The sequence below is a fragment of the Callithrix jacchus genome, chromosome 1 (genome assembly GCF_049354715.1).
Source record: "Callithrix jacchus isolate 240 chromosome 1, calJac240_pri, whole genome shotgun sequence".
Classification (NCBI taxonomy): Eukaryota; Metazoa; Chordata; class Mammalia; order Primates; family Cebidae; genus Callithrix; species Callithrix jacchus.
The window spans coordinates 140,384,345-140,669,134 of NC_133502.1; the positions used below are offsets into that span (position 1 = coordinate 140,384,345).

The 284,790-nt window shown below is 46.3% G+C and overlaps 7 protein-coding genes, 1 long non-coding RNA gene, 2 other non-coding genes and 1 pseudogene across 25 annotated transcripts in view; 5 read left to right on the top strand and 6 right to left on the bottom strand.

Annotated features, from left to right (window-relative positions):
- Positions 1 to 48,472: 48,472 nt before the first annotated feature.
- Positions 48,473 to 56,384, top strand: SPINK4 (serine peptidase inhibitor Kazal type 4). The gene is made up of 4 exons (XM_002743013.5): positions 48,473 to 48,578; positions 52,882 to 52,922; positions 54,252 to 54,364; positions 56,241 to 56,384. The coding sequence occupies exons 1-4, from the start codon at positions 48,518 to 48,520 to the stop codon at positions 56,284 to 56,286; spliced, it is 261 nt and encodes an 86-aa protein (XP_002743059.1). The 5' UTR covers positions 48,473 to 48,517; the 3' UTR covers positions 56,287 to 56,384.
- A 5,534-nt stretch (positions 56,385 to 61,918) lies between these two features.
- On the bottom strand, positions 61,919 to 72,186 carry BAG1 (BAG cochaperone 1). Its single transcript, XM_002743044.6, has 7 exons — positions 71,670 to 72,186; positions 70,165 to 70,293; positions 68,309 to 68,391; positions 66,159 to 66,272; positions 63,670 to 63,777; positions 62,762 to 62,824; positions 61,919 to 62,208 (listed from the first exon to the last, which is right to left on the bottom strand). The coding sequence occupies exons 1-7, from the start codon at positions 72,145 to 72,147 to the stop codon at positions 62,119 to 62,121; spliced, it is 1,065 nt and encodes a 354-aa protein (XP_002743090.1). The 5' UTR covers positions 72,148 to 72,186; the 3' UTR covers positions 61,919 to 62,118.
- A 291-nt stretch (positions 72,187 to 72,477) lies between these two features.
- CHMP5 (charged multivesicular body protein 5) lies at positions 72,478 to 88,497 on the top strand. The gene is made up of 8 exons (XM_002743014.7): positions 72,478 to 72,576; positions 73,448 to 73,552; positions 74,990 to 75,036; positions 77,466 to 77,559; positions 77,995 to 78,066; positions 83,154 to 83,262; positions 85,115 to 85,227; positions 87,819 to 88,497. Exons 1-8 carry the CDS (start codon positions 72,508 to 72,510, stop codon positions 87,867 to 87,869), a joined length of 660 nt encoding a protein of 219 aa, XP_002743060.1. The 5' UTR covers positions 72,478 to 72,507; the 3' UTR covers positions 87,870 to 88,497.
- Positions 88,498 to 95,789: 7,292 nt separating this feature from the next.
- Positions 95,790 to 179,385, top strand: NFX1 (nuclear transcription factor, X-box binding 1). Of its 6 annotated transcripts, none has more exons than XM_035307867.3 (25): positions 95,790 to 95,841; positions 97,798 to 97,860; positions 100,696 to 101,700; positions 108,385 to 108,543; positions 112,544 to 112,621; positions 117,593 to 117,698; positions 121,128 to 121,199; positions 123,937 to 124,076; positions 130,055 to 130,154; positions 130,234 to 130,451; positions 139,775 to 139,872; positions 143,452 to 143,482; positions 147,585 to 147,667; positions 151,704 to 151,812; positions 153,006 to 153,125; positions 156,230 to 156,309; positions 161,343 to 161,573; positions 162,787 to 162,860; positions 164,852 to 164,953; positions 165,608 to 165,649; positions 172,437 to 172,535; positions 173,117 to 173,183; positions 175,142 to 175,287; positions 176,051 to 176,155; positions 178,132 to 179,385. In XM_035307867.3, exons 1-25 carry the CDS (start codon positions 95,817 to 95,819, stop codon positions 178,202 to 178,204), a joined length of 3,426 nt encoding a protein of 1,141 aa, XP_035163758.2. In that variant the 5' UTR covers positions 95,790 to 95,816; the 3' UTR covers positions 178,205 to 179,385. The 6 variants fall into 6 exon arrangements, with proteins under 6 accessions (XP_035163758.2, XP_035163765.2, XP_035163771.2 ...); XM_035307874.3 differs by having other exon boundaries at positions 147,588 to 147,667; XM_035307880.3 differs by lacking the exon at positions 97,798 to 97,860.
- LOC144582333 (uncharacterized) lies at positions 128,368 to 161,389 on the bottom strand. Its single transcript, XR_013534810.1, has 2 exons — positions 161,292 to 161,389; positions 128,368 to 128,589 (listed from the first exon to the last, which is right to left on the bottom strand). It is a non-coding gene; the product is annotated as an uncharacterized LOC144582333 (long non-coding RNA).
- Positions 137,022 to 137,161, top strand: LOC118147966 (U4 spliceosomal RNA). The gene has a single exon (XR_013527575.1). It is a non-coding gene; the product is annotated as a U4 spliceosomal RNA (small nuclear RNA).
- A 9,838-nt stretch (positions 179,386 to 189,223) lies between the features above and the next one.
- Positions 189,224 to 208,626, bottom strand: AQP7 (aquaporin 7). 8 transcript variants are annotated; one of them, XM_008998331.6, is made up of 9 exons: positions 208,411 to 208,626; positions 208,140 to 208,246; positions 207,003 to 207,053; positions 200,769 to 200,886; positions 193,355 to 193,478; positions 192,790 to 192,927; positions 192,464 to 192,582; positions 192,038 to 192,255; positions 189,224 to 191,677 (listed from the first exon to the last, which is right to left on the bottom strand). In XM_008998331.6, the coding sequence occupies exons 3-9, from the start codon at positions 207,026 to 207,028 to the stop codon at positions 191,392 to 191,394; spliced, it is 1,029 nt and encodes a 342-aa protein (XP_008996579.1). In that variant the 5' UTR covers positions 207,029 to 207,053; positions 208,140 to 208,246; positions 208,411 to 208,626; the 3' UTR covers positions 189,224 to 191,391. The 8 variants fall into 8 exon arrangements, with proteins under 8 accessions (XP_008996579.1, XP_078226822.1, XP_008996591.1 ...); XM_078370696.1 differs by having other exon boundaries at positions 200,769 to 201,120; XM_008998343.6 differs by lacking the exon at positions 208,140 to 208,246 and having other exon boundaries at positions 200,782 to 200,886.
- A 20,664-nt stretch (positions 208,627 to 229,290) lies between these two features.
- Positions 229,291 to 229,402, top strand: LOC118148182 (U6 spliceosomal RNA). The gene has a single exon (XR_004734964.1). It is a non-coding gene; the product is annotated as a U6 spliceosomal RNA (small nuclear RNA).
- A 21,720-nt stretch (positions 229,403 to 251,122) lies between these two features.
- On the bottom strand, positions 251,123 to 258,126 carry AQP3 (aquaporin 3 (Gill blood group)). Its single transcript, XM_002743017.6, has 6 exons — positions 257,946 to 258,126; positions 253,655 to 253,781; positions 253,223 to 253,360; positions 252,755 to 252,873; positions 252,208 to 252,425; positions 251,123 to 252,118 (listed from the first exon to the last, which is right to left on the bottom strand). The coding sequence occupies exons 1-6, from the start codon at positions 258,051 to 258,053 to the stop codon at positions 251,950 to 251,952; spliced, it is 879 nt and encodes a 292-aa protein (XP_002743063.1). The 5' UTR covers positions 258,054 to 258,126; the 3' UTR covers positions 251,123 to 251,949.
- Positions 258,127 to 271,200: 13,074 nt separating this feature from the next.
- NOL6 (nucleolar protein 6) overlaps positions 271,201 to 284,790 on the bottom strand; it is a 21,640-nt gene continuing 8,050 nt past the window's right edge. For 2 of the 3 annotated variants that reach the window (XM_054257147.2, XM_035307949.3), the window contains exons 2-26: positions 283,581 to 283,787; positions 283,066 to 283,182; positions 279,657 to 279,836; positions 279,146 to 279,314; positions 278,861 to 278,995; positions 278,612 to 278,775; positions 278,404 to 278,524; positions 278,161 to 278,219; positions 277,974 to 278,075; positions 277,684 to 277,799; positions 277,354 to 277,531; positions 277,062 to 277,184; positions 276,782 to 276,930; positions 276,580 to 276,655; positions 276,243 to 276,383; positions 275,982 to 276,099; positions 275,742 to 275,896; positions 275,410 to 275,573; positions 274,906 to 275,058; positions 274,578 to 274,675; positions 273,765 to 273,889; positions 273,564 to 273,653; positions 272,993 to 273,187; positions 272,779 to 272,880; positions 271,201 to 272,565 (exon numbers count right to left, since the gene is read on the bottom strand). In XM_054257147.2, the coding sequence (XP_054113122.2) occupies positions 272,416 to 272,565; positions 272,779 to 272,880; positions 272,993 to 273,187; positions 273,564 to 273,653; positions 273,765 to 273,889; positions 274,578 to 274,675; positions 274,906 to 275,058; positions 275,410 to 275,573; positions 275,742 to 275,896; positions 275,982 to 276,099; positions 276,243 to 276,383; positions 276,580 to 276,655; positions 276,782 to 276,930; positions 277,062 to 277,184; positions 277,354 to 277,531; positions 277,684 to 277,799; positions 277,974 to 278,075; positions 278,161 to 278,219; positions 278,404 to 278,524; positions 278,612 to 278,775; positions 278,861 to 278,995; positions 279,146 to 279,314; positions 279,657 to 279,836; positions 283,066 to 283,182; positions 283,581 to 283,784 (3,384 nt within the window). In that variant the 5' untranslated portion in view covers positions 283,785 to 283,787 and the 3' untranslated portion in view covers positions 271,201 to 272,415. Of the gene's footprint in view, positions 272,566 to 272,778; positions 272,881 to 272,992; positions 273,188 to 273,563; positions 273,720 to 273,764; positions 273,890 to 274,577; positions 274,676 to 274,905; positions 275,059 to 275,409; positions 275,574 to 275,741; positions 275,897 to 275,981; positions 276,100 to 276,242; positions 276,384 to 276,579; positions 276,656 to 276,781; positions 276,931 to 277,061; positions 277,185 to 277,353; positions 277,532 to 277,683; positions 277,800 to 277,973; positions 278,076 to 278,160; positions 278,220 to 278,403; positions 278,525 to 278,611; positions 278,776 to 278,860; positions 278,996 to 279,145; positions 279,315 to 279,656; positions 279,837 to 283,065; positions 283,183 to 283,580; positions 283,788 to 284,790 lie in introns of all 3 variants that reach the window. The other variant, XR_004745761.3, reaches the window with a different exon arrangement.
- Positions 280,381 to 281,269, bottom strand: LOC100388032 (proteasome subunit alpha type-3 pseudogene; annotated as a pseudogene). The gene has a single exon (XR_013534936.1). The product of XR_013534936.1 is annotated as a proteasome subunit alpha type-3 pseudogene (transcript).

Below are 284,790 nucleotides of genomic sequence, written 5' to 3' on the forward strand. Positions count from 1 at the left end.
GCATCCAGATCCCAGGTCTAGAAAGGTAGTTAGTGTTGAGCTTTTGAGATTTGTGTGTTGGTGTGGGATGGAGAATGGGCTGTGGGATTGGGGAGGGTGATGGGATGAGCTGTACCTGAGGCTATTCAAATGTTTCCTCACTCATTTGGTGCAGGTCCTGGAATTGGGAGACCAGAGCTTGCAGCTGTGGCAATCAAGGGCCCAGTTACAAGATGCTGAGGAGTGTAGGGGAAGAGAGAATTTAGTTGGTATGGATGTGGGTGTGTCACAACTTTCCCTATCCCATATTCCCCAACCCAAGCCTTCTGCTGTGACTCCATTGGCACTCGCACTGCTCTTCTCTTAGGGCCTCATCACTTCTCCTTGTATCCTATCACTCCTGTCTTTGTCTTCCCTCCACCTCTTCCCAAGTCAGGATCCCAAGGCAGGACACCATCCTTGTGTTCCTGATAGTGAGCATTGAACTGGCCACCAATAATGGTTTCCTGAATAAAGGAACAAACGAGAGAGGCTGGGGATTCAAACTTCAGTGGCCGCAGGTTCACAAAAAGATGGCAAATGACAGATCGGACAGAGGTAACAATACAGATCAGATCAGGAGTGAAAACACCATCCTTAGAGTGCAAGGAGTAGGTAAAGCCAGCCCATGGCAGGAACTTGAGCACTTCAGCAGCCAGAATTCATCCTGCTGAATGACAAATGGTATTTCGCATGGCTCCGAATAGTCAGCAAACAGCTTATGAATCCCTATTTTGTACCATACTCCATAGGATGTGCCTGCCTCCACAAACAGATAAAAATATGTGCACTCCCAAAAAGGTGGGAGCGATCTGTGCTCTAACAGAGGGTACAGAGAAGCTTATATATATTCAGAAAAGGAAGTGGTTAATTTCACTTGGAGAGGCAAGAAAGGTTTCCTGGGGCTGGGGATGACATTAGACCTGAACCTGGAACAAAGTCTGTAAATGCTTCCCAAGTGTGCTGTTTCCCCTGCACACACTCCCAACCTACATGTCTATGGCAGATTTTTGCAAACTCATCCTTTTACTTTTTATTCTTTAGGCTTGTGGACGACGTTTGTGAATGGAGAACAGTGGATGGTGTAGCTGAGAAAATAGATTGAGACAATATCTGGATTAGGCTAAGGAATGTGGGCTCAGGCCTGCAGAGGGAAAGGGACTTGCACAGCTGTGTTCAGGAAGGCATTCTGGCAGCAGCGCATAGGGAGGGTTGGGGTGGGAGGCAGGCAGACCAGCCAGATGTCTGTCCCAAGCAACAAGTAACGAGGCCTCCTCTAAGCTCTTGCAGCACTTGGCTAAAACATCTGTTCAGTACTCATCCCACTGTCTCTCTTGGAGCTGTCTTTTGACAGCGTGATGGCCCTGCAAGCCTGCGTGTTCCTTGACAGCAGGGACTGTTTGTTGCCCCAGGCCTGACATGGTTCTTGGCAGGTGCTCATTATATATTTGTGAAGTTACTGAATAGGGCAGTGAAAAAAGAACAAGAGGCATACAGAGTAGGGCACAGATTTCCGGGATAACATCCTGTTTAGCAAGCGCAGTTCCTGAGGCCTGGGCATTGACACAGCTGTCTTTTGGTGTGTGTGGAGAAGTAGAGGCATGTGCAGGGAGCTCAGGCAGAGAAGGAGCCACAGCCCCCTCCAGTTGTAGTGGGAACTGCAATCATTCTGTGTGTGTGAGCGCATGTGTATGTGTGTGTGTCTTAGAGAGGGGCTTGGACAGAGTTTTTGGACGGACAGATGGGAGACTTCATGATTTATTATCCAAAGATACCTTAAGAGGTATATTATAACTCTTCTTTTTTTTTTTTTTTTTCTTATGAGACAGGGGGTCTCACTATGTTGCCCAGGCTGGATTTGAACTTCTGGGCTCAAGTGATCCTCCCACTTCAGCCTCCCAAGTAGCTGGGGTTCAGGCACATGCCAGGCACCCAGCTAAAGCTCTTTTTTGGTTGCAAGTGAATAGAAACTCAACACAAGCAAGCTTAGGAAAAACTGGATATTTATTGGCTGGCTCATAGGATGCATTTTGGGGTAGCAGGAACCAGGGATTCCAACATTGCCAGACTCTAATATCTGCTTCTCTCATTCTTGCAGCCTGGCTTCCTTCACAGGTTGGAAAATATGTCTGCAAGAAGCCTGGGTCTCACATTTGAGAGCTTCCTCACCCAGGAGGCACCAAAGGCTTCCTTTCTCAAGTCCCAATGTCAAAGATCCCAGGAAGGGACTCTGATTGGGTCTCCTTGTGTCAGGGACCTGCCCCTGGCCTAGGACTAAGAACAGTAGATAAAGAAGCAGGGTCATGTAGGAAGGTATTTCCTTCCTCATTGTTGGAGTGGGAAAGGACCATTTCCAGAAGCCTCTGTCTTTTACGTGTTAATTACTTTGCAAAACTCCAATACATATTACTGTTGTAATCTTTATTTCCCTTGGGAACTATTACCTCAGAAAACCAAGGCACAAAGTTAAGCAACTGCCATAGTTTACCCAGTTAATAAATGGCTAGGATTTTTTTTTTTTTTTTCGAGATGGAGTCTCACTCTGTTGCCCAGGCTGGAGTGCAATGGTGTAATCTCAGCTGAATGTAACCTCTGCCTGCCGGGTTCAAGCCATTCTCCTGACTCAGCTGCGATTACAGGCATTCACCACCACACCTGGCTAATTTTTCTATTTTTAGTAGAATAAGGTTTCACCATGTTGGCCAGGCTGGTCTTGAACTCCTGACCTCAAGTGATCCACCCACCTCGGCCTCCCAAAGTGCTGGGATTACAGGCGTGAGCCACCATGCCCGGCCAAATGGCTAGGATTTGATAAATGGCTAGCTAATAAATGATTAGGCAGAGATGGAGTTTGGATTTGAATTCATTCAATTGAGCTTCCCCTGTATCTATCTTCCTGTTGTGTTACAGTGCCTATTCATTAGGGGAGGGGAGAAAAAGGAAGGTACAGGGCTGTGAGGAAGGGAAAAGCCAAGGGCTGGCTGCGGAGCCTGTGGGAAGTGATTGATTCAGTATCACCAGGCGAATCAGGAATAAGAAACCCCACCACCCATCAATCTCATTGGAGAGATCTGAAAAGGGACATTTCCTGCTGACTTCTCATCCTTCTTCCATCTTAACTTACTTAAAGTAACATTTGATGAAGCCAAGAAAAGCAAATAAAAGAATAATGAGGTCCCATTTTCACCTATTAAAAATGTAAGCAGGAATATAATAGTCGTGCTGGCAGGGGTGGGGAAACAGCTTGGTTCTAAATGGCTGGAGGTGAGATAAAGTGGCCCACCTGTGAAATACTCTTTATTTGGTCATGAGGGTTAAGAGCTACAAAAGCTCTTGTACATTATGCTAAGTACAATAAGCCAATCAGAATAAGACAAATGCTATAGGATTCCACTTATATAAGGTATTTAAAGTAGTCAAATTAGTAAGACAAAAAGTGGGCTGGTGGTTGCCAGGGGTTTAGGGTAGAGGAAAATGGGAAGTTATTGTTTAATAGGCACAGAGTTTTAGTTTTGCAAGATGAAAAAATTTTGGAGATTGATTGCAAACAATTTGAGTACACTAAACACTACTAAACTGTACACATGAAAATTACTGAAATGGTAAATTTTGTGTTATTTGTATTTTACTACCGTTTTTTAAAAAGACTACACCTGGGCCAGCGTGATGGCTCACACCTGTAATCCCAGCACTTTGGGTGGCCCAGCCAAGTGGATCACCTGAGGTCAAGCATTAAGACCAGCCTAGACAACATAGTGAAACCCTATCTCTACTAAAAATACAAAAATTAGCCAGGTGTGGTGGTGGGCGCCTATAGTCCCAGCTACTCAGAGGCTGAGGCAGGAGAATTGCTTGAACCTGGGAGGTGGAGGTTGCAGTGGGCTGAGATTGTGCTACTGAACTCCAGCCTGGGTGACAGAGCAAGACTCAGTCTCAAAAAAAAAAAAAAAAGACTACACCTGGAAAGTAAGAAATTCTCTTTTAATTAATTCTCATAATACAAAATATGTTGAAAAAATGATAGTTCTCAGGGAAATTATGCAAAAGACAAGTGAAAACAGTGGGCATTTATGGTTCTCAGCTAAATCCCATGTAACATTCACAGAAGGATTCAGAGGGATAGATTCTGAACAGCGCAAGTTCCAAAACTAACACACTGACTATGTTCTGAAAATGTCAGTTTTCTTCCTACACTTAGTTAGCAAGCATGTGTGCCAGACCCTGTATTAGACTCTGGAGATAACAAAAAGCATCAAGTTTGTCTCCTCAGGGAGCAACAGCCGGTGGGGAGGTAGAGCCCTGGAGGTGGTATGAATTTAAATTCAGGGACTAGGCTAGGCCCTTGTCTGAGGGGTTACAGGAGCCCCCCGAGAGGAAGAGGAAGGGGAAAGAGGCCTTACCAAGGACATGACATTGGAGGTGGCCTCTGATGGAAAGCTGAGATTTCACTAGGAGAGAAGGGCTATGAAGGGATTTGTGGGCAAAGGAAATTGCAAGAGCAAAGAAGGCCCAGAGGACTAAAACTGCAAATTCTGTTCAGCCCAACTAACTAGTTCCAAGCAGGAGAGAAGGAGGGAGTACAGACCAGCCAAAGATTAGGTCATTCTTGCCAAAGTTAACCCCTTCATTTACCTGGGCTTTTTTTTTTTTTTTTTTTTGAGCCGGAGTTTTGCTCTTGTTGCCCTGCCTAGAATACATTGGCATGATCTCAGCTCACTGCAACCTCTGTTTCCCAGGTTCAAATGATTCTACTGCCTCAGCCTACTGAGTAGCTAGCATTACAGGTGCCCACACCAAGCCCCACTATTTTTTTTTTTTTTAGTAGAGACAGGATTTCACCATGTTGGCCAGGCTGATCTCGAACTCCTGATCTCAGGTGATCCACCCACTTGGCCTTCTAAAGTGCTGGGATTACAGGCGTAACCCACTGCACCTGGCCTTTACCTGGGCTTCCGATTGTAGCTTCCTCTTTCTGACTTTAGGTAAATCATTTTCCCTCTTTAAGACTCAGTTTTCTCATCCACAAAATGAAATGGATAATGCCACCTGGTTTTTGTGAGGATCAAATGAGATAAAGTATGTCAAGAGTTTAGAGGCTCAAGCTGGGTGCCATGGTGCACACCTGTGGTTCCTGCCTCCGAGGAGGCTGAGGAGGGAGATTGCTTGTGCTGAGGAGTTTAAGACAAGCCTAAGCAACATAGCAAGTCTCTCTCTCATTTAAAAAAGAAGGAAAAGGTCAGCATGGCCTGTAATCCCAACACTTTAAGAGGCTGAAGCAGGAGGATCGCTTGAGGTCAGGAGTTCAAGGCCAGCCTGGGAAACATAATGAGACCTTGTCTCTACAACAAAATTAAAAATTAGCCAGGCATGGTGGCATGTGCCTGTAGTCCCAGCTACTTAGGAGGCTGAGCTAGGAGGATTGCTTAAGCTCCAGAGGTCAAGGCTGCAGTGAGCCATGATTGCACTATGGCACTCCAGCCTGGGTAACAAAGCCTTGTCTCAAAAACAACAACAAAAAAAAAGAGTTTAGAGCCTCAGACATATTCAGCACACAGAAAACACTGGTTCAATGCTTTTGCACTTCTTTTTAGTTAAGGGGACATTCTCCAACTCAATTACATTCTTTGATCTCTTTGAAGATTTTGATGTGTCTGATTTTTCCCTTCCTAAAGTTTCTTCTAAAATCCTGTCTACAGACCAGGCACAGTGGCTCACGCCTGTCATTCTAAAACTTTGGGAGGCCGAGGAGGGTGAATCCCCTGAGGTCAGGAGTTTGAGACCAGCCTGGCCAATAGAGTAAAACCCCATCTCTACTAAAAATACAAAAATTAGCCAGGCGTGGTGGTACATGCCTGTAATCCCAGCTACTCAGGAGGCTGAGGCAGGAGAATCACTTGAACCCAGGAGGTGGAGGTTGCAGTGAGCCAAGCTTGTACCACTGCATTTCAGCTTGGGCAACAGAGCTGTTTCAAAAAAAACAATAATAAAATAAAATAAAAATTTAAATTCTATCTACAAACTTATACACTAGATTATCAGCCTCCTGAGGAAAGAGACAAAGCCGATCTGATCCTTCCTCATGTCTCCAGGACCTAACACTTCATCAAAAAGAATAAAGACCCCTTAGCTCCAGGCAGCCTAATCAAAGTTGCAGCCTCTGTATGATGCCAACCACTGTGACATGACCCCCTCAGGGGGTCTACAAGGCTTCGGCAACTCCATATGCTTTGGTGTGTTTTTCCTCTTGCACCTGGCAGATGGCACCCTTCATGCCTGATAACTTTATCAACTAATTCATTAATGCATGACAGACATGTCAACAATTATAAAAATAGCTCTAGAGACATATGCAAAAATGCAGTGGGGACCCAGGAAGAGGAGCATCTAAGCCTCGCTGGCTTGAAGCTGGATTTTGAGTAAGCAGGAAAAGGACTTGGGGGCTGAAGAAAAAAATGCAGTTATAAGCTAGGTGAGATGGCTCACGCCTGTAATCCCAGCACTTTGGGAGGCCGAGGCAGGCAGATCACAAGGTCACGAGTTCAAGACCAGCCTAGCCAACATGGCGAAACCCTGTCTCTACTAAAAATACAAAAAAATTAGCTGGGCATGGTGGCTCATCCTGAAATTCCAGCTACTTCGGAGGCTGAGGCAGGAGAATTGCTTGAACTGGGACCCAGGAGTCGGACGTTGCAGTGAGCCGAGATCATGCCACTGCATTCCTGCCTGGGCTACAGAGTGAGACTCCATCTCAAAAAAAAAAAAAAGAAAATGAAAATGCAGTTATAGAGTAGAGCTTGGGGCTTCTGCAGCTCCTTGTAAGGCAGAACAACTGTTTCTCCCTAGGCCATGCCCTGTGGCTGGAACACAGCAACTATGAACCTCCTCTAGAGAGTTCTCTGCAAATCCTCTTCTCTGCCCCAGCCCTCCCAGCCTTAAATCACTGGTCAGAGCTTTTTCCCCAAGGAGCACTGAGTTATGCTAGAGTGCTGGAGTGAGCAGTAATGGAGCTGAAATTAGGAGCTGAATGAGTTATAGTCCTAATTTTTCTATTCTTAACTCCTAGGCTTTTATGGAGCTCTTTATGGGCTTTAAAAGCCCACACATGGAAGACATGGTGTGTACAAGTGAGTCACCATTAAAAAAAAATTAAGTTACGGTCCCAAGTCATGGCTGACACTAGAATAAATTCCAGATGGCTTAACGATTTGAATGTAAAAAAAAAGTAAAATAAGAAAATAGGTGAATATTTATAATTTTGGAAAGGAGGGATAGTACAGAAGATCATTTTAAGTTTAACACCAAAGGCAGATAAGAAAGAAAAGATTGACGATATCGCAAAAAAAAAAAAAAGTCTTGCACCAGAAGACTATTGCAAAAGCACAAAAATAGAAACTCTACCCTAATGTCAGATTTATTGGATACAAAGAAAAGATGGCCTTGTGCTATTCTTGGGGTGGTTAATTGAGCAACTGTATCTAGAGTATTTGTGTCAACTATCCCCTTACTTCTGACCAGCTGCAGTGCAGATTTTCTCCACACCAAACCAGCAAATGCCCCCAGGTAGCAACTACCCCACTAGAGTAAGGAACTGGGTATAGAATTGCCATGCCCAAAGACAAGACGGGTTATCTTCTTCCTGACATACATCCGCATGTATACGTCCCATCAACACATTCTTCTTCCCACAGAATTACTTTCTTTTTTTTTTTCTCCTTTTTCTTTTTCTGTTTAGAGACAGCATTTTACTGTGTTGTCCAGGTTGGTCTCAAACTCCTGATCCTTTTTTCTTAGGTTCCTTAGTAGCTGAGATTACAGGTACGCCACTGGCCCAGCACCTTTCACAAAAATTACATTCAGGCTCAGTAAACAAAACAGACAAGAACAAGAATACACTAGATTCATACAGTGACACATACCTGGAATCCCAGAATACCTGGAATCTCTCTTGCCTGTAATCTCAGCACTTTGGGAGGCTAAGATGGGATGGTCGCTTGAGCCTGGGATGTCGAGGCTGCAGTGAGTCATGATTATGTCACTGCATTCCAACCTGGGTAACAGAGTGAGACCCTGTCTTGAAAAAAAAGGAATAATGCACAATTTAAAAATGAACAAACAGGTTGGACATGGTGGCTTATGCCTGTAATCCCAGCACTTTGGGAGGCTGAGGCAGGCAGATCACCCTAGGTCAGGAGTTCGAGATCAGCCTGGCCAACAAGATGAAACCCCGTCTCTACTAAAAAATACAAAAATTAGCCAAGCATGGTGGCAGGCGCCTGTAGTCCCAGCTACTAGGGAGGCTGAGGCAGGAGAATCACTTGAACCCAGGAGATGGAGGTTGCGGTGAGCTGAGATTGTGTACTGCACTCCAGCCTGGGCAACAGAGTGAAACTGTGTTTCAAAACAAGAACGAAATATCTAGAATTGTTCCAAATATCTAGAGTTACTAAACAGTCGGGTAAAAGCAACACTGAAACAGAGCCATCAAAATCCATCTGTAGGCCAGGTGCAGTGGCTCACACCTATAGTCCCAGCACTTTGGGAGGCATTCAATGTGGGAGGATCGCTTGAGCTCAGGAGTTTTCGACCAGCCTGGGAAACATAGGGAGACCCCAGTTCTACACATTTTTTTTCAGTTAGCTAGGTGTGGAGGCACACACCTGTAGTCCCAACTATTCAGGAGGCTGAAGTAGAAGGATCACTTGAGCTCAGGAGTTTGAGACTGCAGTGAGCCACAATCTCACCATTGCACTCCAGTCTGGGAGACAGAGTGAGACCCTGCCTCAAAAATAAAAAATAAAAAATCCACTGTGGGAAACCAGAATATGCCATCCCAAAACATGCCACTCGACGTAAGGATTATTCTGAGTTGAAGGCACTTGAGAAGAGTTACAAAAACAACAAGGTCTTCCTACCCTCTCTGTCAGAAAAGACAATGGTTAACCACCAGAGACAACTTTAGAGCTTAACAGCCAGGAGATGGCACCAAAGGAATCTGCATAGCAAGCTCTACTCACTAACCTGTAACTTCCATTTATTTGCCTTCCCACAATTTGCTGCCCTTAGAGACTCAATGTCTTTTTCCTTTTTCTTGCCACTTCTCTAAAAACTTACTGTTTTTTGTTGAAGATGCTATGTGAGCTGGAATTCCAAGCCACCTATTTGAGGCCTATTCATTCCCTGGGTGTTTTCCATGTATATATGAAGTATACATGCTAATAAACTTGTTAGTTTTTCTCTCACCAATCTGTCTTTTGTTATAAGGGTCCATTCCAACTAAGAATATATGAATGTTGAGGAAATAAATAATTTTACTTCCCTATACCCATCTGAAAAACAAACATCCAAGAATGAGAATTAATAAGTACTAACAGAGTACTGTTAGATGAAACATAATTAATATCTCAACAGATATGTGAAAAGATATTTCGTTTACTAAAAGGAATTAGGCCAGGCATGGTAGCTCATACCTGTAATCCTAGCACTTTGGGAGGCCAAGGTAGGAGGATTGCTTGAATCCAGGAGTTTGAGACCATTCTGGGCAACATAGCAAGACTCTATCTCTACAAAAAAATGAAAAATCATCTGGGAATGGTGGTGTGTGCCTGTAGTTCCAGCTATTCAGGAGGCTGAGGTGGAAGGATCACTTGAGCCCAGGAATTCGAGGTTGTAGTGAGCTCTGATCTTGCCACTGCATTTCAGCTGAGGCTACAGGGCAAGATCTTGTCTCAAAATAAGTTAAAAAATAGACTCAAGGCCGGGCGTGGTGGCTCAAGCCTGTAATCCCAGCACTTTGGGAGGCCGAGGCGGGCGGATCACGAGGTCAAGAGAGCGAGACCATCCTGGTCAACATGGTGAAACCCCATCTCTACTAAAAATACAAAAAATTAGCTGGGCATGGTGGAACATGCCTGTAATCCCAGCTACTCAGGAGGCTGAGACAGGAGAATTGCCTGAACCCAGGAGGCAGAGGTTGCGGTGAGCCGAGATCGCGCCATTGCACTCCAGCCTGGGTAAAAAGAGTGAAACTCCGTCTCAAAAAAAAAAAGAATCAACTAAAGATTGATTTAGAATTCAGTTTCCCAAATGAAAATTGAATGGGCTTAATAACAAAATAGATACAGCTGAAGAGTGAATAGTACAGTTAAAAGATCAAGCAGCTAAGAAATTCAGGAGAATAAAAAACGGCCAGGTGTCATGGCTCATGCCTGTAATCCCAACACTTTGGGAGGCCAAGGCAGGAGGATCACCTGAGGCCAGAAGTTCGAGACTAGTCTGGCCAACATGGCAAAATCGTCTCTACTAAAAATACAAAAATTAGCCTGGCATGGTGGTGCACGCCTGTAACCCCAGCTACAGGAGGCTGAGGCAGGAGAATTTCTTGAATTCGGGGACAGAGGTTGCAGTGAGCCAAGATTGCATCACTACACTCCATCCTGTCTCAAAAAAAAAAAGAAATTCTCCTAAAATGAAAAAGAACAGAGGTGAAAGTATAAAGAAAAAGTGAAGAAGTATAGAGGATGAATCCAGAAGTTCTATCATACTATTTAACAGGAATTTCAGCATAAGGAAATGGGGGAAATGGAAAGGGAAAAATAAAGAAATAAATAATGGAATATTTTCTAGAGGTGAAAAAACACAGAAGTTTTCACATTGAAATGACCCACTGAAGACCAAGAAGAATAAACAAAACGAAACAAAAAAGACCTACACCCAGATTAACTATGATCAAATTTCAGAATACCAAACATAAAGAAAATACCAAGCAACTTTGTTTTATTCCCTTACATTTATAAGTAAATTTTTCTAGGAAAAGAATCCACAACAATTATTCAATTCTCAAGCAAGTAACCAAAAGGAAAGTTTAAGAACCACTGCTCTCTATGAAGGCAGCGTCTCCAAACAGGGAATCTGGAAAGGGCTTATCCCCTAAGTGAGACCTTCCCCCAAAGATTGCAAAGATTGCTTCACACATCTAGTCCCATTTACTGTTTTTTTTTTTTTTTCACAATTGAAGAAGGAAAGTTTGGCCAAGCTCAAAACCATACTGTCCTTAGTTCAGACAATACATTATTACACTTTCTTCTTTCCGGGAAAAACACATGCAAAGATTTTCCCTCAGAAATGTGCCTGTTTTTTAAAGTCTCTAAAACTCAAGAGTGCTAGCATTTGCTACGCTGAAGATGTAGCCAGGAAAATGGGGACAAAGGGAGGGCCATGAAAGGCCACTGCATCCTTTTCGTGTTGGGGACATAAAGACATGGGCCTCATCAGTGCACAAGGCCAGGACTGGGAGGCTGGAAACTTGGATTAGAGCCCTGGCTCCACTACTTCCAACTGTGTCATCCAGGTCAATTCCTTTTACTGTTTCCTTGTCAGTGAAATAAGAACACACTTGTTCTGTCTCTTGGAATAGTTCTGGGGCTAAGATGGTAAAACAATGAAGAGGCCTCAAGTTCTAAACCAAGGGTCACTTAGGCCAGTGCCTTCAGAGCCAGATAGGTAATGCAACTTTGTGAACTGGCCACATTAGAGAATGGTAGGGACCCAGGATTGATTTATGATATGGTTTGGCCATGTCCCCACTCAAATCTCTTCTTGAATTGTAATCCCTGTAATTTCCACATGCGGAGGGAGGGAGGTGATTGGATCATGGGAACATGCTGTTCTGATAGTGAGTGAGTTATCATGAGATCTGATGGTTTTCTAAGTATCTGGCATTTCCCCTGCTTGCACTTCTCTCTCCTGCCACCATGTGAAGAATGTCCTTGCTCCCCTTTTACCTTCTGCCATGATTGTAAGTTTCCTGAGACCTCCCCAGCCATGTGGAACTGTGAGTCAATTAAACTTCTTTCCTTTATAAATTACCCAGTCTAGGGTATTTGTTTATAGCAGTGTGAGAACAGACTACTACAATTCATTGTTGGACGTGCTGAATCTAAGGTGCATACAGGGAAAGATAGTATTTCTAAAGTGTTTTCTAGGAACCTTAGTTCCAGGAGATATTAATATCCCAGGAAAAAAGGTGGGGGGCTGTTGAGGGTTGTTCAGGTTGCCTAGAAAACAAAGCCTGGGGCAATGATTATATGCTGATGCTTTTAATGAAGGCACAAATCCAGACCCTCAATAATGATGTAAAAGGGAGGGCTGGGAAATGATGCAAGATGCCTAGAGGAGCCAGAGACTCCTGGCAGGAGCTGGCTGGCCACAGAACTCCAGAGTTGGCTGCAGTGGCAACAGTTAAGGAAAAGCAAAAGACTAAAGTCCAGGACTTAGTTAGGCTTAGAGAACCTATGAAAACATATAGAATGTATCCAACACAGAGGTCAAACAAGATAAAGAAACACTATGTGCTACATGGCCCCACTTAGAAATCTGCAATGCATATTAGCACATTAACAGTGCTAGAAGTACCTCAGCAAGGAAACCAATTTAGTTTTTTTTACCCAGCATTTCCCAAGCTTATTTGACCACAGAACCTTTCTTTCATGCACTGCTTATCTATAGAACTCAGTTCTGGTCAGCTATAACGACTGAAATTTGGGGCTCAGGAAAGAGGATAGATTGTAGATACGAATTTGAGATTAATAGTGATTAAAATCAGGAGAATAAAGGAGATCAGGAAGAGTTTCTAGAATGATCCTAAGCTTGAGTCCTGGCATACATCAGTATTTAAGGGACAAACATAGGAAGAAGATCCCTGAAGAGAGAAAAGGAAGAAACCATTATAGAATTAGGAGAATCAGAAACCATCACTAGGTAGTAATGATGGCTAATTTTAGGTGTCAACTTGACTGGATTAAAAAATATCTAGAAATCTGGTATCACTTTGGGTTGTGTAAGTGTGTGAGTCGAAGTGAACTCAGTGGAGAACACCTTAATGTGGCTAGGCAACATTCAATCTGCTGAGTCCAGAGAGAACAAAAACAGAGAAAAGATTAATGTGTTAATCTATCTGCTAGAACTAGGGTACACTCTTCCTCTCCTCTCCTACAATTCTGGGCTGCCCGGCCTTTGGATTGCAGGACTTACACCAGAGGCCCCTGGGTTCTCTGAACTTTGACCTTGGAGTGAGAATTATGCCTTCAGCTTGCCTGGTTCTGAGGCCTTCAGATTTGGACAGAGCTACACCACCAGTTTCCCTGGCTCTCCAGCTCGCAGACAGCCTGTCGCAGGACTTCTCAGCAGCCTCCATAATCACGAGACAATCCCCCTAATAAATCTTTTCTCATATGGCAATGTAAACTAAAAATACAATCCTAAACCTCCCAGCCCACTGAACATATCCCTTCTTGGCCAAGGGGACCCCAGGAAAAACCTTAAAAACTGAGTTCCCAGTCATGACAGGACAGAAGGTCAGACACACCTCGTTATACTCCCTCATTTGCAACGAAGACACAACAACTGATCAACATTAATATTAAAGTTGAGACCATAAGGCTGACAGAATAGACTCTTGTAGGAATAAGATACCCTACAGGTCACCCTGACCCAGTGTATTGTGACTTGCTCTTGCAGCCTGACTCTGGCATAGCATCACATGATGGTTAGCAGACTTCTTAACTAATGTATGTTAAAATTAAACCTAAACATTCCTTTCTGCTGACTCCAATATTTTAGGCAAATCCTTACTCTTTTACCCAATTGCAAATTAAAGAATGTCTAAATCTACTTATGACCTGCAAGTCCCCACTTCAAGATGTCCCACCATTTTGGGCCAAACCAAAATATAATTTCCATGTATCAATTTATGACTTTGCCTGTAACTTCTGCTTCCCTGAAATGTATAAAACAGAGTTGCATTCTGACTGCCTTGGGACCACTTACTCAAGGTCCTTGTATTTTCCCCAGGCTGCAGTCACTCATATTGACTCAAAATAAACCTCTTTAAAATATATTATATATTACAGAGTTTAGTTTTTTCCATTGAGAGTTTCTGTCTATAGATAAAGATACAATAGATATTTATATATCTTGATCCTGTCTCTCTGAAGAACACTGACTATTACAATAGTTAAAGCAGAAAGGAATTTATGACCAGGGATAGGTGAGGAGAGGACACCCCAGGCTCAAGTTACTAAGAAGTCTCTCTTACCAATCAGGCATTACCCTAGAGCTTGTTAGAAATGTAAAATCTTATATGTCATGGCAGATCTACTGAATCAAAATCTGCATTGTATCTAGATTTTCAGGCCATTCATATGAAGATTTTCAGGCCATTCATATGAATATTAAAGTTTGAAAAGTTTTGGCTTACAACATTACTAGCAGGGCTGGAGGAGTAGACTTAAAATGGAGCTTCCAGAAATAACTGCAAGCCTTCAGAATCATCATGGGTCTGCCATCACCAATCATGAATCTGCCACCACTCCTGCCACAGGAAGCTACTGAGCCAGAAACCAGTGCTGGCTGGGGACTACAGAATCAATCTGCCACAATCTGCACCAGCAAAATTAATGTCCCACCTGCATCCACTGTCTCCAGTTAACTTAGTTTCAGGTTCAAGTCTCATGCAAATTTATGGAATGACAATTCCTAAAGCTCATTTGGAATGCCAGCTGCAATGGAGTCTAGGAAGTATGGCATCCCAGCTCTAATGTACTGGAAGGAGATGGGAAGGGATGTTATGTCAACCCATCCATAGAATCCACTATTAGTATTGTTGTGGAAGCTCTGACATGAGCCTTTCGTTGTCCCTCCATATCTGTTTTCCCCCTCATTCATGGAATCCAGTTTTTAGCTAAATAAGGACTACATTTCCCAGCCTCTCTGCAGATAGATGTGACCATGTGACTGAGTTTGGGTCAATAATACAAAAGTGGAAATGTCACATAGCAGCTTCTAGGAATCTTTGAGAGAAAGTGGAAGCTTGTCCTTTACATTCGTGTTTTTTCCTCCCTCCATTCACATAGCAGCTTCTAGGAATCTTTGAGAGAAAGTGGAAGCTTGTCCTTTACATTCGTGTTTTTTCCTCCCTCCATTGTGCTGTTTGGAGCATGAGATGGCACCATCTTGGAGTAGGAGGTTGACGGCTACACCCTAGGAGTTGGCAGAGCTTTGAGTTAGAAAGAACCTGAGGCCAGGTGCAGTGGCTCACGCTTGTAATCTCAGCACTTTGGGAGATGGAGGCGGGTGGATTACTTGAGTCCAGGAGTTTGAGACCAGACTACACAACATGGCAAAGCCCTATCTCTACTAAAAAAAAAAAAAAAAAAAAAAAAAAAAAAAAAACAACATGCCTATAGTCCCAACTACTTGGGAGGCTGAGGTGGGATCGCTTGAGCCTAATAGGTCAAGGCTGCAGTGAGTCATGATCACACCACTGCACTCTAGCCTAAGCAACAGAGCTAGACTTTGTCTCCAAACAAACGAACAAGAGTGTTATCAACAGGCAATGGCTGACAGAAGAAGTAAGAGCTGAGAAGTGGCTCCTGGATTTGGTCCCAGACTGTTGATGACATTAGCAAGAGCAGTTTCAGTGGAAGGGACAGGGCAGAAGCTAGACTAGAGAGTGCTGGGAGAACAAGAATTGAGAAAGTAGCATGTACTGTCAACCATTTTGAGCAGCATGACACGGAAGAAGATAGTGGTGGCAGGAGACAGTGAAGTCTGTGGGCTCCAGGGAGAGTTCTCCTGGCTTTTCTCTACTTCTAGGACAAAGGCAGCCAGAGCAAGTGTTGCCTGGGATATCCAACGCCATTCAGCGTTGCAGCCCATCTGGTAGCCTTGGCTTTCATTGCCAAGGAAATGCTGATGCTGTCTCAGAAACAAGGGGAGAGTGGGGACCTGGGAATAGGAAACATGTCTGAAGAAAAGGAGGCTGGAGGATGATTTAAGCTCAGCCAGAAGATGCTGTTAAGTCCTCCCTTTGGGCTGCTCCACACTGGGGTGCCTCTGGGCATCCTTCAAGGAGAGGCTGCCCCTGCTGCCCCCTCCCTCCCTGCCTCTGATGCTGCTGTGGTTGCATTCCAGGCCTAGAACCAACATTCCCAGTAGCCTCAGCACATCTGCATAGCTGACGTCAAAGCAGACCACAGTCTGTCCTCTTGGGAAGAAAGGGAACCACAGTATCTGTGTTGGTTTCTCTTCTGTCCTGAAAGCCCTTTCGCACTTTTCTGCATTCAGGCCCCAGGCTAGCTTTCCTAATGTGCCTCTGGGATCCTCCCCATTGGCACCTCCTCAGCCCCACCCTGTGGTCCCAGGCTTATCCCCTTCTTGTCACCCTGTGCTCCGCTGGGAACCCCTTCCTGCCTTTTCACATCCCTTGCATCACTCCCTGAACACATTAGTCATTTGTGTGCTCTCCTTTAAATTTCTTTCCTCTCAAATGATAAAACCACCTTCCCAATCAAAGATTTATTGTGCAGGGAAGCTTCCCCAGCTCCCCATGGTAATGAGATTAGACAAAGGCAAGTCACATGGGGGAAATTGGAGAAGGAAATGGCCCAGATTTACACCAGAGCTGCAGGGAGCAGAACCACAGCCAATCACAGAGGATCCTCCCTGAGTGGCTGACCCTTCGTAGGGACACAAAGTATCCATTTATCTCCTATCTTAGGAGGAACTGAGGGTCTTCACCCAGGCCTGGCACTTGCCAGTCTGCCAATTGCTGTGATGAATCTCAGGTTTTATTAGTCACTCAATGATCTCAGGTATCCAGGAAGAAAGAGAGGGTCCCAGGTCAGAGTCCAAGCAGGGGTTGCTCTCGCCTTGGCAGCTCCCCTCTCCAGGATGCGCTCTTGCTACTCTGGAATATGGCAGCCTCTAGAAGGGATACTGGGCTTACAACATGGAAACTGTCCCAAAAAACTTGTAAACATCCCCCAGAAACCTCTCCTGCATCCCACTCCTGGGGCCCCACCAACACCCGGCTTCCAGTGTTTGAAAGCAAAATACAGCAGCCACAGAAAGCCTTCAGGATTGATAAGAGTTGAGCCAAGCAGATTCAAATACCAGCAGGCCTGGTACCCTACAATGGCCTTGTCTTCCTCTGACCAATATGTCCTGGATGAGGAGGAAGACTTCAGCAAAAGTAGCAAGGTTTCCTCGTGCTTAAGAAAAAATACACACTCTGGACACTGAAAAACTTGGGGTCTCTCCTATCCCTGCTACTGCTGACTTTGGGTTCTTTTTCTTTTGAGGCAGGGTCTTACCATGTTGCCCAGACCAGTGTCATGAGCTCCTGGGCTCAAGTGATCTTCCCGCCTCAGCCTCCTGTGTGGCTACCACTATCAGCATGAGCCCACTGGACCTGACTCCTCTGGGTACATCTTTAACTTCACTGAGTTTCCACTTACTTTCTCAGCTATAAAATACGGCTTATAATTATTTTTACATAAATTGTAAAAAGTTAAATGAAATTAAGTGTGCATAGTTCCTGACTTTTATTGTTACTAACCTGCTTGAAAGTAAAGCTTCTGAGAAAATTCTTGTTTCCCATTTTCAGAAATTCTCTCCTCTCTGCTTTCAGCTTACCTTTCTCTTATGATTTTCCTCCCTAGCACCTACAAGGTCTCCCTGTTATTCTAAGGTTCAGGGCAAGCATATCACTTAGGACCTTTTTAGAAATGCAGAATCTTAGGCCCCATTCTAGACCCTCTCTGAATCTGAATCTGCATTTTAAAAAGATTCTCAAGTTTTTCTCTGTGCATATTAAACTGTGATATGCGCTTGTACTAGATCACTCCTTGCTTCTTTAATTTACAACATCAATTAGCACTGGTTTCAATAATTCACCCCACTAACAGGAGTTTTCCCCAAGTAAATTGCATACTACTTACTAAAATCACCTTAATTATGACACCAGAGTAACAACAAATCATAATATTAATGAAAATAATGGCACAGTGTAACATGCATTTAATACTTTGGTATTTATAACATGCTTTTATACCCACATAATCTCATCTGATTCTAGAATATGGAATGTTATCAGTCAGAGAGTACTGGAGTATGGAAGTGAATTGATGAATGAATGAGTGAGTTGGGGCTATTTGGTGGAGAGAAACTGTATTATAAGAGGGTTTTGAGGTTTTATCAATGAGGAGTTTGCTCAGTTGCTAGTAAGAGATCCAAGGCAACAGTGGCCTAAATAAGACAGGGTCTTAGTTTTCTCTTAGAAAAGACCAGGCTGGTATGGGGACTCTATCTACAAGGTCTCTACATTAGAATCATTTTGTCTTCTGCTCTGCTATCCATGGCACATGACTCTACTCCTTGAGATCACCGCATGGATAAAAGATGACTGCTAAGGCCTCGCCCCTCAGGTCCATGTCCCAGGGAGGGTAAAGGAGGAGTGATGGGAGGAAAGACACAGTGGTACTTTGCTAGCTAAGTTAGTCTCTTTTATACAGCTTTCTCAAAACCCCACCCAATTACTTCCCCTGACTTATTAGCCATCCTTATCTGCATGGAAAATGAAGTCTTAGCTAAGACCAGGCACATTGCTGCCCCCAAAATAGGAGTAAGGACGGTGATATAGTGACTATCAGGCAGAAAACTAGCATTCTTCCTATGGCATGAATGACAGGGGCATGAATGAAAGGGAGGGATTGACATAGAAATCATGTTCAGTGTACCAAGGCCTTTCTGGAAGTGTTTTATATTTCACCTTATGTAATAGCTCAACAAGGAATAGAAGAGTCTGGACAGGATGGAGCAGTCTCTGCTGGGCTGCTTCTGGGGTAAAGGAAAGCATCTTTCATCAGTGTATTAGCTGAGGGCCCAAAGTAGAGTCAGGGGAGAAACCAGGCCCCTCAGCTGGCCAGATTCAGCTGAAGTATTGCTCTCTTCTGCCAAGATGGTGCTGTGTTCAACAGACATAGACTACATTTCCCAGGATCCCTTGCATGTAGCTATGTTGTGTGACTGAGTTCTGCCAGTGGAAGGAGGGGGAAGAGATGCATACCACTTTCACATTTGGCCATGAAATATTCCAAGTAACATTCTACACACTTAGGCCAGGCGCAGTGGCTCATGCCTGTAATCCCAGCACTTTGGGAGGCTGAGGTGGGTGGATCACCTGAGGTCAGGAGTTTGAGACCAGCCAAGGCCAACATGGTGAAACCCTGTATCTACCAAAAATACAAAAAAATAGCTGGGTGTGGTGGCGGGCACCTATAATACTAGCTACTCTGGAAGTTAAGGCAGAAAAATCACTTGAACCAGGGAGGCAGAGGTTGCAGTGAGCTGAGATTGTGCCACTGCACTCCAGCCTGGGTGACAGAGTGAGACTCTGCCTCAAAAATTAAAAAAAAAAAAAAATTCTACACACTCTCTCCTCCACCTGTGAGTCTGGAAGCAAAAGGCTCTGAGAATGGTGAAACCCCCTAAAGCTAAATCTCTAATTTCACCACTTGGATGAGCGCTACCCAGGAGATAGTTCCCTACCAAGATCTGCACTGAATTTTGCGGGAGCAAGTAATCAAGCTTTACTGCTAAGTCACTGAGATTTTGAGGCTCTAAGTTCTTATACACACCCCAGCATACCCAGACTAGCACATCTCTGATGGAGCCCCTCTTCTCCACAGAGTTAGACTTGATCTCCCACAGCACTGTCTCTGCCCTAGCCCTCCCCACCTTCTCCCCCTGACAAAGACCCAAAGTGCAGTTTTGCAATTGGGAACACAGACCTTAAGTCTCCTCAGATCTGACTCTGAACTCCAGGTCCACCTCAGACAGACATAAGCAGGTTTCTTTGAGACTGTTTCTGCATCTGTAGAGATGGTACCTGTGTCAAAATGTGGTTGTAAGCATTAAACGAGATATTATATAATCAAAGATGATGCCATTCTCTGGGGATAGTGGGTTAGAAGTTCGTAGGGCCATTTTTCATTGTAATGATGATTGTGGAATGCTTCTGGCTAGGGATGCTAGAGGTACTGTGACACTTAAGGCACTCCCACACAGTAAGTGTCCCTTGTTCCCCACAGCTTTCATATGGTTCATCATTAGCCTGACATTACAATTACATGAGCCTAGAACCTAACGCTTACATACAATCACAAAGTATTGTTGTATGGTTTTAATTTACTTTTAATTAATTTATTTTTATTTTATTTATTTATTTATTTATTTTTGAGATGGAGTCTCACTCTATCACCCAGGCTGGAGTGCAATGGTGCGATCTCGGCTCACTGCAACCTCTGCCTCCCCGGTTCAAGCTATTCTCCTGCCTTAGCCTTCTGAGTAGCTGGGACTACAGATGTGCACCATTACACCTGGCTAATTTTTTTGTATTTTTGTAGAGACAGGGTTTCACCCTGTTGGCCAGGATGGTTTCAATCTCCTGACCTCGTGATCCACCCGCCTCAGTCTCCCAAAGTGCTGGGATTATAGGCGTGAGCCACCTCGCCCTTCCCTATTTTTATTATTTCATTGCAGTGGGTCTCTCCATGTTTCCCAGGCTGGTATTGAACTCCTGGGCTCAAGCAATCCTCCTGCATCAGCCTTCTGATTACCTAGAATTATAGGTGCATGCTGCCACACCCAGCTGTGCGGTTTTAAAATATATTAAATAGTACAAGAATACCCAAGGGTGTGGACAGGTATGGGGAAGCCAGAAAAGATACGGCAGAAACCCAGGTCTGGCAGAAGCAGAGCTATCACCACCACTATGCCCAAGGAGTGAGGAGTGGGGAGATTACTAGAACCTGGAAGAAGAGAGAATATTGCAGAGTGGGCTCAGTGTTGCAGAGAGTATTCTTTTCCTAGGGCTGCCATAACAAATTTCCACAAACTTGGTGACTTAAAACAAACAAACAAAAAAAGGTTCTCACATTTCCAGAAATCTAAAATCCAAGCAAGGCCACAGTCCCTTCAAAGGCCCCAGGAAAGAATCCTTCCTTGCCTCTTCCAGCTTCTGAGGGCTCCTTGGCTTGCAGCTCCATAACTCCAATTGCCTCTGTCCTCATGTGGCCATCTTTTCTTCTCTGATTTCTCTTCTGTCTCTTATAAAGATACTTGCCATTAGATTCAGAGCCCACCCAGATCATGCAGCATGATCTTATCTTGAGGTCCTTAATTACATCAGTAAAGATCCTTTCTCCAAATTCATGTTCACAGGTTCTGGGAGCCAAAACGTGGACCTATCTCTTGGGGGCCTCCATTCAATCCACCATGGCCACTAGATTAGTCTGTTCTTACATTATTATGAATAAATACCGGAGCCTGGGTCATTTATAAAAAAAAGAGGTTTAATTGACTCACAGTTCTGCAGGCTGTACAGAAGGCATGATGCTGGCATCTGCTTGGTTTCTGAGGAGGCATCAAGAAACTTACACTTTTGTAGAGATGAGGTGTCACTATATTGCCCATGCTGATCTCAAACTTCTCAACTCAAGCAATCCTTTGTCTCCACCTCTGGCTGGAGCTACAAGTCACCTACACCTGTAATTCTCAATGTTATGTGACTCGATGCCCCTTTCTTATAATAAATATTTTGCAACACCATCTTTAGCAAATGTAGATAATATAACCAAACTACATCATGGTTTCATAAAATTAGGCCACAAAATGTCACAATTAAGGTAACGGTGAAATAAATGTATAACACAAGGATGTAATATTTCAACTTGTAAATGCTTGGATAGACCCCTGCTAGAAGATATAATAGTCATAAGCTTGTACCTTACACAGAATCTCTGTGAATGTGCCTCAGTTACAAGTGCAGACTGATACAGGTGTGGTACATGAGCAGGCGTGTCACATGGCCAGAGCAGGAGCAAGAGAGAGAGGGGAAGGTGATACACACTTTTAAACCACCAAATTTCATGAGAACTCACTATTGCTAGAACAGTACCAAGGGGATGGTGCTAAACCATGCATGAGAAATCCATCCCCATGATTCAGTCCCCTCCCACCAGGCCTCACCTCCAACATTGGGGGTTACAATTCAACATGAGATTTGGGCAAGGACACAGATCCAAACCATATCAGCCACGTTGAGAGCAGCAGTGATCTTAGGTTGAGGTATACAGTGAAGAAGGTAGCCAGAGAAATAAATGTCCCAGTTTTGCTTTCTTCCCATGGTCCCTTGCCTACCAGGGCTCTCATAAACCCAAGGGTGTGAACATGGTTGGTGGATCACGCTCCCAGGGCTGAGAGCAGAGTAGAAAGGGAAGGAGTATGTATCTGGAGGGACAAACAAAAGATAGTAGCCCACTACGTAAATCAAGGGAAGACTGGACTCTTACCTGGAGCTTTAGCAAGAGAGTTCTCTTGCAGTATATCATAATTGAATGGCAATGGGACTGATGGTATTTGAGCCTGTCACTTAACACACATGTATCCGTCTGCACTTCTAACTGTCACACATTCACAGGGATTCTGTGTAAGGCACAAGCTTATGACTATTTATTATATCTTCTAGCAGGGATCTGTCCAAACATTTATGTGTTGAAATATACAGCCTTAAAAAACAAAAAACCAAAAAATAAAAATAAAAAAGAAATATACACCCTTGTGCTATACATTTCTTTTTCTTTCTTTCTTTTTTTTTTTTTTTGAGATGGAGTCTTGCTCTGTCACCCAGGCTGGAGTGCAGTGGCACGATCTCAGCTCACTGCAACCATTGCCTCCCAGGTTCAAATGATTCTCCTGCCTCAGCCTTTGGAGTCGCTGGGATAACAGGTGCATGCCACCACACTCAGCTAATTTTTGTATTTTTAGTAGAGACAGTGCTTCACCATGTTGGCTGGGCTGGTAACGAACTCCTGACCTCAAGTGATCCACCCGCCTCAGCCTCCCAAAGTGCTGGGATTACAGGCATGAGTCACCATACCCTGCCTATACATTTATTTCCCCTTTATATTCATTGTGACATTTTATGGCCTAATTTTATGAAACCATGATGTAGTTTGGTTATATCATCTACATATGCTAAAGGTGGTGTTATAAAATATTTAGTACAAGAAAGGGGCACTTAACATTAATCAAATAACATTGAGAACTACAGGTGTAGGTGATTCATAGCCCCAGCCAGAGCAAGCACTAAGTGTTCAATACATAGTAACTATTGTTATCACGCTTCTTCACTTCCAGGCACAATTAGGTTTAAGACCTTGGAGACCAGTCCTGCTGTGAGTCACCAGAGAGGACAGCTTAGAGCCAGTTCTCCTGGGTGGCACTGAGTGATGCAAGCCTGGGTCCCAAGAACCCCTGGCCCTGATGCTGCTGCCCCCTCTCTGGAAGCAGGAAGTCTCCAGGGGAAGGAACTATTTCTCCAGAGCCCTGGAAATCCCAGATGAACCCTCCTACTAGGTACATCTACAGCATTACCTCTGAGCACACCAGCATCCCAAGCTTTCCTCTAAAGCAGGGGGCTAGGCCAGGCTTGGTTCCAGAGCTGCAAACCAGACAGCCCCAGCAGAGCTGACATCAGTGGGTAGGCCAGGCTGGAGAAGGGTGGAGCTGGCCCCCAGCAGCTGGGCTGCCTCACCCATAAGGGAGGGGAGAAGAAGAAGAGGGAGCAGTAGCAGAAGGGACGAGGGAAAGCATGAATAGGAGAGTGAGCCCAGGGAAGCTTTCTCAGGACAGGCTTTTGCTGTAAGGTGGAGGAATTTCTCCAGCTGTAGTATACCACTACACTCAAGCCTGAGCAGTATTCCTCCAGCTGTAAGGTGGAGTAACCCCATGCATGTTATCTCCCTGCTTAACAACTAACATTCAAGACCCCTGCCTACCTTGCCATCTTTATCTCATCTCAGGCCCTTTCCTGCCGTGCATGAAACTTCCCATAGAATCACTTATAGATCCCTCCAAATGGCCATGCTAATCCATGCCTATATGCCTTTGGGTATACAGTTCTCTATCTGAATTGCCTTACCATGATTTATCCAGCTGGAATTTTCCTTAAAATACTACCTTCTCCATGAAGTATTCCCCAATTCAGATAAAATTATTCTTGCCTCTGGGTTAAAATCTAGGTGTCTAGGGGCCGGGTGTGGTGGCTCAAGCCTGTAATCCCAGCACTTTGGGAGGCCGAGGCGGGCAGATCACCAGGTCAAGAGATCGAGACCATCCTGGCCAACATGGTGAAACCCCGTCTCTACTAAAAATACAAAAAAAAATTAGTTGGGTGTGGTGGCATGCACCTGTAGTCCCAGCTACTTGGGAGGCTGAGGCAGGAGAACTGCTTGAACCTGGGAGGTGGAGGTTGCAGTGAGAAGAGATTGTGCCACTGCATTCCAGCCTGGTGCCTGGCAACAGAGTGAAACTCTGTCTCAAAAAAAAAAAAAAAAAAAAAAAATCTAGGTGTCTAGGATACATTACAATGACCATTTATTAATCTAGTAAGTGTTCTCAAACTTTAGTGTGTGTCAGAATCCCCTGGAAGTCTAGTTAAAACACAGATTACTGGAATCCAACCCCATATTTCTGATTTTAGTTCTGACCTGTGGTGGGATCAAGAATGTTCACTTCTGGGCCTGGCGCAGTGACTCATGCCTGTAATACCAGCACTTTGGGAGGCCAAAGCAGGTGGATCACTTGAGGTCAGGAGTTTGAGACCAGCTCGGCCAACGTGGTGAAACCCCACCTCTACTAAAAATACAAAAATTAGCCGGACATTGTGGTGGGCACCCGTGAACTCAGCTACTCAGGAGGCTGAGGCAGGAGAATTGCTTGAACCTGGGAGGCAGAGGTTTCAGTGAGCTGAGATCATGTCACTGCACTCCAGCCTAGGCAAAAGAGCAAGACTCCATCTCAAAAAATAAAAAAGAACGTTCACTTCTAACAAGTTCCTCCATATTGTTGATCCTGCTGGGTCCGAAGGACCACTTTGAGAACCACTCAAAGTCTCAAACACTTTGAGAACCACTGATTTACTGCAAGGAATTCTCACCCCTGAGTATGGTCATTGCTTACTTATTCGATTATTCAGTGAATGTCTACTAAAGGCCTGCCATGCGCCAGACATGGACCAGGTGTTGAGTATTCAATGATAAGCAAGGTACACATCGAACTTGCCCACATAGAACTTGCCTCCATGGAGCTTCCAGTCAACTGTAGGAGACATATTAAGCAAATAAACATACCATTAAGTATATAGTAACAGGCCAGGAGTAGTGGCTCATGCCTATAATCCCAGCACTTTGGGTGGTGGAGACAGAGAACTGGTTGAGCACAGGAATTTGAGACCATCCTGGGCAATATAGTGGCATCTTGTCTCTACAAACAATTAAAAAATTAGCCAAGCATGGTGGTACACACCTGGAATCCCAGCTACTTAGGAGGCTGAGGTGGGAGGATAACCTGAGCCCAGGAGGCAGTGGTGTACTGAGACAGCTCGGTGACAGAGTGAGACTCCATCTCAAAAAAAGTATATAATAACAAACTGTGAAAATCGGTCTGAAAGAAAAGAATATTATGAGAAAGAATAATAACAAAAAACTATTTCAGAGTGTGTGGTCAGGTAAGGCCTTTTTGGAAAAGGGACATTTATACAGTCCCTTTTCTATTACCTTTGCTTTCCATTCCTTTACCATGACCATTGCTAAGCCCTACTTCACACCTGAAAGAACTGCTGTCACCTCCTGTATTTCCACACATGCCACACCACCCTGACTTTGACAAACATAACTGCCTTACGCTTGCCATCCATTGATCACGTGTGTGCAAGTTTCTCAGGGCAAGTCATGCTCTCCATGTCAGTCTTAGAAGGGAAAAGGGAGAAGAGGAAGAAGAAAAGAAAATTTCTTTCCTACATCTGAGCCAAAGAAAGTACAGAGCTCAGTGGACAGTGAGGAGATTTCTGCTGATAGTTCATCACATGACTTCAAAAAAGCACTTTAAATGACACATTTTCTCTAAATACGTCTTAGGCCTCCTAAGAGGAGTTTATTTAGAGACCCAGTTTGAGTCACAATGAAGAGTTGAAAAAACACCGAGGCGGCTGGGTGCAGTGGCTCATCCTGTAATCCCAGCACTCTGGGACGTCAAGGCGGGTGGGTCATGAGGTTAGGAGTTTGAGACCAGCCAACATGGTGAAACCCTGTCTCTACTAAAAATACAAAAATTAGCGGGGTGTGGTGGCGGGCACCTGTGATCCCAGCTACTCGGGAGGCTGAGGCAGGAGAATCACTTGAACCTGGGAGGTGGAGGTGGCAGTGAGCAGAGACTGCACCATTGCAAGCCAGCAATGGAGGAGACTTCATCTCAAAAAGCAAAAACAAAAACAGAAAAAGCACCCAGGGTCCCTCTGGGATATTTAAAAAATGGACAGATAAAAGAAAATTATGCACAGACCATTCTCTTCCCTTTAACGAGTCTCCACCTGAAAATGAGTGCTCACCTGGCTTTGCATTCCCCACCTGAGGATGAGCGCTTGCCTGGCTTTGCATGCTTTAAGACTCCTATACGCTTGTTTCCAATCTCATCGAAGCTCTTAGCTACCCAAGCCCAGTTCTCCCACGTCAAAGGAACTTGAATTTAGAAGAGAATTTCCACAGGGTTTAAAGATGGGAACAGAGCCCCTCTCTGCAGAATAGCAAAAAGTCTACATCCTGGTGATCCTGGCATTGGGAGATCGCCTCACCTGCTCTGGATGCTGGAGGGCACAGACAGATGGCCCCTACCGGGGGATGCTTTGCACACAGACTGTCTCCTGGAGGCAGGGGCGGGGAAACTGCTGTAAGGTGGGTGTTGGCATCTTTTTATATTTAGTTTTGTTGTGCTGTGGTTATTGATGTTGTGGTTTTCAGTTTCCTTCCCTCTTAGCTACTCCCCACCTGGGCTAGACACTCTCTACCCATCACAAGCCCAAGTCTGTGAGAAGGGGCTTCTCCTAGGTCCTCACCAAGGCCTTTCCCCAGGCCCAGCCTGCCTGCAGTCTCACCAAGGCCAGCAGGGCCCAGGTCTGGGCCCAGGTCCAGTCCCAGACAAGGGTGCTGTGTCTGCTTCTGGATGGGTCAGGCCACCCTGAACCTTCCAGGTACACTGGCCCTAAATGTGTCTGCTTCCTGATGGGTCAGGCCGCCCTGAACCTTCCATGCACTTCCTCCTGTGATCAGATTTGCAGATCAAGAAGAAGAGGAAGAGGCCAAAAATTCTCCACACAGAGCCCTGGGCTCTGAGACCCTGTGGATGGTCACTCACCTGGTCTACAGCAGAGGTGGTGTCTTTGGATGAGGGTAATGGGAAGCATCCTCCCTCCAGACCCCGCTCCCTTCCTCTGAGCCATACCCATTACGCTGAGCCAGTCATGGCAGACATCTAGGCAGGAGGGACCACTGGTGTGGCCTCATTGCCTTTCCTTGCTCCTGGCACACTGCATACCTGCAGCCTGACCCGCTGAATCACAGTCATTGTTAAGTGAGGGCAAGGATGGGACAGAAGACACTTCACTTGTTACTTGTTACCACTACTGGTCTTTCTGTATCTTATCATCCTATTCCATCTTGCTGGCCTAGTATGGAATCCACTAGGTCAGCCTTTGACCAAGATACCACACAGAAATACATTTTGGTTCTGTTAACATTCTTGTTAGAAAGCGTGCTATTTTAAGGAAGCGCCTCTCAGATGGGAATGCACATAGGGATCATCTGGGATCTTGCCACAGCGTAGGTTCTGATTTGGTGGTTCTGATTTGGTAGTTCTGGGTCAGGATACTCTGCATTTCTAACAAACTCCTAATACTGCAAAGATGGAAGGGGCCCAGGCTTATATTCTAGGCTCAGATGAGGTATTCCTTGTTCTGTGAAGATGATCAGAGCACTGGTGTCAGAACTAATCACTTCATCCACCGTTTCCTGAACACCTGGCTTAGCTGTTGTCCCAGGTGCCGGCACAGTCTGCCCACATCTGCTCCCCCACTAGCCTAGGGGCTGCGGAGACCCGTAGTTTTTGCAGCCATACTCCCTAGCATGATGGATGTTCAGCAGTTTGTTTGAGCAAATTAATGGCATTTGAAGGCAATTTGCAAAAGGTATAGGTTGTTAATATTTAAGACATTTCCTAAACCATGTTCCTTGAGACAACAATTCTGACACCAATTCAGAGGGATGTTAATAGAGATTTGTTCAATGTGATGGGGGAGTGGGAAGGTTTTGTAATCATTTAATCTAAGAAATGGATGAAAAATAGACTCCTGAAAAGCTTCTCACAGCCTTTAATAAACTAATGGTCATTGCCAGTGTCCCAGAGTGAGATCCAGTGAGTAGCATTTCCCTCACTTCCTTGACCATAGAGAATATCTCTTGAGAAGCATCTTGCAGGGCTAGTTCCTGCGGAACAGAGGTGAGGGGCACAGTGAACACTCTAGCGTTCACCCAAGTCTTGCAGACAATTAAGTTACAAAGGTCTAGAGAGTTAATAGCCACTTGAGGAGGAGAGAGGGATGTCAGAACTGAAAAGAAGAAAGGAGGATGTTTCCTTCACAGACTGAGTCATCACACTTTGGAGTTTTTGTTTTGTTTTGGGAGGGTTTTGTCTGTTTGTTTTTGAGACGGAGTCTCACTCTGTCGCCAAGGCTGGGGTGCAATGGCTCAATCTCGGCTCACTGAAACTTCTGCCTCCCAGGTTCAAGCAATTCTCCTGCCTCAGCCTCCTGAGTAGCTGAGATTACAGGCATCTGCCACCACACCCTGCTAATTTTTGTATTTTTAGTAGAGATGGGGTTTCACCATGTTGGCCAGGCTGGTCTCAAACTCTCAACCTCTGGTGATCTGCCTGGCTCGGGTTCCCAAAGTGCTGGGATTGCAGGTGTGAGCCACTGTGCCCTACTTCTTTGGAGTTTCTATCACACCGCTGTGGGGCTCTCTCTGCTCTTCTGGGTTCCTCTGGGAAGGGAGCATGGGAGAAATTGACTCCGTCTTCCTTATCTGACCTCTGTAGTAACTGAGAGAGGGAGGTCAGGAAACCTAGAGAGAAGCAAACTTGGTAGACTGCTTGATACTCAGTCTACTAAAAGACAAAGGACTTGCTGGGTGTGGTGGCGCATGCCGATAGTCCCAGCTACTCAGGTGGCTGAGGTGGGAGGCTTGCTTGAGCCCAGGAGTTCTGGGCTGTAATGCGCTATATGGATCAGGTGTCCACACTAAGTTTGGCATCAATATGGTGACCTCCTGGGAGTGGGGGACCACTAGGTTGCCTAAGGAGGGGTGAACCAGCCCAGGTCAGAAACACAGCAGGTCAAAACTCCTGTGCTGATCAGTAGTGGGATCGCGCCTGTGAATAGCCACTGCACTCCAGCCTGGCCAACATAGTGAGACCCCCCCTCTCTAAAAGTAAATAAATATAAAAAAAGACAAAGGACTCCAGGAAGTATCTGGAGATAAAATGTCTCCAGGAGGAGCTTTATTCCAGCTAAAAAGCACAGGAGGATGTTTTTTAAAGGACCATGTAATACAAGTCTGTAGCTGAGTTTAGAATGGAAATAAAGTGATTAAAAAATAAAGGAAACGGGAGACCGATCCAAGATGGCCGATCGCTAACATCTCGGGACTGCAGCTCTCAGTGAAGGCGCCGAGAACTAGAGGATGCCACACTTTCAGACAAATTCTGGTCGCTCATGGAGCAGAAGATCCCCAGTGGAGGAATCACACGGGTCGCCAGCGCGGCTTTCGTGGCTGGCGCAGCGGTTCCGCGGCGCCTCGGCGCGGCAGCTCTCGGAGCAGAGTAAACAGGTTTGGAGGACCCACAAGGGCCCCCAGCACTACACCAGAGCCCGGCAGCGGCTGTGACAGCACCTCGGTGCGGTAGCGCTCGGCGCAGAGGCGCAGAGTGAAGGGGACCGGCTCCCCTTCTGACCGAGGTTTGGAGCCCAGGGAAGGCAGAGTTGCCCACTACTGACACAAGAAGGAAGCCAGACAAGAGAATCCTGGGCAGAAAAGCACCATAGTTTTAACGCCGCTGCTCTGGCCCTGGGAACTAACAACCTGGAGGCCCACTCAAGTGACCTAATCTGAAAGTTGGTAAATTCAAAGACCACAGGAGGATAAACTTACAATGACGGGAAGAAACCAGCGTAAAAAAGCTGAGAATACTCAAGGTCAGAACGCCTCTCCCTCTAAAGATGATCACAGTTCCATATCAACAATGGAACAAGGCTTGATGGAGAACGAGCGCATCCCAATGCTAGAATATCGCTTCAGGGAATGGATAATAACAAACTTCAGTGAGTTAAAAGAACATGTTGTAGCCCAACGTAAAGAAACTAGGAACTTTGAAAAAAAGTTTGATGAAATCCTATTGAGAATAGACAACTTAGAGAGGAGTATGAGTGAAATAATGGAACTGAAGAATACAATACAGGAACTCCGAGAAGTTTGCACAGGTTTAAACACTCGAATTGTTCAAGCAGAAGAAGGGATATCAGAGGTCAAAGTCCAACTTAATGAAATTAAACGCGAAGAAAAGATTAGAGAAAAAAGGATAAAAAGGAATGAGCAAAGTCTCCAAGAAATGTGGGACTATGTGAAAAGACCAAATCTCCGTTTGATAGGTGTACCTGAATGCGTCGGAGAGAATGAATCCAAGCTGGAAAATACCCTTCAGGATATTATTCAGGAAAATTTTCCTAAACTAGCAAAGCAGGTCAATATTCAACCCCAGGTAATACAGAGAACACCACAAAGATATTCCTCAAGAAGAGCAACCCCAAGGCACATAATCGTTAGATTCACTAGGGCTGAAACGAAGGAGAAAATACTAAGGGCAGCCAGAGAGAAAGGTCAGGTTACCCACAAAGGCAAGCCTATCAGACTTACGGCAGATCTCTCAGCAGAATCTCTACAAGCCAGAAGAGAGTGGGGGCCAATATTCAACATCCTCAAAGAACAGAACCTTCAGCCCAGAATTTCATATCCAGCCAAACTAAGCTTCACAACTGAAGGAAAAATAAAGTCTTTTATGAACAAGCAAGAACTCAGAGATTTTATTACCACTAGGCCTGCTTTACAAGAGCTTCTGAAAGAAGCATTACACACAGAAAGAAACAACCAGTATCAGCCCTTCTAAAAATATACCAAAAAGTAAAGAGCACCAACATAAAGAAGAATTTACACCAACGAATGGATAAAACAGCCAGTTAACATCAAAGGGCAGTAACCCTAAATTTAAATCGACTAAATCCCCCAATCAAAAGACACAGCCAAAACCCAACGGCGTGTTACATCCAGATCTGTTTCACAGGCAAGGATACACAAAGACTCAAAACAAAGGGATGGAGAAAGATTTACCAACCAAATGGAGAGCAAAAATAAATAAATAAAAAGCAGGAGTTGCAATTCTCGTGTCGGATAAAATAGGTTTTAAAGCAACAAAGATACAGTGGTAAAAGGATCAATGCAACAACAAGAGCTAACAATCCTAACACCCAGTTACATAGAGACTTAGACACAATGAGACAGAAAATTAATAAGGATATCAAGGACTCGAACTCAGATCCGGAACAAGTAAACTTAATAAATATTTATAGAGCTCTCCACTTCAAATACACAAAATAAACATTCTAGTCAATACATCACACGTACTCATAGGTTTAAATGAAACATTGATTGGCCATTATTAATACCCTTTTTTTTTTAAGAATAAAGCAATATTTCCACTCACTCTCCCTCTTTCTCTTCCTCTTTCTTCCTCTCCTTTACTTATTTTTTTCTTCTTTCCTTCACTCAAAAAAAAAAGAGAAATCAACTTGTAAACCTCTAGATCCAGGTCGGCAATGTCTCTCTCATTGCTTGAATTCCTTCCTTCCCTTCCCTCCCTCCCTCCCTCCCCACCTCAAAAAAAAAAAAAATTAAATAAATAAATAAATAAAATAAAGGAAACATCTGGCCAGGCGCAGTGGCTCACGCCTATAATCCCAGCACTTTGGGAGGCCGAGGTGGGTGGATCATGAGGTCAAGAGATCAAGACCATCCTGGTCAACATGGTGAAACCCCGTCACTACTAAAAATACAAAAATTAGCTGGGCATGGTGGTGTGCACCTGTAGTCCCAGCTACTCGGGAGGCTGAGGCAGGAGAATTGCCTGAACCCAGGAGGAGGAGGTTGAGGTGAGGCGGAGGTTGCAGTGAGCCAAGATCCTGCCATTGCACTCCAGTCTGGGTAACAACAGCAAAACTCTGTCTCAAAAAAAAACAAAAACAAAAACAAAAAAAACCCAAATGAATCCCAGACTTCATTTATCTTAAAACAGTCATTCTCAACTGGAGTCAATTTTGGTCTCCCATTGGACGTTGGACAAGGTCTGGAGACATTTTTGGTTGTCATAACTGAGAAGACGTGCTACTGGCATCTAGTGGGCAGCGGCCAGAAATGCTGCTGAACATCCGACAATGCACAGGGCAGCCCCTTACAACCAAAAACTCTCAGGTCCCAAATGTCAGTAGTGCCACCATTGAGAAACTTTGCCTTAAAAGTTGTTTTTAAGTATCATCTTTAATTCATAATTTACAATGGTGCAGAAATTCAGCTGCTGTACCACAAAAAATTGGGAGAAACTTATTTAGTAGGAAAAAAATCCAGATTAACAATTTGGTCACTTCCTTTGAGAATGTAAAAAATATATATATGGACATCCAAATCTTTGTCAACAATACTATTTTGTAATTTTTTTTTTTTTTTTTTTTTTTTGAGACAGAGTTTCGCTCTTGTTACCCAGGCTGGAGTGCAATGGCACGTCTCGGCTCACCTCAACCTCCACCTCCTGGGTTCAGGCAATTCTCCTGCCTCAGCCTCCCGAGTAGCTGGGATTACCGGTACGCGCCACCATGCCCAGCTAAATTTTTTGTATTTTTAGTAGAGACGGGGTTTCACCATGTTGACCAGGATGGTCTTGACCTCTGCCTCGTGATCCACCCGCCTCGGCCTCCCAGAGTGCTGGGATTACAGGTGTGAGCCACCACGCCCGGCCCACTATTTTGTAAATTTAAAACACATCACAAATAACATTCCTATTTTGCAAAGAGGGAAGTAAAAGGATTCACAGCAAATATTTCCTTTAATTTAAAAGTTTAGGACCTTGCTTAAATGTATTTAATAACTGTTTCAGCGCACAGATTTTGAAGGAAATTTATTTTTTATGATGCATCTTTTTATTTGTAAAAATATATAGGGTACATATGAAATCTTGTTACATGTGTACCTAAGGCATAGTGATCAAGTCCACCACCCAAGTACGGTACATTTTTGTTTAACTATATTCACCCTACTCTGCAATCAAACAATGAATGTATTCCTTCTGTTTGCACACTTTACCCCACTTCTCTTCATTCTTCCCCCTCCTCCATTCATTCTTCTTAGTCTCTGTTCTTCATATTTCATCTCTTTACCTCCATGTGATCAAATTTTTTTGGCTCCAACATATGTGAGAACATGCTACATTTGTCTTTTTGTGCCTGGCTTATTTCACCCAATATAATGACTGATTTTGGAAGAAATGTATTAAGTTGAAGGGGATAAAAGGGGATACATACCAAGTCAATAAATATGAGTAGGGATGAGGAGGATCCCACTTCTGGCTATATAATTAAAGAGATGCTCACACAACTCCATAAAGAGACATGTAAGAGGATATTTTATCACCAAGTTCTTTGTGATAGCTGGAGAGCTGGATGCAATGAGGCATCTATCATCGGGGGGATGAATGTAAGTAAAATGTGATGTAAGCACACTACAGACTATTCTACCACAGTAACAAGCAATGAACTGGATACATACAAGGTCAAGAAATACACGGTTCTGTCCAGGTAGTCCTACACTTTGGGAGGCTGAGGCAGGAGGGTTGCTTGAGCCCAGGAGTATGAGACCAGCCTGGGCAAGATGTTAAGACCCTGTCTCTACAAAAAACAAACAAGAACAGGAAAAAAACCCCAAGTCCATAATGCTGAATGGGAGAAAAAAGAAGTAAGGAACAGAAAGAGGTCTCCAGCACAATACTATTTTTGGAATTAAAAATACATACCCACAAAACAGTGCCACATGCTTTTGAGAACACTCACAAATACAACTATTTCCAAGTCTTAGTCACCGCATCATCTTTACAGTTGAACTCTTGGAAATTACACATTAGTGCCACCTGGTGGTAGCATTTCAAATTTGTGGCATAATACAGTTTTTAACAAGGTATAATTTACATGCAGCTAAATGCATAGGTCTTAATTTGATGATTTTCGACAAGTGAATACTCCAGTGTAATCCCCACACTAAGCAGTATGTAGAATGTTTCATCACCCCAGAAGGTTCCCTCCTACTCTCCCCATGCCCTACCCTGAAAGCAACAACTGATCCGTCTCTGTCACTACAAATTAGCTTCCCCTGTTGTAGAACTTACATATGTGGAATTATAAAGTGCATACTCTTTTGTGTTTGTCTTCTTTCGGGAATCATAATGTTTTTGAGATTCAGTCATGTTGTAGCATGTGTCAATAGTTAATTTATGTTTGTTGCCAGGTGGTATTCCACTGTATAGCTGTATTACAGGTTGTTTATTTGTGCACTGACTGACATTTGGATTGTCTCCACTTTTTGCCTAATACAAATAAAGCTTCTCTGAATATTTATGAATAAGCCTTTGTGTAGACATATGCTTTTTATTTACTGTGGATGAAACTGCAAGGTCATAGCATGGATGGATGTGTAATTTTTTAATTGCCAAAAACAATTCTCCACATAAGTTGTATCATTTTACACATCCACCAACAATAAATTTATATCAGCAAGAAAAATATGAACAACCCAATTTATTTAAATAGGTAAAAAGACGTGACTTGACACTTGGAGATATACAAGTGGATATAAAGTACATGAAAAAGTGCCCACCATTATTAGTCTTCAGGAAAATGCAAACTAAAACCACAATGAGATATCACTTTACACCCACTAGAATGTTAAAAGCAAAATGTTGAGGATGTGGAGAAACTGGAGGCAATTGGAAATCACATACACACATAGACCCCACACACCAGCTCTCTCAGGTCACCAGCTTAATTCCTTCACAAAAGAAGGACTCAGCTTGCCACTTGCACATTTCCACATAGGCTACTGTTGGTCATACCAAAGCTGAAAGGCAGAAGGACAAAGCTGATTCTTTGCATTGGTGGCATGGAGCCACTGGAGTGCCAGAGGCATATACTGGGGCAGGCTCTTGTGCCTGTTTCTGCTTCTCCTCACCTCTGTCTTCCTCCTTTTCATAATAGCATCATGTATTAAGTTTTGTCATGAGCCAGGCATTTAATATGTACTTTTTTTTTTTTAGTTAGAGACTCACTCTGTCGCCCAGGCTGGAGTACAGTGGTGCGATCTTGGCTCACTGCAACCTCCGCCTCTGGGGTTCAAGTGATTCTCTTGCCTTAGCCGCCTGAGTAGCTGGGATTACAGGCCACCACCAGGCCAGGCTAATTCTTTTGTAGTTTTAGTAGAGATGAGGTTTCACCATTTTGGCTAGGCTGGTTTCGAACTCCTGACCTCAAATGATCCTCCTGCCTCTGCCTTCCAAAGTGCTAGGATTACAGGCAAGAGCCACCTCACCCAACCCCAATATATACTTTTTAATACAACACTTCAAGGTAGGCATTATTTTTATTGTTGTCATTTTTGAGACAGGGTCTACTCTGTAGGTCAGGCAGGAGTGCAGTGGTGCTCACTATAGCCTCGACCTCCAGGCTCAATCCTCACACCTCAGCCTCCCGAGTAGCTGGGACTATAGGCATGTGCTTCCGGGCCTGGCTAATTTTTAAATGTGTTGTCAAGACGGTGTCTCCCTATATTGCCCAGGCTAATCACAAACTCCTGGGCTTGAGCAATCCTCTCACCTCAGCCTCCCAAAAATGCTGGAATGATAGGCACAAGTCACAGAACTCAGCCATGCATTATTAATCCTATTTCACAGATGAGGGAATTTGGGCTCCTGGGTTGAGGAATTCGCTTAAGGTCATAGAGCTCTGGTTTTATGTCCCACGGCTACAGTAACAAATTACTACAAACAGAGAGGCTTCAAACATCAATGCATGCTGCTCCCCTCGGGGTCAGAGTCTGAAATGGGGGGCAGGCCTGCGCTCCCTCTGGGGACCCTAGGGAAGAAACCGTCCCTTGCCCTTGCCAGCTTCTTGGGGCTGTCTCCACCCCTGGGCTCCAGGCCTGCATCACCCCCATTCTGCTTCCATCATCACAGCTCCTTCTGACTCTCCCGCCTCCCTCTTATGAGAACCTTATGGCCCAAGTACACCCAGGTAACCCAGGATAACCTCCACATCTCAAGATTCTTCCTTTGGTCACAGATGCAGAATCCCTTTTGCCATGTGAGGTAACACATTCATAGGTTTTGGGGATAAGGAGGTAGGTATTTGGGGGGATAGGAGCATCACTCCGCCTATCACAGGTAGCGAGTGGCCAAGTCAGGGTTCAAACCCAGTTCTGTCATATTCCTGAATCTGGGATCTTTCTCCAAACCACACTGCCCCTTTCCACAGTCCTTCCTCTCCTTGGAGCTGTCCTGGGTTCCTACCAAGCACAGATTCTCAGAAAGGGACAGCAGAAGACCCTAAGGCTGGACACATCAGGAGGAGGAGCTTCTGGCAAGAGTCCAAGGACTTCTTTTCAAATCTGGGAGGGAAGAAGAAGGGAGAGGGCAGGAGACTCCACGGCCATAGCCCATTCCCCATAAAGGAAGGGCGAGGGTGGCCCTCAGGTCCAGGCATGAGAGGTTCTGCGAAGGGAGCAGTGCACCCTCTGAACAGTGCCAAGGACAACACAGGTGCTATGTGAATGTTGGTGAGGAGTGTGCAGGTTGCTGTAGTCAGTGGCAGGGTGGGTATACTATTTTGGACCCTGTTTCTAAACTTAGCCTGACCATAGATACTGCCAGTGGTTGTGTCTGGGAAGATGCCAAGCTGGGATCACATGGGTCCTGCCTGCTGAACCTATGAGTGCTGTAGGGCGTGAGCGGCAGCTCCTCCCACCTTCTCCCTGGACTCTCTGGATTCATTGCCTTCTGGAGAGGGTCTATATTCAGGAACCTCTAGACTTTAGCCTGGCCCAGCTGCAGGGAGGTTCCCCTTGTGGTCCACACTTGACTGTTTTGGCAACCTCCTGCCATGGCTGGACCACAGAATTTTCCATGAAACTCACTTCAAATTGTGTGGCTCCTTCAGCTCCTGCTATTTCAGTTACTGGACCAGGATGGGCTTCTGGGTGTATATACTTGAAACCAGAATCTATGGTGGGCAGGGGAATCTGGTAAGAGTCTGAGATTTAAAATCAGACATTTGTTTGAATGCTGGCTCTGCCACTTACAATGCTGGAAACTTTGAACATGTCATTTAATTTTTCTGAGCCTTAATTTTCTCATCTGTAAAATGGATATAATTATAAGGCCCATCTCATATTGTTTTTGTGAGTTTTATATAATACACGTAAAGTTTTAAGAACTGTGAGGAAGAGCTTTCAGTAGGCCAGAAGCTTGGTTATAGCATTTAACAAAAATATCCCATTAATCCCAACTAGAAGCTATTTTTAACCTCCTTTTATTAAAGAGGAAAATAGGGCCAGGTATAGTGGCTCAGATCTGTAATCCCAGCACTGTGGGAGGCTGAGGCGGGTGGACTGCTTGAGCTCAGGAGTTCAAGTCCAGTCTGGCCAACATGGTAAAACCCCATCTCTACAAAAATTGGCTGGGCATGGTGGCATATGCCTGTAACCTCAGCTACTCGGGAGGCTGAGGTAGGAGGATCCCTTGAGCCCAGAAGATGGAGGTTGCAGTGAACCATGATAGCACTACTATACTCCAGGCTGGGTGATGGAGTGAGAGCCTGTCTCAAAAAAAAAAAAAAGAGGAATTTACTCAAGGTCACACAGATGGTTAAGTGACAGAGCCACAATCAAACAGGGTTGGCCCCTGCTCTTTCCACCTTGCCGGTGCCTGTCTTCAGCCTCTCCCCTTCTCAGTCCTCATAGAAACCTGGCATCCTAGACAGGAGGGGACAGCAGAAGTTGGACAGGTTAAGAGTTCCTGGTGTGGATCTAAGGACCCCTCCTTGAGGCTAGCAGAAAGAGGTGGGCAGGACACCCTGGCAGGAGACCATGCCCAGATCATACCCACCACAGGGAGAGGCCAGCAGAGATCTTCAGGCAGCTCAAGGGCCAGGCAGGAGACAATCACCAGGAAGGGACTGACAAGCCCTGAGGCCACCTGTCAACACACTGACTCATTGCAAATATTTACTGGGCACCTTCAAGCATAAGAACCAGACCTCTCCCTCGCCTGTCTTGGACCAGTGCCCATGGGCATGCTGAAAGTGCCTGCCTGGAAGTGAGTCTGCCTTGAGAGGGTGGGTACCAACTAGGGCCACCTTGGATGTGGAAAGGGAGCATCATGGAAAGGAAAGAATTTCCAGGGCTCCTGGGACTGACTGAAGACTTTTGCCTTTTGGGCTCTTAGGTTGTGCCATTTGCCAGGCCCCCAAATCACTAATCATTTTATCCTGTTCCTTTGGCAGCAGTAAGATACGTGTGACCTCAGCCGGGCCCATCATAGATGCCCAATTTCCAGGCCACATTGATTGGTCCAGAGATGAGCACATGACGTATCCAGTCCAATCAGAGTCTTCTCTTGGGCTTTTATACACGGAAGGAGGCTGTGGGGAGAGAAGAAAAATCTGTTCTTTTAGTCCACAAAGTCAGGAAATGCAGTCACATCCATACCTCCCCTCCCCTAATAGCAAAGAGTAAGTTTGTTTATAAGCAGAAGAGCATGGTGACAACGCCCCAAAGAGAAGCATGAGAGTGGAAGATGGTGAACAAAGATTTGGTGTTCCCCAGCATATCCCAGGATCCTTTGGGCAGGTTGCGTGGCCTCTGAACTTTGCTGCTAGATATCTTACCTTCCCCCATTCCAACTCAGTGCATACTGCAGCACCCATGGAATCTGAAAGGAACAGGACCCCCTGGAGATGAACAGAACACATTCCACACAACCACATCAGGTAGTGCTGATTACAGATGAGCAACTGAGGCTCAGAGGTACAATGACTTGCACAAGGTCACACAGACAAGGTGTCCAAGAGCCCAGGCACTGATGGCCTCCTGGCCCACCCCTAAGACACTGCACAGCCCAGAGGAGAGGCAGCTCTCAGCACCCCAACGTGAGTCTAGGAGCGATTACTCTATGTAGCACCCCTGTATCCAGGAGCCATTCTGAGGCCCTTGTTGGTCCAGCCTTATGAAGCCCTGGGCTCTTGTGAGTGAATTCATCCTACAGGTGAAAGATCAGCATGTGGGTATGGTGAAACCCTGTCTCTACTTAAAATACAAAAACTAGTGGGCCTGGTGGCTGTAATCACGCTCTCCCGCTGTAATCCCAGCTACTTGGAAGGCTAAGGTGGGAGAATCCTCTGAAACCAGGAGGTGGAGGTTGCAATGAGCTGAGATCATGCCTGGGCAATAGAGCAAAACTCCGTCTAAAAAAAAAAAAATCAGCCTGTGGGGAAGGTTTAGTGACATCTGTGGCTTTTGTCTGAGCAGTAACATTCCTCCTTTTGGTAATAGGATCCCAAATTTTCTTTGGAGGCCTACTTACATTTATTGAATACAAATAAGGGACTGTTGATCAAAATGTCTTCCCTTCCCTGGTAGGGAAGTAGACATGGGCTGGGCACAATGGTTCACACCTATAAGCCCAGCACTTTGGGAGGCCAAGGCAGGTGGATCACTTGAGCCCAGGAGTTTGAGAACGGCCTGGGCAACATAGGAAGACCCTGTCTCTACAAAATAAAAATAAAAAATTAGCCAGGCGTGGTGATGCATACCTGTGGTCCTAGCTACTTGGAAGGCTGAGGAAAGAAGATCATTTGAGCCAGGCGAGAAGATCATTTGAGTCAAGACTGCAGGGAGCTGTGATCTCACCACTGTGCTCCAGTCTGGGCAACAGAGCAAGACCCTGTCTCCAAAACAAAAACCCAGAAAGTGGACACATAACTCTAGGTTTTCACAGCCTGGTTCTTTCAGGGCATAGTTTTTTTCAGACTGTCACCTAGTTTTTTTGTGCGGCTGTGGTTGTAGGCACTGTCAGTGTCCCACCCACACTGTTTAACACTCCCCATTCTTGTGCATCCCTGAAGCTTCCATCTGCAACCCCTGCAGTCCTTCACCTGGAGGCTTTCTCTAGCAGCCCAGAGACATGGAATGAGCTGGCCAAGAGGGTCAGGGAGTTAATGGTCCCTCTTCCAGAAGCCTTCAATCAGCAACTGTGGGAGTTGGTGGATGATATATACCCCAACCCCTTCACCCCTCAGTAAGGATAACTCTGAGATGTGTGCCACACAGTGTCCTGGCCATTTCTGGTTGGATTGAGGCCCAGTTTCCCCAGTGGTAACCTCAGCAATGCATACCTTATTAGTTCCCTTCCCTACCTTCCTTATTCCCACTCTTCTGCAAGTGTTTCCTGGGATGGCCTCCCAGAAAACGACTTGGAATTTAATGTGCTTTTCTAAGGGTCTGCCCCTGAGTGAGTCCAACCTAAGACAACACCACATCCTTCTAGAAAATTATTTTTCTGCTTAAGTTTGCCAAAATCTGCTTCTGTTACTTGTGACCCAAAGACCCTATCAGAATTAATAGTGGTCTGGAGTTGTGTCATGTTGCACCAGGCTGTGACAACCTCTAATTTTTTCTGAAGGCCATCAGAGCTCTGGAAGGGAAGGGCGTATCAAAAGATTTTGTTCTAAGCTCTTTTGTATGTATGCTCAGAGGACTTGAGCCACTAGTTATGTCCATCAATGGAAATGTTTGCATGGCACATGGCCCCAGAACACCAGCTCAGTTGCACAGCCTCACTCCTCAGTGAGGACTATATGATAATCCCTCATGGTTGGATGTGATCAAGGCAAGAGTCCATGCACCAGGAGAGAAGATAGGCACTGAAGCTGTTTCCTGTGAGTTCAGCAGATGGTCATGGGGCATCATTTGGAGATAAAGAACCATACTCAGGTCTTAGAGGAGATATCAAGTTCTTAGGTCTTAGCCAGGTTGGCTAAGAGGTAGTAGAAAATGTGGTCCTTGACATATGGTGCCACCTCTGTTCCCACCTATATGGACATAGCATAGGATATCACTGGCTGGACCCAATGGACCCACTAGAGTCCCGCTTATCCTCAGAGCTTACTCAAGCCCTTGGTCTACAGACCAAGCATCTGAAGCTGGGATCCTTGCTGTCCTGAGATTTCATCCAGTGCAGGATATATTCCTTTAGTCAACACATACATGCCAGGCCCTGGGCAGAGCACTGGGGATATGAAGTGAATGAAATGTCCCCCTGTCCCTTTCTTTAAGGAAATATGAGAGATAGTTACATGAGCAAGAAAAGGTCATGAAACATTACAGGTGCTGATGGGATAGATGTCTGTGCAAATGTGGGCCCCAAATGGAGTGGGCTGAGGGTCTAAGGAGGAGAGCCCGAGAGGAGGTAATAGAGGGGCACACCAATGACAGAGAACAACATGAGAAAAGCCTTGGAGGCATGAAAGCCGCAGGTGGTTCTGTCTGATGAAATGAAGGCTCAAGTGGCCAGAGTTGAAGTTAGAGAGGCCAACAGAGGACCAGTCAGGGCGGAACTTGTATGTCATACAAACCAAGGAAATTGGTTTCCATGCTTGAGTCAACAGCGATTGAATAATTTTAGTTGAATTGACTAATCATAATTGAATAATATTAGGCAGAGGGATGATGTGGTTATTTTTGAGTTTCAGAAAGATGGCTCTGGAAGCAGAATGGATTGGAGGAGGAAAGACTGGAGGCAGGGAACCAGCATGAGTAATGAAGTTGAGAGGTCACAGAAGCTGAACTAGAGGAAATATAGAGGAGGTGATGGATATGAGAGGTGGTGAGGAGGTCAAATCAGTAAGAACTGGTTCCTGGAATACAGAGGTGGAGGAGACGTTCAGGATGGTCCCCAAATTAGCCTAGGGCACTGGGATGATGGTGGTGCTGTCCACCCAGAGGGGGAAACTGGGAGGTAGGGCAGCTCTGGGTGAACAGAAGATGGAAAGTTGACTTTTTGGACATGTTGAGAAGAGGGTCCATAGAATAATGGGGTGGAAGGAATATCTCTATTATTTCTATCACTGCTCTCTCACCACAGCATTTTATAAATACCTGCTCAAGTGTCCATTCCACCTCTCCACCACTGAGGAACCACAAGCTCCTTCAGTCCAAGTCTCACTCACCTCTGGAGTCCCACAGGCTGGTGCCCAACAAGAGGTGCTCAGTAAGTGTCCATTGAACGGCAGAGTGGATGTCCCCATAGAGAGATGACTTCAGCCCATTTTATCACTGAGTGTTCCTTGGAGTCAAATCCCAAAAAAGTAGATGAAATCTCTCCTTAAAGGAGTCTCCTCCCACTGCCCACCCCCTACAGCTCTGGACCAAGTGGAATGGGCAGATGGGCTCTATTCCTGGGACATGGAGTTGGGTGGCTGAGGGGCCCAGGACAGGCTGTGGAACTGGCTTGGTCAAGACAGGTCTCCTGCAAGTGTTTCCTGGAAGCTGCCCACACCTGTGTAGCTCACACAGGTTTCCAGGCAGGTGGGGGCACTTTGGGCTGGAGGAAGGGTGGAGCAGAATGTGAGCTGGAGACCAGGGAAGGTGGTCCAAGGCAAACTGGCCATGCTGGCCATGCCATCTGGCAGGCCCAAGGTCTGCTGGAGCTCAGCTCACCCGCCTTAAGTCAAACACGGCCTCTGTCCCCTTCACCCATGAGCAGGACTCATGACTCAGACCTGATGGATCCAGCATTGCCGTCATTAAGGAGTGGATGTTTTCCTCAAGAAGCAGGGCACCAGTCCAATCTAAGCATATGGAGTGAAGGCTCCTGGGTGAAGCTGGGGAGTGTTGGCCCAGCCAAAGGGCAGGTCCCAGGTTTTCATTCTGACCTGGGACAGGAGATGAAGGAATTGCCCAGCTTACCTGCCTGAGCCCAGTTTTAGGACAGCTCTGTCCTAATTGTGTTGATTCCAGTACCTGTGCAGGTGCCCAGGGCTTTTAGGTCTTAGCCTCTGCTCTGCTTCCAGGAATCCCCACTTAAGCCCTTTCTTGGTATCACAGCAGCTACACACATCTCACATTCTCCTCTCCAGGGCCCTCACAGCTGCCCTGGGAGGCAGGCTGGTGGTAGTACATATTGGTGAACCCAATATGGGACATGAGAGACATGGGCAGGCCCAAAGAGGGGAAGAGATGCACCCAAGCTCACCTAAGAAATTGGTGCCCGTGCTGGGACCTACGTATTTACCTGGCCCTCACCTCCTGCCACTGACTCCCCTGTTCATTCCACTCGGGCTATACTGGACTCCTTGGAGTTAAAGCTGCCAAGCCTGTTCCCACCTCAAGGCCTTTGTACTTGCAGTTCCTCTGCTTGGCAGGCTCTTCCCCCTAATCTCTGCAGGACTTGTTTCTTTACTCACGCGCTACTATTTAAAGAAAAGCCTGGCCAGGTGCAGTGGCTCACGCCTGTAATCCCAGCATTTTGGGAGGGCGAGGTGGGAGGATCACCTGAGGTCAGGAGTTCGAGGCCAGCCTGGCCAACATGGTGAAACCCCATCTCTACTAAAAATACAAAAAAATTAGCCAGGTGTGGTGGCGGGCACCTGTAATCCCAGCTACTTGGGAGGCTGAGGCAGTAGAATCGCTTGAACCGAAGAGGCGGAGGTTGCAGTGAGATGAGAAGGCGCCATTGCACTCCAGCCTGGGTGACAAGAGTGAAACTCCATCTCAAAAATAAAATAAAGCCTCTCCTTTGTCATCGTCCTCTTAGGCCACCTGATTTCTCTTCCACATCACATGTCATGTGTTTATTCTTGTATTTCTTTGTTGGAAAGATAGGTTGGAATCAGATGTTGAAGGGACGTGAACACCAGGCTAAGATTTGGCTTCTTTCTGTTGAGCAGAGATCAAGGCTGATTTAGCCCCCACTGACCATTTCAGAGTCCCTGCATGCCCTTCTCTGGTTCCCTGACCCCACCTTACCTACATGGCTTCTCTGTTCTTCAGATGTGACAAGCTTCTTCTTGCCTAAGGGCTCTCACACATTCTGTTTCCTCTGCCTACAGCACTGTTCCACTTGACTACAGCCTGTCCTGCCTGCTCACCCCTTGGCATCTCTGATCTCAGATGGATAGGTCACTCTTGGATCCTCTCACAGAACAGAGCATGTGTCATTTGTGGGACTCACTCCAACAGTGACACAATGCTGCTGCTTGGTTAGTACTGTCGCTCCACTTAACCAAAGCTTCTGGAGGACAGGAACTGCATCTGACCACTCTGCCATATCCAGGCACTCAGCATGGAGCATGGCACTTAGCTGCTCATTAAACTCTTATTGAATACACGAATGGTGAATTCATGAGTGAGGTTTACTTGGATGCACTGATGTCCTCAATGGGCTGTTCAATAGCAGTTGCGTATAGGAGTTAGGTTCACATTTTGATGGGATGACAGATTAGGAAGTTTGTTACTATGAGTGAAGAGGAGACCTTGGGGTGGGGTGAGATGGTAGGGGAGCTTGGCACTCCACGGGCTGCCCTTGACTTTGCTCTGTACTTTGAAGGATGCAGAATTCAAGCGTCCTGACTCCTTGCACAGCTACAAGGTTCAGCAGCCATTCCTGCCACATGGATAGAGGTCGAAGGTCCAAAATAAGGAAGGGGTCAAACCCCTTTGCTCCCTTACTTCCCTTACTCATTATAACCTGGGACACTGACAGACAGACCTGGGAGCAGATAAGAAATGAAGAGAGGCCCAGGAGCTTCACATGTGCAAGGGTAGGAGGCAGGCAGATGCTGGACCTGCTCAGCCTAGAGGTGCTCATGCAGGTACAGGCCAGAGACAAAGCTATGGCCTCCAAGGATTCTCAGGGAGGCACACCTCTTGTGTGAGGAAGGATCTCTTTGTTCAAAGCCATCCAACAATGAAACTGGTAGGTAGAAAGCTCCCCATCACCATGAAAGGCCTACCCATGGGGCTGCTGTTGGAAAGCCCTAGTGGAAGAAGGGAGATGGAACCCAGATGACCTTTATTTTTTATTTTATTATTTTATTTATTTATTTTGATAAACAGTGTCACTCCATTGCCCTAGCTGGAGTGCAGTGGCGCAGTCTTGGCTCACTGCAACCTCTGCCTCCCTGGTTCAAGCAATTCTCCTGCTTCAGCCTCCCAAGTAGCTGGGATTACCTCACAAGTAGCTGGGTGTGCCACCACACCCAGCTAATTTTTTTTGGTATTTTTAGTAGAGATGGGGTTTCACCAGGTCAGCCAGTCTGGTCTCGAACTCCTGATCTCAGGTGATCCACCCAACTTGGCCTCCCAAAGTGCTGGGATTACAGGTGTGAGCCACTGCACCAGGCCTATTTTAAATTTTTATTTATCTATCTATTTATTTATTTATTTATTTGGGATGGAGTTTCGCTCTTGTTGCCCAGGCTGGAGTGCAATGGTGTGATCTCGGCTCACCGCAACCTCCGCCTCCCAGGTTCAAGCAATTCTCCTGCTTCAGCCTCCTGAGTAGCTGGGACTACAGGTACGCACCACCACGCCCAGCTAATTTTTGTATTTTTAGTAGAGATGGGGTTTCACCACGTGGACTGGGATGGTCTTGATCTCCTGACCTCGTGATCCACCTGCCTCGGCCTCCCAAAGTGCTGGGATTACAGGCATGAGCCACCGAATCCAGCCTATTTTTATTTATTTGGAGTTTCTTGCTCTGTCACCCAGGTTGGAATGCAGTGGTGCCATCTTGGCTCACTGTACCCTCTGCCTCCTGGGTTCAAGTGATTCTCCTGCCTCGGCCTTCTGAGTAGTTGGTATTACAGGTGTGCACAACCACGCCTGGCTAATTTTTTGTATTTTTAGTAGAGACAGGTTTCACCATGTTGTCCAGACTGGTCTCAAACTCCTGACCTCAAGTAATCCACCTGCCTTGGCCTTCTCCTAAGGTGCTGGGATTACAGGCATGAGCCATGATACCTGGCCCCTAGATGACCTTTAAAGTGCAACTCTCCTTTTATAAGATGATGTTTTTGCTTTAGGACAGGAAGTCATCATTAAATATTTGCTCTACCTGCCTAAGCAATGGAAAGATAGCTGCCACCTGCCTCAGAGGCATCTCTGGGACTGTGCAGTTTCCTAAGGAGAAACGGAAGGATTTGAAGCTGAGTCAAGGATCACTGGTGGCCTCAGGCTGGTCTTGGCCACTGATCTGGGGCTTCTCTGGGTCTGTAGAGGTAACTGGCTGGCTGGTGTCCCCAAAGAAATCTATTCTTTTTTATTAATTAAAAAAAATTTTTTTTTTGGTAGAGCTGTGGTCTTGCTATATTGCCCAGGCTTGTCTCTTAACTTGTGGGCTCAAGCAATCCTCCTGCCTCACCCTCCCAAGTGTTAGGATTACAGGTGTGAGCCATCGCACCTGACTGGGGCTGTCCTCAAACAAAAATCCTTCCCCTCGTCATTGTAATATTCTTGAAACTTATCTGTAGGCTTGAAATCTTTCAAAATAAAGTTTTTCTTTAAAAAATACACACACACAAAGAACAAAAATAAAAAACAAACACAGATTCTGATTTAAATATTTCAGAGTGAAGCTCAGCATCTGTATTTGTAAATTCTCCCCCAGGAAAATCCAATCTGCAGACAGAGCTGAAAAACACTGCTCTAAATAAATTAGAGAAATATGTATGCAAAAGAAATTTATGTTTATAAATCAGAAATTCTTTAAGAGAAATAACCAAATTACTTATTCATGAATACTGTGTAAGTATGGGGGAGTTTTAGATGTTGATTTTTCTTGAAAAAAATCTTGTTGGCTAATGCCCTTTTCGGCATTAGCCCACCTGCACCCAGGTGAATTAAAAAAAAAAAAAAAAAAAAAGAACCTTGTCAGTATTTAACCTATGAAAATGCAAATGAGGCCAGGCGCAGTGGCTCACACCTGTAATCCCAGCACTTTGGGAGGCCGAGGCAGGCGGATCACAAGGTCAGGAGTTCGAGACCAGCCTGGCCAATATAGTGAAACCCTGTCTCTACTAAAAACATAAAAAATTAGCCCGGCATGGTGTTGGGTGCCTGTAATCCTACCTACTCAGGAGGCTGAGGCAGGAGAATCACTTGAACCCGGGAGGCGGAGGGTGCAGAGAGCTGAGATCACACCACTGCACACCAACCGAGGCAACAGTCTGAGACTCTGTCTCAAAAAAAGAAAGGAAAATGCAAATGAACACATAATACCTGCAAAGCAAGAAGTCATCTTCCTTTTAATGTTTTTTGTTTGTTTGTTTTGTTTTCAGATAGAGTTTCGCTCTTGTTGCCCAGATGAAGTGCAATGACATGATCTCGGCTCACCACAACCTCTGCCTCCCAGGTTCAAGCGATTCTCCTGCCTCAGCTTCCCAAGTAGCTGGGATTACAGGCATGCACCACCGTGCCCAACTAATTTTGTATTTTTAGTAGAAATAGGGTTTTTGTGGCCGGGCGTGGTGGCTCATGCCTGTAATCCCAGCACTTTGGGAGGTCAAGGCGGGTGGATCACAAGGTCAAGAGATCGAGACCATCCTGGTCAACATGGTGAAACCCCGTCTACTAAAAATACAAAAAATTAGCAGGGCATGGTGGTGCGTGCCTGTAATCCCAGCTACTCAGGAGGCTGAGGCAGGAGAATTGCCTGAACACAGGAGGCGGAGGTTGCGGTGAGCCGAGATCGCGCCATTGCACTCCAGCCTGGGTAACAAGAGCGAAACTCTGTCTCAAAAAAAAAAGAAATAGGGTTTTTGTGATCCACCTGGCTTGGCCTCCCAAAGTGCTGGGATTACAGGCGTGAATCACCATGCCTGGCTCCTTTTTATGTTTTATTTTGCCTGTTAGTTGTGCCCACCTTGTGCTACAAAAAAAAAAAAAGTGAAATTAAAAAGTTAAACAGGATCATTTCTGCTTACATTTACAGTTCATTTCATCTCTGCAAAATGTTTTCCCATCTGCTATCACTGCCCCCGTCCTCACAGCAGCTCTGGGAGAAAGGCAGAGCCAAAATTATCATCTCCACTTCGTGTACGGGTGATCTGAGGCCCAGTTAAGAAAAGTGGCTTTACTGAGGTCCCAGAGTTGGTTGCTGGAGGCACTGGCAAAGGAATCCAGGCTCCAGCCCCCTTCTCTGCCTCCTGCCATCTTCCAGTTGCTTTTTCCACTCTTTCTCTTTCTCTCTGCCTTGGACTCTCTCTCTTTCTACTTCAACTTTCCTCTCCTTGCTCGAACTCTCAGATTGGAGTCAGCGTTGCAAGCTGTCCAAACTTTTTGTCACTCTGGAAACCCACCAGCCCCATGGCCACATCCCTATTTCACCATGAGCTCAGCATCTCTACCTAGAGCAAGCCCTTTCCGGATGCCAGTGTGCAGAGATCAACTCTGGCCTCTCTATCTGGCCCCACATAAGATAAGATAAGGGAAGTAGCACTATAAATAGGCCCCCATCCTTCCCCAGTCCCAGCCCAGGCCCCAGCCAGTTCAGGCTACACTATCCCAGGATCAGCATGGCTGTCTACCATTGGGTAGTTACTCTGACCTTGGCTGCCCTCCTTGTTGTGGACAGGGGTGAGTGGGCAGAACCTGGATTCTCTGTGACTTTGTGTTGGTAGGTGAGCTGGGGGTGAGAGCAGAGGCAGGGCATGGAGCACCCTGTGAGTCCTCAGCTTTTAGCATGCACCTTCAATTCTGCATATGCACCCTCCACTGTTGCAGGGAAGCTCTGGCCTGGGAGAAAAGAAACTTGGGTTCAAATCCTGACTATGGCCCAGATTGCCAAAGTCCCCCTCTTGGGGCCTCAGTTTCTCCAGCTGTACAGGAGGAGATGGTTCCAGTTCAAGCTGCATTGTGCAACTACTGGGCTGGAGGTTGTGTGGGCAGAAGGAAACAGGAGGGTCCCAGCTCTCAGGAGAGACTGACAAGTATACTGGCTGCAGGGGGTAGGTGCTAAAAGAGATCTGGCTGAGGTCTTCTGAACTCCCGATCTCTCTAAAGGTTGTGGTTTGTGACTTGGGAAACCATGTGAGCATGAGAGAGCCCTTTCCCAGGCCTGGACAATATACCTGGGGCTCCCAAAGTGCTGGGAATTACAGGCATGGGTCACTGCACTGGCCTATTTTTTATTTTTATTTATTTATTTTTTGAGACAGTTTCTAGCTCTGTCACCCAGGCTGGAATGCAGTGGTGCCATCTTGGCTCACTGTACCCTCTGCCTCCTGGGTTCAAGTGATTCTCCTGCCTCTGTCTCCTGAGTAGCTGGGATTACAGGTGTGTGCCATCATGCCCAGCTAATTTTTTGTATTTTTAGTAGAGATTGGTTTTGCCATGTTGGCCAGACTGGTCTCGAACTCCTGACCTCAAGTGATCCACCAGCCTTGGCCTTCTAAAGTGCTGGGATTACAGGCATGAGCCATGGTGCCTGGCCCCTAGATGACCTTTAAAGTGCAGCTCTCCTTTTATAAGATGATGTTTTTGCTTTAGGACAGGAAGTCATCATTAAATATTTGCTCTACCTGCCTAAGCAATGGAAAGATAGCTGCCACCTGCCTCAGAGGCATCTCTGGGACTGTGCACTTTCCTAAGGAGAAACGGAAGGATTTGAAGCTGAGTCAAGGATCACTGGTGGCCTCAAGCTGGTCTTGGCCATAGATCTGGGGCTTCTCTGGGTCTGTAGAGGTAACTGGCTGGCTGGTGTCCTCAAAGGAACTGTTCTTTTTTTAATTAAAAAAAAATTTTTTTTTGTAGAGCTGAGATCTTACGATAATGCCCAGGCTGGTCTCATCTGTCATCCAGGTTGGAGTGCAATGTGCAATCTAGGCTCACTGAAGTATCCACCTCCTGGGTTCCAGTGATTCTCCTGCCTCAGCCTCCCAAGTAACTGGGATTACAGGAGTGTGCCACCATGCCCAGCTAATTTTTGTATTTTTAGAAGAGATGGGTTTTACTATGTTGGTCAGGTTGGTGTTGAACTCCTGACCTCAGGTGATCCACCCACCTTGGCCTCCCGAAGTTTTGGGATTACAGATGTGAGCCACCCCACCTGGCCCTAATTGTTAAATTATTTTGTAGAGATGGGGTCTTGCTGTGTTGCCCAGGCTGGTCTCAAACTCCTGGCTTCAAGTGATCCTCCTGACTCAGCCTCCCAAAGTGTTTTTTTTTCCATCACAGATTAGTTGGCCTGGTCTAGGATTTCACATAAATTGAATCATAGGGTATGTAATCTTTTTTTTTTTTTTTGAGACAGAGTTTCGCTCTTGTTACCCAGGCTGGAGTGCAATGGCGCGATCTCGGCTCACCGCAACCTCCGCCTCCTGGGTTCAGGCAATTCTCCTGCCTCAGCCTCCTGAGTAGCTGGGATTACAGGCACGTGCCACCATGCCCAGCTAATTTTTTGTATTTTTAGTAGAGACGGGGTTTCACCATGTTGACCAAGATGGTCTCGATCTCTTGACCTCGTGATCCACCCGCCTCGGCCTCCCAAAGTGCTGGGATTACAGGCTTGAGCCACCGCACCTGGCAGGGTATGTAATCTTTTGTGTCTGGTTTCTTTTTTTCTTTTTTCTTTTTTTATAGAGACGGGGTTTCTCCATGTTAGGCAGGTCTTGAACTCCCAACCTCAGGTGATCTGCCCGCCTCGGCCTCCCAAAGTGCTGGGATTACAGGCGTGAGCCACGGCACCCGGCTTTTTTTTTTTTTTTTTTTTTTTGAGACAGAGTCTTGTTCTGTTGTCAGGCACCAGGCTGGAGTGCAGTGGTGGGATCTCCGCTCACTGCAACCTCTGCCTCCCTGGTTCAAGCAATTCTCTTGCCTCAGCCTCCCAAGTAGCTGGGACTACAGGCGCACGCCACCAAGCCCAGCTAATTTTTGTATTTTTTTTTTTTTTTTTTTTTTTGAGACGGAGTTTCGCTCTTGTTACCCAGGCTGGAGTGCAATGGCGCGATCTCGGCTCACCGCAATCTCCGCCTCCTGGGTTCAGGCAATTCTCCTGCCTCAGCCTCCCGAGCAGCTGGGATTACAGGCACGCACCACCGTGCCCAGCTAATTTTTTGTAATTTTAGTAGAGACGGGGTTTCACCATGTTGACCAAGATGGTCTCGATCTGTTGACCTCGTGATCTACCCGCCTCGGCCTCCCAAAGTTGCTGGGATTACAGGCTTGAGCCACCGCGCCCGGCCCATGTATTTTTAATAGAGAAGGGGTTTCACTATGTTGGCCAGGATGGTCTGCATCTCTTGATCTCGTGATCCACCCACCTCAGGCTTCCAAAGTGCTGGGATTACAGGTGTGAGCCACTGTGCCCGGCGTGGCTGGTTTCTTTTGCTCAGCAAACTATTTTTGAGATTCAGTCATGTTATCACATGTATCAGCTGCTTGCTTTTATTGTTGAGGGGTACCCCATTGTATTTATTTATCCATTCTCTTGCTGAAGGACATCTGGATCACTTTCAGTCAGGGCAATGTGACATGGAAGGGTTTTAAGCAGTTCAGTGACAAGTCTAGGTTTGCATTTTGATACCCCAATGCCAGGCTTAAACAGCATATCAGAGGTGACTTAGTCTAAGTTTCTGTTTCCCTCTCTGTGGAAATATCTTGTAATAGCATCTCCAGGAATAGATAAAACCACATTGCCTTGCACACCTCCAGTGATGGGAAACTTGCTACTTCTGGAGAAAGTCTCTTTCTCTGTGGCATAGCTCCCACTGAGAGAAAATTCTGCTTCATATAGAACCCAAACCTGCTTCCCTGCAGCCTCCTCACAGAGATGGGCTCTGCCCTGTGAGGCTGAAAAGAGTCCATCTCTCCTTCAGACCCAGGATAGCCCTTCAGAGACTTCAGGGAGCATCCTGGCCTTCTCTAAGTTACGTAAATGCCCTTCCTTCCACCTGTGCCATTAGACACAGCTCCAGTTCCCTCATCTATCCATCACGCTTGTCAGTCACACCACAGTTTGCTCATGTCCTATAAGCAGTTCAGCCAGACCTTGAGGGGCACGCCGGTGCATGTAGAAAGAGTCAGGTTCTGGAGTGCAGCAGACCCATGTGCAAATCCTAGCTCTGCCTTAAGAAACTGCATTGCTTCACCTCTTTGAGCCTCTTTTGTAGTTGCTTAAACCGACCTCTGCCCCAGGAAACAGACTCTGAGATATGCATGCAGTTTATTGGGGAGTTCACTGAGTTCATGGGATTAATATCCATAAAGGATGAGGGAGGTTGACTCCGATGCAGTGCAACAGAAGCTTCAGATGAGCCTACAGGCCACTTTGGACAAGGGGGTCAGGTGGCCTTTGTAACCATATCAACCCGACATGGGCTATGGGCTGTTCCTGGGTAGAGGAAGCAACCTTGACAAGGCAGCTCTATTCTCTGAAGGTAATTCCTAGAAGGGACTTGAAGTGAGTGGTCAATATTCCTGGCAGCTGGGGAAATTAGTACATAAGTGCCTCAGTTTTGAGGGAGGGCTTTTGGTGGCAGAACACAGCATCCACTACTACCTCCTTTCTTCCCTCTGTTACACAGCTATAAGAGAGAGGTGGATAGTACTTAAAATCATGTGTTCTCAATGCCTGGCACATAATAACTGAGGAATTGTTATTTTATAATTATTATATAGGACACAACAATTCCAGTGGATCTAACTAACAAGGAATAGCCTGGACTGTCATCTCCCTATCCTGACTTCCTGTCTCTGTGTATGGAACTCAAGATCACATCAGCTTTCTGGCAGCCCCATTGACTGGTGACTCATCACCTTTCCTTGAGGAATTCCAGGTTGGATAGTCGCTGGGCCATGCTCCCTGGAGAAGCAGTCCTCAGATCCCTAGACCTGGGGTCCAGAGCTAGCATCATCTAATTCTTGTTTCTTTGTGTTTCAGAAGTGCCAGTGGCTGCAGGAAAGCTCTTTTTCTCAAGAATGGTAAGGCAGCTGAGTGCTGTTCTCGCTTTCCCTCTGCCAAGAGGAGCTCTCTCATTCATGCTGAGGAACCCATTATTCTTCTCCATGATCCTGCTCAGACACTTTCAATGGCTTCAACGTGGCCTCCTGGCCTGCATATTCCTCAGATTAGCCCCCAAGGCTAAGTAGGCCCAGTCCCTTCACCCAAGTCCCAAGATTGGCCTCAAAGCCCTTGTGATCCCCCCAACTGGTCTCCAAGGCCCCTTCCATTAGTGACATCTCCCCATGCAGGCTTAGCAGGACAGAGTGTGCTCTCTGTTCTGTATAGTGCAGATGGGCAAGCAACAGAGGGGACCCTGGCATACTGAATGCACCTGTGGAGTGTGCCAGCCTCCCCCCACCACATTCCATCTGATTGTCTAAACACCAAGTTACCCCTGAATCTGATTCCACCTTGGCCCTTGGTCTGATGTCCCCAGTGACCAGAAGGCAGTGGTGCTGATATCCTTGAGACCTTTGAGATTACCTCTTCACATAGGGGAATAAGGAGGCTCAGAGCCACGTTCCCATCTGGAGCCTCAGCACCCTCCCCATCAGTCCTTCAGAATCTAGCTCCACTTATTCAGTGCCAAAGAGCCAAATACTTTACGTACATTATTTCAATTAGCCTACGTGCGAGGAACACCACTGTTTTTAGGCCTTCACGGCTACCTTTCTCACCCTATCCCTGTCTCAGGCTCTAATGCCCGTCCTGACCAAGTTCTGACCTTGACCTCAGGCTTGACCTGAAACCTTTTCAGACACCCTCAATTAAGCCCCAAGCTCTGCCCCATTTCTGCAGCCTTCCCACCCCGTGTAGCCTTTCTGACATGGGCCTGATAGATCATGCAGGCGAGGGACAGGGCAGGAACCCCTAGGGAGAGAGGGGCCTCCTGGGAATGATGGGTGGTTCTGTGTCCTGGGGTCTTCAATGGAACTAGCAACAGAAGTTCTGGTTAGTCTTTGAGGAGGGTGTGAACTATCCCCAGATGCTAGAGGACACAAACTCACTCCACATACATTAACACAGGCATACGCTTGAATGCCTGCACACCTGGGCTCCAGAGACACAGGTACACATATGTACACACCCAGGCATAGGCATGCACGTGGTCATGCACACACACACACATACAAGCAAACACACCAAGGGGCCCCGAGTGGTTGGTTTCATCTTCACTGGACCCACACTGGGGCCTTCTTGACTCTAATACCTCCCTGGGGCCTCTCTGGCTCCAAGCAGAACCCCTGTATCCCTCCCCACTGCCTCTGAATCCCTGAGTCCTCTCCCTCCCTTCTTCTCTTTCACAGCCCATCTGTGAACACATGGTAGAGTCTCCAACCTGTTCCCAGACATCCAACCTGGTCTGCGGCACTGATGGGGTCACATATACAAATGAATGCCAGCTCTGCTTGACCCGGATGTAAGTCTGCCCCATAACCCCTGCTTTATTGGGTGGACCCCCATCTCTGGTGCACAGTCTGAAAGGAGTAAGACTTGACCTGCTTCTTCCTTATACATGCTTGACTTGAGAAGAGTCCTCTAACACGTGCCCTTAATTGAATGAGCACCAGATTAATTCAAAGAAGGCATATGGTTCCAAGCAGAAAGCTAGAAGCTGGTGGTGAGTAAGGAGTAGGGGCTGAAACCCTTTTCCTTGTTCTGCCTTGACTATGTGACCTCGTTTGTTCTTTCATTCCTCTAGCCAGCAATTATTTTTTGAGCCCTTACTATGTGCTAGGGCCTGGGCCTAGAATAGAGCATAAGTTAGCATCAATGTCTTCCTGAATATATAATTGATGTAAAGGGGAAGCCAGGCTGATGGTCAGCCAATCGCAAAAAAAAAAAAAATTAAAAAAAAATTTTTTTTTTTGAGATGAACTCTCACTGTCACCAGGCTGGAGTGCAGTGGCACGATCTCAGCTGATTGCAACCTCCACCTACCAGGTTCAAGTGAATCTCCTGCCTCAGCCTCCCGAATAGCTGGGATTACAGGCACCTACTACAATGCCTGGCTAATTTTTTTGTATTTTTAATAGACGTGGGGTTTTACCATCTTGGCCAGGCTGGTCTCGAACACCCAATCTCAAGTGATACACCCGCCTCAGCCTCCTGAAGCGCTGAGATTACAGGCATAAGCCACAGCAACCAGCCTGCAGCACAAAATTCTAAGGGATCAGTGGGGCACATAGGATGTCATGGGAGTAGGGAAGAGGCAAGAGCAGGGAAGACTGCCCGGAGGAGGAGACTCCTGAACTCAACCCTGAGAAATAAGTAGAAATTAGCTAGGAAAAAGTAGCAAGGGAAGATAATTCCAAGTAGATGAGTTTGAAAATGTCTACAAGGAAAAGAAATTTTACATTTGAGGAAACATAAGAAGTTAGACTTGTTGGAGTATAAAGTTTAAGGGAGAATGGGGGAGAGATAAGAAGTGAGTCGAGAGAGATAAGCAGGGCTAGAAAATGACCTCCCTACATCAGATTACCTACTGGCTCTTAGTTTCTTCATCAATAAAACCCATCTTCTGGCTAGGCACAGTGGTTCTCACCTGTAATCCCAGCTCTGAGGGAGGAAGAGGTGGGAAGAGAGCTTGAGCCCAGGAGTTCGAGGCCTGCCTGGGCAATATAGTGAGACCCTGTTCTCCACACACACACACACAAAAACAAAAAAACATAAAGCTAATCTTTCTATGATCCTGAGAGCTAAATGAGACCATGGAAGTGAAGAACGTCCTCCTAAGCTGCAAAGCTCTGGATAGATGTGAAAGTTTGTATTTGAGGAAATATAAGGAACAGCAGGATGTTGTCCTAGCTTAGAGAAAGATCATGTTAATTAAGGACTCATGGTTAGAAGGTACATTGGGAGTAGAATTGACAGGCTTGGATGTGACTGGATGTAAAGGGTGAGGGGAAGGAGGCAACATACTGGTTTCTAATTTGTGGGCTTGGGTGGCCAGCAGTTCCATGTGCTGAATGGGTGGTTTGGGGGTCTGTACCAGTTCTGCTGGGGGGCAATGTTTGTGGACAGTTGAGCCTCTAGGACATCCCAGTGGATATGGACAACTTCATGAACAGGCAGGACAGAGGTCCAAGCTGGAGACAGATTTGGCAGCCATCAGGGTGTACAAAGGGAAAAGCTGTAGAAAGATGTGCCCATGGACCTTGGGATCTTCCCTGCATCTGTATACTGCATATGTGAGCAGCACTCAGCAGGATATCTGGATGGACTATGCTAGGTCCCTGAATGGTACATTACAGCTCCTGAGAAGGTGGCCTCATACCTGTCTTCTTTGATCCTAGAAAAACCAAACAGGACATCCAGATCACGAAAGATGGCAAATGCTGATCCTATAGGAGCACCTCAAGCCATGAAGTTTCAGGCTGGAGAACAGTGGTGGGCATGGAGAGGATATGATGTGAAATAAAAGATCCAGCCCAACTCTGTGAAGTGGTCAGTGTCTCTGGGGACACTGGTTGCAGAGGAGATAGGAGGTGGATTTTGCATTGTTCTCTCTACTCTGAATTTGATGTCCAGCTTCTCTCCATCCCTCTGGTACTCCTCAACCCTGTTACATGTCCCCTCAAAGGTCCCAGTTATCTTCTGCCTGCCTGAGAGGCCAGTTGCTGACCCCAGGATGCTGCTTAGTGTTCCATCTGCCCCAGACTGGACTGTCATTCAGGCCAAAAACCTAGGTGAGATCTGTATTCTCTGCCACTGCCAGGGTGCATGGCCCAGCCTCAGGTGCAGTGGCTCACACCTGTAATCCCAGCACTTTGGGAGGCTGAGGGTGACAGGATCGCTTGAGGCAACACAGCAAGACTGTCTTTACAATTTTTTTTTAATTAGCCAGGCATGATGGCATGTACCTGTAGTCACAGCTACTCGGGAGGATCGCTTGAGCCTGGGAAGTGGAGGCTGCAATGAGCCATGATCACACACTGTACTCTGAATGACAGAGTGAAACCCTGTCTCAAAAAAGAAAAAAAAAAAAAAGGTTGTGAGAGTCACCCTATGCCCCCCATGGCTTCCTCCTGGGCTGTACCAGCACTCCAAGGCAGGCACACACATGCATGTGGCACACAACAATGGCTGATATTCAGGGAGTGTACACAGTACAGCTGAACCGCTTGTCATAACATTGAACTAGGTTTTTCCACAATTGAAAACAGGTGCTGCCCCAAGGCCTTTGAGTGCCCCCCTCCCCCTGTACCCTAGCCACCCAGATTGTCCCCTGGAAACACCTGGGTCTCTCGGTGTCCAGGATCTGGAATTAATTCCTGGCACTGCAGGATGATTTCCAGATGCTGCTCTGCTCTTTTGGTCAACATATGCTCTAATTGGTTGTCAAATATTCTAACATTAGACACAGCCCCAGGCATGTCCTGCACACATGCACTCACACAATGTCCCACAAGGACACACAGCATTCAGAACTGTCACCATAGACAGAGACCCCCTCCTGTGGTATATGTTGAATAGGCAGAGCCTCTTGATAATGGTGGCAGGAGAAAGGAGTATGGAGAGAGGCCTGGGCAGGTGAGAGCAGTTTTACAGACTCCGATTCCTGCTGTAGGGTGGGCAGAAGGGGCACAGGAAGGCACGACGCTACCTTCCCTGGACCACTGGAATGGAAACACTGGACAGGAATTGTTGCTGATAGACTTGCAGGTGGCAGGACTGGGAGGCCCTCTATGAGTAAGGCCTTCCACTGGGACTGATAAACTTGTTTCATAACTGCTTATGAATGATGTAAGATAAAGTTTGGCTGTGACAGCCAGAAAACCCAAAATAACAGTGACTTATAGACAGAATGCAGTTTTCTCCCATACATTGACCTATGAGGTATGACAACTCCATGCTCCTCTATTTTGTTACTTTGCCATCCTCATCAGTTTCTACCTCAGGCCCAAGACAGCTGCTCCAACTACAGCCATCACATCTGTATTCCAGGCCACAGAGGGAAAGGGCATGCCACCTGCCTCTGAAGATGTTTACCATAAGATGTACACACTCTGTATATACCCCATTAGCTAAAATGTAGTCTCATGGCCTTCTGAGCAGGGAGACTGAGAAACAGTCTATCTGGTTGGCCATGCATTGAAATAAAAATTAGTTCACTTTTTTAGGAGGAGAAAGTGGATACTGGTGACATCTAAAAGATTCTGCTCTAAGTGGGACACTCCTCTTATACCCAAGTGGCATAGCCCAGCCAAAGACCTCATCAGTGACCCTTCCTTCCCAGACTTCCACTCACCACCTGAGAAATCAGAGATTAAACCTGAACAATGTGTCAGGCACCACCTGGAAGGAATACCTAATTCACCACTTACAGATGCAGATTCTGTGGTCCCCTCTCTGGGAACTACCCCAAAACATTAAGTGTTGGCTTCTAAAGACCATATCTATGGCATGTGACCCTGCTGCCCTGGCCATTGCTGATTAGCCAAAAGATTTCTCCCCAGGATCTTTCAAATCAGAAATAAGAAAACAGAGGCAGTTCCCCTCTGGCATTGGAGCTGTAGGATGAACAACACAGGGGTTGTTAGCAGTCACACTTCCTGCTTTGTGGAAGGAGCAGGAATGAGAATATGACACAGACATGCAGAGGCAGAGTGATTACAGGCAGTGTTTGAGTTCCTGAAGCCCAGCTGCCCTTAACCTTCCCAAAGTTACATGGGATGACTTGGTATGATGACCATCAAGTTTCTATTTTGCCCAGTCTCTTTGAAATTAGGTTTCTGGTACTTTCAAAAAAGGTACTGACTACTATATGAAGGAGTCTCAGAAGAGGTAACCTTTAAGTTGTGTCTTGAAGGATAAGTAGAAACCATTAACTAAATGGACAATGTAGAGGCCGGGAACGGGTGGCTCATGCCTGTAATCCCAACACTTTGGCAGGCCGAGATAGACAGACTGCTTGAGCTCAGGAGTTTGAGACCAGTCTAGCCAATATGGTGAGACCCTGTCTCTACCAAAAATACAAAAAATTAGCTGGGCATGGTGGCATGCACTTGTGGTCCCAGCTACTTGGGAGGCTGAGGTGGGAGGATCACTTGAACTCAGGAGGCAGAGGTTGAAGTGAACAGAGATCATGCCACTGCACTCTAGCCTGGGTGAGAGAGCAAGACCCCATCTCAAAGAAAAACAAAACAAAACAATGTGAGAGAATCCTTCCAGCTGTAAGGCTGAAGGATTAGTTTGTGGGAGCACACATTCCCATCTGTTCTCCCAGCAGTAGGGCTTACCATGTCCCAGGCAAGTGGGCAACTGAGACGGAGTGCTCTCTCCCCTTCTCATGGGAGAATGGTTTCACCCCTTGGATGAGCAGATCTGTGTGGGTGCAGCCTGTGCAATCACCCAGCACATCTGCCCAGCAGGCTATGCCTTAGGGCTTCTTTTCTCAACCCTTAACACAATAAAGGCTGTTAAGACTGCAAATTCCAATGCTGACAGAGATTTAGAGGCTGAATGCAGTTAAGGAAATTTCATTATTGATGTGTGCATTCAACATTCATTCATTCTCCAAATATTTATTGAGGTCTTACTATATACAAGACAATATGCTTGAAATAACACTATTACCACGAAGCTCCTTCACCCAAGGAACTGACAGTCTGGTGTTAAAGGCAAAGATTAACCAAATTATCCCACAAGTAAACTATCATGGACTATGTAAATGTTGTGAAAGAATCATATGGGAAGCCATGAGAGGATCCCACCTGGGGGCCTGATAGGGTCTCAAGACAGCAAGCGAGGGTTCTCCATGGAAGAGACAGGTGCTTCTGAAGAATGAATAAAAGTCACCTATACAAGGGTTGGGGTTGGAAAAAGGAAGGTGAGGAGCAGTCCAAGTAGAGGTAGCAGCAGGTGCAAAGACACTCAGGCAGGAGAGGACGTAGTGCATTTGAGAACCTGAAAGAAGAGCGGCTGACAGCAGAGAACAAATCAATGAGGGGCTTGAGATGAGATGGGAGAAGCCATAGGGTAAGGACTTCCGCCTTTATAGTAAGAGAAGTGGTGAGCCATTGGAGGGTTCTAAGCAGGGGACTGACATGGTAAGATTTGCACTTTATGATCACTCGGGCTGCTCTGCCGAAAATGAACTAGAAAGGGCCAGAGAGGAAGTGGGAGCTAAAGGGAGAGGAAGAGAGAACAAAATCAGAGAATGGGCCTGTGCAACCCTGTGTTGGTTGAGAGGTGGTACAGTAGAGGTGAAAAGCACTGGCTCTGAAACTAAACCGCCCAGCTTTGTGTCTTGGCTTTGCCGCTTACTCTACAACCTTGAGTTAATCACCTAAGTTCTCTCAGTTTCCTCATCTCTATAATGGGAATATCTGTTTAGTTCTGAAGTTATGTGAGAATTAAATGACTGATACATATGAAAAATTTAGAATAGTGTTCTGCATACAGCAACTTCTCATTAAATGGCCCACGCCATATAGCTATCACACAAAAATAGATTAGCTCTGATGAAAGTTGGGGGTGTGGTGGACTAGGACCTGAGCTTTGTCCACAAGTCTACCTTTACCACCTTGTCTGAGGTCTTACCCACCCAGTCCTAAATCCCTGGGACTTCAACGACTCCCTCTCTGTCAAATGATGTTGGTCTCAGAATGGCCTTTTAGAAGCCTGTCTCCTGGGCACTGTACTAAAGAATGGGGTGACAGCAACTGATCATTTCAGGCAGAGTTCTACCACATAGGGCTACTCTCAAATGTTATTAAGCATAAATTATGATTATAGCCATGAAAGGCTTTTCCTCATTGATCAAAAACAAGCAAGCAAACAAAACACTCTTCTATTTGACAATGAGCATATAAACAGTGGGGGTTTTTTTTTTTTTTCCTTTTTATTTATTTAAATGTTGCCCAGACTAGACTCAAACTCCTGGGCTCAAGTGATCCTCTAGCCTCAGCCTCCCAAGTAGCCGGGACTATAGGAAGAGGCCACTGCACCTGAATCAATTTTTTTTTATTTTTTTGAGACAGTATCTTGCTCTGTTACCTAGGCTGGAGTATAGTGGCACAATCTTGACTTGTAGCCACCTCCACTTCCCGGATTCAATTCTCGTGCCTCAGCATCTCCAGTAACTGAGATTATAGGCACATGCCAATAGGCTGAGCTAATTTTTTTTTTTTTAGCAGAATGGGGTTTTGCCCTGTTGCCAGGCTGGTCTCAAACTCCTGGCCTCAAGTGATCTTCCCGCCTCAGCCTCCCAAAGTGCTAGGATTACAGGCATGAACCACTATGCCAGGCTCAAACAATTTTTTAAATAACAATTATGGGGTGGAGGTGGGGGGCAATCCACAAAATGGATAGAACAGCCTTGAAGGAAATATAGAACTCAGAAGGATATGGTTAACAAAAATGCCTTTGAAGGAAGCACATGTCACTCCTGAGTTTATAGTTGGCTATACCACCTGCCTGCTTTACTCATTCTGGCACTTTCTCTTTGCCCTTCCTAAGTCATGGCTCTGGCCTGGTTTCAAGCACAGACTCAGTCAACACTGGGTTCTAACCTTCTGAAGACTTGCTTGGGGACAAGGAAGACAGGCTCCATCCCAGGAATGGACCCCTGAAATCTCATGGCCTGTGGCTAGTCGGGGTCACTGGGAGGTACGGACAAAGTCTATAAACCAACCGCCCAACCAGATGTTCTGGAATTAGGTCACAATGAGGGACATCTGGTCTACTTATGTGCCAAACACCTGTTCTATGCCGTTCCCAATATTCCTGACTAGGTGCAACCTCCTAGTGATTCTGGTTTTACAGCTATGGGACTATGTGATCACAGGAGCAAAGCAGCCCTCATGTATCTGAAGACTGGGGCAGCCTATAAACCTGAAACTAGCCCTAGACAAATTAGAGCTCTCACCAGCCCAAAGAAAGCACCCAAAGGTCCAAACAGCTGGGAAAATGTGGGCAGGGGAGGTCCTCTCCAGAAAAGGTAGATTGCTAGACAGCAAAACCACAGAGATCAGAAGGAGAAAACAGACAGGAGCTTTATTCAAAATCACAAAGACCATTTTATCACTGAGAACTGGTGTGGGAGTAGGAAAACTGACAATGGGCCAACTGCCCCTGGGAGCCCTGAAGAAATCAGGTAAATTCTGCTCCAGAGACGGCAGAGCTGGTGGTGCCATTCTTCAGGACAACACAGCCTCTTTCTGCCATACCTCACTCAGCCAGGGCAAAGTTTGTAGACTGTAGCCGTTCGGTCTCCTGGCAGATGTTCTGTTCCACTGTGTCACACTCGGCTAGGAATGCCTAGAAAATACACATGGGGCAGTGAGGGCCCATCCTGGGATAGCCAACCACTGCCCACACAAGGCTCTTTGCCTAGACATTCTGGGGAACCCATGACTGAGACCCAAAACAGACTGTGCATGAATGGAGATGGGCAACTAGCCTGGGCTCCAAGGTAAGGGGAGGGAGGAAGCATAGGACCAGGGTCTCTGACCACGCTCTAGGCCAGCAATCCCCTAAAAGGTGGGAAAGGCCACAAAAGCTTTGCCGCGAGGCCACTGAACAATTGCAGGGGGCACTGTATGCATGAATACTGCCTCCTGGAATTGTGTAACGTGTCAACTCTGTCTGCTCTCCAGTGAGTTCCCTCCCTAAATAGTTTAAATTCAAATATAATTATAGGGATATAGGGGGCTCTTCTCTGATGTTTGGGGTCCTTGCTGATAAATGAACAATAACCAAAACAAGCACATACCACACACCATCCTTCTATATTACTCGACTTTGAACAGATAAACACACATACCAACATATTAACATATTACACTTTGTCATGCACTATGACACAACTCACCTGAACCTTTTTTACCAAGCCTTTCCTTTTCAATCTACTGTCTTTGAAATTTTCTGGCAGGATCTATGGAAGAGTAAGTTGACACATAAATAATCCTCAGTGAAAATGACATGAGAACACATAAGAAACACCCACAGTACATAAAACGGGTCACAGGTCACCAATGTAAATAAACGTGCATTTTCAAGAACGCCTTCCCTGGGTCTGTATCCCATATGGCCCTTCCATGGCTCTTGTCCCTATAAAAGCTCCCTCTGTTCTCAACGTCTGGGCCATAGGAACAGATCTGTAACACAGACTTTGTTCTTTTATTGTTTCCTATGTATGGATACTCTGCCCTGGCCAGACTGTGGGCTCACTGTGACAGGAAAAGTGCCTGCTGCTGCTGCTTTACAACTCTGGCCAACAGAAGCACACAGCACAGGTCACCGTCAAGAATGAAACATCAGGCTAATATCATACTACTATCTGCAAAAGAGAACCTGAGTTAATGGTTTTCAACAGCCTGATAAGATCTGGGTCTGGCTGAATCCTCTATAAGTAAGTAGCCCTGCAGAATGATCAGTCACATGAGGAGCAGAGAAAGTGAAGTCCTCTGTTTCCTTGACCACGAGATTGTGGACTACTTGGGTCCCAGCTTCATGTTGATTAGAGATGCTACTGACAAACATAAGTATAAATGATAAAAGTCCTATGCTGGAGGGCTGTGAGTGCCTAGAAAGCAGGAACTGTCTTATTATTGTGCACTCACCCAGGACCTAGCAATGTGATGGCACACAATAGTATATGCTTAATATTCTCAAGTGATGGGTTTGCTCAGGCAATAGGAGAGTACATTATTGAAAGAGTGAAAGTGACTGAAAGAAAGTCAAAGAAAACTAGTTCTTCTCAGCTGAATATTTACTTACCAGTGTGTCAATCTCCTCCAAGATCTTCATAAATTGCTCTATTGTGGCTTTTACTTTCCTATCAAGTTTGCAGAGAGCTTCAGCTTGCAAATCCTTGGGCAGAAAACCCTGTGGGGGAATAATGCATTATTGCAAGGGTTCTTTGAGGCTGATAGAAAATTCCACGCTGCGATACTAATGAAGCGACCACACTGAGTCCAACACAGCCCTGGCAGGCCAGGTAACATGTCAGATCCACAACTTCATCTCTTGGAAAAATTATAAAGGCTGGCCTTGGGCCAGTCTAAGAATTCTATTGGGTTGTAGTCTGCTCTACCTCACATGACGCACTGTGGCTGCAAATGCCTCCTGAGGCTTGGCTCCAGTGAAGCCCCTAGTCACAAGTGTATACCAGCACACAAGAGGCAGATGTTAAAAGCACAGGCTTAGAGTCTTCAAAGCCTAGGTATGAATCCCGACTGCCACTGACTAACAAGTATTCTTGAACAAATTACTTAAGACTATTCATGCCTCAGTACTCTCATTTAAAAAAAGAAGATTATAATACCCACACCCTAGAGGGTTACTGCGAGGCAAAGGGAATATATGTATATGTGTAATTAACTTGTGGCACAGACACATGCTAACGAATGGCAGCAGTGCTTACTTTTATTAAATTGTCTAATGGTTCATTCATACAGCTTGGCCTAATGACCAGTTACCTGCTGGATAGCAGGGATCTCTGAGGATGTTTATCACGGCCAAGAGCTACAGATATAGATTTCATAACATGTAACAAGAGCTTTAAACATCACCCAGCAATTTCAACTCAAAGAATTTATTCTACCAAAAAATCAAGAACAGTCAAAAAAGATTTATGTCTAAGGATATTCAAAGAAGCATTACACAAAATACTAAAAATAATATTACATAATGAATAATACAGAATTGGCAAGGTAAATGAAACATTTATATAAGATGAAATGCAAGCTTTGAAAAGTACCATCACAGGAAAATGTTTAATTTTTTTTTCTTTTAGTAGTAGATGAGAAAATGTTTAATTTTTTATCCAATAAAAGAATAATTTACAAAGCATACATAACATAGCAAAAAAAATTTTTTTTTGTTTTTTTTCTTCCCATCCTCCTTCTGGCCCAAAATTTTTTTTTTGAGAGGAAGTCTCTCTCTGTCACCTAGGCAGGAGTGCAGTGGCACAATCTCGGCTCACTGCAACCTCCACCTCCCAGGTTCAAGTGATTCTTCTGCCTCGGTCTCCCAAATAGCTGGGATCACAGGCGCCTGCCACCATACTCAGCTAATTTTTGTATTTTTAGTAGAGATGGGGTTTCGCCATGTTGGCCAGGCTGATCTTGAACTCCTGACCTTCGGTGATCCACAAGCCTTGGCCTCCCTAAGCGCTGGGATTATAGGTGTGAGCTATTGCGCCCGGCCTATACCAAATATTTTTTTAAGATGAAAAATACATTTCAGGCTTTGGTAATGTCATCTCTGAGTTAGGGCCTCGTGGGTAATTTTTATTTTCCATATTAGTGCCTACACATGTACTTAAAACTTTTGTACAGTCAGCATGTATTCTGTAGTTAAAACACAAACATATAGGCCAGGAGTGGTGGCTCACTCCTATAATCCCAGCATTTTGGGAGGCTGAGGCAGGCAGATCACTTGAGCTCAGGAGTTTGAGACCAGCCTGGCCAACATGGTAAAACCCCATCTCTATTAAAAATACAAAATAATTAGATGGGTGTGGTGGCAGGCAGAGCCGAGGCTGAGGCAGGAGAATTACTTGAACCCGGGAGGTAGAGGTTGCCAGTGAGCTGCTGAGATCACGCCACTGTACTCCAGCCTGGGTGACAGAGTGAGACTCTGTCTCTAAATAATAAATAAATAAATGCCAAAACACAAACACACACCAATTAATGTTACAAAATGAGAGAAAAAAAGAAATATGTGGTCTTGAGCTAGTCCTAATCTGTGCTGGGTTTTAGTACCCCATCTCTAATATAAAGAATTGAATAGGATGACTCTCCCAACCCCACTATCATGTTCAACTTGGACCTTCTATGAATCAGCAAAATGTTCTTTGCCTTGCCAAACAGACTACAACAGCCCAGACAGGGAGAAGCTACTTGTTCTACTTTAGACAATATATAATCCTAGCATGCCAGGTGCTCTCCTGTGAGCACAGATGGATGCTGGCTGGGGTTTGGCAATAACTATGACAATAAATGCTTATAAAGCACTTAGTATGTATCAAGCTCAATCTACAATATTTAATCCCCCCAACAATCCTAAGAGGGAAATGCCACTATTATTCCATTTTCACAGATGAGGAACTTGAGACAAAGATAAACTTGTTCACAGTAAGAGAAAGGGCGGATCCAGGATCTGAACCTAGGGAGTCTGACGGCAGAGCCTGTCCCCATAACTATAAGGTATATCTAGGAAGCTCTGACAGAAGGCACAAAGTCAAGGTCCATGAAGAGAGTTACCTGCTGGATTCCAGTAAGCTCTTTACTCAACTCTTCCAGCTGGTCAGCTATCTTCTCCACAGACTTCTCCCAATGTTTCAACTTCTTTAGTTCAGCTTCTTCCTCTGGACTGTTCTAAAATGTTTAAGAAGAAAATAAAGTCAACAGTCAACAAGAACAGGTGAGACTTTGTGTGCAGATCATTTGAGGTCAGGAATTCGAGACCAGCCTGGCCAACATGGTGAAACACCATCTCCACTAAAAAATACAAAAATTAGCTGGACGTGGTGGTGTGCACCTGTAGTCCCAGCTACTTGGGAGGCGGAGGCAGGAGAACGGCTTGAACCTGGGAGGTGGAAGTTGTAGTGAGCCAAGATCACGAACCTCCACTCCAGCCTGGGCAATAGAGCAAGATTCTGTCTCAAAAAGAGAAAAAAGAAAGAAAGAAAAAAAAAAAAGAAAAGAAAAAGAAAAAGCAATCAACAAGAATACTAGCCTCTGTCAGGAAAAATATCTGACCACAACTGCATGAAACCACTCACCTAGAAAGAATGGTTTGAACTCTGTTGCTTCTTGGAAAGCAAGTCAAAGGGTAATAGATCAAGTTTTCCATCTACAAAGACTCCAAGAGAGAAGGTATTAGGTAAACATTCTGGTGAGGGCCCTGACAGCTTGGGTGCTGAGAATGGAGACAATCCAAATGCCAGATTTAGTCTCAGTCCTAGTCTGATCAACAACCGGGACTGAAGCCTGGAGAGCAAACACATTTCAGTGAACACTTGTGAGGAGTCCAGAATGGCAAGACAGGCAGAATTCTACTATTCCTTTAAATGGAATTCCTAAACGGCAGGCTCCAATTGAGCTCTCCTCTTTAATATGATGTTGGTTAACAATGATGAATACTTTTACTGAATACTCCCTACATGACACACACTATCCTAAGCATATTACCATACTACTTTTTTTAAGCCTTACCACAACCCTATCAGGGAGGTACTGCTGTTTTACAGATGGTGAAACTGAGGCTTAATGCAGTAAAGATGGTATCACACAGTCCAAAAGAGGTAGAGTAGACTTAAGTTTAGACTTTTTTTTTTTTTTGAGATAGGGTCTTAGTCTGGTACCCAGGTTGGAGTGCAGTGGCTATTTAAAGGCATGATCATAGCTCACTGCAGCCTCAAAGCCCTGGACTCAGGTGACCCTCCTGTCTCAGACTCCCGAGTTGCTGGACCATAGACATGTGCCATGGTGCCCTCCCTGAGTTCACACTTCACTCCATACCCTCTTTGTCAGTTCCAAGTAAAAGTCCTATAGTTTCTTCAAACTTGACCCTTCAGTTCTGCCTATTGCCCATCACCATTCTTCCTGACCCTAAAACAAGAAATTTAAAATATTTCCCCCTTCTCTCACGCGAACAATTGGTAGCTAGGTCTAGCAGCTGTCTGTTTAGTTACAGTATCCCAAATTATTCTTTCCTCATTGTAGCTAAGTCCTGAGTTCCAGTCTCCTGGCAGTTCTAAGTCTAGATTTTCTTTGTTTTCACTTTACTAATCTCTGCCCTCTCTCTACTCAGTTATCTCACTCAAAATAAGGGAACTTCATATGCTCAATAATTCTGCTATGTCACAATGTGCCAGCCCTCTCTCATCACCTTAAGGGTTGCTGACTTCATCTGTAACCAACTGACTCTTTTTTTCCCCTCAGTTCTTTAATCTGAACCTCTCTTTCCAGTCAAAGGTTTTTCCTTGTGGGAGATTTTAGTTAAAAGGTTGGTTAAAGGGAAAGAGGCTCCTGAATTGTCACAGAGTAATTATTCTTAATATCTACAAGTTTATTTTAACAAAAGGTATCTTGCAAATTCTACTCCAAGCGAATGAGGCCTCTCCCAGGCACCATTTTAACCAGTCCGAGATTCCACCACCAAAACAAAAAACATATTTAAGGCAGCACAATTGCTCCTAATTTCTAGAGCAAAAGGTCTAACCAACAGGAGCAGGAGGGTATGAGAACAAAATTGGTAATCCTATAAAAGAAATAAAGGTTGTATTTGTTTAGAGAGGTGTTTTATCAATGCAGAATCTGGGTCCCAAATTTGGTCTTCTAAACAGAAACATGTATAAAAGACTTTAGTCATTTGATTCTGAGGATTTCTGATGGAAAAAGCAATTTACCTTTTTCCCAATTAACATGACCCGGCAACCGTCTTGTATTCCAAGTGCTGACAGTGGTGTCTCCATTTCCTTCAGAGATTTTCCTAAAAAAAAAGAGAAAGGTAGGCCAAGTTGTAATAATTGTACAACACTAAAAATAAACTTCAGCAAGAACACAGGAAATAGACGTGTGTTCACTAATAAAAATTGGTATCTTTTTAGAAGGTATCTTGACCCAGTAATTTCAGCTCTAGATATTTATCCTAAACAAATAATTGGACATGCATCTGTACAGTAACTACTATACAATAATATTCCATGCAACCTTTTCACAAGAAACTAGAAAGAGCCAAATATTCAGGAACCAGGGGCTGATGAACCACGCTACAGAAGCCTTTGGCGGTAGCTCACACCTGTAATCCCAGCACTTTGGGAGGCTGAGGTGGGCAGATCACCTGAGGTCAGGAGTTCAAGAATAGCCTAGCCAACATGGCAAAACCCCATCTCTACTAAAAATACAAAAATTAGCCAGGTGTGGTGCCATGCACCTATAGTCCCAGCTAATTGGGAGGCTGAGGACCTGGGAGGTGGAGGTTGCAATGAGCCGAGATCGCACCACTGCACTCCAGCCTGGATAACAGAACAAGACTCCATCTCAAAAAAACAAAAAGCAAAAAACAAAAAAGACTTTGTAGGCATTAAAGCTCATTTTTTGCAGGAAACTTCAAGGCCACAATGAATGCTGATGACACAGTGTTATTATAAGGGGTTTTATCCATGGGAACATTTTCTTCCTCATGCTTTTCTCTATTTTGAAACACGAATTTCTATTGTCAATTCAGAAACAAAATATTTTTAAAAATTAAAGACAATAAGTTACACTATGAAATATAAGTAAAAATGCCTCCTATTACTAAATTCTTTATAATGACTGATATCCAATGGGATAAGTCTTTCCCCAGTGGATACCAGAATAATGGATTCTTGGCCAGGTGTGGTGGCTCACGCCTGTAATCCCAGCACTTCGGGAGGCCGAGATGGGCGGATCACAAGGTCAGGAGTTCAAGACCAGCCTGACCAACATGGTAAAACCCCCTCTCTACTAAAAATACAAAAATTAGCCAGGTATGGTAGCACACACCTATAATCCCAGCTACTCAGGAGGCTGAGGCAGGAGAATCACTTGAACCTGGGAGGCAGAGGTTGCAGTGAGCTAAGATTGTGCCATTCATTGCACTCCAGCCTGGGTGATGGAGCAAGACTCTATCTCAAAAATAATAATAATAAACAAATAAAATAATAAATTCTCATGGGAGTGGGAAGACAGAGGACAGGGGTCAGGATGCTGTGGGTCCTGGCAGAAATTAGTATCAACCACTGAGCCTGCCACAATCAGGCCCCTGGTAAGTTTGTTCAAAACCTCTTTTGAGTCAGAACAATGTGAAGCACTGGAAACACAGCAGTATCTCCACCCTCACGGATGCTGTTATTCTAACAGAGACATCAGCTATTAAGCAACTAAAAAAATGATTATTTAATAGTAACTTCATAGAACTGATGCAGAAATAGCAGGGAGTACCATGGTAACATATAATGGGGAGATGATCTAACCTAGCCAGAGAAGACTGCCCAGGAGCTTCATCAAAAATGGTGAGATTTCTGTCATCATCCTAAGACTTCAAATCTGATACCTGTCAAGATATTTGAAAGTGTCCAGTACCTAGCAGGTCCTCAATAAATATTTGTTGAAGAACTCAATGAACAAACAAATAAATAAAAATTGTCCCAGTTTGAAAACAGAGTGACTATTAGGAAAAGTTAAGCAAATTTAAAACTGTCCTTTGGCCATAAGGAAAAGCTGGAAAAGAAATGCCTACCCTTAAATATGAGTTTCTGAAAAGACAGTGGAACCCCTGTGGCCTCTTCAACAACCTGGGCCAGGTCTTGGACAAGTGGTTCACTGCTGCCCTGCTTCGGGGTAACACGAAGGTCGTGCTTCTCATTACCTGGGGAGAAAGAAAAGCATTGGACGAAGATGACACTTTATTACATTTATTTACCCAGTCTTCAAGGCCCAGCTCATATGCCACCTATTCCACAGAGCCTGCCCCCATGCCACCCAGCTTTCCTCTGGTGACCTCCTCAAGGATTTCTGTTTCTTCTATCATAATAACTAAACAATATGAATGATATCAGCTAACATTTTAAGCACCTATGCATAAAGGGCTGTTTAGACTCATTTCATGCATAATCTAATTTAATTCTCAGAAAAAACCCACGAAGTAGGTCTACCTGCTACTCCTTATTTCACGGATGAGCAAACCGACTTCAGGCAAGTTCAGGCCTGCCTATGGAGATCCAACTGTTGGAGTCAGAACTTGACATCAGTTCTAGCTGATTTCCAAGCCCACCCTTTTTGTCACAAGCCATCTGCTTCCTGTGGCCTGACTGCGCTGTACCCTGTATTGTATTGTATTGGTTTTCATCTTGCTTGCAATAATGCGAAAGTGACTGTTTTTCTCCCACTGGACACACTTGAGTGCACCAACGACTGGTGCTAAGTAAACGGATAAATAAAAACAAACAGCAGAGACTTTCCTTCTGGAAGGAGAGATGCCAATTCTTTACCAGGGATGTGGACAATAAGGAGGGAGCCTGTGTCCAGTACATTGCACCAAGCTTTGGTTCCCCCAACAGTTCCATGAGGTCAGCAGAAGCCAGGGTTACCAAATTTACTTCACAGAGGAGAAACTGGATTCTTAGAAAGAAGACATTTATCCATCCCAAGGTCACTCAAAACTGCAGGATCTAGAATCTGGGTCTCCAGATTCCCAGACCCTTGGGTCTCCTCTAGCTGGTTTTGGGGAAACCTCATGGACTCAGCTCTCCGGTGTACTGACTTCATTTGGTTGCATCAACTCCAACAGTAGGCAGACCCAAAGGGTGTCCAGAATACAAAGCTTGGACCCACAGCTCACTCAAGCGGCACACACGGAGAAGGCACTCAGCAGATGAGGAGCACCCCGCCAGGCTCATCACACACCGAGCAGTTGTAGACCACATGGCCAAATATATGCCTGACACAAAGACCACAGTAACTGCGCGGGCATGCAAACACAAGCAGACCCACGACGTAAAGCACAGAGGAGTTCGAACACCCAGGATCGCACAAATGGCCAGAGACAAAATACACCCGCCACATGGAAGAGTGCAGACACAAACCCGGGACAAAAGCCAGTCCCACGGACACAACCAAGAACTCACGCTGCCGGACAGTAGGACAAACCAAGGACACACGCTTCTGGAGGACACGTGGCCAAACCCACAGACCCCGCTGGGCTTTCGGGGCCAGCACGGAGCCCACCGGGCGCCCGGCACTCACTGTGGGTGACAGTCACGGTGAGCCCAGCTGTCGCCATTTCCGCCCTGGTCACCTTCTTGCTCCGGGTCGCCTCCTCGTCCCTGGTGACCTCCTGGCTCCGACTCATCTCTTCGCTCAGGGTCGCCTCCTCACTCTGGTTCGCCTCACTACCGGTCGCCTCTTCACTGAGGGTCAGCTCCTCGCTCCGGGCCGAGCGGCGCCGGGTTTTCTTCTTCATCCGCGGCCTGCGAGCGCCGGCGGCGGCGCCCCTGGTGGGTCGGTCATGCCCGCCGGCTGCACCCCGGACTGATGGACACTGAGAGGGAGGTGGGCCGTGCTGGGCCAGAGACTCCGACTGGCGCGACTCCCGGCCTGGCCGAGGGGCGCGCAGCCGGGAGCCCAGCCGCTCCCGGTCGCCTCGCGTTCTCCGCGCCCCGCCGCGCGCAGCCAGGCCCACGCTTGTTGACAGCCCAGCGGTGGTAGCTAAGCGCCGCTTCATACAACCCCGCCTGGCTACTTCCCGTCCCCGCCCCGGCCTGCCTGCCCCGCCCCCTCCTCCGCCCTATTCCGCTATAGTTGCCTCAGGCCCCACCCACTCAGCTGAGACCCCGCCTTGCTCCGGTGAAACCCCTCCCACTCCTTCCACCAATGCCCCGCCCCCTGCAGGCTCTCTCGGGGTGCACCGAGTCGTTTGGCGTTCTTTCCCGGGAAGACCTGACTGAAAATCCGGAAAAAGGATCGGGAAACTGCTGGAGGCATATTGCGCTTGCGCACGCGGTGGGGCCGGAAGTCGAGGCGGGGTGACTGCTTCCGTTTCTGGTTTTGCTTCAGTGTTTAGGTTTCTTCGCGGCCGCTCAAGATGAACCGATTCTTCGGGAAAGCGAAACCCAAGGCTCCGCCGCCCAGCCTGACTGACTGCATTGGCACGGTGGGCATTTGACCATGCATATAAGTAGCTCAGGACCTCTGACACACCCGACCCCGCCCACCCCTGGCCCCGGGCCCCTATTCCTCCACTTCATTCCTGGTCCTGGGCCCCTTACACGTCGACCCTCTCTATCCCATCTTCTCTCCTTCATCCCTGTTACCCAAGTCATTCCTAACGCCACAAACCAGGGACCCCCAACCTCATCACTGCCTTGTCCTACCTGCACCCAGCGCGTTTTGATGCCCATCGCCCGTCCACTCGCTCTCGCCTTGATCCTCTCACCTCACCCAACCCTAGGCCCACATACCCTTCCCACCTCGTTCTGCCTGATCCCTTACCCTTCTTTCAGCTGTCATCCCCAGCTCACATCAGGACTCAGCTTGATATCTTAGGTCAATATGTCTGTACCTCAATCCTGCATCTCAGTAACACAAAACTCAGATTCCTGGCCCCTCAGATTAAGCCACCATCCCTGATCTAGGAAATGGCATTAGATCTACAATCAGCGGTATCCACTGGGCACTGGCCTATTTCACGTGCCTCTTGAATGAGCTCTCAGCCTGGCTAGTCTCTGATTCCAGGGAAATTCCAACTCAGCCCAGTGATTCTCAAATTATTATTTGCCCCAACCCACCTGAGGGCTAGCTGGTATATCAGAATTGGGGCAGTATGGCAGGGAAGGTCAGAGTATAATTTATAAAAGCCCAGGGTTTCTGGTTGGGAATACCCCTCTTGGCTAACCACTGTTTTTCACCCTTCTCCATAAGCTCCTTTTTTTCTTTTCTTCCTCTATATTCCTTCCTTTCTACCTGCCCCTTCTGAAATAAGTGTATTGTAGTAACTACCAGTGCATTTGATGTTTTCCCCCAAGGTGGACAGCAGGGCAGAATCCATTGACAAGAAGATTTCTCGATTGGATGCTGAGCTAGTAAAGTACAAGGATCAGATCAAGAAGATGAGAGAGGGTCCTGCAAAGGTAATGTAGGCAGCAACTGCTGCACAAGGTGCTGGCACAGCCTAGTTTTAACACCTATAGAAATGGAGCCTAGTGTAGGGACTGTGAGCATCCCTACTGAAGAGATGCTTACAATCTGCTAAGGAGAAAACATGTGAGGGTGTTTCCTTTAGGGAGGACAGTTGGCAACCAAATATGGAAGGGAGACTGGAGTTTGATCTTGTGGGAAGAGACGCAGGATGCTGATCACATGTCTAGAAGCATGTATATGCGAATTAGCCCATTATACTGAGAAGGTAGTGATCTGGAGAGGAGGACTAGGCTGTGCTCAGGATCAGTGACTTGCCAAGCTGGTCAGGTTAGGTTGGTATATTAGACTGCTTAAGGAGTGGCCTGCTGGGAAAAACTGAACTAGGCATCCGGGACCAGTGTTCTAATACTAACACTGTCACTGCCTAGTAGTTTTGACCTTGATAAAGTCACTTATTTTCCACGCCTGTTAGGTAGGAACATAAAATACTGTGTTTAAGCACATGGACTGTGGATATAGAACTACCTTGTTTTCTCCAGGTCCATAACTTATTAACCATGTGAGCCTGGGTATATCACTGAACCTCTGTTTTCCCATATGTAAAACAGAGATAATACCTACCTTACAGTGTGAGGATTAAATGAGGTAATTGATGTGACCTGCATAGCACTATGTCTAGTACACAGTAGCACTCAGTAAATGTGAATTATGATCATCTGTGAAGTATAAAAAAATAGTATAAAAATATATATTTTTCCTTCCTCATTGGAGAAGGTAAGTAAAATGATCTACGGAATTCTATAGAAAAGAAAGGCCTTTCCCATCCCGGCCATCTTAGTGGATGGTGTGGAATGAAGAACAACCAGAGGCAGGAAAGCCCATGTAGACTTGAGACAATGAAAGCCCAAACCATGGTGATAGGAAACCAAAGAAGCAGTTTGAAAATGAGTTCTGAAATCAGTTAACAGGATGACTGTGCATGAAGAAAGAACAAAAAGGGGAAAGATAAGGTTAATATAAAGGTTTTCAACCTGGAGAGGTGAGAGATTAGTTATTTCCAGGGTGAGATAAGGTTTAGAAGTTGGGAATTGTTGAGGTTAAGTTGATAGGCTATACAAATGAAGATCTCCCTAAGGCAATGAGTCAGCACTTTGGGGGCTAGAGGTGGAGATAATATGCATTAGAAAAAGGGAAAGTAGTTCAGGACTCTGGGATGTGGGATGCAAAGACAGATAGGAGCTAAGGCTTAAAGACTAGACCTTAGAGATACCTGCTTTTGGGAGGAGAAGAACAGAATCCAGGAGCCATTATGTCTACTATTTTGAAGAAAAGAGGAAGTAGGCATGTGAGTTTGAGGCTATGGGAAATTTCTTTTCCTGTATGTGTGTTTTCCACTTTATTTTTATTAAATCTGTTTTTCTTTCCAGAATATGGTCAAGCAGAAAGCATTGCGAGTTTTAAAGCAAAAGCGGATGTAAGTTACACACACAATCTCTTTCCATTTAGCAGGTTTAACTAAAAGGGAAATGGTCTCCCATTCCTTCAGGTTTTCATACTATTTTCTAAGCACTCTTGATTTAATTATGAATTTTCAGTGACGTGTAATTAAATACAGTTAGCTGGGTTCTTCCCCACTATGTGTTCAGCAATGTCTGTTGTAACAACTTCTATCTAAATAGAAATTTTTCTGTTGTGATGGAGATGTTCTTTATCTGTGTGTTCCATATAGTAGCTGTTAGCCACATGTGGTTATTGAGCACTTGAAATGTGGCTAATGTGACTAAGGAACTGAAGTTTAAATTTTAGGCAATTTAAATAATTTATGTAGCCTTATATGGTTAGTGACTCCTGTTTTGAACTGACCAGATTCATAGGGTTTGGTTTTCCTATTATTTTCGAGTGTGCCTTTTTTGTTTTTGTTTGTAAAGTTAGGAATCCTAAATGTTTGTTTCCTCCCACCAGAATAAATTTTAAGATCCTTAATTTGTTTTAGGTGACTATGTCCCAATTTTGAGCACAAGCTAATGTATCTTTGGTGCCTACCTCTGGGGACTGTTCAGCTGATGAGATCCTCTACAGGGTTTTAGAGGTTAGGTGTAATTTGCTATTAAGGAACTAGAAAGATTATCAATATCTGTCTTCCTATTTTAAAATGACTTTTTATAGGATACCAGATGCCATCTTCCTCCTTTTAAATTAGATCAAATTGGAAAAAGAAATTGTAATGCCTAGACTGGTGGGAGTGTGGTGAAGTGATTTACCTTCTTAATTGGTAGCATTGCTAGTTTTAAGTAACCTTTTTTGTTATAAAAAAGAATACAGGTTCATTGTAGAAACTTGGAAAATATATAAATATGAACAGAAGAAAACAAAATTGACCTAGATTCTTACTACTAGAAATAACCACCTTCAAAATGCTGATTTATTCCAGTTTCTTTTCTCTGCCTCTGCATACATGGTATGTGTGCATATAACTTTTTAGAAGAAAACTTAAATTGTAGTGTGTATATGTAGGTTATCCTTTTCCACTTAATATTATATCATGAGCATTTCCCTGTTCTTTTAAATATTCTTTGGAAATTTTACTTTTTTAAATGAGATTATAATATTCTACCATTTGCTTGCACCATGAATGGACCATTCTTTTTCTGGTTGGATAGTTAGATTATTTCCAAATATTGCATAAAGACCATAGTGACAGAAGTCTTTGAGGTAATATTATAATTTGATTATAAAACTTTATTTTAAAAACATTTGAACACCAGACATTATATTAAGTCAGATGGATTACCTATTTATGAATATAAGATTAATAAAATGCACCTGAGGCTGGGCACAGTGGCTCATGCCTATAATCCCAGCACTTTGGGAGACCAAAATAGCAGATCACTTGAGGTCAGGAGTTGGAGATCAGCCTGGCCAACATGGTGAAACTCCAAGGCGTGGTCGCACAGACCTGTAGTCCCACCTACTTGGGAGGCTGAGGCAGGAGAATCGCTTGAACCCAGGAGGCAGAGGTTACAATGAGCGAGATAGCTCATTGGATACACTCCAGCCTGGGTGACAGAGCGAGACTGTCTCTAAACTAATTAAGTAAATAAATAAATAAAATAAAATAAAATATGCCTGTCTTCAAGGAGTTCAAAATTCTGGAAAAACATTTATCTATATGTATGAAGAGCCTTAAAAATAGTTTTAACCTTTTGCTCTAAGAATTTCACTTCTGGATATTTATCATAGGAAATAATTATAAAGACACATATTAAAATATGCAGCAACATAGAAAAAAGCAAATGCCATAATGTTAATTGGAAAATAGTGTTATAACTAAAATACAGTCATGTGCTGCATAACAATGGTTTTGTCAATGACAGAACAGACTGTATTATATCACTCTGGCTCCTATAAGGATATAATATTCTATTTTTACTGTATCTTTTCTATAGGGTGTTTAGATACATAAATACTTACCATTGTGTTACAATTGGCTACAATACTCAGTAGAGTAACATGCTGTACAGGTTTGTAGCCTAGGAGCAAGCAGTAGACTATATCATATAGCTTAGGTGAGTAGTGGGCTATACCATCTAGGTTTGTGTGAGTACACTGTCTGATGTTTGCACAGTGATGAAATTGCCTAACGACATATTTCTTAGAACATATACCCATTGTTAAGCGACTCATGACTGTACATGCAAAGGAAAAAGACTGGAGGGACATATCATATGTTATTTGTGTTAGAGTGATTAAATTGTTTTTGCCAGTTTTTCTATGTGTCATCTAATTTTTAAGGTTTTTGCTCCTTTTTTTAAAGAAAATACTCTTATTTAGTGTAAGGATACTTTGTTCTTCAGGATTTCTATCTGGCTCATATATTTGCCATTCTCCATTTACTCTAAAAAGGTATGAGCAGCAGCGGGACAATCTCGCCCAACAGTCATTCAACATGGAACAAGCCAATTATACCATCCAGTCATTGAAGGACACCAAGACCACGGTACTCCTTTTCCTATTATTTCATTTCTTTATTCTTATTTTCTTTTCCTGTGACTTTTTAAAGACAGTTTAACTGGCCAGGCACAGTGGCTCATGCCTGTAATCCAAACACTTTGGGAGGCCAAGGTGGGTGAGTCATCTGAGGTCAGGAGTTCAAGAACAACCTGACCAATGTGGTGAAACCCTGTCTCTACTAAAAATACAAAAAGTAGCCGGGTGTGGTGACATACACCTGTAATCTCAGCTACTTGGGAGTCTGAGGCAGGAAGATCACTTGAACCGGGGAGGTAGAGGGTACAGCAAGCTGAGATTGAGCTGTTGCACTCCAGTCTGGGCAGCAAGAGCGAAACTGTCTCAGATAAATAAATAAATAAATAAAGACAGTTTAACCACCATGACTTCCTAAGACATTGTGTTTTCTTCTTCCTTTTTTTAGGTTGATGCTATGAAATTGGGAGTAAAGGAAATGAAGAAGGCATACAAGCAAGTGAAAATCGACCAGATCGAGGTGAGACGTATGCTAGTTTCTGCAAGAACGTGCACTAATTTCTGAGAGAATCCAAACGAGTGTGTGTGTGATAGGAAGAGCACAGTAGAGAAATTAAATCCTCGGGCTGCCATTTACTAGTAGAGTGACTTCAAGAAAGGGTACCAAATATCTCAGTTTCCTAGTACCACATACAGTTACAGACAGTCCCTGATTTAAGACAGTTGAACTTAATGCGTTTTCAATTTGATGATGGTGCAAATACTATATGCATTCAGTAGACACCATACTTTGAATATCCATATAACCACTCTGTTTTTCAGTTTCAGTACAATATTCAATAAATTACATGAAATACTCAACACTTTATTATAAAATAGGCCATTAAATGATTTTGCCCAACTATAGGCTATGTAAGTGTTCTGAGTACAATTAAGGTAGGCTAGGCTAAGTGATGGTTTAGTAGGTTAGACGTATTAAATGCATTTTCTACTTAAGATATTTTGGGGCTGGGCGGGGTGGCTCAAGCCTGTAATCCCAGCACTTTGGGAGGCCGAGGTGGGTGAATCACGAAGTCAAGAGATCGAGACCATCTTGGTCAACATGGTGAAACCCCGTCTCTACTAAAAATACAAAAAATTAGCTGGGCATGGTGGCGCGTGCCTGTAATCCCAGCTACTCAGGAGGCTGAGGCAGGAAAATTGCCTGAACCCAGGAGGCGGAGGTTGCAGTGAGCCGAGATCACGCCATTGCACTCCAGCCTGGGTAACAAGAGCGAAACTCCGTCTCAAAAAAAAAAAAAGATATTTTGAACTTACGATGGGTTTATTAGGATGTAACCCTATGATAAGTCAAGGAACATCTATATTATGAGGATGAAATAAGTGAGCTAGTATATCTATGCACACGATGCCTGGCCTATAATACCATACAGTAGTTACTTTTAACTAATTCAATGATTTTTAGTTTGTTTCTTCAATGGTAAAGTAGTGATGTTGTTGCCTATTCCTAGGATTGTCATGAATGTTAAATGAAGGTATGTAGGTAAAGTGTATGTAAAGGGCTTAACCCAACTCCTGGCATAGTAGACTTGGTTCCCTTTTCTAGTAATTCTCTTTAGATTTTTAATAATAATGTCATTAGTTCCTTAAAGTTAGCATTTCTTATTGGAACTGGGTTTTGACCAGGGAGGTGAGCCCTAAGAGCTTGGCAGTTCCTAGCTGTCAGATGAACAGCCCAGGTGGCAAGAAGAGATAGCAGAAGGAGTGAGTGGTAACTGGTCAGAGGAGAGAGAGTCTTCCTTTCTGTAAATAAAATGCTGCTCTTGACCTTTACCCCCTGACTAGGATGTTTATTTCCTTGAGTGCAAGGACTTACTTTGTTCACTGCTGTATCCTCGGAGCTCACAGCATTTCCCTGCCATAGTTTGTGCTCAGAAAATATTTGATGGATGATGAATCAGAGGCTATAAAAGGAGATAAAAATAAAAATAAAAAACAGAAGAGAAAGCAGTACAGCCTGATTCAAGCAGTGTTTATTGGGTGAGCAGTTACTGCATACCAGGCATTTGATTGCCTCTGCAAAGGTAGTCTCTGGGAATGCTGATCTTTAGTAAGAGTGAAGGCATTCCTCCCCTCTCTTATTTTTTCAAGTACCCCTCCTTTGGTTGCCCTTCGCTGTCTCTAATCCTCCACAAATGTCTGCATGCATGGAATTAAGCTTTGTGATACTCCATAGGAGCTTCACTGATAACAATATTCTGTGTATGCTTGTCTTTTTTTTTTTTTTTGAGACGGAGTTTCGCTCTTGTTACCCAGGCTGGAGTGCAATGGCGCAATCTTGGCTCACCGCAACCTTCGCCTTCTGGGTTCAGGCAATTCTCCTGCCTCAGCCTCCTGAGTAGCTGGGATTACAGGCACGCGCCACCATGCCCAGCTAATTTTTTGTGTTTTTAGTAGAGACAGGGTTTCACCATGTTGACCAGGATGGTCTTGATCTCTTGACCTCGTGATCCACCTGCCTTGGCCTCCCAAAGTGCTGGGATTACAGGCTTGAGCCACCGCGCCCAGCCGCTTGTCTTTTTTTTGAGACAGAGTCTCCCTCTGTTACCCAGGCTGGAATGCAGTGGTGCGGTTGGCTCACTGCAGCCTCCACCTCTCAGGTTCAAGCAATTCTACCTCAGCCTCCTGAGTAGCTGGGACTACAGGCCTGCACCACCATGCCCGCTAATTTTTGTATTTTTAGCAGAGATGTTGGCCAGGCTGGTCTCAAACTCCTGACCTCAAGTATCCGCCCACCTCAACCTCGAAAAGTGCTGGGATTACAGGCGTGAGCCACCACTCCCAGCCATCTTTTCTTGTATAATATTGTTTGCTAATAAAATATAATGAAATGCAATGGTATTTTCTGCTTTTAGGGTTCCTTGTGTTTTAATTAGAGGTATTTAATATGAACAAAAGAGAAACTTTAGTCTTTGTGAATGTTGCCAGCATGACAGGTGGAGAGCCCCTTTAACTCTTTTGGTGTGTATGTATCTTTGGTTAGATTTGAATTTTTTGGTTAGATTTATTTTTCTAAAATGCTTTACTTGGAAAATATTTCCATTGTTTTATAGCTTTAACTTTTTATTTTGCTGTTCTGTTTGTGTGTGTAGGTTTTTCTTTTTTCAGTTTCTGCATATCACTACATCAATGTTCTTTTTAGCTTAGTGCTTATATTTTTTTATATTGCTTTTGTTTGTTTATACAATAGAGAACCAGCTAATTCTTTGTGGGATGCGTTTTTTCTGTATCTATCCTGGAGTCTGTTGCTAGGAATCCTATTCATAGATTATTTGGGAAGATGTGTTTTGATGTGTAATACTGTTGTATAAGCTTGACTTGATCAGCTTTCTCTGTTATTTTCACTGTCTTTTAATTATTACTCAGCCAGTGCTTCTCTGTGTAGCAGAGTGTTAAACATGCATATAATGCTACAGTTTGGTACTTGGAAATGCAGAAAATAAAAGTTAAAAAAATTATTTTCCCCTCCATTTCACTACCCTTTTCACCTTTATATAGAAACTGACTTTAATTTGGGGGCCAGGAAGGAATTTTCTGTTTTCTTTTTTCTTTTGCTGTTCCCCAGGTTGGATACAGTGACTCAGTCTCAGCTCACTGCAACCTCTGCCTCCCAGGCTCAAGCCACCTTCCTATTTCAGTCTACTGAGTAGCTGGGACTACAGGCATGCGCCATGCCCAGCTAACTTTTGTATCTTTTGTAGAGACAAGGTTTTGACATGTTGCCCAGGTTGCTCCCAAACGCCTGAGCACAAGTGATCCACCCACTTTGGCCTCCCAAAGTGCTGGGTTTACAGGCATAAGCCACTGCGCCTGACAGAATTTTCAAATGTCTTGCATTGCTGCAGAAATTCTGAAGGATAAATGGTGCAGATTTGGTCTTTTTGCTTTATCAGCACTAGTTCTGTTCCCATCTGTGTGGAATTTTAATATATGAAGAGCAGATTGTTGTTCTGCACATATTTAATACAGTGAATATATATAGTATTAGGTGCTTAGTGTTTTACATATATTATTCCAGTAAACCCTTACAACAACCCCGGTGAGATGTGGCTACTAATAATTCCATTTTACAAATGAGGAAAATAAGGCTTAGAGACATTACTTCTCATTGAGTCATGGCAAAATTGAACTTGGGTAGGTCTGACTCCAGAGTCTCACTCCTAGCCATTATACCAGCTGCCCTGTGTGATGCTATACCACTTCTTAGATTGGTTTCACATTATAGTTTACCCTTGAACAGCACGTGCAGTTTGAACTGCACGAGTCATTTACATGAAGATATTTTTCAACCAAAAGCAGATTGACAATATAGTATTTGCAGGATGCAAAACCACCTATATGGAGGGCCAACTGGGGACTTGGATATGGGCACATTTTGGTATAGGCAGACATCTTGGACAACTGCATTTTTAGCCTTATAGTAATCTCCCAGTTAAGCACAGGTAGATAATTCATACATGATTTATGCCCTCGGTCCATGTTTCTCACCAGCCTTGTCTTGACTGTGACACCTATCATGATTCCCTTTCTGGTTCTCCATTCAGGGTGGGCCATGTACAACTAACTTTTTGTACCACTTCAGTAGTTTCTACTCTTGCCGCCTTTCTCTACACAGTATAATCATCTTTGGCTGACTTGAGAAGAATAATTTGCTTGTCTCAATAACTTCCCTGTCTTCATTAACTAGAAAAGGATTGATAGTTTAGGTCAAGATGGTTGCTTGATTTAAGGTTTCAAGTAATACTTTCTGTAATCATAGAGAGCTGATGATCATCTATTCTCACATAGGACTTTGGACTTCCATGAAGCACTTTAAAATCAAATGTGGCCGGGCGTGGTAGCTCATGCCTGTAATCCCAGCATTTTGGGAGGCTGAGGTGGATGATCACCTGAGGTCAGGAGTTCGAGACTAGCCCAGCCAACATGGCGAAACCCCGTCTCTACTGAAAATACAAAAATTAGCTAGGCATGGTGGTGCGCACTTGTAATTCCAACTACTGGGGAGGCTAAGGCAGGAGAATCGCTTGAACCCGGGAGGCGGAGGCTGCAGTGAGCTGAGACTGCACCATGGCACTCCAGCCTGGGTGACAAAGTGAGACTCCATCTAAATAAATAAATAAAGTAAAAAATAAAATGTGAGATTACCAATTCTAAGCTTTAAGTTCACATTTTACCACCAAAAATATGTGGGGGATTATGTGAGTCAGTAACATTCATAGTTATTATTAGAGGACATCTTTGGGCTTGTGATTTTTAATTCTTTAAGCAATCTCTCATACTTTTAATTGGAAGGGATGTTTAAGAGTTACTTGAACCTGTCCTTTAGAGGACTTTCTGCTCAGTTGTTGACATTAAGAAATTACTAGCTAAAGACTGGGATGGGGAGGTGAACTAACACATAAGTTGTTGAGAACTGTTTATGTGCTTGGCATTTTACATTATCGTTTTAAAAGTTATTCATGTCTATATTCAAAGGAAAATGTAGGGGAAGTGGATAGTTAGAAGAAAATGGTAAATGAGAAAATCTTCTCATACATATTTCCATAGGATTTACAAGACCAGCTAGAGGATATGATGGAAGATGCAAATGAAATCCAGGAAGCACTGAGTCGCAGTTACGGCACCCCAGAACTGGATGAAGATGACCTAGAAGCAGGTAAGCTATGAGAAAAATAATCTATATTTAGCTTTGGAGTCCAAAAGGAACAACTGCCTGGGACCTTTTCCCCAATGCTAGTGAAAATTTCTATCAGAATTTCCTGAAAGTTAGTTTATGGTACAGTCCCTGGACAAAGAGCTGGTGAGGCAGCCACATCAGATTGCATACTCCACCAATAACAGTGGGATGTATAAACTCTGAAGGAAGGTCCAGGCACAGGCCTTGACCTGGTGCTTAGTATGTGTAAGTATCCTCAACCTGGCCTTTCCTTGCTGTATTCCTTTTGATTTTGTTCTCCCTATTTTCCTAGTTGGAGTCCTTTCCCTCAGAACAGCAAAACCAATTAAGAAACGATAGTCAGGGCCAGGCGCAGTGGCTCACATCTGTAATCCCAGCACTTTGGGAGGCCAAGGTAGGCGGATCCACTCAAACCCAGGAGTTCAAGATTAGGCTGAGCAATATGACATAACCCTGTCTCTACAGAAAATATAAAAATTACCCAGGCATGGTGGTATGCACCTGTGGTCCTAGCTCCTTGGAGGCTGAGGTGGAAGGATCACTTGAGCCCAGGAGGTAGAGGTTCCAGTGAGCCAAGATCACGACACTGCAGCCTGGGCAACAGAGTGAGACCTTCTCTCTAAAGAAGAGGGAAAAAAAAAAAGAAACAGTAGTTGGCGAATACTTAATGTGCACCTACTGTATCCCAGGTACTATACAAGGTGGTGGGAATTTAGCACTGAAGAAAAATGCAGTCCCTATATTCATGAAGTTTCTCCTCTACCAGTGCAAGACATAAATGGTTTGCTTCAAGTAATTAATTACTAGAGCAAGGCTATAGGGAAGAATTATGGGGTACCATAGAGGACATACTAAGGGACTCTAACCTAGTTAGTAGTCAGGGAGAGACATGAAGGATGAGTAGGGGTTAGCATGAAAAAATGAGAAGGGTTGTCGAATGGCCTCAGGGACAGCAGTCTGGAAGCTATTGCTATAGTCATTTAAGAGATGATGGTGGCTGAGACTAGCTAGGGTGATAGTAGCAGAAACAGACAGAAGTGGACAGATCGAAGAAATCTTAGAAAGTTGAGAGGACAAGACTTATTGATTGATTGGATGTGGAAGAAGTGGGAGGTGTCAAGGGTGGCTGTCAATTTCTAGCATGAGTAACCGGGTAGATGACTGAACCATTCCACACTGGATTTCTATTGTGTGATTCCCCTGTGGCATTACTGCTGCTTCTTTTTTTTTCTTTTTTTTTTTGAGACAGAGTTTCGCTCTTGTTACCCAGGCTGGAGTGCAGATCTCAGCTCACCGCAACCTCCGCCTCCTGGGTTCAAGCAATTCTCCTGCCTCAGCCTCCCGAGTAGCTGGGACTGCAGGCATGTGCCACCATGCCCAGCTAATTTTTTGTATTTTTAGTAGAGACGGGGTTTCACCATGTTGACCAGGATGGTCTTGATCTCTTGACCTTGTGATCCACCCTCCTCGGCCTCCCAAAGTGCTGGGATTATAGGTGTGCTGCTGCTTCTTTTCCACTCTTTCCATGGTCTATTTTGCCTAGAATCTTTTTTTTTTTCATTTATTTCTTTATTTTTCAATTTCCCATCTTCAGTTGCCCCTGATGAGTCTCCACCTGCTGTTGTCATTCCTCTTGGCTACTTCCAACTTATTTCTATTTTACCATAGACTTATTTTTAGAGTCTGATTTCATGTAATGGTCACACAGCATACAACAATCTCATGCAGTCTTTCACTGCCTTCTTTCAAGTTCATCAATAAATGAGAGAATTTATTAGCTGCTAGCTTTCTTGCTTACATTTTTTTTAAATGTTGACTGTTTTGATCTCAGAGTTGGATGCACTGGGTGATGAGCTTCTGGCTGATGAAGACAGTTCTTATTTGGATGAGGCAGCATCTGCACCTGCAATTCCAGAAGGTGTTCCCACTGACACAAAAAACAAGGTGAAAGCTTTTTCTGTTTATATTTTAACGCAAAATAGCAAAGGCTTATGCTTGACCATAAGTCTGGGAATCTAAAAGGTAGTCTTACATTAGAACAAAGACAGACGGTTCTGGGCATTATTTTGTGAACCCTTGAAGGTCCAGTTTTTCTGCATTCAATGGTGAACTGACTGCATAAATACTGTCAGTGAGGCTCAGGAATGTTTTTATACAATGACAATTTGTGTAACATACATAATCACCCTTGTGAGCTGGCACTGGGCACCACTGATGGGTCTCAGACATTTCCTGTAAAAGCATAAGCAACACATAGGTGAGACTTGCTAAGCAGCAGTGACAATGTCTCACTCTCTATACAAACGAGTTAATTATTTTGGGTGGATTTCTAATTTTATTTGCTTTCTTTTTCTTTTTTTTTTTTTCCTATATACACAAGAGTTTAGAATGGGTGGACTTTTTAAACTACAGATAAATAATTTAAGCATAAAACTTAACGTAGAAAGATTCTTATTTAAGGCAAAAGAATCCGGACACCTGGCACTAAGTATGACTAATTGCTTAGTTGTAAGCTTTGGTTTTCCTTGCTTCAGTAAAATGCAGATAATTACAAGTATCTCATGTAATTGTTGTGCAGACAAATTAGATCTTCTATGTAAAGGACTTTGCAAACTTAAAACTCTGTTCAAATCTACATGATTATCTTTTTTTTTTTTTGGGAGACACTCATTCTGTCACTCAGGCTGGAGTACAGTGGCATGATCTTGGGTCACTGCAACCTCCCCCTCCCTGGTTCAAGCAATCCTCTTGCCTCAGCCACCCAGGTAGCTGGGATTACAGGTGCACACCAGCACACCTGGCTAATTTTTGTATTTTTAGTGGAGATGGGGTTTCACCATGTTGGCCAGGCTGGTCTTGAACTCTTGGCCTCAAGCGATCTCTCGGCCTCCCAAAGTGCTGGGATTACAGGTGTGAGCCACTAATAATGACAGCCAGGCTGGGTGTGGTGTGACTTTGAACAAAATAGCAGAAATTTATGTCTTCTTTCTAAACCTCATCAGTTTTTCCTACCTGTAAAATGTGAGAGCAAACAGCAGGGAGCAGGTAATTTCTTAGATTCATTATTGATAATTGCTGTGAGTGTACATCTCCCTCTGTTGCATCCCTCCCTTCTCTGTTGAGCCTGGGATAGTCTTGCCTTTCTGAACTGCCCACTCCTCCCTGACCTCTCTGGCAACTTCAAGGTCCCAGGTCCATGGGTTTCTTTTTCTTAACAACCCATGAAATACTTTTATTAACATTACCATAGCCCACCTTGTTAATTTCCTAGTAACAAGTCCCTGAAGCATCTATGTTATTTCCACTTTTAGAAGGTCACAGATTCCTGAGTTAAATATGCTGTGGATATATGGAGTTTTTGTTGTTGTTGTTTTTATTTTATCTTTTCGAGATGGAGTCTTACTCTGTCACCCACGCTGGAGTGCAGTGGCACCATCTCAGCTCACTGCAACATTCACCCCCAGGTTCAAGCAATCCTCCCACCTCATCCTCCCAAGTAGCTGAGATTACAGGCATGCTTCACCACACCTGGCTAATTTTTTTGAATTTTTTAGTAGAGATGGGGTTTTACTATGTTAGTCAGGCTGGCCTTGTTGAACTCCTTACCTCAAATGATCCGCCTGCCTTAGCCTCCCAAAGTGCTGGGATTACAGGTGTGCACCACTGTGCTCAGTCTGTTGTTGTTTATAAAGTAAAGGAATAAAAGAATGGCTACTCCACAGACAGAGCAGCCCTGGTTTTTTGTTTTTTGTTGTTTTTAAGTGATAGTGGTATCACTGCCTATGATTATAGTAAAGCATGATATGAAAATGACTCCAGTGCCTTGAAGGGCACTGCTCCTTCAAGGATTTGGGAGGCTAGGAAAGCTGTTGGTCCACATTCGGGATCAGAGTGAAAATGCAAATATGGAGGCAAGGACCAACTCCTTAACCTTTCTTTCTTGACCCTCCAGCCTCCTTTTCCCCTTTCCAGGTTTACTCTTAGATTTCTCTTTCTCTCTCTTTCACTCTCCCCTGTGGAGGATCCCCCTTTTTGTCCTTTCTAGTTCTCTTCTTGATGCACCACTTCCTCCTTTACCTTTCATGAAAAAGCTCATTCTCTCTTTTTTTTTTTTTAGACAGAGTCTTGCTCTGTCACCAGGCACCAGGCTGGAATGCAGTGGCAATCTCAGCTCACTGCAACCTCCGCCTTCTGGGTTCAAGCAATTCTCCTGCCTCAGCCTCCCAAGTAGCTGGGACTACAGGCGTACGCCACCATGCTTAGCTAATTTTTGCATTTTTAGTAGAGACGGGGTTTCACCATGTTGACCAGGATGGTCTCGATCTCTTGACCTCGTGATCCGCCCGCCTCGGCCTCCCAAAGTGCTAGGATCACAGGCGTGAGCCACTACACCTGGTCAAGCTCATTCTTATCTTATGAGTGGGATTTTGGTTTTGATTGATTTAATACTTAGAAATTAGTTTTGACTTAAATGTTTGTAATCTTTTTTATCAAGTAGAAAAATAGTGGCACTAAACATTGCTTCCTTTTTACAGGATGGAGTTCTGGTGGATGAATTTGGATTGCCACAGATCCCTGCTTCATAGATTTGCATCATTCAAGTGTATCTTGTAAAACAAACACTTATTATGGGACTATCTTTCCAAATTTACCATAACAGATTTAGGTTTCTTTCCTTTCTTTGAAGGAAAGTTTAATAACACTGCTCTTTTATTTTTTCCATTAAGAGACTCATTGTTTGGGAAATGCTTTCTTTGTACTAAAATTTGATTCCTTTTTTTTCTTATGAAAAATGAACTTAGTTTAAAAGTATCTTTGGCTTGTATGACTTGTTTTCATTCGTTAATAATAATTTGAAATAAAACTAAGGAAATGGAATCTTAAAAATCTATGACAGTGTAACTCTACAGTCTCAAAATGACCTGATAAATCGATAAGACAAAGATGAGATTATTGGGGCTGTTCATATTATAAGTCACAATCCTTTTCTATTGTGTTATTATAGGTTGGTTAAGTGATGGGTTTTCTTGTGTCTTGTGAACAAAACATTACTATATCCAGTATTGGAATGGAATTATCACTACTGTATCATGAGTGGGTATTTTGATTCTATGGTTCCCTCAGTATTACATCTTGACTTGTAATCAATAATGAATATTTCTTGATATTTAATGTATAGGACATTTATTTATATTCAATAAATATTTTTCAAAAGGATATAATTTTAATATCACTTCAGCTTAAAACCTTTACTGTAGAAACTAAATTTAATAGAATTCTAATGTCATTTCAGCCTATAACTCCACTACAGAAACCAAATTGACCAGAAGCATTGTGAGGAAAGAGCAAGGAACAGTCTGGGCTTGGGCCCTGGGTCTACCATTTGCTAGCTACTGAGTAGTCTATTCAGCTTCTCTAGCCTTCTGTTTCCTTATTAGTAAAATCATGCTTAGCTCACAGAGCTTTTGTGAGGAATAATTGAGGTAATGGTCATAAGTAACTTGTTAACTGCAATGGGCTATTCTCAAAGGAAGGATTGTTAACAATAAAAAAGCAATGGTTTCATTCTTTTCTTGGAAGGTGGCTGAAGTGCTACAGCAAGTTCAAACTCCTGCCCAATTTCAGAGTCTTTAATGATCCTGTCCTCCCTTCCTCATTCAACTTCTTGCCAGCAGCATTCCCCTTCCAGCCTAGCTGGGTGCCTCACACTGTCATCTGCACCTGACTCTCATGTGTCTGTAGATCAAACCAATATACATTTAGGAACACCAGCCTTGTAGAAGTCTCTGTACCAGCCCTGGAGTTAGAACAATCACAGTTCCTCTCTTCAGGAGTTCACTCTTGTCTAGTTATAAGTGGGGATAAGGTAACATATGTAACCCTCTTCCATCTCCAACCACACCTTCTCAAGAAACCTTCCAGAGGGAGCAAACATTACAGTATTCATCATTATTACCTTCTTGAAATCTTCCTTGGCTTTTCTGAGTTCTGAGTTTTCTTCTAATCTGACTCACTTATTCTCTTATATGGACACCTCTTAGCCCCTTGAATATTTCTTTCGTTATAATTCCAATCTGTACTCTCCTTGAGAAATCTCACACCCATTAACTATTACCTATGCACTAAAGACTCAAAATGACTGTTACTAGCCTAGCCTTCTTACCCTTATTTTCAGTTCTGGGCATTTCCATTTAAATGCCCATCAATACCTAGAATCTAACATATCCAAATTAAGCTCATTATCTTGAAGTTCACTGTCAGCAAACATTTCTCTTTGATTTCTTGTCTTGCCTAGTGTTACCAGTGACTCATATATTGCCCATTTTAGTGGGTGATATTTAGCCCTCTCACTAGATTGTTAGTGCATTGGATATGAGTGAGCAATCATTCTACCCAAATCTCTATTCTCCTTGCTTTTGTGACAGTACTCTCCGGTTCTTCTGTTCCTCTAACTATTCCCTGTAAGGCTTCTTTCTGAAATCCTCAACTCTCTAACTAATGTTACTGCTCCCTCTGGATTCTAGCTTTTACCCACAGAGACTTCTTTTTCTGTTCACTTTTATTTAGTGATCGCAGCTATTCTCATGGCTTCTTAACTGCTAACTTCCAAATCTATACTTCTATCCCTGAGCTTGCCCCTGAGTTTCAGAATCTTATTTATAGCTAGCTGTTTGCCTATTATTTGGATGTTCCAGGAGCTCACAAGCCATTTGAATGATGTTTCAGCCATTCAGCATTCAGATGACTGAAACAGCCTATCACCTTTCCTCAGACCTGAATCTCCTGCTTCTGTTTTCTTTTGTCTCATGATAAGAGCTATGAGACAGGGAAACCACTGTCTCATGACAGGAGGCTGTGAGGCTAATGGAACCCTTATCCTCCTATCATTCAAAGCAGAAAGCTCTTGAGTTGTACTTGATGCCTACATTTTGCCTACACAGTCAATTATCATTAAACACTACTTTTAATCCCTGTTTATCAAATCCAGCTCCTCCTCTCCTTCTCTCAACTCTCCCTGGCCTAGATATCTCTCACATAGTCTTTTGGAATAAATGTCTTCTCTTCTTGCCCAGTTTTACTTCTGTGAGTGCACTCATCACATATCGCTACTCTTTCTAAAATACAAATCTGACTTAAAAGTCTTTAATGGTTCTCTAATACTTCCAGCAGGCCATAAAAAGCTGCCAATGACCTGGCCTCTGCCTATCTGTAATGGTTTATTGCCTAGTCTTTTCAGAACAGCATTCTCTTTCTTTCAAGGGAACTACTCCACCATTTCAACTATGCGATTATTGGCAACATGCCAATATTAAAGTAGTACTGTCCTTACCCTTCCAAGCTATGGATGTGTGTATGTGATCACGCTGTGTCTATCAGAGTTCATACCTCAGATTTTCTAAATGGAAAGTAGGGAAAATGCTTTTTCCTTTTTTTTAAAAAAAATACTCTTTTACTCTTTGTCAGTTTTGGAGAGTGAAGCCAGAAAGGAACCAAGATGAAAGACAAAATGAAAGATTCTCCATGGCTCTCAGCTCTGAATTCTGATCCTTGAAATTCCTAGTCTCTACAACTCTGTTCTGTGAGGTATCTGAGGATTCTGCAAATAAACTTAACTCCCTTTTTTGCTTAAAGTAGTTGGCATTGGGTTCCTGTCACTTGCCAGCAAGAGATGGAATAATTGCTCTGTAACTTGTGTCATGTCACACTTTTCAATTTTATGATCTAGTAATTGTTCTGCATCTAGTCCCCCCACATCTAGTCCCTGTACATCATGACTCCTTACCTCTGTTCATAGTTTTTCCTACCTGAAGCTTCCTTATGCCTTTGTCATTCTGCTAATTCTTCCTGTACTGGGGAAAGCCCAAAGGGCATGCCCTGGTCTGTGTCAATACCAGTGAATTAAAGGAAAGTGGAGGGAGGGAGTCCTGTAGTAGAAAGCCCCAGGCACCACAGAACCTATGATCATCACTCCTATGGCCACCGCCAGACAACTATTATTTTTTACCTGTTAACTATTAGGAAAAGCACAATTGAGTGCAGGTGGTCTTAGGTTTTAGTCTCTCAGTTCTGAGAGTTTAGCAGGAATGGGGAAGGAGATTGGAATGATTCAGTAGAGTAAAAGTTTGGCACTTCTATCATCCATATCCCTTAGCTTTCCTTTTGTGTTTTCTTATAGTTAGATTACGTAGAGAGTTGTTAAAAATATTGATGCCTGGGTCCTAGCCCCATAGATTCTGATATAATAGATCTGGATATAGTTTGGGCATTTGGATTTTTAAAAGCTCCCCAGGTACTTATGTGTAGCCAAAACTAAGAACCGCTGCTCTGTGGTGCCTGATCAGTCTGAACCTATTTTCATGATTAAGCATTCTGGACTGTTACCATCAATTTCTGCAGTGAAGGAGTAGGCAATGATTGCCCTATGGTAAAGTTTTTCATCCACTGAATGAATTGGGAAGTATTCCGTCCCATATTTTTTGGAAGAGTTGGTAAAGGATTGGTGTTCATTCTTTGAACATTTGGTAGAATCATTTGGGCTTGGAATCTTCTTTATGGGGAGTTTTTAAAATTACTGATTGAGTCTCTGCTTATTATAGGTATATTCAGATGTTCTGTTTATTCTTGAGTAGTTTGTGTCTTCCTAGGAATCTGTCCACTTCATCTAAGTAATTTGCTGGCATACAGTTGTTCATAGTATTACCTTTTGATCTTTTTTACTTCTGTAATGTGGACAATAATGCCTACATTTTCATCCATAATTTTAGTAATTTCAGTTTTTCTCCTTTTTTCTTTCTTTTTTTTTTAAAGATGGGATTTCACTATGTTGGTTGGGCTGGTCTTGAACTCCCGACCTCAGGTGATCTGCCAGCCTTGGTCTCCAAAGTGCTTGGATTACAGGCGTGAGCCACCACTTTTTCTTGATTATTCTCTCTAAACATTTGTCAGTTTTATCACTTTAATTCAATGAACTCTGTTGATTTTGTTCTTTTTCTATTTCAATAATTTCTGGTCTTTTATCATTTCTTCTACATACTTTGGTTTAGTTTGCTCTTTTTTTTTGAGACAGGGTCTCACTCTACTGCACAGACTGAAGTACAGTGGTGCAATTATGGCTCACTGCAGTCTCACCTCCCAGATTCAAGCAGTCTTCCCCCATCATACCCAGCTAATTTTTTAAAAAAATTTTTAGTAGACATGGGGTATCCCTATGTTGCCCAGGCTAGTCTCAACTCCTGGCCTCAAGTGATCTTCTCACCTTGGTCTCCCAAAGTGCTGGGATTATAGGTGTCAACCACTCCCACCCCAGCCCTGCTATTCTTTTTCCAATTTTTTAAGGTGGAAGGTTGGGCTATTTATTTGAGATTTTTCTTTTTTCTTTTTTAGAGTTTTGCGTTCACAGCAAATTGAGTGCAAAACACAGAGTTCCCATATAACACATAGCCTTCCCACTGTCAGGTTCCCTCACCACAGTGGTATGTTGCAATCAGTGAATCTACATTGACACATTATTATCACACGAAGTCTACAGTTTACATTAGGGTTTACCTTTGATGTATATTCTATGGGTTTTTTTGTTGGTTTTTGTTTGAGATGGAGTCTCACTGTGTTACCCAGGCTGGAGTGCAGTGGCATGATCTCAGCTCACCACAACCTCTGCCTCCTGGGTTCAAGTGATCCCACCTCAGCTTCCTGAGTAGCTGGGACCTCAGCTGCATGCTACCATGACCAGCTAATTTTTGTATTTTTAGCAGAGATGGGGTTTCACCACATTACCCAGGCTGATCTCCAACTCCTTGGCTCAAGAGATCCACCTGCCTCGGCCTCCCAAAGTGCTGGGATTACAGGCGTGAGCCACCATGCTGATGATTCTATGGGTTTTAACAAATATAATGACATGTATCCCCCATTGTAGTATCATGCAGAATAGTTCACTGCTCTAAAGTCCTCTGTGCTCTGCCTATTCATCCCTCTCTCCCCTTTAACTCCTGTCAACTACTGATCTTTTTACTGTCTCTGTAATTTTGCCTTTTCCAGACCATTATATAGTTGGAATCAAACAGTCAATATTCTTTTCAGATTGCCTTCTTTCACTTAGCAATATGCATTTAAGTTTTCCCTATGTCTTTTCATGGCTTGATAGCTCATATAGATTTGGGGTTTTTCTTGTCTTGTTTTGTTTTTGAGACAGGGTCTCGCTCTGTCACCCAGGCTTAGAGTGCAGTGGTGCAATCTTGGCTTACTGCAACCAACACCTCCTGGGCTCAAGTGATCCTCCCACTTTAGCCTTCCATGTAACTGGGACCAGAAGCACACACCACCAAGCTGGACTAATTTTTGTATTTTTGGTAGAGACTGGATTTTGCTGTGTTGCCCAGGCTGGTATCGAACTCCTGGACTCAAGCAACCCACCTGCTTTGGCCTCCCAAAGTGCTGAGATTACAGGCATAAGCCACCACACCCGGTCTTTGGGTTTTTTTTTTGTTTTTTTTTTAAGAGACAGTGTCTTGCTATGTTGCCCAGGTTGGGCTTGAACTCGCCTGGACTCAGACACTTCTTCTGCCTCAGCCTCCCAAGTATCTGAGACTATACGTAAACATCATGATGCTGGCTTCATGGTTTTGACAATGACTAATATTCTATTATCTGGACTTCTTTTTCAAATATAAGTGTTTACAGCTATGTATTTCCATCTGAGTACAGCTTTCACCACCTGCCATAAACTTTAGTATGTTGGGTGAAGTAGTTTGTATAAGAAAGGCAAGATAAATGCTTGCTTGTTTACTTTCATTTATCCACAAGTTTTGAAAATAATGAGTAGGTTCTGTAGTGTGCCAATTAGGAATTTGCTTTCATTTCTACATTTATCCTTTGTGCTTGCTCTGTGAAATGGATTTGGGCCTTTTCATTTATTCTTTGCCAGCTGGCAGATAGTAAACCTTGTCAATAGAGGGCGCTGGAGAGATACTGCGGGAGGAAAGGGTTTTGGCTCCTGTTTCCGATTTCAGCTGGGCAGGCTTCTGTGGTCTGGGCAACTTCTTCAGTGGCTTCTGCACTGTACTGGCTTCTTCAGTGCCTGGCTATCACACTATACAGTGACCAGTTGTCAGAAACTTCTAGCACTCCCCGCAGACAGCTTGTAAAATACCTCTGGTGAGACATCTTCCCAAGAATGGCTTTCACCAGCATTCCAGGAGAAAAATGTCTGGCAACTTCCATACCATCCAGTGAGCCACAGGCCTTTTCTCTAACAAGGTCTGCATGCCAGCTCTGGTCTCGGCTCTTCCTTTACCACTATCTCAGCCCTAGCGGCTCCTTATATATGCTAATCCTGTTTTGGAATTCTCTTGCTTCTCTATTAGCCAATCCATTATTATTTGAACCCTCTATTATGGTTAATCTTTAAATAAAACTTTCCCTATTAAAAAAAATGTAAAAAAAAAAAAAAAGTGGGGTTCTTTCCTGACTGGACACAGAGTGACACACCTGGTAATTTCTAAAGGTGACTATAAGATCTGATGAGCTAACCTATCAAAATTAAGAATTTATGTTCAACAAAGGACAAAATTAGCAGATTTAATGGAATAAAAGACAATTTAAATGTCTAAAACTGACGATTGATACCTGTAATATACAAGAGACCATCAGGAAGAAAAACGGGCAGTGGAATTCGATAAGCAATTTTATAAAGAGGAAACTCAGAAGGCCATCAAGAAATCTTCGGGCCGACATGGTGGCTCACGCCTGTAATCCCAGCACTTTCAGAGGCCTAGGTGGCCGGACAGGAGTTCGAGACCAGCCTAGCCAACATGATGAAACCCCGTCTCTACTAAAAATACAAAAATTAGCCAGGCGTGGTGGCAGGTACCTATTATCCCAGCTACTCAGGAGGCTGAGCACAAGAATTGCTTAAACCCGGGAGGCGGAGGTTGCAGTGAGCCGAGATCACGCCACTTCACTCCAGCCTGGACCACAGAGCGAGACTCAGTCTCAAAAAAAAAAAAAAAGTTCGGAGCCAGGCGTGGTGGCTGACTCCTGTAAGCCCAGCACTTTGGGAGGCCAAAGCGGGAAGATAGCTGGAGCCTGGGCAACATGGCGAAATCAGTCTCTACTAAAAATAGCTGCGCATGGTGTCTCCGCCTGTAGTTCTAGCTACCCCGGGGACTGAGGCGGGAGGATTAGAGACTGAAGCTATAGTGAGCCGTGATCGGGCCACTGCACTCCAATCTGGGTAACGCAGCAAAACCCTAGCTCAAAAAAGAAAAAGAAAACCAAGATGATTACGCAAGTCGCTGACCCCTCCCTCCCACGATTCTTGCTGTTTCCATTCAGCTACTGTCTCCTCCTCCTGTCCGACATCTGGCGCGTCTATCTGACGTTACGAACGCGCCACATAGATTCGGGCTGCGCAACCTCTGTGGCTATCTACACGGCGCGCAGATGCGAATATTCCCGCGGCGCCGGAAGTCCGGACCACGTGATCTGGTGACAGTGCTCGCCGCCTGTCCGGCTTGGTCTAGGTGCTGCGGCACGGTATGGCGGAGGCGCCTCCTGTCTCAGGTATTGTCCCGGCCCGAGCGGGACTGGGCCCCTTTCAGGGAATGGAAATTGGGTCAATGACGAAGTTCTAGGGCTCCAGCCACTCATCGCGAGAGTAGCGCGTGCTAGGGCTAGGGATAGTGGCCCGAAAGGGCCAAGCCTGGCGCGTCGTCCATACGGAGATCTCTATCCTCCTGGACTGGGTGATGAAGCCCGATAGCTGGGTTTCGGAGGAGAGAGGACTTGTCTTGGCGCCGCGAGTTAGTATGGATTTCCCGCCCTCCCAACAGGCTCTTCCTGGGCCAGCGGCGCACTGACCTTCAACAGGGCAGGCGTCGGCCAGGTCATAGCCCTTGACGGTCGCGGGCTCTTGACGTATGGGGTGTGGTCTGTTCATACCTCCTGGGCTGGTGGCGTGGGCGCGAGCCGAACTCCAGTAGTTTAGAGTTTTAGCCTGCCACGAACCCGGTGTGACTGTCTTGGTCTCCTCATCTGTCAGTTGGGAGTAAATAAGTTAATTCCTGTGATCGCTCCTGGCCAGTACTGTACCTGTTCCATAATTGTTCACTCACTTCCCTCCTGGAGTTGCCTCAGTGTGTAGAGACAGCCTCATTTGTTTGTTAGTATAACATTCATTTCCATTTCTTCAGGGTGTTCTATAGATGACTGTTTTCCAAATTCGTTGGACAGCGACCAAAAAAAAAAAACTATTTTGCATCACGACCTTAGTGCACAGTTATATAAATATAAAAGCGAACCAGAAGTTTCTGTAAGCAGCGGGGTGGGCTGGTTGGTCGGTTTTACAATCAGTAATATATTCTGTTGTTGTACTGGCCGGAGCATAGAAAGTCAACACCAAGACAAAAGTATGCCAAATTGCAGGGTCCTTATTGCCGGCGGCCACGGAGGACTCGCGTGTCTCCAACCCGTGGCCCCGGAAAGGAGGGTGTCAAGACCTTTTATACCTGTAAAACTACCTCGGGAGTGAGGATGAGGGGCAGGGGTGGGGGTGAGGGGCTTCAGACGTTCTGAGGGCTAGTGGATTCCGTAAAGCACCTCCTGAGTGGAGATGAGGGTGAGGGACTCCGGACTCTCTGAGGGCCAGGGGACTTTGACATTCTGATTGTTACTTAAGTGGTTCACAAAAGTCAAGATTAGCATTTGTTTACGCATTGTCTGGGTAGGGTGGAAATTACAGTCCTTAATTACTTACATTTGGGTTACAGAGAGCAGTTTCAACGGAAAGCCTAGGTATGGTTGAGGTATGCAGTTTTATGGGGCTTTTACCATGTCACACTGTTTTCAAAAAGATCACAAGCCACTGCACTCACCTGATTTTATGGCCCACTTTGGAAAACAGGGCAGCAGTTTGTAGAATGGGATTTGGAAATCATTGGTTTGTGTCTCAGCTCTGTCTCCGACCAGCTGTTGGGCCACCAAGACCGTATGTGTATTTGTGTACTGGGTGGCAGGTAAAATGTATTTATTACTGTGGTTCTTAGTATAAAAAGTTGAAAAACACATTGCATTGATGTACGGTAGTCTTGATGTGAATATTAAGTCTTCGTTGGGGGCCGGGCGCGGTGGCTCATGCCTGTAATCCCAGCACTTTAGGAGGCCAAGGCCATCAGATCACCTGAGGTTAGGAGTTCGACACCAGTCTTACTTAACATGGTGAAACCCTGTCTCTACTAAAAATAAAAAATTATCCTGGTGTAGTGGTGGGTGCCTGTAATCCCAGCTACTCAGGAGGCTGAGGCAGGAGAATCACTTGAACCCGGGAGGTGGAGTTTGCAGTGAGCCAAAATCGTACCATTGCACTCCAGCCTGGGCAACATTGCAAGACTCTGTCTGAAAATAAAAATTAAAAAAACTCTTAGTTGGGGTTGGAAAACTTTTTAGGGTGGTGTTTTGTTATTCTCCCTGAGTCTTTCACCAGATTCTCTAAACTGGATCCATTAATTGTCTCATCCACAGGCTCATTTCTGACTCATTTCTGTACCCTCCAGTGTTTGAAGAAGAATTGGGTGAGGCTTAATTGTGAGTCAACCAAAGTTTAACACTGTGGGTGGTGTTGAGCCCAAGTTACTCTCTCCAACCCAGAAAGTATCCAAAGACCTCTTTACTGGTTTTATGTGCTTTAGTTTGATTTTGCTTTAGTTCCCGTTCCATGTTCTTTTTTTTTTGAGACGGAGTTTCACTGTTGTTCCCCAGGCTGGAGTGCAATGGCACGATCTCAGCTCACCTCAACCTCCGCCTCCTGGGTTCAAGCAATTCTCCTGCCTCAGCCTCCCAAGTAGCTGGGACTACAGGCGCTCACCACCATGCCCAGCTAATTTTTGTATTCTTAGTAGAGATGGGGTTTCACCTTGTTGACCAGGATGGTCTTGTTCTCTTGACCTCGTGATCCACCCGCCTCGGCCTCCCAAAGTGCTGGGATTATAGGTGAGAGCCACCATGCCCGGCCCCACATTGTTATTTTAGCATCATTTTTAGCCCACACCCTCATCATCAAGGTTCTTAAACAGAAGCCCAGTTCACAGGATACCTCTCTGCCAGTGAGCAGACTCTGCAGTGCCAGGCTTGTCTCTGGACTTTCTAATCTGCCAGTTGGATTTACCTTTATTCTGCCCCACCCACCTATTGGACACCTACTGTGCTATATTGAATTTAGGGTACCACTTACTTGTATTCTAGCCGTGATGACTAGACATCCTATTTACTAACTTCCAGCTATTCGAAATAGTGAAAAAAAAGTTGGTGTCTCTGATCTCTGCCATGGCCCATTACCTGATCAAATGTGTCCTGTTTCCCTTCTTCATGTCTCTTACAGGTTTATTTCCTGAGGGCTTTGCCTACTGCCTCTTGTCTAGTTGAACATATACTGTATATGAATATATGCAGCCCTCTCTAGACTCTCTAATTGCATCAGCACATTACTGTTTAACACGAAACACTCTTCCCATCCTTTACTAGGCTTCTCTGGATATCTTTAATCTTATTTCTGGCCCTCTTTCCAGCCTTGCTTTTTCAAGCAAGAGAGAACTACACAATACCAATTGGTCCAATTTAACCTTTCCAACCTTTAAATTATCTTACGTTTCCAGAATTCCTCTGCTACCTTCTGTATTTGTCTAATCTTCTTGTCATTTTGTGAGGCCCTCCATCCCACCCCTAGAATTCTGCCTATGTGAAAGTTTTCAGGACAAATCCTGAATTGGGTGAGAGGTACCCTATGACCTTTATGATCTCATTCCGTTCTTCATTATATGTTTCTATGGTACCCACTACCCAAGCTGTGTTAGTGTGAGAGCATGGTCTCTAATACTACATACACATCCTGAGTTGGAATCCTGAAGATTTCCTTGAAATATCTCTGTGGCCTTGGGCAAGTTACTTACTCTCTGTGCCTCAGTTTTCTCATCAGGAATGTAAGTATTAAATGAGTTAACACATGCAAAGTGCTTAAGATAGTGCCTAGCATATAATACCTAATAAATGTTAGGCCTTATTATTAAACCTGAAACCTTGGGGCTCTATGCTGCACCCATCTATCCTCAAGCCTGTGTGTTTCAGATACTCTGTAGTCCTACCAGCAATTGTAAAGTATCATTTTAACCATTTTATGTGTGTTTTTAACTTGCTTTACTCTTCATTATAATTCTTGCAACTCTCTGATATAGAGATCATTACTAACTTGATTACATGTAAGGAAACAGCCTAAGTAACTTTCATAAAGTCACAGTACGTGATGAGTGACTTAAACTCATGTCTCCCAGGCCCTATCAATTTATAGTATATTCTGTATGTTACACATAGTTCTGAATTTGCTACTAACTAATGTCCTTAGGCAAACCATTTTGTCTTTGCGCTTCAGGGACTGAATTGACTGTACCAAGAAGCATCTTCTGGGGGAACATGAATGGGTTGAAGGGGAGTATGCTTAATTTTTTCCACTTTGGGAATGTAAACCATATTATAGAAGTTATATAGGGAAAACCCAACATATACTCCTAGGGGAAAGAGATGAAAACTATTATTAAGTACTATCTATGAAATCGTAATTAAATTTCTCAGTTACCATTAAAATAAGTATTATCATCCTTTACACATGAAAGCAGGCATGTGGTATCCCTACGTTCATACTATAAGTTGAACGACTAGACTTTAACCCATTTGGCTTAGTCCAAAGCCTGTTTACTTGATACTACACAATGTTACTTTGGTTTTTTGAACGAAGACCACATGGAACCTGATGATTGATATCCCTGAACTGTTAGCTGGCCTTAAATTTTTATAATAAAATAAATACATGTAGGCCGGGTGTGGTGGCTCATGCTTGTAATTCCAGCACTTTGGGAGGCCGAGGCGGGCAGATCATGAGGTCAGGAGTTTGAGACCAACTTGGCCAACATGGTGAGACCCCATCTCTACTAAAAATACAAGTGCATGGGGGCGCATGCCTGTAGTCCCAGCTACTTGGGAGGCTGAGATGGCAGAATTGCTTGAGGCTGCAGTGAGCGGAGATCACACCACTTCCCTCTAGCCTGGGCAACACAGCGAGATTCTGCCTCAAAAATAAATAAATAAATAAATGCGTGTATACATAGTACTTTATGGCCCAGGTGAGCAGTTTTACTCAACAATACTTAGCTGTCATTGACTGCTGGTGTTTGGTTTTTTGACATGGACTGATGATTCATTAGTCCTCCACAAGCACCTTGGACCCATCACTTTCACTGGAAACATAGGTCTCACTTAACAGCATGTTTTATACGAAGTCCTAAGGAAAATAATTTTTAGATTTGGCTTGGGGTCTATGGTTTTCATGGATGATTAATTTATTTACTGGCATGTCTATTTGTTATGTCCTAGGTACTTTTAAATTCAATACGGATGCTGCTGAATTCATTCCTCAGGAGAAAAAAAATTCTGGTCTAAATTGTGGAACTCAGAGGAGACTAGATTCTAATAGGATTGGTAGAAGAAATTACAGTTCACCACCTCCCTGTCACCTTTCCAGGCAGGTCCCTTATGATGAAATCTCTGCTGTTCATCAGCATAGTTATCCTTCCGGAAGCAAACCTAAGAGTCAGCAGACGTCTTTCCAGTCCTCTCCATGTAATAAATCACCCAAGAGCCATGGTCTTCAGAGTCAACCTTGGCAGAAATTGAGGAATGAGAAGCACCATGCCAGAGTCAAGAAAGCGCAGAGTCTTACTGAGCAGACCTCAGATGTAGCTGGATTAGAGAGTGTGACCAGATCAGAGAGTGGGACAGACCCCAGAGAGCATAGCCCTTCTGAGAGTGAGAAGGAAGTTGTGGGTGCAGATCCCAGGGGAGCAAAACCCAAGAAAGCAACACAGTTTGTATACAGCTATGGTAGAGGACCAAAAGTCAAGGGGAAACTCAAAAGTGAATGGAGTAACCGAACAACTCAAAAACCTGAGGATGCTGGACCCGAGAATACCAAATCTGTGGGGGGTTTCCACCCTGACTCTTCAGATGCATCCTCTAGAAAGGGAGTATTGGATGGGTATGGAGCCAGACGAAATGAGCAGAGAAGATACCCACAGAAAAGGCCTCCCTGGGAAGTGGAGGGGGCCAGGCCACGACCAGGCAGAAATCCACCAAAACAGGAGGGCCAACGACAAACAAATGCAGGACACAGAAACAACATGGCCCCCATTCCAAAGGATAACCTCAATGAAAGACCAGCAAAATCTGCCTGTGACAGTGAGAACTTGGCAGTTATCAACAAGTCTTCCAGGAGGGTTGACCAAGAGAAATGCACTGTACGGAGGCAGGATCCTCAAGTTGTCTCTCCTTTCCCCCGAGGCAAACAGAACCATGTGCTAAAGAATGTGGAAACTCACACAGGTAAACCTATCTAGATAGGTGGAAATATTTTGTTGTTTTTTTAATTTTAATTTTTAAATAAGTCATATATTCACATAATTTAGAAAACAGAAAGTATGAAAAGTTACATGCTGAAAAAGTTTCTGTCTTTATTCCCTGCCTGCTTAAGTTCTACCACCACTCACTGCTCCTCTCCCCAATAGATAATCACTTAGTTTTACGCATATCACAAGCAAATACAAGTAAGAATTCTCTTTTCCAAACAAGCAATTTTGTAAGAGTTTTCAGAAATGCAAATATGGGTGGTGTAGATGTCTCGTTACAAGATTTTTTTGAGTCGTGAAAGCACAAGTGGTGAGTGGTAACATCTCTGCTGCCTCTGTAGGTTTCATCTAGTGCTAGCTCATCTACCTCATCTGGTCTGCTTAGTTGCAGCAGGCACTAACTGGTCTTATCATCCATCTCTTAATTTTTCTCTTTCAGTTCACCTCTTACATCAGCATTGGAGAGCAATTTTTATAACATGCATATTTTATTTATTTTTTTGAGACGAGTCTCATTCTGTTGCCCAGGCTATAATGCAGTAAGTGACTCAATTCCAGCTCACTACAACCTCTGCCTCTTGGGTTCAGGTGATTCTCCTGCCTTAGCCTCCCAAGTAGTTGAGATTACAGGCGTCTGCCACCACGCCTGGCTAATTTTTGTATTTTTAGTAGAGATGGGGTTTCACCATATTGAACTCCTGACCCCAGGTGATCCACCTGCCTCGGCCTCTCAAAGTGCTGGGATTACAGGTGTGAACCAATTTGCCTTGCCTGAAACACATGAAGTCACATCTGCTGCCTTACTTAACAGTCCCATCTTCTCCTGCCTCAGTGTCTACCACATTTTATTCCCTGGATTCTACACTGTTTTGTCTTTGCATGCTGTTGCTCCCTCTCTCTAGAATTTCTGTCACTCAGTTTGCTGGAGAATTTTTTTTTTTTTTTGAGAGAGAGAGTTTCACTCTGTTGTTCAGTCTAGAGTGCAATGGCACGATCTTGGCTCATGGCAGCCTCTGCCTCCCGGGTTTAAGCAATTCTCCTGAATCAGACTCCGGAGTAGCTTGGATCACAGGCATGCACTACCATGCCTGGCTAATTTTTTTTTTTTTTTTTTAGTAGAAATGAGGTTTCACTGTGCTGGCAAGGCTGGTCTTAAACTCCTGACGTTGTGATCTGCCCTCCTTGGCCTCCCGAAGTGCTAGGATTACAGGCTGCGCCTGGCCATGAATTCTTACTCGTTTTTCAAAAGCTACGTTAGGCCAGGCGTGGTGGCTCATGGCTGTATTTCCAGCACTTGGGGAGGCTGAGGTGGGAGGATCATTTGAACTCAGGCATTCAAGATCAGCCTGGGCAATGTCGGGAGACCCTGTCACTACAAAAAAATTTAAAAAATCAGCCAGGTGTGTTAGCACATGTCTGTAGTCCCAGACACTCAGGAAGCTGAGGTGGGAGGATCACTGGAGCTCAGGAGGTCAAGGATGCAGTGAGCCACTGTACTCCAACCTGCATGACAAAGCAAGACCCTGTCTTGGGTGGGAAAAAAAAGTTGTTTTAGTCACATGTCTGGGGAACCTTTTCTTGCCTCTATAGATAGCATTAATCTTTTAGAGCCCTTACATTTCTGTCTTTCTCTTACATTTGCATGCTTCTGTTACAGAACTTACCCCCGGAAACCATAATTTGTTTATGCTTCATTGTCCTCTACTGGTCTGTAAGCTCCTCAAAAACAGACACTATGTATTTTTCTTTTTTTTTTGTGACCCTACTGCCCCACACAGCTCTTAAAACATAGTAGGTTCTCAGTTCTTTTTTTTTTTTTTTTTTTGAGACAGAGTTTCGTTCTTGTTACCCAGGCTGGAGTGCAATGGCGCGATCTCGGCTCACTGCAATCTCCGCCTCCTGGGTTCAAGCAATTCTCCTGCCTCAGCCTCCCAAGTAGCTGGGACTACAGGTGCACGCCACCATGCTCAGCTAATTTTTGTTTAGGGTTTTCACCTAAACAAACGGGGTTTCACCATGTTGACCAGGATGGTCCCGATCTCTTGACCTTGTGATCCACCTGCCTTGGCCTCCCAAAGTGCTGGGATTATAGGCGTGAGCCACGGCACCCAGCCTCAGTTCTAACCATTAGAAAGTTCATCCTTATATTGAACTGAAAGCTTCTTTCCTTTCCTTCCTATCCTTTGGTTCAACTTTTATCCTCTGTCTCAGCACAGCAACTAGTCTCTCTTCTTTCTCACAGTTCCCCTCCTCCTTATTGCAAATCAGCTTTTGGCAATATTCAAAGACATCTGTCATTTTGCCCTAAGTGTGTATTTCATCAAGCCAAATAGTTTTATTCTGCTAGCTCCTCCTCATGGACCTTCACTGTCTTAATTCCTCTCAAGTTTAATGTGAAATACAGCCCAGCCTTTGAAGCCAGCATCTACCCAGGGCCTGTTTTTACACCAGCCTATAGTTGTAGTTGCTTGCTTCATCAGGTGGTTGTTCTTGGAACCTCAACTTATATGTGAAGCAAAGCAATGTTATACCAGAGTTATTAGTGAATCTTGAAGCTGGTTAATAATTACCTTTTGCTTTATAGTGAATTATCACAATGTAGTGGCTTAGGATAGCACACATTTATTATGTCACTGTCCTTATGGGTCAGATAATGGGTCCAGGTTAGCTGGGTTCTCTGCTCAATGTCTTCAAATTTGACTAGAGATGTGATCTCATCTGAGACTCAGAGTTCTCTTTCATTCACTGGTTGTTGGTAGGATTCAGTTCCTTATAGATGCAGGACTGAGGTTCCTGTTTTCTTGCTGGCTGTTGGCCAAGGGCATCTCTCTCAGCTCCTAGAGGCCATCCGCATTTCCCTGCCACGTGGCTTGTACACAGCATGATAGTTTGCTTCTTTGAGGGCTGTAGGAAAGCAACTGCTGCCGCTTCAGATCTCTCTGACTTCTGTTTCTGATTTTTAGACTCTTTTAAAAGGGCTTACCTGATTAAATCAGGCCTATCCATACTCAAGGAGAGGAGATTAAATAGGATATGCATACCAAGGAGGTGGGAATCTGAAAGACCATCTTAGAATTCTGTTTAATAAATCTTTTGAGGCCTTAACATTTTCACATTATTCATATCATTCTTGAGGACACTTTGTTCATATTTGTTGCCTAAATACTATGTACCAAGCACTGTTCTAGGTATAGGGAATAACTGATGGAATTTACATTCTGGACTTAGATAGTTAATATGTCAGGTGGTGATAAGGACTAAAAAGAAATATTAAGAATGTTAAGAGGACAGAGTGACATGGGTGCTATTTTAGATAGGCTGACCTCTTTGATAAGGAGATATTTGAAAAGAAACAAGGGTGAAGTACAGAAATGCACCATGTGACTGGCTTGAGAAGAGCATTCTCGGCAGAGAGAGGAGCAAATTTAGATGTGGGGATGGGTATGCAGGTGATAACGATGGGAGCAGGAGAGGTGGTCAGAGAAATAGCAGGGACTGGAACATGTGAGGCCCTTAGATTTGGTTCTCAGTAAGATGAGAGGCTGCTGGAAGGTCCTGGGAAGAGGGATGGTATGATCTTACATTCTAATATAATCACTTAAGGGCCAGATACGGTGGCTTATACCTGTAATCCCAGTGCTTTGGAAGGCCGAGGCAGAAGGATTGCTTAAGCCCAGGAGTTTAAGACCAGCCTAAGCAATGTAATGAGCCCCATCGCTTCAAAAATAAAACATTAAATAAAAATTAGCTGGACATAGTGGCACGTGCCTGTAGTCCCAGCTACTTGGGAGGCTGAAGTAGGATCACTTGAGCCCAGTGGGTGAAGGCTGCAGTAAGTAGTGATCATGCTGCTGCACTCCAGCCTGGGTAACAGAATGAGACCATGTCTCAAAAAAAAAGGGTCACTTAGGCTGCCGTGTGGAGAATAGGCTCTAAGGAGGCAATGGGGGCCGGGCATGGTGGCCCGCACCTGTAATCCCAGCACTTTGGGAGGCTGAAGTGCTGGGTCACCTGAGGTCAGGAGTTTGAGATGAGCCTGACCAACATGGTGAAACCTGTCTCTACTAAAAATACAAAAAATTAGCCAGGCATGGTGGCAGGCTAATTCCAGCTACTCGGAAGGCTGAGGCAGGGAATTGCTTGAACCCAGGAGGCGGAGGTTGCAGTGAGCCAAGATTGTGCCACTGCACTCCAGCCTGGGTGGCAGAGTGAGACTCTGTCTCAAAAAAAAAAAGAAGGCATCGGGACAACTTAGGAGGCTGTTGAATTCATTCAGGTAGGAGATGATGGAGACTCAGACTGGTGGGATAGTGGTGGAAAAGGTAAGAATTGGATAGACTTTGGATGTATTTGGAAGGAAATTTTGTGCCTGAGCAACCTAGAAGAATGGAATTGGCCTTTACTGAAGTGTTAAAGTCTGGGAGAGAAAAAGGTATTTGGTTGTAAAACTTTTCAGTTTGGAATAATTTCAAATTTATAGAAAAGTTGCAAAGATAGTTCAAAAAATTCCCATATATCTTTCTCCCAACTTCCTCTAATGTTAACATCTTATATAACCAATGTACCTTTGTCAAACTAAGAAATTAGCACTGGTGCCGTAGTATTAACTAAACTACAGACATTATTCTGATTTCACCAGTTTTTCTGCTAATGTTCTTTTTCTGTTTCAGGACCCAATCCAGGATATCATGGTGCATTTAGTCATATCTCCTTAGTCCCCTCCCATCTGTGACAGTTTCTTCATCTTTCCTTTTTGGAAAAGATGTTTTTGCTTTTATCTTATTTACTTCTTATTCAGGAAAGATTTTTTTTTTTTTTTTTAATTTGGTTAAATTTCTGTAATCCCAAAATTTTGGGAAATCAAGTCAAGAGGATCACCTGAGCCCAGGAGTTCAAGACCATCCTGGGCAACAGAGGTATACCCCATCTCTACAAAAACTAACAAAAAAATCAGCCAGTTATAGTGGCACACACCTGTGGTCCCAGTTACTCAGGAGGCTGAGGTGGGAAGATCACTTGAGTCCAGGAGTTTGAAGCTGCAGTAAACCACGTTCACGCCACTATACTTGAGCCTGAACTTTGGTGACGCCTATAACTTTCACAGAAAGAGGATGTGGAACAGACTAGTTATCACTCATTTTTTTATTTGTCCATGAATTTAACAAATATTTATGGAGCACTTAGAGTATGCCAGATACTGGAAATACTACACTCAGCAAGGTAGACGAGACTCTATCCCTGCCCACAGAGCTTTCAGTCTCAGGGTGTTCTCTATTTCTTTTGACATTAAATTGAACAATCAGAAAGTACATTTTAGGAGAGCCAATATTATGGAATACTAAAATGTGAGCTTTTGAGTCAGATAGTTTGATGAGTTTGAATTTTGACTTTTAACTTTCTAGTTCTGTGACCTTGAGTAAATGATCTAATTACATGAAGCCTCAATTTCTTCATCTGTAAAATGATACCTATGTTATAGCCTTTTTTTTGAGCTGGAGTCTTACTTTGTCGCTCAGGCTGGAGCGCAGTAGTGCAATCTTAGCTCACTGCAATCTCCGCCTCCCAGGTTCAGAAGATTCTCCTGCCTCAGCCTCCTGAGTAGCTGGAATTACAGGCACACACCACCATGCCTGGCTAATTTTTGTGGTTTTAGTAGAGATGGGTTTTACCATGTTGGCCAGGATGGTCTCGATTTCCTGACCTTGTGATCTGCCTGCCTTGGCCTCCCAAACTGCTGGGATTACAGGTGTGAGCCACTGCATCTGACCTGTTACAGCATTTCTGAGGGGACTAAATAGTAAAATGAAATGTGCTTGGAATGTTGTATTTAAGGTTAGTTTTATTCTTTTAACCTATTTGGACCTGAAAGCAAATAACAATATTATAATATTATGAAGTAAATGCAGTGCTAGAAGTGTGTACTCAAAAAAGCATATACACACACTCACACTCAGTTTTGAGAGTACCTGGCTATATTAAAATCTAGAAAGACTTTGCTGCAATTGTATTTGAGGAAAATATCTGGAAGTGGGTGAAGGTATTCAGAAATAAATCTGGGAGGATTCTACTGATGCTACACGCTGGTCTCTGTCACTGAGGGTCTCTGTCACTGATGGTGAGCTCCTGGAGCCAGAGACTAACACCACCATGATTATCTTTGTTGAGTGAATGACTAAAGACTTTCAGGGCAACTGCTAGAGCCATCTCACCACTCATGGGTTGTTGGAACCTGCCTAGGCTTGGGTTTCTTACAGCTGACCACTCCAGCTTCACAAGCCCCTTCCTAACCTAAATCCATGGATCTGGTAGATTAGAGGATCCTAGAAAATAGAAAGTGCAAAGCAAGACCCTGTATTGCCCATGGATGCTCAGGCTGTGTTACAAGGGGCATTTGGCTACTCTGCTATTTTCCTGGGAATGTTTCCTTAATTGTGGGAATCCCCACCTGAGTGTCTTCTTCCTAAATCCTCTTCCTCACTATACTCCTGCCCCTTCTTGGCCTCAGTCTGAATAGCCAGCCATCTTACTCAGAATCAAATATCCATTAAAATCTCTGTGTTTGGATTCTTTTCTTGAATGACTTGCTGATCCTTGGTTGACTAAAGTGAGGAATGGTTTTTTGTTTGAGTTTATCTTTTTCGTTGTTTTGTTTTTTAAACAGGTTCTCTAATTGAACAACTAACTACAGAAAAATACGAGTGCATGGTGTGCTGTGAATTGGTTCGCGTCACGGCCCCAGTGTGGAGTTGTCAGAGCTGTTACCATGTGTTTCATTTGAACTGCATAAAGAAATGGGCAAGGTCTCCAGCATCTCAAGCAGGTCAGTTAATTCTCTTTTGAGTAGTAGTTATACCTATCCATTTGATATGTTCAAGTTTTAAACCCAGCTTTAAAAATACAATTTAATTTCTCTTAAATATTTTTTCTGCACAGAGACTGTGTTACCTTGATCATGTGGTTCATTTGACCAGAATTAAGTTATAGATCTTAAATAAACCAGCTAAACATAACAATATTAAAATATATTTTAGGGCACCATAAAATCAGTCACACTTATTGAAAATGATGGCTTTTACTTATTTTTTTTTTTACATACTAATTTTATTTCCTATGGATATATACATAGAAATGTGATTGCAGGATCATATGGTAATTCTATTTTTAATTATATTTTTCTCATTTTTGGTCAGGTGTGGTGGGTCATGCCTGTAATCCCAGCACTTTGGGAGACCAAGGCCAGGCGGATCACCTGAGGTCAGGAGTTCAAGACCAGCCTGGCCAACATGGCGAAATTCTGTCTCTGCTAAAGATATAAAAATTAGCCAGGCATGGTGGCACACGCCTGTAATCCCACTACTCAGGGGGCTGAGGCACAAAAATTGCTTGAACCCGGGAGGCTCTGGTTGTAGTGATCTGAGATTGTGCCACTGCCCTCTATCCTGGGTGGCAGAGCAAGACCCTATCTCAAACAAACAAAAAAAGACGTATTTTTTTCTCTTTAAAATTTTTTCTATGCACACATAATAGTTAACATGTTTATGGGGTATACGTGATATTTTGATAAAAGCATACAATGTGTAATGATCTAATCAGGGTAATTGGCATATTGGGATTCCATCACCTTAAACATTTATCATTTCTTTTTCTTCATGTTAGGAGCATCCCAATTCTACTTTACTAGTTATTTTGAACTGTACAATAAATTATTGTTAGCTAGAGTGCTACTAAATACTAGATCTTATTCCTTCTATTTAACTGTAATTTTTTTTTTTTTTTTTGAGACAGAGTCTTACTCTGTTACCCAAGCTGGAGTACAGTGGTATGGTCATGTCTCACTGCAACCTTGAATTCCTGGACTCGGATGATCCTCCTGCCTCAGCCTGCCAAACAGCTGAGACTATAGGCACATGCCACCACACCCAGCTAATTTTTTTTTTTTTTTTTTGAGACAGAGTTTCGCTGTTGTTACCCAAACTGGAATGCAGTGGTACAATCTTGGCTCACCGCAACCTCCGCCTTCTGGGTTCAAGCAATTTTCCTGCCTCAGCCTCCCGAGTAGCTGGGACTGCAGGCGTGCACCACCATGCCCAGCTAATTTTTGTATTTTTAGTAGAGACCGGGTTTCACCTTGTTGACCAGGATGGTCTTGATCTCTTGACCTTGTGATCCACCCGCCTCGGCCTCCCAAAGTGCTGGGATTATAGGCGTGAGCCACCGAACCCGGCCTAATTTTTTTTTTTTAATGGTCTGCTGTGTTTCACAGTCTTGTCTTGAACTCCTGGTCTCAAGCAATCCTGCATCAGCTGGGATTAGAGACATGAGCCACTATGCCCAGCCAGTGTTTTTTGTTTGTTTTTGTTTTGTTTGTTTGTTTTTTAGCATACTACCCAACAGGTAGTTTTTTTTTTTTTTTTAGGGAGGGAAGGAGGAAGGGAGGGAGGAAGGAAGGGATGCAGGAAAGAAGGTGGGGGGGGAGAGGGAGGGAGGGAGGGAAGGGAAGGAAGGAATTCAAGCAATGAGAGAGACATTGCTGACCTGGATCTAGAGGTTTACAAGTTGATTTCTTTTTTTGAGAGAAGGAAAGAAAAAAAAATGAGTAAAGGAGAGAAAGAAAGAGGAAGAGAGAGCGGGAGGGTGAACGGAAATATTGCTTTATTCTGAAAAAAAAATGGGTATTAATAATGGCCAATCAATGTTTCATTTAAACCTATGAGTACGTGTGATGTGATATTGACAAGAATGTATATTTTATGTATTTGAAGTGGAGAGTTCTATAAATATTTATTAATTTTACTTGTTCCGGATCTGAGTTTGAGTCCTTGATATCCTTATTAATTTTCTGTCTCATTGAATCTAAGTCTCTATGTATCTGGGTGTTAGGATCGTTAGCTCTTGTTGTTGTATTGATCATTTTACCACTATATCTTTGTTGCTTTAAAATCTATTTTATCAGATACGATAATTGCAACTCCTGCTTTTTATTTATTTATTTATTTTTGCTCTCCATTTGGTTGGTAAATCTTTCTCCATCCCTTTGTTTTGAGTCTTTGTGTATCCTTGCATGTGAAACAGGTCTGAATGTAACATGCCATTGGGTTTTGGCTGTGTCTTCTGATTGGGGGATTTAGTCGATTTAAATTTAGGGTTACTGCCATTTGATGTTAACTGGCTGTTTGATCCATTCGTTGATTAAAATTCTTCTTTATGGTTGGTGCTCTTTACTTTTTGGTATATTTTTAGAAAGGCTAATACTGGTTGTTTCTTTCTGTGTGTAATGCCTCTTTCAGAAGCTCTTGTAAAGGAGGCCTGGTGGTAATAAAATCTCTGAGTACTTGCTTGTTCATAAAAGATTTTATTTTTTCTTCAGTCGTGAAGCTTAGTTTGGCTGGATATGAAATTCTGGGCTGAAGGTTCTGTTCTTTGAGGATGTTGAATATTGGCCCCCACTCTCTTCTGGCTTGTAGAGTTTCTGCTGAGAGATATGCTGTAAGTCTGATAGGCTTGCCTTTGTAATTAACCTGACCTTTCTCTCTGGCTGCCCTTAGTATTTTCTCCTTCGTTTCAACCCTGGTGAATCTAATGATTATGTGCCTTGGGGTTGCTGTTCTTGAGGAATATCTTTGTGGTGTTCTCTGTATTACTTGGGGTTGAATATTGACCTGCTTTGCTAGTTTAGGAAAATTTTCCTGAATAATAACCTGAAGGGTATTTTCCAGCTTGGATTCATTCTCTCTGTCGCATTCAGGTACACCTATCAAACGTAGATTTGGTCTTTTCACATAGTCCCACATTTCTTGGAGACTTTGCTCATTCCTTTTCATCCTTTTATCTCTAATCTTCTCTTCTTGTTTTCTTTCATTAAGTTGGACTTTGACCTCTGTTATCCTTTCTTCTGCTTGAACAATTCGAGTGTTTAAACCTGTGCATACTTCTCGGAGTTCCTGTATTGTATTCTTCAGTTCCATTAATTCACTTATATTCCTCTCTAAGTTGTCCATTCTCATTAGGATTTTGTGAAACCTTTTTTCAAAGTTCCTAGTTACGTTGGGCTACAACATGTTCTTTTAACTCACAGAAGTTTCTTATTATCCATTCCTTGAAGCGTGATTCTGTCATTGGGATGCGCTCGTTCTCCGTCAAGCCTTGTTCCATTGTTGATGTGGAACTGTGATCATCTTTAGAGGGAGAGGTGTTCTGATTTTGAGTATTCTCAGCCTTTTTACACTGGTTTCTTCCCATCATTGTAAATTTATCCTCCTGTCGTCTGAAATTACCAACTTTCAGATTAGGTCTCTTGATTGGACGTCCAAGTTGTTAGTTCCCAGGGCCAGAACAGCGGCGTTAAGACTGATGGTGCTTTTCTGCCCAGGATTCTCCTGTCTGGCTTCCTTCTTGTGTCCGTAATGGGCGACTGCCTTCCCCGGGCTCCAAACCTTGGTCAAAAGGGGAACCAGTCTCGTTTACTCTGCGCCGAGCGCTGAGGTGCTGTCACAGCCGCTGCGCCAGTCTCAGGAGTTGTGCTGGGGACCTGTGTGAGTCCTCCAAACCTCGGTCAGAAGGGGATCCGGCCCTGTTTGCTGTGCTCCGAGAGCTGCCGCACCGAGGTGCCAGCGAAGCTGCTGCGCCGGCCACCTTTTGTTTGTTTTTGATTTAAGCTAAGCAGTCAGTATTGTGAATTTGTACCTTAAATGTCTGATATGCTCAATGTTGAAATTATTACCATTTTTTCAATATTGTAGCTTCTTTGGATTTAAATTTTTGTAATTACATGTGGCTTTTTGAAGAAAATTTATTTGGCTTACTCCCATTTTTCCTGACAGATGGCCAGAGTGGTTGGAGGTGCCCCGCCTGTCAGAATGTTTCCGCACATGTTCCAAATACCTACACTTGTTTCTGTGGTAAGTTTTTTTATATACACACTGGAGTCTCTTTCACTATATATATGGTACCTCAGTTTGAGAAAGGTGGTCTGCATGGTATGTTTTAGAAGTTACTAATGAGATTTCAAAGCTACAGGAGTCTATAAGTCTATGTTCATGTGGTCCATCACACAGCTAGAGCCACAGCCTTTATGCTCCTGGCAGGTTGCTCTGGAGATGGCCAAGCAGACTCATGCTGCTTCTGAGCTGTAATGCTGGTCTCCTTGGTCTTGAGACCAGACCTGACCAAGTAGCAGAGGTCGGTGTGGATGTGGGCTTCAAATAATTCCCAGCAGTTACAGCTTCGATATTCCAGATTTGAGCAGTATGAGTAAACAATAGTGTTTATTTTAATCCTAGAAATAAATCATTGGTATTTATAATAAACAGATTTTTTTTTATAAGCCAGCATTATAAACTCAATCTTGGTATCTTCCCTCTTTATGGAATACTTCTGTTTTTGGATATCTCAGTTCCCCTAGCTATAAGGGGAAAACTTCCTGAAACCCAGATGTTCATTCTTGCTGCTAGCCCTTTTCTACATGTCTTTTTTTTCCCCCCTTTTCTGCCTTTTAATGAACTAACCTCCCTCTAGTTATTGATTTTTCAGATTTTGTTTCTTTACCATCTCCCTCCCTCCTTGAAGTATTGCATTTTTTTTTTCTGTCCTTGTTGCCTCACTGAAACTGTATTCAGAAATCGTGAATGGGCCAAGCTTATTGGCTTATGCCTGTAATCCCAGCACTTTGGGAGGTCGAGGTGGGTGGATCACCTGAGGTCAGGAGTTCGAGACTAGCCTGGCCAACATGGCAAAACTCCATCTCTACTAAAATAAATTAGCCGGGCATGGTGGTGTGTGTCTGTAATCCCAGCTACTCAGGAGGCTGAGGCAGGAGCATTTCTTGAACCTGGGAGGCAGAGGTTGTAGTGATCCAAGATCATATCATTGTACTCCAGCCTGGGCAACAGAATGAGACTCCATCTCAAAAAAAAAAAAAAAAAAAGCACCAACGACTCCTTTCCAACCATATCTAGGGCTGATTTATAAGCTCATAATCTTTTGGCAGAGTGAAGCCCTTGACACCTTATACTATTCCCTTATTTCTTTTTCTTTTTTCCACCCCCCCGACTATTCCCTTCTTGAAATAAGTAGCTTTTATTGTTTCTTTCTGCATGCTCTCCTTATTTTTCTAACCTCCTTGCTCATATTTCTCCTTTCCCATTACTTAGCAACTTTCAAAAAGAGTCATTTACCATCATCTCTGCATCTTCTAGATGCAATACCTTGCTGAACTCCTTGACTTCCCCTTCTTTTCTTTCAATTCTTAACCACTGTATTATTTAGGATCTGACCCCAAACGCCCTCTTACAAAGGAAGCTTTCCTTTGTTATTCTCTCTCTCACTTTGGCCACTCTTTTATTTGAAATCTGCTGGCCTTATATGTTTTAATGACAAAATCTGAGCCTTAATTGGATATACTAAATTGGGCTGGGCACGGTAACTCATGCCTGTAATCCCAACACTTTGGGAGACTGAGGCTAGCAGATCACCTGAGCTCAGGAGTTTGAGACCTGACCAACATGGAGAAAACCTCTCTACTAAAAATACAAAATTAGCTGGGCGTGGCAGTGTGCGCCTGTAATCCCACCTACTTGGGAGGCTGAGGCAGGAGAATCGCTTGAACCTGGGAGGCAGAGGTTGCAGTGAGCCAAGATCACACCACCGCCCTCCAGCTAGGGCAACAAGAGTGAAACTCTGTCTCAAAACAAAAACACTAAATTGGCATTAGGTGAGGGAATAAATGTTCTTTTTTTTTTTTTTTGAGATGGAGTCTTGCTCTGCTGCCCAGGCTGGAATGCAGTGGTGTGATATCTTGGCCCACTGCAACCTCTGCTTCCCAGGTTCAAGTGATTCTCCTGCCACAGCCTCCAGAGTAGCTGGAATTACAGGTGCATGCTGCCATGCCTGGCTAATTTTTTTGTATTTTAGCAGAGACAGGGTTTTACCATGTTGCCCAGGCCAGTCTTGAACTCCTGAGCTCAGGCAATCCACCCTCCTCAGCCTCTAAATATTCTTGAATATACTACCAGAAAGGACATGAAACTGGAAGTAAGAGATCAATGGAAATTTGGGCAAATAGGACAATACCAATACTTAATACATTATTTTAAAGGATTTTTAAGTAGGCTGGGTGCAGTGGCTCACGCCTGTAATCCCAGCACTTTGGGAGGCCGAGGTGGGTGGATCACAAGGTCAGAAGTTCAAGACTCAGCCAGGCCAAGATGGTGAAACCCCGTCTCTATTTAGAAAAAAAGGAATTTTAAGCATAAAATACCATAATGGAATTAAAAATCTTGTTAAAGCCTTCACTGACAAATTAGATGAGAGACTCTAAGATGGTATAAGAATGTGGAGTGGGCTGGGCGCGGTGGCTCACTCCTGTAATCCCAGCACTTTGGGAGGCCAGATCACGAGATCAAGAGATCGAGAACATCCTGGCCAACATGGTGAAACCCCGGCTCTACTAAAAATACAAAAATTAGCCAGGCATGGTGCCACGCGCCTGTGGTCCCAGCTACTCTGGAGGCTGAGGCAGGAGAATCACTTGAACCCAGGAGGCAGAGGTTGCAGTGAGCCAAGATTGCGTCACTGTACTCCAGCCTGGCGACAGAGCAAGACTCCATCTCAAAAAAAAAAAAGCAAAGGATGTGTGGAGTGAAGGTCAGGATGATCTGAAAGTGGTAAAATGATGTGAGAATGCACATAAAGGCCTTATTTGCCCGATTACTCTGCCCCACGCTGTTCTTCCAGGAGACCATTAATTTAACATGCTTTTTTTATTGAGAATTTACTGATGTTTGAGGCACTATGAAGAAACAGTGGCAAATAAAATTAACTTACCAGAGCTTACAGTCTAAGAGTTAAGCCACAACTAACCTGATATTCTGCTAGAAATACAAAGTGCTATGGGAGATCTTTGGGCTAAGTTACAACTTATAGCTGGATGATTAAGAGAAGCCTTCTTGAAGGAGTTAGCATTGGACTTGCATTTAAAACTAGGTAAAATCTTGGTGGGCAGAAAGATATGTTGAAGAAAATAGCATAAGCAGTTCGAAATCAGCAGGGAAACAGGATCTATTTGAAGAAGAGGGATTCATCCACTTATGGAGCCCAAGATCTAGGATGGTAGGGGAGTGGGAGATGACTGGAAGGGAAGGGCTGACCCTTTGATACCAGTCTCAGATGTAGGGACTTCATTTGGAAGGCTATGGGAAGCCACTGAGAGCATCAGTATGATTCTTTATAGAGATTAGTTTGGTAGCAGTGAGTAGAGTATTTTGGAGACTAAACAGTTTGCGACTTACAGTAATGCAGATGAAGAGTACTACAAGCCTCTAATGAGTGGGATAGAAAGAAAAAGTTGGTGTTAGGTTAATTCTTAACAGTAGTGGGAACGGGAAGAACCTAAATGTGACTCCAAAGTTCCATGCTTTTGGAAATGGTGATACTAAGGAAAAGGTCAGTTCAAAAAAACAAGGTCTCGTGAGGACAGTGACTGCAGTTTAGAAATGTTGAGCAAGAGGAGTGGGCAGAATATACGGTGAGATATGTCCAACAGGCAGGTAGTAGTGTTTGAGGAGAAACCAGCACTTAAGGATGAGAAAGCTGAGAGGAGTAGATAAGATCTTAGCAGATGAAAGGGTACAGAGTGAGAAAAGGGTGTAATACAGAACCCTTGCAGGGAAAAGAAAAGCAAAAAACTCCAAAACATCATTTGGAGTCAGGGACAAGAGGTAGAGCTCTTGAGAGATGTGAGGGGAAAACCGGGGCACTGAATTGGAGCAAAAAAGCACGGAGGCAGGGAAGCTTTTTTAATAGTCTGGAGATGAGGTTTTGGCCAGTAGAGAAGCAGGAGTAGGAGAGGAGATGAGGTGAGAGCCACTGTGTAGGAAAAATTGACACAATATGGTCATTAAGTAGAAAGAGGTATCAGCGATGACTGTAGTTTTTGAGTATGTGTGACACTGACGGCATTGGTGTCACTGACAGAAACAGGAAATGCTGAGAAGAGAGGAGTTGTAGAGGGAAGATGTGAACTTTGGCTGTGGATAAAGCCAGTTGGAGGTGACTGTGAAACCTCAAGCAAAGATGTTTGGCAGACATTTGGAATGTCGGACTTAAACTGAGGATTCAGGGCAAGGAAGAAAATGTAGATTTGAGGATCATTGGCCTTTAGGTGGATTGCACCTCTCAACATCAATAAAATTTCTGAAAGAGATCCTATAGAGAGAAAAGCAGAGGCCATGGACTGGGGATGGCTGCAATTTGGTGTGCAAATTGCCCAGGTGAGGATGAATTCCTCAAGGGCAAGGAGGAATCCTGTGCCTTGGTTTTACTCTTCCCTGTCTCTGATGAGTCCATAGAAGATGTGCCATGAAGATTTGCAGTGACATTGATTATCAAATTCTAAGCCCTTTTATGCCTACTTTATAGTTTTAGAATAGGTGAGTTCCTGCTACACAGGAGATTTATTTCCTTTCCATCTTTTACTGCCTCCCTGCTTTCCCCACAGCACTGGTGTCTTATTTCCTCTCTCTGATCCTTGCAGCAGCAATTTGCATATCAATCCAGAAGCCCAGTTATAGAAGGCTTGTCTTACAGGTATTTAGATTAAACGTTTCCGTTAGTTAAGGTAGTATTTTCATAAGTAAAAGTGACTATTTATCTTTCCCAGGTAATCCAAGATTTAAGGTTTATCATACTCAGTGAAACTTTTAATGAATAGCATTATATTTATCTTTTATGTTAGGATATGAGATAATACATTTGTTGAAATAATGAAAACCACACTGAAGTTTCATGCTGTCTGGCTATACTTTACTGTTTCATTAAAGTTGAGGATGTGGTTGAAGTTTTTACCATTGACTTTCTGATCTGATATGTTCTAGGCAAGGTAAAGAATCCTGAATGGAGCAGAAATGAAATTCCACATAGCTGTGGTGAGGTTTGTAGAAGGAAACAGCCTGGCCAGGACTGCCCACATTCCTGTAACCTGTAAGTTGGAATGCTAATTCCCTTGGGATTCCTGGTAGACATGCTTTGCTTGTGGCTCTAAGTAAACACATCTGGTTAGCATGTAACAGGATGGGGTGTAGGGTGATATGGGACCATTTACTGAGCACTTATTCTGTGCCAGGCACACTACATCAGTTAATTTGTTGAATCCTTACCCAGTAATACATAGATATTTATCATCTCCACTTTACCGATGAGGCTCAGAAAGGCCAGGCCTCTTGCCCAGTGTTGCATTGGCAGGCAATGGTGGAGCTAGGGTTTCCAAAACCAGTGCTCTTTCCACTGTGTTACACTACTCACTTCTAAGAATAAATGTGACTCATGTTTTATCCCCCAGTGATATCCAAGTCCAGGAGAATGTATAGGAACTTTCTGTCTGAAGAAAGACAATTGTGTAGGATCCCAGTCGGGTAGTATTTCTAGGATGTCAATCTTTTTTTTTAGATGGTCTCACTTTGTCACCCAGGCTGGAGTGTGATGGCCTAATCACAGCTCACTGCAACCTCTGCTTCCTGTGCCCAAGCCATCCTCCTACCTCATCCTCCTGAGTAGCTGGGACCCACCATGCCTGGCTAATGTTTGTATTGTTTGGCAGAGATGGGGTTTTGCCATGTTGCCCAAGCTGGTCTTGAACTCCTGGTCTCAAGCAGTCTGCTCTCCTCAGCCTCCCAAAGTGCTGGGATTATGGGTGTGACCTACCACACCCAGCCAGCCACAGGATACCAATCCTTTTCCTACAATAAATAGCCAGCTTTAGACTATATCCATAAAGCAGACATGGTGGCTCATGCCTGTAATCCCCGCATGTTGAGAGGCCAAGGCAGGAGGATTGCTTGAAGCTAGGAGTTTTAGAACAGACTAGGCAACAAAGTGAGACCACATCTCTCCAAAACATTTTAAAGGTAGCCGGGTGTGGTGGGCCACACCTATAGTCCCAGCTACTTGGGAGGCTGAGGCAGGAGGATCATTTGAGTCTGGAGTTCAGGGCTGCAGTGAGCTATGGTTGCACCATTGCACTCCAGCCTGGGCAACAAAGCAAGACTATGTCTCTAAAAATAATAAATAAATAAGTAGACTGTATCTAGTCAGCTTCTAAATACTAATAAATGCACAGTAGTAGAAAAATAATTGATCTGTTACAAATAAATTTCCTCAGGCCTTGACCTCAGACAAAGGTTTAAATCTTAGGTTCAAGTTACTTAAATAGTTACGTGACCTTGGGCAAGTTACTTAACTTATCTAAGCCTGCATCTGTAGAATAATAATGATAGGAATAATAATACTTATTATTTCATAGGGTTCTATGAAAATTAATGCACCTATGAGGCTCGGTACAGAGTCTGGCAAATGATCAGAAAATGAAAAATCTTGCTTTTACTACCCAAATCTAAGAGTAAACCAGACATCAGAGTGTTATCTTGGTATTTTTACTGCTTGGAGAAGGGGTAATATTGGACCAGGGGCCTTGTGATCAAGGCATGGTGGTGGCACAGGGGAGATGTCAGTGGGTAGAGTTATTTTAGACTGGGCTAAACAGCATGGCCTGTGATCTACTGGGCAGTCAAATACCTCTTCTCTTTGACTGCTCATGTAGGTCCTTCCTTGGGTGCTCATTTACAAGCTATTCCTGCCATTAGCTGTCATTTTAAGTAAGTTCAGTAATAAGAAAACCCTCTGCATGGATATCTTTACAAAGCTTTCATGACTACCAGAGATCAGAACTGATGCGGATCACATGATCAGCACCATGTCTGAAAGAAAAGAACACCTTAAAACCTGCTCCTGCTCTTTTGTGGCTCTAGAACTCTCACACTTGACTTGGGAACTATTCTTTTACTTTTAGGACCACAGAGGTTGCTGAAACCCATTCCCCAGTAGCACTTTTCTGGTCTCCAAGAAAGCTTTGGTTTCTCTCATTTACGCTTGTCAGGACTCAAAAGCCGTAGAGACAGGGTCTTGCTCTGTTGCCCAGGCTTGAATGCAGTGGTGCTATCATAGCTCACTGCACCCTTGAACTCCTGAGCTCAAGCGATCCTCCCACCTCAGCCTCCCAAAGTGCTGAGATGACAGGTGTGAGCCACCACGCCTGGTGTGAACATCTCTATTTTTAAAAGCTCTCGAGGTACTTCTAATATATAGCCGATGTTATGAACCTCTGGTCTAAAAGTTAAGAAAACCTGAGATTGAGTCCAGGCTTCTGGGATATTTGAAATAAACTAGAGTCACGCACACCTGACAAGCAGTGATAATTGTTTTGCCTGAAAGGATTAAGGTATATATAAAATATAACTGTTGGATAATGATACTGGATTTTAAAGAAACATGCTTTAACTTATGTCTCCTATGAGTATTGTCTATCAAAATGAGTCACCTTAGAAGACTAGACACTTGTTCCTGGATGGTTTTCAATGTTTAAACCTTATTTAAGAGTTTTCAGAGCTTGTTTCAGAGTTGCATAGAAAATAAACATTCCAACCAGACCACTTTATAAACACACTTGTGATTTGCATGTTTTATGCCAAATTCTGTTGCCTATCTGATTTGTTAGTCTTGGCTCTGATTGGCTTTCAATTCCCAAAGGTTTGTGATTTGCCACCTAGAATATACCCCTTCTACCCCAAAAACAGTTGTCACAGAAGTTCCCAAAATGTTTTAAGTAGTAGTAGTTCTGAACTACTGTGTAATTTGCCAAAGTGTATGCTTGGAAGAGGACAGTATTTATTTGAATATACAGATTCCATATTGTAACTTTTTTCTATTGGTCTCTATAATATAGCTCCTAAAAATAGCATTTTTCAGAGGGCTAATTCTGACCTATAGCATATCACTCAGCCCAATTCTTTCCATGACCCCTTTCCCTGTCATTCTCTCCATGTTACTCAGCAGCATTCTTCCTCTCATATCAGCCTTCTTTTCACTGTTCCATTGTTAGCTCAGTGCCTAATATTTACTTTACTAGCTGATAAGAGTATGTCTGTACTTCTTATGGACCCAGTAGATTTGAGTTTTGTTACCTTGCTTAGACTCTGATATTCTACAGGACCCTGTTAGCCATTCTGCCTTTTACCTAAATAGCAAACTATTTTTATTCCCTTACACCGCTGTAAGTGGGCCAAGACTATATTTGAAAATGTCATCTTTGACTCTCAGACCCAAATGTAACCAGTATTTTGACTTGGGATTTACTTTTTTGGTTAAATAGTCTATGGTGATAATGATATCAACTTTTACACATAAAAATACAGTTGATATCTTTGTTCGAATAGTTTAATCAATGTTAAACAAATACAAAGACATTTCATAGTAGATTTATTTGCTGCCATTCTTCACAGTAGGACCCAGCTAGAATAGCTTTGTTCAGGTTGGATACATGGCTGTGGTTTATTCAGTGAAACCTTTCTCTTTCAGTCTCTGCCATCCAGGACCCTGCCCACCCTGCCCTGCCTTTATGACAAAAACATGTGAATGTGGACGAACCAGGTAAAGTTAAAATCATACTTTAAAGAAGATCTCAGTTTTCATATGCATGATTTACTTGCGAATTTCTAAAATAAAAGAATAGTATGTAGATACAAATAAATGGTAGGCATGAATAGTACTTTTTTTTTTTTGCAGGAGTGAAAGTTTATTAAAAAGCTTTAGAACAGTGAGGAAAGAAAGGAAAGGATGGAAGGACACTTGGAAGAGAACCAAGTGGGCAACTTGAGAGACCAAGTGTACCACGGATAGTACTTTTCTATAACTAGTAGTTCCCTATGCTGCCCATGACCCTATTCTGTAATCTTTTTTTTTTTTTTTTTTTTTTTTTTTTGAGACGGAGTTTCGCTCTTGTTACCCAGGCTGGAGTGCAATGGCACGATCTCGGCTCACCGCAACCTCCGCCTCCTGGGTTCAGGCAATTCTCCTGCCTCAGCCTCCTGAGTAGCTGGGATTACAGGCACGTGCCACCATGCCCAGCTAATTTTTTGCATTTTTAGTAGAGACGGGGTTTCACCAAATTGACCAGGATGGTCTCGATCTCTTGACCTCGTGATCCACCCACCTCGGCCTCCCAAAGTGCTGGGATTACAGGCTTGAGCCACCGCACCCGGCCCTATTTTGTAATCTTATTTGCACTGTGAGATTGCCCATTTCAGGTAAAATACCAAAGTGACAAGGATTTTTTTAACCTCTCTAATGGGTGACAGAACCAGGAGTTGAACCCAGGCCTGTTAAGGTCAAGGAGGCAGGAAACAGTTTCCTGTGCCTAGCATAGTATCTGGCATCTAGGAGTCTTTTAGTGAATATTGCTGAATGAAAGAATTCATTCATTAGTACAAGGATAATACAAGACCTCCTACATCATTAGTACAAGGATCACTGATAGCTGTGGAGTATCTCTGAGGCCCAGTAAGATCTTAAAATGCTTTCTGAACCACAGGATGAGATGAATCATGCAGATTTTCAGCCTTTATTGAACTTATGAGGGTAGTCGTGTGGTCTGAGATTATATGTAAGCCTTTTGAGTCAGAAAGGTCAGATCCTGGTTCTGCTACTTACTGGTTGTGATTCTGGGCAAGTTGCTTGGTCTCACTGACCTCATTTTTCTTATAAAGTAGAAATAATAGTGTCTACTTCAAGGGATTAATATTAGCCATGGTGCTAGGCAGAATGATAGCATAATAGGCCAATGTGAGCCGTTATGTCAAGTACTGCAAGCTGATTATTTATGTATATAATGGTGACTTTTAAAAATGAAATAAGGAGTTGAGATGGGAGTCAGGGGTCAAATAAAACTCTTCTTGCAGGAGAGTAGGCTCCAAGTGCTTAACCATTACCCTAGCTTTCTGGACCTGAAGACAATTGTCTAAAAGTACTTTCTCAGGCCAGGCACAGTGCTCACGCCTGTAATCCCAGCACTTTGGGAGGCCAAGGTGGGTGGATCGCTTGGGGTTAAGAGTTTGAGACCATCCAGGGCAACATGGTGAAACCCCGTCTCTACTGAAAATACAAAAATTAGCTGGGCATGGTAGCATGCGCCTGAAGTCCCAGCTACTGGGGAGGCTGAGGCAGAGAATCTCTTGAAACCAGGAGATGGAGGTTGCAGTGAGCTGAGATGGCACCAATGCACTCTAGCCTGGGTGTCAGAGGAAGACTCCATCTCAAAAAAAAAGAAAACTTTGTTATATCCTTCTCTCAGCAAAATCAGGACATTTATTAGCACAAAACTAGAATTAGCTTATTTCCCTACCCTGAAGCAAAGTCACATATAGTATCTTCTAAGTGCTGGGTCTCAGGGTATTGCCATTGTGCTATTAGTCTGAGTGTGTCAGATCTGAGTACATGCTAGCTGTCTTTTCTCCCCTGTCTGTAAAGTACTGTAGAAGCTTCAGGCAGAGCAAGGACTAGAACCCAGCTCTTCTAATTTCTCACACCAGCATTCTTTCTCCTTATGTATGCTGCTTCATGGAACTCAGAGATGAAATCATATAAAGCAAATACTCAGGAATAGTCTTCAGTTTCTCACTGCTCAGAAAATAGGAGAGAAAGACAGGATAGAAAATAAAAAGAACAAAGGATAAGAAAGAAGAAAGAGTAGGCCAGGTGCGGTGGCTTAAGCCTGTAATTCCAACACTTTGGGAGCCTGAGGCAAGAGGATCCTTTGAGCCTAGGAGTTTAAGATCAGCCTGAACAATGTAGAGAGACCCTGCCTCTTTTTTTTTTTTTTTTTTTAAAGAAGGGCTGGGCACGGTGGCTAACGCCTGTAATCCCAACACTTTGAGAAGCCAAGACAGGCGGGTCACGACATCAGGATATCGAAACCATTCTGGCCAACATGGTGAAACCCCATCTCTACTAAAAATACAAAAATTAACTAGGCATGGTGGTGCACGCCTGTAGTCCCAGCTACTTGGAGGCTGCTTGGGAGGCTAAGGCAGGAGAATTGCTTGAACCTGGGAGGTGGAGGTTGCAGTGAGCCGATATTGTGCCACCACACTCCAGTCTGGTGACAGAGCGAGACTATCTCAAAAAAAAAATAAAGGGAGTGGAGAAGGGGAGAGTAATTGATTGAGGAAGTAAGGATTGGAGGAGTGAGACAGGCAGGAAAAAGTGAGGTAAATAAAGTTAGAGAAAGGTATAGCAGGTTTTGAAGGGAGAGTTAGGGCCACTGTGTTAGTTTAGTTGTCCAACAAGAACTTTTAGACTGATGCTGTCTTTTCGTCTATTGTCTTTACAGGCACACAGTTCGCTGTGGTCAGGCTGTCTCAGTCCACTGTTCTAACCCATGTGAGAATATTTTGAACTGTGGTCAACACCACTGTGCTGAGCTGTGCCATGGGGGTCAGTGCCAGCCTTGCCAGATCATTTTGAACCAGGGTAAGTGGTCGTCACACCAGTTAGCATGCTTATGTACTTTTCTGGAATCTTATTAATGATTGTCTTGATAAACTTTGATTGGTCTCAGGCTTACAGTCACATAGACCTTGGGTAGAGAGAACTGGAGATACAATGCTTAGATGGTTTTTATTATTTTACCTGCATACCAGTATAGGTCATTGTTGTATATAATTTTTTTTTTCTTTTTTGAGACAAGTCTTGCTCTGTTGCCCAGGCTGGAGTGCAGTGGCATGATCCTAGCTCACTGCAACCTCCACTTCCCGAGTTCAAGTAGTTCTCCTGCCTCAGCCTCCCAAGTAGCTGGGATTACAGGTGCCTGCTACCATGCCTTGTTAATGTTTGTATTTTTAGTAGAGATGGGGTTTTGCCATGTTGGTCAGGCTGATCTTAAACTCCTGACCTCAAGTGATATGTATGCCTGATTTGACCTTCCAAAGTGCTGGGATTACAGGCATGAGCCACCATACCTGGCCTCTCTGATTTAAATAGTAGATTTAAAAATGCTGTTTAACTCAAGCCTGTAATCCCAGCACTTTGGGAGGCCGAGGCGGGTGGATCACGAGGTCAACAGATCGAGACCATCCTGGTCAACATGGTGAAACCCTGTCTCTACTAAAAATACAAAAAATTAGCTGGGCACGGTGGTGCGTGCCTATAATCCCAGCTACTCAGGAGGCTGAGGCAGGAGAATTGCCTGAATCCAGGAGGCGGAGATTGCGGTGAGCCGAGATCGCGCCATTGCACTCCAGCCTGGGTAACAAGAGCGAAACTCCATCTCAAAAAAAAAAAAAAAATGCTGTTTAAAAGTAACTGCTTGAAAAGGACTCAGAAAGACCAAAATAATCTTTAAAATGAACTGGCCAGACGCAGTGGCTCACGCCTGTAATCCTCGCACTTTGGGAGGCTGAGGTGGGTGATGACTTGATGAGATGAGGAGAGGAGGTGAGGAGATCGAGATCAGCCTGACCAACATGGTGAAATCCTGTCTCTAGTAAAAATACAAAAATCAGCTGGGTGTAGTGGCGGGTGCCTTTAATCCCAGCTACTTAGGAGGCTGAGGCAAGAGAATTACTTGAACCCAGAAGGCAGAAGTTGGCAGTGAGCCAAGATCAAGCCAGTGCACTCCAGCCTGGATGACAGAGTGAGACTCAATCTCCAAAAATAATAATTAAAAAAATAAAAATGAATTTATATGAAATCTAAGAACATATCAAACTAATTTTTTATCTCTTAGTGCAGTTATCCCCTTCTTTGCTCCCTAAAGTGGATATTGTCAGTTACCCAGTCTCTGATTAAACAGCCTGAAAGCTCACTGTATTTTTAGGTAGGCTGGTTATGATACAACTTTTAATTGTCCCAGTTATTTCTTTTATTGAGCCAAAATCTGCTTCTCTGAAATAGCCTCTCTCCTTGGTTGCCTTTCTCTACATTTCATGTTCCTCCTGGCTTGTTCAAAATCAGTCGTATATTCTTTCCCCAGTGTTCCATTTCAGGCCTAATAGCTGTGATTGCTTCATTTCTTCCCTGTGAAACATGCTTACAGACCACACATCCTCTTTAAAGTGGCTAGATTGGGCTGTGTGCAGTAGCTCATGCTTTTAATCCCAGCACTTTGGGAGGCCAAGGCAGGTGGATCACTTAAGCCTAAGAATTTGAGACCAGTCTGAGCAACAATGGTAAAATCCTGTGTCTAACTAAAAGAAAAAAATTAGCCAGGCATGGTGGCATGCACCTGTAGTCCCAGCTACTTGGGAGGCTGAGGTGGGAGGATGGCTTGAGCCCAGGAAGCGGAGGTTGCAGTGAGCCAAGATCGAACCACAGTACTCCAGCCTGGGAGACAGAGCGAGACCCTGTCTCCAAAAAAAAAAAAAAAAAAGTTGCCAGATTGTTCACAGCAATGCCAGTCTTCTTGTGGGATCCACCAAAACTAGTGTTGCTCAAAACTCCGTGTTCTTTGAGTACATTCTTGAGATTTTTCACTGAGATGGAGGACTGATTAAATGTGTCCTGATTATTTTCCGGACTAAAATTTCTGTAGTCTCTTTTCTGTGGAATAGAACTTCAAGGCTTTAGTCATCTGTTGTGAATCCTGGCCCTGCCTGTGGATGCTCCCCCCAGTTTTATCCCCAGTTGAAAATGGGATAATCTGTTCCAGCCTGTTTTTGATAGTCTCTTCAAGAGAATGAAGAGTCATCTGTGCCTAGTTTGGTTATCCATTATGTCATATTGATCTATAATTAACAGGAAGTGTAAAAAAGCTCTCTAACCCAGTACTTACCAGGTTTTTTTTTTAAATCTCACTTTGTCATCCAGTCCAGAGTACAGATTCTCCTGCCTCAGCCTCCCAAGTAGCCGGGACTACAGATACACACCACCATACCTGGCTTCAGCTGTTTTTAGCTCTTGGTTCATATTGGGCTTTTACTCAGCTAAATCACCCAAGTTTTTTTGGTTTTGTTTTTGTTTTTAACTTATATAATTTTTTTTTTTTTTTTAAATGGAGAGATGGGGTTTCACCATGTTGGCCAGGCTGGTCTCAAACTCCTGACCTCAGGTGATCCGCCCACCTCAGCCTCTCAAAGTGCTGGGATTACAGGCGTGAGCCACTGCGCCCAGCCACACCCAAGTCTTTTTTGTACAAATTTGTGGGGATCTCAGTCTCTTCCTCCTTGTTTCTGTTTAGTTGATTTTTCAAACACAGTTTCGAAGACTTTTTGTTTTTCCACATTAATTGTCTAGCAGAGTATTTCGGCCATGTATAGTCTTATCTTCTCAAATTATAATTCTTCTAGGATTCCTTTCAGTCTTATCTAGAGATTAATAAGCGTTATTTTTGAGTATTCATATGTTGATAAAATACTAAATGGGTTAAGGCTGGCAACAGGGTCCTTTGGTTCCTTAATACTATTTAACCAGTTATGACTCTACTTAATTCTTGTGTCACCTGCTCTCATTTTTGTCTCTTGTGCCTAGGAGAGTTTTTTAGCATTTACTCAGATTGTTTCATCAGGAGCTCAATTTTCTTTTTATTGTTATCTGTTCTGATTTTTGATTCTTTTGTTCACCGCTGTCTGTTCATTACCTCTAAAAAGCCTTTGTTCTGTTAGAGCAGAAACTTAGCAAAGAAAAGCCTACTAGCAAAAGCTCCCAGTTGCCAGGGTTTCTTTACCAATTCATTGATTCTACAAATATTTATTGTATTTTCTGAATCTTTATTAATTTATCAAACAAGTCTTTATTAAATGAACAAATGAGTTTTAGAATGGGGGATGAGATTGCATATAGGCCAGGCGCAGTGGCTCACACCTGTAATCCCAGCACTTTAGGAGGTTCGGGTGGGCTGATCACTTGAGCCCAGAAGTCTGAGACCAGCTTGGGCAACATGGCAAAACTCCATCTCTACAAAAAATACAAAAGCTAGCCAGATGTGGTGGCGCACATCTGTATACCCAGCTACTTGAGGGGCTGAAGCAGGAGAATTGCGTGAGCCCTGGAGTTTGAGGCTGCAGTAAGCTCTGTTCACATGACTGCACTCCAGCCTGGGTAACAAAGTGAGGCCCTGTCTCAAAAAAAAAAAAAGAAAAGAAATTGCATTTGCACTTTACTGGAAGATGGAATGTGTATTTTGAAAGTAGAGTCCTTGAGTCTTAAATTCAACTAATTAAAAAAAAAAATCGGGCCAGGCATGGTGGCTCATGCCTGTAATCCCAGCACTTTGGTAGGCCAACATGGGTGGATCACGATGTCAAGAGATCGAGACCATCCTGGCCAACATGGTGAAACCCTGCCTCTACTTAAAAAAATACAAAAATTACCTGGGTGTGGTGGCTCATGCCTATAGTCCCAGCTACTCGGGAAGCTGAGGCAAGAGAATTACTCGAAGCTGGGAGGCAGAGGTCGCAGTAAGCCGAGATTGTGCCACTGCACTCCAGCCTGGGCAACAAGAGTGAAGCTCCATCTTAAAAATATATATATATCAAGGCAGGTAGAGTGGCTCACACCTGTAATCCAAGCACTTTGGGAAGTCAGGGGCTTCAGTGAGCCGTGTTTGCGCCACTGCACTCCAGCTGGGCAACAAAGTGAGAGCCTGTCTTTAAAAAAAAAAAAAAAAATCAAGAGTCTTGATTATGGCCAGGTGCAGTGGCTTACACCTGTAATCCCAGCCCTTTGGGAGGCTGGGGCAGGCGCATCACCTGATCACAGGAGTTTAAGACCAGCCTAGCCAAGTGGCAAAACCCCATCTCTACTAAAAAAAAACACAAAACAAAAGTTAGCTGGGCATAATGTCAGGTGCCTGTAATCTCAGCTAGTTGGGAGGCTGAGGCAGGAGAATCACTTGAACCCAGGAGGTAGAGGTTTACGGTGAGCCAAGATCACGGCACTGCACTCCATCCTGGGCAATAGAGTGAGACTGTCTCAAAAAAAAGTCTTGATTATATCTTCAGTGATTTGAGGCTTTCTTCTTCTTGTGTTTCAGTGAAACTTTTTGGTTCTGTAAAACAAAAACAAACAAACAAAAAAAAGAAACTTTTTGGTTCTGTTTAATGTACTATTTGATTTTATGACTACTATTTCTAATATTTTATTAGAAGGTCTCTATTTTATTTTTATTATATATGTGATTTTTTTTTTTTAAGATGGTGTTTCACTCTGGTTGTCTAGGCTAGAGTGCAATGGCGTGATCTCGGCTCTCCGAAACCTCCACCTCCTGGGTTCAAGTGATTCTCCTGTCTCAGCTTCCCAAGTAGCTGGGATCACAGGCATCTGTGACCACGCCCTGTTAATTTTGTATTTTTAGTAGAGACAGGGTTTCTCCATGTTGGTCAGGCTGGTTTAGAACTTTGACCTCAGGTGATCCGCCTGCCTCACCCTCCCAAAGTGGTGGGATTACAGGCATGAGCCACTGCTCCCGGCCTATATATGTGATTTTTAAGATTTGATACATTTTCATTGCATTTATTTTGATCATTAGATCTTATACTGTCATGTCAATTTATAAATTTCTTTTTAGCAACAGGGACCTTTCTACAAGTGTTTTATGTAAACCGTGACATAAAGAATGAAATCTGTGCTTCTTGGGTTGTACTGAGGATGGGAGATCCAGATGTCAACCCATGTACCACTACTACTAGCTTAGTTTGTCCATTTCTTATTTATTTGTTTTTTTTTTTTTAATTTTTTTTTTTTCTTTTGTTTTTTTTTTTGTGTGTGTGTGTGTGTAGTTTGTCCATTTCTTGTAACATCACTGGAGGACCCCTGGGAGTCTCACAGTGAATGGGTTCAACCATGGCCTTATGGACCAGATAGTGTTCTACTAATTTAGAGGTTATTTCACTGTATTGCTGTTCTTGGAATGTGCTACAGAGGTATTAATAGTTTAATGAGGCCTTTTTTATTTCTTCCAATGCTAAAGCTCTTAGGTGGATTTTAGAGCTGCTGTATAAACTACCCTCATTTCTACATAAGGTCTGATCAGTACTCTAATGAATTGTCCTCCCTTCCTTCCTTTCTTCCTTCCTTTCCTCCCTCCCTCCTTTCTTCCCTCCTTCCTTCCTTCTTTCTGTCTTGTTTTTTTTTTTTTTTCCAGAAAGGGTCTCGCTCTGTCACCCAGGCTAGAGTACAATGGCATTATCTTGGCTCACTGCAACTTCTACCTCCCGGCCTTAAGTGATCCTCCCACCTCAGCCTCTCAAGTAGCTAAGACTACAGGTGTGCGCCATCACACCTGGATAATTTTTGTATTTTTTGTAGAGATAGGATTTTGCCACATTGTCCAGGCTGGTCTCAAACTCCTGGGCTCAAGCACTCCTCCCACTTTGGCCTCCCAAAGTGCTGGGATTACAGGCGTGAGCTACTGTGCCAGGCCCACATTTTGTATTTTCTTATAGATTGTTCAGGATATTTTAAGAAACCATACATGTTACTAATTTTTTGTTTTTGAAATTTTTCTCTTCAAGTATGCTATTGCGGCAGCACCTCCCGAGATGTATTATGTGGAACTGATGTAGGAAAGTCTGATGGATTTGGGGATTTCAGCTGTTTAAAGATATGTGGCAAGTAAGGTTTTACGTTTTCCTTAGTTAGACTAAAGCTGCACTCTATGCAACAATTATGTAATAGTGTGTTCTTTTTACAGGGACTTGAAATGTGGTAACCACACATGTTCTCAAGTGTGCCACCCTCAGCCCTGCCAGCCATGCCCACGGCTCCCCCAGCTGGTGCGTTGTTGCCCCTGTGGTCAAACTCCTCTCAGCCAATTGCTAGAACTTGGAAGTAATGGTCGGAAAACATGCATGGATCCTGTGCCTTCATGTGGAAAAGTTTGTGGCAAGCCTCTGCCTTGTGGTTCCTTAGGTAACTAGTAGGCTTAGAGTTGGCTTTTAAAATATTATTGTAAATGTTTGACAGCAATGAGTGCTTAAGCAATGTAGAAAAAAGTGCCAGTTACGATATCAGAGGTTTCTAAAGATTATGATCAAATTTATGTAGGTACTTTTTCTTTCTAAAAATATACTTGTGAAAACACATGTATTTGCCCAAGAGATCTCGCTGATTCAGGTATTTTATTGTTAACTCTGGACAACTGTGGTGAGTTACTGTTTTATAGGGGTTATGATTTCTCTTAGGGGCCTGTACTCTTCTGAACACCATATGTGTTTATTCCCGTCCAGGGTTCAGCAAGTGTTGAAAAGCATTTTCACTTAATAGGAACATGCCAAAATAATTGTGGGTAAGATATTTGGTTTGAAGAGAGTCTCGCTCTGTTGCCCAGGCTGGAGTGCAGTGGTGCAGTCTCAGCTCACTGCAGCCTCTGACTCCTGGGCTCAAACAATTCTCGTATCTCAGCCTCCCAAGTACCTGGGAGTACAGGTGCACACCACCACACATTGCGAATTTTTGTGTGTGTGTGTTTTTTTTTTTTTTTGAGACAGAGTTTCGCTCTTGTTGCCCAGGCTGATATGCAATGGTGTGATCTCGGCTCACTGGAACTTCCACCTCCTGGGTTCAAGCGATTCTCCTGCCTCAGCCTCCCAAGTAGCTGGGCTTACAGGCATGCACTGCCATACCCACCTAATTTTTTTTGTGTTTTTAGTAGAGACAGGGTTTCTCCATGTTGGTCAGGCTGGTCTTGAACTCCCGACCTCAGGTGATCCGCCCACCTCAGCCTCCCAAGGCTGAGGCCCCCGCACCTGGTCTAATTTTTGTATTTTTAAGAGATGTTTTGCCATGTTGACCAGGCTGGTCTCAAAGTGCTGGTATCAAATGATCTACCTGCCTCACGTTCCCAAAATGCTGGGATTACAGGCGTGAATCCTCTTACTTGGCCAAAGAACTAAAATTTTAAGTACAATAAAATGTCAGCCATTAAGACCATTGAAGGAATGCCAGTCTCTTTAGCTAAGTTTCCCATCTAGCTGAGGATAGCACCTATTGAACATCATTTTATATGAATATTTTTCTTTTTTCTTTGAGATGGAGTCTCAGTCTGTCACCCAGGCTGGAGTGCAATGGCACGATCTTGGCTTACTGCAACCTCTGCCTCCCAGGTTTAAGTGATTCTCCTGCCTCAGCCTCCCGAATAGCTGGGATTACAAACACCTGCCATCACACCCAGCTAATTTTTTTTTGTAATTTTTTTTTTAGTAGAGATAGGGTTTCACCATGTTGGCCAGGCTGCTCTTGAACTCCTGACCTCAGGTAATCCACCCGCCTCGGCCTCCCAAAGTGCTCAGATTACAGGCATAGCCACCGTGAATATTTTTCTAAAATTTACATTTCATGTTTAAACAGAGGTTACCAAAAGTATTATAATTTCTCTCTTACTGACCCAGAGACATCATTTTTATGAACTCCGGTTACTGTATTACACTGAATATAGCAATACCGTCGGCCTGCTGAGGTTTCTCAGACTATTTGCCCCATACCAATGAGCAGTTTGAATTGTTGTATCTGCTTGTTAAAGTTTTTTGTTGTTTATATTCTTGTAGGTGCTTTTAATATGCTTGCCCACCTACTTTTAGTGATTTCTCATTTCTTCTGATTTGTAGCTTCTGATTACTTGGATACAGAAACCTGAGAAAGCTGTTGGAATTAGATATAAAGTAATACTATACTGAGGCTGTCTGACTCAGTCTTTGGGGAATGTCTATGTGCAGTTTTGCAGTGACTTGGCAGCTTCTTTCCTGAGTGGGTGTTGAAAGGCCATGCATTTAGGAAAATGGAAAGTAAGCAACTGAGATTGAATAAGAAAGTTATTTCTAAAACTAACCATGTATCTTCTGAGGTAAAACTAGAATCTTTAGGTTTGGTTTTCATTTTATCAAAAAAAGAGGTTTCACATTTCTTTCAAATGCTAGCATGAATCAGTGGGAACACCCTACTTAATCCTTTTTCTCAATCTGACCTTAAAATTGTGTATAGAGGAGAAGTGCTCTCTTCTCATATTTTAATACATGTTCCAGGTGCATTCGGAAAGCCAATTGTCTATTGGTTCTCTGCTTGCCATGAAAATGTGTCTATGATATGGAGATTAAATGACTACTAAATCAAATCCTCCTTTCCAAAAGCACGAGTCAGTTATATAAGAATTTCACATATAATGACCAGAAATCCTGTCTGGGTACTCATGTATCCCATTGGTGATGAGAGAAGGAAATGTGAAATGGGTAATGCAAAGGGACTTGAGCAAGAGAAGGGTAGTAACTGGCAGTAACAGATCTTGGGATGGGACAAGACCAGGTTAAGGGATTAGAGGTACCCACTACACCTCAGCAGATTTTTTTTTCTCTTTTTTTGTTTTTCTTTTTGTAGCAGATTTTTAATCATGGAAAACTTTTAAGGAAATAGGCTGAGTTGACAGAAGCTCAGAGACAAGCATATAGCTAGTGAAAACAATGTCTGTCAGGTTTGTTCAGACCTAGCTGAAAGCTCGATTAGGTCTTTTGGTATCTTACTCTGTAGGAAATTTCCATTCCAGAGGTACAGCTTCAGTACTCCACAAGAGACTGGGTGGAGTTCTACTTTAAGGATGGCAGCACGAGGAGTTCCCATGGATCTGCTTCCCAGTAAAATAAACAAAGCTGGGTAGAACTATTAAAAAGCAACCATCAAAGCCAGGCATGGTGGCTCATACCTATAATCTCAGCACTTTGGGAGGCTGAGGTGGGAGAATTGCTTGAGTCCAGGACTTTGAGACCAGCCTGGGCAACATGGTGAGACCCTGTATGTACCAAAAAAAATTTTTTAATTACCTGGGTGTGGTGGCACATGCCTGTGGTCCCAGCTACTGTTGAGGCTGCAGTGAGCCATGATTGCACCACTGCACTCCAGTCTGGCTAACAGAGTGAGACCTGTCTTAAAAAAAAAAAAAAAAATGAACCATTTAAAGTTTCTGGAGGCTGGGTGCAGTGGCTCACACCTGTAATTCCCAACCCTTTGGGAGGCCAAGGAATGCAGATCACTGGAGGTCAGGAGTTCAGGACCAGCCTGGCCAACATGACAAAACCCCATCTCTACTAAAAATACAAAAATTAGCCAGGCATGGTGGCACGTGTCTGTAGTCCCAGCTACTTGGGAGGCTGAGGCAGGGGAATCAGTTGAACCTGGGAGGCAGCAGTTGCAGTGAGCCTAGATTGCGCCACTACACTCTAGCCTGGGCGACAGAGCAAGACTTTGTCTCAAAAAAAAAAGTCTCTAGAAATTGCCCTAAGAGCATACATCAAATGAAAAGATACTTATTCATCAAAATCTACTAGATGGTAAACAATAGCAAGAGTCTGTGGCATCAAGCCCTAGCTGGTACCTTCCTCCTCCCCGCAGCTCAGCTTGACAAATCTCCACTCAGGATAAGTGTGGACAGGAAGATGGGGCTTCTCTCAGCTCCCAGGCAGGTTTATAGTATCTCACTGGGAAGCGTGCATTGTCAACATTTCTCTTTACCTCCAGCTCTGAGTTGAAGAGGCTGAAATTCTGGTGAGTGTAGCTGAGAGGTTAGGACTCCCTTTCTCCACCAAGCTCCCACTTACAGAATGGAGGCTCCATCCTATTTGCAGCAGAATACTAGAGCCCTAATTGTCTTCACCCCAGCTCACTCTTGTGCAGAGGTTCCACTGAGAGAAGAAAACCAAGAAGGCAAGAGGCTACTATCCCACCCGACACCCAGAATAGTGCCTCAGAGACCTTTCCCCAGGTGAGAGGCAGTTCATAAAAAGAGCTCTGAAGTACTCTTCAAAGGAACTGACTTAATTTGAAATAGAGTGGGGAAATACAGGCCTGAGGACACTTTAGAAAATGATAGCATATCTTAACAACAGTAACTAAACTATAGGCCATCTAGTTCATCAGAGAGAATCAGGGAAAGATAGCTAAGAGGAGCCCTCCTCGGATCAGAACAAACCCCAAAGACTTACAGCAAAGACTATTCCTACCCAAATTTAATTGGATCAGACTGCTGAGCAATTGATGCCCTGGAACATTGTCAAAAACAATAGAACTGGGAATTAATGGATCCTCGGGGCTGAGTGTAATCCAAATGAGGTACACAGTTTAACTGAGATATCAGGATAGAGACAAAAAGAGCCCTGCTGAAGCCACAGTAGTTACAGGGTCAGTTTATACCTCTAAGGCTGTGGCAACCAAAGAATGACACCAGTGGCTTCATATAGTCTAGCCAAGTCACAAATAAATAAGCAGTCACAACAAAAACAGCTGTGGAAAGGGGAAGCAGCATCCAGAGTTGCTATATTGGCTAAAATGTCTAGTTTCCAAGAAAAAGGATGAAATATGCAAAGAAACAGAAAAAAACAGGCAACAGAAACCGCCTGTGACAGTGACCAGATGTCAGATTTAGCAAATACTTTAGGATAATCATTATAAATATGTTCGAAGAACTGGGCCGGGCACAGTGGCTCACACCTGTAATCCCAGCACTTTGGGAGGCTGAGGCAGGTAGATCACTTGAGGCCAGGAGTTTAAGACCAGCCTGGCCAACATGGTAAAAACCTGTCTCTACTAAAAATACAAAAATTAGCCGGTGTGGTGGTGTACGCCTATCGTTCCAGCTACTCAGGAGGCTGAGTCAGGAGAATCACTTGAACCCAGGAGGTGGAGGTTACAGTAAGCTGAGATCACACCACTGCATTACAGCCTGGGCAACAGAGCACGACTCTGTCTCAAAATAAATAAATAAATAAGTTCAAAGAATTGAAGGAAATGATGCTTAAAGAGGTAAAGGAAGGTGTGAAGATGGTGTCTTATCAAATAGAGAATATCAATAAAGAGATAGAAACTATGTTTTAAAAAAAAGAACCAAATGAAAATTTTGAAGTTTAAAAGCATAATAACTGAAATGAAAAATTCATTAGACTAGATATGGTGGCTCATGCCTGAATCCCAGTGCTTTGAGAGGCTGAATCAAAGACCTTATCTCTACAAAAAATTTTTAAAACTTAGGCCACGCACAGTGGCTCACACCTGTAATCCCAACGTTTTGGGAGGCTGAGGCAGACAGATCACTTGAGATCAGGAGTACGAGATCAGCCTGGCCAACTTGGTGAAATCTCATCTCTACTAAAAATACAAAAATTATCTGGGCATGGTGGCATGTACCTGTAATCCCAGCTACTTGGAAGGCTGAGGCAGGAGAAAGACTTGAACCCAGGAGGCAAAAGTTGCAGTGAGCCAAGATCATACCACTGCACTCCAGCCTGGGGGAGAGAAGACTGCATCTCAAAAAAAAACTTTTTTTTAATTTAGTTGGGCATGGTGGCACATGCCTGTGAACCCAGCTACTCAGGAGACTGAGGTGGGAGGATTGCTTGAGCCCAAGACATTGAGGTTGCAGCAAGCCATGATTATGCCACTGCACTCCAGGCTGGGCAACAAAGCAAGATTCTTTCTCAAAGGAAGAAGAAAAAATCATTTAAGGGGCTCAGTAGTAGATTTGAGCTGTCAGAAGAAACGATCAGTGAACATGAAGATAGATTGAAAGAGATGATATAACCCAAGGGACAGAGAGAAAATATAATGAAGAGAAATGAAAATATAATGGCCAGGCGTGGTGGCTCAAGCCTGTAATCCCAGCACTTTGGGAGGCCGAGGCGGGCGGATCACCAGGTCAAGAGATTGAGACCATCCTGGCCAACATGGTGAAACCCCGTCTCTACTAAAAATACAAAAAATTAGCTGGGTATGGTGGTGCATGCCTGTAATCCCAGCTACTCAGGAGGCTGAGGCAGGAGAATTGCTTGAACCCGGGAGGTGGAGGTTGCAGTGAGCCGAGATTGTGCCACTGCACTCCAGCCTGGTGCCTGGCAAGAGAGCGAGACTCTGTCTCAAAAAAAAAAAAAAAGAAAATATAATGAAGAGCCTCAGAGAAATGTGGGACACCTTTAACTGTATCAGTGTACATGTAATGGGAATATGAGGAGGAGAGTAGAAAGAAGCAGAAAAATATTTAATTAAATAATGGATAAAAACTTTTAAATTTATTGAAAAACACTACATATCCAAGAAATTCAGTGAACTCCAGGTAGTGTAAAATGCAAAGAAATCCACACCCAGCACATAATAAAAATGCTAAAAGTCAATGATAAGAAGAAAGTCTTGAAAGCAGCAAGAGAAAAATGACTTATCACATACAAGGGAACCTCTGTAAGGTTAACAGTGGATTTCTCATCAGAAACAGTGGAGAATACATTGCAACCAGAAGGCAGTAGGATGACATACTCAAAGTGCTGAAAGAAAACTGGTAATAACCAAGAATCCTATGTCTCACAAAACTGCTTTAGAAAATGAAGATAAACAAAAATAACATTTATTGCTAGCAGGCAGACTTGCCTTACAATAAGTACTAAAAGAAGTTCTTTAGACTAAAAGTGAGTAAACCCAAATAGAATTTCAAATCCACATGAAAAAACAAAGAGCAGCTTTGTGCAGTGGCAGTATCGTAGCCAATGAGGTTTATCCAAGACGTGATTATTGCTAATTGATAAAGAACACTAGTAAAGGTGATTATGTAATCATAAAAGGCAGTATAAATGCATATTTTTTCTTCTCTCAACTGATTTAAGAAACAACTTTAAAATAATATGTATATAATTATAGGCCTATAACATGTGGAAGTATATTTGATAATTATAGCATAAAGGAGATAGATGGGATCAAAGTTGTGTTAGAATAAGAAAATGATACCAGACCATAACTCAAACCTACAGGAACAAATGAGGAAAGCCATAGTGGTAAATTTTTTTAAGTGGGGAGGGCCGGGCTCAGTTGTTCACACCTGTAATCCCAGCTATTTGGGAGTCCAGGGCAAGCAGATCACTTGATATCAGGAGTTGGAGACCAGCCTGACCAACATGGTGAAACTTCATCTCTACTAAAAATAGAAAAAGCCTGATGTGGCAGCACATGACTGTAATCCCAGCTACTCAGGAGGCTAAGGCACAAAAATCGCTTGAATTCTGGAGGAGGAGGCTGTAGTAAGCCAAGATCGTGCCACTGCACTCCAGCCTGGGTGACAGAGTGAGCCGCTTATCTTTTTTTTTTTTTTTTTTAAAAAAAAAAAAGGCTGGGCATAATAGCTCACATGTGTAATTCCAGCTACTCAGGAGGCTGAGGTGAAAGGATCACTTGAGGCTAGGAGTTCAAGGCCAGCCTGGGCAACATAGTGAGGTTCAGTCCCTAAAAGAAATTTTAAAAATTATCCAGATAAGGTGGTATGTGCCTATAACCCCACTTACTCTAGAAGCTGCAGTGGGAGGATCACTTGAGGCAAAGAGTTCAAGGCTGCAGCCAGCTATGATGATGCCACTGCATTCCACCCTGTCTCCAAAAAAAAAAACTATAAATATATATTTGTTCTCTTTCTCAGCTTCTTTAATAGATGTAACATTATATAAAGTTATAACAATGTAGTATTGGGTTTATAACATAAAGATGTAATATGTACAACAGTAATTGCACAAAAGGGGAGAAGAATAGAACTATGTAAGAGTAAACCCTCTGTATCTCACTGGAGTTAGTATAAATCTGAAGTAGATTCTGATAAGATGTATATGGTAAGCCCTAGAGGGACCATTAAGAAAATAACTCAAAAAATGTAGTAAAAAATATAATTAAAGGAATTACACTATAGAAAATATTGACAGAATGCAAAAGAAGATAGGAAAGGAGTATGAGAGTAACAAAAAAGACATGATACTTACAAAAAACTAAAAATGGCAGACATAAATTCAGCTATAACAGTGACATTAAATGTGAATCGATTAAACAAAAGCAGAGATTTCTGATTATTTATTTATTTATTGAGACAGTTTCGCTCTTGCTACCCAGGCGGGAGTGCAATGGCACGATCTCGGCTCACCACAACCTCCACCTCCTGGGTTCAAGCAATTCTCCTGCCTTGGCCTCCCAAGTAGCTGGGACTACAGGCGCACACCACCATGCCCAGCTAATTTTTGTATTTTTAGTAGAGACAGGGTTTCACCATGTTGACCAGGATGGTCTCAATCTCTTGACCTCATGATCCACCCGCCTCGGCCTCCCAAAGTGCTGGGATTATAAGCGTGAGCCACTGCGCCCGGCCATTTTATTTATTTTTTATAGAGGTGAAATCTTAACTCTCTTTCCCAGGTTGATCTCGAACTCCTGGGCTCAAGCCATTCTCCCACTTTGGCCTCTCAAAGTCCTGGGATTATAGGCATGAGACATTCCACCTAGCCAAAAGCAGTTTTTTTTAGACTGGATTAAAAAAAAAAAACAAGATCTAACTATAGGCTCTCTTGAGGAGACAGACTTTATAGTCAAAGAGACAATGAGGCTGAAAGTTAAAGAATAGAAAAAGTACACCAGTAGCCATAAGAGACTCCTGGTGATCCCCCTAGGGTCCTAGAAACAGGACTTGTCCCAAACCTAGTTTAGCAGCATGGGTGCAGACACCACCAGCCATTCACAGAACTCGAGTCAGCGAGACTGTGGATCATGGCTTCTGATTATTTATAATCCCCAGATGACTTTCAGAGTTGAGAGCATTCCAGTAAGGTCAAAAGGCTACAATTTTAAGGAGATTCAGTTCCATACCGGAGATGTGCAGCCTAAGGAAAAAGAAGATTTATTCTGCGTTTTTGTTTTGTTTTGAGACAGGGTCTCACTCTGTCACCTAGACTGGAGTGCAGTGGCGTGAACATGGTTCACTGCAGCGTCAACCTCTCGGGCTCAGAAGATTCTCCACCTCAGACTTCTGAGTAGCTGGGACTATAAGCTAATTGTGTGTGTGTGTGTGTATGTGTTTTGTTTGTTTTGGTAGACACACGATTTCTCCATGTTGCCTAGACTGATCTTGAACTCCTGGGGTCAAGCGATCCTTCCACCTCAGCCTCTCAAAGTGCTGGAATTATAGGCATGAGCCAGCACACCTGACCTAATATTTGACTTAGGCAAAGCATGCTGTACTTTAAAGCATATTCCAGTGTCTAGTGCTGGGCCCTGAACTTGTCAGAAAAGGCCCAGTCTGCCAATGAAGGAAAGATAGGGAAGAAGCATTGACTGCATCCTTCCCTCAACTCTGATTCTGGAGTTGCAGGGAATGGAGGTGAAGACCAGTGAGGCTAGCAGTTTGGGAGTATGAAATGAATAGTTGCAATTTTCATTTCCAGCTCTTCTCATTTTTATTGCAGACTTCATTCATACCTGTGAAAAGCTCTGCCATGAAGGAGACTGTGGACCATGCTCTCGCACATCAGTTATTTCCTGCAGATGCTGTTTCAGAACAAAGGTAATGCTATTGATGGCAATGCTAGAGTTGTTGCCATTAATGTTTTCTTTAAAATGGTGATGATGGGAGGGGAGGAATCAAAATAACCTCAGCAGGATAGGTATGGAAAGTGGTTATGGCACACAAGGCTCAGAGGCCAATAGTGGGATAAAGCAAATATACAAATCACTCTACCAAATACAAGTGTGGTAGCCTGAAAAGAGGAACAGTAGCACTGTTGCAAGGAGTCACCCATCTAAGAAGTTAGAGGAAGCACAGTCCATGTGACCACCCACTTGTGATACCAACTTTTGATGCCAACTGAAAGTTCATTGGTCCTTAAGATCACCTGCAAGGCTCGATAATTTGATAAAAGGACTCACTGAACTTGCTGATGGTTAAACTCATGGTTATAGGTTTACTACAAGGAGGTTACAGTTTTATTACAAGGAAAAGGATACAGATTAAATCAGCCAAGGGAAGAAATATGTAGGGCAGAGTCCAAAAAAGTACCAGATGTGGAACTTCATTTGTCCTTTCACTGCGGAGTCAGAAAAGTGTTACTCTCTCTGCGTGAATGTGTGACAGCATACATAGAGTATTGCCAACTGGGAAAGCTCACCTAAGTCTATGTGTTCAGTTTTTATTGGGGCTCTATTGTGCAACCATAGTTGACCGCCCATGTGGCTAATCTCAAGTCTCCAGTCTCTCCAGAGGTCTGCTGATACCAGGTGACCCAAAGCCCCTGGCCTAAAACTATCCAGTGTGGCCAGCTTGCTCTTAAATCATATAATTAGACTATCCAGTGACCCAAGACTCCAGGCAAACAATGACACTTCTATAAGGCATGGCGTTCCACTAGGCTTAGAGATTACCTCTGAGAAGCCAAGTGCAAAGGCCAGACTCTCTTTGGGTAGGGTTTAATTCTTCACTGTGTAACTGTTTTGTACAACTGTTTTGTCAATTTCTACTTTCTGGTGAAAGCCTGGATAGTTTTTATTTTTCTTTTTTAAAATTGTTATTTGTTTGTTTGTTTATTTTTTTAGACAGTCTCACTGCATCACCTAGGATGGAGTACAGTGGCACAATCTCGGCTCACTGCAGCCTCTACCTCCCAGGTTCAAGTGACTCTTGTGTCTTAGCCTTTCGAGTAGCTGGAATTACAGATGCATGCCACCATGCCCAGCTAATTTTTGTATTTTTAGTAGAGATGGGTTTTTGCCATGTTGGCCAACTTGGTCTTGAACTCCTGACCTCAAGTGATCCTCCTGCCCCAGTCTCCCAAAGTGCTGGGGTTACAGATGTGCACCACCATGTCCAGCTGATTTTTTTATTTTTAGTAGAGACAGGTTTTTACCATGTTGGCCAGGCTGGTCTTAAACTGCTGACCTCAAGTGATCCACCTGCCTTGGCCTCCCAAAATGCTGGGATTGTAAGCATGAGCCACCACACCCAGCCTACGTTGGATAGTTTTGGTCAGACTTATGTTATAAAAGTGGCATCTTACCATTTTGGAGTTAGGCTGTAGTGTCCATTCCTTTGTCTGTAACCGGAAGAGGCAGGAGGCCTTCCTATAGAAGTCTTTGGGTGATTCACCTTGGGAAACACACTGAACGTTGATTTATCCTGCTCTTTGACCTACCTGGTCATTTCAGTGTATATCAGCATTTGTCCCAGCAGTGTACAAGCCAGGGTAGAGACAGAATTCTGAACCATTGGTTCTATTAAACACAACGCAAGGTCTGGGCAGCATGTGACTTGCAACGATTCTGAGGATATAGTCCCTAAATGGGAAGCTAGTTTAATAGGAAAGCTTCAGAAAAAAAAAGGGAAAAGTAGTGTAATTTACATGTTAAAAAAGTTGTGTAATCATTTATGGGTTTTTTTTTTCCTGAAAGAAATTACAGTATACATGGGATGATAGAGGTATTATTAAAGACTGTGAGATGCTGTGATTTGGCAGTCATAAATTTAATAATTCCCAGAGATGCTCTTCGTGATCTTTGTGACTGAGAATCACAAGCAGGGTTGGGATATATAAGTCCAACCTGGAAGTGGCTGCTGTCAGTTTTCTTCATTCTCCCACAATCCCTCTCTCAATCTCTTGTTTTCTTGCTTCTCATTGACTCTTTGTCCTTACTCTCTCTATTAGTGGACTCCATGGCAGGGAATGTATTCTTGAAAACCTATGTGTAAGTTGAATTTTTGCAAGTAAAAGTCCTTAACTTGCAGGAGGAGCTCACTGTCAGGACAGACTCTGTTAAACTTGTTTGACAAAGCTCTTCTTACTTTGTCAAAAAAGCTGATAATTATCACCTCATTGTTTAACTAGATTTTTCATGAATATGGATTTTTCATGACATGATTTTTGTAATGGAATAGGTTTTTCCACAGAAGTGAGTTTTCTAGATAAATAAGATTTATTTCTTAAAACTTCAAAGGTTGTTTTCATCACTTTGGTGGGACTCTAATAAATGTATGCTGTGTCTTACTATGTCTTGATAAAGCATGCCATATTTAAGCCTTTATGGTAATTCATGTGCAGGAATTTATGGGAGTTCTGCCTTTCCTGACATTTTTAGATAACCACTCCTGCATATCATTTCTTCTGTACAATTCATTGTTCACTGATGGGAGCATTAATTCAGTTTCATGAGTCACTATATCTGTAAAGAGCAAATGGGGAACTTTTTCATGTCATCAATCCCAGCACTTCATTTTTTATCTGATATATATATATTTTCCTGCCAGGAACCTTTTATTTCTTATACCTCTTTATATCTGTTATCAACTCCAGTAGCTGCTTTTTTTTTGTCCAGGATAATTTTTAGTAAGAGGGGACTTTTAAAGTCATTTTTCTCATTTCTGAGTACATGGCAACTTGAAAATGACATCAAAGCCGAAATCAGATGTAGAAGCCGGGCAGCTAGCCAGACTCATTCTACTCCAAGTGACTGACTCGTTTCCCATACACCAGCATCACCACACATGCTTTTTAGGATCGTGCCTCAGCACAATTACATGATAGACCTTTTGGACCACTCACACGTAGTGGAAACCACAGTAATAAAACTTTAGAGGCCAAATTAAAGATCTGCTATATTTCACTTTGCTATAGTTTGGTGATACTGTCAGGTGTCCTTTGGAGTGTGTAGAGCCGTTTGTCCCTGTATTAAATAGTACCAGATTGTTACCTGTTTTCAATTCTTACATCTGCTTTTTATGGCTTTGTCTGTCTGTACCCCTGTTATATGATGACTTCTCTTTCCTTTGCATACCTTTAGCCGCCCCTCTTACCATTCCGATTTTATAATTCCTAGTCTGCTGTGAATTTGGAAACCAGACCACAAAGATTGTTACAATTGTATTTGCATGAAAAGTCTGTAAGCCTGGAGTCCTCTTGTGAGTAAAGCTCATACATATAGGGATTAGGCTCATTCTAGGCATGGCGTGCGAAGTTGGTGAGTAAGTGACTATCAGAGAAGTACAGGATATTTGGGATATACTTGTTACCTTTGGCATGATATTATAGTTGTGTTTTTTTAATTAGTCCTGAAGTAGTTACTGTTTCTTTCTTTTTTTTTTTTTTTTTTTACATAGGAGCTGCCATGTACCAGTCTGAAAAGTGAAGGTATGACTGGGGTGGGCATGAGGGAATTTTGGGGGTGAAGGTAAACGCTCTGTATCTTGTTAGGGAGTTGGGTTAATTATTTGTCGAAATTCAGTGAAGGTATACTTAAGATTTGTGTGTTTCATAGTATAACTTTCACCTCAAAAGGAAAAAATTATAAATTGAATTCTAGTTAGTGCTGAAAAAGTTAAGCTTAGGTGCACTCATGTCTACAGCTTGCTTTGAAATGCATAAAGAAAATTAATGGGTGGATGGAAAAATGGATAGATACATGAAAGTAAGTATGTTAATGGTAGAATCTAGATATGGGCGTATGGATGTTCACTGTAAAATCATTTGAACTCTTTTTTCTCTTTTGAGACAGAGTCTCACTCTGTTGCCCAGGCTGGAGTGCAGTGGTATGATCTCAGCTCACTGCAGCCTCCACCATCCTGGTTGAAGTGATTCTCCTGCCTCAGCCTCCTGAGTAGCTGGGATTACAGGTGCCCACCACCATGCCTGGCTTATTTTTGTATTTTTAGGTGAGACGGGGTTTTACCATGTTGGCTAGGCTAGTCTCTAACTCCTGACCTCAAGTGATCCACCTACCTTGGCCTCTCAAAGTTGTTGAGATTACAGGCGTGAGCCACCGCACCCAGCCCTGTCCCACTTTTTATAAGTTTATGATGTAAAATTTCAATCATATGTGAAAGTGGAGAAACTTGATTTAATGAATCCCCACATACCTATGACCTATCATCATCAGTTGTCAACATTTTGCCTCTCTGTTTTCATCCATCCCTCCTTCCCTACATTTTATTTTTGCTGAAGTACTTTGAAAACAAATCTCAAATGCCATTTCATACATACATACTTCAGTGTTTAGCCCAGTTTTTAAAGTTGAAATTCACATAACATATAATTAATCATTTTAAATGTACAGTTCAGTGTCGCTTAGTTCTTTCACAATCTAGTTCCAAAACATTTTTTCTATCTTATTATTTTATTTTTATTTTCCTTTTTAAAAATTTTATTTTATTGTATTTTTTTTTTTTTTGAGATGGAGTTTCGCTCTTGTTGTCCAGGCTGGAGTGCAATGGCACAGTCTTGGGCTTACCGCAACCTCCACCTCCCGGGTTCAAGCAATTCTCCTATCTCAGTCTGCCGAGTAGCTGGTATTATAGGCACCGGCCACCATGCCTGGCTTTTTTTTTTGTATTTTTAGTAGAGACAGGGTTTCACCAGGCTGCCCAGGCTGGTCTTGAACTCCTGACCTCATGTGATCTGCCCACCTTGGCCTTCCAAAGTGCCTGGCCTTTTCTTTTATTTAAAAAATATGTAGAGGCAGGGTCTCACTATGTTGACCAGGCTTGTCTTGAATGTTTGGCCTCAAATGATCCTGCCACTTTGGCCTCCCGAAGTGCTGGGGTAAAACATTTTCATCACCCTGAAAGGAAACCCTGTATTTATTAAGTTTACTCTCCACTCAGCCCTCCCACAGGAAACCACTAATCTGCTTTCAGATTGTATGCATTTACTATTTTTGAATACTTCATCTTAATGGAGTCACAATATATAATCTTTTGTGCCCACTTTTTTCACTTAGCATGTTTTTGAAGTTCATCATACTGTAGTATATATCAGTACTTCATTTCTTTTTATGATTGAATAATGTTTCATTTTATAAATATACATTTTGTTTGTCTCTTCACTAGTTGATCAGTATTAGAATTGTTTTCACGTTTTGACTGTTGTGAATAGTGCTGTTATGAACATTTGTATACAAGCTTTTGTTTGAATACCTATTTTCATTTCTCTGGGGTGTATACCTAGGAGTAGAATTGCTGGATCCTATGGTAATTTTGTATTTAATTTTTTTTAAAAACTGCCATTCTGTTTTCCACAGTGGCTACACCATTTTATATTCCTACCAGCAATGTACAAGGGTTTCATTTTCTCCACATCCTTGCCAATACTTGTTATTTTCTGGATTTTTAAAATCATAGGCATCCTAGTGAAGTGATATATCACTACCACGTGAAGTGATGTCTCTGATATCTCATTGTTGGTTTTTAAAATCTATTTATTTATTTGTTTATTGTTTGAGACAGCGTCTCTGTCACCTAGACTGGAGTGCAGTGGCAGATCACAGCTCACTGCAACCTTGATGTCTGGGGCTCCAGTGATCCCCCCACACCAGCCTTCCAAATAGTTGGAACCACAGGCATGTCCCACCATGCCCATGGCTTAATTAACTTTTAATTAAGTTTTTAAAACTTATTTTTTAATTTTTAAAATTTTTTTTTCTTTTTCCACTACTGCACATATGTAAAACATCTTAATTTTTAAAAGTTATTGTAGAGCTGGCATGGTGGCTCACACGTGAAATCCCAACACTTCGGGAGGCAAAAGTGAGTAGATCACTTGAGGTCAGGAGTTCGAGACTGGCCTGGCCAAGAAGGTGAAATCCTGTCTCTAGTAAAAATACAAAAAATTAACCTGGCATGGTGGCAGGCCCCTGTAATCCCAGCTACTCGGGAGGCTGAGGCAAGAGAATTGCTTGAACCCAGGAGGCAGAGGTTGCAGTGAGCCAAGATTGCGTCATTGCACTCCAGCCTGGGCAACAAGACTGAAACTCTGTCTCAAAAACTAAAAAAAGTTTTTTGTAGAGACAGGGTCTCATTTTGTTGCCTAGGCTATTCTCAAATTCCTGGGCTCAAGCAGTCTTCCTGCCTCAGCCTCCCAAAGTGCTAGGATTACAGGCAGGAGCCACCATGAGCAGCCACACTTAAATTTTTGATAGAAACATACACACAGGCAGCCTTCCATATCCACAGGTTCCATATCCATGGATTCAACCAACCACAGATTGAAAATATTCCAAGAAACAAATTACATCTGTACTGAACATATACAAAGTTTTTTCTCATCATCATTTTCTAAACAATACAGTATAATAACTATTTACATAGCATTTACATTATATTTGGTGTAAGTAATCTAGAGATGATTTAAGTGCAAGGGCAGGTGTGCATAGGTTATATGCAAATATACCATTTTATATAGGAGACTTGAACATCTGTGGATTTTGATATCCAAGGGAGGTCCTGGAATCAGTCCTCTTCAGACTCTAAAAGTTTGTACACCCATCTGCTAAGATGAGTGTGCCTTTTTCTTCTACTTTAAACCACCCTACCATTGCTTTTTTGTTTTTTGTTTTTTGGCAGTTTGACAGGTGAAAACTGATATTTTAATATGCATTTTCAGTTGGGCAGAGTGGCTTACACCTGTTATCCCAATATTTGGAAGACTGAGGTGGGAGGATTATTTGAACCTAGGAATTTGAGGTTACAGACTCCAGCCTTGGTGACAGAAAGAGACCCTGTCTCTTAAAAACAAAAACAAAAAACTGTCGGCTGAGTGTGCTGGCTCATGCCTGTAATCCTAGCACTTTGGGAGGCCAAGGCAGATAGATCACCTGAGGTCAGGAGTTTGAGACCAGCCTGACTGACATGGCAAAACCCTGTCTCTACTAAAAATATAAAAATTAGCCAGGTGTGGTGGCACATGCCTGTAATCCCAGCTACTCAGGAGGCTGAGGCAGGAGAATTGCTTGAAACAGGGAGACAGAGGTTACAGTGAGCCCAGATGGCGCCAGTGCACTCCAGCCTGGGCCACAGAGTGAGACTCTATCTGAAAAAAAAAAAGAAGGCAAAAAGGCCAGGCACGGTGGCTCATGCCTGTAATCTCAGCACTTTTAAGGGCATGGCAGGCAGATCACATGAGATCAGGGGTTCACGACCAGCCTTGACAACATGGTGAAACCCCATCTCTACTAAAAATACAAAAATTAGCCAGGTGTGGTGGCGGGCACCTATAATCAAGTGAGGCACGAGAATCACTTGAACCTGGGAGGCAGGCGTTACAGTGAGCCAAGATCACTGCACTCCAGCCTGGGCAACAGATTGAGATTCCATCTTAAAAAAAAAAAAAACTGCATTTATGTGATTACAGTTGTATTATTACTATTGTATTCTTTTAGCCTATATATAGTCACTCAAATATTTGTTGTATAAATGCTCATATCCTTTGCCTGTTTTTTTTTCTTTTTAATTGGCCACAGCAGATGCTACATTTATGTGTGACAAGCGGTGTAACAAGAAACGGTTGTGTGGACGGCATAAATGTAATGAGATATGCTGTGTGGTAAGTAGACTTATCATTAGACATAATCAGATTCCATTCATCCAGGGGCTGGGCCTCTGGAAGCCTCAGCCATCTGGAGAATGCAGCCCAGATTTAGAAGTCATTGGGATGGGGCCCTAAGCAGCAGTCAGAGAGCTCTCATAGTCCCCATACCTGCTCCACAAAGAGACAGAGCCCAAGACCGCTACATGAGCACACAGTTTTCTGCAGGAGATTGTGTGTTGTCACAACACAGACTGACCTGGACTTAGCAAGTTGGGCTTCAGGGCTTCAGGTTTCATGTACCACTTAGGTCAGGTCAGTAGGAAAAATTATGCCTTTTTTAAAAAAGATTTTCAAAAATATTATTTATTTAAAATATTTACTTTTGGGACTGCTGCTTCTGACTTTTGGGATTTCAAGCTCTCTGACTTCTCTGGAATCTCACATAGTGGGAGCTCAAAAAAAATTTTTTTTTTTGCTTTTATGTAACTAATTAAAGAAAGCACTAGCTGGCTATTCATACTGGGTTATCTTGTATACTCTTTTATGTATGTAAAAACAACATATGTATTTATGTTATATATGACATGATGTTTGTGTTTGTGTGTATGTGTGTGTGTATTAGTCTGTTTTCACACTGCTGATAAAGACATACCTGAGACTGGGCAACTTACGAAAGAAAAAGGGTTTTTTTTGTTTGTTTCGTTTTGTTTTTTTAAAAAGACGGGGTTTCACCATGTTGGTCAGGCTGGTTTTGAACTACCGACCTCAAGTGATCTGCCCTTGGATTATAGGCGTGAGCCACCACGCCTGGCAAGAAAGAGATTTAATGGATTTACAGTTTCAAGTGGCTGAGGAGGCCTCACAATCATGGCAGAAGGCAAGGAAGAACAAGTCACATCTTACATAGATAGCAGGAAGCAGAGAGAGTTTGTGCAGGGAAACTTGGCCTTATAAAGCCATCAGATCTCATGAGACTTATTCAATGTCGTGAGAACAGCATGGGAAAGACTGCCCCCATGATTCAGTTACCTCCCACCAGGTCCCTCCCAGTGGAGGTCAAGATGAGATTTGGGTGGGAACACAGCCAAACCATATCATTCCACCCCTGACCACTCCCAAATTTCATGTCCTCACATTGAAAAACCAGTCATGCCTTTCCAACAGTCCCCAAAGTTTTAACTCATTTCAGCATTAACTCAAAAGTCTACAGTCCAAAGTCTCATCCAAGACAGGCAAGTCCCTTTGCCTATGAGCCTGTAAAACCAGTAGCAAATTAGTTGTTTCCTAGGTACAATGTGGATACAGGCATTGGGTAAATACAGTCATTCTGAGGTCTAAAGGACAGTGGGCCTCTTCTCATAGCTCCACTAGGTCGTCCCCTAGTAGAGACTCTGTGTGGGGGCTGCAACCCCACATTTCTATTCTGCCCTGTCCTAGCAGAGGTTGTGAGAGCCCCACCCCTGCAGCAAACTTCTGCCTGGACATTCAGGCATTTACATACATCTTCTGAAACCTAGGCAGAGGTTCCCAACCTCAATTATTGACTTCTGTGTACCCACAGGCTCAACACTGCATGGAAGCTGTCAAGGCTTGGGGCTTGCACTCTGAAGCCATGGTCTGAACTCTATGTTGTCCCCCTTCAGCCACAGCTGGAGCAACTAGGACACAGGGCACCGAGTCCCTAGGCTGCATACAGCATGGGGACCCTGGGCCCAGCCCACAAAACCATTTTTTCATCCTGAGCCTCCAGGCCTGTGATGGGAGGGTCTGCCCTGCCCTGAAGACCTTTGACATGTCTCGGAGACATTTTCCCCATTGTCTTGGGTGTTAACGTTTGGCTCCTTGTTACTTATGCAAATTTCTGCAGCTGGCTTGAATTTCTTCTAAGTAAATGGGATTTTCTTTTTTTTTTTTTTCTTTGAGATGAAGTCTCACTCTGTCACCCAGGCTGGAGTACAGTGGCATGATCTCAGCTCACTGCATCCTCTGCCTCCCAGGTTCAAGTTATTCTCCTGCCTCGATCTCCTGAGTAGCTGGTATTACAGGTGCATCCATCACGCCCTGCTAGTTTTTTTGTATTTTTAGTAGAGATGGGGTTTCACCATGTTGGTCAGACTGGTCTCAATCTCCTGACCTCATGATCTGCCCACCTCAGCTTCCCAAACAGCTGGGATTACAGGCATTAGCCACCATGCCTGCCAGGATTTTTTTTTTCTATCGCATTGTCAGGCTGCAAATTTTCCAAACTTTTCTGCTCTGTTTCCCTTTTAAAACTGAATGCCTTTAACAGCACCCAAGTAACCTCTTGAATGCTTTGCTACTTAGAAATTTCTTCCACCAGATACCCTAAATCATCTTTCTCAAGTTCAAAGTTCCACAGATCTTTAGAGCAGGGGCAAAGTGTTACCATTCTCTTTACTAAAACAAGAGAGTCACCTTTGCTCCAGTTCCCAACAAGTTCTTCATCTCCATCTGAGACCACCTCAGTTTGGACTTATTGTACACATCACTATCAGCATTTTGAACAAAGCCATTCAACAGGTCTCTAGAAAGTTCCAAACTTTCCCACATTTTCCTCTCTTCTTCTGAGCTCTCCAAACTGTTATGACCTCTGCCTATTACCCAGTTCCAAAGTTACTTCCACATTTTCAGGTATCTTTTCGGTAGTTCCCCACTCTACTAGTACCAGTTTACTGTATTAGTCTGTTTTCACACTGCTACATACCCGAGACTGGGCAAGTTATAAAAGAAAGTCATTTAATGGATTTACAGTTCCAAGTGGCTGAGGAGGCTTCACAATCATGGTGGAAGGTAAGGAGGAGCAAGTCACGTCTTACATAGATAGTAGCAGGCAGAGAGAGAGAGAGCTTGTACAGGGAAACTTGGCTTTATAAAGCCATCAGATCTCATGAGACTTACTATCACTAGAACAGCATGGGAAAGACCTGCCCCCATGATTTGGTTAACTCCTACCAGGTCCTTCCCACAACATGTGGGAACTCAAGATAAGATTTGGCTGGGGACACAGCCAAACCATATCAATGCATATATACATAAACAAGATAACACGGTACCAATAGCAAGGCTGTACATGTATCATACACATACATGTGTATGTATATATATAACATAATTATTTTTTAAATTTGTATATTAAAGTAAAGAGTGATGAATTGTGCAAGTTATGTAACTAGTGTTAGAAGGCTTAAAGACTTCCTCTTATTATAAAAGAATTTGAGGCTGGACCTGGTGGCTCATACTTGTAATTCCACTTTTGGAGGCTGAGGTGGGTGGATTGTTTGAGCCCAGGAGTTTGAGGTCAGCCTTGGCAACATGGTGAAACCCCATCTCTACCAAAAATATAAAAATTAACCAGTCTTACAACCAGATCTTGAAATAGATAAATAGTTCTAAATGTAAAATTATGCCAGGCCTAGTGGCTCATGCCTATAATCCCAGCACTTTGGGAGGCCAAGGCAGGCAGATCACTTGAGGTCAGGAGTTCCAGACCAGCCTGGCCAACATGGTAAAACCCCATTTCCACTGAAAATACAAAAATTTGCCAGACATTATGGCAGGCACCTGTAATCCCAGCTACTCAAGAGGCTGAGGCAGGGGAATCACTTGGAGACAGAGGTTGCAGTGAGCCAAGATTGCACCACTGCCCTCCAGCTGGGCAACAGAGTGAGACTCTATCTCTCTTGAAACCCTGTCTCTCTCTCTCTCTCTCTCTCTTCCCCCTACTCCATCAAACACACACACACACACACACACAATGTAAAAAAATTTTCTTTTTTATTTCAGACATACTGAAGCAGAGAGACTGGTATAGAGAGTCCCATATACACAACATCCAGCTTCTGTATTGATCTCCTCATGACAAATTTTGTTTCATCTGTGTCCCCACTTACTCCCTTCTCTAGTTATTTTGAAGGTATTTCCAGACATCATTTCATCTGTAAATGTGTCGAGCTTTGTTTTTGTTAATCTTATTTATGGAAAATACAAAATGAAGACCATTTTGTGAACAAATATAAATCTCTCTTCCCAGGATAAGGAGCACAAGTGTCCTTTGATTTGTGGGAGGAAACTCCGTTGTGGCCTTCATAGATGTGAAGAACCTTGTCATCGTGGAAACTGTCAGATATGCTGGCAAGCCAGTGAGTATCTTCACTGTATAGTTTATTAGAAGAGTTTTTTAGAAATTCAGACATAATATACTTTGAGAGATTGATTTACTTAGAATGTACGGATTCTTGAACTAAGCCTTTGTTATTTCAAATTTGTTGAGACTTTAAAATTAAAGTTATTTTGAATGCTGTATTGTAGTCCCTGAATATACAAAACTTAGGATATGAGCAGTGATCCTGAGATGGGACGTAGTTTGTTAATAGATTCCTTCTCTGCCACCTGCCTCATATATGTTATTGACCTAGGTTCTGTCCTCAACAGTCTTCTTTCTCTATATTATTTGCAGCTGTTGGCAAACTCTTGGGTTGTTGAACTCATTTGCATTACTAAAAATTATCCTAAAGAGCTCTTTTTATGTAAGTTATATTTATCTGGATCTACCATATTAGAAATTAAAACTGAGAAATTTTTCAAATAATTTATTAGTATATTTAAGAAGAAAAATAATACATTCATCGCATGTAATCACAAATTTTTTTTTAATAACTAGTTTCAAAAAAACAGAATAGTGGATACTTGTTTTAATAGAAGATAGCTGGATTCTCAGATCTACTTCTGCATCGAATCTGTTTGATATAGTTGAGGCCTATGAAAAAAATCCAGCCTTACACAGGAGAAGGGAAGAGTATTTTAAAGACGTTTTCAAATAATTATTTATATTCTTTGAAATTAGACCAGAAATCAATCTCATTTCAAAAAGGACTTGACTCAGTGTTTTTGTTCTCTGCCACTAAAATTCATTGGATTTTCTTATATTTTGAATGGATCTTTTTACCTGTGCATGATTTTTATAATAGCGCACCTTGATCATTTGGAAAGTAATTGTTCACTAAGTTATGTGATCTTTAAAATATTGACAAATTCCCTATTATAATATTAAAAACTCAGTCATTAATGTAATCTCCAGTCTAATTATAAATATGTTGGGAAAAGTATTAAGAAATTGTCAGAATCATAGTAATAAATGAAACTTTATATCTGCCTGTGCCTTTTTCACCAGCTTAGCTTTAATAAAATAAAAACATCTTTTAAAAAAAGTAGCACCCCCAAAAATTCTCCTCTAAAAATACAAGCAAAAGTGTGTGTATGTGTGTGTGTAAATACCTACGTGCACATCCCAAACTCAGAACGGATTATTTTGTTTTACCTGCTGCTCCACCAGGTTTTGATGAATTAACCTGCCATTGTGGTGCATCAGTGATTTACCCTCCAGTTCCCTGTGGTACTAGGCCCCCTGAATGTACCCAAACCTGCGCTAGAGTCCATGAATGTGACCATCCAGGTGAGTACCATCTTGCCTTCACACTTCAGCCTGCTCACACCATGTCGTTTAGGATCCTGCTGTGTAACTGTCATCACTGCTCTAGAGTCATGCTGTGATGGCTGCCCCTTGTTCCCCATGCTCAGGAGCCACTTGTGTGAAGGTGAGTCTGTGATCTGGGGCACAGCTTGGAATCATAGTGCTCTTCATTGGTTTACCCTAGGGATGTCGAACACACCTGAAAAAGTTGGAAGAAGCCCCAGCTGATCGTATCTCTCAAGAACTTTTCTTTGTGGTCTCCACTTTGGGTGCATAGTTCAAAGTTTAGCGTCTTTTTACAAAATTAAAAGTGACTTTTTTGTTGTTATAGAAGCAAGGGATATTTATCATATTAAAATTAAGAAAATAGAGGCCAGGCACAGTGGCTCACACCTGTAATCCTACCACTTTGGGAGGTTGAGGTGGGTGGATCACTTGAGCTCAGGAGTTTGAGACCACCCTGGCCAACATGGTGAAACCCCATCTCTACTACAAATAGGAAAATTAGCCAGGCTTGGTGGCAGGTACCTATAATCCCAGGTACTCAGGAGGCTGAGGCAGGAGAATTGCTTGAATCTAGGAGGCAATATTGTGCCACTGCACTTCAGCCTGGGCAATTTAGGAGACATCATCTCAAAAAAAAGAAAACCAGCCAGGCACAGTGGCTCACACCTGTAATCCCAGCACTTTGGGAGGCCAAGGCAGGTGGATCACCTGAGGTCAGGAGGTCGAGACCAGCCTGGCCAACATGCCAAAAACCTATCTCTACTAAAAGTACAAAACTTAGCCAGGCGTGGTGGCGGACACCTGTCATCCCAGCTACTTGGGATGCTGAGGCAAGAGAATCTCTTGAACCCGGGAGGCGGAGGTTGCAGTAAGCTGAGATTGCACAATTGCACTCCAGCCTGGGCAACAGAGCAAGACTTTGTCTCTCAAAAAAAAAACAAAAAGAAAAAGAAAATGATGGGCCGGGCGCGGTGGCTCAAGCCTGTAATCCCAGCACTTTGGGAGGCCAAGGCGGATGGATCACGAGGTCAAGAGATCAAGACCAATCCTGGTCAACATGGTGAAACCCCGTCTCTACTAAAAATACAAAAAATTAGCTGGGCATGGTGGCGTGTGCCTGTAATCCCAGCTACTCAGGAGGCTGAGGCATGAGAATTGCCTGAACCCAGGAGGCGGAGGTTGCAGTGAGCCTAGATCATGCCATTGCACTCCACCCTGGGTAACAAGAGCAAAACTCCGTCTCAAAAAAAAAAAAGAAAAAGATAAAGTAAAATGTTTGAGATTAAATAATCTATTGTGTCACCTCCTAAGAATTATACCTTACATGCATTTCTCAGGGTCTTCTTCCATGTGCAAATATATTTGTTTGCATTTTTTCCCCAAAATAAAAGTGGAATCCTACTGAACTTAATGCTTTTAACTAGCTTTTTTTCACTCTTATCATTGTATTTTTAATTTGTCCCCTTGTCAATGAGTTTTTTTTTTACAATATAAATTTTTAATGGCAATTGAGTGTCCTGTTACATGGATGGGCCGTAACTTATTCAGTCAGTCTTGTGTTGCTGGACATTTAAGTGTTTCCAGCTTTTCTCTGATAAACTGCTCAGTTACCAGGCCAACAACCACTTGATATCACTCAGTTTTCTTATCTGTCAGGTCTAATTGCTGGCTTTCCTCTGGCATCATACTGGGCCCATCATTTCATTTTACCAAATACCAGAGGTAAACCTGAAATAATTCAAGGGACCAGATTGGATACCCACAGTTAGTCTGGCAATATGATTCAGTCTTAGAGCTAGAAAATCAGCTCTTGATTTGTAAAGTTAATAGAGTAAAAAAGAACTAAACAAATTCTTCATGAAGTGGAATGTTCCCTCCTTCCTTGGGGATCTTAGAATAGCCCTTTCAGCATAGTTTGCAAGCCCCTTCTATGAATGCAAGCATTCACACCAGCATGAGGTACATGCCCAGGCCTGTATCCATCCATTCCTTCCTTTACACTTACTTTCAGGTGTTACAGATGAAGTCCAAATCCTCCCAATCAAGGTCCATAGTAAGAACTTCACCATTTGTGAATTGTGTTGTTTTAGCCTATTTTGTTCTACATTCATTTCCACTTTCTTAAGTGTTTATTTTATATCTAGCATGGTATCAGACACAGAGGAAGAGAAAAATAGCCCATGACCTTGAGGTTCTTATGATCTCCCTAGAGGAGGAGGATGGTAGTTCAATACACACAATACAACCACCCGTCACATGAAGATGGGCTAAATGTTGTGGCAGCAGCCCATCTGTGTAAGAACTGAGACACCTGGAAGTGTGAGGGAGCTCAGGCTAGAGTGTGGTCAGCCAAGGAAAGCTTTGTTGTAGGAGGTGAGTTTTGATGAACCTCCCTTTATAGGCAGTAATGAAATTGGAAGGAGTCAGCAAAAGCATTTTAGATGGAATTAATAGCAAAGATATCTGAGCAGAAGTGAGCAGTTGCTGTGTAAGGTAGGGCCAAAAGAATGACGTAGTGGAATTGGATGGACCATTTGGCTGTGCTGCAAGAGATGAAATGGGAAAGCTGCTTCCTCTGCTTCTGTTTTGGCATGTCTTTTCCACCTTGGTTGGGTTTCTTTTTCTCACTCATGCTCGTCCTTCAACACTTAACATAAAGCTAGGTACTTACTTTTTACTTTGCTGTGACCTTTTTTTTTTTTTGAGATGTAGTTTCACTCTTGTCACCCAGGCTGGAGTGCGATGGTGCAATCTTGGCTCACTGCAACCTTCATCTCCCAGGTGTTCAAGCAATTCTCCTGCCTCAGCCTCCAGAGTAGCTGGGAATACACGTGCACACCACCACACCCAGCTAATTTTTGTAATATTAGTAGAGCCGGGGTTTCACCATGTTGGCCAGGCTGGTCTTGAACTCCTGACCTCAGGTGAGCCACCGTGCCCGGCCCCTGTAACCATTTTTTAAAAGTACTCCCAGTTCCTGAATTTAAAAGTTTCATGCCGTATGTCGTTTATATCATGTATAATAGTTTATGTGGCTTTATTTAGAAAGTATTCCTAAAGCTACCTTTCTCTTTCTGCAGTGTATCATTCTTGTCATAGCGAGGAGAAGTGTCCCCCTTGCACTTTCCTAACTCAGAAGTGGTGCATGGGCAAGCATGAGGTAAGTTTTCCCTCTAAGTGCTCATTGTTCCAGGCAGAGGTTCATGATTTTATTACTTAAGAATTGTTAGTCTCATCGTTTTTCAAAGTAAATACACTCAGAAGTAGAAGCTTTCCATTGCTTAAAATTTTTTTCTTAAGATACAATTTGCATACAACAGGATTTACCCTTTTCATTGTGCAGATCCATGAGTTTTAACAAAAGCATACATACCATCATGTAACCACTACCAGTCAAGATGTAGAACAGTTCAGTCACCCCCAAACATCTTTCATGCCCCTGTATACTCACTGTCCCCAACTTCTAACCACTGAAAACCAATGATCTGTTGTCTGTTCCAATTATTTTACTTTAAAACAGTTAAATTTTTTTGTAACCACCTTACTACTGCAAGAATGGCAATAACCAAAAAATAATAGATGTTGACATGGATGTGGTGAAAAGGGAACACTTTTACACTGCTGGTGGGAATGTAAGCTAGTACAACCACTGTGGAAAACAGTGTGGAGATTCCTTAAAGAACTAAAAGTAGATTTACCGTTTGATCCAGCAGTCCCACTACTGGGCGTCTACCCAGAAGAAAAGAAGTCATTATACGAAAAAGATACCTGCACACGCATGTTTATAGCAGCACAATTCACAATTGCAAAAACATGGAACCAACCCAACTGTCCATCAGTCAACGAGTGGATAAAGAAATTGTGGTGTATATATACATACCATGGAATACTACTCAGCCAGGAAGAAAGTAATGGCAATCACAGCAACCTGGATGGAATTGGAGACCACTATTCTAAGTGAAGTAACTCAGGAATGAATGGAAAACCAAACATTGTATGTTCTCACTCATAAGTGGGAGCTAAGCTATGAGGACTCAAAGGCATAAGAATTATACGGTGGACTTTGGGGACTCTGGGGAAAGTATGGGAGGTGGGTGAGGGATAAAAAAAACTGCACATTGGGGCCAAGCACAGTGGCTCATGCCTGTAATCCCAGCACTTTGGGAGGCCAAGGCAGGCAGATCACAAGGTCAGGAGTTCGAGACCAACCTGGCCAACATGGTGAAACCCCATCTCTACTAAAAAAAATTAGCCGGGCATGGTGGCGTATGCCTGTAATCCCAGCTACTCGGGAGGCTGAGGCATGAGAATTGCTTGAACTTAGGAGGCGAAGGTTGCAGTGAGCCAAGGTCGTGCCACTGCACTCCAGCCTAGGTGACACAGCAAGACTCCATCTCAGAAAAAAATAAAAATAAAAAAACTACATATTGGCTACAGTGTACACTGATTGGGTGGTAGGTGCACCAAAATATCAGAAATCACTACTAAGGAACTTATCCATGTAATCAAACGCCGCCTGTTCCCCAAGAACTATTGAAATAAGAAAAAAGGAAAACAAAGTAACTGATCACAGGTCACCATAACAGATACAATAATGAAAAAGTCTGAGATGTGAGAATTGCCAAAATGTGACGCAGACACGAAATGGGCATGTGCTGTTGGAAAAGTGGAACAGATAGACTTGCTGGACACAGGGTTGCCACAAACTTTCAATTTGTAAAAAATGTGATATCTATGAAATGCAATAAAGTGAAGTCCAATTAAAAATGCATATTTGTTGTAGACAGTTGATAAGATTTAATTCTGCTACTGAGAAAGAAATACACTTTAACATTCTGGTGTATAAAACACCAGACATGTGATACACATTTTTCCCTCCTCTGGGTAAGATGATACTGTTTTCTATATTCCTATACCAAAAAAAAAAAGATACTGTTTTGTAACCTGCTCTTTTTGCTTCATGACCTATTGGCCAACATTTTGTGAAACTCTTAGCATCTATTCTTTTATCTTCATGGACATATATTCCTACACTGATTTCCTGTGGGTGGTTCTCATGTCCTTGGTATTTATTCTTTTCTATAAGTTTTGCCTCTTCCATTTTATCCATTCTAAAACAATGTGTTATCTTTGTATTAATGGCTTATTCAGACTTCATTCAACAGATATCAAGTATGAGTACCTACTGTGTGCTAGGTAACAGGCTATGTTTGGGTGATTTGGAAATGAACAAGACTAACCCCCTCCCTTGTGGAGCCTTCACTTTGGGTCGAGAGGCAGGCATGAAAACAGACAATAGCAGTAATGTAGGAAATACAGAGGGCTAAGGAGGTTGGAAGGGCTCTCCAGGTGTTCTGGAAGAATTAATGTCTTAAAGGATAGTGAGAAGAAAGCAATGTGGAGAGGATGAGATAGGGCAGAGCATGTGCAAAAATGATCCCCATTGCCCATAGGTAAGTGTTTAATGATTGAGAACTATGTTCTACCAAAATATGAATTTCATGATGGGAAATATGAATTTCCTAGATGTTGAAGGTCTCTTCAAAGGGAGAAGTCATGTCACTGCAGTAGAAGTATATCCCTCATTTTGAGGGTTCATGAAAGAATTTGAGTGAATATATAAGACTAGCCTTTGGTCCTACGAGAATACAGTTTCAGCAGCTTTTTCCTATGGTAAGGAAGCCTGGAAACACCATTTTTCAAGAAAAAAAAATGAGTTGGGGGTTTTATGGCCTGTTGCCTCTTAATTTTTTAAAGGACAGGACTGCCTGAAGCTGTGGAGACCATGACTTGGGAGGCGTGAGGAGAATTAAGTAATTACAGAAAATAGCCGCCTAGGCTGGGCAAGCTAGTGGGTTCCTGACTCTACAAATAATACAAAAATTAGCAGAGTGTAGTGGCATTCCTGTAGTCCCAGCTACTTGGAAGACTAAGATAGGAGGATCACTCCTTGATCCCGAGTTTAACTCCTTGAACCCAGGAGTTAAAGGCTGCAGTGAGCCATAATCATGCCACTGCCCTGCAGCCTAGACAACAGCAAGATTCTGACTCAAAAAAAAGCAAAATGCCCAGATGCGGTAGCTCACGCCTGTAATCCCAGACTTGGGGAGGCTGAGGCGGGTGGATCACAAGTTCAGGAGTTCAAGACCAGCCTGTCTAATGTGGTAAAACTCTGTTTCAACTAAAAATACAAAAATTAGCTAGGCGTGGTGACAGGCGCCTATAGTCCCAGCTACTCCAGAGGCTGAGGCAGGAAAACTGCTTGAATCCCGGAGGTGGAGATTGCAGTGAGCCAAGATCACACCGCTACACTCCAGCCTGGGCGACAGAGCGAAACTCCATCTCAAAAGAAAAAAAAGGCAAAACAGTCCAGGCATGGTGGCTCACGCCTGTAATCCCAATACTTTGAGAGGCTGAGCCAAGCAGATCACCTGAGGTCAGGAGTTTGAGACCAGCCTAGCCAACATAGTGAAACTCTGTCTTCACTAAAAATACAAAAATTAGCTGGGCATGGTGGCATACGCCTGTAGTCCCAGCTACTCGGGAGGCTGAGGCAGGAGAATGGCTTGAACTCCAGAAGGGGAGGTAGTAGTGAGCCAAGATCACTCCACTGCTCTTCAGCCCGGGTGACAGAGCGAGACTCCATCTCAAAAAAAAAAAGCAAAACAAAACAAAAAAATGGCCCTGCCATGAGTCTCAGAACACTGGGCCAAGGTTGCCCTCCACCCCAGCATCTATAAGAGTTAGTCTATTGACTGCTTAAGCAGTTTGGAGAGGAGGGAAAAGATCATCTGGTCCTCCCAGTTAGTCATAGATTTTTTTTCAAACATTTCCTAGTTATCTAGTTACATTTGTTTATTGTCACCTTGGAAAGTTTATGTCCCAGATCACATGTTTGGCTTCTGCTACAAATCCTTTTAAAAGTAGTCATAACAGGCTTTTTTTCTTTTTTTTTTTTTTGAAACAGAGTCTCTGTCACCCAAGCTGGAGTGCCGTGGTGCGATCTCATCTCACTGCAACCTCCACCTCCCAGGTTCAAGTGATTCTCCTGCTTCAGCCTCCTGAGTAGCTGGGACTACAGGCACGTGCCGCCACACCCAGCTAATTTTTTGTATTTTTAGTAGAGACGAGGTTTCACTGTTTTAGCCAGTATAGTCTTGATCTCCTGACCTCATGATCTACCCACCTTGGCCTCCCAAAGTGTTGGGATTACAAGTGTGAGCCACTGCCCGGCCCATAACAGGCATTATTTAAAGTTAAGGTTTGTTTTCTTCATCTCAAACTAACCTGTCAGGCTTTGAAAATCAAACTGATTATATTGAAATAAATAGAGCTTTAAAAATACAGCTTTTAAGCTGGACACAGTGGCATGTACCTATAGTCCCAGCTAATCAGAAGACTAAGGTAGGAGTATCATTTGTGCCCAGAGGCTCAAGTCCTGCTTAGGCAACACAGTGAGACCCTCTCTCTAAAAATTAAAATAATAGTAATAATTCTTATTTTAAAAACTGGGCTGAACGTGGTGGTTCACGCCTGTAATCCCAAGACTTTGGGAGGCTGAGGCAGATGGAATGCTTGAGGTCAGGAGTTCAAGACCAGCCTGGCCAATATGGCAAAACCCTGTCTCTACTAAAAATACAAAAATTAGCTGGTCATGGTGGTGCGTACCTGTAATCCCAGCTACTCAGGAAGCTGAGGCAGGAGAATCACTTCAACCTAGGAGACAGAGGGTGCAGTGAGCCCCGAGATCGGCACTGCTGCACTCCAGCCTGGACAACAGAGTGAGATTTCGTCTCAAATAAATGCAAGCTGTTATAGCCAGATGCAGTAGCTCACACCAGTAATCTCAGCACTTTGGGAGGCCTAGGTGGGTGGATTGCTTGCGCTCAGAAGTTCAACACCAGCCCAGGCAACACGGTAAAACCCCATCTCTAAAAAAAAAAAAAAATACACAAATTACCAAGCATGCTAGCATGCACCTGTAATCCCAGCTACTCGGGAGTCTGAAGTGGGTGGATCACCTGAGTCCCAGGGAGGTCATAATCACGCCACTGCACTCTAGCCTGGGCGACAGTGAAACCCTGTATCCAAAAAAAAAAACTTACAAGCTCAGAAATGTTTTAAGAGAAAATTAAAACTCACCCCAATTTTCACATGGAGATGAGAATCTGGCTCTACTTCTGTCTCTCCTAGTTACGAAGCAACATCCCCTGTCACCTGGTTGATATCTCTTGCGGATTACCCTGCAGTGTCACGCTACCATGTGTGATGCACAAATGTCAGAGACTCTGTCACAAAGGAGAGTGTCTTGTGGATGAGATCTGCAAGCAGCCTTGCACCACCCCCAGAGCTAACTGTGGTCACCCATGTATGGCACCTTGCCACACCAGCTCACCCTGCCCTGTGACTGCTTGTAAAGCCAAGGTGGGTATTTCTGGCCCCAAATGGGACATTGACTGGTTCTGAAGCTACTAGTGAGTCCAGAACAGTCTACAGTGGCCCCTGGTCATGCATCTTAATCAGGGGTCGTTGGTTGCAAAGAATCGAAAGTTAGTAAGAGAAAAGTTGAGTAAGTCATACAGGTTTCTGCCTGCCGAAGTTGGTACCCACTGCCGCAGGACCACAGTCTGTATCTCCCTTGGATCAGATTCTCAATAAACACTGATTGTTTACTCCATTTATTTAAAAAATGTATAAATGTCTTTTGTGCAAGACATAGTATGAGGTGCTGGGGATAAATTAGTGAACAAGAGACATGATTCCTCACAGTGTGATGGGACAGATACTCAATTATTACTTAGATAACTAATTATGGCTGTGGTGTCAGGAGGGAGCAGTTAAAGCCTTGTGGAGGGTGCCATGAGAGCAGGTAAATGGGAGGTTTAGCCTGGTCTAAAGGATCATATGCGGCCACCATGAGGAGGTGGAATTGGCTAGGCCACAGCTGGGCCTAGGTCAAGTGTCTGTCTCTGATGGTAAAAACTTCATCCTAGGCCTTCCCTTATTGAGAAACATTAAGTTTACCCTGCCCTCATGGCTCCTTTGTGGAGGATACCCTGTAGTTTATAATTAGTGATAGGCGGGTTACAGCTGCCTACTTGGTAGATTCCTGAGCTATGTATATGTAAAACATCTGTGTATTAATAAGAGTAGATGTAGAACATCTGTTTATGAATAAGAATCATCTGTCAAAGAGGAAATAAATTCGTGGATGAATCTCTGCACAGGGCATTCAGTCCTGGAGAGCTGCAAGGCCCGCAGGCTCTCAAGCTTTTTGGTCCCTAGAGTAGATCCACTCTGTTGGCTATCTGGGCCAGTGCCTCTCACTGCCATGTAATACCTTCAGCCCATCCTGGGTGAGAGTCTCCCAGCCAAGCTGGTTCTCGGTATTTCCTTTCAGGCAGGATTAAGAACAGAAGTGGTTTCCAAAAGGGGGCATTGTGGATGGGGCACTTCTTTCCTAGCATGTTAACAACTATCGATTTGCATGTTGGTTAAGCTTCTTCACTCCTGGAGAGTGGCCACCCACTGACTCTCTAGTCTCTGCCGTAGTTTAAGAGAGGATTGAAAAGTGAAAACTGCTTTATTCATATGGTTCCAGTGTGCAAAAAGTTGATCAATGTTCATCTGACTTCAGGTAGAGCTACAGTGTGAATGTGGACGAAGAAAAGAGATGGTGATTTGCTCTGAAGCCTCTAGTACTTATCAAAGGTTAGTATTACTTACATGTTAACAACTGGTGACTGAGGTGAAACAGAAACATGTGTTTTGCTTTTTTTCTTAAAGCTAATGAAGTGATTTAGTGGGAGTGGAGAAGGAACAAAGAAATCTGTAACTGGTTGTGATCAGTTAGTTGTAAACAGCACTGCACAGATACATGTTTTTTTGTAGTATTCTTGCAACTTTTTTAAAAGCTGGAAAGGTGTTCGTTTGTTTGTTTAAGCCGTCTTGCTCTGTTGTCCACTCTGGAGTGCAGTGGCGCGATCTCGGCTCACTGCAGCCTCCACTTCCCGGGTTCAAGCAATTTTCCTGCCTCAGCCTCTGGAGTAGCTGGAATTACAGGCGGGTGCCACCACACCCAGCTAAGTTGTTGTGTTTTTAGTAGAGACAGGGTTTCACCGTGTTAGCCAGGATGGTCTCCATCTCCTAACCTTGTGATCCGCCCACTTCACCCTCCCAAAGTGCTGGGATTACAGGTATGAGCCACCACACCCAGCTTTTTTGTTTGTTTTATTTCGAGGGGTCTCGCTCTGTTTCCTAGGGTGTTCTCCCACCTCAGCCTCCCAAAGTGCTGGGATCATAGGTGTGAGCCACCACACCTGGCTGGAAAGTTTCTTACATTTTTTAAAATTTAATTTCTCTAGTTCAAAGAAAAAGTGCTGCTTTATGTGCCTTTTCTTCCCTAACTTTAGTGTTTAAATAACTTAAATTTCTCCATGTCCTCCTTCCTCTATCTCTTTTTCTCTCTTTTGGTCTTCTTTTTTTTTTTTTTTCTTTTTACAAATTTTCTGTATTAGTTTATTCTCACATCTTTTGGTCTTACTACATTATGAGATAAGAAGGGAAGATGTGCCAGGCATGGTGGCTCACGCCTGTAATCCCAGCACTTTGGGAGGCCAAGGCAGGCCAATCACAATGTCAGGAGATCAAGACCATCCTGGCTGACACAGTGAAACCCCATCTCTACTAAAAATACAAAAAATTAGCCAGGCATGGTGGCATGCACCTATAATCCCAGCTATTCAGGAATCTGAGGTAGGAGAATCGCTTGAACCCAGGAGGCAGAGGTTGCAGGCCACTGCACTCCAGCCTGGGCAACAGAGTAAGACTCTGTCTCCAAAAAAAAAAAAAAAGAAGGGAAGCGTGTGAATTGCTTTCACATCCTACCATTTGTCATTGGCACAGCCAGGGCTAAGCCTTGTTCTTCTCTGGTGTGAAGGTTTCTAATTGTTCTGTGAGGTGTCTTTGCAGCTTCCTGAAGTCTTGGAACCTGTGTAGTCATATAGGGATCTGAGTGCAGAGGTGGAAGTGTTAGAGAATGAATGGTTTTATATATATTTCTGATTAGATGGGAAGATGTGCCATGGATAAAGGACTTTAAGAGATTGCACACATTAGATCGGCTGTGTTTGAATACCTACTAAGTGCCAAGAGTTGCTCTAGGGGATACTGAGGAATTGAGTCACCTCATCGCTTCCCATTTAGCTGCTTAGAATATAATTGAAGAGCTACAACATAAATATATAGGTAGTTTATAACAGCCAGGCTTCCAAGGCCACACCAGTTTTCGTGTGATAGATTTGCTTTTTTTTTTTTTTTTTTGAGATGGAGTTTCACTCTTGTTGCTCAGGCTAGAGTACAATGGCGTCATCTCAGCTTACTGCAACCTCTGCCTCCTAGATTCAAGTGATTCTCCTGCCTCAGCTTCCCAAGTAGTTGGGATTACAGGTGCCCAGCACCATGCCTGGCTAATTTTTTGAAATTTTAGTAGAAACAGGGTTTCACCATGTTGTCCAGGCTGGTCTTGAACTCATGATCTCAGGTGATCCACCTGCCTTGGTTTCCCAAAGTGCTGGGACTACAGGCGTGAGCCACCGTGCCCGGTCTAGATTTGCTTTTAAAGAGGTCTTCTGTATCCCAAGTATAAGGAGGTTCTTTTAAAACTGCAATGCCTCTTTTTCCCTTTCTTTTTTGTATTTCAGAATAGCTGCAATTTCCATGGCCTCCAAGATAACGGACATGCAGCTTGGAGATTCAGTGGAGATCAGCAAGTTAATTACCAAAAAGGAAGTTCATCAAGCCAGGTAATTTTTAAGATGCATATATGTGCCTTCTTTCTTCAAGTAGGCTTCAATTAGATGGCAGGGATCATTCATTTATCTCAGTCCTTCATAATAGAGCCTTGCATACGTGATAGATATTCTACAGACATTTGATGTTGAGACATCCGCTTCAACCACAATGAATCCTACTCAGGAGATAACTAAGACTAAAGGAGACTTTTCCAGGCCTCACAGTAGCCAAAGGAAACAGAGACCTCTATGTGTTTAGCGTAACCCATATGAGAATAGAGAGCCCAGAGTGTTGGCTGTGCCTGGAGAGGGAGATCAGGATGTTAAAGGGGCTCCTGTGGAGCATTTGGGGCTGAGAAGCCAGGAACACTGAGGCCACTGGAGGACTCCTAGACCCCTTAACAGAGAGGCCATCCCACCTGTCCTTGAGAGGGACCTCATCCAGCCATTCCTGGATTGGGGTCCCTGGGAAGATGGTATTTCCGGGGTAAGGGTACTAATGGAAACTGAAGAGTAGGTGGCCTCACAGGCTGCTTCCTGGCCTGAGGGAATGTCCTTTGGCAGGAGTTAGCTGTGCTTCCAGGTTGACTGAGACTTTCTTTTCTTGCTGGATAGGAGCCGTCCAGCCTGTACTCTGACTTTTTTTTTTTTTCTTTGCTTATCAAGGCTGGAGTGTGATGAGGAGTGTTCAGCCTTGGAAAGGAAAAAGTAAGTAGTTGCAGCTGCCTTTTTAGTCTCCCTGCCCTTGAGCTCTGAAATTAATGGGAGGGAGCAACCTTTCACACATCAGACATTGAATCAGCACTGTGCTGCGTATTTTACTGTTATCAAAGACCAAGAGTTGAATTGTCTTAAGGATAAACCACTCAGGTGATTTCAGCATTTTGAGAAACATGAGCTGTGTGGTTTTGGGCATGATGTAAACATCACATGCCACAGCATACTTATTCGGGGACTGGCCAGCTTCCTGACTCAGAGATAAGAGGTTTAAAATAATGTTTAGTGAACTTTCGTTTGAAGTTAGCATACATTGAGGATCAAAAGTGTACAGATCAGTGAATCATCACTAAGTGAATACAGTTGTGTAATCAGCACTCAGGTGAAAAGATAATTACCAGAACTGGTCTTGTACTCTGCATAAAGGTAAAACCTCTCTCTAAGTCTTTAGTTTGTTTTTGAACTTTATGTAAGTGATGAAATCATGTAGTTTGTATTATTTTTATGTGACTTCTTTCATTACATTTTTGTGACATTCATTCCTGTTGTTGCATGTAGCAATGCTTTATTCATTTTTATTCCTGCATGATATTTTATTGTATTACCCATTCATTTACCCCTCCAACTGTTTTTTTTTTTTTTTTTTGAGACGGAGTTTCGCTGTTGTTACCCAGACTGGAGTGCAATGGCATGATCTCGGCTCACTGCAACCTCTGCCTCCTGGGTTTAAGCAATTCTCCTGCCTCAGCCTCCCGAGTAGCTGGGACTACAGGCGTGCACCACCATGCCCAGCTAATTTTTGTATTTTTAGTAGAGACGGGGTTTCACCTTGTTGACCAGGATGGTCTCGGTCTCTTGACCTCATGATCCACCCGCCTCGGCCTCCCAAAGTGCTGGGATTATAGGCGTGAGCCACCCCACGCCCGGCCTGGCCCCCTCCGACTGTTAATGGATATCTTTGTATTGTTTAAAGTATTAGACTATTATAAATAAAGCTGTCAAGAATTTTTTTTTTTGAGATGGAGTTTTGCTCTTGTCGCCCAGGCTAGAGTGCAATGGCATGATCTCTGTTTACTGCAAACTCTGCCTCCCAGGTTCAAATGATTCTCCTGCCTCAGCCTCCCCAAGTAGCTGGGGTTACAGATGCCATCACACCTGGCTAATATTTGTATTTTTAGTAGAAATGTAGTTTCACTATATTGGCCAGGCTGGTCTCGAACTCCTGACCTCAGGTGATCCACTTGCCTCGACCTTCCAAAGTGCTGGGATTACAGGTGTGAGCCACCACACCTGGCCCAGAACATTCTTAAACTTGCTTTGCTCTGTATTTCTGTACGTTTCTGTCAAATATAAACCAGGAGTAGAATTGCTGATTAACTGAATTTGCATATGTTCAGCTTTAGTAGATTCTGCGTGTCCAAAGTGGTTGTACCAAATTACACTCCCAACAGCAGAGTGACGATTCCCATTGCTGTACATTTTTGTAGCACTTGGAATTGTCAGTCTTTTTAATTTTAGCCATTGTTGTAGATGTACATAGCAAGATGTCATTGAGCTTTTAATTTCTATTTTCCTGATGACTTAAGAGATTGAGCACCTTTCTTATATTTATTGGCCATTTGGCTATCCTCATTTTTGAAGTGCATGTTTAAGTCCTTTGCTTATTTTTTCATGTTATCTCTTTTGTATTGATTAGTAGGAATTCTTTTTTTTTTTTTTTTTTTTGAGACAGAGTTTTGCTCTTGTTACCCAGGCTAGAGTGCAATGGCACGATCTTGGCTCACCGCAGCCTATGCCTTCTGGGTTCAAGCAATTCTCCTGCCTCAGCTTCCTGAGTAGCTGGGACTACAGGTGAGCGCCACCATGCCCAGCTAATTTTTGTATTTTTAGTAGAGACGGGGTTTCACCTCATTGACCAGGGATCAATCTCTTGATCTCGATCTCTTGACCTTGGGACCTTGGGATCCACCCACCTCAGCCTCCCAAAGTGCTGGGATTATAGGCATGAGCCACCGTGCCCGGGCTACTAGGAATTCTTTATATATTCTGAATATGAGTCCTTTGTTGGCTTTATGTATATATTGTGAGTATTTTGTCACCCTCTGTACCTTCATTTTTTTTTGGGATGTAGTTTCGCTGTTGTTACCCAGACTGGAGTGCAATGGCGTGATCTCGGCTTACCGCAACCTCTGCCTTCTGGGTTCAAGCAATTCTCCTGCCTCAGCCTCCACACCCAGCTAACTTTTTTAATTTTTTGTACCAAACCCAGCCTAAATTGGTATTTTCTAACTGCTTGTTGCTGGTATTTAGAAAGACAATTGATATTTATTGCCTTATTTAGCAACCTTGCTAAATTCACCTATTTCTGTTAGTGTATTGTAGATTCTTTTGGATTTTACATATATATCATCATGTCTTCTAATAATAGTAATTTTATTTATTTCTAATTCCTGTTGTTTTTTTCTTTTTTCTTTCATCTTTTTTCTTTCTTTCCTATTCTTTTATTTCTTCTTCTTACCTCATTGCACTGGCTAGGGCCTTCAGTACATTGTTTAATGGAAGGTGCCAATGATAGATATTTCTGACTGAGCCTATATCTCATGGGAAAAACTTAGTATTTCACCATTAAATATGATGTCTGCAGTAAGTTATTGAGGATACTCTTTATCATATCAAGAGGCATTTATTCAACAACTGGCAAACTTTCTGATTCTAGCAAAGATTGATTAAATTGAATAGCCCTGCAAAATTTTAATAATTGGAGAATTTAGGTCAAGGGTATATAGAAGTTTATTGTAATATTCTCATCACTTGTCTTTGAAATTTTTTTAAGATAAAAAGACAAATCAGACAGAGTATAGCCCTGCTTTACCTTGAAGTTTGACTTTCAACAATTTTAATAGTACTTCTTTAAGTATTAAATGTGTAGAAGGTAATATGATGACTAGTAGTGCTGTTTACATTTTTCTTGGTTTGACCTTTATGATAACTTTCTAGCGAGTGCTGTTCAAAACCCTTGTCCTTTAGGAATCATCAGTTACTGTTTTCAGCTGCAGAATGTAAATTAGGAGTCCTAAGTATTCAGAATTGCTATACTGAAAACACAGAAGGCCTCCAAACATGGAAATTCATTTTTGGTGGCTGAAAGAAATGTTATGTTCTATTTAGAGCCAGAGCTCTAGAGTCAGATTGCCTGGATTTGAATCCTAGCTTCACAAATCACTTAGCTGTGAGACCTTAGGCAAGTCACATATTCTCTGTAAACCTTAAGTTTCTTAAAAACCTAAAAATGATGACAATAACAGTACTTACCTTCCAGAGTTGTTGTCAGGATTAATACATTAAAAATGATACTCATAAAACTCTTGGCCCAAGAGCTTGGCGCATAGTAGGTACTCAGTAAATGTTATTGATTAAAACTAGCTATTTTCGAAAGCCTTTTGAATTTCCCCTCAATCTTGGTGATGACATAATGACCTTTACTATATAGATTCTTTCATAAAAACATACAAATCTAAGAGAAAAAAAGGCAAATTAAAGAAAATTCCATCTAAATTATATCCATATATAATTTATATTCCATATATATTATATCTATATACACACACACACGCACTGCGTATGTGTATATGTATGTGTGTGTATCTCTATTGCAGAAATCAAAAATAGCAGGCCAAATTCAGCCCACAGGCAGGTTTCATTGGTGTTTAAATTTGAATTAGTGGCCAAGAAAAACATCAAAAGATCTTCCCCTAAAAATTCTCTTGAAATTTTGAAAAGAAAGCCTCTTTTGAAAAATTGGAAATCTGGCAATGTGAACCAGATTCCTGTGGGCATTAAGCTTCTAAGTGACTCCTGGTACAGGGTAAATGAAAATTGTACTAAGTGCTAAGCTGAAATCTATCTTTAAAAAAAAAAAACTGGGTGTTGGTGAGATGCCATGAGATTCAGACACTGGTGGCTAGGGCATAAGTGGCATTTCTGAAGACCACTCACTCCACATTGATCAAGAGTCTTTTTTTTTTTTTTTTTTTTTTTAGAGACGCGGTTTCACCATGTTGGTTAGGCTGGTCTTGAAATCCCGAACTCAGGTGATCTACCCACCTCAGCTTCCCAAAGTGCTGGGATTACAGGCGCGAGCCACCACGCCCGGCCTTGATCAAGAGTCTTATGTCCCTGCCACGTGCCCCACAACTGGAAGCATTTTCAAAACCTTTTGCACAGAGATATTAATTACATCATGTATAATATTGAAAAACTGGGGACCTGTAAAACCTAAATGGGAAATGATTAAATTATGAGATATATATAATTAGAAGATTATGAGCTGTTAAAACAGCAAGTATGAAAACAAAATAATAATATGAAAAATGATAACCAGATAATGCTGGTGAGAGGCATTAAAAAACAAAGTTTTTTTAATTTTTAAAAATTTTTTATTAAATAAAAATCGTATATATTTATGGTAATACAGCATGATGTGTATATATATATTGTGGAATGGCTAAATCAAGCTAAATAGCCTGTGCATTACCTCACATTCTTATTTTTGGGGGGTGAGACAGTTTTGTATATTCTAATGGCAGCTACTTCAAATTATAGAGAAAGGCCAGGCACGATGGCTGACACCTGTAATCCCAGCACTTGGAGGCTAAGGTGGGTGGATCACCTGAGGTCGAGTTCAAGATCAGCCTGGCAAACATGGTGAAACCCCATCTCTTCTAGAAATACAAAAATTAGCTGGGTATGGTGGTAGATGCCTATAATCCCAGCTACTCGGGAGGCTGAGGCAGAAGAATCACTTGAACCCAGGAGGCAGAAGTTACAGTGAGCCAAGATCATGCTATTGTACTCCAGCCTGGGCGACAGAGCAAGACTCCATCTCAAAAAAAAAAAATTATAGAGAAAAGGACCAGGCACAGTGGCTCATGCCCATAATCCTGCAAGGGAGGCTGAGGCCAGCAGATCAGTTGAGCTCAGGAGTTCAAGACCAGCCTCAGCAACATAGCAAAACCCTGTCTCTACAGAACTACCATAGAGTCCAACAATCCTGTTACTGTGTATCTATACAAAGGAAATAAAATCAGTAGAGATATCTGTGCTCTCACATTTGTTGCAGCACTATTTACAGTAGCCAGGATATGAAATCAACTCAAGTGGTCAACATGGATGAATGGATAAAGAAAATGGGGTATATATATAGAATGGAATACTATTCAGCCATAAAAACAATGAAGCCCTGTCCTTTGCAACAACTGGATGGACCTGGAGGATATCATGTTAAGTGAAATAAGCCAGACACAGAAAGACAAATACCACATTATCTCACTCATATGTAGAATCTTAAAAAAAATTAATATAGAAGCAGAGAGTAGAACAGTGGTGATCTGACTAAAAGGGGATGGAATGGAAAGGGAAGGATGGGGAGAGGTTGGTCAATGGATACAAAGTTACACTTAGATGGTACCAATAAGTTCTGGTGTTCTCTTGCACACTAGGGTGATGACAGTTAACAGTAAGGTATAGTATATTACAAAATAGCTAGAAAAGAGGCTTCTGTATATTCTTACCACAAATAATTGATAAGGGCTTGAGGTAATGAATATGCCTAATACACTAATTTGGTCATTTAACAGCATAGTATATATGTACCGAAACATCAAACTGTGCTTCATATATATGTATACAATGACAATAGGTCGGCCGGGCGTGGTGGCTCAAGCCTGTAATCCCAGCACTTTGGGAGGCCGAGGCAGGTGGATCATGAGGTCAAGAGATCGAGACCATCCTGGTCAACATGGTGAAACCCCATCTCTACTAAAAATACAAAAAATTAGCTGGGCATGGTGGCACATGCCTGTAATCCCAGCTACTCAGGAGGCTGAGGCAGGAGAATTGCCTGAACCCAGGAGGTGGAGGTTGTGGTGAGCCGAGATTGCGCCATTGCACTCCAGCCTGGGTAACGAGAGCAAAAACTCCGTCTCAAAAAAAAAAAAAAAAAAACAATGACAATAGGTCAATAAAAATAAAATAATAAATTTTCGTTGTTTTTTTGTTTTTATAGAGTCTCGCTGTGTCGCCCAGGCTGGAGTGCAGTGGCATGATCTCAGCTCACTGCAACCTCTGCCTCCCGGGTTCAAGTGATTCTCATGCCTCGGTCTCCCTTGCAGCTAGGATTACAGGCACCACCACACCCGGCTAATGTTTGTATTTTTAGTAGAGACGGGGTTTCACCATGTTGGCCAGGCTGGTCTCAAACTCCTAGCTTCAAGTGATCCACCCACCTTAGCTTCCCAAAGTGCTGGGATTACAGGTGTGAGCCACCGCACCCAGCCAAGAAATGTATAAAAATGAAGTTTTTTTGAATGAAATATGTTAATGGAATTGTTTACTTTTTAGATTTCTATGATATATTTTAACGTTTGTATGTCTATTTTATATACCTTATCTTTAAGCTGAGCCTCAGAGAAAGTCATCCCCCATTTACCATTCCCAGTGATCCCACTCCTGCAACCTTCTCTTCCCCAAATAATCTAAGTCCCCAGTACTCAGCTATGACTTGCTCAGACCCTTATAGATCTGTTTCATTTTCTTTTATGAAGACAATACCACGTCATGACCAAAGCTGTTGTTATTCTTTCCTTAGTAATCCAGTTTACCAAAATACAGATAAATGATGCATAAAGAGTTTAAGATACGTAGGCACTTGGCGTTACTGTAAGATAGTTTCAGCTTCCCTCCCACTCTTTTTATTTGCATACTTCTCTCTCACTTTCAGGAGATTAGCAGAGGCATTTCATATCAGTGAGGATTCTGATCCTTTCAATATACGTTCTTCAGGGTCAAAATTCAGTGATAGTTTGAAAGAAGATGCCAGGTATGTAACTTGTTACCTGCTTTCTTAATTGTAGCTTGTCAGAGTGATAGATCTTTTGAGATGTCATAACTAATATGTACTCCTCCTGTGATTAAGCCAGTTTTGTTTATTGTAAGAGATTATGTGCTGTTTAATAAATATCCTTCTCTTGGTTTCTCAAAACTGCCCCCTTTAAAGAACTGAACTTGGGGTGTGGTTGGGGTAAGAGTTTGGGTGGGTGGTGATAAGAGTTTGGGCCTCCCAGGGGCTGGACTAGACTGAATTGGAGGATCTCTGGTCTTCATTCCACCTCTATCTACCCCAGTCTCACATTCATATGAGTTCTCACTTGGAGCTGTAACAGCTCTTATTTTTTTCCTGGAGCTCCTGGCCATCTCCTTTCATCTTCCCTTTTCTTATATTTGTCTCTTTTGTTCTTTCTTCCATCATAGTCATCATTCTGTAATCTGACAGTTCCTGACCTCTGCAGTTTTTCTGCCAGCATTGTCTGTTGTCCCCACTTTACAGGGAGAGGATGGGTGAAAGGGGTTCTCAGAAGGGCAGGGACAGATAAAATTAACTGTGCTGATTTCTCATTTCAGGAAGGACTTAAAGTTTGTCAGTGACATTGAGAAGGAAATGGAAACCCTCGTGGAGGCCGTGAATAAGGTTGAAGTCAAAACATCCCACTGGACATTTCTCTAGGACCAGCTTGATTTAAAAAAAAATCGAGTCCTGGAAACACTGTTCACCTAGAGTAGTTGTAGGAAAAAGTCACAGCTTCATTGAGGATCCTTGAGGATCCTTATCTTTCTCAAAACACAGCCATTATAACAACTGTGGAAGCCTGTCCTGGTTCAGAACAGTTGACTGCAGATCTTTTCTGCAGTCAGCTGGGCGCGGTGCCTCACGCCTGTAATCCCAGCACTTTGGGAGGCCGAGCCGGGCAGCACACCTCAGGTCAGGAGTTCGAGACCAACCTGGCCAACATGGTGAAACCCTGTCTCCACTAAAAATACAAAAATTAATGGGATGTGGTGGTGGGAGCCTGTTATCCCAGCTACTTGGGAGGCTGAGGCAGGAGAATTGCTTGAACCCAGAAAGTAGAGGTTGCTGTGAGCTGGTATCATGCCACTGCACTCCACCCTGGGCAACAAGAGTGAAACTCTGTCTCAAGGAAAAAAAAAAAAAGATCTGCAGACAACTGTAAGTAAAGACCGGGCCCTATGGTTTACACCTGTAATTCCAGCACTTTGGGAGGCTGAGGCAGGTGGATCACTTGAGTCCAGGAGTTTGAGACCAGCCTGGACAACATGGCAAAACCCTGTCTCTGCAAAAAATAAAAAATTAGCCTGGTGTGGTGGTGCACACCTGTAATCCCAGCTACTCCAGGGGCTGAGGCAGGAAGATTGCTTAAACCCAGGAGGTTGAGACTGCAGTAAGCTGAGGTTGAGTCATTGTACTCCAGCTTGAGACCCTGTCTCAAAAAACAAAACAAAACAGTAAATAAAAATACTGGCTAAGTACCTAAGAATGGATGAAGAAACTCTGGGTGAGGGGGCTCAATAGTGCTAGTCGAGTGACTGTGTAGGACACTTAGGAAGACACTCTAGGCCCTCAGATCTTTGAAGGGCTATTGTATGCTAGGAAAGCCCACTAGTTCTTTATTATTCAAAGGCAGGAATGTCCCCTTTGGGAAAGATAAAAGTTATATCACTACAGCTGAAGAGCAGTGGGATAGACTCCTTCAAAAGAGGGATGCCCCTGTCCTGGAGGCAGCCAGGGATGTCAAGGAGATAGCTTTAAGTGAAAAAGTCTTGAGTTTAGTCAGAAGTCCCCAGTGCTGCACTGGCTCCCTCCCTCTTCCATCAGAGGGGACTGTGAGTAAGGACAATATGGCTGCTTTAGTCCCATATCTAATGCTGGTGGTTTTCCTTCCCAGGCTCCTTACCCTCTTCCCATTCCCTTCCTTTCCGCCCTTCTGTTACCACTTCCCAGCAGAATACTAACATGAAGAAGAAAATAGAATTCCTTGTCCCTCTCCGAAGAAACCCAAACAGATGTGTTTCTCTGCTTGTGTGTCTGTATCTGAATACTCATGATTTTTTTTTTTTTAAAGATGGGGTTTCACCTTGTTGGCCAGGTTGGTCTCAAACTCCTGACCTCAGGTGATTCACCCACCTTGGCCTCCCAAAGTGCTGGGATTACAGGTGTGAGCCACCACACCCAGCCTAATACTCATGATTCTTACTTTTATAGGAAATAATCTTTTCTTGTCTTTTAAATCTAATTTATTTAGACATTTCTTGGGAATATCACTCACTCCCCAGTTATGGGACCCATCAAAAAGAACCATTACGCTGTCTACCTAAGTCGCAGTTCACTTACCATTTGTCCCTAACCCTGTCCAGCTGCTGCTGTTGCGGCTCACAGAGTAGAAGAAAGAAGTACATTAGTGCACATCTTCCCGAACCCCTCTGGGCTTGCTTGGCAGTTAGTAAAATGCTGTATGCTGTGGACCTCTAAAATCATCTCTCATTGATCCATGCTGTTCTTGCGTGGTAAGATTAGTTGTAAGCATTTTGTTTTCAGAATGATATGATCAGTCATCTTTTCCCTCAATACAGGGAAAGAATGGTAGGAAAAGCCACAGCTTCCCTCCCATGAACAGAGACCACCGCCGGATCATCCATGACCTGGCCCAAGTTTATGGCCTGGAGAGCGTGAGCTATGACAGTGAACCAAAGCGCAATGTGGTGGTCACTGCCGTCAGGTAGGTTGATCCTGCTATCACAGGAGGAAGTCCTAAGCAGGGCAGACTGGACCCAAGAAGCAGGGTCTGTCGATATTTGTCTTTCTTATTACAACTCTCCCTCTTGGAAAAGTAGAAGGAAAATCTGCTTCTCAGGTACTTCCAAGATAATCTAAAGGCCTGAGCCAAAGAGCAGAACCTATGCCTCAATTCATAGGGCAGAGGCACTCAAAATGCAGAGGTGTCACATCTGCCTACAGTCAGCAGATGCTGGAAGCAGCATTTCTTCAGGCAAAAAGAACAGACCCTGTGAGCCTGAACAGGGGCCCTGCCCATCATATCTGCCCTTTTCTCCTTCAGTCTCCTGTTCCTCTGTTAGTCCTCTCCCTGGCTCTGTCCTCTTGGCATGGGGAAAACAGAAAGGATGCTGAACTCATTCCAGGCACCCCCTGTGAATGGTGTTTTTGCCATCAGAGGAAACTGAAGCAGTAATGTGACCAGGAGGGGACAGGACCTAGGATCACTCTCAGAACCTGAGAATAGGAAGAACTTCCCAATAAAGAAGACTTAAGTCTGACATGAAAGGAAGCAAGCCACAGGCCTGGCATAGGTGGATGGAAGGGATGGGGGTGTTAAATGCAGGTAGCCATGCCTGAGAGCAGACAGTTCCTACCAGACAGTGTTCAACAGTGTCATTGCCAAAAAGTCATGGGCTGAGTGTCTAGCTCTCTGTCTCCACAAACGATTCTCACTTTTCAATGCTTGCTATTTTGACTTCTGTCAGGGGGAAGTCCATTTGTCCTCCTACCACGCTGACAGGTGTGCTTGAAAGGGAAATGCAGACACGGCCTCCACCACCAATTCCTCATCACAGACATCAATCAGACAAGTAAGATTCTCCAGCTGCTTTCCAAGGGACCTGTCTGTCCAGAAAAGCCAGCAGGGCCTGAATTGTCCTGGGCTGCACCAGCCATTAGTGGCCTCCTCAGGCCTGGCCTTGAGGTGCCATGTTCAAATATGTAATGTTTGATTGGGGTGTTCAGACACATTTGTTCCCAACAGTGGGGTCCTAAGTTTGATGTTCGTAGTGCTTGATTCTAGAGTGAACAGTTACTGGATGTAATTTCCACAGTGTAGATGGTGACACTGGGAAGTGGATTCAGTCTGTCATACCAGATGGTTTAAGACTGAAGCACCACATAGTTAAGATTAGTTACTCTGAAAATGGAGTGGGTTTTGGGGGTGAGAATTGTCAGTGACGGGGGTGGATGGTGCTTTCTTGTGGTCCTCTGCCTACTTCTATATGGTTTGAATAATTTTTATAACACACATATTCATGATTTAAAGAGAAAAGAAAACCAAGTTGGCAAGGGGCAAGTCTACCAGATATTTTCTCCAACAGGAGCAGGGAAGGAGCTCTGAGAGTTGGGAGACTCTTGGGCTTTATTTGGATAACCAGAATTGCAGCCTGAAACCAACTTTAGGGCACTTAGTCATAGCCCCAGTTGTCCCAGTTGTTTGTCGCTTGTCAGGGAGAGGAAGAGAAGGCAAGGTGCTGCTCCTTCTCTGCTGCCCTACTGTAACCAAGGCAGTGTGGCTAAAAGGAACTTCAAAGCCCAGAAAGAGGGGTCCCTACTCCTATTCTGGCTTTCCACAAAGAAGCCCTAATAGTACCTTCTCTGCGATTCCTCACAAAACCTCTGGAAGAGTGGTTAGGGCAGTTTACAAGGTCACTATGAAGGTCATAGCACTTGCTGTTCCCGTGGGACTGGACAAGAAGACAGCCAGGTGTTGCCCATTGGGCTCAGACTCAACCAAGAGCATCTGGGGCCACATAGCTCCCCACAACCAGCCCCTCTCCACCCCTAGGAGCCAGGTATCCTGGGTTCTGGTCAGCACAGTCTGCAAGTCCATATGGAAACATGATGAGTATTCTTAGTCACTGCCACAGTCGGGTCCAGTCCTGCTTAGACACAACCATGTGGAGTTAGTGGCTTGTTTATGCCATACTTTTTAGAAACCCTTTATTTTTGTATAAAACTTTATTATGAAAACTTTTTAGAGTAGAGAGAATACTATTACTATCATAAATGCCCATGTTCCCATTAGCAAATTTCCAAATCACCAGCTCATGTTTGTCCCGCTATCAAAACTTCACAAATGAGATGCTCGCTTGGCTTAAGCTGTTAACTGAGCATTCATTGAACTGTAAAGTCAGAGAAAAACAATCATCATGTATGAAATACTGTAAATAGATTGTCAAAGGTTATCTCTACACTGTTAAGTGTAAATAATTTGTTATATCACAGAATAAAATTCCTCATGTAATATGTAAATCTAGGGGAAAAAACACAAAAAGTTTTGGTTTTTTTTTGAGACGGAGTTTTGATTTTGTTACGCAGGCTGGAGTGCAATGGCGCGATCTCGGCTCACTGCAACCTCCGCCTCCTGGGTTCAGGCAATTCTCCTGCCTCAGCCTCTTGAGTAGCTTGGGATTACAGGCATGCGCCACCATGCCCAGCTAATTTTTTGTATTTTTAGTAGAGACAGGGTTTCACCGTGTTGACCAAGATGGTCTCGATCTCTTGACCTCGTGATCCATCCGCCTCGGCCTCCCAAAGTGCTGGGATTACAGGCTTGAGCCACCGCGCCTGGCCAAAACACAAAAAGTTTTAAGCAATTGTTCACAAAGTGCAGAAGGAAAAAATTAAGAATAAAACCCCCCAAAATTTTTAAGCTTCGCAAATGGTAGATCAGCTGATGCTTAACTTTCTGAAGACCTATATCTGATTCCCCCAAAGAAGAAAAGAAAAGATTGATCATTCTTTGTTTTTTGTTTTGTTTTGTTTTGTTTTGTTTTTTCAGGAATTCTGGGAGCGGTAATTTACAGAAAATAACCAAGGAGCCAATAATTGACTATTTTGATGTCCAGGACTAAGAAGATTCAAGATGCACTTAGATAAAAGAATGATTAGGTGTAGTGGAGACTCATTTGCCAGCAGATAAATCATGCCTGTTCCTCTCTGCCTGGCAGAATCACAGTCTTGCATACTGTCTTGTACTGACACATCCAAAGCATGAGTGTGTCAGAAATCCCATGCCTACTCCTGTCTATATAAAGTGTTGCATTATGACCAGATCTCTGATTGTATGGTCACTAGGTATGCAGCTGTGTATTTGAAGAGGCTCTTCACACCATCACTTGGATTGCTCTGAGAGTTGGGGGACTATTGGGCTTTATTTGAACAAACCAGACTTTTAGCCTGAAACCAACTTTATGCCACTTAGTCATAGTCTCAGTTGTCCCACTTACTTGTCCTCCTGAAAATACCTGAAATATCAGGCAGAACTTGCTTGCTTTACCCAAACTGATCAAACTCTTTAGGAGCACAAATGAATTTCCTAGTCTGAAATGCCAGATAATGAGTTGGTATACCATATCTGGAATCACACATGTTGTCTTAAATCCAGCCATCTTACCTAAGTCTTTTGCCAAAACCTCTCATAGGTCTGTCTAGCTGAACTTATTTTAGCGGTTCCCAGCGTGATCAGTTCTAGACCTAGAAGCAGGGCAGGCTGCTTTACAGAATTCCTTTCCTTAAGTCCCTGGCACTTCTCATACCATATCACTGAACCTGTTCAGTAGCAATCAGTTTAGCCGTCCCCCATGATGGTAGGGGATAGATAGAGCAAGTTCTTCTGCCAGGTTTACACTGGTCTCTGATACACCTGCTGGTCTCAGTATATACCTAACTCCTCTCTGAAGAGTCGCAAATGGACAGCTGTCCTGTGTTACTTTTCCCTAGACCTTCTACAGCCATATTGTTTCTCCCTCCCTCTGAGTTCTGGACTCTTTTAAAATATTCTAAGAAGTATATGGACAGTCCAGGGCTTATGCCCAGCAGCCCACTGGAGGCATTCTTCAGGCTTCTTTAAGGCAGGTGTGTTGATAGTTACATTAGTATGACCCTTGCATCTGCACCCCTCCATTGTGGAGGCCAAGCTTTCAGCAACTTCCTTCTGCTCCAGAACAAGCCACAAGCCCCAGAGCAGCAATAGGCGACCTGAGAAGTAGAATCATGAAACAAGCACTTAATTAAATTATAAAAATTAATTGCACAGGTGCCTTTTGGTGTTTTCATTTTTTTTTTCCTCCATCCTCCTCCTCCTGTAGCAGGGCTGTCCTTTGGTCCTCACCAGTCTGCTTCAAAAGCAATCAAGTTCAGCAGCAGGAACAGGCAACTGGAAGGAAGTGACAGAAAACAAAACCACCTCCAACTGGGCCCATGTAGTGCAGGTCAGTGGACCCACACACAACAGGGAGCCCATGAGCATCTGTTACCTCTCTCAAGCAGTGGTTCAGTGGGTGCACAGTATGAGTGAGAGTATCTCGGAATCAGAAAAGGCAGGAGACCTGACTTCTGATTCTAGCTCTGCCACATAACTTGCCATTTGATGGAATTAAAGTTTCACTGACCTCATTGGGGTTATGAGGATTAAAGGAAAAATACATGTGGCAATACCTGATCCATCATCAATGCTCAAAGTTCTAAAAATGATACTTAGTGTCTAGAAAATATGTTCACATCTTTCTCCATAATACTAGCCAAGTAAAAGGTCCGTGGAATGCTAACCAGGCTTTTTCTGGTGAATATTTACATGCCTACCCTCTGCCAACTTTGTGCCAGGGCTGTGGGAAGCAGATGCGGCCTGGTTTTGTACATTTAATAATCCAGCGAGGGCACATGTGAACAGACGTTTTTAGTGGAATTGGCTGATTGGCCACCAATAGGTCATTAATCTGTTATTAAAAGCTGAAGAGCCCTAAGAGGAATATTTTGCAAAGTTGTGGTAGGAACAGGTTAGCTCTTGGGGTTGGGGGCGGACACCTGTGGGAAAGTGAAATGAGAGGAAGCGTTTGAGCTGAGGCTTGAGGTATGGTAGACTGCCATTTGGAGAAGGAAGAGGCAACACCAAGTGAAGGTAAACAGCATGAGAGAGGGCTGGGGGGATGGGTTGAGGAAGGGTTGTCCAGAGCAGGCAGACAACTAGGGGGACAGGAGATGAGGCTGGAGAGGTGGAGAGGGGTCAGCTCATGGAGAGCCACAGGGGATGACCAGAATCCTAAGCAGAGTGGCATGGCCAGATTTAGGATCTAGACCAAGATTCAGCAAATGTTTACTGAAAAAAGATCAGATAGTAAATATTGTAGACTGTGATTCTTATAGTTTCTGTTACAACCACCCAACTCTGCCATCGCAGTGTGAAAGCAGCCATAGACAATATGTAAATGAAAGAGTAAGGCTCTGTCCTCATGCTTTATTTGTACACACTGAAATAATTTCATATAATTTTTATGTCATAAACTATTCTTTAGACTTTTTTCCCCAACCATTTATAAACATAAAAAACATTCTTAGCTCGTGAGTTGTGCAAAAACAGGCAGCAGGCTAGATTTCACCATGGACTTTATTTTACCCACCCTGTTCTAGAACAGTCCTTCAGGCAGAAGAATGTAGAAGGGATTGGAGGGCTACTTTGAGGCAAGAAGCTCAGCCAAGAAGCTACAGAAGTGATCCGGGTGAGAGAAAGTGAGGGTGATGGGGAAGAGATTCAGATTAGGGAGGTAGGATTGGATGCCAGAGGTTAACAGGAGAACTAGCCCCCCTCCCATCACCAAGGGGAAGCTGCTTCTCATTGCTTTGGTGGATTCCTCACTGAGCAGTGGCATTGGACAAGCGTATACATGAGCATAGGCAAGAGGGAAAGACCCGTCTGCCTCTACCAGCCCATGCATGGAGGGAGGTCACCAGGACCCCAAGCTCTTGCTCCCTGAGAATCAGGTGGTAACTTCTCTCCCTGCTCCAGCCCACACTCAGCAGGAGAGTTTTTATGGGCCAGAGCTTTCCAGAGACCAAATTCTTCTCTCTGAAATTCCCTCTGGCCTGTTTGGCAGGGCGGGCTGCTCTCAAGTGTTACCTGCTTGACATGCAATAGTGGGTGTGTGCGGGACTGTGGAGATGAAAGCAGGCCCTCCTGATTGCAGGGCTGTTGGCCACAGCCCTGGATCCTGCTCTGGAGAGGCCAGAGAACATGGCAGGGGGAGAAGGAGGGGGAGTGTCAGTCTTGTGGGGGAGGGGCAAACTCTCAATCACGGAGTCGTATAGATTTAGGTTTGAGGGGAGAATCCCTTCTGTATGGTGCTGGCCTTCTTGCTTTATGCCTGAAAGCCTGGAGACCTTGTTTCCTAAGGAGAACCTTGTGCCTCCTCTTCTAAAATCGAGGAGGGACGGCCAGACCAGCTCCTTCACCAAGACAGACCTGCCTCCCTCATTAGCCTCCCTCACACACAAACAGAAAGTCCAAACTCCCCACATGGCCTAAGCACAGATGTCCCATACATCTCCCGTGGCTCAAAGATCCCCAGGGGCTTCTCTAGGCCAGGTCAGTCCCTCTGCCTACAAAGCCAAGCTCAGAAAGAACTGGTTCCCTGGGGTCACACTGCCACACTAGAAACACCCTGTACCAGGAGGGGGCTGAATCCTCAGGACACAGGGAGCGTTTTCCTTCCTAGCCTCCCAAACAGCTCAGAGGGAAGTCCTTCCCAGTGTCCCAGGCTGCCCTCGGCCCAGGTTTTGCAAGGTCATTCTTCATAATGCACAGCCTTCTGGGAGAGGCATATGCAGAGAACCTAGCTGGACAGCTAGTATGTCTGTGTTGCTACCTCAACTCACTCTGTCCTTGGGCAGTTTGGGCATCGGTTTCTGCATCTGTCAGTTGACATAATAGTTCCTGCTCATGTGCTTCCCAGAGCCATCGTGAGGGTGGTGGGTAGACAGGGTCAGAGATGAGGAGAGTCTCCCAATGCCACGTGGCATCTCAGCACAGTCAAGCCTCTGGAGCCCATTCCAGGTCCAGCTCTCAGAGAATAGCTCTTGGGGAAGGGAGAACGGAACAGAGCCGTGGCCAAGCTGCTCAGACAAGGGTCGAGCCTTTGGCCACCCCCACTGACATTCCCCTCACTAGCTGTAAGCCTGACACATCAGTGAGGGAGTTGAAAGTCCTCATCTGCTCACATTTTCCCAAGAACCTTTTCTAACAGTAGGTAACAGCTATTGAACACTTAATATGTGCTGAGCACCACAGCCATCTCTACTCCTCAAATCCTATGAAACTAGCATGGTAGCACACATCTGTAGTTCCAGCTACTCAAGAGGCAGAGGATCACTTGCACCCAGGAATTATGTGAGCCCAGGAGGCTGCAGTGAGCCACATTTGCACCACTGCACTGCAGCGTGGACGACAGAGCAAGACCCTGCCTCCAAAAAAACAAAGGCCAGGTACAGTGGCTCACGCCTATAATCCCAACACTTTGGGAGGCTGAGGCAGAAGGGGATCACTTGAGCCCAAAGTTCAAGACAAGCCTGGGCAACAAAATGAGACCCCGTCTACAAAAAATACAAAACTTAACCAGGTGAAGTGGCATGCATCTGTAGTCCCAACTAGTCAGGAGGCTGAGGTGGGAGGATTGCTTGAGCCCGGAGGCTGAGGCTGCAGTGAGCCAAAGTCGTGCCACTGCATGCCAGCCTGACCAACACAAAGAGAGAGACGTTGTCTCAAAAAAAAAAAAAGAAGAAAGCCCCATGAAGTATGTATTCTTATCCTCATTTTACTAGTGAGGAAACTAAAGATTGGAGAAGTTAGGTCACTCACCCAAGACCACTCAGCAAACAACCAGGGATCTGAAATTCCTATCAGGTCTGTGTCCTTGACAAGAGCTATAGGAATTGCCCCTGAAACCGTACTGAAATTGCCTTGGAATTGGGGCAATTTGTACCGCTCATCTTGGAGTTCCTGGGGCAGGGTGGCCCAGCAGGTCAGTCCCAGTGGGAGGAAAGTTTACACATGTCCCAAAGCAGAAAACACCAGTTAATCCCCAACCCCTGCTCTAGAAGACAGGGCTTTTTCTCTAGCGGCCACTAGGGTGCAGTATGTATCCCTGAACCGAGCCTGGGGGTCGGGTGGAGAAATGCTTACACTTTGCTTCAGAAAAGCTCTCTTAAAACTTTTTAGTAGAGTTTATAACCAATATTTTCAAAATTGGTTATAAACCAACTTCAAAATATTTTCAAAATTTCACATTTTCATGTATTTTTAATGTTATTTTCTCTGCTAGTTAATATACATAGTATGAGCACCAGGGAAAACAACGCATGCAGATACTGGAAGGAAGGAAATTCAAGGGAAAGGCATTGCAAAGGCTCTGAGGTGGCAGCGCGCCATACACTTTGAAGGAACAGCAAGGCCGTCAGCCTGTAGGGGAGTGAATGATGGCGGGAATAGCAGGACTCAGAACAGTAGCAAAGGGAACCTGATAGGTGGGGCCTTGTAGGCCATGGGAAGGTTTAGGGCAAAGGAGTGAACGATGAAGCATAGCTTCTTTTGTGAGATGGAATCTTGCTCTGTCGCCCAGGCTGGAGTGCAGTGGTGCAATCTCAGCTCACTGCAACCTCCGCCTCCCAGGCTCCAGCAATTCTCCTGCTTCAGCCTCCCAAGTAGCTGAGATTACAGGCACCCACCACCACATCCAGCTAAATTGTGTATTTTTAGTAGAGATGGGGTTTCACCATATTGACCAATTTCCTGACCTCAGGTGACCCGCCACCTTGTCTTCCCAAAGTGCTGGGATTACAGGTGTGAGCCACCGTGCCCAGCCCCCTGGCTCATTTTTTAAAAGGGTAATGCCAGCTGCTGTATTGATACTAGACCACAGGGCTGAGTGGGAGCAAGGGAAGAGGCCAGAAGACCAGAAGTCCCCTGCTATAATCTGAACGAGACCACCTTGGCTGGAACCAAGGTAACATGCTGTGGTGGTGAGAAGTGGCTGGATTCTGGATACATTTTGCAGATTAACACCCATAGGATTTGCTGACAGCTGGGATGTGGGGTGTGTGAGAGAGAAAAGAGTTAGGGATGACTAAAGTGTTTGGCCTGAGCAGTTGGAAGACTGAGCTTGCTGTTTACTGAGATAGGAAAGCGTGTGGGAGGAGCAGGCTTGGGATGAAAATCAGTCCAGTACGCAGTTGTGCGTGGGAGTCTGAAGTCTGGAGACAGGACTGGGCTGGAGATCTAATTTGGGAAGCTGTTAATGGCGCCTGTAATGGTATTTAAAGGCTGGTGAGATCATATAGGGAAGGAGGGTGAAAGAGAAGATGTTCAAAGGCAACTATGCCCTGGGCACACCCTCATCCTGAAGGCGGGATGCTGAGAACAGGGCAGGAGTGAGAGATTTCCAAAGCCAGAGATGGGGGCTGAAGCTGCAGGACTCAGTGCTACAAGAAGTCCTGCAGAGGGAGGGTCTCTAGGGTTTTCTTACAGGTTGCCTGGGAGAGGATGGGCTTCTCTAACTTATCCTGACCTGTCTGAACCCCTTGAGAGAAGGGCCTGGCTCCAGGGCACATAGTCAGTTAAGACCTGAGTATTCAGGCTCCTGGGGCCAAAGGAGGCCATGAGCCTTGGCTGCCTCTTCTCCTTTTCTTACCCCCTCAATATAGGTACTCTGCAGGGCTCCGTAACCTCTCCCTGGGCTACCTTGTCCACCTGAAGCCTTCAGCTGCCACTCCCTGGGCTTAAATGCTCTGTCTCCAACCCAGATCCCTGGCTTTCCCTAGATGTCCCATGAGCCTCTCCTACTCAGCATGTTCAATACCGCAGCCGTCTTTCCACCACAGACTGTTTTCTGATGTCTCCACCACCTACCTAGTTCCTAGACACAGCCCTGGGCAACACCTTCTGCCCTTTCCACAGCCGACTCAAGGCCCATAAACTTCCAGCTTCTGAATCTCTTTTCTGGTCATCTCTCTCCTCCCTTACCCTTCACCAGCTGTGTCAATTCAGCTGCCTCTCCTTGCTCCCCTGCCCCCAGTCCCTCCCCTTCCAGTTCAGCTTCCACACAGAGGTTAAAGGATCCCTTCTCAGGCATAAATCTGGCTCTGCCATTACTTGGCTTAACAGTCTTCTCTGAATTTCTAAGAGATGAAAGTCCCAACTGCCTACCCTGGCCCCCTCAGAACCTCCAGCCACTCCCTACCTTGCCTACTCCCCTGCAACCACACTGAACAGCCTGGGACTCCGAACTCTGTGGGCTCCGAACTCTGCTCCTGCCATTCCCTCTAGCTGGAGCTCCTCTAACCCCTCTCCTGGGTGAACAAGACTGCCCGGTGAAACCCCGTCTCTACTAACAATACAAAAATTAGCTGGGCATGATGGTGGATGTCTGTAGTCCCAGCTACTCAGGAGGCTGTGGCAGAAGATTCACTTGAACCTGGGAGGTGGAGGTTTCAGTGAGCCGAGATCACGCCACTTCACTCCAGCCTGGGCAACAGAGCAAGACTTTGTCTCAAAAAATAAAAAATTTAAAAATTTTGAAAAAACAAAAACTAGGCAAGGTCACTTCCTTGGTTTCTGGGTTAAAGCGCAGGCTTCAGGGGCACATTGACAAGGGCTATAGTCCCTGCTCTCTGCCCCTTACTGAGCCAATCTCCCCAGCCTCAGTTTCCCTGTATGTTAGATGGGCATCGATAGCAGCACACACAAACTCCCCTGTGCCAGGCATCGCCCATGTCATCCTCCCAGCAGCGCTGTGAAGTGGGAGCTATTATCTTACCTAAGGTCATATGGCTAGTGAGTGGCAGGGCAGATATTGGGTCCAGGCGGGCTGGCTTCATTGTCTGAGCTAAGTGCCACAGTATGAGCTGCCATGTACAGGAAGGCTGGGGTCACTCGAGGTTCCCCTGTTCCTACTGTAAGATCAGCGCAGGGTTGGGTGTGGAACAGCTGTGCTATTCAGAGTGACTCCGGCCTCCTCACACTGATGATGCCAGCACCACCAGGCCAGGCCTGAGTTGGCTGCTCCACCTCTTCCTAGACTGCAGGACCCCATCTGAGAGAGGAAACCTAAGACCAGCCAGACCAGGGTGCTGCCAGTATCCCTTGGAATCCCTGGAGCTGAATGGAAGAGTAGGCCAGGCAGGGGTAAGGAGCTCCTCTCAAAGCTGGGACTACCAGGCTGAGGACCATACATTCATCTGCAGAGCCCTGGATGGGCCTGGTCTGGGAGCAGGGCCATGACAGGAGGCTTCAAAGTGCTGTAAGAAGAGCTGGGGGGATCCCCAATACCCACAGATCCAAGCCTCCTATACAGATGGGGAAACTGAGGCCCACAGAGGGAAGGGGTCCTATCCAGGTCACACAACCAGTCCATGATGGCACTGGGAGAATGGGAGAGGATCCAGTGCTCCATGGCTCATGTCCCAGCCTGGCTCTCAGAGCTGCACAGATGCATCTACAGGAGGGACCCTGCATATGTGTGTGTGTTGGTGTGTGTATGCACGTGTGTGTACGTGTGTGCTTGTGTGCATGACAGCAAAGCCAAGAGCAGGCACCCACAAGGTGCTATGATACCCACCCCACCTTATCCTAATCCCTCCTTCCCTTCCTTCCTTCATTCTTTTCTCTCCTTCCTTCCCTCCCTCCTTCCTTCCTTCCTTCCCTCCCTCCTTCCTTCCTTCCTTCCTCCTTCCTTCCCTCCCTCCCTCCCTCCCTCCCTCCCTCCCTCCCTCCCTCCCTCCCTCCCTCCTTCCTTCCTTCCTTCCTTCCTTCCTTCCTTCCTTCCTTCCTTCCTTCCTTCCTTCCTTCCTTCCTTCCTTCGACAGGACCTGCCTTTCTCCTCCAGAGACTTCCCTCACCTCTGCCCCAACCCTTGTTCTCATCTCTCCCCAGGGCCTGGCCTGGGGATGGTCCACCCACCATCCCCCTTACTTCTCTGACCTCATCTTTTCCCCTTTCTTTCCATTCCAGCACAGTGGCCCCTCCAGCTCCCCCCCAGGGAACTGGCTGTTCCTCCCACCTGGCATGTTCTTTCCCCAAGTATCGACCTGGCTCACTCCATCACTCCTTCAGGTCTTTACTCAAGTCACCTTCTCAGAGGCCATCTGCTCTTTACCCTTCCCCACACTTTCTATACAGTGGTCCTGCTTTTTCTCCATAGCATCTATAACACACCATATATTTTACATAGAACGTTAGCTCCATGAGGACCAGGACTACTATCTTCCTTATGCCTGTTTCCTCAGTGCAGGAATGGTGCCTGGCACATTGGAGGCTGTCAATTGGAATCTGCCAAGAGAATGAAAAGGCTTGCTCTGCGACGGGTCAGGGCTCATCAGAGCCTGACGTTGGGACCAGAACCTGCAAGGTGTTAGGGGCAGCATGCCTAGTGCAAGCCTGTGATAGAGCAGTGGGCAGCAGGTGGGGGCTCTGTCCAGGGCCACCCTACCTCCAGGGCTCCTCCCAGGGACAGGAGGATGCCCAGGGGCTGAAGTGCTCATGGAGAGGCAGAGGAGGGGAGGAACCAGGGCCCTAGGCTCCATAAATGCCTTTCTCAGCTGTAACTGAGGCCTTGGGATCATGCTGCTCTGGAATGCCAAGAATGAGAAAGACTCGCAGGGCCGGCTGAGGGTGAGAGAGGGGAAAGGGCTTGCAGAGAGTCACAGCAGAAGGCCACTGTACAGTTGGGGACTTCCAGCTGTGGGCCCTTCCCTGGTTAATCCCAGCCGGGGTTCCCCTGGCTCAGCTCCTCCCACCGTGGGACATCATACACACTCATCCTCTCTGGATTTCCTGTGATCTCATCAGGCTCCCCACCTGTTACCCCTCCCCTCTACCCTGTTCTCACATTACAGCTATTCCTTCTTTGTCTTTTTAAATGTATCGCACAGGCGGGGCGCGGTGGCTCACGCCTGTAATCCCAGCACTTTGGGAGGCTGAGGCAGGTGGATCATGACATCAAGAGATCAAGACCATCCTGGTCAACGAGGTGAAACCCCGTCTCTACTAAAAATACAAAAATTAGCTGGGCATGGTGGTGCGCGCCTGTAGTCCCAGCTACTCGGGAGGCTGAGGCAGGAGAGTTGCCTGAACCCAGGAAGCGGAGGTTGCAGTGAGCCGAGATCGTGCCATTGCACCCCAGTCTGGGTAACAACAATGAAACTCCGTCTCAAAAAAAAAAAAAAATATATATATATATATATAGTACATACAAACAATACATGTCACCAATACTTGTCATTTATGTTACCAAGCACAATCATATAATAAACCCACAAATGTATGTAAACCCCAGAACTAGAAAATTATTAATAGCTTGCACTACTGTGCTCCTCCCCATCTGCCTGTAGGAATCATTTCTTTTTTCTAAAATAGTTTTCTTACATGCATATATATATAGCAAAGAATGTATTTTTGCTTTTCGGCTATAAGACTGGTGTCACACTGTATATAGTCTGTGTTACTTTTTTTTTTGAGACGGAGTCTCGCTCTGTCACCCAGGCTGGAGTGCAGTAGCGCATCTTGGCTCACTGCAACCTCCACCTCCCAGGATCAAGGGATTCTCCTGCCTCAGCCTTCTCAGTATCGGATTACGGGCACCGAACCACACCCAGCTAATTTTTATATTTTTAGTAGAGACAGGGTTTCACCACGTTGCCCAGGCTGGTCTGGAACTCCTGACTGCAGGTGATCCACCCGCCTCAGCTTCCCAAAGTGCTGGGATTACAGGCGTGAGCCACCACACCCAGCTACTGTATTACTTTTTATGCCTCTAGAATTTTGTGTGTTGCAGTTGTCAGTTGAGCCTTAATTTTCGCTATTGTAGAGGATTCTTTTATTTGCAGTTGCACAGCAGTATATGTATCTGTCCCCTGTGGATGGACATCTGGGTTGTGTCCAGTGTCTCTTGACCACCCTACCTTGTGCCATGCTCCCTGACCCTCCTGTCATTATTCCACACTCTAGCTACATCCACAAAGCCATGACTTCGTGAATCCCTGTCTTCAACTTCTGAGCTCCAGACTATACAAGGCATAACTGTGTTTATTGAGCCAGAAATGAATCAATATTTTACATGTGGTAGCGCATTTAATATTCACAGCAATACAAATGTTAGGTAATATTCTTATCGCCATTTTACAATTGAGAAGAAGGCCAAGGCCCGGAAGGCTTGAATATTTGCTCAAGATCACACACCTTTTCCCACGTCCCCTTCCAAGTCCCATCAGCAACTCAAACTCAGCACATCCATGATGTAACCTATCATCTTCCTCCAAACCATTTCCTCACTTGTGCCCTACTCTCAGTGGGGACATCTCCAATCCCCAGACTCAAGTTGGAAACTGGAGGCCATCTCTGACTCCTCCCTCTCCCTCCCTCACCCACTCCATCCAAACAGAGCCCAAGTCTGGCACATTGTACCTCTTGGGTATTGATCAATCCTGTCTCTCGTCTTCATGCCCACAGTGCTGACCCATTAGGTGCCCAGCTGCTGCTCTTGGGTCATTGCTTCCCACCACTCTCTTTGCAGGCCCATCTCCACCATTTCCAGCATCCTACACACTGCAGCTCAAGTGCACTTTCTTTTTATTTTTTTTGCTTTTTTCCTTCAAGGCTATTGCAAAACAAGTGCACTTTCTAAACCTCACCGTGTCCCCCACCTCCAGAAGGAAGCCCAGTCTCCTCTGCCCATCACCTCAAACTGTAAAGTGCAGCTCTCAGCCCCAGAAAGGACACCCCCCACCACATCCTGCTCTGTCTCCTCCTCTGGAAAGCCTCCTGGCCTTGGCCCAGAGGCTGGATGTGAGCTCCCCCAACCTGAACCCCACAGCCTCCAGGCCTCCCACTCTGCACTCCCTTTCTTCCTCATAATTACCTGTCCCCCATTAAACTGCAACCATCAAAGGCAGAGCCCAGTGCATCCACTGGGCATCCCCAGTGTCCAGATAGGGCCTGCACACAGTAGGTGCACAATGATTGTTGAAAGGCAAATGTATAGCAATGACAGGAACCATGAGTGATGCTGCCTTCTGAGCCCCAGGCAACAGAGTGATTCTTACCTGACCCCAGGCTCAGCGGATCCTGGCCCCCTACCCCGACCCGACCTCTGCACCTGCTCCCTATGAGGCTTCTTCCTGTGTCTTCATGTGTTTGAAGGATTTCCCTCTTTGCATTTTCCTTACAACTGTGGGATTCCTTCATGTAGGAGCACTCTGGCACCAGGAAGAAGAAAGAGGAGTCCAACCCCTTACCAGCCTTCAATCTATAGCATGCCTTCTCAAGTGAATTAAAACTGATTCTTTTTTTTTGAGACAGAATTTCGCTCCTGTGGCCCAGGCTGGAGTGCAATGGCTCGGTCTCGGTTCACCGCAACCTCCGCCTCTCCAGTTCAAGCAATTCTCTTGTCTCAGCCTCCCGAGTGGCTGGGATTACAGACGCCCACTACCATGCCTGGGTAATTTTTTGTATTTTTAGTAGAGATGGGATTTCACCATCTTGGCCAGGCTGGTCTCAAACTTCTGACCTAAGGTGATCCACTTGCATCAGCCTCCCAAAGCGCTGGGATTACAGGCGTGAGCCCAGCCTAAAACTGATTCTTAAAAGGGGAGGTGAAAAAAAAATCTTACTCTTTTTTATGTATAAAGTACAGAACATATACAGTACATAAACAGATATATAGTATATCTGTGGTATTAAAATTTCATGTGATTAAGAAAAAAAATATCTAAAAGGCTACTGGGGAAGGCGCTAATGGAAAAAAAAGGCTAAGAAATTCTGATCTACATTCTTGGGCCTTGCCTTGTCTGGTCCAAGAACTGGCCAGAACTCTGGGAAGGGAAGAACCAGGGGAGAGTCGAGTTCAATCTCAGGATCCCCTCAAAGTATCTCCAAAGCTGGTCCTCCATCAGCCAGCCAGCTATGGTTCTTTCCCCAAAACCGCCCTTCCTTCCCCCATGCCTGAAAATCCCTTTCTGTTTCTGTCATTCTTTCATCTCACCCTGTTCCTACTGAGGGCACAGGTCAGCTCTTCCCCGCTCTCTCCCCGGGGCATCCCAGTTCCCAGGGTGTGAAAGACTCAAGGTGCCTCACCCCTACACCTTGGGCTAAAGCATAGCCCTAGAGCTCCTGGAAGAACCCAGGAGGGGAGCCCAACCACAGGTCCCCAGGAAGTGGGGTTCTGCTGTGGGATAAGGCTTGCTTTATTGGGGTGGGGGTGGGATCACAAAGACTCTCTACTTAGAAGTGTTCTTGGGCCATGGATTCCTGTAAGGTGGGGGCCAGGCGGACTGAAGGTCTGTTGTCAGGGCTCACGGAGACAGGGGTGAGGGGAGAGGCCACAGATGCATGAGGTTCCATCTTGGTCGATACGGTTATCCTGTGATCTTCATACGTCACAGGGTCCTCCAATTTTGGGGGTTCCCGTGGGATGGTGGAGCCAATGAAGACCACATAGATGATGCCACCTAGATAGGCACCCAGAGGTGGTGCCACCACTGGCACCCACCACCAGTTCTCCCCATCGCTGCAGGCAAGAGGCAGAGGCCTGCTGAGGGGGGCTGATGTCCAGGACAGCACCCTCATCCACCTCAGGCCAAGACAGTATAAGCAGAGGAGTCATCCCCAGGATACCCCACGAGACACTTCAGCCCAGGGCCCTGGTTGGCCTCAGCTCGATTCAGGGACAGGGCTGACACTCAGTGCAGGTGCAGGATCTGTATCCGTACTGGTCTGGGGAAATGTTGGGACTCACTCCTGCTCCCCAGGCCACCACAGGGCTCTGCAGGACCCTCCTATGCTGCCCCTCACATCCCCCCCATACCTCCTCAACATGCAGGGGACCCACAGAAAAACTTGAAAGAATGGGCCTAGGCAGGGGCCGTACCTGAAGACCTGTTTGCCCCAGCCAGCAATGAAGGTGAAGATACGGGGGGGCAGGTCCCGGGATGGGTTGATGGCATATCCTGTGTTCATGCCAAGGGACATCCCAATGGTGACCACGAGTATGCCTATCACCAGCGCCTGTGTTCCCGGCAGTGCTGGGTTGTTCTCCTGGTCCGTGATGGCAAAGAGACACAGCTGGAGCATCCCGGTCAGCCACACCTGAGGAGCAGATGCTGTGGCAGCTCACCAGGGCCCCTCCCCAAGCCACAGTGCCTCAGCAGTGCCCCAGTCCAAGCCCACTAGCAGAGACACATCTCTGTACAATCTCCATCCAGAGTTCTTGTCCTGTCTATCAGGAAGAGCTCCCTGCTGGCTCCATCCTGAGGGGTGGAGGGCAGGGGGAGGGTACTCATCCTGGACCACTGACCTCATTCAGGAAGCCCCGCCACAATGTCATGTAATCAGGAAGGTAGGTGGCAAAAATGCCAGCTGTCGCTACAGGACCGGTCACCATCAGCTGTCCACCCGAAAAGTGGAGAATGGCCGCTGCGGAGACACAAACTGTCATGTGAACCTGCCCCCAGTGAAGCCCCACGGGGTCCCAGAAATGAGGTTATAGGTTAGAGGGTGGAGGCGCTCCAAGGCTTTTTTCTCCCAGCTATTTTTTACAAACCAGGACACTAAGGTCCGATCTGCCCTAATTTCAGAGGAGGCAACTGAGGCCAGAGGCGGGCACCCAGGCAGTGCACTCACTGTAGAAGAGGGTGTGGATGGTGGCAGCCGCCAGAAAGGAGCCGAGGCACTGACCCAGCACATAGACCGGAAACTTCCTCCAGGGCAGGCGGCCCAGCGCGCAGTTAGCAAAGGTCACAGCTGCATTCATGTGGGCCCCTGAGGGCAGGACCAAGTGTGTCAGGGAGTGAGAGCAAAACAAACAACAATGACGACTGTACTGAGAACAGCAATGGCTGGTGTGCACAGAGAGCGTGCTCCTGACAGCTCTCTCATTGACCCTCACAACGACCCCATGGGGCCAGAGCCACAGCCTTCCTGTCACTGTTAAGGAGACTGAGGAACAGAGAAGGCAATGACTTGCCTAAGATGACCCAGCCAGTGAAAATGACAGGTCACGGGGGCCCAGGAAGAATCTGTGGCAGACACATCCTAGACGAGGGGTTGGGAGGAGACCTCCTCCCTCCTGGTGGCCAGATGGAGAGGCACTGGCTGTGCCGGAGAAGGGGCTGGCTGGGGCGGACAGGAAAGAGCCTGTGGGGGACAGCTGGCCTTGCCCAGTCCAGCAGGGCCTGGGATTACTCACCAGAGATGTTGCCTGCCATATGCACTCCCATGGTGACACCGAAGCCAAAAGCCAAGTTGACAGCAAGGTAGCTCCCATGTTTTTTACTTAGAACCATATGGGCCACGGAACCAAGGCCAAACACCTACAAGGGAGGGCCACTAAGGGGGCTGCCTGCCCCAGAGCCCCAACCTCAGACGAGGGCTCAGAGCCCAGTTCTAGCTCCTCACCCCCATGCCCTGGGCCTTCCTGCCATTGCCGGCAAAGACCTTCTGCAATGCCCTCTTTTTCCAGAGCCTTCCCTCCTCACCACCTCCTCTCTTTGCCCCCGCTGAGGCCTCTCAGATCTGAGCCCCTGAGAGCTGGGTGGAGCAGCAGAGTCAGAGGCTCTTAGACACACATCCAAGCACCTCAGCCCCAGGCCCACCTGAAGTTTGGGGGTGAGGCAGGGCTGTGAGAAGGGGATGGCTGGCATGGATGGCACGCCATCAGAGTTCCTCACACTTAAGGCCTGCCTGAAGGAAGTTTCTTCACGGGACCTCCAAATCCGTCCATTCCTGCATGTGCACACATGTACGCACACACACATGCACACACACACACCCTCCATCCCACCCCCTGCAAGGCTGGAGCAGTGGGGTCCTATCTCTCCTGCCCTCAGCTTCATTTCCACAGACCTCAGGTGGCTCTCCCAAGCCGCTGCTTCTTGCCCATCCTCACAGCTCCTCAGATGATGTCGCCTTCACAGGGGGAAGGAGCCAAACTTCAGGCCCATTAGCCTCAGTCTAGAGCCACTGTCCCCTTCAGCCCTGCCTCCTGTGCCATCCTCTCCCTCTGAAGAGGCCTCCATTTCCCCTGTACCTTCCATCCTCCCACTAACTGGCTCCCACAGACTGGAGTCTCATCCTTCCCAGCAAACCGTCCTGCCCCTGCCCAGCCTCCCTCTCCAGCTGTGGGCTCCTGGTCTCCCTGTCCCTGCTTCAGTCAGACTGCAGGAGAGAACACACTGGCCAGCTGCTTCACCCCTTCCCTCACGCCCCCTTCTCAATCTGGCTTTCACTTCCACATATCACAGACACTGAAGCTCTCTCCAAAGGCCCCCACAACCTCCTGATTTTCCAAAGGTCTCTTCCAGCATGGTCTTGCCAGGTCCACAACTTCAGCTATGTCTGATGGACCAAAATTCCCGTAATCTCCACTGGGGAGCCAGATTCCTATCTCCAAATCACCACTGGAACTTTCCTGGTGTTCCACGGGCATCTCAGGCTCTGTTGAAAGTTCACCATCTCTGGATCACCAGAAGTCAGGAGTTCAAGATCAGCCTGGCCAACATGGTGAAACCCCATCTCTACTAAAAATACAAAATTAGCCAGCCGTGATGGCAGGCACCTGTAATCCCAGCTACTCAGGAGGCTGAGGCAGAAGAATCACTTGAACCCAGGAGGCAGAGGCTGCAGTGAGCTGAGATCGCACCTTTGCACTCCAGCCTGGGTGACTGAGGGAGCCTCTGTCTCAAAAAAAAGAAAGTGCCGGGCACGGTGGCTCACGCCTGTAATCCCAGCACTTTGGGAGGCCGAGGCGGGTGGATCACGAGGTCAAGAGATTGAGACCATCCTGGTCAACATAGTGAAACCCCGTCTCTACTAAAAATACAAAAAATTAGCTGGGCATGGTGGTGCGCACCTGTAATCCCAGCTACTTGGGAGGATGAGGCAGGAGAATTGCTTGAACCCAGGAGGTGGAGGTTGCAGTGAGCCGAGATCGTGCCATTGCACTCCAGTCTGGGTAACAACAGCGAAACTCCGTCTCAAGAAAAAAAAAGAAAGAAAGAAAAAGAAAATTCGCCATCTCGCAGCACACCTGCTCCTCACTCTATGTTCCCCATCCCAATTGGCAGAGCCAGAAACTCCAGCGTTGCAAATGGGAGTTTCCTCACCAACCTCCCTAACACCACATCAGCTCTGCTCACATTCTCCCCGAACCTCACCCAGCCTCTTCCTTGTAGCCAGAGTGACCTTCCTAACAAAAACCCTATTAGGTCTTCCCCATGCTCACTCACTGGCTCCCCTCTACTTCTAGGATAAAGTCCAAACTCAGTAGGCCACCATCTAAGACCCTTCATAATTTCATCCTTTCTGCCTGTTTCATATCTACCCCAATATTCTTTGTATTAGGCAATAGTTTTACTACTACATAATAATAACCATTTATTGAGCACTGACTACATGCCAGTGAGTTATACTGACCATCTCCTTTAACTCTGACACCTATCTTATGAGTTAGGTGCTATTTTATTCTCCCCCACTTGACAGACAGTAACCTGAAGCTTAGAGAACTTCAATGGCTTGTCCAAAGTCACACAGCCTGTACCTGGTGAGCCAGGATTAAATCCAGGCACTTACCTATGCCAGATGGCCTCAAACCAAACAACTGCACTGCTCCAGGCACGCCTTGCTTTCTAGTGCTTCTGTTTTATTTGTTTGATTTTTGAGACAAGGTTTCGCTCTATTACCTAGGCTGGATGGAGTGCAGTGCCATGATCAGGGCTCATCACAGCCTCCATCTCCTGGGCAGAAGTGATCCTCTCACTTCAGCCTCCCTAGTAGTTGGGACTATGGTCATGTACTATGGCACCCAGCTAAATTTTTTTTTTTTTTGAGACAGAGTCTCATTCTGTCACTTAAGCTGGGGTGCAGTGGTGTGATCTCGGCTCACTGCAACCTCCACCTCCTGCCTGGGTGACAGAGTGAGACTCTGTCTCAAAAAAAAAAAACAAAAAAACACTGGATGAGCGAGTGAACCCCACATGATTTCCTGTGTCAGGGTTGCCAACTGGCATCCCATGCCATAATTCATCAGCACGCAGGTTTTGTTTGGATCACTTGGTTTTGCAGAACAGGAGTTTCTATCTGTCTTGAAAATAAGAAGCTCAGGCAACATGGCCTGCATTCCGCCCTCCATGGCAACAGTCAGCTGGCATGGCGGCAGCTCCAGCCTTGCACAGATTGGCACTCTGCAGCCAGCCAAAGTCCCTCCCACCCTGAGTTGTGGCTCTCTTGGCCCCGTAGCATGTGATCTGCAACCCTTGCCCCCTGGCTCACATGTATGGCAGGTTTTCAGGGCCCGGATGGTTCCAGCCCCACCTCTCCCTGGTCAGTGATTATGGCCCATCCAAGTCTCCCCAACAGCCAGGAGGCCAGCTTCAAGGGCAACGCCCTTGGAAGCTGCAATGTGAATCTGTCCACTTCCCTCATCCTGGCTGCAATAAATGGGGGCCAACGTCACACTAGCTTTTCTGGCAAAACCTTCACCCTGGTGACTCACAGAGATTCCTATTAAAGCCCCCACTTCTTGGCACAGCTTGGCAACTAAAAATAACGACAATACAATGTCCCATATAGGCTTACACCTCACAAAGTTATTTTACAAGTGTTATTGTCTTCAATCCTCACAGCAAATCTGCACAGTAAGAATTTTTCTCCCACTCTATAGATGGGGAAACTGAGGCCCAGAGAGGAGTATTGAACTACCTGAAAGTGATTACCTTACCCCCATCTGGGGGAGCATTAACAAGCCAGAGTCTTTATTTTTATTTTTTTGAGACGGAGTTTTGCTCTTGTTACCCAGGCTGGAGTGCAATGGCGCAATCTCGGCTCACCGCAACCTCTGCCTCCTGGGTTCAAGCATTTCTCTTGCCTCAACCTCCCGAGTAGCTGGGACTACAGGCGCACGCCACCATTCCTAGCTAATTTTTCCTATTTCTAGTAGAGACGGGGTTTCACCATGTTGACCAGGATGGTTTCTTGACCTTGTGATCCACCCACCTCGGCCTTCCAAAGTGCTGGGATTACAGGCGTGAGCCACCGCGCCCGGCAAGCCAGAGTCTTTAAAAGCCAGCTATATTTAAGCTAAAGGACAGAGCATAGAGGTTAAGGGTCAAGAATGTGATATTAGGCCAGGTACAGTGACTCATGCTGTAATCTCAACACTTTGCAAAGCTGAGGTGGGAGGATCACTTGAGGTCAGGACTTCAAGACCAGCCTTGGCAACGTGATAAAATCTCGTCTCTCCTAAAAATATAAAAATTGGGCTAGGCGTGATGGCTCACGCCAATAATCCCAGCACTTTGGGAGGCCAAGGAGGGCAGATTACCTGAGGTTAGGAGTTCAAGACCTGACTGGCAAACATGGTGAAACCCTGCCTCTAGTAAAAGTAAAAACTTAGCCGGGCATGGTGGTGGGTGCCTATAATCCCAGCTACCTAGGAGGCTGAGGCAGGAGAATTGCTTGAACGTGGAAGGCAGAGGTTACAGTGAGCTGAGATTGTGCCATTGCACTCCAGCCTGGGCAACAGAGCAAGACTGCGTCTCAAAAAAAAAAAAAAAAAAAATGGCTGGGCATGGTGGCATGCAACTGTAATTCCAGCTACTCTGGAGGCTGAGGCACAAGAATCGCTTAAACCCAGGAGGTGGAGGTTGCAGTGACCCGAGATTACACCACTGCACTCCAGCCTGGGTGACAGAGCGAGACTCCAACTCAAAAAAAAGACTATAATATTAGACTGGACTGGATTTAATCTTGACTTAAAGTGTGACCTTGGGCAAGAGGCTTAGTCTCATGGAGACTCAGTTTTCCCATCTGTGAAACTGGGATGATAGTACCTACTTCACAGGATTTGGGAAGATGCAACATGTAAGGGGCTTAGCATCACAGTGCCCAGGATGCATTAGGTGCTCAATAAAAATCTCAATAAAGGCCAGGCGCAGTGGCTCACGCCTATAATCCCAGCACTTTGGGAGGCCGAGACGGGTGGATCATGAGGTCAAGAGATTGAGACCATCTGGTAAACATGGTGAAACCCCGTCTCTACTAAAAATTCAAAAATTAGCTGGGCATGGTGGTGCACGCCTGTAGTGCCAGCTACTCGGGAGGCTGAGGCAGGAGAATTGCTTGAACCCAGGAGATGGAAGGTGCGGTGAGCCGAGATCACACCATTGCACTCCAGCCTGGGTAACAAGAGTGAAATTCCGTCTCAAAAAAAAAAAAAAAACTCAATAAAAGGAAGAGAAACATAGATGTGGGCAGGTATCAAGGATGTGGGTGGTGCCTGCTTTTCCTAACAGCTCTGGAAGAACACACCCTCCTGCCTCCCAGGATCCAAGGTTTAACAGCCCTCATGGGGCTGGAATGTCTTGTCGTAAGTGAATTACTTTGCCCTGGATTAAGGAGGGACAGGATCCAACTGCTGTCCTCACAGCTCAGGAGCCAAAGCAGGTGGGGAGGTAAGAGAGGAGCAGGGGAGGGCCAGATACAGAGAGGAGAGAGCAGCTGAGAGCACCTGTCCTAATAACGAGGGATCAACATCTGTGTACCACATGTATACTTGTGCTGGCACTTGACCTTCTTCACACAAGTCCTCCAGCTTTATGTTAGTGTTCCTGTTGACCAATAAGGGAGCTAGAGTTGTGGGCCAGGTGCGGTGTCTCATGCCAGTAATCCTAGCACTTTGGGAGGCCGATGTGGGCAGGTGACCTGAGTTCAGGAGTTTGAGACCAGCCTGGCCAAAATGATGAAACCCCATATCTACTAAAAATACAAAAATTAGCTGAGCACAGTGGCACATGCCTGTAGTCCCAGCTACTCAGGAGGCTGAGGCAGAATTGCTTGAACCTGGGAGGCGGAGGTTGCAGTGAGCGAAGATCATTCCATTGCACTCCAGCCTGGGCAACAAGAGCAAAACTCCGTCTCAAAAAACAAAAAAAAGCCCTTGTCAAGGTTACCAGCAACCTCCACGTTGCCAAACCCTGGGGCCTCTTGCTAGTGCTCACCTTGCATGGACCATCTGCAGCTGCCCACACCACTGACGGCTTCTTTCTGGTGGAACCACTACCCCCTTTATCACGCAGTCCCTTCTGGTTCTCCTCCCACCCCTCTGACTGTTTCTTCTCAGGCTCCTTTGCGCGCACCTCTTCATTCCTCAGGGCTCTGTCCTCAAACCATCTTTTTCTCTTTCTGTGCACTCTCTCTGGAGAATGTTGACAACCACCACCTGTGTTCTGATGAATTTCAACTCTTTCCTTCCAGACCAAGCTTCTCCTGAGCTCCAGCCCCTGCCTGTGTTCAGCTATCTCCTGGATTTCTCCACGAGCATCTCAAGCCATGGGCATCTTGCCTGCTCACATCCAAACCAGCCTCACCTCTCGCCCTGGGCTGGCCCGGTGCTCCAGAACAACAGCTCATCGGCGCTTTGCCCACATCTTCCGCTGGCAGAGTCTCGATTCCATCTTCCACAGCCCTCAAACACACACTTTCTTCTCCAACCCCAGACCAGCCACCACCCTCTTTCTTTTTTCTTTCTTTTTTTTTTTTTTTTTTTGAGACTGAGTTTTGCTTTTGTTGCCCAGGCTGGAGTGCAATGGCGCGATCTCGGCTCACCGAAACCTCCGCCTCCTGGGTTCAGGCAATTCTCCTGCCTCAGCCTCCTGAGTAGCTGGGATTACAGGCACGCACCACCATGCCCAGCTAATTTTTTGTATTTTTAGTAGAGACGGGGTTTCACCATGTTGACCAGGATGGTCTCGATCTCTTGACCTGGTGATCCACCCTCCTCGGCCTCCCAAAGTGCTGGGATTACAGGCGTGAGCCACTGCGCCCCGCCTACCCTCTTTCTGTCCCAGATCAACAACAGCCTCTTAACTGGTTCCCTCTCGCCAGCCTTGCCTGTCCTGCTTATGCTCCACACTGCACCCAAAATTACCATTAACATCCAAATCTGATCATGTCACTACTCCCCTGCTTGCCAGCCTTCAGCATCACCCCATTGCCCTCTGGATTCATTTTCAGAGCCTGACAGTCAAGGTCTTCAATCTCTCTCTCTTTTTTTTATTGAGATGGAGTTTCACTCCTGTCGCCCAGGCTGGAGTGCAGTGGCACGATCTCTGCTCACTGCAACCTCTGCCTCTCAGGTTCAAGAGATTCTCCTGCCTCAGTCTCCCAAGTAGTTGGGATTACAGGTGTGTGACACCATGCCCAGCTAATTTTTGTATTTTTAGTAGAGACGGGGTTTCACCATGTTGGCTAGGAACTCCCAACCTCAGGTGATCCGCTCACCTTAGCCTCCCAAAGTGCTGAGATTACAGGTGTGAGCCACCACATCCGGCCCTCTTCAATCTCTTTACCCTGGGTTTCCCTTCTCCCTACTTCCAGCCGTGCCCCAGATACCCCAGCACATGGTTTCATTTGACCCCCACATATTATGATCCCTTTCTGTCCAAAAAGACTTGATGAGAAAGGCCTCCTCCTTACTTTCCTTTGCTGCTTCCCCAGGCTCCCAGCTCAGAGGCAAGGAATACACAATGTGACTGGGTCAGCATGGGGAGGGGGCCATGGATGGCCCTGGCCAAGCCCCACCCACTTCACACTGCCCACCCACTCACCATCATGACATACGTGCTCATGAACTCGGCCAGGAACTCTCGCACCAACTTCTTCTGCAGTATTTGCTGTATCCTTGTTATCCCGGACCAGGAAACCATTTTGGAGCTGCGGGTGGACCTGAGAAAGCAGCCCGAGCCCACGGACAGAAAGAAGACTCCAGTGTCTGCCTGCTGCCCATCGGCTCTTCAGCTCACAGCTGAGTTAATAGGTAACCCAGCAGCCTTGCACACATACCTCCTCTTGCCCAGGGCAGCCGGGACAACTGGAATCAGAGACCTTGAGAGCCATGGGGACATGGAGAGGAACTGGGGTAGATGGCCAGGCCATACCCCTTCTTCCTTCTAGCTGGACCTGGGCCAGTAAAAATGGCACACCAGTGAGGCCACTTTGCAGAGGGGCCCGTGGGGGGCTGAAAGTGCAATCCGTGGTGCCAACAAGCCTCTGAGAAAAAGCAGGGTGGGAGACAGCAAGCTTGGAAGTAGACCTCAGTTGTCTATGTCCGTCAGTCTGTCCGTCTGTCTGCTTGCCTATCTGCTGGAGCCAGGGCTTTTGGGTCACAGGCCAGGTGAGGGCAACAGTGAGGCACTCTACAAACAGCATGAGGTATGGAAAAGTCTGCTGCTGAGCTTTATAAACAGCACTGAGCACTGAAACATGCTCCGGGTTCTGTCAAAGACGAAGGTGTCAGCAAAATGCACCAGGCTCTGCAACCAGGTCAATGCAATCAGAGGTGTGTGAGAGAGCGAGTGAATGAATAAATGAATGAATGAATGAATGAACAGGAGGGAAGGAGGGAGAAAAGGAAGGACTGGATCTCACTTCCTGGTGTATCTTCAGTGCCTAGCACAATGCCAGGTACACAGTAGATGTGCAATAAATATTTGTTGAATGCGTGAGAACTGGGGAATCTGCCTTACTCTCAACTAGATCTTCAGAGCTTCCCAAAGTGCCTGGCACTTGATATATATTTAGTTAACAAGTGGATGGTTAGATGGACAGGTAGATGAAACAGTAATAGGTCCCAAATCTTTGTATAAGGGGAGGTATAGGACTAGAGTTTGAGGAAGGTGGGGTGTGGGGCTGGAAAATAAAGAGAAAGAAATGGGGCCAGGCATGGTGGCTCATGCCTGTAATCCCAGCACATTGGGAAACTGAGACGGGTGGATCACCTGAGGTTGGGAGTTCCAGACCAGCCTGACCAACATAATGAAACCTCGTCTCTACTGAAAAATACAAAATTAGCCAGCATGGTGGTGCATGCCTGTAATCCCAGCTATTTTGGAGGCTGAGACAGGAGAATCAGTTGAACCTGTGATGTGGAGGTTGTGGTGAGCCAAGATCTCACCATTGCACTCCAGGCTGGGCAACAAAAGCTAAACTCCATCTCAAAAAAAAGGAAGAACAGGGACAGATACCTCTAGGTGTGGCCTTAGTGCTTGTTTAGACTAGTCACTCTGCTATCTCACTATCTGGATGCCCGGAAGCCAACACCAGCCCCTCAACTCCTCTGGCCAGCCCATCCTTGCACATCATTTACTGCCTTGGCTGCAGGCCTTTGCACATGCCATTCCTATGCCCAGCCTCCGGGAGGCTCCTTTACCCTGCCAGCCTTCTTTTCTTGACCTAAATTTCCCTTCCTCTGGGAGAGCCTCCTGCCTCCTACCCACTCCTCTGGACCATTCACTTCCTCCACATGCCCATGGTGCCCACTCTTTCAGCTGTGGCAGTGCTCATCACACTGCACAGTAATTGCTTAAGTAGGCCAGGCACAGTGGCTCACGCCTGTTACCCCGGCATTTAGGGAGGCTGAGGCAGGCTGATCGCTTGAGACGAGGAGTTCAAGACCAGCCTGGGCAAAACGACAAAACCTCATCTCTATAAAAAAATTAAAAAATGAGTCAGGCGTGGTGGTGCATGCTTGTTTCCAGCTACTGGGGAGGCTGAGGTGAGAAGATTGCTTGAGCCCAGAAGGTGGAGTTTGCAGTGAGCTGAGATCATACCACTGTACTCCAGCCTGGGTGACAGAGTGAGACCCTGTCTCCAAAAAAAAAAAAAAAAAAAAAAGGCTTAATTTATTAACTGCTTTTCTTCCCAAACCAGTTTCCTCACTGCATTGCCTGAACATAGTAGTCATGGTAGATTCAATACATCTTTGGTTCATTGCTGGTTGTTGTCTGTTGTGTGTCGACAAGGAAGGAGCCAGGCTTCCAGGATTCTCTTGGTGTTCTTGGCTTCCTGCTCTGTCCACCTCTCCCCTACTTCTATGGCACCTTTCCAGGACTGTCTTTGGGCTGCTGCTTGCATTGGCAGGGTCTCTTTTTCAGGGCTGAGGGGGCTGGTCATGGAGTAAGGAGACCCCCCTGTATGATGCTGCATGGGAGCTGGAGTTGGAGGGGGCCCAGTGGATTATCCATGCAACTCTGCATTCCCCTCCATCTACTCATCCCTGGGTTTGTTTCTCTGGGGTAAGGAATAGGGCAAGGACTGAAATGGGTGAGCTATAAACAGAGGATCTCAGCTGAGAAGTGGAAGATGTTTCATTCCATGCCTGAACATCTCTCACTTCCTCTGCTTACTTTTTGCTGCTATGAGGCCAGGAGGATTTAGGAGCCCCAAGGAGAGCTGCTGATCTCCCTAGCAGGGTGAGGTGACCATCCATGGGCCCCCACCCAGCTCCAGCTCCCATGCTGGAGGTAACCACAGAAGAGGGGAAAGAAGTGGACAGAGCAGAAAGCCAACAACATCAAGAGAATCCTGGAAGCCTGGCTCCTTCCTCATCACCACCCAGCAGGCAAGGCACAGTAGCAACAGATAACCACTGACCAACCTAATGAACCCAAGATGTCTTAAATCTGTTATGCAAAAATGTTCAGGCAGTGCAGTAAAGGACATTGGTAGGATCCCAGCCCTTGGGGAGAAAAGCAATTAATTAAGCAATTACTATGCAGTGTGATGAGCATTGCCACAGTTGAAAGAATGGGCACCATGGGGCATGTGGAGGAAGTGAATGGCCTGGGGCGAGGTAGGAGGCTCTCCTAGAGAAAGGGAAATTTAGGTCAAGAAAAGAAGGCTGGCCAGGTAAAGGGGCCTCCGGGGAGGCGGGGATCATTCTGGGCATAGGAATGGCATATGAAAGGCCTGCAGTCAAGGTAATATTCAATGTACAGGAATGGGCTGGCCTCAGAGGAGTGGAGGTGGCATGAGATGGGCAGAGAGGGGCCAGGGCCAGATGGCAGAAGGCCTCCTGCCCATATTAGGAAGTCTGAAGTCTACCAGCAGGCCGTGGGCCAAGTGGAGGATTTCAGCAGGAGAGCTACCTCCCCTGTGGAGGCCAGGATGAAGGAAGTGGAGTGGAGGCAGGGTGAGCATCAGCTTCTCCACAGATGGATGGAGAGGGGGTGGCAGCCTGAGCCATGGAGATGGCAGTGCCAATGGCCACAAGAGCACAGTCAAGCTGACAGGCTTGGCATTCGGTTAGAGAGGGAAGGGAGTGGGGTGGCTCAGCGATGCCCTCAGGTCCTGGTAGGGCAGCAGAATGACAAGCATGGGAACCAGCTTCAGGCGAATGAACGAGGAGGCTCCTTCTGGGCATGTTGAGGGTGAGGAGCCCACAAGAAACCTGGGGGGGATGGCCAGTGAGGAGGCAGCTGGTCGTGTGGTCTCACTTAGAGAAACATTTGGAGGTCAGCAAATCACAGATGGTCATCTGAGCCATGGGCAAGATGAGAGAGCTCAAAGAAAAGGCACAGACTAAGAAGAGGAGCCCAAGAAAGCCGGCCCACAAAGCAAGGAACTCGCAGCCAACCAGAGCCTAAGTAAGCTGCTAACCAGGAACTAAATGCTCACAACTCTCTAACGCTTGTTATTTTCTTTCCTTCTCTCTCTCTCTCTCTTTTTTTTTTTTTGTTTTGTTTTGAGACGGAGTTTCGCTCTTGTTACCCAGGCTGGAGTGCAATAGCGCAATCTCGGCTCACCACAACCTCTGCCTCCTGGGTTCAGGCAATTCTGCCTCAGCCTCCTGAGTAGCTGGGATTACAGGCACGCGCCACCATGCCCAGCTAATTTTTTGTATTTTTAGTAGAGACTGGTTTTCACCCTGTTGACCAGGATGGTCTTGATCTCTTGACCTTGTGATCCATCCGCCTCGGCCTCCCAAAGTGCTGGGATTACAGGCATGAGCCACCAGTCCCGGCCTCCTTCTCTCTCTTTTTTTGAGTGTCGCCCAGGCTGGAACGCCGTGGCACAGTCACAACTCACTGCAGCCTAGACTTCCCGGGCGATCCTCCCACCTCAGCTTCAGATTCAAGGGATCCTCCCACCTCAGCTTCCCAAGTAGCTGGGACTACAGGAGCATGCCACCATTCCTGGCTATTTTTTTCTATTTTTTGTAGACATGGGGTTTTGCCATGATGCCCTGGCTGGTCCCAAACTCCTGGACTCAAGCAATCCTCCTGCCTCAGCCTCCCAAAGTGCTGGGATTATAGGTGTGAACCACCACGCCTGGTGGCTTACTAACCCTATGACTAATCTATCAACTTAACTAACTGATTCTCCTGTTAACCAGCTATTAACCCATTTAATTATCTAATCAATCGGTCAACTATCAACTATCTAACCACAAGCCAACAATTTAACCTGCTAACCAACATCTCTTCATTCAACAAACATTTGTTGGCCAGGCATGGTGGCTCACACCTGTAATCCCACCACTTTGGGAGGCCAAGGCAAGTGGATCAAGACCAGCCTGGCCAACAAGGCGAAACCCCATTTCTACTAAAAATAAAATTAGCCAGCATGGTGGCAGGCACCTACAATCCCAGCTAGAGGGGCTGAGACATGAGAATTGCTTAAACTCAGAAAGCAGAAGTTGCAGTGAACCGAGATCACACCACCTGCACTCCAGTCTGGGCAACAGAGGAAGACTCTGTCTCAAAAAAAAAAAAAAGTGTTGAGCATCTACTTATGAGTTAAGTACCAGGAATACAAAGTTAAAACCCACTCTCCACCCTTAGGTCACTCCATTTAATGGAAGAGATGGGTAATGGCAACACCACTAGAGAGAAGAAGCTTGGGACTGGGGGACCTCAGGGGAGGCATGGGAGGTGGGAACTGAAGGGTGTTTTGAAAATGGGCAGGTGGTGGCCTAACGTGGCTATGGGCGAGTAGGGTAGTGGTAGAAAGAATGGTGGAAGGTAGCCAGATGTGGTGGCTCGGGCCTGTAATCCCAGCCCTTTGGGAGGCTGAGGCAAGTGGATCACCTGATCACTCAAGAACAGCCTGGCCAATATGGCGAAACCTCATCTCTACTAAAAATACAAAAAAAAAAAATTAGCTGGACATGGTGGCGTGTGCCTGTAATCCCAGCTACTCGGGAGGCTGAGGCAGGAGAATTGCCTGAACCCAGGAGGCAGAGGTTGCGGTGAGCCGAGATTGCGCCATTACACTCCAGCCTGGGAAACAAGAGCAAAACTCTGTCTCAAAAAAAAAAAAAAAAAAGGTAGTGCGAGGTGGCTCACACCCGTAATCCCAGCACTTTGGGAGGCTGAGGTGGGTGGATCACCTGAGGTCAGGAGTTCGTGACCAGTCTGACCAACAAGGTGAAACCCTGTCTCTACTAAAAAAACAAAAATTAGCTGGGTGTGGTGGCAGGTGCCTGTAGTCCCAGCTACTTGGGAGGCTGCTTGAACCCGAGAGGTGGAGATTGCAGTGGGCCAAGATCGAGCCACTGCACTCCAGCCTGGGCAATGGAGCAAGATTTAATCTCAAAAAAACAAAAAAAAGAAGAAAGAAAAGAAACTCAGTGTGGCTGAAGGAAGGAGAGCAGGGCCTAGAATGGGGAGGCCAGAGAGGTAACAACGACTAGATAGGCAGGGCCTTGGCCATTGCAAGGACTGGTTCTTGTTCACCCCAAAGATAGCTGAGCCTGAGAGGGTGAGAGGTGCTGAGTTCAGTTCAGCTGAAGGCCACCTGCATGCCTTGACCCTCATCCAAGTCTTTCTGAGCCTCCCCTCACCTCAGGACCCAGCCCAGGCTTGGCTGCACCACAGGGATGTGAGAGACGGTGGAAGACGTTCTTCTTCTGGAACCGCATAGGCTAGTGGGTGGGTGGGGAGGAGGAGGTCGAGGGGGAACAGCTGCCTCAAGGGAGAGGCTGAGGAGGGGCAAGGAGGACACTGAGGTGTGCTAGGTGGAGGACAGGGGGCTGGAGTTGGGGAACAGGGTGATGTACTTACCGCCTGTGCTTGGATGCGTGAATCATGTTTTGTCTGGCAGATTTGTAGATGCTGTGAAGCCAGAGAAAGGTCACTAGGGCTGAAGACACAGTACGTGACCCTACACTTTCATCAGACCTCAGCCCACAGGGGAGAAGCCTCGGGGCAGCTCCTGCCAGTGCCACTCCCTTAACCCAGCCTAGCAGCAGAAAGGGAGGAGCAGTGCTCAGCCAATGAGGAGATGCCCTGGACCCCCAGTCACCCATGCTGGCCACAGGACCAACCCCAGGCCAGACCCTCCAGCAGTCTTCCTCATCTTCCCTGTCTGCAACCTGGCTTTGGACTGTGGTGACACCCTCAGCCTCTGCTTAGTGGCTCCAGCCTCTCATATTTGCATGCTATACATTTAGTCTAACCTCAAGCCCTCTTGCTGCTAAAGTGTGACTGTCCAGGACCTGCGCGCACACACACACACACACACACACACACACACACACGATGAACACACAGGATTAGGCCCTGAAAACTCGTTTCACCTGTGCACCTCACCTAAAAATTCCTATTTGTATGCTGGGCACAGTGGCTCACCCCTGTAATCACGGCACTTTGGGAGGCTGAGGCAGGCGGATCACCTGAGGTCAAGAGTTCGAGACCAGCCTGACCAACATGGAGAAATCCTGTCTCTACAAAAACTTAGCCAGGCATGCTGGCACACTCCTGCAATCCCAGCTACTCCAGAGGCTGAAGCAGGAGAATCGCTTAAACCTGGGAGTCGGAGGTTGTAGTGAGCCGGGATCATACCATTGCACTCCAGCCTGGCCAACAAGAGTGAAATTCTGCCTCAAAAGAAAAAATTTCCCTTTGTGCTCCTATCTTTCTCTCTGACAGCAGGAAGGTAGCCCCAAATCCCCTCACACTATCTGTCCTCATTCTCTAGCCCAGTTCCCTCTAGCTGCAGCATGAACTCACATCCCCAGCCCCGACTGCAGAAATCCTCCAGCCCCACAGGAGGGGACTTCGTGGAAGGAATGACTCTAGCAAGCCGGCAGCTGACCCATCTCTGGCCTGCACCCCTCCCGCTGTGGTCCAGTGCCAATGGTCTTCAGCTCTCTCCTCACCCCACCCCATACTCTGCTGACAGCCTAACGCAGCACATACCTGCCATCTCTGCCCCACTGCTGGTCCTCCCAACAGCCAAATTACAGGTAAGGAAACTGAGGCCAAGAGAAAGGGTCTGTGTGCTTGTGTCACACAGCAACACAGGACTGCAACAGAACAAGAATGCCAGGCCTTTCACTCCCAGCGGGGGTTCCTTCCCCTGACAGTCCCACAGTCCCCTCCTCCCTGTATGGTACCAAGGGAGTGTCCCTTCCAGGTCTGGATACTGAGAAGGCTGGCCCAACCCCACCCTGCCTGGAGCCCCACTCACTCTGCTGAAATATCTTCTGATTCTCAGCCTCTGCCTTGGGGGCTTCTTAGTTAAAGTGCGTCTGATCTTGTTCCTCCATGACCGTCCCTGGCTCAGCTTCCACCCTCAGCTGGGGCTTGGCTGTCCCTGTGTCCCCAGTCCAGAGCCCGCCTCTCAGCCCTCCCAGGGCGGCCTCGAGCGCTGCTCCTGCTCCTCCAGGGGAGAGGTCAGTAAGGCAGGGGTTTGGCTGGTGCCGCTTGAGACAAGTCCAGATACACTGCCCAAAATAGCATCCCTCTTCCTGCCAGCGGTGCCATGGAAACTGAGTTCTGAAGCAGCCTTTGTGAAGTCAGAGGTGGAGCTCCAAGTGGGCACTCTGGGACTTAAGGACTGTCCTCCAAGCCGATGTGCAGCCTCGTGGAGATTCACTCGGGGTGGCTGGCAAAATATTAGGGAAAGCTACAGATTAAGTCTCAAACCTTTTGGAAGGTCAAAAGATTTTATTGGGACAGGTTGAAGGCAGCCAGTCCATTACCTTAGGGAAGAGATAGGGACGATAAGAGGCTTTCCTTTAAGTCTGTTTAGCCCACATCCCTTTGTCTCTACTGTAACTCTGTACTCATGTAAACTTTGTGCTGGATAACCCTCTCAGGGGGAGATCAAAGGGGAATTACCCGTTCATAGTGTTTGCTCTGGGCCCAGAACCTAAAGCTTTTATCATTCATAAAACCACTCTTTTAGCCATGCTAATTATCCACCAGTGTGTTGGTAGAAGCTCTGTTATGAAATCTTTTACTGAATAAAGATGTGGATGTGCAGGGAGTCTTGGCCAATTGGCTGCATCTTACCCTCTGAAAGCAGCGACAATCATCCCTAGCCCACTTGACTCACTGAACCAGGTGTGAGAGTGATTCATTCCTCAGTCGTTGAGTCAGCGTCCACAGGACAGACCTCTGCAGGTGGTGATCGACGTCTGGCAGCCTGACTCTGGGACTGAAGCCTGAGGAAGCCCTCCAGGACCCCCACCGTCGGGGAGACTGCAGAGGCCTCTGAGTCCCCAGCGATGGGGAGAGCTTCGTAGAATGGGACTGCAGGTAGAAGTGTTGGAGATCAACAGCCAAGGGGAGGGGAGGGAAGGGGCCCTGGGCCAGTTCTCAGGGAGCCCCCATTCTGAAGGGGGAAAGGGAGACTCAGGCCCAGTTCTCAGGGGCCCCTGGTTTGAGAGGAAGGAGGACACACCAGCAGAGAAACACTAGTCTCAGAAAAGAGGTAGAAGCCCAGGCCAAGTCCTCTGAGGGCCTGTAGTCTGAGGAGCGGGAGGTGGGGGGAACCTAGACCCTGTCCTCGGGAAAACCCCTCCCTTAGGAAAGGCCACCAAGGCCCCGGTGAAGGAGCCAGAGCTGGTCCAGGGTGTGGGGCTCGGCCTCAGCAGCCTGGGAGCTCCGGGACCGAGGTGGGCTCAGGAGATAGCCTGGGGACCAGCGGCAGTCCAAGAGGACTTTTGGGGCAAAGACCTGACTGGGCCTCAAACAATAGGCAGGCAGTTTGGACTTTCAGCAGGTGACCCAGTGCTGACACACAAGGGAGGGGTTTTGGGTCTGCAGACTCTAAGGACACTTGCTACGTAGCATGCTGGACGGTGGGTAAGTCCTAGGAACTTCTGGGGCCCGGCTCCATTGGTGGGAGAGGGCAGAGGATTTAGTTGTCCAAAGCCCAGGTCTGGGATTGGAACTGTCCTGTAGAGGGTGCCAAAGACTGAGCCAGGTCGGGAACCTGCATAGCCCCAGTCCCCACCCCACACACACCCTCCCACCCCTTCCAGCTTTTTCTGCAGGGAGAGGAAGGGGCCACCTGCAGCTGCAGGCCTTCCTAGTCAGAAGCCCTCCATAAGGCACTAACTACCCTCTGCAGATTCTTTTTCTTGCTTTTAATTTTTTTTTTTTGAGACAGAGTCTTGCTCTGTTGCCCAGGCTGGAGTGCAGTGGCTCAGTCTTGGTTCATGGCAACCTCCGCCTCTCAGGTTCAAGTGATTCTCCTGCCTCAGCCTCCCGAGTAGCTGGGATTACAAGCATGCACCAACAAGCCCAGCTAATTCTTTTGTATTTTTAGTACAGACGGGGTATCACCATGTTGGTCAGGCTTGTCTCCACCTCCTGACCTCAGGTAATCCACTCATCTCAGCCTCCCAAAGTGCAGGGATTACAGGCGTGAGTCACTGCACCCAGCCTCCCTCTGCAGATTCTAAGTGGGCTTGGGACTCAGCATCTCTTCCTCAGGAAGGGAGGGATGCACGCCAGGAAATGGGGGAGCCCTGCCTTTATTCCTTTCCCATGTGTGCTCCCAGGGCCAGGGATGAGGTAATGTTAGAAGTGGAGCTGAAGTCTTGAATGAGGCCAGCACTTGGGCGGAGTTGGATTGGGCTGGTGTCAGGTTGGTAAGGGAGGGAATTGGAATCCACATCGGGGTCGGAGATCAGTCCCACCCTGGGGACGAGAGGTGGAGAAGACACAGTCCCATCTGTCTCACAGCAGACAGGTAAGCAGCAGGTGACTTAGGACACACCAGAGAAGCTGGAAGAAATACAGGCAGAGCTAGCCCAAGCTGAAGAGGGGACAAGGGTCTTCTGGAAGAGGTGACATAGGAAGTGAGTTTTCCAAAAGGAGCAGGGGGAGGAACGGCACCATGGCATGTGAAACCTGATGGGACTGTGAGAAAACCTGGGAACTGTGAATGGCCTGCAGAGGGCTGCGGAAGTGGGCAGGGATAGACCATGAAGGGCTTTGTCTGCCAGGCCAAGGAGTTCAGACTTTAACTGAGGGCCTGAGGAGCCTTCGAAGGCTTCTAAGCAAAGAGAAGAGCAACAGGGTCAACCTGAGATCTCTGAGGCCCAGGGCATCCAGCAGGCAAGCGCACAGTTAGGCCTGGGCTCGGGAGAGGGGTCTAACTGGAGAAAGAGAAGAGGAAACACCAGCCCCTGGGCATTCAGCACTAGAGTTGATGGGGCTGCCCAAGAAGCAGATGGTGTGAGGCAAGGGCCAGGGCCAGGATTCTGGGGAACAGGGATGATGAAGAAGGAGCAGATGGGGAGGGAGCTGGAAACCTAGACTCAGGGCTCCCCAGAGGCTGACGGGAACCAGTAGGGGACTGTTGCCCCAGATTTGGGTGCTGGGAGGGGCTGGCTAGGCAGGTGTTTGCAGAGGGCTGTCTGGATGAGCTGGTGGGGATAGAGGGTGCCAACAACGCTGAAGAAGCAGAGGCTGAAGAGGCAGAAAAGAGGCAGAAGAGAGAAGAGAGGCAGCTAGAGGGGCCACCGAGGCAGGAGTTTGGGTCAGAGCTGTGAAGCATGTGAGTCTGCACAGAGCCTGGGGGAGGGGGTCTCTGGATCTCTGGGTCAGTGGAGATAGTGGGGGTGGGGAAGAAAGGGGACTCCTGGGGTCCTTTCTTCCTAGGATGGGCTTGAGTAGAGTTACCAGATAAAATATAAGATGCCCAGTTAAAGTTGTATTTCGGAGAAACAATATTTGAGACAATTATACCTGGTATACCTTTAGTCTAACCTCAAGCCCTCTTGATGCTTAAACTGTGACTATCCAGGACCTACACACATACATAGACACACACTCACACACACACACACACACACACAGTTTTATTTTTACAAATAAAAGTATAGCCAGGCATGTTATATTTTATTTAGCAAATAAAAATATAGCTGGCTCACATCTGTAATCCTAGCACTTTGGAAGGCTGAGGTGGGCAGATCACCTGATGTCAGAGATTCGAGATCAGCTTGGCCAGCATGGCGAAACCCATCTTTACTAAAAATACAAAATTTAGCCGGGTGTGATGGTGGACACCTGTAGCCTCAGCTACTTGGGAGGCTGAGGTAGGAGAATCACTTAAACCCAGAAGGAGGAGTTTGCAGTGAGCCAAGATTGCGCCACTGCACTCCAGCCTGGGCAACAAAGTGAAACTTCACTTCAAAATAAATAAATTGATAAAAATAAACATATAGGATGCCAATTAAATATAAACTCCAACCCGGCGTGGTGGCTCATACCTGTAATCACAGCACTTTGGGAGGCTGAGGAAGGCAGATCACTTGAGGTCAGGGGTTCGAGACCAGCCTGGCCAACATGGCCCCATCTTTACTGAAAATACAAAAATTAGCTGAGTGTGGTGGTGGGTGCCTGTAATCCCAGTTACTTGAGAGGCTAAGGCAGGAAAATCTCTTGAACCAGGCAGGCAGAGGCTGTGGTGAGCCAAGATTGTGCCACTGCACTCCAGCCTGGATGACAGAGGGAGACTCCATCTCAAAAACAACAACAGCAACAACATCAAAAATTAGCCAGGCATGGTGGTGAGCACCTGTAATCCAGCTACTAGGGCTGAGGCAGGAGAATTGCTTGACCCAGGAGGCGGAGGTTGCAGTGAACCGAGATCACGCCACTGCACTCCAGCCTGGGTGACAGAGTGAGACTCTGTCTAAAATCAATCAATCAATCAATAAAAATCTTACAGTATGAACTGGCAAATGGGGACATTAATGTCTACCTAACCAAAAATTTAAATATTTCTGAACACAGAGCCAAACAAGCCTAGAGGACATAATTGTCTTTTATTGAACTGAAATTTTTTTTTTTGAGATTGAGTCTCTCTCTGTCGCCCAGGCAATGGCACAATCTTGGCTCACTGCAACCTCTGCCTCCCAGGTTCAAGCGATTCTCCTGCCTCAGCCTCCTGAGTAGCTGGGACTACAGGCATGCGCCACCACGCCTGGCTAATTTTTGTATTTTTTAGTAGAGATGGGGTTTCGCCATATTGGCCAGGCTGGTCTCAAACTCCTGCTCTCGTGATCTACCCGCCTCAGCCTCCCAAAGTGCTGGAAGTACAGGTGTGAGCCACCATGCCTGGCCTGAACTGGAAATTTTTTAAAAATAAAAAATAAAGAATCTCAGATTTTTTTCTTTTAGTATTTTATTACCTAAAATACAGCTACTGTTAATGTTTGGTAGGTTTACTTCTAACGCTATTTTTTTTTTTTTTTTTGAGACAGAGTTTTCACTCTTATTGCCCAAGCCGGAGTGCAATGGTGCAATTCGGCTCACTGCAACCTCTGCCTCCCAGATTCAAGCAATTCTCCTGCCTCAGAATCCCAAATAACTGGGATTACAGGTGCAACCCACCATGCCTAGCTAATTTTTTGTATTTTTGGTAGAAACGGGGTTTCACCATGTTGGCCAGGCTGGCCTTGAACTCCTGACCTCAAGTGATCCGCCTTCCTTAGCCTCCCAAAGTGCTGAGATTATAGGTGAGAGCCACCATGCCTGGCCCCCTTTTTTAATGTATACACATATACCTATTCCTCCCCATTTTGTTAACAAAATTTTTGTAAAGTTTTGTAAAACTCTACAAAAGTATTACTCTACTTACTCTACTCACACCTGTAATTTCAGCACTTTGGAAGGCTGAGACAAGGTGGATCACCTGAGGTCAGGAGTTCGAGACCAGCCTGGCCAACATGGTGAAACCCCATCTCTAATAAAATTGCAAAAATTAGCCGGGCAAGATGGCAGGCACCTATAGTCTCAGCTACTCAGGAGGCTGAGACAGGAGAATTACTTGAACCTGGGAGGCAGAGGTTGTAGTGAGCTAAGATGGTGCCACTGCGCTCCAGCCTGGGTGACAGAGTGAGACTCATTCTCAAAAAATAAATAAACAAAAATAAAATACAATACTTTTTCATTCAAACATTTATCGAGAATATCTTTCCATACCGATAGGTCCATGTTCACCTCATGCCTGTGGCTATACAGCATTCTACATAATGGAGATTCTGTAATGTGGAATCCTTCTGTTGATGGGCATTTAGAGTGTCTCTAATTTTAAACAGACCCAACTCTTCTCTATTATGAACAGCATGAGGGCAAACACAATTGGCTGAAACTCAATTAGGAATGAAAATGCAAATAAAAAATTTTTTTTGACATGGAGTTTTGCTTTTGTTGCCCAGGCTGGAGTGCAATGGCATGATCTCAGCTCACCACAACCTCCACCTCCTGGGTTCAAGTGATTCTCCTGCCTCAGCCTCCCAAGTAGCTGGGATTACGGCATGAACCATCATGCCTGGCTAATTTTGTATTTTTAGTAGAGACAGTATTACTCATGTTGGGCAGGCTGGTCTTAAACTCCCGACCTCTGGTGATCCGCCTGCCTTGGTTTCCCAAGGTACTGGGATTACAGGCATGAGCCACCGAACCCAGCTGCAAATCAAAAATTTAAAATATCAGAATGAAGAAACAGAAATAACTAATGATGCTAAAAACTGCCCCCTAAGGTCCCCCAAAGTGTTGACATTAAAAATAACAAAGCACGGAGTTCTGGGCTGTAGTGCGGTATGCTGATCAGGTGTCCGCATGAAGTTAAGCATCAATAGGGTGACCTCCCGGAAGCAGGGGACCACCAGGTTGCCTAAGGAGGGGTGAACTGGCCCAGGTCCGAAACAGAGCAGGTCAAAACTCCCATGCTGATCAGTAGTGGGATTGCACCTGTGAATAGCCACTGCACTTCAGCCTAGGCAATATATCGAGACCCTGTCTCTAAAAACAAAACACTTTGAGGCCAAGCCCGGTGGCTCAGGCCTGTAATCCCAGGATTTTGGGAGGCCGAAGCAGGTGGATCACCTGAGGTCAGGAGTTCGAAACCAGCCTGACCAACATGGTGAAACCCTTTCTCTACTAAAAAAAATACAAAATTAGCTGGGCATGGTGGCACATACCTGTAATCCCAGCTACTAGGGAGGCTGAGGCAGGAGAATCGCTTGAACCTGGAAGGTGGAGGTTGAGGGGAGCCAAGATCCTGCCATTGCACTTCCGCCTGGGCAACAAGAGTGAAACTCCTTTTCCAAAAAAATAACAAAAAACTAAAAATTAAACATTTTTATTAAATTATTTGTTTGAATCAACATGCCATTTGATTAACTTATCACCAAAACTGCTTTTCATCACATTGTTTTACATTTGTGGGGTTTTTTTTTACATTTCTTTTTCATAAAAAAATTATTCATCTCACACCAGTTAGAACTTTTGTGGTTTTTCAGATTCTTTCGAGCCACAGAATCCTTTGCATAACTCAGGAGCCCATAGTATAAACAAATCAGGAAGGAGCTGCTCTGGCTTCAGGGGCAGAGGTCGGGGAGGAGGGCAGAGTAGGTCCCTCAATCAGGCTGGAATCATCTAAAGCCATGAAGGTTCTCAGAATGCCCCCCGCCCCCCCCAAAAAAGACAAGCCTCACCCAGGTAATTGTCTCCTTCCAAACTCATTTTTCAGGTAGGAAAACAGATTCAGAGCAAAGTAACAACTTGCCCAAGATCACCCAGAACTAGAACATCCAGACTAGGGCTGTGGCCCACCCCAAGGAAACCAGGGTTCCCCTACTAGGCAGCAAGGCTGGGGAGTGGCAAGGGCACAGGCAGGACCCAGGAAAGTCTTTAACTCTTTAACTCACACCTACCAATTACCAAAACTCCCCCTCACCGCCCCCCCCCCACCCAGGCTCTCATCCTTCTCAGAGTCATCCCTGGGGCTTCAGGACAGAGCACATGGAGACTAAGGCAGGCAGGATCAGGCACAGCCACTTGTCCAACGGCAAAGATCCCAAGAAGTCAAGAACCCAGAATTCCAACCTAGGCCTACTCCACTCTAAAAGAGCCTATATCAAGCTCCCTAATTTGTCATCTGAAACCAGGGATTGAGCTCAGGCTTGTCACTCTCTAGTATGAGCTGGAGTTATCAGGGAAAACTTCCTGAAGGAAGTGGGGGGTCTTATTAACAGAAGCAGCCAGGGAGACAGCTCTGAAGAAATTAGCATATGTGAGAAGCATTTTCGTCTTTGTATATACCAATATATGAGCACGTGCCTGTGCGGATGGACAGGAGTGTGTGTGTGTGTGTGTGTGCACACGTATGCATGTGCTTATATGTCTGGTCTTGCTCATGAAAGCCTCTCTGTAGTGAGACACACACACACACACACACACGCCCCAAGTTGTGCACACATGAGCATGCACCCATTCTGCCGGGTTAATATTTCCCTGCTTGCGTCAGCACGGTCCCAGTAAGTGGGCAGCTCGCTGCAGGAACGTGCCCTATCTGATCTGGTCAGGGGCTGTAGGTCTGGAACAGGGGGATTAGGGTGGGCAGGGAGCCCATCTCGGTTTCCCCCGGGCAAGCTGCACTCTCTCCACTCTCCTGCTCAGCCAGGGAAAGGAGGTAGCCGCAGTGCAGTGTGACTGCTCATTCTCCTCACTCAAGCTGGGGACTCCCTGGTGGGACAGCCTCCTTGCTTGCCTCCAAGTAGGCCAGGGCCAGCTGCTCCTTGAGAAACCCTCCCCCGTCATTCATCTCTGTCCAAATCCTGAGGCTTCTCTACACATAGCTATCCCCTTAAGGACAAACAGGGAACAAAGACACTAGAAATGCTCACAGCGAGCCCCTCTTCAGCAGGAAAGCAGCTTTGAAATGTCCAAGTGAGCCAACGGGAAGGTGGGATTCAATTGGCAGCTTTCCAGGAGCACAGTGATTGCACCAAGGGCCTGTGCAGAGATCTGTGCGGTCAGGGTCTGGGGTACTAGCACCCATGGGCATTGAGCCTCAGCCAGGAAGGCTTGGTGGGACATGCAGACCCCAGGCAGAGTGGCACGTCCCTCATTCCTGGGCGCCTCTCCCTGGGTAGATGGAGAATCCTCCCACGCCTGCACTTGTCCCTAAGGTGTGGGCTGGGCCAGGCTGGGCTAGGTGAGCAGATACTGTCTCTTTTGCTTTTGTGATAGCCCAAGGGCTAGCGTGAGTCAAACCCAGTTGTCCTGGCTCCTAGCCCAGTTCGAGGATGCCCCAGTACTTCCATAAACAGGAGAGAGAAGGCTGGAGCATGGATGGAGGGAGACTCTCACCGCTGAGGCTCTTCCCACAGCACAACCCCCCTGCCTCGACCTCCCTCAGGCTCCATCTCTGGGCAGTTTCCTCTCCACCCTAGGGCCACATTAGGACTTTAGTAGGCCCTTGGCATTTTTTTTTTCTAGAGACAGATTCTCGTTCTGTCACGCAGGCTGGAGTGCAGTGGTGCGAACTTGGCTCACTGCAACTTCAAACTCCTGGACTTAAGTGATCCTCTCATCTCAGCTTCCTGAGTAGCAAGGACTACAGGCACACACCACCATGCCAAAATATTTTTTGTATTCTTTTTGTAGAGATGAAGTCTCACTTTATTGCCTAAGCTGGTCTCAAACTACTGGGCTCAAGCAATCCTTCCACTTTGGCTTCCTAGAGTGCTGGAATTACAGATGTGAGCCACCGCGCCCAGCCTGGCATTTGTGTGTGTATGTGTGGTAAAAAAATGCAACATAAACTTAGTGATCTTAACTATTTTTTTTTTTGAATCTCGCTCTGTCACCAGGCTGCAGTGGTTCAATCTCAGCTCACTACAATCTCCACCTTCCAGGTTCAAGCAATTCTCCTGCCTCAACCTCCCAAATAGCTGGGACTACAGGCATGCCCCACCTTGCCTGGCTACTTTTTGTATTTTTAGTAGAGACAGGTTTTCACCATGTTGGCCAGGCTGATCTCGAACTCCTAGCCTCAAGTAATCCACCTGTCTAAGCCTTCCAAAGTGCTGGGATTACAGGCGTGAGCTACCACGCCCAGCCTGATTGCAACTATTTTTTAGTGTAGAGTTCAGTAGTGGTAATTATATTAGCATTGTTTTACAATCTCCAGAACTTTGTCATCTTGCAAAACAAATTCTATACCCATTAAACAACTTCAATCCCCTTTCCCCTGTTCCTGGCAACCATCATTCTACTTTCTGTCTCTATGAGTCTGACTACTCTAGATACTTTATATGAGTGAAATATACGCTGTGTGTCTTTCTGTGTCTGGCTTAGTTCACTTAGCATTATGTTCTCAAAGCTTCCTCCGTGTTGTAACATGTCAGAATGTCCTTCCTTTTTAAGGCTGACCAATATTCCATTGTATGGATGTGCCACATTTTGTTTATCCATTCAGCTGTCCCTGGACTTGAGTTGCTCCCTCTTTTTTTTTTTTTTTTTTTTTTTTTTTGAGATAGAGTCTGGCTCTGTCACCCAGGCTGGAGTGCAGTGGCATGATCTCAGCTCACGGCAACCTTCACCTCCCCGGTTCAAGCAATTCTCTTGCCTCAGCCTCCCAAATAGCTGGGATTACAGGCACATGCCACCACACCAAGCTAATTATTTTGTATTTTTAGTAGAGACAGGGTTTCACCATGTTGATCAGGCTGGTCTTGAACTCCTGACCTTGTGATCTGCCTGACTTGGCCTCCCAAAGTGCTGGGATTACAGGTGTGAGCCACCCCGTGCCCAGCAAGTTGCTCCCCTCTTTGGCTATTGTGAATAGTGCTGCTATGAACATGGGGTCTGCCACTGTCTTTTTGAGATCCTACTTTCCATTATTTTTTAAGTTTTAGGTTTGGGGGCACATGTGAAGGTTTAATATACAGGTAAATGCGTGTCATGGGGGTTTGTTGTACAGATTATTTCATCACCCAGGTATTAAACCCAGTGCCCAATAGTGATCTTTCCGGCTCCTCTCCCTCCTCCCACCCTCCCACTCCAGGAGACCCCAGTGTCTGTAGGAGACTACAGTGTCTGTAGTTTCCTTCTTTGTGCTCCTAAGTTCTTATCATTTAGCTCCCAATGCTTTCCATTCTTTTAGAGATATGTGCCCTTGGCATTTTTGCTCTTTTGGGCCCCTTTTCCAACAAATAATAATAATAGTAATAATTCTATTTTGTAACTGTTGGTATAAAAACAAATATATTAATTTTTCTTTTTTCTTTCTTTTTTTTTTTTTTGAGACAGGATTTCACTCCTATCACCCAGACTGGACTACAATGGCATGATCTCAAACCCTTACCTTCTGGGCTCAAGCAAGTCTCCTGCCTCAGCCTCCCAAGTAGCTGGAATTCCAGGCACCCGCCACCAGGCCTGCCTAATATTTTTTTTTTTTGTAACTACAGAGCTTCTTCATGTCGCCCAGGCTAGTCTCAAACTCCTGAGCTCAAGCAATCCGCCCTCCTCAGCCTTCCAAATCACTGGAATTACAGGCGTGAGCCACAATGCCGGCCCCGATATATTAATATTAAAACATTTTCTTCAGCCTATATGTTCTATTTTTTATTTTGATGCAAATTTAAACATGTTGTGGGCCCTTAGATTCGACATTCTCGTGGGTCCTGTGCCTCCTGTGCATCATGGAGAAGGCGGCCCTGTGTGTCTCTCACATCCACTTCCACCACACAAATGTTCCACCTCCCCAGTCTCCATCTCCAGCCCAGAGCTCAAGAAAAAGGGATCCACTTTCTTCTCTTGTTATTTCGTATGCGTAACAAGCCCCTTTACCTTAACCTGCCCGGACCCAACCTCACCTTCCCCCAATCTGCTCCCATCCCAAGGGCCTGGCCTAAGGGATGCTCCTCCCCACCACATCCCTGATGCTGTCCCACCAGGAGTCACTCACCTGCTTCTTCTCTCATGGCCCTCTCAGTCTGCCCCAAAACTATCCCATCTCCAAGAGCCTCTTCACGAGTCTCCCAGTCTGCATCCCCCTTGAGATAGGAGGCGGGACTTGACTCCAGAGGTGGGGCTCGGACACTGGATCAGACTGAAGACCAGCTAAAACAGGGCTGGGGTGGAAGCAGCTTTCCAATCAGACACATGCCCCAGTGTGCCATGTCAATTTGTCATTGCCTGGCAACACCTGGGAGTTATCACCCCTTTCCATGGCAATAACCCAATGACCCAAAGGTTACCACACTTTCCCTAGAAATTTCTGCATAAATTGCCCCTTAAATCTGCATGCAATCAAAAGTGGGTATAAATATAGCCGCAAAACTGCCCTGGGGTGCTGTTCTCTGCCTATGTATATCCCTGCTGTGCAGGAGCAATCATGGAGCTGAAACACTGCTGCTTCAATTAAGCTATTTTCTTCACCTCTCTCTGTAGCCTTTGAATGCTTTCCTGGGGAAAGCCAAGAACCCCTGGAGGCCAAGCCCCACTTGGGGGCTCGCCTCCCCTGCACCCTCACCCATTTTCTATTTTACAGCACATTTTTTTCTTTTTTGAGATGGAGTCTCACTCTGTTGCCCAGGATGGAGTGCAATGGAGTGATCTTGGCTCACTGCAATCTCCAGCTCCCAGGTTCAAGTGATTCTTGTGCCTCAACCTCCCCAGTAGCTGAAATTACAGACACCTGCCACCGTGCCCCCACTAATTTTTGTATTTTTAATAGAGATGGGGTTTCACCATGTTGGCCAGGCTGATCTCAAATTGCCTATTTTGTTTTATTTTAATTTTTCTGAAATATGTTAAACTCCAACTACTCTGTCATTTCATTCCTACATTCTTCAGTGTTCCGCTCTAAAATATAGGAACATTTTCTTAAATAATCAGTGCCACACCTGACAAAATGTACAATTCTATGGAATGATCAAATATTTGCAATGTTTCAAAATGTCTTTTGCATTGATTTGTTGGATTGTTTGCATCAGGATCCAAAGAAGGCCACACATTACATTGGGTTAAATGTTCTTTTAAACAAGAGAGCCCAGGAGTTAAATGCCAGCCTGGGCAATATGGAGATTCCCCATCTCTATAAAAAATACAAAAATTAGCAGGACATGGTGGCATGCACCCATGGTCCCAGCTACTCGGAGGCCGAGGCAGGAGGATCACTTGAACCTGGGAGATTGAGGCTGCAGTGAGCCATGTTTGTGCCATTGTGCAACTCCCTGTCTCAAAAAAAGAAAAAACAATAATAAATAAATAAATAAAAGATAATAGCTAAGAAGTTAGCTCTGAGCCAGGGGTGGTGGCTCACATCTGTAATCCCAGCACTTGGGAAGCCAAGGCAGGCAGATTGCCTGAGGTCAGGAGTTCAATATCAGCCCAGCCAACATAATGATACCCCCATCTCTACTAAAAATACAAAAAATTAACCGGGTATGGTAGTGCATGCCTGTAGTCCCAGTCACTGGGGAAGCTGAGGCAGGAGAATCACTTGAACCCAGGAGGCAGAGGTTACAGTGAGCCGAGTTCTCGACACTGCACTCCAGCCTGGGTGACAGAGTGAGACTGTCTCAAAAAAAACAAAAAAAAAGGTGGCGGGATGTGGTAGCTCATGCCTATAATCTCAGCACTTTGGGAAGCCAAGATGGGCAGATTGCCTGAGGTCAGGAGTTCGAGACCAACCTGGCCAACATGGCAAAACCCCAACTCTACTAAAAAATACAAAAATTAGCCGGGTGCAGTGGTGCACGCCTGTAGCCCCAGCTATTCAGGAGGCTGAGTCAGGAGAATCGCTTGAACCTGGGAGGCAGAGGTTGCAGCGAGTCAAGATTGCAGTACTACACTCCAGCCTGGATGGCAGAGCAAGATTCTGTCTCAAAAATTTTTTTAAACGTTAGCTCTAGCTGGGTGCAGTGGCTCACACCTGTAATCCCAGCACTTTGGGAGGCCAAGGAAGGCAAATCACCTGAGGTCTGGAGTTCAAGACCAGCCTGACCAACATGGAAAAACCCGTCTCTACTAAAAATACAAAACAAAATTAGATGGGTGTGATGGCACATGCCTGTAATCCCAACTACTTGGGAGGCTGAGGCAGGAGAATTGCTTGAACACAGGAGGCAGAGGTTACAGTGAGCCGAGATTACACCACTGCACTCCAGCCTGGGCAATAAGAATGAAACTCCGTCTCAAAAAAAAAAAAGTTAGCTCTAATGGTATATGGTTTGGTTTTTTTTTTTTTGAGGAAGTCTCACTCTGTTGCCCAGGCTGTAATGCAGTGGTGTGAACATTGCTTACTGCAGCCTTAACTTCCTGGCTTCAAATTATTCTCTCAGCTGAAACTACAGGCATGTGCCACCATACCATGATAATTTTTGTATTTTTTGTAGAGATACAGTCTTGCCATGTGCCCAGGCCGGTCTTGAACTCCTGGGCTCAAGCAATCCACCCACCTCGGCCGTCGAAAGTGCTGGGATTACAGGCATGAGCCATCGCACCTGGCCTGGTGTATTTTATTTAGGTTCAGTCTTGTGTGTAGGCTGGGGCAGAGGATCCTCTTGGAGGGTGCTGCATGTTTCCTATTGCATCCCATCAGGAGTCAAGTCGTGCCTAAACACTGCACGCTCAGTGATGCCAACTGTTCTGTGGCTTCAGGGAGTGACAGCCTGACCCTTCCATTGTCACCTTCCCCCCCCACCTCCATCAGTCCACCTTCTGCATTTATTCTTTGATTTCTACCTAAACCCATTTCATAAGTTTTCCACAATAAAATATTTTAAAAGAAAAGCTCCAAGCAGCAATTTCCTAACTCACAGGTAAGAGTCTAAAAGTGGTAGAGACTCAGGTACCAGATTAATCAGAGCAGGGAGGAGGGTGAGGGGCACCTCATGAGAAGGAGGAAGGAGAAAGTGAAGTGGTGGCCGGAAGGAGCAGTGGAAAAATACAGAGACCTCCTGGCCAGGAGCCTGAGTTTGAGACTGGTTTGAGATTTTCCCACTCAGGGCCCTACCTGAGTTGTTTATAGCTCCGGCTTTGTAGACAGACAGACCTGAACTTGATTCCAGCTCAGCTTCTTAATTGGCATTTGGTGACTTAAAGCAAAAATTTTAACTGGGCTTCTTCACCTATAAAATGAAGACATTAATTTTTACCTTGCAGGGTTGTTGGGAGAACGAACTGGGTGGGTAGAGGGCATGGCAAGTGACTGGTAAAGTAAACACTCTGGGTGGTAGGTAGGAAACCTGTTTGAGGAAGGGGAACTCTGTACTCCACGCCTCCTGTCCTTCTCCTGCCCTAACAGATTCTTGACCAATGCCAGGCCCAAGCTAGAAGTGCTGGGAGTAGAGTATAACACGCTCATTTGGAAGACAGCAAGAGCAACACCCAGGAACATCCACATTCCCCTTCGGCTGCTCCAGCGGGGCGTCTGGTCTCCCATTGCCATTGCAGCCCAGCAGCTTAGCTTTCTGGACTTGAACCCGTGGTCACCCCCTCAGGGTGAACATTGCTCACTGCAGCCTCAACATCCCGGGTTCAAGTGATTCTCTCAGCTGGGATTACAGGCGCATGCCACCATGCCAGGCTAAGTTTTGCATTTTTTTTGTAGAGATGAAGTCTCACCATGTGCCCAGGCTGGTCTTGAACTCCTGGGCCACCTCCCGGGGATACCAGGCCTGATGAGCCTGTGATGGGCGGGGCCATCTGATTCCCAGATGATTTATCCCAAGCTGGGAACATAGCAGATGCACAATCAATGTTGAAAGAAGGGAGCTTTCCCTGCCCAGAGTGGGAGAGAAATCATTTGTCAGGTGACTCTGCCTGTGGGGGCATCTTGGGCATCCCCAGGAGTTCCTGGCTCCAAGCCCCTGAGCCCTTGTTGAGGGGGCGTGGGGGAAGCACCTGGGATGGAGCAGAGAACCAGGAGCACCTCCCTCCTGCTCCTGTTCCAGCCTGTCTACTCCTGCCCTGCCCACCCCCACCCACAGCCCTGGCCCCTAGTTGAGCCTCTCGCTCCTTTCACAGCAGCTTTCAACCCAGCCGAGGGCCTCCGTGAGATGGGGCTGGGTAGGGTGGAACCTTACACCACAAACTCCCAACCTCATCCTGTTGGGAGCATCAGTGAGACTGGCTCTAGCACCCCCTGCTGGCCGTCGAGGCTGACTCCTTTAGCCTGAATCCACTGGAAGTACCACTCAACTCCAGTCCCCTCAAGGGACTGGCAGGGCCCACCTTAGCCCCAGGGTTCGGCTCAGAGGGGAGACACGCGGCTCCACCTGGCCCAACCCCATTCCTTTGTTGTGGCTTCCAAGTTTTCTTTTCCACGTCACTTGTGCTGCTTGCTCTCCTGTTTTGTTGACTTTCGTGCTGTCTTGTTTGCTCTGGCTGAGCCGACAGCCTCAGGATGAAACTCATTCTGAGCCCAGGAAGTGTGAACCTGAAAGTCAGCAGGCTGTGGGTGGGGACGGAGGGAAATGAGAGAAAGGGTAAGATCTGAGCTGGTTCCCAGCCTCCCTCTGGAGTTCACGGCTGTTCACTCCAGCAGCAGGGTCGGGGCCTAGGGGCAGAGATGGGTGGAAGAATTTTTCCAGCCTCACTCAGGGCAGGTCTTGGCCTGTCACATCAATGTTTTCAAGTCCCATCGTTTGTTTGGAAGCTCAGCCCCAGAACTCTAAATGCCTCCCATCTCTAGGAGGTCTGAACCCCTCCGTGGGGCAGTACAAGTTCTCTGGAGGCTGCTATCTGATGTCAGCCCTAGTCCTTCAACTGAACCACACAGGGGACACCACCATCCCCCACGGGGAGCCTCTAGGACCCAGCTTTCCTGACTTTCCATGCACCTCGATGAGAATCTGTTACCCAGCAGCCTGGTAAGGTGACCCCACAGGATTATTGCCCCTCTATGAATTGAACCCCAGACATGGTAAAGGGACATCTCCAAAGTCACCAAGTGGGAGCTTCCTGGCTCCTAGCCCAGACTCTTTGCCCCACTTCAAGCGTCTCTTGGATCATGGACTAAGATGGGAAGGCAGCACCAGGCCTGAGGCACCGGGGCAGGAGCCAACACACCCAGCTGTGGCCTGTGCACACAGTACCACACAAACCACCGTGTGGGCAACCTGGGGCTGATATGCTCACCCCACAGCCCCCCAGACAGATGCAGCGGGGACCCTCATGTCCCTCCCGCCTGCAGAGGGGGTAAGAGAAAGCAATGACTCAGTGCCCACCTGCCACTCACTGCTCCCGGCCTGCCCATATGGCCTGTGGGGTATACATGCAGTCTCAGGGATAGGACAGGGGAACCACCCTGGCCTGCAGCCGGGAGCTTAGGGAGAAGCTTAGGAAAGCTGCTGCCGTCACCACAGGCTTAGGGTGCCCAGCTCTGCCAACTGATCCAGCCAAGCCCTTCTTGGGGAAGATGAGCTGTCATTAGGAAGCCCTCCTCACCTCTCAGACCTCTCCTTCTTATGGCTCCCCAGGCTCTTCCCTCTTTCAGGAGGACACCTGCACCCGTAGACATGTGTTCTGGGAAGCACTGCATGTTCATCTATATTGCCTCTGCCTCATGCTACCTGCACCCTTCACACCTGTGGCCCACAGTCTAGGGGACTGTGTGCCTGGGGACTTCCTGTGTATGCTCAGGGAAATGCAGACACACATCTTGGACCCAGGCACATTCCATAGTATTGCACCAGTGTAGATGAACACACAGGTGCTACATTCTGCACATGTAGACGAACACACAGGTGCTACATTCTGCACATGTAGACGAACACACAGGTGCTACATTCTGCACATGTAGACGAACACACAGGTGCTACATTCTGCACATGTAGACGAACACACAGGTGCTACATTCTGCACATGTAGACGAACACACAGGTGCTACATTCTGCACATGTAGACGAACACACAGGTGCTACATTCTGCACATGTAGATGAACACACAGGTGCTACATTCTGCACATGTAGACTAACACACAGGTGCTACATTCTGCATCCCCCCTACCCCTTCCAGAGCAAGGGCCATTTGAGGGTGAGGGGTGAGTCACCCGCCAACCCGTGGGACCTGCTGAGCCAGCAGGATGGGAAGTCGCAAGCTGACACCTGTGGCCTCAAGGGACCAACACCCTGCGTGGGGCCCGCCCAACCACCAGCCTCCAAAGCCCCCCAACATCTTACCTCCACCCTTATTACCTCCTAACCACACCCTCAGCCAGGACTGATGCCAGAAAGGCACCTCTATTCCATTACAATATGGATCTGCAGCTGAGCTGTCACTGTGCCTCAAGGGCTACTATCAGATTTTGCTGTAAAGATGCCTCAAGGAAAAACCTGGGTGGCAGCAGGACCCATCCCTCTCCTCTCCTCTGTCCAAACTCCAAGACTTCTAACTATTCCCCCATGGAAGCCCTTCTTGTTGATAATTCAAGCCTTTTGCTCCTCTTAGCTCACACGAGCTTGAGCGAAGAGCCCCATTCTAGGCTCTCTTCCCTCCTGCCCTTTCTCACCTCTGTATTCCTGCTCAGGAGTCCCCAATTCTGGGAACTCCCTGAGGACAGAGGGGCAGTCTGCGAACATAGAGAACCAGGAAACCCAAGTAGCCCAGGTGAGTCGATTGTCCCCCAGATGAAAGAAGCTGGTTAAAACCCCAACTGGCTCCTCCCCTGCTTCACCAGCACACCCAATTAGTCACCAAGTCTTGCTGGGTCTAAAGAATGTCCTCAACTCCTACTCTGTGCCAGACATCTCTGTAAATACATGGTCAACTTTGTACATGCATCACTCGGCTGGGTGTGGTGGCTCACACCTGTAATTCCAGCACTTTGGGAGGCTGAAGCAGGCAGATCACTTGAGGTCAGGAGTTCGAGATCAACCTGGCTAACATGGTGAAAATCCGTCTGTACTAAAAATAGAAAAATTAGCTGGGCATGGTGGCAGGTGTCTGTAATCCCAGCTACTTGGGAGACTGAGGCAGGAGAATGGCTTGAACCTGGGAGATGGAGGTTGCCGTGAGTTGAGATTGTGCCTCTGCACTCCAACCTGGGCAACAAGAACAAAACTGTGTGAAAGAAAGACACAGAGAGAAAGATGGAAAGAAAGAGAAAAAGAAAGAGAGAAAGAAGGAAAGAAAGAAAGAAGAAAGGAAGAAAGAGAGGGAGATGAAAGGAGGGAGAGAGGGAAGGAAGGGAGGGAGGGAGGGAGGGAGGAAGGAAGGACATTCTAACTCTTGCCATCTTTCTATCTTTCTAATCTGAATTTTTTTTACATATAGTGGTTAAGCATATGGGTTCTGGGCTGGGCTGGGCGTGGTGGCTCATGTCTGTAATCCCAGTTCTTTTCCGGGCCGAGGCTGGGCAGAATGCTTGAGCTCGGGAGTTTTGAGACCAACCTGGGCAACACAGTGAAACCTCGTCTCTATTAAAAAATAGAAAAAAAAAAAAAAAGGATATGGCCTCTGAAGCCAGACTGCCTGGGCTTAAATCTCAGCTCTGCTGCTTGCTAGTTACTTAATCTCTCTGTATCTCAGTTTCGTCATCTGTGAAAAGGAGATAATATCTACCACCTGAAGTTGTTGTGAACACTAAATGAGTCAATAACAGAAATGAAGTGCTTAGGAGAAGGCCTGTTCTATCATAAGAGCTCTTCAGAGTTTGCTACTATTATCCTTCCTCCCTCCACTCAGTTCCATAGACTCTGTTCCCAGCTATCCAATCTTCACACAGCAGTCAATGTGACCTTCTAACCACAGATGTGATGGGGTCACTCCTGCACCTGCTATCGTCCATGGCTCCCAGTGGCCCTCAGGATGTTGTCCAGCTCCTTAGCCCTACTCAGAAGGCCCTTCACGCCTGGTCCAGTGCTCCAGCCTTGCCATTGTCTCTCTCACATTGCCTTGAACACCCAGACTCCCCTCTGCTGTCTCTGCCTAGAACTTTCTATACCCTGGTGCGCTGGAAAATGCTTAACAATTGGATGTCTATAAAAACTGCATGCTTGGCTGGACGTGGTGGCTCACGCCTGTAATCCCAGCACTTTGGGAGGCTGAGGAGGGCGGATCGCAAGGTCAGGAGTTCGAGACCAGCCTAGCCAACATGGTGAAACCCTGTATCTAATAAAATAAAATAATAATAAAAATTTTAAAAAACTGCATGCTTAGATATATCCCTCTATTTATTCTAAGTTTTAATAGTATAAAGCTGTAAAATGGCACATAATATACAAATAATACCAAAGTACACAGTGCTCTTTATTGTAAATTCTACAAAGTTAAATGCTCCAGAGAATGCTTTCTTCATCACTTCTCACCCTTTTGGCTACGATCAAGTGGAGAATGCTCTCTTTGCCTTTTGCCAACCTTTACATCTGCAGCCAACCTATGGTTGCAATTCATAGGATTTGACAAAGTCAAACTATGAACAACTGCTTGGTTACTATCAAATTCAACAAGTAAGTCATTCATAGGCCAGGCACAGTAGCTCAGGCCTGTAATCCTGGAGCTTTGGGAGGCTGAGGCAGGAGGACCCCTTGAGCCCAGGAGTTCAAGACCAACCTGAGCAACATAGTGAGACCCTGTCTCTACAAAAAAAAAATAAGCAAGGCATGGTGGCACACCCCTGTAGTCCCAGCTACTTAGAAGGCTGAGGCAGGAGACTCACTTGAGCCCAGGAGTTCAAGGCTGCAGAGGGCCATGATTGTGACACTGCACTCCAGCCTGGGTGACAGAGCAAAACCTGTCTCTCTACACACACACACGCACACACGCACACACACACTCACAAGCCATTCTTAGCTCATAGGCTGGATTTAGCCTGCAGGCTGTAGTTTGTCAACCCCTGGTCTGTATAATCAACAGAATAGTAAATTAAGCCCTGATTTGTAGTGTTTGTCGATTTCAGTGATGCAAATACTCCCACGATGGCCTATTTCCAACTGCCACTGTGTTGTCACTGAACAAGGAGGTGAGGAGAATGATCAGAGCACATCATCATACAGAACCTCCACCTTAAAGATACAATAGATGGAAATACCTTGAAGAGCATGTAATAGTAAAACATAGTAATAATTAGGAAGTGATGAGTTTTGATTATATGTTACCTTTGTTTTTAAAACAATTTAGTTAATTTTTGTTTATATAATTTAATTTTTAGTGGTGGCAGTGTTTAACAAGCAGCCTGCAACATTCCAGAAAATGTAACACTTGGCTCTCACTAGCCTGTTGGAGTGGCTCCAGCACACCACCCCCTGTGCCTCTGCCATCCCCCATAGCGCTCCCTGGCAAACACAAGTCACTCTTCAAGACTTAGTGTCACACTCACTTCAGCAGCACATATACTACAATTGGAAAGATACAGAGGAGATTAGCAGGGTCCCTGCATAAGGATGACAGGCAAATCTGTGAAGAGTTCCATCTTTTTTTTCTTGTGACGGAGTCTTGCTCTGTCACTCAGGCTGGAGTACAGTGGCACGATCTCAGTTCACTGCAATCTCTGCCTCCCAGCCTCAATCGATTCTCCTGCCTCGATTCTCCTCCCAAGTGGTTGGGATTACAGGCACATGCCACCATGCCCGGATAATTTTTATATTTTTTTGGTAGAGACATGATTTCACCATGTTGGCCAGGATGGTCTCAAACTCCTGACCTCAAATGATTCACCTGCCTCAGCCTCCCAGAGTTCTGGGATTATAGAGGTGAGCCATCACACCAGGCTTCTTCTTTTTTTTCTTTTGAATGCCCTTTTTTTTTTGTCTTTTCCTCCCCTGCCTTCTAACAAGACAGCCCCCTCTCCCATGGAGGGGCTAAATGGTATGGCTTTTCCCTTCCCTCCTCAGAGGCAGCCCAAATAAACATCTCATTCTCCCTAATCCACTATCACCTGCTATTGAGAAATGCTGAGTGTATGATAAAATACATCATTTGCCAAGAACGATGGCAAGGAAAACCTAGCCGCCCCCCACCACCAAGTGGAAAACTGGTTGGGGCATTCTAAAGTGGCAAGACAGTATATACATATCATACACCAGTTAAAACAATTCTTTTTTTTTTTTTTAAAGACAGGGTTTCACCATGTTGGTCAAGCTGGTCTTAAACTCCTGACCTCAGGTGATCCGCTGGCCTTGGCCTCCAAAGTGCTTGAATTACAGACATGAGCCACCATGCCCGGCCAAAACAGTTCTTTAAGTGTGGGATATGTGACCCTGCCCCCGTGGCTCCCTCGTGGAGAATACTCTTTAGTTTGTCTGTGATCAGTGGTAAGCAGGCACCAGCTGCCTTCCTAGTTTATTTTTGTTCTATGAGAAGATACCGAACACCTGTTTGTTAATAATGAGCACCTGTTCAGAGAGAATAAATGCGTGGGTCAGCATCTGCTCGAGGCCCTCAGCATGAATCACTGTCAGCCTTTGAGGTCCTCAGCTCGGAAGGCTACTGGACCCCTGATAGTCCCACTTCGTTGTTCTATCTGGGTGTCTGCTTCTCAGTTCCTTCAGCACCGCCTGGGTGGAAGTTTCTATGGCCGAGCTGGACTTGCTAACCTGCCCTTCCTTTTTTTTTTGAGATGGAGTCTCGCTCTGTTGCCTGTTGCCCGTTGCCCAGGCTGGAGTGCAGTCGTGCAATCTTGGCTCACTGCAACCTCCGCCTCTCTGGGTTCAAGGGATTCTCCTTCCTCAGCCTCCTGAGTAGCTGGGATTACAGGTGTGTGCACCATGCCAGGCTAATTTTTGTATTTTTAGTAGAGATGGGAGTTTCACCATGTTGGCCAGGCTGGAACTCTTGAACTCAAGTGATCCACTTGCCTTGGCCGCCTAAAGTCCTGGGATTACAGGGGTGAGCCACTGTGCCTGGCCTGCCCTTCCTATAGTCTAACCTGAATTGCTCCTGCTTTCATGACACTGTCTTTCCTTCCCAGAAAGGGATCTGGGGTCCCACCCTACAAGTGACCTCACCAAGGGGCTGTTCTCCACCCTCCAGCCCCTCCCCAGCCCTACCACAGAGCGAGGACCTAGCCCAGCCTAGCTTCTGTCTGTGCTGCAGTTCCTGGAGACAGTCACCAGGTAAGGGCAGCCAGCCTGCTGGATTCACCTCTCCCACCCCTGACCTTTGCCTAGGATCCACCCTTGTCTCTCAGCTCTCCAAGACACACACCCCACCCTGGGGCCGAGGCTCCACTGTCCACCTGTCCAGACCTGCCTTCCGTCCTATGGGCTGACACACCCAACCCAGCCAGTGCCCTGTGGTAGAATGTCTCACTCAGGTCAGAGAGAACAGCAGGAAGAGGGGGCTTGAGGGGCACCTTCCACCCACCCCCATGGCTGATACCCCTTCCACAACTCAGGGAGGTCCATGTAGGACCTCGGGACCCAGTTCACCAAACTCAAGTTTACAGGTAGGCAGAGTAAGGCCCCAAGGGCCAGCCCAAGGCCTCAGGATGGGTTCCTAGCTGGAACAAGACTAGATCCCAGGCTAGATCCCATGCAGGGGAAGGCCTCCCATCCCTGTGCAGGAAGGCTTCTGCCCACAGCCTCCCTGGAGAAGACTCGGAGGGATCCCCTCAGAGAGTGGGGGGTGGTAGAGGAGTCACTGGCAGGTGGGTTCCAGTCCTGGAGAGACGATCTTGCTCTGCAGAGTTTTGGGAGGTTGGATGTTTCCCAGCTCAGTGCTGAGGGAAGGAAAACAAACCAGCTCACCTGGTAATGAGTGTTCCTTACTCGTAGCATACTTAAATGGGGGTGTGGGGGTGGGTGCCGTCCTCTCCAGGGGCTGGCAATAGGGGATGCATCATTGGCAGTGAACTTAATAAAACTGACTAAAAGTCAGTCTGCTTCTTGTCACCATAGGCAGCAATGTTAAACAATGTCAGTGGTAAAATACACAGATGGGGTGGACCATTCCCACTGACCCCTCCCCTTAGTACACACGATTCCTATCTATATATTCACCCCCAAATTTCTGCCAATCCAATCTACACGACTTCTTAGATCCTAAGACAAGCCACCTTTGGAGAATGTATGGATCCTTTTAGGACGTCTTTTTCTGAATGTCTACCTAGCATCTTAAGAAGTGTTCATCGGCCTTTATCTCCAGCACTTTGAGAGTCTGAGGTGGGTGGATCACCTCAGGTCAGGAGTTTGAGCCCAGCCTGGCCAACATGGTGAAACCCTGTCTCTACTAAAAATACAAAAATTACCTGTAATCCCAGCACTTTGGGAGGCCGAGACAGGTGGATCACGAGGTCAACAGATCGAGACCATCCTGGTCAACATGGTGAAACCCCGTCTCTACTAAAAATTACAAAAAATTAGCTGGGCACGGTGGCTCGTGCCTGTAATCCCAGCTACTCAGGAGGCTGAGGCAGGAGAATTGCCTGAACCCAGGGGGCAGAGGTTGCGGTGAGCTGAGATCGCGCCATTGCACTCCAGCCTGGGTAACAAGAGCGAAACTCCGTCTCAAAAAAAAAAAAAAAATACAAAAATTAGCTGGGTGTGGTGGCAGATGCCTGTAATCATAGCTACCGACCGGGGAGGCTGAGGCAGGAGAATCGCTTGAACCCAGGAGGCAGAGGTTGTGGTGAACCAAGATCACACCACTGCACTCCAGTCTGGGCGACAAGAGCAAAACTCGATCTCACAAAAACGTGTTAATCAGTTCCTACAAGAGTACTTCATTTATTCATTAATTTATTATTCATTTATTCAGCCATGGAAGCCCTTCCAAGTGCTAGGTGCTGGATGTGCACCGGAGAACAAGTCCCAGTCCCAGCTGTGGAGGACTTACGAGGCATGTAGGGAAGCTGGTGAGTAAACAAGAAGCTACAATGCAAGTTTGGAGTCTTGCTCTGTCACTCAGGCTGGACTGCAGTGATGCAATTCCAGCTCACTTCAGCCTCCACCTCCCGGGTTCAAGTGATTCTTTTCCTTAGCCTCCTGAGTAGCTGGGATTAGAGGCATATATCACCATGCTCAGCTAATTTTTGTATTTTTAGTAGAGACAGGGTTTCACCATTTTGGCCAGGCTGGTCTCAAACTCCTGACCTGAGGTGATACAGGCGCCTTGGCCTCCCAAAGTGTTGGAATTACAGATGTGAGCCACCAGTCCCTGCCGTTTAGCTTTTTTTTTTTTTTGAGAGAGAGTTTTTTGCTTGTCACCCAGGCTGGAATGCAATGGTTTGATCTCGGCTCACTGCAACCTCCTTTTCCCGGGTTCAAGTTATTCTCCTGCCTCAACCTCCCAAGTAGCCAGGATTACAGGTGCTGGACACCTTGCCAGGCTAATTTTTGTGTTTTTAGTAAAGATGGGGTTTCACCGTGTTGGCCAGGCTGGTCTCAAACTCCTGATCTCAGGTGGTCCACCCACCTCAGTCTCCCAAAGTGCTGGGATTCCAGGCGTAAGGCACTGTGCCCACCCATTGCATAGCTTTTATTCTTTTTATTCTATATGTAATATTGCCCACCAAAGAAAATGTGAAAACTACAAGTAAAAACAAATGGCTCACAATTCAGAAATAACATAATGCCTATTAATGCTTTCACTTCTTTTCATCCATTAATCTTTCTAAGTGTTCTATTGACATAATTGAAACTAATTCCACATAAGCCTGTTTGTATAATGCCCTTTTCAGCTAATGCCATGATGATAGAATAGTTATCAGCTCTTCAGAACTATTATTTTAATAACTATACTTCACTATCTTCTGTCACTGAGTATTTAGTTTCCAGCTTTTAAACTTTCTTTTTTTCTTTTTTTTTGAGACGGAGTTTCACTGTTGTTACCCAGACTGGAGTGCAATGGCACGATCTCGGCTCACCGCAACCTCCGCCTTCTGGTTTAAGCAATTCTCCTGCCTCAGCCTCCCGAGTAGCTGGGACTACAGGCGTGCAACACCATGCCCAGCTAATTTTTGTATTTTTAGTAGAGACGGGGTTTCACCTCGTTGACCAGGATGGTCTCGATCTCTTGACATGGTGACCCACCCGCCTCGGCCTCCCAAAGTGCTGGGATTATAGGCATGAGCCACCACGCCCAGCCTGTTTCATTTTTTCATTCATAAATATAACATTGGAATGATCTTTGGGCAAAGGCTTTGTCCATCTCTGCAATTACTTTCCCAAGGATCAGCCTCAGAAATGAAATAGCTGGGGCAAGGAATATGAGAAATATCCATGTTTAATTTAATCCTTTATATATTTATCTTTTTTTTTTTTTTTTTTTTTGAGATGGGGTCTTTGTCACCCAGGCTGGAGTGCAGTGACTCAATCTTAGCTCACTGCAACCTCTGCCACCCTGGTTCAAGCAATTCTCATGTCTCAGCCTCCAGAGTACCTGGGATTACAGGCACCTGCCACCACCCCCGGCTAATTTCAAATTTTTTGTACAGACAGGATTTCATCATGTTGGTCAGGCTGATCTCAAATTCCTGACCTCAAGTGATCCACCTGCCTCGGCCTCCTAAAGTTTTGGGATTACAGCTTTGAGCCACCACGCCTGCCTGTATTTGCCTCTTGAATCCATCAATTTTATGGTATGAGGTGAGGATCTAGTTTTTGCTTTCCAGAGGTGAGAAGAAGGGGTCTTCTTCAGGCACCCTAAGTCCCATCATCTTAGCCCTCAGTTTCTTGAAACTCCCTTAGAGAAGAGAAAGATGAAATAGAGAGTTGATATTACATGCACAGAATCCCTTTGCTCTAATTACAAGAAAGTGTTTTACTTGTTCCATGAGTAACTGCCTTTCTCTAAGTGGCCTCACTTTCTGATGAGTAACTGGAAATGCACTTCGTTTGAATTTTGTCAGAAATGTCCGTGCCAAAAAGCCTTGAAATGCTCAAAAGTACATAAAATAGAAAGGTACATCAAAAATAAAATGGGAAACAAACAAGTTAATAAAGCACTTAGCATAGTGCCCAGCACACATTATGCACTTAGTAAATGGTATTTATTCACTCAACACACATTTATGGATTTCCTACTGGAAGCCAGCACTGTGGGGACCTGGCAGTAACCATGACAGTTACTGCCCTCCCACAGAGTCCTGCCTGGTGGGCAAGACAGCTTTAACACATGGTTACATGAATGGTGGTTAGTTATAAGTGCTAAATGTCAAGGTACTGGGGGGCTATCACAGCAGGATAAGGGGACATTGATGAATTATAGGGATACATTGGGGTCAGGCACGGTGGCTCACGCCTGTAATCTCAGAACTTTGGGAAGCCAAGGTGGGCAGATCACCTGAGACCAGGAGTTCGATACTAACCTGGCCAATATGGTAAAACCCCGTCTCTACTAAAAATACAAAAATAATAGCAGGACATGGTGGCACATGTCTGTAATCCAGCTATTCTGGAGGCTGAGGCAGAAGAACACTTGAACCCAGGAGGTGGAGGTTGCAGTGAGCTGAGATCGCACCATTGCACTCCAGCCTGAGGGACAGAATGAGACTCCTCAAAAAAAAAAGGAGGGGAAACATTGGGGAATTCTAAAAAGGGAAATCATCATCATTATCATCATCATCATTATAAATGGAGATTTTTTAGAGCCAGGCTGGGCAGAGGCAACTGCCAGGTGTCATGAGTATATGCAGAGAAGATTCAGGGCTTCCTGGAAAAGACCTCTTCTACCTGGTATTCCATCAATACCCTGGGAATAAGTGCCTAGGCCCAAGGCCTAGCCCACCTAGGGGTCAAAATGAAGCATCGCTGGCCAAGGCAGATGGCAAAGCTAAGTGTGGCAAATCCATGTCGGGAACCCCAGGGGAGGCCAGAGGCTGGAAAGGCAGGGGCAAAGACTCAAATGTGGGCACATGTTGAGTGTATCAAGGGGAAAGACACCAAGGGAACCTAGGTGAGGGGCTTGAAATCAGAGGATGTGGATGATGATGGGGAGGAGACAGAGATGGGGCAGTAGTGGTGGACTAACAAAGAGGCAGGGAGAGGGTGGTGACAATCCAGAGGACTCGGAGATGATGGGGACTAAGGTTGTAAGAGCTGGGGGACTATGTTGGGGCTGTGGCAGCAAAGGTGACAAGGTGATAGGGTCAGGTGGGGACACTCAAGGTGACAGGAGAGATGGAAATGAACTAGCAAGTGACAGGTTGTGTTGGAGGTGGCTGATGAAGGGTTGGTCCAGATAGTAACAGGCTGGGACATGGGGCCGGGGCAGGGTTGGCCTCAATGCTAGAGATGGTAACATGGAACTGGGTCAAGTGACAGCATGGGTAAGGGGCAGTGGTTATGATGCAGGGATGATGGTGAGGGTGACAAATGAGTGACAGGGTCAGAGATGAGTGATGACCATCAAGGTGACCCAAGGGTGACAGGAAGTATGGGCGGTGATAATGTCTGTGCTGGTAGCAAGTCAGAGACACCCACCTCAACACCCTCCCCTGGGCCTGTTTCAACAGCGGAACTGTTTCCTCGGCCGCAGGTCTCATGACTCAGTACCATGTACAGCCATGCCTCTGATAAGATCTCTAGGTGTAGCCACAGCCATGGGGGCTGGCTGGGTGCCTGTCTCGGCTGTGCCCAGGCCCATTGAGGGGCCCAGGCATGGAAGGTTAATGTCATCTCTGCCTCTTCCCTCCCAGGTCCACATCTACTCCAATCTGGGGATGGCCAAAAACACTTAGCCTCCCTCTCCTTAGTGACGGGAACAGTTCCAGCCAGGGCTTTGTCTATTCCACCAGACTTCTTCCACAGCTGACTCCATTAGAAGTTTCTGGGCCTCTAATTCTTTCTCATAACTCTCCCCTGGGTGGGGGAGAGAGAAAGGAACGTAGACTTCAAGAGGATTCTGAATAATCCCATCCATTCATCCCACAAGTATTTATTAAACTCCTTGCAAGGTACTAAGGACTGACTTTTACAATCAGACCTGTTTCCCTGTCTCCATGAAGCTCAGTCTTGAAGAACAATGGCAGTGAATGGCAGCCACCATTGGGACAGTGCTATTCACTTGTAACAGAATGGGGAAAACTTTTTTTTTTTTTTTGGTCACTCTGTCACCCAGGCTGGAGTGCAGTGGCGTGATCATGGCTCACTGCAGCCTTCACCTCCTGGGCTCAAGCAATCAAGCGCCCACTCTAGCCTAGACAACAGAGCAAGACTCCATCTCAAAAAAAAGTAAGTTCCCTCCATCACCCTACACTTTCCACACAGTTTGTTACTAACAAAGAAGTTTGTTACTTCCTTCTTATCTATATATACTTCACATACCATAGTATTTACCCTTCTAAATTTTACAATGTATTGATTTTTGGTGTATTCACAAAGTTATACAACCTTTACCACTGTCTAATTTCAGAACATCTCATCACTCTAAAACGACACCTCATCCCCATTAGGAGTTTCTGTCGCGGTAGACTTTGTGACTGGCTTCTTTCACTTAGTATACTGTTTCCAAGGTTCATCCATGTTGTAGCGCATATATGGAATTTTTTTTTTTCCTGAGACACAGTGTCTCACTCTCTTGCCCAGGCTGGAGTGCAGTCACACAATCACAGCTCACTGTCATCTTGACCTACTGGGATCAAGCAATCTTCCCACCCAAGACTCCTGAGTAGCTGGGACTACAGGCATGTACCACCATGTCCATACAATTTTCTTTTTTCTTTTTTTTTTCTGGTAGAGATGAGGTTTCACCATGTTGCCCAAGCTGGTCTCAAACTCCTGGGCTCAAGTGATTGACTCACCCTTGGCTTCCCAAAGTGTTGGGATTACAGGTGTGAGCCATCACACCCAGGCAGAGATTCCTTTTCTTCTTTTTTTAAGTGGAATTCAAAAAAAAAAAAAAAAGGAGCAAGTTACCATCTGGGTTACCATGGTATGTTTCAGGGAACCAAGTGTCCAGGCCAAGATGGTGGCAAAAATGTCAGGCCCTCAACCTTTCCCCTCCTGTCAGTGGGTCTGACAGATCCATTTAGGACAGAGTTCTTACTGTCTCTTGGCAGGCTTCCCATCTTTCCCAATCTTCTCCCCAGCAGCTATGTTGACCCATCTTTCTTTCTTTGTGTGTGTGTTTTGAGACAAAGTCTCACGCTATTGCCCAGCCTGGAGTACAGTGGCACGATCTTGGCTCACTGCAACCTCTGCCTCCTAGGTTCAAGTGATTCTTCTGCCTCTATCTCCCACATAGCTGGGACTACAGGTGCCTGCTACCTTATCCAGCTAACTTTTGTATTTTTGGTAGAGACAGGGTTTCACCTTGTTGGCCAGGCTGGTCTTAAATTCCTAACCTCAGATGATCCACCCGCCTCAACCTCGAGAAGTGCTGGGATTTCAGGGGCATAAGCCACTGTGCCTAGCCCCTGTTTGTTTTTTGTTTGTTTGTTTGTTTTTGTTTTCTTTTGTTGTATATCTCTTCTGTTTAAATACAATTTTTTTTTTTTTTAGACAGAGTTTTGTCCTTGTTGCCCAGGATGGAGTGCAAATGGCGTGATCTCAGCTCACTGCAGCCTCAGCCTCTGGGGTTCAAGCGATTCTCCTTCCTCAGTCTCCCTAATAGCTGGGATTACAGGCACCCGCCACCACACCAAGTTAATTTTTTGTATTTTTAGTAGAGATGGGGTTTCACTGTGTTGATCAGGCTGGTTTTAAACTCCTGACCTCTGGTGATCCACCCACCTCAGCCTTCCAAAGTGTTAGGATTACAGGCATGAGCCACTACATCCAGCTCAAAATCCACCTTTCTTAAGTACCGTTTTGGATGCATTTTCCGACCCCGTCACTTGAATCTTCTAATTCTTACACTTGGCATTCCAGGTCCTCTCAGCCAAGTCCCCTCCCATTGCCGCTGCCTTCTGGTTTCACTTGTGCCTTTCAGGAACGCTCTGCTTCAGCTGTGTCTCAGTCCCTTTTCTCATCCCTTGCCCTCTGATGCAATGCCCCCCTGCCCTCGCTCATCTGAATCTAAGGCTGTTACGACTCTAGAAAAGAATCAGAATGCTAGGCCTGGGCAAGGAAATTAAGGCTCAAATCATCTCATGCAACGTCCCTGTGGTCCTCAGGGGGAAACTGAGGTAAAGAGCAGTAGTAGGAATTGCTCTGGGTCTGAGTAACTTGGAGCTCCTGACACCCAGGCCCCTCACCATACCATGTGAGTCTGGTCTCTATCCAGGGTGGCAACTGGCCCCAAGCTGACTTCTTCCTGACACCCTAGGCTGGTGATGGATAAGCTTATAGGGGCCACTAAAAGAACAGTAGGAGGCTGTGGTTTCCCAGAATCTCCCTCATCTGGATCCTGCCTGACCTGGCCCCACACACCCTTCTCCTCTCATCTGGCATTCTAAGCTCCAGCAACACTGAACTCTGTCCAGCTCTTACAGGGAACACTCATCTCCTGCCTTCAGGCTTTTGGACAAGCTGTTACCTCTCCCTGGAGCATCCCCCCGGCTAATTCCTTCTCATCCTTCCGGTCTCAATATAAAGGTGGAGGGCTGGGCTGCACGTGGTGGCTCATGCCTGTAATCCAAGCACTTTGGAGGCCAAGGCGGGCGGATCACCTGAGGTTGGGAGTTCAAGACCAGCCTGACCAACATGCTGAAACCCCGTCTTTATTCATTTATTTTTTTGAGATGGAGTTTCGCTGTTGTTGCCCAGACTGGAGTGCAATGGCACGATCTCGGCTCACCGCAACCTCCGCCTTCTGTGTTCAAGCAATTCTCCTGCCTCAGCCTCCTGAGTAGCTGGGACTACAGGCACGCACCACCATGCCCAGCTAATTTTTGTATTTTTGGTAGAGATGGGTTTTCACGTTGTTGACCAGGATGGTCGATCTCTTGACCTTGTGATCCACCCGCCTCGGCCTCCCAAAGTGCTGGGATTATAGGCGTGAGCCACCGTGCCCAGCGAAACCCTGTCTTTAAAGAAAAAAAAAATGTAAATGAAGGTGGAGGGCCATGGGAAGGTGATGTGGGCTTTAAAAGGGCCTTGCACTTGATTGAATGCTGTCCAGATTGCCGCTGGTTGCTTGTATTTGCAGTATCCTCCACTAATTTAAGTTCCATGAAGGCAGGAACAGTCCTCAGTTTCCATTTGGGAATCCATTTTTTTCAGAGGAAGTTGATATCTTTCTTGGAACCAGAGGTGGGACACATGAGGGATGGGTACATGACCAAGCTGATCCAATTAGAGTGTACCTTAGGGTGTTTACTGAAACAGCTGTGACAAACATGTTCCATCTTGTCTGCGGAGCATTAACCAGGAAGCATGTGGCCTGAGAGCCATGGCCAACTCTCTTAAACCACAGAGGGTTTTTAGCCTTAGGATGAGGCTGACAGCATGGAAGGAAAAGAGAAGAGACAGAATGGACATGGATGCTGGATCAAGCCTCACCTGAAGTTTTCATCTAAATTTTTCAGTTATCTGAGCCAATTACCACTGTTGCCCAAGCCACATTGAGTCTGATTTCCTCTTACTGCCATCCAGATGCTTTCTACCTGATATTGTGGTATATCTTATAATATTATATGAGATATTAGTCATTGTATTCCTGGTGCCTACCACAGCCAGCCTGACATTTTTAAAAAGGTGCTTGGGAGTCCAGGCATGGTAGCTCACGCACTTTGGGAGGCCAAGGTGGGCAGACCACCTGAGGTCAGGAGTTTGAGACCAGCCTGGTCAATATGGCAAAACCCCGTCTCTACTAATGATACAAAAATTAGCTGGGCATGATGGTGCATGCCTGTAATCCCAGCTACTCTGGAGGCTGAGGCAGGAGAATCACTTGAACCTGGGAGGTGGAGGTTACAGTGAGCCGAGATCATGCCATTGCACTCCAGTCTGGGCAACAAGAGCTAAACTCCCCCTCAAAAAAAAAAAAAAGTGCTTGTCCAAGCAGGAAGGTGGTTTTTGCCTATAATGCCTATAATCCCAGCATTCTGGGAGGCCAAGGCAGGAGGCTCACTTCAAGAGTTAAAGACCTGAAGTGTCTGAGTAACATGGCAGGACATCATATCTACAAAAAATAAAAATAATAAATTAGCTCAATGTGGTGGTACGCATCTGTTGTTCCAGCTACTCTGGAGCCTGAGGTGGGAGGATCACTTGAGCCCAGGAGGTTGAGGTTGCAGTGACCTGGAATCGCACCACTGTACTCCAGCCTGGGCAACAGATGGAACCCCATCTCTAAAAAATAAAAATTTGGCCGGGCGCAGTGGCTCATGCCTATAATCCCAGCACTTTGGGAGGCCGAGGCGGGTGGACCATGAGGTCAAGAGATCAAGACCATCCTGGTCAACATGGTGAAACTACTAAAAATACAAAAATTAGCTGGGCATGGTGGTGCGTGCTTGTAGTCCCACCTATTCGGGAGGCTGAGGCAGGAGAATTGCTTGAACCCAGAAGGCGGAGGTTGCAGTGAGCCGAGATCGTGCCATTGCACTCCAGTCTGGGTAACAACAGCGAAACTCCATCTCAAAAAAAAATTTTTTTTTTAATTAAAGATGCTTAAATGTTTTTTGTTTTTTGAGACACGGTCTTGCTCTGTCACTCAGGCTGGCGTACGGTTGCATGATCTCAGCTCACTGCAACCTCTGACTCCTCGGTTCAAGAGATTTTCCTGCCTCAGACTCCCAAGTAGCTGGGACTACAGGCACCTGCCACGATGCCCAGCTAATTTTTGCATTTTTAATAGAGATAGGGTCTCGTCATGTTGGCCAGACTGGTCTCAAACTCCTGGCCTCAAGTGATCCACCCACCTTAGCCTCCCAAAGTTCTGGGATTACAGGTGTAAGCTACCACACCCAGCCAATAAATATTTGATGAAATAATAAATACATAGGCCAGGTGCTGTGCCTCACGCCTGTAATCCCAGCTCTTTGGGAGGCTGAGGTGGGAGGATCACTTGAAGCTAGGAGTTTGAGACCAGCCTGAGGAACATGGCAAGACCTCATCTCTACAAAAAATTTGAAAAATTAGCCAGGCGTGGTAGCACATGGCTGGGTGTCAGCTACTTGGAAGGCTGAGGTAAGAGGGTCACTGATGGAGATGGAGGCTGCAGTGAGCCATGTTCATGCCATTGTACCCAGCCTGGGTGGTAGGGCAAGACCTTGTCTCAAAAAATAATAAGGGCCAGGCATGGTGGCTCATACCTGTATTCTCAGCACTTTAGGAGATCAAGGTAGGCAGATCACTTGAGGTCAGGAGTTCGAGACCAGTTTGGCCAACATGGTAAAACCCCATCTCTACTAAAAATACCCAAAAAATTTAAAAAACTGTGGTAAAACTCTGTCTCTACTAAAAACACACACACAAAAATTACCTGGTGGCAGGCACCTGTAATCTCAGCTACTCAGGAGGCTGAGGTGGGAGAATCGCTTGAACCTAGGAGGTGGAGGTTGCAGTGAACCAAGATCATGCCATTGCACTCCAGCCTGAGCAACAGAGCAAGGCTCCATCTCAAAATAATAAAATAAGCTCTCTAGCAGAAAGGCCAGGAAATACTCTTTTTTACATAAGACTTTCCAGAAGCCCTTCTGCAGGTAGGTGTCTGCTGGCCTCTTTGACCCTGCGCACCTCAAGGGACCCCCTACAAGTCTTCCTCTTTCCTAGCCAGAGTCCAAATTCCTGGGACAGCCCAGACCACTGTCACTTTCTATTCAGCCTCTGGCAGCTGGACGCCCTGAGGCTTCTCTCTGGGTCAGATGTCTCTGGGTTTAGAAAGCATACTGTGAGACTGGGGACCCGGGGCTGCGGGGGTGGGAGGCCACTGCCTTACCCAGTAGCTTCGTGTGAGTCACCTGTGTTTGAGACTCAGCTCCCTGCTCTGCAGAAGTGCAGTAAGGGTGTGGATTCGTTGACTTCAGAGGGTAAGATGGCCCTGACTCTCCTGCTGCCTGCGTTTCTAAACTGTGAGACAGGCTGCTCTACCAGTTGAAAATCAGAAGTTTGCGTGGATCCTGTTGTTTGCTAATTCAGCAAGTATTTGTCAACAGCTACGGTATGTGTCTGCCCAGGCACTCGGACTCAGTCACAGCCTTCAAACCTCCCACCTCCCGATCCCTTGCTCTGAAAATCTGGGTTGTGATATGAAAACCTAAAGACATTAGCTGGCCATGGTGGCACATGCCTGTAATCCCAACTACTTGGAGTCTGAGGCAAGAGAATTGCTTGAACCCAGGAGGCAGAGGTAGTGGTGAGCCGAGATGGTGCCATTGCACTCCAGCCTGGGCAACAAGATAGAAACTCCATCTCAAACAAAAAAAGACATTTAAAATTTTAAAGAAAACTTAAAGGCCGGGTGCGGTGGCTCAAGCCTGTAATCCCAGCACTTTGGGAGGCCGAGGCGGGTGGATCACAAGGTCAAGAGATCGAGACCATCCTGGCCAACATGATGAAACCCCGTCTCTACTAAAAATACAAAAACAGTTAGCTGGGCGTGGTGGCATGTGCCTGTAATCCCAGCTACCTGGGAGGCTGAGGCAAGAGTATTTCTTGAACCCGGGAGGCGGAGGTTGCAGTGAGCTGAGATTGTGCTACTGCACTCCAGCCTGGCGCCTGGCAACAGAGTGAGACTCTGTCTCAAAAAAAAAAGAAGAAAACTTAAAGCCTTCCCAACCCCATGTCCTGACCTTCATGTCTTGTTTGGAGTATTGCAGCCCCTGACCCGGTATTCCCAGTCCTGTGCCCACCCTCCCCCCACCCCCCCCCCCCACACACACACTGCCACCCTGTCCAACTCGGTGCATAGATGTGCAGCTTCTGGCCCCCCACAGGTAGGAGGGTGGGTGAGTGTGTATTCAAGTATGAGTACCCCTGAGAGTGCAAGGGTATGTGGATATAAAGGCTTGGAGTGTGGGTATGTATCAGTGCGTTTGAGCATGTGAGTGTGTAATGAGTGAGAGTCGCTGTCGGGGCTTGTCTGACTGTAGTTGGGTCGAGTGTGGAGTGAGTGTGCCATGTGTGGGATGTAGATGAGCCAGTAGGGGTGCAAAGCCCCAGTACTTCGTTAATCAGAGCAGATACACCCTCATGTGCACATGGGCATATACGCATTCCAAGGGTCAAAGGTGGCGAAGCTGTAAGCCCATCTTCCGATAAGGGAAGACTTTGTCCACAGGCCAGCGATCATTCTCCCCTCCCTGCCCTGACATGGAAGAGGGATTCCCCCAGCTAAATGTCGCCTCTGTCAGGAATGAACACCTTGAGACTGGAACCTACAACCTGTCTCCCACCTCAAGCCAGGCTGCCCCCTCCTCTCAGTTGCTTTCCAGCCCAGCCCTGGCAGTGAGTGACCCTGGACCAAGAGGTGAAGGATAGGACGGGGTGGTGGCCAGACATTCCATGTGCCCCACCAGCTGTGGGGAGCATCTCCATGGAGACAAGCAGCCGACCACATCAAGATGATTATCGCGACTCCCAGGGTCCCCTCCCCCAGTCTCTCCCAGCCAGACCTCTTTAGCACTAAGCCTTACCAGAAGTCTGACAAGAGCTCATTACTCCTCACAGGAGCTTCTGAAAAAGGCAGAGACCACAGAGCCATGGAAGTATCCTCGAGATGGCTTCTCAATACAAGAAACGGAAGAAGTTGGCTGAGGCAATTGGATCTGGTATAAGGCTTTATCCCCAGAGAACTCTGGAGGCAGGGGCAGTACCACCCATTCCTTCTGCACACCTTATATTTCACTCTGACCTGGAGGTATGACCAAGGCAATAGAGGGATGGGGACCCTTATAGAAGTCAGGGTGGCTGGTTTTCAGCTCACTTATCACCCTACCCCACTGTCAATCTCAGGTGTCCCTAAGACACCTGTTAGCATCCCTTGGGCTTCCTGTGCTTTGACCATACACAGGGCTGGGAAGGGGCACAGATCCTTTTCTGGCTCCCACAGTTGCTGGGACTCTGTTTGTTGGTGAGAGCTGGAAGAGGTCCCCAGAGTCACTGCAATTGTCCTGGTTTCTGCCCTGTTCTTGAGGAGCTAAAGTGGAACGCCAATGAGACCTCAGGAAGAACTTCCTGATAGGAGGCTGTGAAACAAGGTTAGTAAACACAGATTGGAATTTTGCTTGTGCCCTCAACCTGCTGGGGTTGACTCCCGGCCATGACCCCACATACACCATCCTCTGAACCCCAGATTCCTCACCATCACCATTCTCAACCCTACCATATCCCCTGAGCCACATGAGGGAATGGAATGCCCAGCCTGAATTTTCTGGAGAAGGCTTAGGGTGAGAAAGAGGCTCTGGCTTTCATCTCTCCTAACCCCAGGCTGCCTAGGGAAAGCTGACTTCACTGAAGCTGGAGGGACTGGAGCTTGACTCCCGGGCTGACTAAGGCCCCACAGAAGCTCCAAGCTCCCGGAACTAGAGCAGATGGCCTTGGGGAATCAGGCGTCACTTCCAAGCCTGTCTTCATGCTTTCCCTCCCCACAGTACACAAGGAACTTGGAAGGAGTCATCGTCACCATCAATATAGGCTCCACTTCCAAAGCCCCTACTGCCATATCTGGCATTGTTCTGATGCCTGTGTTAATCCGCCTAATCTCCACCTTGTGCAACCTAATGAGGTAGATACTATCCCATTTCAGAGGAAGAAATGAATGTGCAGAGAGGTGACACCGGTCCGGGATAAAGCAGGGACAGATAGTGTCCTCTGAGGGTTTCACTGAAGAGAGCTTGAGAAAGGACTATTTACAGAGATGGTGGTAAAGTCAAGGGGACCAATCAGGGATGGCCTGGGGACTAACCAACAGCAGCCATTCCCCCTCAGCCAGAAGAGGCAAGGAGAGAGCAGTGTTCTAGAATGCAGGGAAAGCCAGAGCCCTGGAAAAGGCATGAATACCCTGACCTTTATATCCTCACCCTCCCTGCCCTCTGGTTTCCTACCTATGTCTCCCATTTGCCAAACCCAATTCAAAGCCTGAGGGCAAGAAGACCCTGGAATGTTCTCATGGAGATTAGCCTCCTGAGACACAGAGCAGGAGAGAGATTGGATCTGGGGCAGATGGAGACTCCCACCCATAGGTTCTGTGGCTGGGAAGGGCTCATATGGAACCCAGGTGATCTGCATTCAGAGCCTTTCTCCCTGAGATGCTGCAAACTGCTCTCTGGGGAAGGGATTGAGAAGGCTGCGGTCTGGTACAGGCTCTGCAGCACTGCTGTGTCTCTAGATGGGACTCTAGTTTCTCCTTTACAGAAAGAGGAGGTGGTCTCTCCTGGCACACTCCACAGTCTAGGTGCCCGGACCAGACACAGCCTCTGTGTTTCCACTGCCAATCCTCCCTTACCTCAAACAAACCTGGCACCAAAGGCCAAAGCCCAGGGCATGGAGATGCTGAGTCCCTGAGAAGCCCATCCCCAGCTGCAGGGCAGATGCACCCACTCCCCTGCCCCCGTGGGACTCTGAGGTTCTGCCCGAGAAGCCTCATTCCAGTCTCCCTGGCGGCCCCAGTGTCTCCATCTCTACTCTCCTTTCTTTGCACTACCACATTCCCCAGGCCCATAGCTCAGGGGTCATACCCCCAGGACAGGCTTCCTCCTCCCAGCGAGGAGATGCGAGGTCCTGCTTAGGCCAGCACCCTCAAAAACTGTTTCTCAGGGGATCAGGGCTGTCTCTGGCCCCTGGGGTCTCCATACTAGGTGGAGCAGTCCTCCTGCTCCTCTTCCCACCCCACCCAACTCTACCCCACCCATGTTTTCCCAAGCCTAGAGGTGCCCCACCTAGGTTTTCAAGAAAACAAAATGAAGAGGAAAGAGAAAGGAAGGAGCTCATTACCAGGAATTAAGGAGGCCTGCCCTAGGGGAACATAAGCGGGACTGAGCTGGCAGAGTAGGTACACGCAGAGATCTGCACTGAGTACACGCAGAGGTGTGCTCAAGCACAGAGAGACGGGCTCAGAGGTGTGCTCAAGCACAGAGAGATGGGCTCAGAGGTGTGCTCAAGCACAGAGAGATGGGCTCAGAGGTGTGCTCAAGCACAGAGAGACGGGCTCAGAGGTGTGCTCAAGTACACAGAGACGGGCTCAGAGGTGTGCTCAAGCACAGAGAGACGGGCTCAGAGGTGTGCTCAAGTACACAGAGACGGGCTCAGAGGTGTGCTCAAGTACACAGAGACGGGCTCAGAGGTGTGCTCAAGCACAGAGAGACGGGCTCAGAGGTGTGCTCAAGCACATAGAGACGGGCTCAGAGGTGTGCTCAAGCACAGAGAGACGGGCTCAGAGGTGTGCTCAAGCACAGAGAGACGGGCTCAGAGGTGTGCTCAAGCACAGAGACGGGCTCAGAGGTGTGCTCAAGCACAGAGAGACGGGCTCAGAGGTGTGCTCAAGCACAGAGACGGGCTCAGAGGTGTGTTCAAGCACACAGAGACGGGCTCAGAGGTGTGCTCAAGCACACAGAGACGAGCTCCGAGAAACGTGCAGAGATATGGTCCAAGAGTCACAGTCATAGGATGTTCCCTTAGAGATACACAAAGACCCAGACACAAGGCCAGGTGACGGGGTTTATGCCTGTAATCCCAGCATTTTGGGTGGCGAAGGCGAGTAGATCACCTAAGGTCAGGAGTTCAAGACCAGGCTGGTCAACATGGAGAAACCCCATCTCTACTAAAAATATAGAAATGAGCCGAGTGTGTGGCATGCACCTGTAGTCTCAGCTACTCAGGAGACTGAGGCAGGAGAATCACTTGAACCTGGGAGGTGGAGGCTGTAGTGAGCCAAGACTGTGCTGTTGTACGCCAGCTGGGTGGCAAGAGCGAAATTCCATCTCAAAAAATAAAAAAAAGACCCAGACGCACACAAAGAGTAGGCAGTGAGAGAGACTTGGAAAGAGACAGAGACATGGCCTACCAGAAGCTTGGGCCTGCAGAGACGTAACCGGATACACTGAAAGACACAACCAGAAACACTGAGAAGTACGCACTTGCTGGCCGGACGCAGTGGCTCACGCCTGTAATCCCAGCACTTTGAGAGACTGAGGCGGGTGGATCACTTAGGGTCAGGAGTTCAAGACCAGCCCGGCCAACATGGTGAAACCTCGTCTCTACTAAACATACAAACAATTAGCCCAGCATGGTGGCTCACATCTGTGGTCCTTAGCTACTTAGGAGGCTGAGGCAGGAGAATCACTTGAACCCCGGAGGCAGAATTTGCAGTGAGTGGAGATCATGCCACTATACTCCAGCCAGAGTGACAGGGAGAGACTTGGTCTCAGGGGAAAAAAAAAGTGCACACTTCCCCATGTGCACACACACACTGAGGCAGGCACACTAAGAAACAGGAACCAAGCTCAAGTTTCACAGAGCCAGATTTTAACCCAAGCAGATCCAAATTTGAAGGAAACATAGGTTCCTCCAAAGTGGGCTGTGGAGATGGCTCAGCACAGGAAGAAGGGACAGAGGTGAGGCGGGGGATTCTCCCTCCATGTCCTCCCCAGAAAATGGATTACATGGAATGGGAGAAGATACCTTCCTAAAGGAGATGATGAGTTATCTTGCTAGAACTTTCTGACAGCCAGAACTCTGGTGGAAGGTACACCTGGAGGTAGGGTGAGGAGGTGGGGAGCTGCCTCCTACCCCCGGAGGGGTCGCACAGCTGCTGAATGGCTCACATTCCTATCAGCCCCTGCCCTGACCCCTACCACTCCTGGTCCTGGTCGGGTCTTACCCTCCCTCACGTGGCCTGACCCTCCATCCAACACGTTCCCTTGGCTGTAGCTGCATGCTTCTTTGCCCTGCATCCTGTGTGTGTGAGCCCCTCTTGTCTCCCCTCCATCTCTCCAAGAGCCTTCTAAAGTCAGGACACAGCACACCATCACCCTCACACTTCCTCCCTCCCCTTTCTCAGGAAATTCAGAATCTGTGGAAGGAGTCTGAGGAGGAAGAGGATATTGAATTCAATGACCTTTAAAAAAACAGCCTTCAGCATCCTCCCTCCACTGCCTCCCCACCCCCATCTGTGGTTCTGCAGGAAAAATCATGAGGTGACATTTATTGAGGATTTACCATCTGCTGGTCACCTAGCTGGGCCAGGAACCCAGGTTTGCATACCCGTTAATTACTGCACCAAAAGGGTTGCCACCACCTCCTGGGCTGACTGGTCAGGGTCAGCAGCAGGATTTGAAAGAAATGGGTGACAGAAGGACGTGGGGTATGCTGGGGAGGACAGCCAGGCGAGGGCAGCCCACTTGGGACTGGTGTGGCTGGAATGACACTTTGCAGCCATATTGCCCTCCCAAGGTTTGCCCTTCCTCCCCACAGGGCCTGGGAAGGGGACACTCCCTCTGGCTCAGGTTCCTCCAACATTCCAGACATGCCTCTTGGGAGCTGGGGACAAAGAAGGGATAGAAACCTAAAATGGAATTGCCTTCTCTTCCTCTTACCTCCCCAGGCAGATTCTTGGCTGTGTGACCCTGTCTTTACCACCCACCCTCTCTGGGCCATAGTCTTAGCTATGAAGGCTGGAGAGCAAAAGCTGCCTTAGCTTCTAAAAACCACAATTCTGTCACACCCAGGGATCCTCTGGCTCCCACGGGGTTCACTCCAAGGAGGGATTAAGTAGGGGACGCCTTCCCTTGTATTTCATGAAGTTTCCCTTGATGAAACAAGGAGGATCTAGTAAGGAAGAAGCAAATCAGAAAAGCTTCCTGGCTCAGGTGTGCTGAGCCCCTTGCTTTTCTGGACAACTCAGGGTGCCAGAGTCAATCAGTCCAAGCCAGTGCCTTACTGGGCACAGAGGTGCCTCAGACTGAAGAACTGAAGCAGAGCGGGAGACGGGCATGAACGCAACTGCGGGTCTCGGTGACTTCAACAGCTCGAAGAGTGAGGCAGAGGAGGAATGGCTTCCTGGAGGAAGAGGCATTAAAGCAGATCATGAGGACTTCAATGAGCAAAGTCTGAAAATACAAAAACAGAAGCACACAAAGTAGGCTGAGGTGGATGGAACCGTGTGAGAGGAGGGGTAGGGCTGGGAGCCAGGTCCTGGAGGGCCTGAACGCCAGATGGAGGGTTGCAGATGGTCTCCAGATGGGTACAGAAAGCCATGGAAAGAGCCCCACTTTCAGCAGGTTTTTGTTTTGTTTTTTTGAGACGGAGTTTCGCTCTTGTTACCCAGGCTGGAGGGCAATGGCGCGATCTCAGCTCACCGAAACCTCCGCCTCCTGGGTTCAGGCAATTCTCCTGCCTCAGCCTCCCAAGTAGCTGGGACTACAGGCGCACACCACCATGCCCAGCTAATTTTTGTATTTTTAGTAGAGATGGGGTTTCACCTTTTTGACCAGGATGGTCTCGATCTCTTGACCTCGTGATCCACCCGCTTCGGCCTCCCAAAGTGCTGGGATTATAGGCGTGAGCCACCGCGCCTGGCTGTTTTGTTTTTTTGAGACGGAGTTTCACTCTTGTTACCCAGCCTGGAGTGCGATGGTGCAGTCTCAGCTCACTGCAACCTCTGCCTCCCGGGTTCAAGCACTTCTCCTGCCTCAGCCTCCCAAGTGGCTGAAACTACAGGCACCTGCCACCATGTCTGGCTAATTTTTTTTTTTTTTTTTTTTTTTTTTTTGTATTTTTACTAGAGATGGGGTTTTGCCAGGCTGGCCTTGAACTCCTGACCTCAGGTGATCCACTCGTCTTGGCCCCCCCCCAAGGTGCTGGGATTACAAGTATGAGCTACTACGCCCAGCCTCAGCAGGGGTTTTGAAGAGATTCCTCTGGTTGCTGTGTGGACTGACTGGGACAGGCCTGGAGGCAGGGAGGCCAGGGGGCTGTGGCCAAGGTCTGGGTGGAGGTCATGGAGCCTGAACAGCTGCAGGTGGTGGAGGACAATGCAGGTTCCCAGTCTGATGGGCCTCCTTCAGCAACCTGGAACTCACCACCTCCTGGCCAGCAGTTCTCCCCTTTGGACAGCTCTGCAGCAAGCTCCTCTTTGCATGGGGCTCAAGCCTTCCTGGGGTGATGTGTGGCTACAAGGATTGGGAAGAAGATTCTATCCATTATTCTGGGGGTACCCGTGAGGAGGGAAGCTTGGGGGAAAGTTTGCGACCAGTGAGTTCAAACTGAGAGACTTGGCGAAGAGGCTCTCTAACCTCTCTGTATGATCCCCAGGGTAACCTGACCAGATCAGACACTCAGCTGGGCAGCCTGGGTCACTGTGGGCACAGTGAAGCTCCTTAACTGGCTCCAGAAAAGCAGCAGAGCAAGCAGAAAGATATTTACACAACTGGAGGTTTTAGGCACACATTTTATTGTTTTTTTTTTAAATATAAAAGATGAAAGAGTACATTGTTGAGTAGAGGATTAAAGGAGTGAAGACCCTTTCTAACATGGGGTCTCCCAACCCCGATCCCTAAGGTTGTAACATCTGCTACATACATTCAGAACAAAACAAAAGCAAACATGAAACTTATGACCTGGACTTTACCCCACCCTTCATGCCTGCGTTATGACAGAAACATGTCCCACAGCTCCAAACCTAAGCCATGGCCCCCTCCTCCCAGCCCTACCCATATCCACCCTACCTCACAAAAGCCCATAGAAGCCCCCACTCAGAAAAAAAAGCTGACACATACATATGCAGAAACACATTTATATCTGCAGCTCCTCCATATGGAGCCCCTGAAACATACACACTCTGGCACTTTCCTCTCCTCGTGCACAGATGGACAGGCTGCCTTCCCTCGTCTCTGGGCTCCCCCAACAGCCAGAATCCCCTCTGAGTAGTCCCTTGTCTTGAATAGTTGGGAAACCACACACACACACGTGCACACACATGCATGCACGCACATACCTGCTGCCCATTCTCTCCCCTTGGGAGACAAAGGATGTATTGACCAAACTTCAGGTTCCACCCCAGCTTAGAGGCAGTGGCCTAAGGTGCTATTTGGACAAGGTCCAGTGGAAATCCTGAAGAGGCTGTCTCGTGGGGTGAGGGTAGATAGGGAGCTTTGTAGCCTGGAAGGGTGGATTGTGAAGGGCGCTTCTTAAAAGTGGCCCCTGGACAGTCAGTGGCTGCTCAAGGTCGGGGCCTTGGAGTGAGGAGATGGTCCCTGCCCACTCAGATCTGCTCCTTGTGCTTCACATGGGCCAGCTTCACATTCTCTTGCTCAGTGGAGGGTGGGGGCTGCTCCAGGTGGCAGCCAATCATGAGCTGGTACACGAAGACACCAGCAATGGAGCCCAGGAGAGGGGACACGATGGGAACCCACCACCAATGCCGGCCGGTCCTATGGGGACAGACACTTGTGGTCAAGGATGTTGGGGGCAGTGCAGAGGAGAGGCAGGCTGGGGCGAGCTGGGCAGGAATTGTACTCACGTGAAGACTTCAGAGCCCCAGCCCGCAAGGGCTGTAAAAAGGCGGGGGCCAAAGTCCCTGGCAGGGTTGACGGCATAGCCAGAGTTGAAGCCCATGGAGGTGCCAATGACCAGGACCACCAGGCCCACGGTGAAGGCCTCCAGGCCTCGGGGGACAGGGTTGTTGTAGGGGTCGACAATGGCCAGCACACACACGATGAGGGAGGCTGTGCCTATGAACTGGGGATTGGGGAGAACGGGATAAGCAGCAGCTCCCTCCCTCTCTCTGACCCCTCCTTCCATCCCCTGCCTTCCCTCTAGCTCTTAGACTCCATCAGCACCTGCCCATGCTCTGCTCCTGAAAGCAACGGTGCTGGAATGTCTGTATGCACGAGAACCCCCTGGAGAGCCACGTTTTGTAAGTACCTGTGACATGTCCTGATGGGTATTACCCCACAGATTGAGAAACCCTGTTACAGTCAAGGAGTCCTGTCCCCCAGCCAGCCCATGAGCTACCAAGGCAGCTCGGTCCCCTCCCTGTGTTCCCCTCACACATCCCCAGCCCATACCTGGTCAAAGAAGCCATTGATCATATCTAAGTGTCCAGAGGGATAGGTAGCAAAGATGCCAGCTGTGCCATTGGGGCCCGAAACAAAAAGCTGGTTGTCGGCAAAGCTCCAGATGGCATCTGGTGACAGATTAGATGCAGAGTGAGTCGGGGGAGAGAACTGAGCCCAGCCTCCCCTTTCGGGTGGGCCCTCTCCACCTTCCCAGGGTTTATGGGTAAGTGTCAATACTGCTGTATTGCAGTGGGTAGAGGGGGTGGCATGGGGTGGGGTGGAGGGCCTGAGACTCTGTTGTTGCCCAACTTTTTTCTTTCCCCTCATGCCCCCCACCTTGGCCCCGTGTGTGAATGAGTGAGTCATGAGCCTGGGGCCTGGGCAGGCCCTAGCTGTCTGTCATCAAAAGGCCCAATGCCAGCAGGTCCTGAACAGAGGGAGGGGGTAGAGGAGGAGGACAGGGTGGGGAATGCTTACCGTAATACAGCCCAAAAACAATTCCAGCACCCAAGAAGGCTCCCAGCGTTTGTGCCAGGGTGTAGATGGGCAGTTTGATCCAGGGCTCACGAGCCAGGAAGCACATGGCAAAGGTCACGGCAGGGTTCAGGTGGGCCCCTGGGCAGAGGGGACATGGGACATGTTAGCTGCAGCCTGCCACAGTTGGGAGGCTAGAGTCCCCTGAGAAGGGGTGCAGAGAGGGGTTTCTTGCACAGGATGACAGTTGGTCTATGTAAAAGGCCAAATGATAATCACTGATTCCAAGGTTCTAAGTGTCAAGTTTCTTTTCCACCCTTCTTTCCCAAGGGGCCAAAGCAGAGGCCACAGCTTTGACCTGCCCTTAGGAATGCCAGGACATCTAGTGGGAATGCTATTGAGGGCCAAGGGCTAGGGGCAGGGTTAAGACCTTACCAGAGACCTGGCCAGCGATGAGGATGCCCAGGGTGACAGCAAAGCCAAAGGCCAGGTTGATGGTGAGGAAACCACCGTGGGTGCCCCGGCTGAGCACGACCTGGGCCACAGAGCCACAGCCAAACATCTGTCAGGAAGAAGAACAAGGCAGGGAGGGTGAGCCAGAAGGAAGGGGTGAAGCCAGCAACCTGCCCACCTGCCACCACTGGGAGGACAAATGCCCTTCCTGGAACCCAACCCAAACCCCTTCAGCTGCAATTGTACTCTCCAGAAAAAGGACACATGCCTTCCCACCCTCACTGTCCCAACCCTAACATAAGAGGGCTTTATGGAAAGGGCTAGAAGCAGGGCCTGTGACTAAGACCCCAGATGACTGGACCGTCTTCACTGATGTTCCTTGAATCCCAGCAGGAGTAGGTGTCAGGAAACAGCTTTCACCTTAGCACAGTTTATCTGTAGCTCTTCAGGCCTGGACCATAGAGGTGAGAAGCCTCTCACTCATCCCCTAGCTGCCCCAGATAAAACCTCATGTGGGCCACATACAGTAGCTTATACCTATAATCCCAGCACTTTGGGAGGCCGAGGCAGGGGGATCACCTGAGGTTGGGAGTTTGAGACCAGCCTGACCAATATGGAGAAATCCCCTCTCTACTAAAAACATAAAAATTAGCCGGGCATGGTGGCAGGCGCCTGTAATCCCAGCTGCTCAGGAGGCTGAGGCAGGAGAATCACTTGAACCCGGAGAGCAGAGGTTGCAATAAGCCAAGATCGCACCATTGCACTCTAGCCTGGGCGACAAAGCAGGACTCCGTCTCAAAAAAAAAAAAAAAAAGAGTACGGCTGGGCCCGGTGGCTCACGCCTATAATCCCAGCACTTTGGGAGGCCAAGGCGGGTGGATCACAAGGTCAAGAGATTGAGACCATCCTGGTCAACAAGGTGAAACCCCGTCTCTACTAAAAATACAAAAATTAGCTGGGCATGGTGGTGCGTGCCTGTAGTCCCAGCTACTCGGGAGGCTGAGGCAGAATTCCTTGAACACAGAAGGCAGAGGTTGTGGTGAGCCGAGCTCGTGCCATTGCACTCCAGTCTGGGTAACAACAGCGAAACTCCGTCTCAAAAAAAGAGTTAAAAAGAAAAGCTCATGTGGTGGTGGTGGTGGTGGTGGTGGCAATGATGGGGGCGGGTACAAATAAATAGGGAGGAGACCAGAAGTGAGGTTAAATCCACTGCTCCTGAATCCAGGTCAGAGCCCCAGCCCTTGCCATATCCCCCTCTCAGCACCCTCCCCTTCCTTTGCCTGTCCCTGTCCCAGTGCCTCCTCTCTCCACCCATGACCTCTCTGCTCTCAGGGGTCCAGATTCCCTCCCCACTCAGATTTGGAGGTCCTACAGACAGGGATCTGAATGGCTCCTCTCACTATTCCCAGTCTGGGACCCAGAGAAGTAGAAATGAAGAGATCGGTTCTAAACTTTCTGCCAAGAATGGGAGAACTAAGAGAGACTAAGGGCCCTGGTGTTCTGCATACATAGAACATAATAGAGCCAGCTATGGTGGCTCACACCAGTAATCCCAGCACTTTGGAGGCTGGGATGGGAGGATCACTTGAACCCAGGAGTTTGAGACCAGCCTGGGCAACATAGTGAGACCCTATCTCTGTGGGGTTTTTTTTGTTTTTTGAGACAGTTTTGCTCTTGTTGCCCAGGCTGGAGTGCAGTGGTGTGATCTTGGCTCACCACAACCTCTGCCTCGCAGATTCAAGTGATTCTCCCACCTCAGCTTCCCGAGCAGCTGGGATTACAGGCATGTGCCACCATGCCTGGCTAATTTTGTATTTTTAGGAGAGATGAGGTTTCTCCATGTTGGTCAGGCGGGTCTTGAACTCCCAACCTCAGGTGATCCGCCTGCCTCGGCCTCCCAAAGTGCTGGGATTACAGGCGTGAGCCACTGTTCCCAGCCTTGTCTCTACTTAAAAAAGAAAAAGAATGCACTATTTCTGTTGTTCAAGCCTGTTCCCTTTGTTCAAGCCTGAAAATACTTCTGCAGCGCCTGTAATCCCAGCTGCTCAGGAGGCTGAGGCAGGAGAAGAGTTGTTGCCCTGAGCACCCTGAGTGTCCCTCGAAGCTGCTCCAATGCCTTCCCCAGGTCTCCTCTCCCACCTGCTCATAACTAAAGGTTTTATGCCCACAGAGCAGGCAGTTTCTGGGACCTGTGCTAAGGGCCCTGTTTATTCTGACGGGTCAGTGCCTGTTGTACTAAATTGTTAAGCATTTTGATTATCATCCCAGAAAGACCAAGAGATAATGGAGAATCCAGGAGCTATGACATGGGGCAAAGGTGTACAGGCCAGTGAGAGCAAAGATCAGAGACTGCAGGTGTATGTATGTGTGAGGAGGGGTGGTGGGAGACAGGCATGAGGGGGTCCAGGGTGCCCTGCCCTGCTTGGCAAGCCCTGGCCTCAGCTTCTTACCTGCCAGAGGCTCAGACCTGGCTCCATCCCAGGAGGCCTTGGAGGGAGGAGCTGTCAGAGCCAGTTCCACCACCTTGAGGCTAATCTTCCTCTTCCTCTCCCACCCCCCTGCTCCAAGTTCTTGGCCAGCACCTGCCCCCTCCCCTTGCACCAGGTATCTCAGAGAAAGGGGCTTTCTTCACCCCAAAGCCAACCCTGATTCTGCCACTGCAAGCCTAGGCTCCCAACACACAGGTGTGCAGGCAGGCACTCACCCACCCCACAGGGACCCCCAGGCCTGGCCCCTTCAGTTCATGCAGTCCTTGAAGTTCTGCTTCTCACTGATATCCAATACCTCACATCCATCTGAGCCTGTCAGCCTTCTCCACAAATTTAACACCCTTCTTTTGTGGTCTCGAATAAGCCTGATGACCCTGGGGCTCAGTGGGAGAACTAACTGCTCCTTTGTGGGAGAGTGAACTGAGACTTAGGAGGGAATGAGGAGGCCCCTCTAGGAACCTGGAAGGCACCATCGTCCCCTGGCCTGACTGCTGTAAAACAGGTGGCTGGACTCAGGACTCAGGAGTGGGGGCTCCAAGGCAAGAGGGTGATAAGACCACCTCCCATTGTCTTCTTGGCACAGGAGAGATGGGGTAGGGCTGGCTGATAGGACCACTCATCTTATGGGAGGCTGTGGTTAAAATGTCCCCCCGTGGCTTCCCGACTTCTATTCTCCAAAGCCAGAAGTGGGTCTCAGCTGTCCTCTGCCCACAGATCCTGCTCCTCCCTGATTTGGGGAGCCCTATTTGCCCTTAGTTAAGTGTCCTAGTCCACAGCGGGCCAGCTGCTCTATACTACCTAGGGCTGGGGCAGGAACAGAGTAACCCACCCACTGCAATGTAGAGGCTGAACCCTGAGGAAAGCAGGTGTAACCACATGAGTGGCTGAAAATCAGCAAGTAACTGGGACAGGAAATAAAACCGTATCTGGTGTGTCTGCCAGACCTAAGATGTGCAAACAGAGCCACGCAGTACAAAACCAGGGTGAAACGGATGTCACTAAGGAGTAACTAGGACTGAGGAGTAACCCAGCCAGGGAAATAACTCACTCAGAGAACCCACAGAGTAACCAAGAAGCCAGGGAATAACCAAAATATTTGCAGCCTTCTGCACAGATGCTGACAGCATCTGTCTGGGTAACAGATAGGGTCTGGGGGTGGCTCAGCAGCAGGGGAGCAACTTTAGACACCTGTCCTCTGTGTCTGGGCCTACCTTTCTCCCACCCTCCTACCATCAGGATCTGCCTCCCTTCCCGCTTTGCTGTTTGCAGCCTATGTGGCCTCCGCCCTCTGCCCCGGCCCGTGGCAAACTGTCCTCACTCACTGCAACTTTTGGACTTTTTGAGGCTTAATTATTCATTAGAGGCCAGACACCCAGGACCCAAATAACCTAATAATGGCTCATTTGCCTCCACCCCCTCCCCTGCCTCTGGGGGCTGGGACTCTGGGAACCTGGAGGGCTGTGGGAGGCTGGAGAAGTGGCTGGCAGTCCCAGACTGTCCCCAGCCTGTGGGCTGAGTCACTTGTGGGAGGATAAACGATCGGCGCTGTCACTGAGGAGTAACAGCTGTCATTCTGGCAAGAATCGGAGCTGTCAGAGATGGGGTTAGAACCATGGGGAAGAGGACTTTGGAAGTCAGCCTGACCCTCCGGGGTTTAGCGTGGGGGTCAGAGCTGGGGAGATGGGTCCAGGCAACCTTGGAAAGCACAGTCCCTTTGGGGAGGTGAGGATTTGGGGAGTGCAAGGGCTGGAGAGAAAAGGGCTTCCTCGGCTCCCTCCACTCACCACGAGGATGAGGGTCCCCAGGCACTCGGCCAGCGCCTGGCGGAGCAGCCGGTAGCGGATGTGGAGCATCTCCCCGCAGCGGGACACCAGCTCCTTCTGTCGACCCATGGCGGGGCAGGCGGCGGCGCTGTCGCTGTCGGGCGGGCACGGGCTGCGGGAGGCACCGAGCGCAGCGAGCAGCGGCCTCCAGCGCAGGTGACGCCCTTTATAGCAGCGCGCGGGAGGCCCGGGCCCCGCCCGCCCTGCAACCCCGCCCTGCAGCCCTGGAGCGCGGAGGAGTGGGCGCCCCCGCGACCCTGCCCCACCTCGGCTGAGAGGCTGGGGCGGAGGCCGGGTGGGGGGAGCTGGTGAGGAAGGTGGCAGGGGGTGGCGGGTGCGGGCCTGGAGTGTAAGGAGCTTCGAGGGAGGGGTGGACCTCGGAGGGCACTTAGAGGAGGGGGCATCATGGGGGCTGAGAGGCTTAGGCAGATCTGAGAGCCAATGGTGGGAGTATAGGCAGGATTCAGGGCCATGGCTGGAGAGGAGGCAGCTGTCATAGAGACCACCTGGGCCCTGTGATCACCCCACCTCCTTGGGGGCAGGAGGAGACCTGTCAGAAAGGAACTGGCCTCATCTCTCCAGGAATGACTGGACCCAACAGGTCCTCAATTCGGGGCAGGAGGGAGGGGGCTGTGGGCCCCAACTGAGAAGAGACCCTGTCTCTTCTGTGAGGATAGGCATGGACCCTTTAGGAGGGCAGCTTGTGTCAGGGAAGCAGCAGTCCAGACCCAGCTGGGCACACAGATGCATGTGCTGAGTTCCAGCGAGACTTTATGGGCCCTTCTCCTTGTGCTGTGAGCACCTGGTGTGTGGCATGTCCTGGCCAGCTATGTCCACCGCTGCGTCCACACATGGTGGATGTCCTGTGTGCCTGATCATATGGCTGGGCATTCCTCGTGGCTGTGCACATGCCTGTTGAACATGGTTGGGTTACCTGAGCTGGTCACACGTGTACCTGCATGCATTGCTCTCATGGCTCCAGAGGCTGAGCTGCAGTTGCCCTGACATGCCACATGCCACATGCTTGCCAGCAGGGTGAGTCCCAGCTGTTTTTAACCCTCTCCTCTCCTATCTGGCTTATCCCTAGCCTAGGAAAAGTTGTTTTTTTGTTTGTTGAGATGCAGTCTCACTCTGTTACCTAGGCTGGAGTGCAATGGCCCAATCTTAGCTCACTGCAGCCTCCACCTCCCAGGTTCAAGTAATTCTCCTGCCTCAGCCTCCCAAGTAGCTGGGATAACAGGCACACACCACCATGCCCAGCTAATGTTTGCATTTTTAGTGGAGACGGGGTTTCACCCTGTTGACCAGGCTGGTTTCAAATTCTTGACCTCAAGTTATCTACCCACCTCTGCCTCCCAAAGTGCTGGGATTACAGGTGTGAGCCACTGCACGTGGGAGTCTGTCTCTTTAAACAAACTTAATTGTGGGGGAGTCAGCCACATCTGAGGGAGACCATGGGAAAACATTGCACTCGAGCGCTCTCTCTCTCTCTGTCTCTCTCTCTCTCAAGAGACAGGGTCTTGCTCTATCACCCAGGCTGTGATGCAATCATAGCTCACTGTAGCCTTGAACTCCTGGGCTCAAGCAATCCTCCCACCTCAGCCTCCAGACTGTGCTACCATGATACTTAGCTAATTTTTTTAATTGATTGTAAAAACAAGGTCTTGCTCTGTTGCCCAGGTTAGTCTCAAACTCCTGACTTTAAGTAATCCTCCCACCTCAGCCTCCCCAAGTGTCACCTTGCCCTCTATGCTGCTTTTAACAAGAAAACATCTGGTGGCCTGGGAGCAAAAACATGCCCTCACACCAGGCTTCTATGGCAGTGTTGCCAGAGGAGATCAAATAAATCATTTTCCAGAGGGTCTTAATCCATGTGAGCTAATGATCCTGAGGACTTGTCCTTTGAGGAATGGCTATGAGAAATAAGGGCTCCCGGTCAAGCATGGTGGCTCACACCTGTAATCCCAGCATTTTGAGAGGCCAAGACAGTGGCTCACCTGAGGTCAGGAGTTCAAGACCAGCCTGACCAACATGATGAAATCCCATCTCTACTAAAAATGCAACAAATTAGCCGGGTGTGGTGGCAGACACCTGTAATCCCAGCTATTCAGGAGGCTGAGGCGGGAGAATAGCTTGAACCCAGGAGGTGGAGGTTTCAGTGAGATCACACCACCTGGGTTCAAGCAATTCTCCTCCCTCAGCTTCCCAAGTAGCTGGGATTATAGGCATCCACCACCACTGGCCAATTTTTTTTTTTTTTTGCATGTGTGTGTATATATACATATATATATATATATATATATATTTTTTTTTTTATCTTTTTGTAGAGACAGGGTTTCACTACCAAGCTGGTCTCAAACTCCTGACCTCAAATGATCCACCCATCTCCACCTCCCAAAGTGCTGGGATTACAGGCATGAGCCACCGCACTCAGCCTAAATAGGCATATTAAGAGAGAAAAGAAAAGAAATAAGGGCTCCCAGTCCAGAGGTGGTTCATGCCCAAGGAGATGGGTTTAGCAATATACATAAAGTAGATTCACATACAGGCAGGCATTTGTGCATACACACACACAAACACACAGACACACACACACACCCTATGGCTTGCAGTCACACACTTGCCTATCGACACTGAGCTCTGCTCCATGCTCAGGGATCCCATTCACATGAGAGCCTCGACATGGGCTCACACATACATAGAACCCCCATAGGAGGATTCTAATGACCCTTGACCCAGAAACATACACCCCACCCTCCAGGCCTCCCTGGGCTGGGAGGCTCCATGGTGAATCAGGGAGCCATCACTGAGTACCTGCCCGCTGGCCCCACTGCCAGCCTGTGACTCAAGACAGAACCATAGACTCCTGGTGCCAGAGCCCAGATCAGAGGCTATGGGAGTGGCAGAGCACCCCTGCCATGCTGCCCCCTATTCTCCCCACCCTATAATGTGCTTCCAGCCCATCCTTGTCTCAAGTGGAGCTGCAAAGGCAGCACAGGGCAGAAACTGGCAGGGGACTCCTCAACACTGAAAGAAAATGGGGAACCCCAGCCCACAACACCCCATCCTCACCCTGTCCCATCCTAGGCCTGCTGGCATTCAAATCTAGCCTGGGAACCAGAACAGGGGAGAAAAACAGGGACAGCTCTTCCACCAGCAGGCACAAGCAAGGCTCCTACACACACTTCTAATTTTTCTTTCTTTTCTTCTTCCCTTATAAAAGCAAACTGCAGCTGGGCACGGGGGCTCATCCCTGTAGTCCCAGCACTTTGGGAGGCCAAGCCAGGCAGATCATTTTAGGAAAGGAGTTCAAGATCAGCCTGGACAACATGGTAAAACCCCATCTCTACTAAAAATATAAAATTTAGCCAGGCATGGTGGCATGCACCTGTAATCCCAGCTACTTGGGAGGCTGAGGTAGGAGAATTGCTTGAACCTGGGAGGCAGAGGTTGCAGTGAGCCAAGATCACACCATTCCACTCCAGTCTGGGCAGCAAGAGTGAAACTCTGTCTCAAAAAAAAAAAAAAAAAAAATTAGTCAGGCATGATGGCAGGCTGAGGCAGGAGAATCTCTTGAGCCCAGGAGGCAGAGGTTGCAGCGAGCAGAGGTCGTACCACTGAACTACAGCCTGGGCAACAGAGCAAGACTCTGTCTCAAAAAGCAAACAAACAAAAAGCAACCTGCACACACATCTGTCTACATTCACCTCACATGGGTTTTCTCATGGGCTGCACCAGGAAGGAGCTAGTCACACACACAACTGTGGATTTGTATGTCTTATTCATGTCCAGAAGCATTTATTTACACATATGCAGCTACATGTACTCACCCATATATGCATGCATGTATGTGCCTATCTATTATCCTGACCACAGTTCACCATAGAGCATCTTCGCGATACCCTCCAGTCAATGCAGCCGCATGCCAAGGCATTTGTTTTAGTTATCAGAATGAGGACTGGGTCTCAATGCCCTTGTTCCCCCCACCCCCTCCATCAGGGCCCAACCTTCAGGACCATGACCTCGTGAACTCCCACCAAACTCATTCATGTCCACAGCTTGTGTGTACACACATGTTCATACATATACATACACACACACATTGGAATGGCTAGAATTGGAGCTGAGAAGATATGGGTAGGTCTTCTTGCTTCTTAGTGGATCTGAGAGGACTCTAGCTGGAGGAAGGGGAAGGATGCAATACCTTCCAAGGGCCCCTTATTCCTGTCAGCCCTCCTTGGGTCACCTGGGATGGAAAGGGGTCAGGATCTGAGGATGCGTGTGCAGAAGCATCGGGCTGGCCTGAGTTGGGGGCGGGCAGAAGCCCACTGCTCATTGTGCCACCCGGGAGCAGCATTCCCATTGTAGTCAATGTGGTTGGCGCCCCCTAGAGCCAAAGGCGGAAGAAAGCATGGCCCCACAGAGAAGACACTGAGCTTGGTGAGCAGCCCTCTGAGTCACTGCTTTCCCAGAGTCCTCTGGCTTCCTCTTGTGCTTTGGGAAGGAAAGCTGGGGTGCAGGCTAGGAGCCAGCCCTCCTGGGTGCTCTGGGAGGAGGCAGATGAAGAGGTTCTTCCTCCTCCCAGGGCACATCTTGAGCAAGGCCTGTGTCTCACCTGGGCGGGAGGGCTGAGCCAGGGAAGGGGCCTGAACAGCCCATCCACCCCGTGGGAGGCCATGACTTGGTTAAGGTCAGAGCTGGAAGAGTGGGTTCCCAGGCAAGGGAAGGGCTAAGCATGCAAGTCCCAGCCTGCTGGACCAGAGGGGCTGGCTGGGGCCCTTAAACGGGTGGGAGTGCCACACCTTTCCTTTCCTGACCCCAAACCCTTTCTGCCTGACTGGGAACAGCCTGAACCAGCAAAGAAAGAGACCTGGGCCTTCCCTGCTGTTAGTGAGTCAGAGATGGGGGTGGAGACATAGAAAGCTACTCACTCTAGAGAACCCCCAAAACCCTAACCTCTTCCAGAGCATCGCAGTGGGGTGGGGGAGGGGCAGAACAAAGCATACATGTGGACATATTCTCGTTGAGAAAGCACTTCCTCCCACTTTGCAAAACAACTCCCAGAAATGGGTGTATTTTTCCCATTTCACAGACGACAAAACAGATTTAGAGAGAAACTGAGTGACTACCTTCTAAGGTCACTTAGCCACTGAGTGCTGAGCCAGGATTCAAACCCCATGGGGATAGGGGAAGACAGGTGAAGAGGTCAGTGAGACCAGGGAGCCTGAGACAGGGGGAGCAGGGAGACCTGACACAGAACCCCACTGAGTCCCTCCATGCTTGACCCCACTTTCCAGAGAGGCCACTGTTGAACACTCTTCCTGCTTCTAGGGTTCGAGGGTGGGGGGCTGGCTCTGAACTGGAATCAGGAGTGGAGAGCAGAGGTGAATCGCCCTATTCTGAGCATTCCCAGACTCCTCCTCCTGAGCCAACACAGCTACCCCCATCTTTACACAGGTGACCTGGGGGAGAGACCCTGAATACAACTGCTCCAGCTTGGCCTTGAGAAAAATCAACCTTTGACCCATATCCTGGGGACTCTGGGTTCACAGCCTGGTGTCCCTGACCTGCCCTCAGCAGCCTTTGAGGGCTCAGGACAGCTGAGGGTCATGTTGAGACAGCAGAGATAGGAAGGAGGCTTAGACCTAGAGGTGCAGAGTCCTAGGGACTAGACTGATGGGGACACAGCTCTCTTGCACAACCAGAATTGAGCTCCAGGCTTGGCTTGGCCACTGAACAGTCAGGTCACCTAGATGTCTCTCTTCCCCCACCTCCGCAGAGTCTCTCTCAGCTTCTTCATCTGTCATCTGGAGGTTTCATTTGAAGGGGGCCCCAGCTTCTGGGCCTTTGTAAGAATCAAAGAAGATTACAGATGTTTCAGGCTTTGAAAACTGTACTACATAGTCAATAAAGAAAGGTTTGTGGCCAGGCGTAGTGGTTCATGCCTGTAATCCCAGCACTTTGGGAGACCGAGGCAGGTGGATCATCTGAGATCAGGAGTTCAAGACTAGCCTGGCCAACATGGTGAAACCTCGTCTCTACTAAAAATACAAAAATTAGCCAGGTGTGATGATGCACATCTGTGATCCCAGCTACTCAGGAGGCTGAGGCAGGAGAATCACTTGAGCCCAAGAGGTGGAAGCTGCAGTGAGCCAAGATTGTGCCACTGCACTCCAGCCTGGGCAACAGAGCGAGACTCTATCTCAAAAAAAAAAAAGAAAAAAAGAAAGGTTTGTGTCAAAAGCTGTCCCTTTAATCACAGCCACATTTCCTCACGTGTGAATACCCATGTGCATCCATACACATTTAGCGGTATGTGCCTGTGTGTGTCCATGAGGCCTCATGTGTACATCTCCTTGTGTGCCCATGTCTAGGCCAGGCTGTGGGTCTGGGTCATGTATTTATAAAAACCAACGATAGGAGATGGGGATCTGTTGAAAGGTCTAGAGATAAGCTGCTGGACATTTGGGCCTGCCCCATGCCAGCCTTAGGGGGAAAGGAGTTGGGCTGGGCCAATCAGAGGGCTTACTAGAGGAAGAAACATTTGGCTGGGGATTTTATGGAGGGTTTTCCAGGTGAGAGACTACAGGGCCAGGCTATAGCAGGGCTGACTGCCTGCCTGGGAAGGATAAGATCAGCAGCAAAGAGGCTAGGGAAGGACTTGGGTTCCATACTGACAGCTGGAAGCTTACCCAGGGCCAAGGGGTATTTGAGCTTAGACTTTTTTTTTTGAGATGGAGTCTCACTCTGTCACCCAAGCTGGAATGCAGTGGCACAATCTCTGCTCACTGAAATCTCCGACTCTCAGATTTAAGTGACTCTCCTGGCTTAGCCTCCTGAGTAGCTGGGATTACAGGAGTGCCACCACACCCAGATAATTTTTTTTTTTTGAGACAGAGTCTTGCTCTGTCGCCAGGTGCCAGGCTGGAGTGCAGTGGTGTGATCTTGGCTCACTGCAACCTCCACCTCCTGGGTTCACGCAATTCTCCTGCCTCAGCCTCCTGAGTAGCTGGGATTACAGGCATGCACCACCATGCCCAGCTAATTTTTGTATTTTTAGTAGAGATGGGGTTTCACTATGTTGGCCAGGATGGTCTCGATCTCCTGACCTTGTGATCCACCCGCCTTGGCTTCCCAAAGTGCTGGGATTACAGGCATGAGCCACTGTGCCTGGCCAGAGCTTAGATATTCTTTAAACCCTGAAGCTCTGAGGAAGCCTTTGCAGATATTGCTGCAGCTGGAGGTGAGGAGAAAGAAGCCAAGGGGGCAGAGCCCTGGCCCCCACCTCCTGCTTCAACCGAAACATCTTAACCATTTTACATTAGAGTTCTTTTTTTTTTTTTTTTAAGACAGAGTTTCACTTTTGTTGCCCAGGCTGGAGTACAATGGCAGGATATCAACTCACTGCAACCTCCACCTCCTGGGTTCAAGCGATTCTCCTGCCTTAGCCTCCCAAGTAGCTGGGATTACAGGCATGCACCACCACACCTGTCTAATTTTGTATTTTTAGTAGAGAAGGGGTTTCACCATGTTGGTCAGGCTGGTCTCAAATTCCTGACCTCTGGTGATCCGCCCGCCTCAGTCTCCCAAAGTGCTGGGATTACAGGCATGAGCCACCGCTCCCAGTCTCACATCAGGATTCCGAATAAGATTACAATCAATAAATATGCCATCACTAAGAACAGTGGCTAATGAGAACCCTGAAGGTTTTAAGCAGGGGAGTGACAGGGTCTCTATCTGCCATTTAGAAGGACCCCTCCAGCTGCTGAGTGGAAGATGGGTTGGAAGAGAGAGACAGGCTGGAGGCCTGGGAGGCGGCCACGGAGGAGGAAGCACGGCCAGATGCCCAGGTGGAGGGAGAAGGGTTTAGGAGGCAGAGTGAGGAGGGCAAGTTGGCAAGCAGCTGAAGAATTTGAAGGGGGGCAGAACTGGGTGGACAGGAACCTGAGGTGGGGGCCAAGGGGCCAGTAGGACAATGGGTCTTCAAAAGGCCTGTGGTCTAAGTGCAGGGGGTGAGGGTGAGGGGTGTGGAGGAGGTGACAGGAGGAGGCTATGCATTTGTCAAACCAGAAAGATGATGGGTGTGCATGAGCCCCAGTACACTCTACTATCAGGCCACTGCAGTCTGCCGGCTAATTATAGGGGAACCACTAGCAACCCACCCCAGGGGAGGGAGCAGGCTGCAGCAAGAGATTCTAAAGTCAGACTTCAAGAATGACTTCCTGAGAGTTTTGAGACCAGGGGTCAGTGAGAACTGGGCTCCAGAGAGACCCCATAGGTTGGGAGATGGGGGTGGGGGCATTGTGGAGGGAGACTGGGGAAAGGCCAGGATGCCATAACTATCTTTTTCATCCAAACTGTTGGTCATCAAGTGGAACTGAGGCTGGCTCTCAGTGCTTCCTTGTCCCTTCAGGCAGGGTTCAACCTTGGCCTCTTCAGTCCTTAGGAGACCCACGCCCTGTCCTGTGGAAGTTTCCAATCTGGGAGAATAGCTGGGTCCTGCTTTTGAGCTCCGGGGCCAGAGCACAGAGGAGATTTTTTTTTTTTTTTTTGAGACAGAGTTTCGCTGTTGTTGACCAGACTGGAGTGCAATGGCATGATCTCGGCTCACCACAACCTCCGCCGTCTGGGTTCAAGCAATTCTCCTGCCTCAGCCTCCCAAGTAGCTGGGACTACAGGCGCGCATCACCATGCCCAGCTAATTTTTGTATTTTTAGTAGAGACGGGGTTTCACCTTGTTGACCAGAATGGTCTCGATCTCTTGACCTTGTGATCCACCCGCCTCGGCCTCCCAAAGTGCTGGGATTATAGGCGTGAGCCACTGCGCCTGGCCTGATTTTTTTTTTTTTTTGAGACCAAGTCTCACTCTGTCACCAGGCTGGAGTGGAATGCTGCAATCTTGGCTCACTGTAACCTCCACCTCCCAGGTTCAAGTGATTCTCCTGCCTCAGCCTCCCAAGTAGCTGGGACTACAGGCACACACCACCATGCCCAGCCAATTTTTGTATTTTCATAGAGACGGAGTTTCACCATGTTTGTCAGATGGTCTTGATCACTTGATCTTGTGATCCGCCCACCTCAGCCTCCCAAAGTGCTGGGATTACAAGCACGAGTCAGCATGCCCAGCCAGGGAACAAAAGGAGATTTAGGCTTGAGCTGAGGTTGACCAGAATGCTCATACACCCCTCTCCCCACAAAACTGCACTCCCCCATCCTTCACCCTGCTCCTCTTGGTTACTGATAAAAGCTGCATTTAAAACCCTTGGGCATGGCCAGGCACGGTGGCTCAAAGCCTGTAATCCCAGCACTTTGGGAGGCCGAGGCGGGTGGATCACGAGGTCAAGAGATCGAGACCATCCTGGTCAACATGGTGAAACCCCGTCTCTATTAAAATTATAAAAAATTAGCTGGGCATGGTGGCACGTGCCTGTAATCCCAGCTACTCAGGAGGCTGAGGCAGGAGAATTGCCTGAACCCAGGAGGCGGAGGTTGTGGTGAGCCGAGATCATGCCATTGCACTCCAGCCTGGGTAACAACAGCGAAACTCCTTCTCAAAAAAAAAAAAAAAAAAACCTTGGGCAGGCTGGGCTCAGTGGCTCATGCCTGTAATCCGTGCAGTTTGGGAGGCCAAGGTGGGTGGATAATAAGATCAGGAGTTCGAGATCAGCCTAGCCAGCATGGTGAAACCCTGTATCTATTAAAAAAAAAAAAAAAAGAAAAAGAAAGAGAGAAAGAAAGAGAGAGAGAGAAAAGAAAGAAAGAAGAAGGAAGGAAGGAAGAAGGAAGGAAGGAAGAAGGAAGGAAGGAAGGAAGGAAGGAAGGAAGGAAGGAAGGAAGGGAAGAAGGAAGGAAAGAAAATGAAAGAAAGCCAGCCAGCCAGCCTTGGACAGGCCAGATGCATTGGCTCACATCTGTAATCCATGAACTTTGGGAGGCCAAGACAGGTGGATCACCTGAGGTCAGGAGTTTAAGACCAGCCTGGGCCAGGCGCAGTGGCTCACGCCTGTAATCCCAGCACTTTGGGAGGCCAAGGTGGGTGGATCACGGGGTCAAAAGATCGAGACCATCTTGATCAACATGGTGAAACCCTGTCTCTACTAAAAATACAAAAAATTAGCTGGGCATGGTGGCGCACGCGTGCCTGTAATCCCAGCTACTCAGGAGGCTGAGGCAGGAGAATTGCCTGAACCCAGGAGGTGGAGGTTGCGGTGAGCCGAGATCACGCCATTGCACTCCAGCCTGGGTAATGAGCGAAACTCTGTCTCAAAAAAAAAAAAAAAGACCAGCCTGGCCAACTTGGTAAAACCCCCTTCTCTACAAAAATACAAAAATTAGTCGGGCATGATGGCAGGTGCCTGTAATCCCAGCTACTCAAGAGGCTGAGGTAGGGGAATAGCTTGAACCTAGAAGGCAGAGGTTGTAGTGAATGGAGACTGCACTACTGCACTCCAGCCTGAGCCTCTCAAAAGAAAAAAAAAAACCCTTGAAGTCCTGAGAAGGAGAGGGGGTTGGGCTGGCAAGCAGCCCAGAACAGGTGAGGCTCCTGGCTTTTCCCTCCTCCCCTGCCCCATGGAAGAGATCTACAGCTCAGGCCTCTCTAATCCTTTCTTCTTCACACCCCACCCCTTGGCCCCAGGAAAGCCAGGTTCAACAGCAGGTGGCTTGCCTGGAGCCAGGACACCTAGAATCTCAGTAGCTGCACCCCCCAAGTCTCTGTGTGACCCTAGACAAGTTCCTACACCTCTCGGCCTGATATCAAGCAGGAAATTATCCTCCCCACTCATTTCTGAAGAAGAGGAAGTCTTCCTCTGGTTTGAAACACCCTTCTTCTTGGTCCCCCTTAGTTCCCTGGGGCAGTGTGAGATGCCTCCTCCTCCCTCTCAGGAACAGATGAGATTGGCCTTTCCTGTGAAGGGAGGGGTGACTCACGTGCCCCAGGCTTCCCCTCACCCTTATCACTCACCTGGATTAATCTGTGACTCATAAAGCAAGTACCGGATGTTGGGGGGGTTACCTGTAAATTTGGGGGAGGGGGTTGGCTAGCCCCCATGTGACAGGGACTGAGCAGCCCTAAGGACTCATTGACTGTAATAGGCTATATGGACCCCTTAGGCTTTTGGGTCTTGCTCTTTTCACTCAAAGTATGGAGCTGGACAAAGGAAAATAGGGTCTTCAGCTAACAGGATTCTGGGGTAGAGGAGGTTGTCAGATACCACAGCCAGAAAGGAGGACCCTTGTTGGGTTCACTAAATAGAACTACATAGAGAGGCTGAGATCAGTCAGAATAGGGGGAAACTGTATTCTAGCACTTTGGGAGGCCAAGACTGGAGGATCACTTGAGACCCGGAGTTTGAAACCAGCCTGGACAACATAGTGAGATCACTGTCTCTTTAAAAAAAAAAAAAAAAAGCTGGGCATGATGGCTCATGCCTGATCCCAGCACTTTGGAAGGCCAAGGCAGCCAGATCACCTGAGGTCGAATTTGAGACTACCCTGGTCAACATGAAACCCCATCTCTACTAAAAATACAAAAAGTTAGACAGGGGTGGTGGCAGGCACCTATAATCCCAGCTACTCAGGAGACTGAGGCATGAGAATCGCTTGAACCTGGGAGGCAGAGGTTGCAGTGAGCAGAGACCATGCCATTTAACTCCAGCCTGGGCAAGAGCAAAACTCGTCTCAAAAAAAAAAAAAAAAAGAAATTAGACCCTGGGCTTCCTGCCCACCCACCTCCCCAGTGGACCTGGAGCAGGGAGAACAGGGAGGGATGGTGCAGCACCTCAGGGTTCTAAATTCTCAGCCCTCTTCCCTTGTCACTGGGCACTAGTCAGCTGACAAAGCCATTACTGTGCCTATTTTATGGGTCGGAAGACTGATCCCAGCAAAGGTAACTGACTTGCCCAGAGCCATGTAAGTTGGCAGGGTCAGGCTGGGTTCCCACTGGGACTGGTAACTGCGCCTCTTCGAGATACCTGCTACAGTCCTGCCTGGGGGCAGACTTCACCCCCTCCCTCAAAGGGATAATCCAGAGCTGAGTTTGTGAAGGGCCTGAAGCTATAGGCAACTGACTTGGAAATGCAACAGGCCAGCAACCCCTGGGCTTCCCAGGAGCCCATGGAGGGACTGTGGACAAATAGTCCAAGGCACCAAGGGAGGAAGAGCCAAGGATGACTACGAACCATGGGGCTCCACAAGGGATGGGATTACATTTCACTCCCTGAAAATAAAGCCTGGCATGGTGATGCTTGAAGCTTAGGAATGAACAGCAGAGGGAGAGATACAGACTCCAGCTCACACAAGCAGCCAATTTATTCCCTCCCTATTCTAATTTCAACCCTGGGCTGAGCTACTCCATGGCAGTGACTAGGGGCAAGCACAGATTCACAAAGACCAACAGGTGAGCCAGAATTGGAGGCCGGAATTCCCACATGCAGCTTCTCATCTTGAGGACGGAGTTTGCTAGCCAGGCATCAAAGTTCCTCCACGGCAGGCCCCTGCATTGAGCCTGTTCCCTCACTCAGAAAATGAAGGTAAATAAAAGCACCTCAGGGCTGGGTGCGGTGGCTCAAGCCTGTAATCCCAGCACTTTGGGAGGCCGAGGCGGGTGGTCAAGAGATGGAGACCATCCTGGTCAACATGGTGAAACCCCATCTCTACTAAAAATACAAAAAAATTAGCTGGGCATGGTGGCACGTGCCTATAATCCCAGCTACTCAGGAGGCTGAGGCAGGAGAATTGCCTGAACCCAGGAGGCGGAGGTTGCGGTGAGCCGAGATTTCACCATTGCACTCCAGCCTGGGTAACAAGAGCAAAACTCCGTCTCAAATAAAATAAAGCACCTACTCCGTAGGGTTCCTGTGACTGTATGACCAAATTTCCACACGTAAGATATGTATACCACCACCTAACCCCTCCTGGCCCCTATTAGGCACTCAATAAACGTCAGCTCTATTATCTCTTAGGCTTTCTCTTTCACCATCACCACCCACTTGTTCCAGGCAGAGTTCACAAATAGATTACCTTTACTTTGTAATCTTCCAGAGTGGGCTTCCCTGCCCTCCACCTGCCTGTGCTGGATGGCCTGAGCAAAGCACTGTAATAAGTGCTAGGAAGGACATGAAGAAATCTATGTTCAAACATGTTCCCTGCCCTCAAGGAGTTTACATACAGGAAACCAGGTTAAAACTATGTAAAAGGAGGAGACAGGCCAGGAACATGGGGGAAATTAAGCAATTTAACTGTTTATTTTAAAAAGATGAGGTCTCACTATGTTGCCCAGATTGGTCTAGAACTCCTGGGTTCAAGGGAGTCTCCTGACTCCCTAAGTGTTGAGATTACAGGCATGAGCCACCACACCCAGCTGCAATTTAAATCAGGGTTCAAAACAATTTAGTTTATGCCACTGTGTGTGCCTGCCAAGCAAACTGAACACACAGTAACTGCTCTAATAGTTCAGAGGAGGGAAAGATCACCTCAGGCTCTGGGCGAGGGATAGGCTTAAGGAGGGGACTATTTGAGCTGAGTCTGGAAAAATAGCCAGAATTAGGGGAAGCAGAGAGGCTGCCAGAAAGGGGGTGCAGACCAGACTGAAAGGAGGCAGCATCCTCCTCCTCAGCCCCTGGGAGCTCTTGGGGAGCAAAACTTAGTCTCCCTCATCTCTGCAACCCCACTGCAGGTGCATAGTAGTGGCAGTTTGTGACATGAAAGGGCAAACAGCCAGGGCAGATGCAGCCAGAGGGTAACACCCAGTACTTTTTGCACCTCTCCAAGACTGGGGGACTACCAGTCCCCCGATCCCTTCACCTACCCAGCCCTTCCTGTCCTCAGTTTGTTTCCACTGTCTCCATCCTGGGAAGTGGCACCAACACAGGTGGGCATTGTGCTCCTTCACTGCAGTCTATTCATACACATATAGCCCCTTTCTACTGCTCAGTGTCAGTGGAAAGGCCACCTTTTCTCTGGGTCCCATCTAAAGGCCTGACATTGCAATGAAGGGCAGACTGAAGTCCAGGCACAAGTCCTGGCAATAGGAAAAAGACAGAGACTCTCCCAAGCACACGCCCTCTTCTCTGTTTCTAGAAGAAGACTAAGAAAGGAGAGGGAAACTGGGGGCAGGTGTTGACCCAGGGCTAATAGATTCATCCGCCTGGATGAATCTCCGGGGTTCAGTTCTTTCTCTGAGCCGGTTCCCACTCCTTTTCTAGGATCGTCAGGCCCAGGAAATGACACGGGCCACCATGCCCCTGCCCCAATGCTAGAGCATCATAGAAAAAGTTGGGGCTGGGCTTTGCTGCAGATGATTCAGCATATTCAGCTAGCAGGCCCTCCATGAAGGATCTGTGTCCAGGGAGAGTGGAGGTTGGCCCACTGACATCTTGCTCTAGAGGTCCAAAGTCCTGCTGGCCATGTCCAGCTTGCTCCAGGGCTGGGATCACACAGTCCACCTCTCACTTCGGGCCTCCACAGTCTGCACCAGGCCTTCACCCAGCACAGCAAAGTCCTCCAGGATTGCTTCTACATTGGGCACCATTACCAGCTCTCCACCTTGAAACATCACCATTCGCCCCTTTGTGCCGGAGGCCTGGGGAAATCAGAAAGAGATGAGGGTTGAGTGTCAGTGGCACACCCAGAGATACCAGTCTGGGGCAGAGCAGGTGGTGGAGATAGACACACAAGCCCATGCACTCCACACCTGACACGGGGTTGCCCATAGGGCAGACTACACACAGACATGCATGCCCACAGGGAGCCACATGCACACACTCAGGAACATGGCTGTCACCAGCCAGTGCACCTTGAAGGGCTGGGGCTGGAAGCTGGTGGGTTTCCAGAGGACACCAATCACCTCTCCACCATGCTGATCATAGAAGAAAAGGGCCAGATCCCCAAAGGCCTCCTAGAAAGGGACAGAATAGAGAAGATTACAGACAGGCACTCAAGAGCTCCTCCACAGCCTCGGCTTCACCTGAAGTCCCCTCCCCAGTGTCATTCAGCTGTTTAGGACCAACCCTGAGCTGTGTCAGATAGAGCTGAGGAGGATCGTAGCCCAGCACGGGCATCAGGGACGAGGGCCCTGGCTCACTGCGCAGGCCCCGGCAGAAGGAGGCGGCTGGTGAGTCCACGGCCTGGCGGTGCCGCGGGATATGGCGGGGAGACAGGAAAATCAGCACATCGTAAATGTCCAAGGGTGGCCGAAACACTGTCTAAGGAAATGGAGAAGGAGGGATCAGCAGGACCCACTTGATGGGGAACTGGACCAAGCCCACCTTGGTTTCCTCCTTCCCTTTCATCTGACCACCCACTATGGGCCCACATGCCCGTGTGAAGACAGAAACACTAAGACCCACAGAGGCAGCAGCTGGTGCGAAGCCCCGCAGGAGCACAGGCTAGAAACAGGAGGCCCAGATGGAGCTCAGTTTCCCCAGGCTCCGCCACCCCAGGCACCACGGCAACTTCAACCCCTCCTCTGCCAGTCTCACCAAACAAGGAGACTGGGCCTCCTGTGAGATCCCCGAACTCTGAACTTCCAAAAGACAGAATCCCCAAAGGCCCTGGAGTCACTGCTGGTCAGAAGCTTACCCTGATGTCCCCAGGCCCCCGGGGATCCATGAGCTGCTTCTCTAACACAGGCAGGGCTTCCGCTGCCAGGACCACAAGCTGCTGCAGGATCTGCGGGGTACAGACACAGACTGGAACTGACAGTGGGTCTCTCCCAGTTCAGGCTGAGCCTTTTTCCTTGGGAAAAAAACCACACATCAGGGGGCAGCTATGGGGCTGAACCTGGGCTGAGGGTCCATCCTGTGTCCACACAGAGTTTTTCCGGTCTTGGGGGGTAACAATGACCATGACGGGGAGTTGTGCCCGAGCCGCCAGGAAGCTACTGCGGATCTCCACCTGCTCCTCCACTAGAGACAAGAATGGGTGCTGGGTCAGCCTGGCCCTCCCTGGAAGACGCCTTCTACTCCCCAGGTACTCCTACAGTGCCCCCAATAGCTGCTCATCACAGGTATTTTTCAACACCCTTTACCAAGTGGCAAGGGTGACCAAAGGGACAACGAATTTGCCTCAACTGGGTGGGGCATTAATCTCCCAACCTCAGCCCAGGGGCAGATTTTTCTACTGCTCAGCACCCCTAGTGTGGTTTCCAGGCCTGCACAAGTTGAGTCTTGCCCCCGGCCCCCTCCCATGCTGGGCTTCCACACACCTGGGGAATTAGGAACCTGACACCTTGCTCTCTGCAGAGACCAGGAGTGCCTCATGTTACAACCAGAAATCACCATTCCCACCCTGCCAAGAGGTCTGAGTATCTATGCTACACTTCCTGGCTCCTTGCCCTAATACCTCTCACCTGGTATACAGGATCCCCCTTCTATTCTCCTCTTCCTTCCACAGCATCCCCCTTCCCCCGGGTAGCTTGCTTACCACCCTCATTCTGTGTCTGACAACTGAGAGCAAACCACGTCTCAATGGTCACGTTGAGACATTCGAGGCTGGGAAGGCACAGAGAAAACCTAATACTGCCAGGGAAAACCCTTGCCAGAAATCCATAAAGGGCAGTTCTTCCAGCAGTCTGACCCCAGTTCTACCACTTACCAGTGAGCTCATTGTTGAGATTGACAATAAGGGGGTTGTTCTTCCAATCAAACGTTGATACCAGGAAAAGGAATCGAAGAAAGCCAACCTGGGGGGAACTAAAGGGCTGGAGTAGGCAAAGAGTCCAGGGTCCAGTCATATATCCCCAGGCCTCCTTCAGTCTATGGTGCTCAGACCCCCTGGTGTGGATGGGGGGAGCAGGGTATCTTAGAACCCCTCCTGTCACTTGCTCAACAACCCATTCCCATGTAGACTTAAGGTATAGCATGAAGGATGATGGCTGGCCCCAAGGGAACTTCCCAGCTAGGGAAAAAGTGGAGGGAATCACCTGGGAGGGGTGAAGGGCTCAGGGTGCAGGAAAAGGGCAGCAGCCACCAGATCCAGGCTCTCGTCAGTGAACCCCTCACCAAGAAGCTGGGCACGCACCCATCGCTTGGCCAGCCGCGCCACACCAGAGAAGGCTGGGTGCTGCTGCTGCAGTCTGGGGAGAAGAGGGAGTGTCAGCAAGACTCAGGCACCCAGGGCCCAGTCTGGGTGCTAACAGGTTATATATGTAATCTCATGTTCTCTTAACAAAGGCTACAACAAATTGACCCTAGTGTTATCTCCATTTTACAGATGAGAAATATAGGAACCAGGGAGGAAAATCTGACCATAGGGTCACAGTCAGTAAGCGGCAGAGCCAGGATTCCAGAATGCTGACTCCAGAACTCATACCCCTAACTATGATACCATCTGGACCCCAGAGAGTTAGGTGGCTAGGCGAGGAGGATGGGGGCTAGAAGGGGCTAGATGGACCCCAGACAGCAAGAACCTGTGTAGGTGGCCTTACCCATGCAGGACACTGGTGAGCAGTGGCAACTGCCTTGTGTCTCTCTCAAGGCAGAGGGAGGCAGGTGTGTCTCTGAGCGAGTTCAACCCCTCTGGACTCTGCACCTCCCTCAGGATCTGGGGCTCCCGATGATAGGCCACGCGAACCCGAAACACAAATCCATCCTTTGGAAGAAGGTACGGAAAGAGAAGGCTATGTCAGCCCAGGATCCCAGGGGTACTCTGAGGCCTACGGCCCTGTTAGCTTGGTGCCCCAAGGGGTGTCTTCTTCCATGCTCTGACATCCCTGGTGCCCCGCCTCCCTGGGAACATAGCTGCCTGCACCAGCCTAACCTTGAGGACATCCGTGTGTGTGGCAGTGGCGCGGCACTGCAGACCATGCTGTTGCCTCAGCAGCTCTGCCAGGCGCAGCTGGAAGGCAGCTCGTACCCGCCGCACGGCCTCAGCATCCTGTGGCCACTGGCCACTGCCCTCCAGGTGACAAACCACTGAGGGAGAAGAGGAGTAAGAGGTTTCATACTGTGGCCTGGAGTGGGAACTATCCCTCCCACTTCCTCCCAAGGACCCTCTTACCAGGCATGGGCTCCACATAGGCTGGACAGGGCTTATCAGGCCGGGGCAACAGTGAGGACCTCTCTCGCAGAGGCTCATAGAAGGAGGAGGCTGGTCGGACTGGAGTTGGTGGGAATACCTGTGGAAGAAGGCAGGCTGAGGAAGGGGCCTGGGACTGAGAGGGAGTGCCCAGAGTCGGGAGTTGGAACAGTAGAATACTGGGTGACCAGAGGAGAGGTGGGGCCACCAAGCAGAAAGGTCACCTGCCCTGTGGCAACTCACCTCTGTGTAGCGCAGCACTGGATGAGCTCCCTGAACAGCAGACACAGTCAGTGGGAGACCCTCCAGTCCCCACAGTAGGCGACTGAGGTCATCGTAGCAACGTACTGCCACTGCCAGGGCTTCCTCGCCTGTGCTGGAGGTCTGAGAGGGAGAAGACGGTCAGGAGGCTGGACCCTGGGAAAGGCCAGCACCACCTGGATTCTGTCCCAGCTCAGGCGGCAGCAGAGCCAGCACCGCCACCTGCTGGACATGCCAGGAAGTGCAAGCTGGCTAAAACAGAAAGGACTCTCCCTGCAGATTACTCTACAATCACTAGCTTTGACCCTGAGACCCTTACCTCTTTCAGGCCTTGGATAAGTGCATCCAGGGGACCCCCCACATAGTGAATACAGGTTTCTGGGATGTCGGCATGGCTGAAAAAGAGGCACAGACACAGTGAGAAAATGTGGGGCTATGTTCTCACTCATCTGCCTGGGCCATCCCCCAGAAAAGGCTCCCCAGCCCACACTGCCTCCTGGAATCCAGATGCTAACACTCACAGTGCCAAGAGGTGGGTGACCACCTGGTGGGGAATAAGGCGCTTCTGGGACATAGAGGCTGCCTCCCAGACCACAGCTTCCCGGATGGCTCCATCCTGGAAACGCCGAAGCTCCGAGCGGGATCCCCAGAACTGGCGGAATTCAGCAGCCTGAGGAGGCAAGGGTGGTAGCAGCACTGGAGAAGGAAGGGCTCTGTGGACCCTCCCCAACAGGCTTCAGTCCAGGTCCCGTGGGGACGAGCTGCCCCGCTCCTTCCAGTGTATAAGCTGGGGTCCCTCACCTCAGGCTGGTCTGCCTCTGGACCCAGCTCAAGGATGCTGGTCAGTCCCTCAGGCCGGAGGAGGAGTCCCAGGGTCAGGGTTCCAGAGTCTTTATGCTTTGGTGGATCTTGGCTGATGTCCCACTGCAGAATTTCAAAAGGCTGAGCTCAGTCCCTGAATCTTCCAGCCTGGCCTGGAAACCTATGTACTGGCCAGCTAGAAACACCTAGTTAGAGGAATGTCCTTTGTGTCTCTTGGGACCCTGGATACAGCCCCACTCAGACCCAAACTCCCCAACCTACACCACCTCACCTCCGGGACTGGGGGCCGAGAGTGAGCCAGCAGGTGCATCCGTGTCCCCAGGCCCTGCTCCAGGAGGGTGGTCAGGGGGCCCAAAGCAGCTGAGACATAGTCCCCACCATTGTCCTGCAACTCTGGCCAGAGCTTCAGCCGGTGGCATGCTGCCTGCAGGCGACTCAGTGGACGAAGACTGGAGGGGTACAGAGGGCCAAAGAGGGGGAATCAGGTTGCTGGTCCCTAGTACCATCTCCTCCCTCAACAATCTGAGTCCCTATCTAAAGACCTTTGCCCCACCCCAAAGAGACAGGACCCGCCAACATACCCTGTCACCCCTAAACTCACTGCAGGACGTGGTCAAAAGCCCGGATCATGGGTTTGGGGGTCATCAACAGCAGCTGGAACCCGTCATCAGCTTTGCTGTCCAGCAACATCATAGACAGCCGTGCCTCATGCTGCACCTGGAGCCACGGAGTAAAAAGAGACCATCCCTGTGCCCTTCATTGATCCAAGGGCTTAGACCAGGAGACATGCCCTGAATTTAACTCTTTGAACAGGAGTTTCTAGGGTTCTGGTACTTGCAAAATGGACAGAGTCTAGGCTGGAACATCAGGGGACTGGGAGCCCATGGGTACCTGGTGGTAAGTAGAGGCAGTGATATCAGCACAGAGGTTGAGGCGGCCTGAGGAGTCCAGGAAGACAACGGAGAAGGCCTGGTGGAAGTCAGCCAGGGCCGGCTTGGGAGGTGTAGAGAGAAGCAGGTCAGCATTGGCACCTTACTTTTGGACCTCCTGGCATAGACCTGGCCCTTCCCCAACTCACCAAAGAGGGATCTGAGCTGAGACATAAACTGATCCCGTTGACTGTCAGGTCTGTAGTGGCTAAAGTGAACCACAAGTGTATCAGAAGGTATCTCCCTCTGGGGACCCAGCCCTAGTGACACCCTCCCTCAGCTGCTTCAGTTTGCTCATCTGTCTGATGGCAAGAAACCAAAAGACCCCTGCTGGGATGAAAGGATTCCGGGAGGAGTGGAGCCCAAGGCCTTTCCCCACCTAGTTGCCTTACCCAGAAACTGCAAGACACTTCTCAGGACCTGGTAGCCACTCATGGTGGTATGGATCTTGCGTGTAGACACAAGGAAGACAACCAGCATGGAGACAACAAACCCAGTAAGCCCACCCTGGCCCTGAAAGAGACAGAGGGAGAGGCCTGAGGTCAGAACCTGCCCATCACGCATGTGGTCAGGCAGGGAGGCTGGGCACCCCCAACTCACCTTGTCCAGCTCCCGCTGCCGCAGCCAGACCTTCAGAAGTGCCACACCGTCCTTCAGGCCCTGAGCTGAACCCAGCATGGTTGACAGGAGCTGCAAATGGGACTCGAGAGCTGTATCCTGCAGGACCCATGTGTTGTAGTGGGGGGTAGGGGGCTCTGGGCTACCTGTGGGAAGAAAAGGGAAACCATGAGAGGAAAAGTCCCCACACCTCCACCCTCCACCTCCACCTCGACACCAGAGCCTGCTCACCATCCCCTGCAGGACTCTGCCCTCGGTACCAGGCAGAGCGCACATTGTTCTTGGTTGGCAGCAGGCGGCATGGACGGAAGAAGTCAGGTGGAGGGCACGGATGCAGACGTACAGTGACCAGGTGCTCATCCTTCCCTGGCAGAGATGGGGGTCCTGAGACTCTGCAGAAGCCCTTGGAGCCAAAGCGTTCCCCATCTTGTCCTCCCTTACTTGAGGCCTCTGTGCCTCCTCCTCCAAATTTACCACCCCATGCTGTGCCCTCAACCCAGTGTGTCTCAGTCTCACCACGTGGCCGCAGCAACAGTGAGGGTTTCAGGTGGCAGCCATTGGTGTAGGAGAAGCGAACACTGCCAAAGAGGGGGTCCTGGGCCAGGTGGTGAGCCAAGTGGGCCAGGTAGAGGGCACGCTTGCGGAAGTAGCGCTGGTTCAACCCGTCCTTGTCCTGTAGGATTTCCTGGAAGGGCCGGGGAGAAGAGAAGGCCAGGCACATAAGTGCTTGTGGAGCTGCAGGCCAAGATGAAGCCAAAGTGAGAGTGCCAGGCTCCTCTGCTGACAGAAGCGCCTGAGACATAGTTAGCAACACTAGGCCCACATCTCAGATCAGGAGGGCAAAGCTCCAGAAGGACAGCAACTGGCCAAGGAATCTAAGCCGCCCTCAGGATGCTTGCAATGGTCCACTCTTCTGATTTAGAATTCAGACATCGATCCCCTGGCAAATGGCAGATAAGAAAGAGGGATCCAGGGATTTGTAGATAGTCAGGTGGTGGGCCCCTATTCCCTAAACCCTTGACCTTACCCTGGGCATGGTCAGTGCCACATCCACATTGACGTCTGGCCTGATGCAGGTGCCTAGAAGGTAGCTGCCCACAACAACAACCTGGGCTGGGGGCAGGAAGCGGAAACAGCCCTTCACAGCATAGGGCAGTTGGTGGAGGGGTACTCGAACCCCAGCTGGGAGCCATGACTGGTCAGTGAGCTGTGGGGGCAGAGATGAGGATACATATTGATTCAACTGACTTCCTCACACGTAGCCTTTATGTCTAGAAGACATCTTAACACATCAGTATGTTTGAAACCAAACTCCCATATGTCTTCCCTGCTAAGACAACTCCATATGACTTTCCCAAGCCAAAAACACTTAAACCACCTTATCTCTGTTAAGAATACCCATTTTACTACCAAAATGTATTTGGAAATGGACTTCTCTAAAAATAAATTTTTTTTTTTCATTATAAGACAAAAATGTAATGAAAATTGGACAGTGAGTATTTATAATCCACAGGGCTAAATAGTTACAGTGGAGTAGGAATTTAAAATACAATAGATGCTGGAGTAAATGTTACATATTATCAGCATCTGATTCATCTTCTTCCTTCAGAGACCCCTTAGCATATTTTTTTTTTCTTTTTTTTTTTTTGAGACAGAGTTTCGCTCGTTACCCAGGCTGGAGTGCAATGGTGTGATCTCGGCTCACGGCAACCTCCACCTCCTGGGCTCAGGCAATTCTCCTGCCTCAGCCTCCTGAGTAGCTGAGATTACAGGCACACGCCACCATGCCCGGCTAATTTTTTGTATTTTTAGTAGAGACGGGGTTTCACCATGTTGACCAGGATGGTCTCGATCTGTTGACCTCGTGATCCACCCGCCTCAGCCTCCCAAAAGTGCTGGGATTCCAGGCTTGAGCCACCGCGCCCGGCCTCCTTAGCATATTTCTCTGCTTCTTCCCTTATATCTTTTGGAACAATTTCATGCCTTCCATTAGTTAATTCACCAACCCAGCTGAGTTCTAGTTCAAAAGCTTTATCCTTAACTTTATCATGTACTATGTAAATTATTTTTGCAACTTCTTTAACAATATCACGGCAGGTCATTTCTTTCATCTGAAGCTTCTCTATTTCCGTCTTTGCAGCTTGCCTGGCTTTGCCAATGGCACAACCCCAATAACTGTATGAAACACCTGATGGGTCAGTCATGCAGAGCTGCACACCGTCATTCACACTGCAAGACCCTAACATGAAACTGCAGCCCAAAGGTCTAACAGCATGCGCATACATGGCCACTCTGTCTGCAAGTGGAATGTTGTAGCCAAAGTTAGATCTAAAGTTGGAAGCTTCTTCTCTTGCTATATCTGCTAAAGAACGAGCATCTGCCAACAAACCTGCTACTGCCATTCCAACATGCCGATCAACATTAAAAAGTTGTTTGTTGGAACCTTCTTCATAAAGTTTAGAAAGGACTAATATTTCTACCCCAAAGACAACAGCATCTTTACATCTGATTCCAATAGCTGTACTACTATTTTCCACAGCCTTCATAGCATATTCAATTTGAAAAACTCTTCCGTCAAGAGAGAATGTAAAGGCTGACAGGTCATACCCGGTGACGATGGAGCTCATCGTGCTAAACCCACAAAATTTTTTTAAAAAGAGAGAAAAAGAAAAAAAAATCAGGCAGGGCGCGGTGGCTCATGCCTGTAATCCCAGCATTTGGGAGGCCAAGGCAGGCAGATCACAAGATCAGGAGTTCAAGACCAGACTGGCCAATATGATGAAACCCCGTCTCTACTAAAAAATACAAGTTAGCTGGACATGGTGGCTTGTGCCTGTAATCTCAGCTACTTGGAAGGCTGAGGTAGGAGAATTGCTTGAACCAGGATCCGGGAGGCAGAGGTTGCAGTGAGCCAAGATCACACCACTGCACTCCAGCCTGGGCTACAGAGCAAGACTCCATCTCAAAAAAAAAAAAAAAAGACAGTGACTCACACTTGTAATCCCAGCACTTTGGGAGGCTGAGGTAGGTGGCTCACCTAAGGTCAGACCAGCCTGACCAACATGGGGAAACCCCATCTCTACTAAAAATACAAAATTAGCCAGGTGTGGTGGCGTGTGCCTGTAATCCCAGCTATTCGGAAGGCCAACCCAGGAGATGGAGGATGTGGTGAGCAGAGATCATGCCATTGCACTGTAGCCTGGGCAACAAGAACGAGACTCCATCTCAAAAAAAAAAAAAAAAAGAAATGAATCGCCTCTCTACTTTCCACCCTAGTTTCAGCCACCGTTTCTCAGTGCCTATATTAGTTCCTAACTCTCACCGTTGTCCCTCTCCATTCTACTTTTGACACAACAGCCAGAGTAAACTTTTCTAAAACTAAACTTCTTAAGGCTGGAAAAGTGAAGTTGTTTTTTTTTTTTGAGACGGAGTTTCCCTCTTGTTACCCAGCCTCCACCTCCTGGGTTCAGGCAATTCTCCTGCCTCAGCCTCCTGAGTAGCCGGGATTACAGGCACGTGCCACCATGCCCAGCTAATTGTTTGTATTTTTAGTAGAGACAGGATTTCACCATGTTGCCCAGGATGGTCTCGATCTCTTGACCTCGTGATCCACCCACCTCGGCCTCCCAAAGTGCTGGGATTACAGGCTTGAGCCACTGCGCCTGGCTGAAAAGTGAACCTTTAAAAGTTAGAGGGCATCACTGCTCTGCAAAATAAAACCCAGTAGTGGCTCCCCATCTCATCCAGAGCAACAGCCAAAGTCCTTATTTTGGGATACAATTCCCTGCATGATATGCTACTTTTCCCCATCACCTTTTTAAACTCATCTCCTTCTATCTTTCTCATTCATTCCAAGGAATGTACCTGGAACATTCCTGCCTTTGTACTGGCTGTCCCCCTTCCTGGAATGCTCTTATTCCCTTAGATATCTATATAGCTGACTCACCTTCTTCAAGTCTTTACACAAAAGTCACTTCAGTAAGGCCTACTTTGTGAACACGTAAACTTATAAACCACTCCCATCCTCCAATATGCCCAATCCCGACCTTGCTTGTCCTAGTTTTTCCTTTTTCCAGTGTTTACCACATTCTAACACTGCCATTTAGTTTACCTGTCATACTTATTATCTATTATATATAACCTCAACATTAGAGCATAGGCTATTTTGTTTACTGATATATCGTAAGAACACAAACACTACAAGGCATGTACTTGCTAAATGAATACACAGATGACCACGCTCCCAGCTAAGCTTCCTTGCCTTGAGAATGAGCTCCCTGCACCCCTACCCTTAAAGAGAGTAACAACAAGGCCCCTGCTGGAGTCACCCTCACAGTACTTAGTATATACTGAGGCAGTCAGGGCATCCTAGAGGAAATGGAACCTGGCAGGGTGGGCCCTCATGGGCTTCCCAGTTTTCCAGGCCACCTGCTTACCTCTGTCTCAGGGACTGAGGGCACCCTCATGACCCGCTGGTTGACCTCCCGTAGGAAGGCATCAATCCGATCCTTCTTCTTCTCTGACAGCCTTACTTCCTTTAGTAGCTCCTCTACCTGTAAGAGAGGTTGGAAGAGGCCTGGAGCGGTGGCTCACGCCTATAATCCCAGCACTTTGGGAGGCCAAGGCAGGTGGATCACGAGGTCAAGAGATCAAGACCATCCTGGTCAACAAGGTGAAACCCCGTCTCTACTAAAAATACAAAAATTAGCTGGGCATGGTGGTGCGCGCCTGTAGTCCCAGCTACTCGGGAGGCTGAGGCAGGAGAATTGCTTGAATCCAGAAGGTGGAGGTTACAGTCAGCGGAGATCATGCCATTGCACTCCAATCTGGGTAACAACAGCAAAACTCCGTCTCAAAAAAAAAAAAAAAAGACAGAGGGTGGAAGATAGTCCATAAGCCTCAGGGTCCCAGGTACTCCCCTCTAATCCAAGCCCCAGACACTCAACAGTACCTGTAAACGAAGCAAGCTGGAGTGGAACAAGATCTCAGTCTCCCGAAGGCGATTAAGCTCCTCATTGGTAGGCTCCTTGTACAGTTCTGCCCGGCTGAGCTTCACTGGCTGCAGGAGGCCCTTCACAGGAGGCTCAGCCAGTGTACGCTTTCTAGAGGATGCCTTTTTCCCCTCTTTGCCTTTGCCTTCCAGGGTTGGTTCCATCACCTATGGCCAGAGAGGGAGAAGCCCATGTGAGGTCATAGGTATGAAGCATCTGCTGCCTAAAGTGCGATCATGACAGGTTGTGAGTAAAGTCTTCACCTGTTCCTGGTCCCTCTTTTGAATAGGAGTCAGATTTTGTAAAACTCAGGAGAATCATTACTTGGAGGAACACCACTGAGTGCTGAACTGAAAATTCCTTGAGTTAAGAGCTCTCGTGTCTACCTGATACCACAAGCATGGAGCTGTTTGGAACTGGTAGGAATAGAAGCTGACTGGGCCCAGGCCAGACGCCATGGCTCACGCCTGTAATCCCAACACTTTGGGACGCTGAGGTAGGCGGATCAGCTGAGGTCAGGAGTTCGAAATCAGCCTGGGCAACGTGGGGAAACCCCATCTCTATTAAAAATATAAAAATTAGCCGGGTGTGGTGGTATATGCCTGTAATCTCGGCTACTCAGGAGGTCGAGGCAGGAGAATCACTTGAACCTGGGAGGCGGAGGCTGCAGTGACCTAAGATTGTGCCACTGTACTCCAGCCTGAGCAACAGAGCAAGACTGTCTCAAAAAAAAAAAAAAAAAAAAGAGGCTGGGCACAGTGGCTCATGCCTGTAATCCCAGCACTTTGGGAGGCCTAGGCAGGCGGATCAGAAGGTCAGGAGATCGAGACCATACTAGCCAACATGGTGAAATACAGTCTTTAAAAAACAAAAGAAGCTGACTGGGCTCTGTCCTAAGTAATGGCCAAGCCACTTGTATTTTCAGGTAGTTTCTTCTTCTGCTGATATAGGCCTGGGACGCCTCAAATATCTTTTCCATTCTCTCTCTAACCAAATCCCACCAGATTCCACCTCCTCTATTATACCCCAACTGCCTCAGTATATACTAAGTACTCATTGATGGAAGGAGCTAGAACGGACTGGACCCCAGAGGATACATTTAGTAAGTCATTAAATCCTTACAATTATTCCTGAAGACACTTAAAGTCTCACTACTCACTCGAGGTTCCA

Bases quoted from the DNA above. Each gene is read 5' to 3' on its own strand.
- SPINK4 (XM_002743013.5), top strand. From the start codon at position 48,518: ATGGCTGTCTACCATTGGGTAGTTACTCTGACCTTGGCTGCCCTCCTT. The intron at 48,579-52,881 runs GTGAGTGGGCAG...TTTGTGTTTCAG, and splicing joins CCTCCTTGTTGTGGACAGGG to AAGTGCCAGTGGCTGCAGGA. The intron at 52,923-54,251 runs GTAAGGCAGCTG...TCTCTTTCACAG, and splicing joins AGCTCTTTTTCTCAAGAATG to CCCATCTGTGAACACATGGT.
- BAG1 (XM_002743044.6), bottom strand. From the start codon at position 72,147: ATGAAGCGGCGCTTAGCTACCACCGCTGGGCTGTCAACAAGCGTGGGC. The intron at 68,392-70,164 runs GTAGGCATTTCT...CTTTTTTTTTAG, and splicing joins TCAGAAACTCATATTTAAGG to GAAAATCTCTGAAGGAAATG. The intron at 66,273-68,308 runs GTAAATTGCTTT...TAAACATTTTAG, and splicing joins TCATGTTAATTGGGAAAAAG to AACAGTCCAGAGGAAGAAGC.
- CHMP5 (XM_002743014.7), top strand. From the start codon at position 72,508: ATGAACCGATTCTTCGGGAAAGCGAAACCCAAGGCTCCGCCGCCCAGC. The intron at 72,577-73,447 runs GTGGGCATTTGA...TTTTCCCCCAAG, and splicing joins TGACTGACTGCATTGGCACG to GTGGACAGCAGGGCAGAATC. The intron at 75,037-77,465 runs GTAAGTTACACA...TACTCTAAAAAG, and splicing joins GTTTTAAAGCAAAAGCGGAT to GTATGAGCAGCAGCGGGACA.
- NFX1 (XM_035307867.3), top strand. From the start codon at position 95,817: ATGGCGGAGGCGCCTCCTGTCTCAG. The intron at 139,873-143,451 runs GTAATGCTATTG...TTTTTTACATAG, and splicing joins GATGCTGTTTCAGAACAAAG to GAGCTGCCATGTACCAGTCT. The intron at 165,650-172,436 runs GTAAGTAGTTGC...TCTCACTTTCAG, and splicing joins TCAGCCTTGGAAAGGAAAAA to GAGATTAGCAGAGGCATTTC.
- AQP7 (XM_002743016.8), bottom strand. From the start codon at position 207,028: ATGATTCACGCATCCAAGCACAGGCG. The intron at 192,583-192,789 runs GTGAGTGCACTG...GTGTCTCCGCAG, and splicing joins CATCCACACCCTCTTCTACA to CGGCCATTCTCCACTTTTCG. The intron at 191,678-192,037 runs GTACGGCCCCTG...TCTTGCCTGCAG, and splicing joins TGGGGCAAACAGGTCTTCAG to CGATGGGGAGAACTGGTGGT.
- AQP3 (XM_002743017.6), bottom strand. From the start codon at position 258,053: ATGGGTCGACAGAAGGAGCTGGTGTCCCGCTGCGGGGAGATGCTCCAC. The intron at 253,782-257,945 runs GTGAGTGGAGGG...TCTTCCTGACAG, and splicing joins TGGGGACCCTCATCCTCGTG to ATGTTTGGCTGTGGCTCTGT. The intron at 252,426-252,754 runs GTATGGGCTGGG...CCCAATCCCCAG, and splicing joins TCAATGGCTTCTTTGACCAG to TTCATAGGCACAGCCTCCCT.